Source organism: Melospiza melodia, chromosome 28 (genome assembly GCF_035770615.1).
Source record: "Melospiza melodia melodia isolate bMelMel2 chromosome 28, bMelMel2.pri, whole genome shotgun sequence".
Lineage (NCBI taxonomy): Eukaryota > Metazoa > Chordata > Aves > Passeriformes > Passerellidae > Melospiza > Melospiza melodia.
In genome coordinates, this window is record NC_086221.1 from 8,238,202 (window position 1) to 8,524,224 (window position 286,023).

The window sequence follows — 286,023 nt, forward strand, 5'->3', positions numbered from 1 at the left end:
ATCCAGGGTTTCCAGGGTTCTGGATTTCACAGGGTGGGTCCCCACTGCTGCACACAGGGTATCCAGGGTTTCCAGGGTTCTGGATTTCACAGGGTGGGTCCCCACTGCTGCACACAGGGTATCCAGGGTTTCCAGGGTTCTGGATTTCCCAGGGTTTCCAGCCGTGCTGACCCCTCCTGCCTCCCTTCAAACCCATCCTTTGTGGCAAAGCGTGGACCCCTCGCTGCCCACACCCTCTGAGCTTTGTTGGCTGTGGCTCCTGGCGGGGCTCAGGCAGGGCCAGCCGTGCCTGCGAGCTCCCCTCTGCTGTGTGGGGTTTGATAAAGGCTTTCAAGGTGGAGAAGCGTTTGATTAGCACCTCGCTCCCCCTCGGAGTGGGTGCTTTGATAGCTCGTGAGCAGAAGATGAAAGGGAATTATTCAAGCGGTGACACCAGGCAGAGAGATCCCGGCAAGTGACGTCTCCCACTTTGATGTTGGAATACCTGAAACGCAGCGAGCTGGAGACTCCAAACTCTGGGCAGCCTTGCAGGAGGAGGGGGGCAATGAGAGGGACGTGAAATCGTTTCATCTAAGGCAAGTGCCCCCTCCTGACCAACCCTCGAGTCCAGTTTGCTGCCGGTGCGAAGAAAATGCCATTTCTGAGATCTGAAGCTTCCTCCTCCCGAAGGAGGAATGGAAATGTTGGATGCAAACAGGGCAAGAGATTCCCAGCGCTCTGCCCCAGGGGGATATGTTGCTTCAATCCATATAATTGCCTGTAAAGATCCATAATTAATGTCAACTACCACGAGAAGATTCTTGGCAATGTATTTCTAGGCCACCCCTCCAGCCAGGACTGAGCTGTTCCCTCTGCCATGCTCCCAAAGCTTTTCCAGGTGATGGAAGAGGAATTTTTGCTGTTTCCTTTGGGATTCAGTCAGAAGTGTAAGGTCTTACTGGTTTGCAAAGTGCTCCTGCTGCTTCCCCTTTTTCCTTCTCTCTGCTCAAATCGTCCCACAGCAGAGAAGATGAACTCAGTTGTCCCCTTGTCTCCTTAATGTCCTCCCAGAGAATCCAGGGGGTGTGTGGGAACCTCCATTTCTGCTGAGAAAATACAGGGGAGGGGGAATGACAAAGCCTTGGCTTGGGGGGGTGCTCCTGGCCAGAGGGGAGGGAGCAGGAGGAGGAAAGCAGGAGGATGAAAAGCTACACAAGAGATGCAGAGAGGAGCACCATGAGGGCTGTGGGGCAGGGACACTGTCAGCAGGCCCAGGTGATGCACAGCCAGGCCTTTGCTTTGGGTTGTACTCGTATTTTGTGAGTCCTGCAGAGGAAACTCCCCAGACTGGTATTTGGAAGCGTTTGGAAGTCCTTCAGGAGTTTTTTGGAGTGCTCTCTTTGAGTTTCAGAGTACCATGAGAACTTGGAGAACCCAAACCAACAACCACAGCTAGGACAGACCTGGCAATCCCTCAGCTAAGCTGTGTGATGGATCACTGTGAACAGCAGGAACAGAACCAGCAAAAAACCTGCAGGACTCCAAAGCCTGACCCTGTGCCATGCCCTGGGTACCTGCAGCAAAGAGCAGGCCAGGCTGGGGACTGCCCCAATGACATTCCTGGGGTCTGCAGTGCCTGACTTTTAGGTGGACTTTTGCACATTTTTTGCCTCAGAAATGAGATTCACCATGGAGCGGGATCCCTGGGAAGGGAACTCTCGGATAACAGGCAGCACAAACACTGCTCTGCCTTCCAGTCTCTGTTCCTGCCACTCTCCCCCTGTCTCAGTAAATCCAGCGCTCAGGCTGCTGTAAATGTCAAGAACTTATTGCACAAGGTCGATTATTATCATCAGTATTTTCTGCTTTTCAGAGAGACTCACAGAAGAGGATTACCAAAAGAAAGTGGACTTGGCATGGCTTTTACTGAATGGTAATTAAACCAAGTTTCCTGAGTATTTCTCTACGTGCTTCTCCCCTCCCCTGGTGCTGGACTGCAGGACACAGAGGGCCAGCTGGGCTCCTCCAGGCAGGAATGCTGCAGGAGGGGGATGGAGATGGAAATGGATTTTCCTTCAACACACACTGGCTGCAAGCGAAGATCCCAGTCAGTGTGACACTGCCTGGGCAGACACCAGGGATTATTTTGCTGCCATTGCCAAGCTCCTGCAGCCAACTCTTGTATTTCCATCAGGCCTCCTCTCCCTGCCCTCCCCACTGCATCCTGCACACGCATCAACATTTACTACAGAGAGAAATATTTACAGCACTCCTTCCCCTCCTGGCACTCCACAAAGGGACACACATAAGCTTTGGTGTCTTTGAAAGAAATAACACTCACAAACATTTGCCCGTCCCTGGCCACAGGAGCTTGTGCCGTGGGGGCCAGCAAGGAACTGAGGAGAACAACGAGACGCCGACACAGAGACACGACAGCAGAGCTGGCTGGCCCGGGGGTGCTGGTTAAGGTTTGCTCTTGCCTGGAGCAGAGATTTCTCTCCCTTTCCCAGTGGAAATGCAAGTCCTGGCCCTGGGTGAGGCGGCAAACGCTGGAGGAGACACCCCAAGGGAGCCTGTGCCCAAGGACCGCACGTCCAGCAGAAAATCAACAAAATCTGCTCTCCCAGCATCCAGGCTCTTCAAGTATTGTCACCGTAAACATCAGGGTTTGGGGGGTGTTGCAGTGAGAAATCAGAGCTGGCTGCTGGAGACCCCCAAAACCGACCTGGAGGTGTCAGCCCAGCTCTGCCTTGGCTCATGTGGCACCTGCAGGAACCAGCAGTGGACACTGAACGGATCAGTGTTGGTCACTGTTGGATAACCATGGCCAAGCTGGACACTGCTGGATCACCATGGCCTTGCTGGACACTGCTGGACATTGCTGGATCACCGTGGTCATGCTGGACACTGCTGGATCAGCCAGTGAGGTGGGATGCAGGTGGAAAAGGGAAAAGCAATGAAACTCAGATCTTCCCTCATTCAACAGTAAATGGGATTAAAAAAAAAATAGATGCATTGACACCATATAAATACATGGATAAAGCTGGATTTCAACACAGGTCAGATGATGTGGTGGTTTTGCAATTCAGGTAAAGTTCCTTCTAGTGCCTCTAAGTTACTCAGCCACTGGACTATTTTCGGGCAAAACTGCTATTTTGCTTGTGTAAAAGGTGTGGTGTAAACTTGTGCTCCTATGTGTTGTAAGAATCCCAAACGAAGACATTTTGGTTTTCCAGACGTTCCAATTGTGTGACAGTCCGTTTGCAGAATGCCTGAGCCGTGTCCTTGGAAGGCTCTCAGGGACAGGATTCAGAGCTGATCCTCCTTGCCAGGATTATCTCTATGGCCTCTGTGGTTTTTGCTCTATTTTTTTTTTCTTCCTTTGTTTTGTTTTTTTTTTTTTAAAAAAGACCCTTTAAATAAAGTTTTATTTTCCAATATACATTAAACAACTTTCATGCAAAGCAGCAGTCGTGGAGACATCCAGACTTTCCAGGTTCCTTCTTTGCGCGTACACTCGAAATAATGATCCACCTTGCTTGGACTGTGATGGAGATGCTTCATCTTCCCTTCCTGCCCTTCCAAACTGGATCCCGTACGATTTTTGAACACAGCCAGTCCTTGAGCCAGGCCCTGCTCTCTCCAGAAGAGCCTTGGGGGGTGCGTCCAGTGCCTTCCTTGCTTGTTCTCCCTCCGAATTCCCGAGAGTCCGTGCGATGCTCTGCCCTTTGCTGCCCGTGACCTTTCCTCAGCTCTCGAAGGACATGGCCCCAATGAGTTGCTCTACTTTGTAAGCCAAGCGCTGCCTCCGAGCCTGCTCGTCCTGCTCCAGAGCTCCGATGAGCTGGGGGAGAGAACGGGAAAAAGGGGAAAAAAATGAATCAGAGAGAGAAATCAGCGTGAGAGAGGGGGTGGGAGAGGTGGGTGGGCAGTGAGTGTGAGCAACTCCATGTGAGGAGCTGTGAAATCCCAATAAATAGCAAAGCATCTTGGCTGTCCTTGGTTTGTTGGACCCCTCCATACCCACCCAACAAAAACTACTCTGGTGCCTTGGACTCCACATTTCTGGTGCCTTGGAGTCCACGTTTCTTGTCTCGTTTAGCAGGAAAGTGATGAGATTTTTCAAGCCTAATGGGAAAATAGCCGTGGCGTTGTATCACAAATGGCTACATGCAGTTCAATGACAAAACCCTTCCGTTTCACGGACATAATTACAAAATCGGTTCTTCTTGCAGAGAAATGAAGGGGTGGAACAGATGGCGAGAACTTGGTTTCAAGTGATGCATTCATTAAAGGAGCTCAGGCTGCCAGGAAGCCTTTGCAAACAGGAGCCTGTGCCACTACAACGGGGATTTGGACCGTGCTGCTCCCAAAGGACACCGAGGTTTCTGGGGAGCTTTGATGGGTCATGAATGTTTTCCACATCACTGGGCGCATGCCAGAGCTGAGGTATCCAGGTGCTCCCACAATATTTCAGCTCTCGGTCCTCCTGGGGAGGATGCTACAAGTGTGGCCAATCCCAAACCCCTCTGTGCGTGAAGAGAACAGCGGGGCAGGAGCTGCGCCAGCTACAGCCGGGCTGAATCCAGGGAAGGGAGGGCAAGGAGATCTGGGAGGCAGCAGAGGGATCCCTACACAGCCCAGCACTGCTTCTGCTCTCCCACACACCTGCCATGGGGCCCTGTCACCCTGGGGACACCACGGCCCAGGGGACATGCTGCCTGGAGCACACCATTGCCCCAGGGGACACCACCACGGCCCAGGGGACACTGCTGCCCACACCCACCTCCTCGCTGTACTTGCTGACGTAGGAGTAGATCTCGTTGAGGGCGCTCAGCATGTTGAACTCCACGGCGTGCAGGCGCGACTGCTCGGCGAGGTAGGCGTTCATGTCCTGGTCGCTGATGGCCGGGAGCTTGGCAATGTCGGCATAATACCTGCAGAAATGAGGGGGAAAATGAGAAACAGGAACGTCCCAAATGCCCCTGTTCCCCCTGGGATTTAAGCCAAGCTCTGCAGGGATAAGAACATATTTTCGTTTTGTGTTTGCATCCAGCAAAACGGGATTTTGGGCTGTAATGAGCTGAAAACAGGAGCAGCGGTGCTTGGTGGGGCTGAGAACCACCCTGCAGCATCACTGCTGGTCCTTGTGTGTCACAGACATCTTTTATGAAAATCCTTTCCTTAGGATCTTTCCTCCTGAGAAGCTGGGAGGCCTCAGGAACAAAATGTAAACAATGATTATTTGCTGCTGTGGAATGCAACAGGTGCATCTGTGATTGTTCTCGTGTGGTTGTTTCTAAATAATGGCCAACCACAGTGAGTTGATTCAGACAGAGTCCGAGCCACAAGCCTTTGTTATTATTCATTCTTTTCCATTCTTAGCTAGCCTTCTGATGAAACCTTTCTTCTATTCTTTTAGTATCGTTTTAATGTAATATATATCATAAAGTAATAAACAAGCCTTCTGAACCATGGAGTCAGATCCTGTCTCTTCCCTCATCCTCGGATCCCCGTGCACACGGGCACACTTGTGCTTCCCTTCCACTCGGGATGCTCTGCCCTGAGATCCATGGGGTTTCAGAGCACCCTGCACCCACAGGATGTTCTGCCCTGAGATCCATGGGGTTTCAGAGCACCCTGCACCCACAGGATGCTCTGCCCTGAGATCCATGGGGTTTCAGAGCACCCTGCACCCACAGGATGCTCTGCCCTGAGATCCATGGGGTTTCAGAGCAACCCGCACCCACAGGATGTTCTGCCCTGAGATCCATGGGGTTTCAGAGCACCCCCAGCCCCACGCGCTGCCCTCACCTCTCCACCCAGCTCTTGTAGCTGGGGATGTCCTTGGCATACAGCAGCTTGTTGGAGGGGGAGTCCTTGCCCAGGCGGTGCTCGGAGGTGGAGCAGGAATCCATGAAGGTCTGAGCCACCACGGACAGGCAGGCGTCCGTGATGCTGCCCTTGTGGATGTCGAACACGAACTGGGGGTTTTTGATCACGTTCACCCAGAAGCGCAGGGGAAGGCTGGGAGGCAAAGGGAGAATTGGAATGAAATGAAAGACAAAAGGAAAAGGCTCGTGCTGTGGATGGTGCTCCCAGGCAGAACACGAGTGGTGGGGAGAATAAGAGAAGAATTTAAACAGGAGCTGGGCCGAGGCCATCAAGCACCAGTTGCTGCTGGTGGATCCTGCCATGCCCAGGAGCTGCTCCAGCTCAAATCCCACCTGGAGCAGTGGAGGAGATGAGGGGCAGGGCAGGGCTGAGCAGTTTAGGGGTACTGGGGGAGCATCTGCAGGAGGAGCCCATCAGGAGGAGCTCCCCAGAGCAGGGTCAGTGTGGGGTGAGCCCTGGCACTGATCAGCTCTGCCCAGCCGCTCTCCAGGACCCGCGAGCTGGCTGCAGGAACCACAGGATTTGTCCCCAAATCCCGGGGCCTTTGCAATCAAAGGGGAATTATTATTCCTTTTTTTCTCTGGCTGTATAGCAGGATCAAAAAAGCAGCTGCTGCTTTCTATTACCTTTCAAGTCGCAGCTCTCTCTGTCTCTCCAGCTCGCTGAAGGCTGCAGCCTTAACTCTTGCAGTGCTGCAGGAGAGCAGCTCAGCCCTAGCCCCAAACACCCCAGCTCCCTCTTCCAAACTTCCATTTGCTTGGACCTGGTCCAGGGGCAGCCTTCTCCCACATTCCCACAAAAATTCCCTTTCTGGAAATGCTGCAGCTCAGCTGAGATGGAGAGAAGGAAGGTCCAGGCCTGGTGGACCTGGACCTGGAGTTTGGCAGACCAAACTCTGGTGGTCATTGCTTTCTTTTTCTCTCGTAATTTCTTGTGGTTCTACAGTTTTTATCCCAATAACTCCTTCTAAGGCTTTAAATTAATCGTTTTGAGCTTCCCACTGCCTTAGCAGGGAAGCAGTTTTTGCAGCCATGATGATTAGAGGCCTTTTAAACCACGAGGGACTCGGGGGAAAATGCAAGGTCTTCAGGGAACAACCATTTGTTGTGCTTTTTTATTCCTTTCTTGCAGAGGTAAATTTCCAACCCACAGAGGTTTTAATCCTAAAATAGCAGCAGAGGCAGAGATGTGGGAGCTCCCACTGCTTGCAGAGGCTGGACCTGGCTGCATCCCATGCCTGGGGCATGCAGAGCTGGCTCCTTCTCCCTGTGCCACCTCCTGCTGATGCCCAAATGCTCCAGGTGCTTCCCAAAGTGATGGGGAAGGTGCAGCCACTGGCTGAGCTCCCCTTCCCAGCCAGTGCTGGCATTTGTGGCACAGCAGGGCTGTGCAGGCAGCATAGGGCCGGCACTGGAACCTTGGTTTCCACTCTTTCCAAAGTCCAGATGTGCAGATCTACAGCCTGAGGGCAGTGTCCATCTCCCACCCTGGGTACAGAAGATAGCCAGGCTATCTCCCTTACCTTCTGGATCAGAATATTTCAGGATCTTAGCATCCTGTGAACACTGGCAGCCCACCAAGGCTCTCACCCCATGAGCTTTGTGTCCTGCTTTGGGGCTTGGCCATTCCTAGCCCATCCCAAAACCATCCCCCACACCATTTTTTTGCCCAGAACCCCCCAGATTTGCCCCCTTTCCCCCGTTACCAGTTGCTCTTCCAGGTGTGCCGGACGTCGGTGTCGTGGATGCCGTGCTTGTCCGCCTGCTCGTCCAGGAAGTCAAACATGTACTTGATGGCCAGGGGCAGGGCACTGCCCCGGTGCACCGTGCTGAACAGCGTCTCAAACAGGTCATCCACGAACTTCTGCAGCGTGCCCTGGTGGCAGGAGGGCAGATCAGACAGATTCTAGCTTCTTTTTCTAATGTAATTTTATTTAGGGGTTTGTTCGCCTCCACGCAGAGTGGGGGGAATTGAGGTTTTCTCTTGGAAAGGCTCTGTTTCACTGAGGGTTTCAGAATTTCTGGCTTGTGGGCTTCAGTCAACAAAAAGGAGATTCCCAGAGCCAGAAGATACAGAGGGGATAAATGAACATTGACAAACATCACCCCCGGTGTGGTCAGAGACACCTGGTCTTGGAAATGATTGATAAGAGAACCAAAGCACGAGGACCAAATTAGCACGAAGGGATCAATAACCAATAGGAGATCAAGTGCTGAGAACTGTGTGATTTAGAAGCAGTGAATGTGAATTTCCTTGGAGGTTTTATGTATAAATATGTGAAAAATGGGGTAAAACCCATGTGTGATGGAATGATTTTCACTGCACAACCCAGGCACGTGTGGATGAAATAATTTCTATTGCACATCCTGGCCAGAATAAAGTATTAACTAATTCTCTGATATTGAAAAGATGCTGTTGGAAGTTTCTGTTTTTCCTGCAGTTTTGGTGACAGAAGCAGCAATCCAGGGGGTGAGGGGAGGGACAGGCACTCCCTGGCCAAGCAGTGGTGGCAGGAAGGGACACCAAATGTTACCAGCCCCAAAAAGTGGCACCACAGATCCCATGGGAATAACCAAGGTCAGGGTCTTTCAAAAAGCTCCAGCCTCCAGCTACTCATTTACTCTTTATTTCTAACCTGAAATATTTATTTTTTTTTGCTTTCCAGAGCACAGCTGTGTTATCCACACCAATGAGCACAAGGGGAAAGGCAGGAAAATCATGTCTGGTTGAGGGAGTGGGTAAATATTTCCAGGCACTGCTTCATTCACCAATTTGTGAATTGGTGAACACTTTTAACACTGTGCAAAAAAAAAAAAAAAAACAAAGGAGAATTTCAGCAATTGCCTTGAGTGTGAGGAAATCTGGGCTGTGCTTCTGTTGCTGCTCCAGGAGTTTCCCAATCCCAGGAGAACCCAGCCAGCTGGGAGCTGAGCCTCACCAGGACCCCTCACCGCGCATTCCCCGGGTGGATCCAGCCCAGTTACCTTTGTGGCCAGCAGCCTGGTCAGGTAGATCTCAGACACCATCTTGCTGCCCCTGTCCCCTTCCTTCTGGTCGCCGTGGTCGTGGTTCTTGACCAGGTGCCAGACCTTGACGCCGCTCTCCAGGTCAGGCGTGATCATGGGCGCGCGCGAGCGGAGGCTGTCGGGGCTGCCCGTGTAGCGGAACGTGGAGTCTGAGCCAGGGAGAGAGGCCGGTCACGCTCGCAGCAAAACCCTTCTGCACCTCCTCAGTGCCCTCAACAACACCCAAATTGTTGGCGCTGGGTTTTTTTTTTTTTTGGTGGGGAAATGAAACAGGAAAACCACCGCGGTTTTGTTGCACGCGCGTTCTCGTTCTGCGCTGTCAGAATTTGGTGTTTGGCAAAAATCTGTGGTGGTCTCCGTTCAACAAAAAACCTCAGAATTGAGCTTTTTTCCCCTCCCATATATGGCCTTTCCTGCCCCATTCACATCCTTTCCTCCTCATACAGGTCCACACAAAAATCCTCCCTGAGTCACAGCTCACACACACGACCCTGGGCACCGACTCCTGCAGAAGCAGAGCTCCAATTTCAGGATTTTGTAAATAATGAGGAGCTGCCCAGCACAGCCAGCACAAAGGGCAGGAGAAGCTGCTGAGCTTGTCCTTGAGGCTTTCAGGAGAGCAGTGAGGACTCAAGCTGAGCATCAACAGCAGAGCCTGAGGCCAGTCCTGCCCCCTGAGCCATCCCTGGGCTGTCCCTGCAGGAAAAGGGAGCTCAAAGAGCACCAGGGAACTTTCCCTGAATTGCTCAGAAACCATGGGGGCATGTGGCACATTGATTGATATATTTCCCTTCCCAAAGAATGTCCCTCCCTGCATCCCCAGCATCTCCAGGACGAGACACAAGGCTGAGGAGCCCAAACGTGCCCTGCTGAATTCTTCCTCCTAAAAGAACATTTCTTTGTTCTCTGGGAATCTTGTGCATTTTCTCAAGTTTAGCCTTCAATTCACTGCTCCCCCTCCTCGTCAGGAGTGCGGGGATCGATCGTAAATCAGCTGAGGGAAATACTCAAGTCATTACCAAAGTAGCTGGATTTTCATCCCTGATTAAGGCTTAGATAAATGAGTGCTCCAACTGATATAATTAAGGAGACAGACAGGGGGACAGCTCAGGAAGCATGCAGTAATTCTATTTTTAAACATTTCTCTGTTCTGATATATGACAGGGGAAGTAAATAAGTATCTAATTTAAATTCTGCCGGCACAATTAGAAATATTAATCTTAACATGAGCAATGATGGCTCGTATTGGTGCTTTGCAAAAGCTTTTCCAGCTGACAGAGATCAATGAGCACTGAGGGCTCAGGCTGTGAGACCCAGCCTTGGTTTTTCCTTCACCTGCACTGTGGGATGTGTGGCCTGGCAGGGAGAAATGCCTTTTCTCCAGGTTTTTACCTCAAGACTCCCCTGGTTTTGATTCCTCAAAACACTCACTCGAGCTAAAAACCAACATTATTTTGGGAGCTATAAACAAGGGGAGGAGATGGGTTTGTCAGGAGACTTTTTGCTGGTAAAACACTCTGTGAAATGAACGATAATGAAAGATCAGCACTCGGGAGATTTTGCCACTGCTGCCTTTTATGGAAGTCTATTATTACAATTATTGTGGATTTAGTGTTCCAAGCGTGCACCTGGCACCTTGCAGGCTCATTTTCTCAGGCTGCAGCATCTTCAGGGACCCTCTGGAATGTGCTGAGCCCTTCTATTATGCAAATCAGGAATTCCCAGGTGTGCACATCCCTGCACTCTGCGCTAAGATTGCCCTTCCCCATTTGTGACCCATTAGCTCCGAGCTCAGGATCCTGCACTTGGGGAGGATCAGATAAATCGGGTTTATCTGTGCTGCTGCTCAGGGGCTCAGAGATCCTCTCCTGCATCACCCATCCCCTCTGAGCCCCTGGACCTTTCCCAAACCCCATTTCCCAAAGGCTGCTCCTGTTCTGGGCATTTCCTTTTCCCTCCTCTCACCTCTCCTGCTCCTTTTGCTGTTCTCACAGCTGGAAGAGCCTTTGCAATCCAAACCTGCAGCCAGGGACGTTTTTCTGTTTGGATTTACACTTGTTTTGGGTGGTTTTTTTGCTGCTTTTTCCCTACCTACACCCCAGTGTGTGTCCCTCCCATCCCGTTTCTCACCGTATCTGCTGATGGAGGTGCGGGAGATGCTGGCAGAGGCAGGGATGTTGTAGGAGGAGGTTTGCTTGGGCACCAGAGCCACCACGGAGCGGTCTGACACCTGGGGAGGCAAACGGGACCAGTCAGGGGGGTTCCCTGCCCACCCTGTGATCCCAGGCTGCTGATCCAGCAAATCCTGGCAAAGGCAAACCAGGACACGCTCCCCGAGCCCTGAGCTGGGCCAGGATGCAGCAGGAGGCTGGAGGAAATGAGGGATAAATCAAAAGATGTGGTGAAGATGCTTTTGGTCGTTCTGATTTAAGGTTATGCCTTACCCAATAAAAATGAGAATCTCAAGAATTGTTGTGATCCAATTAAAGTAACAATGCAGAGGGAATAAAAGGGCTGTAATAACGTTATGGGCCATAAAACATTCCTATTAAACCATTTTTTATTTTAGCAATTTTTACGAACTTTAAAAGTTTGATTTACAGCGGAGCAAGTCATAAAGCCATCTTTCAGGGTATTTAATTGTTATCCCTTTACTGCTCCAGAGAAGGAATTAAACACTGGGAAGTCAAACTATAAATGAACATTAGCACTAACAAGGTTTTGTTACAGCAGATTTTAGTAGCCATGTTTAATTTTATCCTCCCTATAAATCTGGTAGTCACTGGAAGTTTTCTAACTTATTCCCCTTAATTAAGGAGCTGCAGGTTTCCAGGGAATGGGCCTGAGGAGCTTTTAATTTTGAACTTGTGACCTGTGGTGCAGCACAGTGAGGGAGCACAGAGTCACCACGCCTTGCCAGGGCCCAGCAGACACTTTTAAGAGGCTCAGCACAAAAGAAATGCCTCTTCCTGCTGCAGTAATTGCTTTTTGGGCTAAACTCTGCATTATCTGCCAGGAGTTTTGTGATGGACCCAGCACTGACCCCATGAATGGAGCTTTCTGCTCCCCCAGCGGCTCTGTACCCTCTCTGCAGCACCAAGGGGAGCTGCACACAGCGACCTGTGCTGCCTCCAAGGCTTTGGGCTCCATCCAGATGAAAGGTTTCATGGAAATCTGAGTTCTTATTATTGCTGGCGATAGTGGAAATAATAGTTACTTGTGTTTCACGGCACGAAAGTGAGATTTTCCTAAGCAAAACACTCCAAACACCTCCATAATTTCCTTCGCTGCTCCTGCCTCACTTCATCCAATTTATTAAGCCAGTGGAAGGAGTGATCAGTGCTGATATTATTTTCTCAGGCTGTTATTAGCTGCCACTTCAGCTCCATCTCACCAGGGAGAAACCCGAGGTGCTCCCGGGCCGGATCCATTTCCACCAGGGCTGTGCTCAACTGGGAGAGAGGCACTAAAAATTCCACACACACACACAGAAAGGGCCCTCTCAGTCAGTAAATCTGGGGTGGAATGGCTGCTGTCAGCTCAGCCCCAGCAGCTGCAGAGCAGCCTCGGGTGCAGCACGCGTTCGTTCGCTCCCACAGCACCCCTGGGATGCGCTCCGGGCTGCCTGGCTGCTCCACAACTTTATAAATATTCTGATTGTTCTGCAAGCTGGAAACACGGGGCACAAAGCACCTTAAAGACAGGCGAAAGGAAGGCTGGGAAGGGAGGAGGGAGCCCAGGGCATGGAGCTGTGTCTGCAAGGGGCAGGGAGGGCGCAATGATGATTCCAGCTCTGCAGCCGCACCACTCTCACCTCCTAAGCCTCATTTTCCACCAAAACCTCCCCTTTCTCCTCCCAATTTTTCATTTAAAGCAGCTTCCTGGTCTCCTGGCCTCTCCAGACTGGCAGGGGCTGACAGGTATTCATGCTCTGCTGCCTCTGAGTTAACCCTGCGTGAGCCACTGTAAATCATCCCATATGAAATTCAGGGTTTCATTTTTCCCGAGTGAAACCACACGGGGCAGGACTCTCCCATGGAGTTTAACAGCCGTGAAACCAAAAGGATACGACACAAATGTAATACAATTCCCTGCCATGTGTAACAGCTCTGGAGAGTTTAACAAAGAATTACACTTATTTAAGCTACACATCTATTTTTATAAATGAAGAAATAAGCGGGAGGCGCGCAGTTCTCTCTATAATTTCATAAAGTGGTTCAAAACTATTAGAAAGGTGAACATTTCTCTTTAATTCCAATTTGGGTTTTGAATGTGAAGGCTTCCCATGAAAAATCCATTTGATCAGCTATTGTATTTTTGTGATTCTAATGTAGAAAACAAAAGCAACAAAATCCAGCATCCAGGTGTGGAGGGGAAACCCTTGGGGTTAAATAAATAACCATCCTCGGGGCACAGGGAGGAGGAGGAGGAGGAGGAGGAGGAGGATGCTTTGGAGCCCTGGAGCTGTAGGGAATGGATCCTGGGACTCAGGAGCAGGAATTGAGCACCAGGAGGGTCCTGCAGGTGCAGCACCTGTCCCAGGGACACACCTGGAACCTGGGCTGAGCATCCCCCAGCACCACCTGCAAACCCAGGGATCTCCCCGCCTTCAGAGCAGGATAAAGACAAAACAGCTCTGAATAAAAAATGGGCAGGGCTTTGCAAAGCAGCTTTCACTTCTTTCCTAGAAATCCAGAAATCATCTTTACTGCTCTTCTGGAAATCCACGCTTATTTCAATGGCTTGAACCACACCTGGCTCATGTGTCACACTCCCGTTAAACAGTGAGAGCTCGTGGAACTCCAGTGATTTTACACCCTCCTAAAGCTGGGTATCACCCAGGTATCTGTTTTACTGTGCAGTCCTGGAAGATCTGTATTTTTGATACCTAATAAAAACTTCTACTCCAACAGAAAAAAAATCCCAAACTGGTAAGAATAAAATAAAATAAAAAAAATATATATATCTGTTAGTTTTTGGCAAAAGGCTCGCCTTGACAGGATTTCTGCTGCTGCAGTGAAAAGAATTTGGCTTCTCTTTAATGCCTGAGACAGCTCAGCTGGGCTGAGCAGAGCTGGGGCTCGTGTCCCTACCTGGCTGGATGTCTGGCTGCCAGCTCCTCCTTTCTTCCAGAGCAAACCTGACACTCAAATGGCAGCAAGAGCTGCAGCATCCCGAGCGCTGCGAGGATTTTGTTTATTTTAAGGAGAAGCTTTTGGCTCAGGTTTTCCCACAGGCTCTGGAACAAAAGTGCTCCCTCCCCCAGCATCCAGCACACATCAGACAAGCACAGCTTTCACTTGTGACTTCCTCACGATGACTTTTAAAGATCAAGGCATAATAAAGTCTCGCTGCTTCCCTGCATGTTGGTTAATCCCTTGCAACTGTCAGGTAAAACAGATTTTTAGGAACAATGGAATTAATCTGCGCAACTCCTCTGACATTTCACGGTAAACTGTGTTTAAATCCTGGGGGCTGCTTGGAAAAGTTGACCCTGGAGGTGCTTTTTAACATGCACGGTGCATATTGATGGCACTCTGCTGCCTGGCTCCCTGATTGCAGGGCTCCTGTCAATACTGGCTCCCATTCAAGTCCCCCAGCGTGAGTCAGGCTGATGGACTGGAGATGCTGGATAAACAGGGAGAGATGCCAGATTAAACACTAAACACTTCTGGGGAGGTGGTGATGGACAGGAGTAGGTTACAGTCCCAATTAATGCACTTATCCTGTGCTGCAGGCAGGCTGGGAGGGAAAGCCTTTGATTCCCTGCAGCCAAACCTTCCTCAGCCCCCTCCTTGCCTCTCTTCCCATCTTTTTCATTAATTCCCTCTAACCAAACCTTCCCCAGCTCCCTCTCTCCCATCTTTCACACTGTGAGGAGCCCTTTCCAACAGACTCTGCCCTATCCAGAAGATAAAGATGACAAGAATTTCTTAGCCCTTCTCACCCACCCCGTGTGAGCATTTCACTGCGTGTCTCCACTTCCCTATGACTTTGTGTCCCTCCTGCTGCACCCCAGGCTGTCCCAGAGCCCAGACAAAGCCCTGAGCCCCCCGTGCTGCCCTCCCCAGCCCCCTCATCCCCAGCTCAGCCCCTGCACTGCTCCCTCTGCCTCCCTCCCACGGCTGGCAGGGTTAATTCAGCCGAGCTTCAGCTCTGCTGCTTCCCTTGAGCTCCGTGTCAAGGCTGCTTTCCCCCCTCATGCTGAAGCACGTGGAACCCCTCTGGTTTGTCACACAGACACTGGGATCGGGTTCCTGCTGCTCTTCTCCCTGCTGGGGCTGTCGGGGGGGCTGCTCCCTCACCTGGTAGTGCACCAGGGTGTTCAGGCGCTTCCAGTCGCCCTCGATCTTGGTGGTGATGTCCTCATCCTGCAGCACCACGCGGGCAATGCGGCCCTGCCGCCACTCTGGGGATGGGAGAGCCACGGTCCGGGGGTGCCAACCCCACAGGGATCACCCCCAGCCCCAGGGATCACCCCAGGGATCACCCCCAGCCCCAGGGATCACCCCAGGGATCACCCCCAGCCCCAGGGATCACCCCCAGCCCCAGGGATCACCCCCAGCCCCTCTGATCACCTCCAGGGATCACCCCCAGCCCCAGGGATCACCCCAGGGATCACCACCAGCCCCAGGGATCACCCCCAGCCCCTCTGATCTACCCCAGGGATCACCACAGGGATCACCCCCAGCCCCTCTGGTCACCCCCAGCCCCTCTGATCACCCGCAGCCCCTCTGGGCAGGGCAGCCCCTACCCAGGTCCATGTCCACAGCTCTGGGTCTCTGGGAGTAGGGCACGTTTTTGTACACAGCATCCAGGATCTTCTCCTTGACCTGGGTGATGGTGTCGCAGTTCAGCACCTTGACAGGGATCTCCGGGCTGTTCTCGTTGTCTGGGTTCACACAGTTCAGGATCTGCAGGAGGAGAACCACACCATGCTCTGGAGGAGAGGTGTCACGGCAGCCTCTTCCCATGAAACACCCCACTGCAGCCCTAAATGCATCCCTGCTATTGCATCTATGATATTTACACAACTATTGCTGAGAGAGGAGCCCCGGATGTCCATTTTCAGGGGCTGCAGGAGAGCACTGCCCAGAGCACAGGGAGATAAAATTCCCTCACACTTGAAAGGAATAGTGGATTTGTCTTCACAAACCAGCTCTGGGTCTGCTGGTGGATCAAACCGGCAGAGTTAAAAGAAACAATGGGAAGGATTCCACTGATTGATAAATGGGAAAAGATATTTGGTTTTACAAATAAACTTTAGGTTTGCCCATAAATGAAATCAGACATTGAAAGATGAAAGAAACAACGGGGAAGAAAAACCCCTAAATTCCATAGGAATTAAAAATTAAAAGGGAGGGTTGTACATTAGAGGGGAATCTCTGGTATTGGGTATATCAGGAAGTCTGAACCTCTCAAGCACCTCAGAAATGGGGAAAGAGAGAACGGAAATGTGGTGGGAAATTGGGATAAAAAGGAGGCTGTGTCCTCCAAAAATGGGGAATGCCCCATGGCCTCTCCCTTTATTCTAATATAGCAAAAAGGGACTCCTCTGTCTCCTTCTTGGACATAAACCTCTGATGCTTGTGGAATAATTTTCCTAACACACCTGTGAACTGGGGCCATACGTGGCTGGGACATGGGTCCTCATGGCACAGCAACACTCACAGCCCAGGCGGGGCCCTGATCCCTGCTCAGGCAGGGCCCTGATGCTGCTGCAGGGCCAGCCCAGCTCGGGTTTGTCACTCACCAGGGTCTTGTACTCGATCTGCTGCCGGATGAGCTTGTCCTCGCTCAGGGAGTAGCGCGCCTCCCCCGTGATGGCATCGATGGGGCCCTTCTCCATCTGCTGCTTGATGGCACAGTAGAGCATGAACAGGGGCTCCCCAGCACATTCCTGCACCACAGGAGGACACAGGGCTCACCGGGGTGAAGCTGCCTCCGCTCCTGTGCCAGGATTCCCCCCAGCACAGGCTCAGCCCCACTGGCCCAGCCCTGAGCACACATGCAGCCCAGCAGCTCCTGGAGAGCTCAGCCTGAGCTCCACTGCTCCGTGGCTGTGTTGTCTTCGGCAGGGGAAATCCCTCCTGAACCCATATGGCTGTAAAAAAATGGAATTTGAGATCTCCATCTCACCGTTCACTCCCCCTGGAGCAAATTCAGTGGGGCTTCCAAAGCCACAAATGAAGTTAAAACCATGGAAGCCGAGGCACGAAGACGTGAGAATCCCCCTCAAGTACCAAAGAGGTGTAACAGAACCTCCTTTAGTGGGAATTACTCCAGGACGCCTGAGGCTTGGGAAGGTGGTGAGCACGGAGCAAATTTCCACCTCTCCCTCCTTGCTGCTCCATCTCTTGGAGCCTGATGGAAGAGTTTCACCCTGCTGGGGTGTCTGGAGGGTGAGACAGCAGAGCAGGGCCCTGCTCCACCTCTCCTTACCTTGAGGAACCTGTGGAGCAGGAAGGCAAACCAGTTGGTCAGCATCTTCTCGGCCACCGACTCAGTCCTGGGGAGGCAGGAGGGCAAATATCACACATGGAGCCCCCAAAACTGCACCCAGGGCAGCGACAGCGCTGTCCCTGTCCCTGTCCCTGTCCCCGTCCCCGTCCCCGTCCCTGCAGCCCATCCCAGCCTGCCGGGGCTGGTGACAGCCAGCCTGGTGACACTCAGCCCCCCGCACGTGGCGCAAATTACAGCCTGGCTCAGTAAATCACTGGGATTTGCAGCAGCTCCCGGCAATCAGGGACAGCCGAGTGACAATGGCAGGGAAATTGCAGCTTTCTCCCCGGTCCCACCCAGTGTCCTCTCCCCGCATTGTGCCCGAGATTATCTCTAATTTAAATACAATGGCTCCTAATGGCAGCTTTCAACGCTGCCTCTGCGGGGCCCCGAGGGTTTGCTTAAAGCTCCACAGCCGCTTTTCCTGGGATGGGATGGGATGGGATGGGATGGGATGGGATGGGATGGGATGGGATGGGATGGGGTGGGATGGGATGGGATGGGATGGGATGGGATGGCTCTGGTGGTAGTGGGGTGTCTCAAATTGGAGCCCCAGCCTTGTGCAGGGGAAAGCTGCTGTGACCATGACCCTGGCCAGCTGTGACCACAACCCTGGCCAGCTGTGACCATGGCTTTGCCTGGCTCAGCCTTCCCCTCATGGACACCTGGATCTGATCCAAATTCCAGCAAGCAAGGAAGGATGAATGCAATTCCCTTTCCTTTGGGGACTGCCCTCACCATGAACCAGGTCACCTCCTCCTTAACCTGGAGAGGGTCACATCTCACTCCAGCCCCATTTTCCCTGTTCTTCCCCTTAAATGAGGGGCTGCCTCTTGCTCTGACTCCCCACAGCATTTTCCAAGTGCTTGGAATTACAAGCACACACCAAAGAAGCACAGGGCTTGATTCCAAAGCCAGGCAGATCAAAAATAAACAGGAGCCAGAGATTTCAACAAACAAAAACTGACACCAGTCGGCCAACAGACCTGGGGTAACATCATCCATCATCTCCTAGGATGGCAACATCTGTCAGGAATTCGTGAAAATGTCTGCAGATCCCCGAAGAATTTAAGGCTGAATTGATTAACTGCCTAAAAATTCATCCTACAAATTGACACTCACGTCGTTCTCCTGTTTGAAATATTTCAGGCACCCAATTAAAGAGAAGAAGCACCAGCACCCTTTTGAACAGCCCTAGAAAATGGAGAGGCAGTGACACAAGCCACAGACGAGGTGAAAAACTCAGAAAATAACACATTCAGGGCTTCGGGGGGAATATTAATTTAATAAACTACTTTGTTAATAGAATATTAAATGAAGAACTAGCGAGTCTCCCAATTAGCCCTCCCCGTGAAGCTGCTGTGTCCTGTCCCTGTGGGCTGCTCATGACACCAGCTCTGAAAAAGGCACTGAAAAGTGGAGGCACAGAGAAGGTGGGGAATATTGATGGGGAGAATGGGATGGGATGGGATGGGATGGGATGGGATGGGATGGGATGGGATGGGATGGGATGGGATGGGATGGGATGGGATGGGATGGGATGGGATGGGATGGGATGGGATGGGATGGGATGGGATGGGATGGGATGGGAGGGGATGGGATGGGATGGGATGGGATGGGAGGGGATGGGATGGGAGGGGATGGGATGGGATGGGGTGGGAGGAGATGGAGATGGAGATGGAGATGGAGATGGAGATGGAGATGGAGATGGAGATGGGGATGGGGATGGGATATTTGCAGTGCCACAGTCCTGAGCACAGCCAGCAATGGAGTCAGTGTTGGGTTCATGCCCTGTGTTGGTGGAAAGGGGCAGCTCTCTCCCTCCTTGGTGCTGGGAATTCCTGCATGGAGCATCCCTGCTCTCCTCTGCCTTGCAAATGGGAAACTGCCTCACAGCCCAGGGCCTGGCCTTTCTCCTTCACATGGAGGGCTTTGCTGAGCCCCCAAATCTTCTGAGCCCCCAGCCTGCTGCCAGGTTTTGAGCTGCCCCTACCATCACTGCTCTGTGCCATCACCAGCCTCTGGATGCCGTTAAAAATCTGCTGCAAAAATAAAAAATAAACTCCTGGAGATTGCCAGGGCAGAAGAGAATCCCTAGACTTGGAGCCAACCCTCCTCATGCTGACCGCAGAAGGATCCAGAGATGATTTTCCAAAGGAGCCTGACAAGAGCGCCCAGCCTTGGCTGCTCCGGCAAGAAAACAAACCTAAACAAAACGAGCTGGGAGAACCTAAAAAATAAATATGTGTTTTATTAATTCTCCCTGCTCTATGTAGGTCTCCAAACTGCTGTTGCCAGCAAGCAGAGCAGCTGTTTGATTTAACGTCAACTTTCTTGCTGTCTCCCGCGAGGGGCAGTCGTGGAAGAAAGAGAGAGGGGAAAGCCAGGAAGAAAAGAGGGAAAGAACTGAGTGTCAGTTATCAACTGCTGCCACCAGAGAGCTCAAAACATTCTGAAAAATAGTGTTTCACTTCATGGCTGATCACTCCTTATTAAGTCAGAGCAAGGAGCTCCAGGCTGGGCTGGGCACAGGGTTGGGACAGGTCTGCAGGCCAAGGTTTAACAGGACCTGGAGCATCAGGACAAGGAATAAAGCTTTTAAACTGAAAGGGAGTAGATTCAGACTAGATATAAAGCAGGGATTTTTATAAGGATGGTGAAAAACTGGCTGAAATTGCCCAGATTGGTGGAAGATGCCCAATTCTACGATTCCTGTTTAATGGGTAAATCCTGGTGCAGGACAGACAGCCCAAAGCACAGACAGCCCCCGGCCCTGACTCCTTGCTGGCTGGGCAGGGAGGAGGGGGCACAGCTCTTATCACCATGCCTGTGTTTTTTGGAGCGCCAGGAAAAGTCATTATTGATGGCTGAGGCAGAAGACGCCTTCCCAGTGACTCGTCAAACCACGGGGGAAATTAAGGCGGCTTCCTTTGCCAAGATGAGTTATTGCCTCCGCAAACACAGCCAGATTTAAAGCAATTTCCTGTCAAGTATATTCATTGTGGCTGCAGGGACCCCTGAAATTTTCCTGGAGCTGTGAAATCCTCCCCTCTCCTCCAGTGTGATGCCAGCAGAGCCCAGCACAGCCCGGGGGCAGCACTGGCCAAGGCCAGGCTCTGCAGGACCCCCAAGGATGGGGAGAACAGGGGGAGCCTTTTCCTTGTGCCCACTGTTTAGCCCCACATTAATGCACATTTCTTCTCTATTTTCTTGCTGGCTGTTCCCAGCTCTGCCTTGGTGAGTTGCTCAATCCATGCTGAGCTCCTGGCCTAGCTGTGGCACATAAATCTGGCACAAAAATGCCAGGCAGAACCAGAGGATCTGGTCTGAGACCCTGCCCAGCCACCTGTGAGCTCCCAGAGCAGGGCCAAGCCCCCATCCTGGACACAGGCGAGGGAATGGATGGAGAGCAGCAACTCCCTTCCAACACGCTGTAGAGCCCTCAGATCACAGAATCCTGGAATTATTCAGGTCAGAAAAGACCTCTGAGATCATCAAACCCAACCTGTGTCCAATCCCCACCTTTCAACAAGACCAGTTCCTCCAGAGCCCTCAGATCACAGAATCCTGGAATTATCCAGGTTGGAAAAGACCCCTGAGATCATCAAACCCAACCTGCGTCCAATCCCCACCTGCAGCCCCTCCAGACACTGCAGCACCTCCCTGGGCAGCCCCTCCCAGCCCTTTCCATGACTGAAGTCCCCATGAAATCCCCACCAGCCACCCCCAGGACCCCTCCCCTGCCCGTGCCCGGCCTCACCTGCGCAGGAGCAGCTTGGGGTGGTTCTTGTTCTCCAGGTTCTTCTCGATGAGGTCGGAGAGCAGCTGCTTGAGCACGTCGGTGGCGTACTCCAGCTTGCCCTGCAGCCCCGTCATGATCAGCGAGGCCACGTTGCCGCGGTCGCGCATGGAGAAGCTGCGCTGCAGCTCCAGCGTGCGGATGAAGGTCAGCAGGAACACCTTGTTGTTGATCAGCTGGGCAAAGAGCTTCAGGGCCTTCTCCACGCTCTGCTGCCCGTTCCCCTGCACCTGCAGGAGGAGATGGTGGCTGTCAGATGCAATGTGAGGGGACAAGGGACGGCGGGGCAGCGCTGCCAGCACTGGGGGAATCTCAGGAGCAGGGAATGTTTTGGGTGGGAAGGGACATTGAGACCCTGTCCAGCCACCTGTGGGAAGGGACATTAAAAATCTGCTCATCCCACCCCCTGTCATGGCCTAGATTAAAAATCTGCTCGTCCCACCCACCCTGTCCCAGGGTGCTCCAACCTGGCCTTGGACACTTCCAGGGATCCAGGGGCAGCCACAGCTTCTCTGTGCCAGGACTTTCTCACTCTCACAGGGAATAATTTCTTCCCAAGATCCCATGTAACCCTGTCCTCTGGCAGTCTGAATCCATTGTCCCTTGTCCTGCCCCTGCACTTCCTGATTAACAGTCCCAACTCCAGCTCACCTGTCACCCCTTCAGAACCTGGAAGGCACTGGGAGGTCTCCACACAACTTTCTCTTCTCCAGACTGAACATTTCCAACTCTCCCAGCCTGTTCCAGCCTCCTGGTCTCCTCTGGAGATGCTCCTGCAGTCCCATGCCCTTCTCACACTGGGGGCATCAGGATGGTTTAACCCTGGCTGCACCCTCAGGATCTCAGCATCCCTGGATGTGGTTTCTGGTGCATTTTGAGCAAATCTCCCCTTCCACAGCTGCCCTGAGCCCTGGCTGGGAGCTGTACTCTCTCCACACCATAAAGCAGCAACCTGGAGCCTAACGCCCCCAAAAATGACACCCAGTTCTGCTTGTTCTGCACAAAAAGTGACACTCTTGTAAGTAAATTAAATACTAATTTAGACTATTGCTTTATTATGGGCCAAGTGTAAAAAATTAATTGAGGCTTTCAGCCAGTTGCGGATTGAAGTAATTCATTACAAGTGAAAATGATGAACTGCACGAAGCAACTCTTTACCAAACATCTTGGAGAGTTATCTATTGGTTTTACTAACGTTACATAATTAAGCAACTGTGTAATTGGCAACACATTTATCACTTCTGCAATTCTGTTTTTCACGAGTGAAAAAAAAAAGCAAATTCATATTTGTTTGCTGGAGTGCCAGCTTCTCTGGCAACTCCAACAGCAAACACAGTGCATGGAGCTGGAGAACTCGGAGCAGGAATGGGCTGGGAGAGGCTGCTCCTGTTTTAGCAACACCACAGCAATGCTGGGTGCTGGTGGCTGGGGAAAGAAACCCAAATTAATGCCTTAATGGTGGGGAAAGCCTGCCTGGTTAAAGGAATCCAGCCCTAAAGCAAGCAGGACTCCTCCCTCCTACATCCATCCCTGGTCTGTGTGGGGGAAACAGGATTTCAGGATTTACTGGGGCAATCCCAGTGCCTGAAAAGCTGAGCTGAGCCTCTGCACATGCCACGGGGAGGATGGCAGCTCCATCGTGGGCATCACAGCCCCATCCCAGGTGTGAGGTGATGTTCATGAACCCCATCCCTATTCTGGCCCCCTCCCAGGTGAGCAGGGCCCATCTGCCAGGGCACTGATGGACCCCTGTGCCCTCCCAATTCCTCCGTATTCCCAGTGAAAGTTTTTTGTGTGTTTTTACGCATCCTGGTGGGAAATCCAGGGAGATGGGAGCGCTTGCTGGGAGGCTGGAATGCCTGGGCATTCTCCTTGCCCTCCTGTGGACACGCGAGGGAACAGCAGCAGGATGCTCCGGGCAGGCTCTCACCCATCCCCTGCCCCACCAGTGACTTTGGAGCACTTTAAACACACCCCAACTGCTCTGCCCTGCTCTGCCGCTGCCCTAGAGCGCTACAGACCCCCATAAAATAAAAATAAACCAACACCAGGGAGCAGAAGCCGAAAGGAATTCGGCGATGTGGGAGGAGATAAAACTCCAGACCGGGAGTTAAAATGAACCCTGCTGACCCCAGGGCATCCAATAACTGGTGCACAGGATGGGTTGCATCTTTTGTCGGGGGAATTTTTTAGATTGTAATAATTGTTTTTATACTCCTAATCATGTTCCCTGTCTAGTTAAGCGTATGCAGAAGCCCATAGGGGATTAAGAAAGAAAAGGGGAGCTGTAGCATCCCATGAAGCTGGATCACACCTGTGTGGTGTCACAGACATCTTTTCATGAGAAATCTCTCCTTAGGATTTTTTTCCTCCTGAGAAGCTGAGAGGCCTCAGGAACAAAATGCAAACAATGGTTATCTGCTGCTGTGGAGTGCAACAGGTGCATCTGGGACTGGTCTCATGTGGATGTTTGGAATTAATGGCCAGTCACAGTCAGCTGGCTGAGATAGAGAGCTGAGCCACAAACCTTTGTTATCATTCTTTCCTTTCTATTCTTATCTTAGCCAGCCTTCTGAGACCTTTTTCTTCTATTCTTTTAGCATAGTTTTAATGTAATATATATCATAAAATAATAAATCAAGCCTTCTGAAACATGGAGTCAGATCCTCATCTCTTTCCTCATCCCAAGACCCCTGCGAGCACGGTCAGAGTGTGGAGCCCTCAAGGTGCTGCAGGGCTCCCTGGGGGCTCAGGTGGAGCCAGGGGAGCTGGGGCAGGGCAGGGTGGGTGTGGGTTACCTCCAGCTCCCTCAGCACCGGGTGGTCCTCGATGCCCGGGAACAGCACGCGCATGGCGTAGGTGCGGTAATCCAGGTAGGGGATGCCCGAGCGGTCCAGGTCGCTGGTCAGCTCGTTGATGTCCGTCTGCAGCTCTGCAAAGGCTGCTCAGGGAGAGAACAGGGCAGGGCTCAGCTCCAGGGGGATCTGGGCAGGGCTGGATGGGTGCTCTCCCCGTGGGCAGGGCAGCTCAGGGAAGGGTTCAGGTCGGACAACACCCCTGAGATAATCAAATCCAACCTATGTCCGATCCCCCCCGTTGCCAACAAGACCCACCCCAACAAGCTCAGCAGCCCTGGAGGCTCCATCTCAGCAGCCCAGGGTGGCAGAGCAGGCTGTGCTCGGAGCAGAGACTGAGAACAAAGCTGTGGTTCATTTGTATGCAGTTCACACCTGTGCACACACACCTAAAACCCCTTTAAAGGCTGCGCAGAGAAACAAGGATCTGTTTTCATAACTTGCCGCCTCCCCTGTTTTCCTTTCTTCTTGTTTTCCTCCTCTATCAACAGTTGGCAAGATAATCAAATCTGATGCAGATCAGATCTGAGCTGCAGCAGGGGTCAGGAAGGGATTTATTTTCCCTCTCCTAACACGGTGTTGTACAGCTGGATGTGTCTCCTCCTGTTCCCTCTCCAAAGTGTGACACGCTGGCTCAGGAAGCCTCTGTACCCCAGCTGGGCTTTGCCAAGCTGAATCTGTGCCTTCTCCTCAATACATCTCAATTTTTGCCCTGTGCTTTCAAGGCTACCCTTGAAATCAGCTGAACAAATCCAATGCAATTCTCTCTCTCCACTATGAAATGTGCAGTCATTAATTTTGTTTTGATTAAGCCCCTTCCCAGGTGGGAGGAGCAGGAAACAACAGCAGCACCTCCCAAAAATCCCCCTTCACCTGCAGGGTGAGGAGGCTCAGCTGCCTCCTTGCAAGGCACAGGACTCGCCCATGTGGAAACTCTCAAGCAGCAGCTCTGGGTACTCCAAATAACACCCAAAATTCAGGCAGGGTGCCTAAGCAGCATCAAGCTCTAATCCCATTCTTTGCACATCAGAGCCATGTCTGCTGCTCACCCACTGCGGGCTGCCACCCTCCCATGGTGGGGCAGGAATGGAAACCTCCAAAAATCCCACAAAAACCACAAAAAAACCCACAAAAAAACCCCACAAAAAAGCACAAAAAACTCACAAAAAATCCACAAAGAAACCACAGAAAAAACCCACCAAAAACACACAAAAAACCACAAAAATCCCGCAAAAAAAGTCACAAAAAGCCACAAAAAATCTCACAAAAAACCCACAAAAAAGCACAAAAAAACCCACAAAAAACCCACAAAAACCCCACAAAAAATACACAAAAAACCCACAAAAAACCCACAAAAAATCCAAGGAGCTCCCACAAACCCCAAGGAGCTCCCCCCTGCATGCCTTGGGGTACCGGGAGAACTGGGACCCCTGCCATGGATGTGCAGCCCCCAGGGCCCCCCAGCCCCTGCAGCACTGACCCTCCTTGCACTCCAGGGCCACCCGGGACTCCAGGTTGTCCATCTGCATCTGCAGCCTCTTGAGGGTGAGGTCGTTCTCGCGGGACTTGCGCTTGTAGGCGATGAGGACGATGATGACGATGATGAGGAGCAGGGAGCCGCCGGCCGCGATGCTGACGATGGCGGGCAGGGTCAGCAGGCTGTCAGACACGATGCTCACCGAGCCAGGGGAGAAGGTGACGCCCCCAACGCGCACCTGCAGGGCACAGAGCTCGCTGAGAGCAGCTCGGGCCGTGCCCCCGTGCCAAAGCCTGTCCTGCCCACCACAGGGCCCTGCAGGTCCCTGGGGAAGCACCGAGCCACCTCTGCACAGAACAGAAAACCCCAATTGCCTTCAAACACACAGGGGGCTGCTTGTGAGAGCACAGGGAGGCTTCAAGTGATGATAAATGTGCCAGCCCTTCACTATCTGGGCTTTGTTCTTATTATCTGATGGCTCCATTTGACTTTCATTTTATAAGCTTTCAACTCCTTTTCGTAAGCCGTGGACGTTAACAAGCCCCTGATCATTCCACTGACAAGAAAGCAGAGTGACTGCAAGGGCAGAGCAGGGAAGGGAGCAGAGAGCCCCACGTGAGAGCAAACAGGCTGGAGTTGACACCAGGACAGGCTTTTCTTGGACGTGCCCTGGCCGCAGATGTGAGCAGCTCTCAGCTAGGTTAGGCTGCTGGGAGTCACACTGTGATAATCTGAATATGTTTTGGATGCTGAACTTCAAGGGAAATAAATCACAATTACAATCTCATTTGGGCTCTGCTCAGGCAGCTCAGCAGCTGGGGCTTGGTCTGCAGGAGCAGCAGAGGAAGCAGCAATGCCCAAACCCTGAGCAGAGGGAGGCACTGAGGGTTATCCTGGATCAGGGGGTTGATCCAACCACTCCAGGGTTCAGATGTTCCTGGCTCCTGCTTCGGGAAAAGGCAAAACCTTTCCATCCACTTGGCAGCTCAGGTCTGTCTCTGTGGCTGATTAACCCCTCCAGGAGGGAGAACACTGGGAATGCTCTCAACTTCATCCACAGCAAGGATGGCACCCAGTGCCAAAGGCACTGCCAGGAACATTTGTTCCTTCTAGAAGGCTCTGAGGGGCATTTTTCCTTCTAGAAGGGAGTGACTCTGAGGGAAGGACAAAGTCTCTCCATGCTAATCCACATCAATATTTTAAACTTCCAATCAGACACCCATAAAATGGAGAATCCTGCTGGGGATTGTGGATCCAAGTGAGTCAGGGAGCTGGAGAAGGAGGAGAAAGGGTGGGGAGGAGAGGGAAGGGGATGCTGGAGGAGGATGAAGGGTGATGAGGAGAGGGGAAGGGGATGCTGCCAGGACATGCAGCCCCTCACCATCACTCTGTGCTGCCCGCTGAGGGTGGGGGGCTCGCAGAGCAGCTGCGTCTCGGACACGGTGACGGCGCAGGGCGTCTCCCCGATCAGCACCGTGTAGTTGAGCTTGGCTCCTCCCGGGGCGGGCGGGCACAGGTTCCTGCCCTGGGGACACGGGGACACAACACCGACAGGGATGCAGCACGTCCCTCCAGCTCCCAGCTCGTGCCAACAGCGGGGCTCTGTTTAGGGCACCCCAAACTCCGCAGCCTGGGGGTTTTGGGGCTCCCCAAGGCTGACGCAGGCTCTCCTTACCTTCAGGATGATGGGAGAGCCCGGCTTCTGCTCCAGCACCCCGGTGGAGCTCAGCATTTCGAAGGTGGGGTCGGGGTAGTAGATGAACTTGGTGTCGTTGTAGAGCAGCAGGGACTGGACGTTGTTGAAGATGAAGCCGAACTCGTCCGGGCGCTCCACGGCGTCCAGCCCCGGGCGGTACTCGGCCGTCAACGGGGGAGCCAGGCAGGCCAGGGCCGTGGAGTTCAGCACCTTGCACACCTGGGGAAGGGGAAACAGCAGGGAAAACACAGCCCTGAGCACCTGGGGAAATGGGACACTTTGGGGAACACTTTGGGGAACACAGCAGGGAAAACACAGCCCTGAGCTGGGGCCATGGAGTTCTGCACCTTGCACACCTGGGGAAGGGGAAACAGCAGGGAAAACACGGCCCTGAGCACCTGGGGAAATGGGACACTTCAGGGAACACAGCAGGGAAAACACAGCCCTGAGCTGGGGCCATGGATTCAGCACCTTGCACACCTGGGGAAGGGGGAAACAGCAGGGAAAACACAGCCATGAGCTGGGGCCATGGAGTTCAGCACCTTGCACACCTGGGGAAGGGGAACACAGCAGGGAAAACACAGCCCTGAGCACCTGGGGAAATGGGACACTTTGGGGGACACTTTGGGGAACACAGCAGGGAAAACACAGCCCTGAGCACCTGGGGAAATGGGGCACTTTGGGGGACACAGCAGGGAAAACACAGCCCTGAGCTGGGGCCATGGATTCAGCACCTTGCACACCTGGGGAAAGGGGAATTTCAGCGAGGAACACTCTGCCCTGAGCTGGACCCTGATGCTCTGGAGGATGGGAAGCCCAGTGGGTTCATTTTGAGCTGGGAGTGTTTAATCCAGTCCTGATGCTCCATGGTCTCAGAGGTCTTTTCCAACTTTGCTGATTCCACGAAGCATTACTGCCATGATTTGGGGTAATTTGCTTCTCCTCCAGCCAGCACGAAGGCGCTGGGGTGGAGATGGAGGGTGAGCCCAAAACGAGCCGTGTTTCAGTGGAGCTAAAGGCTCACACAGCGGCTCTCGCTCATTTTTCTTTATTTTTTTCCCATTTCTTTCCACTTTCCTCCTCTGCAGCTCTGAAGCAGACCCATAGGGAATACCAGCTCCCTGCTGCAAATGGGTGATTAGAGGCCATTCCCAAATGCCAGCGAGGGAAGGGAACAGAGCATGTGACACTGGTGGGCAGGAGGGAACGTGAAGGTCATCTCCTGCTGGGCTGAGGACACCCACAGCTCCTGCAGCCCTCAGAGCAGGGAAATCACTGATTTATGGGGCTCTTGCCTTGGAAAGCAGCAAGAGCCCAACCATTTGGCCTCTCTCCATAACTGAAAGATTTAATTTCAGTCAATTTTGTGTCTTCAGAATTATTTTTGTAGCACTGTAACTGCAAGTGCTAGCAACAAAATTAGATGTCTTTTTAAAAAGAGCTCGGATGAAGAAAGGTCTTGAGGGGGAGAAAAGGAATAGGAAAAGACCTCTCAGTGATTTGCCCTTTCCAAGAGAATACAGACTCAGTCACAAAGATCACTGCATAGAAACAATATATTTCAGCTTTACTTGGCCAGAATAATTTCTGAAATCCTGGAGGTTCAAATCTTACACACAAGAACCTCGCTCAGTCCCCATTTAGCTGGGGGTGCATCTCAGCTTCTCACTCATGGACTGGAAGAATAGAGGAAGGAGGCAATCTCACATTTTGTGTGCTAAATTCCCTCTTCCCAGTGTCCCCAGCTTGGGGGAGTGCAGGAAATCCCTCCAGAGCAGCTTTTGCTGTGTCAGACATGCCCAGGGAGGCAGCCCTGGCAGCAGAGCCCATGCAGGGTGATGCTCCTTGCCCAGCTGGCAGCAGTGCCCATGCAGGGGTGCAGGAGGCAGCAGTGCCCATGCAGGGTGATGCTCCCAGCTGCAGCAGTGCCCATGCAGGGTGCAGGGTGCAGGATGATGCTCCCTGCCCAGCTCCAGCCCCTACTCACGTTGATGAACTCCTTGCCGTTGTGCTTGGCGCGGATCCGCGGCTCCTGGATCACGTCCAGGTTGGAGCCGGTGACAGTCAGGGGCGTGTGGCCGCTGTGGGAAGGCAGGAGAGGCTGGTCAGGGCTGGGCTGGGCCCCAGGGACAAGATGCCAGTAGGGTTAGGAGGATGAGTACAGCCCAGGGCTTTCAGCGGTGTCCCTGCCGTGTGACAGCAGCGGCCGCCCTGGCCCCCACACTCCCTTTGATCAACATCAGCTCTTTCCTTTCTAGGTGGATGCTGATTTGTGGCATTCCAGGACCACAAGAAGGAGCCTCCAAGGAGCAGTTGTGCCCTTCTGCAGCAGAGGGGGTGGTCTGGGCTTTGGTTGAGCCCCCAACTCCTGGTGCAGGGTCGGCTGTCACTGCCTGGCTGGACACAACCTCCCTGTAACCCCAGGCCCAATCTGTGCTAAATGCAAACCCAGGAATGCCCAGCCCTGACCTGTTCAGGATGCTGGGAGGGATGTGCATTCCCAAACAGCTCCTTTTTTGGCCTGGGTGTGTGCTGAGCAGCCCCAGAGCAGGGGAGAGCCAAGGAGGTGCTGCTTTACCTGGCGATGCTCCACTCGGGCTCGATGTGCTGCACCTTGGGGTCGTCGATGTACTCAAACAGCAAAGTCCTCTCCAGCTGAGCCCTGTCCACGCTGACAGAGACCTGAACAGCCCCCAGGCCGTGGGCTGAGGGTGCTGACACACAAACAATCTCGTTCATGGATCTCCTGCACAGGAGGGAAACGGGCAGGGTTAATGGGATGGCGGATGTGGAAAGTCCTGTGGCTCATTCCTTTCTTAAAAAAATATCCCACTTACATAGTTACTATTTTAACCACAAAAATTACCTTTTTAACTACAAAACTACATTTATCACACTATTAAAATGTTAATACAGCACTACTAATCAACACAACAAAATACATATAGTAAATATCTGCATAGAGCCATATAACATGCACTTTTCACACTGGTGTAGGGGCAGGAAACAGCCTTGGTCCTGTCCTGGGGCAGCCCAGAAAGGGCTGAGCCTACAGCCAGCACCAGACTGGTACCTGGGGAGCTGCAGAGGTGGGCAGGAGGGTTTGGCATGGAAGGAAAGGTGGGAGCTGCGCCCTGAGCTGTGCCCATGGTGGGAGCAGCACAGCCCCCCTGAAATCCCTCTTTGTGCCAAGCTGCAGCTCCCACATCCCCCCGAAGCCGCTGCCGTCTGCTGGGCGTGCGAAAGCAGATGGCTGCCTTTTCAATGGGATGCATGAGCTCAGTGAAAAGCCAAATTCTGCCCCTCCCCAGCCCAGTGCACACACACGAGGCTCTGTGAGCGGCACAATGAGCAGCCCCTGCCTGGGCAGGCTGTGGCAGTGGCAGAGCTGCCTCGGCTTTGTCTCCCCCAGAGCGGGGTGACCCCGGCTCGGCGCTGCCTGGCTGGACACAACAGACCATCTGCTGCCACCAGAGCCCAGAGAAGGGGCAGGCAGTGACACGGGGAGGCACTGCCACAGCACAAAGGCGTCGGTGAGTGGAGGGATGGGGAAGGGGAATGGGATCTGAGCATCCAGAACAGATCTGTTCCCGGCTCCGTGGTCACTGATGCTACAGAAGTGCTGGAGGGACGTCTCTGTCACATCCTGCACGGCCACCTCTGGCTGTCCTTGCTGCTCAAACCGACCCTGGCTCACTGGAAAGTCAATGTTCTTTCTGTGGCTCCTTTAGTTTGGTTCCCCCAGGGCAGAGGGCAGGCAGGCCTGCAGCACCTCACTGCCAGTCTGCTGCTTAAATCAAAACCTGAATGGGCGACCTTCACCACCCTCACCATCCTCAGGGGCTGCCGAGGTGCCTGGGCGGCTGAGGCTCAGGTGCAGCCGTGTCCCTGCTCTGTTTCCAGCAAAGCTGTGAGCCAGGGGGACAAGGTGTGTGTGCTCCCTTCTCGGGCTCCTCACACACCCCCTGCCCTCTCTAACGGGCACTCAGGAGGGCATGGAACAACAGGCACCACAATGCTCCCAGCTCACACCTCAGTCCTTCCACCCTCCACATCCGAGGGCACAGAAAGAATCCCCTTAAACATCTCAAACCACCCCTGAAACACCTCAAACAATCCCCTGAAACACCTCAAACATCCCTCTAAAACACCTGAAACAGCCTCCTGAAACAATCCCCTGAAACACCTCCAACAACCCCCTGAAACCCCTCAAACCAACTGCACTGACCATTGCTGTTGATGCAATAACACATCCACCCCTTCCTGCCCTGCTGCTGCTCCTTTTCCCATCCTCACTTGATTTTATCACATCCACCTTGTTTAATTTAGCCACAAAGGCTTCCTTGTGTGAGGAGTGGGATTCTCCACAGATTCTGTGCAGCCTGGCAGGTTCCTGCCCTGCTGCTGCCCTCTGCCCTGCCTGCTGCTGCCCACCCCGTGCCTGCCCAGCTCTGGCACGGGCTGGCAGTGATGCAGGGCTGCTGGCAGAGCAGCTCTCAGCTCCCTGTGATCAGCTAATTAGCTTTCTGTGCTATTATTGTGTCGTCATGGTGAATCTGCCCACTCCTCGGATCAGAGAGGGGAGAATGGGGGAAGCTGTAATTAGAGGGAATCTCATTAGGAGCTGCTTCATCTCATCAGGCTCCCCCACGCCCCGGAGTACAATTGGAGTTCATTGCCTCAGAGCAGTCCCAGGCATGGCCCCAGTGAGGATGGGGCACTCAGCCACTGCTCCCTGGCTGAAATTTCTGTCCTGCTGCCATCAGAACTCCCAGGGCATCCAAAACCCCCCCAGGTTTTGCAGGTCAGGAGCTGCAGGCTGCCTGAACAGGATCAGGGGTTTGTTTAAGGGATGATATTCCAGGATGATATTCCAGGGCTGGCCCCACACCTCTGCTGCTGCCTGTCTCCACCTGAGGCAGCAATTTGGCATCTTTGTTTGGGATGTGGGAGGAAATATTGATGGGTTGGTTACACTGCTCAACACCTGGAGGGCTGAGCTGCGCTGGAAGGTTCTGGAATGCCCTGAGCACCATCCAGAGCAAGCCCTGCTGATAACCCAACGTGCTCCCACACCTGATAACCCACAGCTCCCACATCCCAGAACCTCTCAGGCTTTTGGATGAGAAATTCACCTCCAGGGAATCTCTGCTTTCCCAGAAACTTCCTCAGCTCCTCCTGGGCAGCCTGGGTGAGGATCTGGGAGGCAGAATCCCCTTGGATGCCAGGCTGTGCCCACCCCAGCAGGGTGGGCAGGGCTGTGTACTGATACACACTGATGTAAACCACACATGTCTTTTTTAACTAAGCCCCAGGAAAACTCATTAAACCCTGCAAATGTCAACTCTGTGTTTACACTGCTGGGGAAAAAGCAAATTTGCCATGGAAGTCCCAGCAGAGATTGATGGCTGTGCAAGTTCCTCAGCAGGAGGTGTGAGCAGACCCTTGCCTGTCTCTGCCCTGAGGATCCCAGACCATTTTTAGGAGTTGGAGGCACCTGCAGCAGTGGCTACAATAAAATCAATGCAGGTCTGTGAAAAGAGAAAGGAGGTATTTCATATAAATGTTCCATTTTCTTCAGAGCAGCCAGGCTGGGGGCAGGTACTGGTGACCAATATAAGCACATTTCCATCCCAGTGGTGTTTCACTGTGATTTTCAGAGCAGTTACCACTGGAACAGCATTAAAATGAAATAATGAACAGCACTGACACCGACGAATCCCTCCCTGGCCATGCAAGCCTCCATCACAATAAAAGAGAAGATGGTTTCATGCAATAAAGGAGGGAGCCTCAGGGGCTTCCCAGATGGATTTTTGCACGCTCAGCTCCAGCAGATCCGAGCTGGGACGGGAGCTGCGGGAGCCTGGGGTGTCTCTTACTGCAGGAACTCGCAGGTCTGGTTCCCCAGGAGCACGGAGACGCGGCTGCCGGCGCCCAGGTGCTGGCCAGAGATGGTCACCATGGTCCCTCCCGACTCGGGGCCGCGGCCGGGGCTCAGGAAACTCACAGCTGGGGTCTGCAGGGAGGAAAGGACAGCTCAGGGCCCCTGCTGCAGCCAGGGAGCTGCTCTGGGGGCCGGGACTGGGCACGACATCCCTGAGTGTGCCCACAGCCAGGCTGGATGGGGCTGGGAGCAGCCTGGGCTAGTGGAAGGGGTGGCATTGGGTCTTTGAGGATCCCTCCCAACCCAAACCAATCTGTGGTTCCATAATCACTGCTCCGGGGGCTGGCACAGGCCACGACATCCCTGAGTGTGTCCACAGCCAGGCTGGATGGGGCTGGGAGCAGCCTGGGATAGTGGAAGGTGTCCTGCCCATGATAGGGTCTTTGAGGATCCCTCCCAACCCAAACCAATCTGTCATTCCATTATCACTGCTCTGGGGGTGCCAAGCTGGATCCAAACACTGTGGGAGCCCTGGTTTATCCAGAGTGAGCTCTCCATCCTGCAAGCTGCGCTTGGTGAGAGAGCCACCAAAAACTGAGCTATACCAAGGGGAAAGCCCCGGGAAAAAACCGAGCAATTCCAGGACTGTAATCTGGAGCTGGAGCTCCTCTGTGTGCCAGGCTCAGCTCCAGGGGACTCATGTGCTGTCCCCAGCAGGACACTCACCACAAACTTGTAGTACTGAACTGACTTGGCCGTCAACTTGGGCACCAAAAACTGAGCAAACCCAGGGGAAAAGCCCCAGAAAATCGCAGCAATTCCTGTGGAGCTGGAGCCCCTCTGTGTGCCAGCCCCAGCCCGTGCTGTCCCCAGCAGGACACTCACCACGAACACGTACTGCTGCGCTGACTTGGCCGTGAACTCGGGCTTGCACTCTCCGATGCACAGGAGCACTGGGCCGGAGCTGATCCCTGGAAGCGCCTGCCCCATTTCACAGACGATCCTGGAAGCACAAATGCCTCAGTGGAGCTTTGGCAGGAGGTGCCAGCAGTGCCCTGCTCAGCTCCACGCTGCCATTGTTTCTCCTTTCTCCCCCCCCCAACCCTTAACTTTGATATCTGCCTCTTTGGAAGGAGTTAATTACTGAGTCTATTTTTACCCTGTGTAGTAATTTAAAGGAAAAAAAAAAATCAAAATGAGACATAATTATTACAAGCTGTAAACTCCAGAGCAAAGCAGAGCACTAATGGCAATATATTAGCCAGTAGCAAAGCGAGTGCGAAGTCCTCAGAGTAACAGATGAGTTCATTAAGGGAACAGCTCACACTGCAGACTCCCAGTTAATCACAACTGCAGGAGAAACCTGCTGGGGGATGATAGAGACAGCCCTGGAGAGCAGCTTCTGCTGGGGACAGGGCTGGCTGCCACAAACACACTGGTGCTGGTCCCAGAGCTTGTCCCCATGCTTCTGGTGCTGTGCAGCTCAGCCCCATGGGCACATCCTGAGGCTGGGAGAGCTGCAGGGCCAGGGGGAGCTGCTGGCATTCACCACAGATGATGATGAACAACCCCAAAAGCCCAGGGCAAAGCTGCAGGGCCAGGGGGAACTGCTGGGGTTCACCGTAACTGATGGATGAACCCCAAAAGCTCAGGGCACAGCTGCAGGGCCAGGCAGAGCTGCTGGGGTTCACCATAACTGATGGATGAACCCCAAAAGCCCAGGGCACAGCTGCAGGGCCAGGCAGAGCTGCTGGGGTTCACTGTAACTGATGGATGAACCCCAAAAGCTCAGGGCAAAGCTGCAGGGCCAGGCAGAGCTGCTGGGGTTCACCATAACTGATGGATGAACCCCAAAAGCTCAGGGCACAGCTGCAGGGCCAGGCAGAGCTGCTGGGGTTCACTGTAACTGATGGATGAACCCCAAAAGCTCAGGGCAAAGCTGCAGGGCCAGGCAGAGCTGCTGGGGCTGCTCACTGAGGATGAATAACCCTCAAGTCCCAGGGCACAGGGGATGAGTGACACCAGCTGGGGACGGGATCAAGTGGATGCCAGGCATGCCAGCAGGTCTGGGGGAGGTTTTCGGAGGGGCATCAGCTGGCAGGGCTCTCCAGATGGACCTGCATGCTGCTTGCTCCCACAGCAATGCTGGCAGGGTAAATTGGAGAGCATCCCTGCAGGCTCTGAGAGGCTGAGGGTGGGAGGAACCTGCCTGGAAATCAGAGAGGGGGATTGGAGATGGGAAATTGGCCTCGGGGAGGAAAAGCTGAAGGCAGGAGGTGCAGTTCCACCTGTGAGAGGATCTGACCCTGGGAGTGGGACCAGAGAAGAGCCAGAGCAGCCTCTGCCTGCTGAGGCTGAAGGACAAGGGAGCTCTCCCTCCTCTGCCCATCACACACAAAGACATAAAAGGCCCCAATTTGGGGAGTTGCCTTCAGCAGCATTAAATTCACTGCAAATAAAAAATAAAATAAAATAAAATAAAATAAACCATGAAGACTGAAGGAAGAAAAGAAGCTGCCGTGCGCAGGTGATGCCAGGAGGCCTGATGAAATACACACATGCTGCTAAAGAGCTGGAACGTGCACGTCCTCGTTGCTGCACATCAAAAGGGGCTGCCTGGAGAGACTGCTGCCTTTGGAGAGCAGGGATTGAAGCCTCTCAGCTCCCAGCCTTCCTCTGCCACACGCTCCTCGCTCTGCCTTTCAAGCAGACATCGCCCCTGCACCTCTCTGCCTGTTCTTCCTTCACCTCTCCCCATCCCTCCTCCTCCTCCTCCTGGAGAGGAGCCCACTCCGAGCTTGGGGCCATGCAGGCAAAGCCTGGGGATGACTGCTGGCACCCCAAGGGCAGCAGAGGACAGGGGAGGCTCTCTCTGCCCAAGGAAACACCGAACTCTCAGCTCTGCCAGCACAGCAGCAGCTGCAGCCCAGCCCGGGCAGGGATGGGCGCGGGACAGGGCACAAGTGACCGGGCACACCTGGTGCCCAGCCCTGCTCAGAGCCAAAGCCCCAGCAGGTACCTTGTTACAAAATGATGCATTCGGCAGAGCTGTAGGGTGCTGATTGCCGGGCTAAGTGGCCCTTTCACCAACATTAACCTAATTGCTGCCTGATAGATTGCTGGGCTGGAGCATATGGCAGAGTCATTACAGTCCTGGAATTCAGTCTGCCCACAGAAGCCTTAAGAGGGTCCTTTTATCTGTATTCATCTTTAAAAGGCAGCTCTCATGCTAACGCTTGCTGTTATCTGCCCAGGGTAAATGTTTTAATGATGTTAACAAACTTTGAAAGCTCAAGAGCCGTAATTAGAGTCATGATTATAAAATCAGGGTTTCATACCATCAAAGGGGGATAATTTCATAATCTTCCATCCTTTATTTGAAAAATAAGATATAACAACGTACTGCTCAGCAGAACAGCCCCAACTGCTCGCAGGGATGGGGTATTGGTGCCATTCCTGCAGCAGCCCCAGGCACCCTTCACCCTGTGATCCAAATTCCATCTGCACTGCCCCTCGCTGCTCCAGAGGGGTCAGCAATGCCCCTGCTGCCTCTCAGATGGGCAAAGAAACACCAGGAATGGACAAAACCCAACCAACGCCGCCACGTGCTGCTGGTGACAGGTCCTGGGCCTGCTGGGGTCTGAGTGGGAGCCACCAAATGCATTTCCCAGCAGAGGAAAATGGATTTCTCCGCAGAGGATGAAGCTGGGGCAGATCTGTGCTGCTGGGAGCGCCCATGGGACCTTGGCCAGCTCCACACTCACCAGCCCTACCAGGCCACCATGCTGGTCCCAGCAGGAGATGACACAACCCAAAGGGACACATCACCTGTTTCTGCTGTCCCACCCAGCAGGGATGTCCCCAAACACCCCCTGAGCCCCCCCAGCCCAGCCCAGCCCCGAGGGGCAGCGGAGGAGCGGCTGCCATGCCGACGCGTTCATTTGCCCGTCCCCTGTTCCAGGCCTGTTTTCCAATTTGGGGCTGACATTTTTCTCAGTGAAACAAATGGATTGACTGCAGGGGAGCCCACTCGGAGCGCGGGGCTGTCAGCGCCTCGCCCGCCTAACAAATGGCTGCTGCAGCCCGGGCGCCGGCGGAATCCCAAGCGGGATGGATGGCGAGGCAGCAGCAGCAGCAGCAGCAAGGTGCTCATCAGCAAAGGTGCTTAGCCAAGCAGGAACTGGTGTGCAAGGAAACAGAACGTTTAATGCAACTCAAAGCGCTGCTTAACCCCTGCAGAGAGAGCCCAGATTGTGGGGATGTGCGGGAATGGGCAGTAATCCCTTCCCATGCCCACCTCCACAGCCCTTCCCGGTGAGGTTTTGGCCTCCTGAGCGTTGGCTGGAGGTCAGGGGGTGTGGGAATCTACAGAATTGGAGGGTTTTGAGAAAGCTGCAAGGTGCAGGCAGAACTGTGAGTACAGCTAAGCAGCAGCCATGAGATTGGTCAGCAGTAAAAGTATTTAAACTGCAGAAAAGCAAAAGCAAATAGAACAATGGTCTGTGTATTAATGCTTGTCTGAGCAGCTCTCTAAGCTACAGAAAGTTTATCTAGCAACATATTGAGAAGGTTAAAGCTTAATAATGGAGCTCTGTTGTGTTTTAAGGCTTACAAGCAGGTATTGTATTGGAAATAAGCAAGCATTGTTTTAACCAAAGGTACGTGTCCTTATAGTGATTAGATAGAACTACTGTCACTATAGAATATATACTATACAGATATAAATACTGTCAGAGTGCTTTTGCTTTGTGTGATTAGTCAAGAAGCTTATAAAGTGAGTTGTAACATGAAGTTCTGTGTCTGCTGCCTGGGATGTGAGCTGCTGGCATCGTCCCATTGTCATAACCACGGAATGAGAGTGATGCTGGAAAATAAACCAGCTCGAGGCACGTTCCACAGCAGCCCCATCCCGTTTGTGTCTGTAAATAACCCCCAGCCAAGGTAAAGGGAGGAGCTCTGGGGGGTGTCCAGCCCCGGGGACAGGTGAGGGGACAGGTGAGGGGACAGGGCAGGGGACACTCACTGCTCGGCCACCACGTAGTGCTCGGGCAGGGGCGTGCACTGCACCCCGGCCACCTGCACGCCCTGAGCGATCTCAGAGAAGTCCAGGCCCAGGTTCACCCCACGGATGGTCACCCTGGTCCCTCCTTCCGGGGGCCCCGACACCGTCAGGATCTGCAGGGAGACAGCACAGGGTGAGGGGACGTGGGGTGGTGATGGAGGCTCCCAGGACGAGGTGAGAATCTTGACTCCATGTTACAGAAGGCTGATATAGTATATCATATCATATCATATCATATCATACTATATATCATATCATATCATACTATATATCATATCATATCGATATATTAAAACTATGCTAAAAGAAATAGAGAGAAAGGATTTCATCAGAAGGCTGGAAAGGAATGAATAATGAAATCTTGTGACTTGGCCAGAGAGTCTGCCACAGCTGGACTGGGATTGGTCATTAAGGAAAAAAAAATCCACAAGGAACCAATCAAAGATTCACCTGTTGGTGAGCAACCTCCAAACCACATTCCAAGCAACCAGATAATTCTTGTTTACATTTCTTTTCTGAGGTTTCTCAGGAGAAAAATCCTAGTGGAAGGATTTTCATAAAACATGTCAGTGGCAGTGACATCCCCACCAGGCCCCTTGTTCAGCCCCATCCCTGGTTTGGAACCTCTCCAGCTGCCAGACAAACCAGGGCCACCCCTCATGGCTCCTCTGGGTGTCCTGGAGGAGCCCAAGGATGCTGAAATCCATCCATGCCCTGCTCCAAGAGAGAACTCTGAGGTCCCTGAGTTGGCCAAGAAGAGTGGGCAGTGCCATTCCCAGACATCCTTGCAGAAGGACACACCTGGCTCCTGTCTCCATCCAGAACAGGGTAAGTCATCTTCCAGAAGCAGCCTGCTGCTTGGAGAAGTTTGCCTTCTGCCTTGGCTGTAGTCTGAATGTTAATGTCACATTTTATTAGTGACTTGGCACCTCAAATGACTTAAAAATGCTAAAGGGTGAGGTGTGTGCTTTCAAGCTGCCTTTTTATGGCCTGCCTCAGCCATAATCATCCCTGCTTCCCTGGACTTGCATTAAGGACAATCTCCTCTTCAATTAGGAGTATAAATTTCAATTATGCATGGTCACAAAATTTGGACCCAGGACTCTCAGACAGTTATCCTGAATCTGCCACCGCTCTGTTGTTGCTCTTGGGTGAGTTTCTCATCTTCCCTGTGCTGCAGTTATTAATAAATAAACACAATCCATAATAATGCAATTTAATTAATTTAATGGATAAATCTTGTTTATGCTTCTTTGTTCCACCCTTGTCTTTGGCAAAAATACTTGAGCTCCTCAGAACCTTTCCCTCGCTGTTTCCAGATGGATGGGTGGGTTTTTCCACCTCCTCAGGAGTGAGGAATATGGCCAAACACCAGTGCCACCATCCCAGCAACCTGTCCCACAGCAGCCCTTATGGAACACCCCTGTCCCCATCACTTCTGTGCTTCCCAGTTCCCCAAAGCATCTCCAAAATGACACCCAAGATCTTCAAGAATGAATCCCACCATCCCCACTGAACCAGTGGCCACATCCAGGTGGTTTTTGAGCACTGCCAGGGTGACCCCAACACTTCCCTGGGCATTCTGCCCCGTTTTTTGGCTGAGGTTATTCCAGCTCCATGCACCCACCAAGCTACCCCCTCCTTCCTCCACATCCTTTAATTCCCACCTCCCTCTCCCCTCCACCGCCTGCTGGAGGATTTTAATTTATTCACCACGCAGTGCCTGTTGTGCTGCTGTTCCCTGTAACTCACACCACGGCCTGTCTTGTACCATTTAGCTCTGGGAAGTGCTCATAAACCCACTACAAAACCAAGCTGGGTTGTGTTACACCGGGTCCTGGAGGCCTGGTGGTGTTTACATCACTGCTGGGGAATCACCTGAACTTGGCTGACAGTTACAACTGTCCTCTGCAGCTCTGCATGATGTTAAAATGCATTTGCTGGGGCACTTACTCCGCTGTCTCGTCGTCTCATCACTGCTCAAACAAAAAGAAGTCACTGCTTGCCATTTCCCGAGCTGAGCAGGAGCAGCAGGGCTGAGAGGCCTCCCTGAACAAAGCCCAGCTGATGCTGTATTTTAAAAATGTCCTGACCTGGAAAATCCCCAATATGGAGCTCCACTCGACCTAGATTTTAGTGGCCACTAATTGAACAGTTTTGAAGTAACTGTGCCATAAAGCAGCCCCAGGGTTAGAACAGATGCATTCAATTAATTACAGCTGGAGAGATTCAGTCAAAATCGCAGAAAGAAGATAAGTCTTAAAGGTCCCGGTGCACCCAGAGCTGGGCACCCTCTGAGCAGCATCCTCGTTGGGGTGAGCAGGAGGCACCTCAGCACAGCCAGCCTGGCCTGCCTTAATCCCAGCTGGGAGCTGCAGGGCTGCCAGCCCAGATTTCTGATCTGAGACAGACAGGATTAGCAAGAAATATTCCCCAATTTCAAGAAAATCACTTCACCAGACTGGCTTTTCACTTGGAGCTCTGTGGAGGATGAAAAGGAGCTGCAAAGGACAGCTGAGGAAGAGAAAGGCCGTCCCGGGAATTGGACATTTGCTGTTTAGGAATCTGCACCTCTGCTGGAAGTTTTTTCAGTTTGTTTGCTAAACTGAAGCAGCTTGAAAGTCACTGAGATCTAAGCGGGGTGTGGGAGGCAGAATTATCCTGAGCAGGTCACCTCTCCCCACTGCAGAGACAAACCCCAGCCCTGTAATGATGCTGGACACACCAGGTGTGCAGCCCTGTGTTAGTGATACAGGGATGAGGGGAGCTCACATCCTGCCCTTGGTCAGGGAAGGGCTGCAGGTGCTTCAGGGCCCTTCTCTTATTGCTGCTTTTTACCTGAAACCAAGGTGGGGACCCCAAGGCTGGAACCCAAGGTACCCCCAAGTTTGGGATCCAAGGGACCCCCAAATTTGGGATCCAAGGAATCCCCCAGGCTGGGATCTAAGGAACCCCCAAGGATGGAGTCCAAGGCACCCCCAAAGTTGGAATCCAAGGGATCCCCCAGGTTGTGATCCAAGGATCCCAGGGACCCAGGAGTCCCAGCCCAGTGCCAGAACCTTTCCCCTCGCAGCCTGCAGAGGACACAGCTCCAGCAATGAGGATAAATGCTCTCAGTGTCATGTCTTGCTGCTCGAATCTTTCAGCGTTTCTGACATGAAGCAACATTTTGCCTGCAGAAGAAGTCAGAGAGGAGCTGGGGAGAGCTGGGGCTGCTGGAGCTTTCCCTGAGGAGCTGCAGGGAAGGAAGGCACAGAAGTCAGTGAGGATCCAGGGGGAGCTGGAGCTGGAGCTGCAGGGAAGGCACAGCCCTGAACAGCGAGCCCTCGGCATCTGCTGGGGTGCACAGAGACCCCAATCAACGGCCCAGCCCCTGCCCCCTCCCCAGCCCCAGCCACCTCCATCCTCTTTGTGCTTTTCTGCTGCTGCTCCGAGCCCTGGATCCCGGCTGATGAGCCCAGCGGGGAGGCAGCACATGAGCATTGTCATCCCGGCATGATCCCTCCTTGTCTCTGCCTCAGCTGATGGCACATTCAGAGCCTAATTGTTATCTCAGCAGAGCAACTCCATTATTCAGCCTGACACTGCCCCCCCTTCAGCTGTTTGTTGCGCTGATGTTATATTAATGAGGCCTGCAAATAAATGAATAGGAGATCAGAGCGCCGCTTGTTCGCCAGAAATCTGATTTTTATTTATTTATTGCTAAGGCCACGGGCCGGGTGGAAGCTTTAAGCGGCTGAGGGGACTTTGCTGGGGAGGGCTGGACCTCTCACTCAGTGACAGGACTGCAAATACCCCACTGCTCATTTACTTTTAGAACTATTAAGACACCATCTCCTTATTTATGCATCCCCCGAAGGCACTGGCGCCTGGGAGCCAGGCCCTTGACCTCAGCCTTGTCACAAAGAGTGAACCTGGCCAGATGAAGCAAAAGGAGTGGAAAACCAGCCCATATTAAAGGCTCTTTTACTCTGGGTAATCCAGGCTGCAATGTGAGCTCCAGTATGAGAGCAAACCCTGCTCCCCAGTCCTGTCACTGCTGGTGCCCAGGGGATGGCGGATTGGCACCAGTGCCAGCCTGGACCTGCCAGGGCCAAGGCAGAGTGCCCTCCCATCTGTATAGCTCTGCAGCACTGGGCATGGCAAAATGGTACCCAAAATCCTGAGAAAACTCAGATATTGGGAAAGGACCCAGCAGCAATGAAAGCTGGGAAGGTCTCATGGTCTCCTCCACAGCCTCAGACACAGACCCGGGGATGGAGTCAAGAAATCTGCAACAGCAGAGCTCTGCTCTTTTCTGCTTGGACAGAGCCCAAAAGTATTGCTTTCAAGTTGGACAGTGATAAAACACTTGGTGGCAGTGCCCTGCCTGCAGCCAGCTGCCAGAGCCAGCCTGGCACTGCTCACATGCGAGTCACTTGGTGCTTTCCCCTTCTCTGCCCAGCTCAAGGAGGGGCAGATAAAGAATTCCAACATTTCTTTGAATTGACAACTTTCTGCATGGTTTATGGGGAAGCAAATCTAAGCAGAGGCTGTTTTGTAGCACAACCTTGTGCAGCAGAACAGAACTTGGGCAAGAGAAATTTGGGTTCTGCCCAGTGGCAGGGCAAGGGGAAGATCCAGGGGAGCCTTTAAGGATTGTTTTATCTCTTGGCAGCACAGCTGGGACTTGGAAAACAAAGAGACCAACCGAGCAGGGAAAGGACAGGCTTCCAACCCTTTTTAGTGCTTTCTTATCCCTGCACAACCAGCCACCAGCTCCACTCTGCCCTGTACAAAACACTGCACGAGAGAAATCCTGCACAAGAGAAACACCTGCACAAAGAAAAACCTGCACAAAGACACACCTGCACAAGAGAAACACCTGCCCAGCAAAGGTGCACCACTGGCAGAAGGCCCAAGGCAGAAATACCAAAATACCAAAACCAAATCTGGTAATGTCCCTGAGGATGGATGGACCCTCCTCAGTGACACCATTCTCCTGCCAGCCCCACCCAGCCCCAACACAGCAGCAGCCTCTGTGCTTCCTCCTCTCCTCCATAAAAGGAGGTTGATGGCTCTCTCCCACGGGATCTGAGCCAGTTTAGTTAAACCAGTGCAAAAACTTATTTAATTTAAGATGAAAATTCCACACTCACTTGGGTTCTGATCCACTTGGCAGATTTTGGGTGCTGAGCAGCAGTGCCAGCAGCATTGGTGTAACAGACAACTCTGATCCTGCTGTGTTACACCTTTTGCAGTGTGGATACACACCCAAGGCAAGGGAGGCTTTTTTGGGGATTTAATTAACTGAGAAACCCAAACCTTGCTTGGTTCCCACCTGACAGGAGTGTCACTCCTCATAGCAGCGTTAACAGAGCGAGTGCAGTTTCACTGCTGAAAATGCTCCTGGGACACATTTTGCATCCCTCAGTGGGCTGAGCAGAAATATCAGAACCACCAACTCCAGACTAATTAGCTCCCTGGTTTAATTAGCATTCCCGCCACAGTCTGTGGCGGTCACTGCAGCGTGGGTGGGGCAGAGGCTGCACACTAAAACATCCCAGAAAGTTCTGGAGTGTTTTACCCACATTTCTCAGGGCTGGGTGGATTTTGGGGCAGCACAGGGGGAGTGTGGCAATCACACATCCTCTGAACACAGGGAGAGACACAGCATTTCCCAGGATTTTCCTGGGTAATGCTGTGAGAAAGCTCAGAGTGAGAATTAAAACAATCCTTACCTTCATTTCTTGCGCCTGTTATGTACATGTGGAATGTGTTATGGAGATTGTTTACCAAAGGGTGATTTGTTAATTGGACTCAGGAGGTGGTGTTTGGATTCATTGTCCGATTGGATCCACCTGTGTGTTGGACTGGCTGGCAAGAGTGATGGGATTTTCTTGGTAGTAGTACAATGCAGTGCAGTAGTAGTAGTATAATAGTGTATAGTACAGCAGTATAATAGTGTATAGTCTCAAGCTACATCAGGGAAGGTATAGGTTGGATATCAGGAAGAAATTTTTCACCTAAAGAATAATAAAGTACTGGAATACTCTTCCCAGGGAGGTGCTAGAATCACCGTGTCTGGATGTGTTTAAAAAAAGACTGGACATGGCACTTGGTGCTATAGCCTGGTTGATGTGTTAGGGTATGGGTTGGACTCGATCTTAGAGGTCTCTTCCAGCCTCATAATTCTGTGATTCTGTGTGATTCTGTGTAGTACAATATAGTGTATAGTACAGTTGTCTAATATAGTGTATAGTACAGTAGTATAATACAGTGTAGTGCAGTAGAATAATATAGTGCATAGTATAGTAGTAAAATATGAGTATAGTAGTAAAATATGGTGTATAGTATAGTAGTATAATATAGTGTAGTATAGTAGTATAATATAGTGTAGTGCAGTAGTATATATATCTACATACAGTATTGTATGATATATATATAGTATATATCTATCATACAATGTAGATATATAGATACATAGATATATCTATACATTTAAATCGATGTATCTAGTATATCTATATCTATCTATATATCTCGTATATATCTATAGCATCTATCTATCTAGATATATACTATATAGATAGATAGTGTATATATATACTATATATCTGTGTATATATATACTATATATCTATAGTATATACACTATATATCCGTACAGTATATACCTATATAGATATATAGTACCTATATACTATACATAGTATCATATGCTAGAATAAAGCATTTACTCAGCCCTCTGCAGTCATGGAGTCAATGCGCTCATCCCCGTCCAGGGTCCCGCTGCCACGCCAGGGGAGCAGGGGCCGGGGCCGGGGCCGGGCTCACCTCGGTGATGCGCGGGTTGGAGCACTTGACGTTGTGTCCGGCCCAGTGGAGCCAGGGCAGGGCGCCCGGGGAGCTGCAGTGGGGCCGCAGGGTGCAGCGCCCCTCGCCGCTGCACCAGCCGCACGCGAACCGCGGCTCGGCCTTGAGGCACAGCCCGCAGCTCTCGCGCTGCGCCGCGCACTTGTACAGGTGCACTGCGGGACGGGAGCGGGGGGTTAGCCGGGGAGGGGATCCTGGGGGGCAGCTGGGGCTGAGGGGGGCTCATTCAGGGGGCAGCTGGGGCTGGGGGGGCAGCTGCGACTGGGGGATTCGCTTGGGGTGCAGCTGGTACTAGGGGGGCACTGCAGAATTGCTGGGGGTGCAGCTGGGGCTGGGGGATTCCCTCTGGATGGAGCTGGGATTGGGGGATTCGCTTGGGACATGGCTGGGATTGAAGGGATTCCCTCAAGGTACAGCTGGGACTGGGGGATTCACTTGGGACACGGCTGGGATTGAAGGGATTCACTTGGGACATGGCTGGGATTGGGAGATTCCCTCAGGATACAGCTGGGATATACCCTTGGGGTACAGGTGGGATTGAGGGATTTCCATGGGACACAGTTGGGATGGACAGATTCAATCGGGACTGAGGGATTCCCTTGGGGTGCAGCTGGGATTGGGGATTCCCTCAGGATACAGCTGAGAATTGGGGATTCCCTCAGGATACAGCTGGGATATACCCTTGGGGTATAGCTGGGATTGAGGGATTTCCAGGGGACACAACTGGCATGGCCTGAAGCCAATTCAAGCCAATTCAAGATTTTACCTTTCACGTTCTCGGGGTTGTCGATGACGAAGTTCCCGTTCCAAACCACGGCAAAGTCCACTGCCAGGTTGCTGATATCCATCCCATCATAGAGGTACTGCAGGGTAAGATCCAGAGTGAAATGCCTGGGGAGACAACACTCCCAGGCAAAGAGGTTTTTTTGAGAGAAACCATCTTCATTCTCTGCTTAAAAACATCTGCTGGTGCCTCAGATACCACATTTTTACACTTCATCTCCAGGGCTCTGCTTTGAGTCCCTTCTCCTCATCAGGAGGAGATAATTAAATCAGATCTAGTCCTTGTGAGAGGTAACAGATTAATTATTCCTCTTGCAGCGGCTGCTCTCATCACTCAGTCTCTGGCTTGCCAACACAGCCCCTCCAGGTAACCAGACTAGGACTGGAGCTGCCCTCACGCTGCTTCTTGCCCAGTTTGTGACTGGGAGCTCCAGAACCCCACTGCAGAGCTTTGCAGGTGGAACAGGAAAATAGAGCAAAAATAGATGGTGCAGAGCCCCAGCCACTGCCTCAGCCTGCCCCAGGACAGCACTGGCCTGAATTATTCCCCTTTTTATGACATCTGGGGGCCGTGGCTGAGTGAGGCTGGATGCTGCAGCTGAATTCCCAGCGAACGCTGAAATTCCCATTATCACACCCAGCACTGGCCAGGCCCCACTCTGGAGCTCTCTTTAGGTCAACCAAGAGCTGCTAAAAAGACTTCAGGAGGTGAGTGAGCATTGCCATGCTCCCTGGGAGGAGGGAGTGGTGATGAAAGCAGGGCAGAGTGCTCTGCCTGTCCCTGGGCAGCAGCTGTGCAGCTTTAACTCACGTTTGACTGTGCTGGGTGTTACTAAGCTGGGGTGGAACAAGAAGCTGTGAGTCCAGAATGGCCCCCACATCCTCCCCCTACCCCTTCCTATCAGCCCAACAGCAATAAAAGTGCTTCTCTAATGCTTATAAATCACTCTGGATAGGAAAAGTACTATGTACTATTAATGCATTTATTATCCACCAAGCTGCAAGGCCCAAAGACGGCCAGCGATGTATAAATATCCAGTAAAACTTTAAAAAATTCAAAACTTCATTAACAATTTAAGGCCATCTGCACTGAATATTCAAGTGGACCCTGTTGTGCTGCCTAAAACAAACTGACTGTGCCCTTTTTGCCCAGGGCCCTTTCTGAGCACATGGTGAGCAGAGGCAGGGCCGCGCTCGTGAAGGGACACAGGAGACCCAAATTTGGGCTGTGGATCAGGGTGGGGGTGCCTGGCTATGCCATTTGTGTTTTGGCCTCACAGAGTGCCCAGCAGGGTGAATTTGGGATGTTCTGGTGAGGTTGAGCCCTGTCTTGAGGAGGGGATAACCCTGCCCTGCTCCTGGGCAGCGTCACCTGGGCAGCATCACTCGGTGATTCCCCTTTCTTGGGCAGCATCACTCGGTGATTCCCCTCTCCTGGGCAGCATTCCTCGGTGATTCCCCTCTCCTGGGCAGCATTCCTCGGTGATTCCCCCTCCACCTGGTGGTTCCCCTCTCCAGCCCTGCTCTCTCTCTCTCCCCCATCACTTTCCCTCTCCCCCTCCTTCCCCGCTCTCCAGCCCCGCTCTATTCATCCAGCCACCGTGACCTGGGATGTGACAGCTCCCCGATAAGGGGTCTGTGATTCTCCTTATCTCCCCGCGTGTGAATTAGCCTGCCTCAACACCTCCTGCATTCCCTCCTCCTCCCCTTTCCCAGGCTGACCTCCCACAGGCAGCCAGGGCGCTCCAGAGCCAGCATCTCCTCCCTGTGGGGATTCTCCCACCTGGGATTTGGGATTAGAGAGATTTTCCTCCCTCCCTGGTGCTGCCAGCCCTGCCCATGCCCATGCTCATGCTCATGCCCACACCCATGCCCGTGCCCATGCCCCTGTCACGCACCGAGCTGTTCTGGCACTGCACGCTGGAGCTGTTGAAGCGCAGGGCGGGCACCCTGTGCACGATGCCCTGGATGCTGAGCACGCACTCGTAGCCCCTCTGGCCCGACTGGGGCTGCGGCAGGTTCCGGGCCCTCAGCGTGATGGGCTTCACCTCTCCCACCGGGATCAGGATCTCCTCCGTGGGGAACAGCTGCGGGCAGTCCTGGGGGGCAACGGGAGAGGGGGCCAGGTCATGGGTGGGGTGTGCTGGGGATGCTTGAGCATTTCAGCTTTTATATTTTTTATACTTTTAAAATATTTTATATATTTTATATTTTTATATATTTATATTTTTATATTTTAGATTTTTAATATTTTTATATTTTTATTTTTATACTTTTTATATGTTATATTTTTATATTTTTATATTTTAATTTTTTCTTATATATTTTTTATATAATTGTAATCCTGCAATTCTCCAAATCCTGCAAAATTTGGACTGTATAACTCCAAACTCCATACTTATATTTTTTATATTTGTCTTATATATATATTTTTTATATATATAATTGTAATCCTGCAATCCTGCAAATCCTGCAATATTTGGAGTGTGTAACTCCAAACTCCATACACAGTGTGAGTCTGGAGTTATATATATTATATATATGGAGTTATATATATTATATATATGGAGTTATATATATATAATGCTGCTCTCCTGTTTTGGTCAGACACAACAATTCCTCTCCAGGCCTGGCAATCAAGCCTCAGTGTCTCAGGCTCTGAGAGATGTGAACAAAACCATGACACCTTCCCATCCAAAGCATGTGTGACTCTGTGAAACACCATTGCACAGATATCCAGGTCACCCAAGCACAAACAGAATGTCTGAATGAAACCACAAAAATGACTTATCAGCTGCTGGTAACGGTGTGACATCCCTCCCGTGAGATCTCAACATCCCAAGCATTATCTCTGCACAACACACTGGGAAATACAATTTTTCTCCAATTTCTGCAGCAGGAACTGCAGCACCTCTGACCACCAGCTGTATTTACATTCTGCTCAGCTCTAATTCGCTTTGATCTAATGGAACAAGGTACCTAAGTACCTGTAAGCACCTGACACTGAGTGATTAATCCCCGGCTAAAGCAGGAGTTTAGAACAAACACGTCAGTCTCCATTCCCTCTGCCAAATCCCAGAGTGGCACCCCAAGCCCCTGCAGCCTGGGGATGAAAGGGAATCGTGCTGATGGCAGTGCCAGGAGCCACCGTGCCCAGGATCCTGTGTGCAGGGGGGAGATGGGGAAAATCCCCCTCCCCAGGGCAGGCAGCCCCCAGCCAGGGCCAGGGGAAGTGTTTCAGCATGGCTCAAGCCAGCTGTAAATGAGGAACAGATGCTCTGCTCTGGAGCAGCCACTCACTTAAACTGCAGCCTCATAAACCTTTTTAGTGGCACTTTTCCGTATATATATTTTATTTTATTCCTAACAGGGACTTTCACGGATTAACAGCCAAGAGTGATTTCAAACTCCATCAGCTGTGCTGGGGAGGGAAGGGAGGCCCTTTCCTGCAGAGGAGAGGGTTCACAGGCTGGGAGGGAATGGCATTCCCTGCTTCCCACTGACCCTGGCCATGGATCCAGCCCCAGCTCACCACCAGCAGACTCCCTGGATTCACAGCATTTTCCATCCAGCTCTGCACATTCCTTCCCCTCCTGCAGCACCACTCACCTGTGCCACCTTCCACTCAACACCTGCCTGCACTAAGGCTTTGATTTCACCCCAAAGTCCCATTGAGCTCCATCAGAAAGGGGCCCAGCCCCGAGGGCTGGAAGGAAAAGCAACCCAGAGCTGCAGGATCTTTTACCCCATTACAACTGAAAACAAAAAACCTCCACTTGCATCACCAGTGGGAGAACTTCAGTGCACAGTCCTGAAAATAATGAATATGTTATGGACCATTATCCCTCCTGGCCAGCTCAGTCCGTGAGGAGACTGCTAAGGAAGGGCTCCTTCCTTCCCAGGCACAGGAGGGGACTCCATCCCACATCTGCTCCCCGCTGCTGAAAGTGCTGCCAGCAGAAACTGCTCTGCCATCATCAGAGACAAGTGGGGCAAAATAGATTTATCTTGTTTTCCATTCCTTTGGTTCCAGAGGATGGAGAATGTCACACTGGGGTGTGGGGAAGGCGAGGCAGCCCGCGCAGGAGCGAGCGGCCGCTCGGTGCTGGCTGACAGCTGCAGTGATCACACTAACAAGGGACCCACGCTGGGGATGCAGGCATCTGTGGGAGGATGCCAGACTCCAGCGCAGCCAGGATGCTCGTGGGCAGCCACGCTGCTGCAGGCAGTGCCTGCTGAATTTCTGAGCTGGGCGAGAGGAGCTGCAGGGGCTGGGGTCAGCTCAGACCCTCAGAGCCTGTGCAGCCCCTGCGGGCATTTCCAGCCCCAGGGAAAGCTCAGCTTTCAGGGCTTTTCTTCTTCCAATTTGCTTTTTAAATTGCTGCTTCAGTGATGTACACCCACGGTCCTGCACAGCCACATCCCTGCACCCCAAATCCCTGAAAATCCATGTCCTTGTACCCAAATCTCTGCACAGCCACATCCCTGCACCCCAAATCCCTGCACAGCCATGTCTCTGCACCCCAAATACCTCAAAACCCATGTCCCTGTACCCAAATCCTGCACAGACACATCCCTGCACCCCAAATCCCTGAAAACTCATGTCCCTGCACCCAAATCCTTGCACAGCCACATCCCTGCACCCCAAATCCTTGCACAGCCTTGTCCCTGTACCCAAATCCCTGCACAGCCACATCCCTGCACCCCAAATTCCTGAAAACCCGTGTCCCTGCACCCCAAATCCTTGCAAACCCACGTCCCTGCACCCCAAATCCCTGAAAACCCAATTCACCACACCCAAATCCCTGCACAGCCACACCCCTGCACCCCAAATCCTGCACAGCCATGTCCCTGCATCCCCAAATCCCTGAAAATCCACCCACCACCTCTCCCAGCTGCTCCCTGGTGTAACAGCCACTGCTCAGGTAAATGATTTTGTCAGGAGTTTATTTATCATCGGTTGGGCAGCTCCTCTGCCCATGCTGATCCCCTCAACAGGAATTGCCCTGGGAAGGGTTGGCAGCACCAGCCAAGGTCCCTGCTCGTGTCCCTGCAGTGCCAGGCTCAGCCTGGGTGCCCCGTCCTGGCTCCCTCCCCAGGAAGAGCCAGAACCAGCCAGAAAACACCGAGGGAAGGCGGTGGAACACACAGCTCGTTCCATAATCAGTTTACTTTGTTTTTTAATTCATGAGAGGTAAATCCTGCAGCGAGTCAGAAAGGCCATTACTGCCTCCTCTCTCTAAACAAACAGGCAGAATCCTCTCATTATCCTCCTTGACTTCCCGGAGCCAGAATAAACACGGATCAGATCTGCTGGAGGAAGACAAGGCTGGGGTGCCTGAGTGGCACAGACTCTCGGGGAATGTTCTGCCTGTGAAGTATCAGCACACACAATTTACAAAGACATTTTATGCTTCTCCAACACTTTTTAGCCTCAAAGACTCCAAGGTCTATAAATACCTTAAAGACCCACGTTCTGCAGCTGTCTCTGGAGCAGAACAGAGCACCCATGGTTATTATTTGTGTTTAACCGAGCAGTTTTAGTAGGTCAAACCTCCTTGCTCTTATTTGGAAAAAAAAAAATTGCCTAGAAATGGCAGGCAATTCTTCTGACTAGAGGATTTAGCCCAAATGGCAGAAAATAGACTGTTTCTGTACTTTTCATCTTCAAAAAACCCCCGCAAACTCTCCACAAATGTTAACTTGCCGCACGTTATTTTAAAGTTATAAACATAACCCAATCTGGCACGTGAATGTAAACCCCTGGTTCACAGTTGTGCTCCCAATGATATAAATTACAGTCCCTGTCACTCATGGAAACACATTATCCTTCATTTATGCCACTGGAAGGGAGAGCAGCCCCCGCTCCTTGGAAACCAGACATGAAAGGAAGGCAGCTGGAGCCCAGCCTGGCGAGTTCCTGACCCACACCATCAGCCCTGAGCTCCAACCTGGGTCTTCTCCATCGCTTTGGGAGGCAGGGGGATGTTCAGAACATTTCCCTGCTCTGAACAGCCCTTTGTGTGCCAGGAGCAGCTCCCTGGCCCAGGGTACAGGCAGGAGCATCTCCCTCTGCTCCTGCATCCCTTCCCTCCTGCCTCCCTCCCTCTGAACACCAAACACCCACAGCACGGCTGATAAAAGCACTGCCACGGCTCAGAGCTGAGGGAATTTTGCTGAAACCGGGCTTTTTGCTCCTATTTCAGGCAAAGGCATCTCCCCAAAGTGAGGTGTGACCCTGCAAAGTCATTGGCTGCCTTTGGTGGCCTGAGCTGTGGCTCTGAGTCACCTCCAGCACATCTCAGCCCCGCTGGCATGGGGATTGGCAGGGCAGCTCTGCAGGGCTGGTTCTGGTTTGTTCTGTTTCCTTCAGGGCACATCAAGCAGCACTCAGCACCCAAGGGCACAGCCAGGGGCAAGGGCGTTGCCATAAAATCAGTGGGAATTCAAAGGAGCCCCAAGGGCACTGAAATCCCTGAATCTGGAGCTCTGTGTCCCCAGATCAGCGTCCCCCTGTGGAAATGGCATTATCAGCACACACTGGACATCAAAGAGGGACGGGCTCTCACATCCTGGGCAGCTAAGAGGATTTATTTGGTTCTAGCTCTCCTCTGGGATGGGGTGTGAGGATGTTTATGAATCCACATTCCTCCTCATTTAGAGAGAGACATCATAAAACCTCTCACACACACAAGCCAAACCACACCAGGCACATTAAAATGGCATCATTGGCTTGATTGGGGTTTTTTAAAGCGGGACAATCAGTGCTCCACACCCAGGAGAATCTCTTGAAGAAATCCTGATTTAGTGGGGGCAAGGTCTGAGCAGGCACCTTCAGCTGACAGTGAAGGCTCTGACCAGGGAAAGGATGGGGAAATAATTGCTTCTCTAATAATTAACTCCTAAAGAATTGGCTACATGGAAATGGAGACCTCAGAGGATCTCAGAAATTCCCAGGAGAGGGAGAACATCAGGAGCAGCCAGCTCCGTCCTGCAGTATCCCTCTGCTGTAAAGGCTGTGAAATATCCGCATCCACTGACCAGTGACCCCAAACCACAGCTCCGCTGTTCCTAAAGCACCCACCCACCTTTGGGGCTCCCTGAGCTCTGCCCTGGGATCTGAGCACACAGTTCCTGTTGGCAGGGCAGGTGGAGGGATGAGGAAACTCCCTGGGCTCTATTTCCATGGCAGGCAGGGCAGAGGCTTGCAAGGAGCAAGAGCACAGCCCATGAAAAGGGAATTTCTCTCCCCCATCTCCTCCCGAAGTGGCTGAGGCTTGCAGCCCTCGTTCCTCCTCCAGACAGACAACTCCTGGGAGCATCAAAGGGAGCTCGTTCCACATCCAATCCCACCGGGATGCCAGCTCTGATGGGCCAGGAGTAAAAGGGAATATTCAAGATATTTTCCCTTGAATTAAAGATAAAGACGCGAGCGATGTGCAGGCCCGTGTGAACACGTGTGTAAACCTTACGTAAGGAGAGGCACAGGGGACTGAAAGTAGGGCACAGGCACGGAGATCCCCACTCCAAACACCACTGGCTCTGCTGGGGAGGCAGCCAGGGGAAGCACAAACAATTTCCTAATACATCAGGCCGTGACACAATGAGAACATTGTGATCTGAATCGGTTGAGGAGAGGAAACCCTCCATGAGGCATTTGCTTATTTGTGTGTTGGTGAAGAGCCCACAGCAAAGGCATCATCAGCGGCTGTGTGTGAAGGGGAAATTCATTGCTCTTAAATGAGCAAACACATTTACTTGGGGTGGTTTGGCCTGCGCTCAGAGGTCTGGGGGAGAAATGATGGAGAGCACTTGTACCATTATCATCAGCCCTTATCAAAGGTAATCACCAGCAAGGTGTGAGGTGTCCCAAAACATCCCTGGTGAGAAATCCTCAGCAAGATGAAGACAGAGGCTCTAAGATCTTTGGAGACAGCCCTGTGATCCCAGCAGGAACTTCCAGGGATTCCCACTGCTCCTCTCTCCTTTTGTGTGACTCAGGCAAGCCCTTGGTGCTCCCAGGAGGAAAACAGAGATTGGGATTGTTCTGCTCTAGCAGGGACCTGTCAGACACTGCTGAAATCCCAGGGTTGGGGGCCCAGAGAAGGGAGAGCTCCACTATGCAGATGGGAGAACAGGGATGCTTGGAGTGTGGAGGAGAACCCACCCCAGCACTCAAGAGGAGGAGAGGCAAAGGGTTTTGCCTTCTCTTGATATGGTGAAAGGCAGTTTCCTGACTTTGAAAGATGGAGAAAGGGTTTGGTTTTCTCCTGGGGTGGAAGCTCCTCCCTGGGCACCCATTCCCATCCTTGGGTTTGCAGCTTCCCACCAGGTCCTTGCACAGCTCAGGAATGACTCTGCCCTTTACCTGTCCTGGCAGCCAGGGAGACACAGGAGTGGAGTTTACTCCCAGTTTAGCACCAACCTGGCTAAACCTTCACTCCTTTTGACAGCTCAGTGTTTACACCCCTGACTGATCCCTCCTGTTTTTCCTCCATCTCCATCACTCACTGACAAGGATTTGTCTGGATGCTGGCACACTTTCCTCTCCTCTGTTTTTCTCCTATTTGTAGATGTCCTCACTGCTGCCTTTCCCACTTTCCAGCACCCTCAGGATTTCCAGAGCCTCTTTTAAACCGTTTTCCCCCTGCAGCTTTAGGAGCTGCACTCATTTCAGGTGCTACGAAGCTGTTTGTAGGAGCAGTGGGGGCAAAGAGCAGGACCCTGCAGCACCAGGACCCTGTGAGGATGAATCAGGCAGGACAAGGAGTGCAGAAACCCCGGACCAAGGGCTCCTTGCAGTGGTAAATCAGGATTTGTGCTAACAAACCCCTTTCCTCCACAGATGCCTCTGCCCTGGGACACTCAGGAGAGCTGGCACAGCCACTCACAGCCTGTGCCTTTCCAAGTGTTAAAAGCGTTTTTGGATGGGAGCCCCACACCTTTTATGAGCTGCTAAGAGAGATGGCTCCGGGTCCAGGGTGCTGGAACCCAAACCAGCTCCCTTTTCCAAAATCTGGGGCTGTGCTCTTTGGTAATTCCTTCATCAGCCACAGCCAGGCTCTGCCATAAATCCCAACAGGAGGGACCAGAGCTCTGCTCAGAGCAAGCAAAGCAGAGCTGCTGGAAGTGCTGGAGTCTCTGGCACCCCTGGGGGAAAGCACTACAGCAATTACTGTAATTAATGAACCTGGGCATTCCCACACTGCAGGGGAGGCTCAGCTCTGCTGCTCAGGTCAGGAGCAGCACTTCAGTGACACCAGCACTGCCCTGCTTAAAGCTGCTCCTGCACTTTTGGGCACCAGACAGACCCACAAAGCTCACATGAGCACGGTCAGGGTGCTTGTGGCATGGAAAAGCAGAGGGCAGAGGGAGGAATCCCAGCGTGGTACTGTCACAGACATCTTTTATGGAAAATCCTTTCCTTGGGATTGTTCCTCCTGAGGAGCTGAGAGGCCTCAGGAACAAATGTAAACAATGGTTATCTGCTGCTGTAGAATGCAACAGGTGCATCTGTGATTGGTCTCGTGTGGTTGTTTCTAATTAATGGCCAGTCACAGTCAGCCAGCTCGGACAGAGAGTCCGAGCCACAAATCTTTGTTATCATTCCTTCTTATTCAATTCTTAGCTAGCCTTCAGAGGAAATCCTTTCTTCTATTCTTTTAGCATAGTTTTAATATAATAGATATCATAAAATAATTATAATATAGATAATAAAATAATATATATAGTAAAATAATTATAATATATATAATAAAATAATATATATAATAAAATGCTTATTAAAATAAAAAATATCAAAAAATAAATATCAAGCCTTCTGAACCACAGAGTCAGATCCCGTCTCTCCCCTCCCCCTGGGACCCCTGAGAACACCATCCCGTGGTACCTCGGAGACGTTGATCCTCCCCTCCTGGAAGGAGCAGGTGGTGGGGTCGTGGGTGCACAGGTTCCTGTACTTGCACCAGTGGCAGCGGAAGGCACTGTTCACACAGGACAGGCACCTGGGGGGAGAGCAGGGTCAGCACAGGCCTCAGCACCCTGGCGGGGCTGCAGCCTCCTCCAGGCCTTGCCAGAAATTCAGCCTTCCTGGGAAAACAGTTCCTCTGGTGAAGAATTCCTTTGATAGAGCACAAAACAAGAAACGACTCTGGGAAAACACACACGGCTCCAAAAAGAGACCCGGGGCAGCCTCACAGTTTATCCCAGAGTAAAATGCAAGCTGGGATGTACTGCACAGCCTTGGATTGGTTTAAACAGAGCAGGGCACTGCACAGGCACCAGGCTGGGGCTTTGGCTCCTAGGAAAGAAGGCAAGCCTGGCAAAAATGGGATCAGTTGTTCTGCAAGTCAGGAATGCTTCAAGGCAGCAGCAACGCTCCTGCCCGGCCTGGGAGCGCAGGGGGTGCTGCAAGTGCTTGTGATTCATGTTGGGGAAAAGAAAATAACTGCTTATGAAACGTTTTTGAAAGAACACAGACCCTGTTCGGCCCCAGGGGACCCAGCTGCCAGCAGAGCGGCCGGGTGGGTTTTGTTCCCCTCTCACAGAGAGGCAGGAGCTGTGACAGCTGCCAGCCCTGGCAGTTGCCACCTCCTCCATCTCCGAGGCCACCCCTGGTGCCACGTGGCAGCTCGTGGTGGCAGCAGGATCAGCTGTGCCCGTGGATTCGGGCCATGCCCTGCCCGTGGCTCCAGGCACTGCAGAGGGAAGTGCCCGGGATTGCTGGAGCCAGGCCAGGCCAGGCAGACAAATGTCACCAGGGAGGTGGCAGCGCGGCCTGGGGCAGCTCTGGAGAGGAGCAGAGCAGCTCTGCAGGCTGGGCTGTCCCAGCTGGGCACAGGGAGCAGGGCAGGGTGAGAGCTGCTGCCACCACAACCGCTCCGAGGGCTCATTGTGCTCTCCTGAGCCTTCTGCTGGCCTCCACAGCCAGGGGAGCTTATTCTGACCACCACAGCAAATCTGGGGAGTGCTGAGAGCTTCTTTAATGACTCATTTGTCTGACCCGATTCTGTCCCTCTTTGGGTCTGCAGCACCTTATCTCACCTGGCCTGGCCTCCAGCATTCCCAGCAGGGGCTCCCACAGCCAGAATCCCACCTTCCCCTGCCCACCTTCCCCTCCTGCATCCCACCTTCCCCTCCTGCATCCCACCTTTCCCTGCCCACATCCCACCTCCTGCATCCCACCTTTCCCTGCCCGCCTTCCCCTCCTGCATCCCACCTTTCCCTGCCCACCTTCCCCTCCTGCATCCCACCTTTCCCTGCCCACATCCCACCTCCTGCATCCCACCTTTCCCTGCCCACCTTCCCCTCCTGCATCCCACCTTCCCCTCCTGCATCCCACCTTTCCCTGCCCACCTTCCCCTCCTGCATCCCACCTTCCCCTGCCCGCCTTCCCCTCCTGCATCCCACCTTTCCCTGCCCACCTTCCCCTCCTGCATCCCACCTTCCCCTGCCCGCCTTCCCCTCCTGCATCCCACCTTTCCCTGCCCGCCTTCCCCTCCTGCATCCCACCTTTCCCTGCCCACATCCCACCTCCTCCATATCCCACCTCCCGCCTCCCCAGCCCCTCTGTTCTGCCTTCCCCAGCAATCCCTTCCCATTCCCCATTCCCCCATTCCTCATCCCCCCTTCCCATTCCCCATCCCCATTCCCTCCCGTCCCTCCCGGCTCCATCCCGCTCTCAGTTGCGGGATCGCGCAGCTTGGGGGCACCAGCAGGTTGAGGTTGCTCCCGGCTCTGCCTGCTCCGCTTCTCCCGGATCCCCCCGGATCCCCCCGAGCCCTCCCTGTGCCCCGGGCCCGGTGCCACCCCCAGCGCCCCCTCCCCAAACGCTCGGGGCTGTTTTTGGCTCTGCTCAGCGTGGGGAGGGGGCACTCACAGCTGGTGGGCGCTGCAGTTGTAGAACTTGAACTCGGTGCTGACGAAGGTCCTGCCGGTCTCCCGGGACTTCAGCTGGAGCACGACCCCGAACCAGTCTGGGGACAGAGCAGGGCCTGTCAATGTCCCTGCTGTCCCTGCTGTCCCTGCTGTCCCTGCTGCTGGCACAGCCAGGGGTGGGGATCTGCTGCCCACTGCCCTCTGCTGAGCCCCCTGCTGCTGCAGCATTGTTTAACCAAAGGTACCTGTGCTTGTAAGTGGTTACACAGAACTGCTGTCAATATAGAATATATACTATACAGATATAAATACTGTCAGAGTGCTTTTGCTTTGTGTGATTAGTCAAGAAGCTTATAAAGTGAGTTGTAACATGAAGTTCTGTGTCTGCTGCCTAGAATGTGAGCTGCTGGCATCGTCCCATTGTCACAACCACGGAACGAGACTGATGCTGGAAAATAAACCAGCTTGAGGTGCGTCCACAGCAGCCCCATCCCCTTTGTGTCTGTAAATAACCCCCAGCCAGCACCAAGGAGCCACCACTTACCCTGATCCACGGGGATGGCAGGGACGTCTCTGGCTGCTGGTGACACGCAGAGCACCTGGCTGCCCGACACCTGCCCCTCCACCTCGCTCAGGTTCCCGAAGAGGCAGCTGACCCCGGCACTGAGGTCTGGAGCATCGCTCACCCGCAGCCTGAGCTGCAGCACGGGCAGCAGGGAGCAAAGCAGAGCTGTCAGCAGGCAGGGCAGCCCAGAGCTCCCTCAAATCCCCAGCCCTGCCTGTTTCCCACCCAAAACAACCCCCTGAAATCACACACCTGCCCACAGTTGGTGCCAGCTGCCCTGTGATGGGGAAGGGAGGGGGAAAAGGGAAGGCAAGGATGTTCTGTGGATACAAACCATGCTGAGCCTTGGGGTGCTGGCAATGGCAGATTTTTGTCCCCTGGTTGCTTTGCCAACCCCAGTGCCTGTGGCAGGACCCTGAGAGCAGCAGGGACCATCCCCAAAGCCCTGAGCTCAAACCACCTCCCTCCCCACTGCATGGATGGGGGAGACCACCCTGCCCTGGCTGGGAGGAGAGTCCCCAGTGTCCCCAGAATGGCTGGAGAGTGTCCCCAGAATGGCTGGGGAGAGTTCCCAGTGTCCCCAGAATGGCTGGAGAGTGTCCCCAGTGTCCCCAGAATGGCTGGGGAGAGTCCCCATGGCAAACCAGTGTCTGCAGGGCTGAGCCCCCCCTCCCCACACCATTTTTACACGGGGGGCTGCAAGGGGGGCAGCAGCACCAGCTGCCACAGAGGAGTGGGGCAGCAACAGCTGGGAAGGCTCAGAGAGCCAGGCCTGAGCCCAGCTCACAGAGGAGCTTTTTGGGAAACAAAGCCTTTCCTTTAGCAGCCACAGAGAGCAGGGAAATGTGAGCTGGGGCACCAGGGGAAGGGAATTTGTTTCTGCCCCCCCTCTCCACCCTCTCGGGTGACCCCTTGGCTGCCCCATCCCTGCGCGAGTGCGACTTCATGAGAAAACGCTTGTGCCAGAGGGAAAGGGGAGGCCGGGCTGCGGGGTGCTCCCTGCTGGGGGTGGTGGCTGTGTCCCCTGCCCCTGACCCCGTCCCTGCTCACCGGGAGGCTGTGCTCTGACACCGAGATGCTGCTGGGCTGCACGGCCACGCTCAGGCACTGCCCGATGCTCGCGGCGAAGCGGAACGGCTCCTGCGCCCGCTCACAGCGGTCCCGCGGGGAGCACCTGCCACACAGGGGCACCCAGAGCGCTGAGAACATCCCCAGGGCGATGAAAACATCCCCAGGGCAATGAAAACATCCCCAGGGCAATGAGAACATCCCCAGGGCATTGAAAACATCCCCAGGGCATTGAAAACATCCCCAGGGCAATGAGAACATCCCCAGGGCAATGAAAACGTCCCCAGGGCATTGAAAACATCCCCAGGGCAATGAAAATATCCCCAGGGCATTGAAAACGTCCCCAGGGCATTGAAAACATCCCCAGGGCAATGAAAATACCCCCAGGGCAATGAGAACATCCCCAGGGCATTGAAAACATCCCCAGGGCAATGAAAATACCCCCAGGGCAATGAGAACATCCCCAGGGCAATGAGAACATCCCCAGGGCAATGAAAATACCCCCAGGGCAATGAGAACATCCCCAGGGCAATGAGAACATCCCCAGGGCAATGAAAATACCCCCAGGACAATGAAAATATCCCCAGGGCATTGAAAATAACCCCCAGATCACCCAAAACATCCCCCAGAGCACCAAAAACATAGCCCAGGGCACTGAAAACGCCCCCAGAGCATGAAACAAATTCCCCAGAGTACTGAAAACACCTCCCAGGGCACTGAAAATATCCCCCAGAGCACTGAAAATATCCCCAGGGCAGTGAAAACATCCCCTAGAGCACTGAAAACATCCCCCAGAGCACCAAAACCACCCCCAGGACACTGAAAACATCCCCTAGAGCATTGAAAACACCCTCCAGAGCACAGAAAATATCCCCAGAGTGGTGAAAACGTTCCCCAGAGTACTGAAAACATCCCTCAGAGCACCCAAAACACCACCCAGAGCACCAAAACCACCCCCCAGGGCACTGAAAACTTCCCTCAGAGCACCTAAAACACTCTCCCAGAGCACTGAAAACACCCGCACAGAACACCCAAAACACCCCCCAGAGCACATCCCACTCAGAGCACTGAAATCACTCCCCCAGGGCACTGAAAACACCCCCAAGGGCACCCAAAACACCCCAAACCCCTGGGAGATGTTCCACAGCAGGACCTGGGGATGCCCCGCACAGGGAACATGTGTTGGGCACCAGGTTAGGACCAAAGAGCGCTGGAAAATATTCTGAGATCAGCAAAACCACAAGGCAGGAGCCAAGCATGCCAAGGTGCCAAGGTGTGCTCTGAGCAGGAACCAAGCATGCCAAGGTGCCTGGAGTGCTCTCAGCGTTCCACATGCCCCAGCACAGCTCCTCATCCCTGCTTTGTTGCAGACAGAAATCCAGCAGGGCACCCACTGGGCACCAAGGGAGGGCTGCCAACACCACAGTCTGTTCTGGAACACTGGCATCCCTCCAGGATTCCCTGATTTTTGTCATTTGGGGAAAATCCTTCCCTTCCAACCCCTCCTCCATGGGTGCAGGTGGCAAATTTGCCTTTGAGGTCCCTTTGAACCCGAGTGTTGTGGGATTCTGTGGAACAGTGGGAGTGCGCTTCAGATGAAGGGAAGTGAAGTTTCCACTTTCCCTTTCCAAACCACCCCCCTGATCCCCAGCAAACGCTGGGGCTGCTCTCCTCACCCTCTCCCTTTTGTACCTTTTCCTTTGGAGCATAAAGGAGCTAAATATGAATGGTGCCAAAGGAAGAAATATCGAGGTTTAAGTGAATCTCTAAGATAGCCCTAAAGTGAGCTCTTGACTGGAGCCTTTATCTCATTGACTCGCTGGAATGGCTCTTTTTTATCATCCTATTTATGGCAACAGCCCCAACAGAGATAAATAGGCCTGGAGACAATAACACACTCGCAGAGAGCAGCACGGGGAAGTCTTGCAGGCTTCACATCCCACTGGGCTGCAGAGATCCTCTAACAATCTCCTGGAGGCTCTGACGGCTCCCAAAGAGCAAAGCATCCCTCTGTCCGTGCAGAGGATGAGCAAATCACCTCCTGCTCCAGCCCTCAGCCTTTCAGCCATCCCCAAACTCAGCGGGAGCATCACCCCTGGCCCAGCACCTTCCAGGGAGCAGCTGGAAGCAGGAACATGTGAGAATGAAAGGGGAGAGGTGACAAATTAAATACGAACGCTCCAGCACTGGGGGCCTCCCAACAAAGATGACAGAGGCTTCGAGGAACAGCAAGATAAACACAATTATTCACAGCTTAAAGAAATAAAGCTGAAAAATGATCACTGCTCCAAAGTGCAGATGCTTGAAGGGAGCGTTGATAAATCCCATCAGGGGAAGAGCCCTTGTTGGGAACGGGCTGATGCTGAAATGTCATGGCCAAAAGGGCAGAGGAAATGACACTTTTCTCTCCTCTTGTCATCGAGGGTTTTGTCTCTGCAAAATGAAGATAACAACCTTTACCTGCCTCCCAGGTGGCTTGTGAAGATTCAGCTCATTAGCATGAGGGAAGTGCTCGCTGATCCTTGCGCAGGAGCTGCTGCAGGAGCAGCCCCAGAGCCCCGAGCCCCAGAGCCCCCAGCCCCAGAGCCCCCAGCCCCAGAGCCCCGAGCTCCAGAGCCCCCAGCCCCAGAGCCCCCAGCCCCAGAGCCCCCAGCCCCAGAGCCCCCAGCCCTGCTCCCGCTGCAGCAGCCCCTGCCCAGGGGGGCACGCAGGGATGGAAACAATTCCCTGCTGCCAGAGGAGCTGGGGCAGGGAGGCCTTTGGGGCGTGGTGCGCCGAGGGTGGCTCTGCTGCGGGGGCTTGCTTGGGGAGGAAAAAACCTAAAAACCCCCAAGGGGTGCTCAGAGTGCCCTGGGCTGCTGCTGGGGCAGGCTCAGAGCCCTGCTGGTACCTCCATCCCCTCCCTGAGAGGATCCTGTGGGATGCTCAGGGGCTGAGCAGCCTCTCTCACCCCTCCCCAGCCCCCAGCCCCACACTGGGAGCTGCTGTGCCCCCAGCCCCACACTGGGAAGCTGCTGGTATCCCCATACCCTCTCTGACAGAATCCTAGGGGATGCTCAGGGGCTGAGCAGCCTCTCCTGCCCCTCTCCATCACCAAGCCCCACACTGGGAGCTGCTGGTACCCCCATACCCTCTCTGACAGAATCCTAGGGGATGCTCAGAGCCCTGCTGGTACCCCCAGCCCCTCCCTGAGAGGATCCTGTGGGATGCTCAGAGCCCTGCCGGTACCCCCATACCCTCTCTGACAGAATCCTGTGGGATGCTCAGGGGCTGAGCAGCCCCTCCTGCCCCTCTCCATCACCCAGCCCCACACTGGGAGCTGCTGTGCCCCCACCCCTCCCTGAGAGAATCCTGTGGGATGCTCAGAGCCCTGCTGGTACCCCCATACCCTCTCTGACAGAATCCTGTGGGATGCTCAGGGGCTGAGCAGCCTCTCCCGCCCCTCCCCAGCCCCCAGCCCCACCCTGGGAGCTGCTGTGCCCCCAGCCCCGGATCCAGGCCGGGTTTGTGCAGGAGCCTGCAGCTCCCCCCAGCACCTGCTGCCCAGGCAAGGGGCCAAGAGCTGCTGTGCGGGTCCCTGGGCCCTCCTCCCCCCTGGCCGGGCGCTCAGGGCTGCCCGGCAGCTGGCATGGGGCCGGGGGGATTTCTGTCCCCTCCTGCGCCCCGTGGGCTCCCTTCCGCCTTAGGAAGTGCTGGTTGTTATGGCAGGCCGGAGAAAGGAAGGGCACAGACACCTCCTGAATGCAGAGAGGCTTTCCTGGAGCTCCCCTGGAGAAAAGCACCCTGAGCCCTTTGTGCCAGCTCCCAGCCCCTCTGCCGGGTCCCCCCGGAGCAGCTGGAGCTGGGACCCCCTGACCTCCCCTGCAGGATTGAAAATTCCCTTCTGGGGATTTAAAGGGGCTCTGTGCTCTGCTCTGCTGCTGGAACCTCGCTGGGAGCAGAGCCCCACTCACAGGATCCCGTCTGCTGCTGCCTTTAAAAACTCCAAATTATTGGGGCTTGGGCAAAGAGCAGGAGGGTGCAGAACAGCAGTGGGGGGTGCAAACCAGCAGGAGGGGTGTGCAAACCAGCAGGCCTGCATTCCCACCAGTTCAAATTCTGGTTTTCCATCATTTTCCCGTCTGGTTTTCCATCCACATCACCCTGCCCCTGCGGCAGGAGTTGATTTCCCTTCCCCTCTCCCAGGGATCTCCAATGGCATCCGAGCTGCAACGCAGGGAATGCCCAAAGGAGAGAAAAATGGACTCGGGGAACTTCAGCCTGGCTTGTTCTGTGTGGGAGGCTCTGGGGAGCTCTGAGGGCTGCTCTCATCACCAGGGAAGGCTGGACTTACATGTGGTGCAGGGAGCACCAGCCGCAGTGCGGGTCCCCCGAGCTCAGGCACTCCTGGCAGGTCGTGTACTGCTCACAGGACTCCACGGGCACCCTGGACACCTGCAAGGGACACAGCACACTCAGGGCTGCTCTGCCCACCCAGCCAGGGCAGCCCCAGGGCCCGCAGAGCCCCCCGGAGCCACGGGCACGACGGCAAAGCCTGGAATGAAATGAAATGAATTCGTTCCGACATCCAAGAACAGGAATTATTGCAGGCTGAGACGTGAGATCACCCATCCCCTGGGTGAGGGCTGGGCACAGACAGCCCCAGCTGGGCGCCCACAGTGCTGCCAGCTCCCCTGACCCCTCTGGGCTGGAGCTGAGCCCTCTCCTCCCTGATTTACGATTCCTGCCTCACCCTTCCCCAGGGAGCTGCTGCAGGGATGAATCACAGGGATTGTGGCAGCCGTGGGGTCTGGGTTGGTGTTTCACTGCTTTGTGGGGTCTGGGTTGGTGTCTCACTGCTTTGTGGGGTCTGGGTTGGTGTCTCACTGCTTTGTGGGGTCTGGGTAGAGGTTTCACTGCTTTGTGGGGTCTGGGTTGGTGTCTCACTGCTGGAGCCACTCTGAGCCCTTCCAGCAGCAGCCACCTGGGCCCCCAGGCCTGACCCACTGTGGGTCTGATGCCACAGAGGGGAGCACAGGTGGGAACGGCCCCAGAGGCTGCTCTAAACCCCTCTCCCACTCCCAGCGCACAAGGAATGATGGTGATGGTGAGGTGCAGCACGGTCCTGACCTATTTACCAGCACTGAAAGCCCCAGAGGCTTCAAAATGACACCAGGCTTTAACCACAGGTCACTGCTTGGCTCCAGCAAAGACGTTTGTAACCTTTTTAACCACTTTAACCTTTCCAACACATCCTTGGCCACCTCCAGCATTTTGAACCACTTTAACTTTTCCAGCCCATTCCTTGCCACCTCCAGCAGCAGGGTGGGTCTGCATCTCGAGCTTCTTGTAGTGTTCTCTGTACAAAATATGGAAAATTTCCTTCCTGCAAGGTTGGGGGGCACTGAAACACATTGCTTAAGGAGAAATCCCTTCCTGCAAGGTTGGGGGGCACTGGAACAGGTTGCTCAAGGAGAAATTCCTTCTATTCCTTCCTTCAAGAAGAAATCCCTTCCTGCAAGGTTGGGAGGCACTGGAAGAGGTTGCTCAAAGAGAAATCCCTTCCTATAAGGTTGGGGGGCACTGAAACAGGCTGCTCATGAAGAAATCCCTTCCTGTAAATTTGGGGGGCACTGGAAGAGGTTACTCAAGAGCCTGTGGACTCCCTTATCCATGGAGCTGCTCAAATCCAGGCTGGACAGACCTTGGCACAGCCTGGGATAGCGGGAGCTGCCCAGATGATTTCTGAGCTCCCTTCCAGCCCAGGCCATGCCGTGACCCTGCCGCTCTACTCCCGTTTCCCCCAGCAAACGCCGCAGATAATCCTCCCCCAGCCTCACACAGCTCCCGGGCCCCAGGAGCGATGCCTGCAACTGGCCGGGAATTCAAACAAGCGCTGGATGGCTGCGGCTCTGTCCGTCACAACAGCACCCGGCTCCCGGCAGCCGCGCTGAAAGGAGCAGTGTCTGCCCGCACAACGGCCACTGTCACGCCAAGTGCTGTTGACACAGTGAGAACCCAGTTCCTCTCTGAGCTGGACACCAATAGGGCTGCTATTCTTCTTGTTTCCTCAGCCCCACTCGACAGCTTTTCCCGAAACAGAGATTGCTCGGGGTTGGAGTTTTCTGGCTGAGGAGGAGCCTGTGGGGAGGGTGGAGGGCTCGGGATGGGACCCTGGGAATGAGGGGTGGGAAGGGCAGAGCTGGGAGTGCCTGCAGCCCCTGATGGATGGGAAGAGCTTCAGGAGCGGAGAGGAGAAACTCCGAGGTGGAAATGAGCGGCTGGGGTTTGAGTCCTGGCTGCAGAGGGGCCTGGGGTGCCCTCGCAGGGTCTGCACAGGGGATGTGCTGTTTGCTGCTCTGCCTCTCCCTTGTAAGGGGCAAAAAGCACTTTACAGTGGGGTGGGAGCAAGCCCAGGGGCCTGGTGACAGAACAGCCCCCCGGCATGGCCCATCCAGGTGCAGACCGACCACCCAGCACCTCCCAGTGCAAACCAGTGCTGCAGCCATCGTGCTGCCCCTGGGTGGAGAGCCAGCGGCAAACCCAGGTTTTGGCTTTTTTCAAACCAAAATCTCCCTGTGGGAGACACCAGCTGGCACAGGATGCGCCCAGGGAGGTCCCTGGGCTGCCCCTAAAACCAGCCCAGCACGCTGAGCCCTGAGCCAGCCCCAAAATCCCCCAGCGCAGCAGATCCCCGCTCACACCCACAAAGGGAGGCTCGGCAGGATCTGTCCCCGTGATTTAAATGCAGCTCAGGGCTTGTTTCATGTTTGTGAGGAGCTGGATGCTCTCACTGCGCTCTATAAATAACGGAGGGCTGGAATTATGTGAATAAGAGTTCATTAGAGATGATTTGATGTTGAGCGCTTCGTTTCTTTTTCTGCTCTGAAGCTGCACATGATAATTCTCTAAAAACCACGCAGAGGGTTTGAACAATGTCTCTGGGGGAGCATCTGTGTGAAGGACAGCAGCCAAGAATCCAGCACTGCTGGGGGATCTCCTCGCTGCTGAGGGCACAGCCCTGCTCCCCCCAGCCCAACTGTGACCTCTCCTCCTGCTCTCCCTGCCAAAATGCACCTGCTGCTCAACCATTAAATGATAAAGCCTCATTATTACTGTCCCTGACTGCCTGACCCATAACACCAGCAAAATAAAATAAATTACAAAACGAAAAAAAATCAATACAGACTCTCCAAAACACACAGATTCCAACTCTGCCAGCTGCCGGAGCAAATAAGTGCAAGAAACCAGTTCCAAATAAATAAATAAAATAAATAAATTAATTAAATGTACAGCCAAAGCAAAGTTTCCACAGCTTTTGCGTGCTACCAGCCCAGTGCTGTGACCTCCCCTGGCTGGAGACCGCCCCTGGAGCATCTCTCAGCCACAGCAGGCTGCCCACAGACCCCTCGAGGGGCTGGAGTTCAAACAGAAAATCTATTTTTAATGACTTTGGGGAGTGGAGTAGAGATGCCAACTAGTTCAGTGTAATTAAAGCCATCTATCACTCACTGAGCAGGAGCCCAAAGTTGATGAACTTTCCAATGAGATTTGATTCTTTCCTTTATTCATGAGAAAACTCCGCTTTGTGCCGGGGCAGGAGACGTGAAAAAGTGTGGGAAGGAGCAAGGAGGACGCCTCAGCTGAGCCATTAATGTGTCAGGGTGACAGGGAAAATAAAGTCAGACTTTCCCAGAGGCTGTAAAAAGTCTGGCAGACTGTTCCCACTGCTCCTCTTCCTCCTGTGCCTCCAAGCAGAGCTGCAGGTGGAATATCCTGCTGGGCACCTTTGCCAGGAAAATTCCCTGTGTGGAGGGGTGGGAATGCTGTGGCTCTGCTGAGCAGGACATGTGGGTGCAATCTGCATCAGGCTGTGGAAATCCCTACCTGGAATCCGCTGCTCCTGCCTGGTGGAGACCTCAGGGAGTGTGGAAGGACCAGGAGTGAGTGGGGCGAGGGAAACGCATCCATGGGGCAGAGCCAGGACACAGAGGAGAGGGGAAAAGGGGGAGTTTAACCACAAACAACAGAGGAGCATCCCCAGGGTGGAGCTCCCCGAGGTGGGGATGGCTCCAGCGTCCATCCCTGTGCCACAGGGGCAGCGCTGTGGCAGGGGCAGGGCTCCTGCAGGAGCGGCTCTGCCGTCCCACAGCCCAGCACAGCAGCTCTGCTGTCCCACAGCCCACTCTGAGGGGCTCCCAGAGCCCCCCCCCGGGCTGTCAGAACCAAATCAAGGCCGGGAAGTTCTGGCAGAGAAGCAGCGAGTGGGAGAGGACGGGGAGACAACGTTGCCATGGCTACGAGGGGATTATTTAATTACAGCACTGCAGATGCACGCAGAGAGCCCCTTCAACTCTGATCCAGGCAACCTCTGCCTGGGCTTGGCTTTGCTGCTCCGAGAACCTCATTAACATCCGAGGGGCACAAGCTGTGCTGGAGCACGGGGACTGGATCACTCTGGGTGAGGGATGAGATCTCCTGCACACATTCCCGTCTCCTCGGCTCCCCCAAACCCTCCGTGCAGCCTGCCAGGCTCCAGGGGAGGTGATGAAAGCAAGGACAGCCCCCTCTGGGAAGCCAGAAAGGCTGAAAAAACAGCAAATATCCCGAGGTGAGGCTTGCTGGAGCAGGGAAATTGTCCTCAAGCCAGAGTTTGCCGCATCCATCCGGCCCAGCATCCCGGCAGGGCTCGGAGCAGCCTCGTGTTCTGGCACACGGGCTCCTGCACACAAACACTTCCCTGTGGTTTACCACGGCTCCAGTTAATCATCACATCAATATGGAACATCTGAGCGGGGTTTGTTGGAATAACAAAGTGCCAGGCAGAGATCCCAGCTCCCGGGAGCAGCTCAGCCTCGGCCAGGAGGGGAAATGGGATTTCATCTCGGGCTGCTGCCTCTGCCCCAGCAGGTGACAGTGACGCTCTGGGGCAGCAGGGTGGGCACGGGGGCAGGTGCCCCTGCCTGGCACAGACTCTGGGTGTCCCATCCCTCACCCTGCCTGGGCTCCCAGCTGTGGGTGCAGGCTCAGCCCAGCATTTGGGATGCCCCTCTGGCATCCAGCCCTGTCGCAGACATCTTTTATGGAAAATCCTTTCCTTGGGATTTTTCCTCCTGAGAAGCTGAGAGACCTCAGGAGCAAAATGTAAACATTGGTTATCTGCTGCTGTGGGATGCAACAGGTGCATCTGGGATTGGGCCATGTTGGATGTTTGTAATTAATGGCCAACCACAGTCAGCTGGCTTGGACACAGAGCCAAGCCACAAACCTTTGTGGATCCCTTGTGTGGAAAGCCACCACCCCTCAGGGAGAGGCAATTTCATTCCTGCCTGCACCAAAAGGGTCAAACGAGCTCCTGGAAGGCAGGATGGTGATCCAGGCAGGAGCTGCCCTGCTCCTCAGCTGCCAGGGTGATGGCACAGCCTCCCTGCTGCTGTGGGAGCCCCTCTGGATTCCAGGATGATGTTCCCATCCCCGTGCTCCTGCCAGGGGACATCACTGCTGCCATCACAAGTGGCTCCCTGACATGTTGGCACCGTCCTCTGATGCCACCCTGCCACGGCCACCAGCTGATGAGCAGTGCCCTTTGATTAGCCCAGGCCTCAAGGGAGCTAATTAATCAGGATAAAAGGGGGGCAGCCTTCCAAAATCTCCGGGCTCAGGTGGGGATCAATCCAGCACAGGAAACTTTCATCTCGCATCAGTTCACGGCCTCTGCTTTGCCTGGCTGCCATGGAACTCCTGGCGTGCTCCCTGCAGTCATTTAAAAGTTTTAACAGAAGCTCAGAAAATTAATTAAGGTGAATAATTAGAAAGTGTGTGCGTTTTTCCCCCTCTCTGTTTGGTGAGAAAACAGCAAAAACAGAATTCAGAATCATTCTGGAGCGGTAACCGAAGTAATTAGGTGTTCGACGAGCGCTCACAACTGGGCTGTGCACAGAAAAATTACTGTTTTAGTCAGAGCACTTTGCCAGAGAGTCGTTAACAGCACAATGCTCCCTTTCCTCTAATTAGGCTCGGACGGGACTCTAATTAGGCTTGGAGCCTCCAGCTCGGGGCTGCCCAGCCCTGGTGCCCACCCAGCCCTGCAGGTGATGCTCCCTGGGCTGCTGACAGGGACAGGGACAGAGCCCCTGGCATTGGGCAGTGGGAGGAGATTCCATTCTGGGAGAGTGGGCAGGCCCTGGCACAGGGTGCCCAGAGCAGCTGGGGCTGCCCCTGGATCCCTGGCAGTGCCCAAGGCCAGGCTGGGCAGGGTTTGGAGCTCCTGGGGAAGGTGTCCCTGCCATGGCAGGGATGGCATTGGATGGTTTTGAGGTCCCTTCTAACCCAAACCATTCCGTGATTCTGCGACACCCTCAAGGTGGGGATGCCTGAGAGGGGAACACACCTTGTGAGGAACCAGAGCACCCAGCAGGAAGCACCCTGAGCATTCACCAGCCCCATCCCTGCTGCGAGCAGCGCCCTGGGCTGGAGCCTGCATCCGACAGGGATGGCCCTGCTGGGAGCTCAGGCACCCAGCTCTGCGGTGGAACCCTGCATCTCCAGGCTGTGCATGCAGGCAGGCTGCCTCACTGCGAGTGCCTGCAGTCTGTTTCTCCTGGCTCCCCAGGAAAAGCACACGCCAGACAGCAGAGCCCCTTCCCCCAGGCTGCCAGCCTGCAGCTCACGGATTCACTTCAGTTGTTAAACAGGATTGTGGCAGGCTAAGATAAAACAGAAGAGTTTAAAATGACAAACAGACTCCTAAATGGGACTAGAGTCTTAATGAAAACAGTAATGAATGAATGAGGCGAGCAAATATTCCCCATTAATATTAGACAGATAGATTAGATCCCTGGGCGCTGCATTTAAAACCGACATGAAATTACTTCAATTACTCTGCATTGATAAATAACAAGGCCGTATTTACTGTTAAAACACATTTCCTCCACCCTCCCCCATGCTTGCTTTGGCTTCTTCTGCTTCTCAGGAGGGAGAGGAGATCAGTGAGGGGGTGGAAATGCAGCGGGCTGGGGGCTTCCCTCCTGCCCACGGGTGTGACGGCGCTCACAGGGTTCTTGGATGAGGGCAGAGACAGGATCTGACTCCATGGTTCAGGAGGCTGATTTATTATTTTATCATATATATTGCATTAAAACTATACTAAAAGAATAGATGAAAGGATTTCATAGAAGGCTAGCTAAGAATAGAATAGAAAGGAATTATAACAAAGGTTTATGGCTCGGACAGAGAGCCTGAGCCAGCTGACTGTGATTGGCCATTAATTAGAAACACATGAGACCAATCCCAGATGCACCTGTTGCATCCCACAGCAGCAGATAACCATTGTTTGCATTTTGTTCCTGAGGCCTCCCAGCTTCTCAGGAGGAACAATCCCAAGGAAAGGATTTTCCATAAAAGATGTGTGTGACACACAGGAGAGCCGGGCTGCCCTGCACCCAGCCAGGGTGTCCCAGGGCAGCTGCCCCAGGATCAGCCCCTCGGGCTCAATCAGCACCATCAGCTCTGCCATTCCAGCCCTGGCAAGAGGCAGAGCAATCACTGACAGCCACTTCAAACCTGGTGCTCACAGCATCCTCCCCTCTCAGAAATTCACTCTGCTTCCCCTTGCTGGTGGGTACAGCTGCTCAGCATCCTCCTTTCCACGCTGGGAAAGTGAGATTAACCTGATCAGAGGCCTCTTCTGATGAAGAGATCATAGATGGATAATTCCTGGGTGTTTGCTGGCATTTACATGCTAATGATGAAAGGCACTCTGGTAAAGGTAATGTCAACACGAGTCCCTTGTCCTTGCATCTCAGCCTCCAGCCCAGCCATCTGTTCTCAGGGTTCAGAAAAGCTCTGGAGAACAGGTTGCTGCTAGAAAAGCTGCAAAAGCTCCTTCCCAGCTCTGCCGCCTCAGCCTGTGGAGCTCCATGCCAGTCCTGGATGCCGGGGGATGCTCAGAGCTGTGGATAAGCAGAGCACTACAGCACACCCGGGCTGTGCTGGCAAACCACTGATGTCTTGCTGCTAGAGGATCTTAAATATCTGCAAAACTCAGCCTTATCACATGTCAGTAAACAAGAAAGACATAAAATATCTCATTTCAGGGGTACAGGAGCAGCAAAGCATCCAGAGGTCATGAGTCCCTGCTGCAGATCCAACATCCCAAATTTCCTGAGGGAGAGGAGGGGAATGAATAACTCGTGCTTCCCCCGAGCTGGGATGCAATCCCCTGGGATAAATTCACTCCCCAAAAGGCAACACAAGCCAGGCCTGGTGCTTTCCCAGCCGAAACCAGGGGTAAAACAGCCAAGTGGAGAGGGAGGAATGCTCAGAGCTCTTCCCACAGCTCAAGGGACGGATGACCTTTCCAATACTCTACCTGTATAAATCTTACTTAATGAAATAATAAAAAAAAAAAAAACGATGAAGGTTAAACCGTTCCCTGCAGCAGATTTACGCTGAACACAAGGCCTGCTCAGGGTTTACACAACAGCCCTTTAACATTCCTTTCCTAACGACTGGGGTGACTCCTGAGCAGCCCCAACCACAGGATGGGTGATCCCAGCCAAGGGCAGCGTGCCAAGGAAACGGCTCCAGCCCGGGCTGTGCTAAACACACAATTAGGGTTTGGCTGGGTCACGAGCCACAACACGGCGGTTTTCCCCACCAAACCCTCCCCACAGCCCTTGGGACATGACTTCATTTTGCGGTGCCACCACAAGCGAGCTCTTCAAACAGCCCGGAGCAAACGCGGCTGCCCGCGGCTTGGGAGCGCCCCTGGGAAAGCGGGGGCACCAAGGCAGGGCTCCCACTGTGGGAAACGAGAGCTGGGACGGGGTTTGGAGCCACAGAAGGGTCGGGTGAAGGGGTTGGCTTTGATCTGTACCTGCTCTTCCTTGGGCTGCTGCTCTGCTGCACGGGAGATGGGGAATCAAAGAGCAGCTCTGGGGCTGTGGCAATGCTCCGACTGAGTCAGGGCTGATATAAGCTCAGAGTCCCCCAGAATTGCTGCATTGATGCTCCCAGGGCTGATACAAGCTCAGAACCTCCACACAGACCCCAGAATTGCTGCATTGATGCTCCCAGGGCTGATACAAGCTCAGAACCTCCACACAGACCCCAGAATTGCTGCATTGATGCTCCCAGGGCTGATACAAGCTCAGAACCTCCACACAGACCCCAGAATTGCTGCATTGATGCTCCCAGGGCTGATACAAGCTCAAACCCCAGAATTGCTGCATTAATGCTCCCAGGGCTGATACAAGCTCAAACCCCAGAATTAATGCTGCATTAATGATCTCAGGGCTGCCACATCGAGGCACTTGTCCCTGGCAGCCACCTCAGCTCCTGCTGCAAGCAGCTGCTTTGACATCAGCCTCTCGGTGCCCGGATCCAGCACTCAGAACGGTGGCATTTTGGGCAAATAATGCCATGAAACTATTTCTGCTCCACCGGAGCCTGAGGAGCTTCTGCATGTATTTCCATAAATATCCCTGGCGTCAGTGCAGCAGCAGACCCAACAGACTGCCAGGGGGATCCTGCAGCCTGTGCTGAGCCTACCTACAGAGCAGCTCCAGGAAAAGCTCTGGGCTTGCAAGGGACTGGGGAGGACAGAATTAACCAGCTTCTGTGGGGAGGCTGGGAACAAGGGGAATCACTGCTCCAGGGTGGGGCACTGAGCAGGGATCAGCTCGTTAATGACAACGTGGGAATGCCAAAAGCCAGGAGAAGAGCTGGTGGATCCATGACCTGCTGTCTTCTGCCTCTGGCAGGGAGCAGGGCACAGGGACCCACAAGGATGGCTCTTTCTGCCATGTGAAACCATGAAACCTCCAGTTCTGGGCCAAACTTGGTCCCTGGCACGGTGTCTGTCAGCTGCAAGCTCCCGGCAGGGTGGATGCCCTGGCAGGGGCTCTGCCCTGCCTCAGCTGCCTCCATCCTGCTGGGAGCCAGCGCTGCAGCAGCTGCTCCGAGGGCATTTCCCTGCAGGGTGGCTGGCAAGGGACGGGGTTAATGGTCCCACTCCACGTGTGACCTCTGTTCCCCCTCTGCAGAGCTGCTAATTGCCCAGCTGAAGGGAGAGGGGCAGCCCTGGGGCTCTGCCAGCCCTGGCATCGATCTCTGCACCCCGGGAGGGACCCCAGGGAAGGCAGCTCCTCCCATCCCACCCAGCTAATCAGGGCCAAAGCACCACAAAAACCCGAGCAGCAGCAGCAGGTCCCCTCCTCAAAATGAGAGCAGCCTGTGGGGGATGAATAAAGAGCGCTGCTAATGAAAAGGTGCCTGCATGGCTCGGTCCTGGTCCTGACAATTGGCAGATGAACCTCGGTGGTTTGTGTGCTCCCCCTCTTTACTCTCTGCTCATAAAACTGGCAGGAGCAGGGGTAGCACGGAGCTGCTGGCGGCAGCTGTGCTCAGGATGAAAAATGAGCAGCACATGCACGGAGGCAGCTGGAGCACAGCGAGGGACCCCGGGGTCCCTGGGGTTATTTCCCTCTCTCCAGAGGGGCCCTGAGCTTAACCCTTGCCTTCCTGGCTTGGAGCAAAGCAGCCAAAGCCACAGGCCTGGGTCACCCTGGCAGTCCCCAGTGCAGGGTGCGTGTCCTGGTGTGCCTGCAGTGCCAGGGGAGCTGCAGCCCTGCTGGAACAGTCACCATGTTCTCACACCAAGCTCATGGGCAAGGCAGGGCACTGCAGTGGGGCACAGCACGGGTGGCAGTGCCCTGTCCATCCCCACCGCCTGTGGGATGAAGCTCCCTGCCTGGCACTTTCGGAGGGCACACAGGCCAGCTGTGCCCCAAATCTCTGGCGGCTCTCTGTGTCCAGCCCAGCGTCCCAAAGCCACCCATCCCCTGGCACCTCACCTCGGAGCTGCCTTTGCCTTGTGCCTGGCAGGAGCAGGAATGTCCTGCTGTCCCTACAGAGCCCCCTCAGTGCCACCCCTGGCACACAGCGGGTGTGGGGGTCACGTTTTGTTTGCCCTCCTTGCTGAGGAGCCAGCCCAGGCCATGTCCTGCCACCCACCATGTCCGAGTGGCCGTGGGCACAGCGTGGGCACAGGGTGGGCACAGCCCCGCATCTGCCCGCTCCCTGCAGCCTCCCAGGCCGTGCTGTGCCTCAGTGCCGCCTTTGTTCCCGGCTCTGGCACGTCCCAGGGTGTCAGTGACACTGAAAAGCTTTGACTGGCCCTTTCTGTTTGTTTTCTTGGCACACGCGGGCACCTCTCCAAAGGCCCAGCCCCGCTGTGCCCGCACCTCGCGTGTGCCTGGCGGGGTTACTGAGCTGCAGCTCTGCCCAAATGATGCCATCCAGCCCCTCTGGCTCCTGCAGTGCCCATTCCCTCTGCATTTCCAGCACAGCATCCCACACCCCAGAGTGGGTGACCAGTGCTGGGCACTGCCCAGGCTCCCCGAGGCTGCCAGAGCTCCAGGAGTGTTTGGAAATGCCCCCAGGGATGCCCAGGGCGGGATTTTGGGGTGGATGATCCTTGTGGGTCCCTTCCGTACCCCAGGATTCCATAAATCCAGGCTGGCAGAGCTGCAGGGTCCATCCCTCAGAGCCCACATCCATGGGATGCTGCCTTGCCCAGTGAGCTCTGTGGCAATGCCAGGCACATTCAGCACAGACCCTGCTCCAACCTTCTCCACAGCCACCAAGGCCTGCTGCACACAGGGCAGGAACACAGACAACCCTCAATTCTCCATTTCTGAACCATTCAGGACTCTTCAAACTGTTCAAACACTGCACAAACCTGGGAGGAACATCCCTGGCACGGCAGGTTTGTGTAATTTTACAGCGCCTTGAAAATCCAAAGCATTTGAGTGCCCCAAGTAGCTTTAAAGGTCACAGAGTGCTATCACTGCTGCTTGCACAGCCTGGCCAGGCCCTGCCTGGTGTTTGCTCCAGGAACACTCCGCAGTCTCCACGGCTTTTTAGCAGAATTGCTCTCCAACTCCATCACGCTGTCCTTGCCAGTCAATTTTCTGCTACTCCATCACTTTCCCATTTGTATATCATTACACATGGCTGTCAAAAATAATTTAGGAACCTGACGGGCAGCGTGAGGAACGAGCTGTCCTAAGCATATCCCAAACTCCTGAGTTCTGCAGGAAAAGGAGCTCTAAGCCCTTTTCCCCACAGAAGGAGCCTGGCGTGCCTGGGTGTAGGACATGGGTCTGCTCCCACCCATGGACACGTCAGTGAGACCAAGGAAACATCTCAGGAGAGATCCCCAGAGATCCCCTGGTGCTGCAGGGTGAGCCAGGCTGGTTCTGCCCATCCACACCCGGCCACAAAGCTGCTGCTGCTGTAATGCTTTAACTCATTTTCATACATTTATGCTGAGACTAAATTTGTCCCTGCATATTTTCCTCCCCAGCCTAGTAATCAGTAGTGGAAATAATTTGCTGTTGTCTGCTCTGATGTTGCCATCTCTTGCACACATCCAAGTGACAAAGACATCAGGCCCTCAAAGTCCGATTGAAGAATAATTGGAAATCCAAAGTGGCACTAAATGTTATTTTCTAAATAAAATGCATTAAATTACAGAACATGAGGCTGTCAAGCATTAAAAAAGATTAGTTAGAGGCGGAAAAGAAATATTGTTCAACCCTTCAGAGACTTCATTACATGCAGAGGATACCCCTGTGTTCTTTGGGACAGACAGGGGGAAAGGGAATGCAAAGCTATGGAAATATTTCCAGCAGCCTGTGCTGTCCCAGATGGGCCTGGCTGCCTCTGCACTGCTGGATTTGCATCTCAGTTGTTGGATAAATATATAGAGAGATAGATATGTGGATAAATATGGGTGAGAAAGGCAAGATGGGTGAGGGGAAAACAGATAAATCAAGAAAAAGCAGAGAGCAGAGCAATCCCTGCCTCAGTGCCTGCAGGGAGGAGAAGGCCCAGCACAAGGACAGGAGGGATCATGGATCTCTGCAGGGATGGGGAGGGCAGCCAGCCCTGGGAATCCAAATCACCCCAAATCTGCAGAAAAGGGACAAATCCAGGCACAGATCCAGCAGCTGAGCCCCAGGGCTGTGTGTCTGCCTTGGCTGGGTGGTAATAAACCCAAATATTGCAGCAGCCGCGCTCAGAACCTCAGCAAAGCCCAGCCTGGCCGTGGAGCACAGAGACAATCGTATTTCACCCGGTAGGAGCTGCTAAATTCACACTTAGAGCCATAAAGGCACAGCCAAACAAACATGACCCCAGTGGGACCCGTGGCTGGGGCAGGCACATCTCAGCTACACAAACAGCAGAGCTGAGGTGCATTTATCCCAAATCCCTCCTCTCTACAGCCTTCCCCAACAGCTCTGGCCCCTGGCATTAATACCCAGGGCCCAGCAGGCTGCAGGGGAGGCAGAATTATTTACATGGCTGCTTCCCTTTCCTGCACAAGGATTAAAGGCCAGGTGAGGCTTTTTTGTGGTAGTTTTTATTTTGGTTTTTGCTTTTTAAAAAAAAAATAAGAGCAGATAATTATCATCTGCCATTATGGAGGTGCTGATGCACCAAGTGCTGCTCCCCTGTGCTGGGGGAGAGGGCAGAGCAGCCCACACACAACTGGAGATGGATTTATTCCAGCTGAGGGCTGGGGAGCCAAATCCCTCTCTCCCAGGGTTTCATTAGCTGGGAATGGCTTTCTAACGAGATTTACACAGCCCAGCCTGGAGCCTGCCCGTCCTGCCCTGCACCCAAAGACAATAACCACGGGCAGCTCAGGGGAGCCTCCAGTGCTGCTGCCATCGGGGCGACCTCACGAATCCACAGAAACCCCACACAAAACCACACAGAAACCCCACACAAACCCACAAAACCCCGCACGCAAAATCCCTTACACAAACCCCACACAAACCCACATAAACCTCACACAAACCCACAAAAAAGCCACACAAAACCCACAGAAATCCCACACAAAACCCCACAGAAACCACGTAAACCCCACACAAAACCACATAAATCCACACAGAACCCCCACACAAAACCCACACAAAAACCCCCCACAAAACCACATAAACTCCACACAAATCCACACAGAAGCCCCCCCAAAAACCCCACAGAAACCCACATATACCCCGCACAAAACCCCCACAAACCCTGCACAAAACCCCACATTCTGGTGCTATGGCTTCAGAATCCCGCTCATGGATTAAAACACCCCTAAAATAACCAAAACTCAGCGTTTGGACGCGGCTCTGAGGCACAGGGTGGGGTTTTGGGGTGTGCTGAGCAGGGCCAGGGCTCAGGGATCCCTGTGGGTGCCTCCTAGCCCGGGGAATTCTGTGATTCTTTCAAAGCCTTATTCCCTTTAAGGGCTCAGGTCCTTTTTGGGTGGGATCTGCTGTTCTGGGTGGCTGCATCCCCCAAACAAAGCCTAAACCCAATCCCACCCTTCTAGTGCTGCCTCTTAGGGAGATTTTTCCTACAAATCCAACATTTCCTCCAGCATCCTGCTTGGACGAGGTGCCAGGGACGAGCTGGAGCCCAGGCCACCAGCCTGGACCACGCAAGTGCCTAAAATGGAAAAAGCCAGCTTGTTTTGGAGAGCCTGGAGCCTGCCCCCTCCTCTCTGCAGGCACGGGAATGCTGTTTCTGGCACGGCTTCTCCAAATAAAAGTGTGGTCAGCTCTTTTTTGGATGGATTTTTGAGCGAATTGTTTTTGTGGGCAGCGCTGTCGGCTCCAAGGCCCAACCACACAGGGAGGGGTTATTGTTAAACCCCTGGCCTTCCCCTGCTTCCTTCCCGTAGAAAATGAAAATAAAAATACTGAGATGCAGTTCTTAGCGAGGTGTTAATAGCACCCAAGGCACTGGCAGTTGTGAGTCACTTAAATGGATGGGGAAAATCACTTAAATGGATGGGGAAAAGCCCAAAACAAGGGCAGGAGGCAAAGGAGAAGTCCCTGATCCCAGTGCTGAGTGCTGGGGTCACTCCAACAGATTGGGGAAAATTGGTCCCCTCAGCTCCAACCAGGCAGGCAGCAACCCCTGACCAAATCCTGCCCTCAGTCTCCAGGGATTTTGGCCAGTTTGGTTTTGATGTGGCTCTGGAGGCCATGGCAGGGTCATGAAGGGTGTCACTAACAAAGCAAAAGGCAGCACCCAGCCTCTGAGAGCCTTAGAATCAGCGAATCCTGGAATGGTTTCGCTTGGAAAGGACTTTAAAGCTCATCTCATTCCACCTCCAGCAGCCCCATCTTCTCCAGCCACCTCAGCAGCTGAGAGCTCCTCAGTGCCTGGGGCCCTTTTTGTGGCCCTTCCTCCCCAAACCTCCCTATTTCTCCACTGCTGGGATGGAATTCCTGGAGGCTCTTTTAATTAAATTATTTGAAAGCATCTCTGGAGCCCTGCCAAGCCAGGGTGGGCTCTGCAGGTCCAACAGCCCCCTGTGCTGCCCTGCCCAGCAGTTTGAAAGGGAACACCAACACTGGTGCACTGGGATCAGCTTTTCATGGGCGTTTACCCATTCTAAAAGCTCGCTCCAAGGAGTGCACAGGAATAGCTGCAGGTGGGAAGGTGATGCCTGGATTTATGGGTCTTTATAAACAACCTGGCACTGCAAACCACACCCAGGGCCTTCTCTTCCCTCCTTCTACTTGTTGGAGCATCAACTTGGACAGGAGTGAGGAATGGCTGTGGGCCTGAGGGTCTGGGGGCTTTCCCAGATTTCCTGTGTCACTTAGGACAGGTCACACAGCATCTCTACACTTCAACCCTGATCTAAAAACTGATATTGCTGCTCCATCTCCCAAATCTGGGAGTGGAGAGCCAAACCTTCACAGCCTGGTGGGGGCTGCTGCAGAGAAACCGGTGGAAAAGGCAGAGGGAAAATGAAGAGGGAAAACAACAATCCCCCTGTGTGAGCAAGCACGTTCCAGGCTTGATTACAATAAAAATAATTTCTTTAACACCCACACAGAAAGCTCCAGGCCAGGATTGCTGCTCTCCCTGTCTGTCTGGCCCCCAGCACTCTTGGCAGGGCCCTGGGCAGGGCTGGGGCAGGGGGAGCAGGCAGTGTTTAGTCTGCCAGGCACATTCCTGCTCGCTGCTCAAATAAATACAGGGTTATTGATGGGGCTCCCTCCCCTCCCCAGCATCAGGCAGAAATGCCACAGTTATCAAATGGCTCCTTGGAACAGCACAGGGATGGGGCTGGAGGGACCTTGGGGACGGAGGGACACCCAAGGCCAGAGGGGTTCTTGTTTACAAAGTCAGGATCTGCCCCAAGGCTGGTGCTCAGGATTTCCATTTGGGTGCTGAATGTGCTCTCCTGGATCATCCCTGAGAAATCCATGCACCTCCCTCCAGAAAATATCAACACTTCTTGCCACAGCAAAGTTATAATGGGAAATATTTTTCCAGAGGAGGAGGAGGAGGAGAGCAAGAGCAAACCTCACAAAAATTTGTTTTTTTCCTGCTTTACAACCAGCCTTAACTTTTATATTTAGTCCCAGCTTGCAAGGCCATTCCAGCCACTTTCCCTGGGGCACATCCATCATTTTCAACCTCTCTGGAGACTGCAGGATCTTGAGTCAAGTTCCACCTCATCTGGGGGAATTTTTCAGAATCTTCTGGGGAAAAGGAGAAGAAGGCAAAGGCTTTAAGAGTCAGGGTGGATTTGAACTCTTTTAAATCCTTCTGCCCCTTTGAGGCTCAGGCTGAGTCCAAGCAGGAGCTGGAAGCCTGGAGAGGGCAATGCTGGGGGGGCTCTCAGCTGCTCCCCCAGCCCACACTGCCACCAGCAAAGTGCCACATTGTCCCAGGCTTCTGAGGAGACCAGGCAAAGCCTGATCCAAGGGAAACACTGCAGGACAGAGCTTGAACTTAGCAGAGTCAGAACCAAGAATGGTTTGGGTTGGAAAGGATCTCAAACCCCCTCCAGTGCCCCCCCTGCCATGGGGTCACCTTCCAGTGCCACCATGCCACCTCCCACTGTCCCAAACCCTGTCCAGCCTGGCTGGGACACTGCCAGGGATGAGGGAAGCACTGCCAGGGGTGAGGGGGATGGAGGGATCCAGCAGGAGCAGCTCCTGCACTGAGTGCACAAACCCCACCACAATAAAGGATCCTCCACACCGCAGCCCTTTTTCCATTTCACCCTTCACTGGATCATTTTATGCATCTATTCCCACTGCTAATTCGAACTAATTAAAGTATAAAATAGAATAATTTGTGCAATTTCAGAGCTCCCCTCAGCATATTGTGAGTTATGTTCCCTTTCTGTTGGTGCCTGATGTGAGCAATTCCCGGCCTCGCTGGCTCAGTACCCACAAACTCCTCTCCACAAACTATTCCAGGAGCAGGGGATGGGGGACCAGGGGAACTTTAAAGGGGGAAAAGAATCCAAATTTGGTTTTAAATCTCATCACTGACCACTGAGTGTGGTATTTCAGATCTCTCCTTCAAGGCCTTTTCTCCTCTGGAAACACAGCTCTCTCCTTTTAGTGCTGGTAAGGAGGACCTGGGTCTGTCTGTCTGTCCATCCAGACAGGAAATCCTGCAGCATTCCAAACCCAGCCTTGAAAACCAGCATCACCCACAGAGCTGGACTGGGAGGTGTCCCTGTCAGCTTCCAGCGGAGCTTTAAGGTCCTTTCCAACCCAAAAAATCCTGGGAGTCCATGGGCTCAGCTTCCCTCAGCATGGAGCAGGGATGGTGGCACCAAATCTGGAGGGACATCAGAGCTCCTTTGCAGACCCTGCAGCCCTGGGGAGCTGAGGCTCTGTGCCCGTAAGGGAAATTCTAGAAATACCTCAGGACTGTGGTGGCTGGAATGGAAATGAAACAATGGCTCTGTGGAAGGGGAGGAATTGGAAAGGGAAGCAAATTCCGAAGCAAACACGTGGGAACCCTGTGGCTGTGACTGGCAGGGGAAGAAACAGCCCTAATACAAAGGAAAAACCAAAGCAAAACAAACAAACTGCAGGCAAAGGCAGGCAGCACTTGAAAGGAACAACCACACGGGCAATGTCTGAGGCATAACTCATGCAGGAAAAACAAATCCACTGACCCCCGCTCGCACCAAGGCCTCCCCCAGCCCTTCTTCCAGCAAAGTTCATTCTCCAAGGATTCCTCACCTCTCAGGAGCTGTCTGCGTTTGTTTTGGGTCTGGACAGACATCCCTGGGGCTGGGGGAGCTCTGGGCCAGGTGAGCCCCAGCAGGGCTGACAAATGTGCTGGCAGCAGGAGCCCAGCGGGGCCCCACCTGCCCGGGCTCGGCTTTTTGGGCAATCATGGTAATTAACACATCCTCCCTGGCAGCCAGGTATTGTTAATGAGAGCAGACAAGCTTTTAGCGGGATTTCTTAATTATTCCTAGTTGAGGCCGGGAAATTTGGGAGGATGGAGGAGGAGCTGTGCACACACAACCCTTCCTCTCCAGGGGCTCCTGTGCCCATCCAGCTCCCCTCTGTCCCAGCCCGTGAGCAGGTGGAGGGACTCTCGGGGGAGAAAGGATTTTGGGCACCTCTGGTGGGATCCAGCTGAGCCCTTCTCCCTGTGCTCCAAGTTTGCTGAGATTATGTCCAGCTAACTGGCTGTTCAACTAGCAGATAATGTAGTTAAAAATTTAATCAGTTCATTTTTTTTTCCCTCCTGATGACTGCAGACCCTTTTATCCACGCCTCGTGCATTTTTTATCATGTTTTCTCAGTTCTCCTCAGGACACCATCGGTATTTACAGCCCTGCTCGGGCTCCAGGACTGATGGGCTCCCCTGTTTTTCTCAGCCCTCACTCCAATCCAATCTCTCCTAAATCATCTGGGCAGCTCCTGTCTGCCTCCCCCTCCCTCAGCATCCAGAAAATTCATCCCAAAGCAAAGCAGTCTGCACAGGACTGAAGCCTCTGGGGGTTACAGGGCAGAGGAATGCACAACAAATTATCCCTGGAGAGCTGCAGCTCCTGGCACAGGGGCACTTGCAAAGCAAATATTTCACTGCTCCCAGAGCAGGCTAAAAGACAATTTCTTTACCTAAAGACACAGTGATGGATGTGGAGAGGGAAGGGGAGTTCAGTCGGTGGAAAAGCGACAGGTTGGGAATAAAGGAGGAGGAGCTGGGGCTGCCCCATCCCCGCAGAGTTCAAAGCTAGTTTGGACAGGGCTGGGAGCAACCTGGGGCGGGATGAGATGAGATCTGAACCCTCCCAACCCAAACCGTTCGGTGGTTCTGTGGTTCCATCAAAGAACACAAACCTGTGCCCTCCAAAGCCGCAGAGAGTGCATCATCCAGCACTGCCTGGAGCAGCAGGGGCTCCCTCAGGGCTCTGCTGTGTTTGTTGGTGTTCACAGGGTGGTTCAGGGCTCTCATCTCTGCCTGGGGAGTGCTGAGGCTCCCAGAGGAGGAGGCTGCTCTGTTCCACCCCTCAGAGCAGGGAAATCCTCCCCTGTGCCCGAATCAGCTGGGCTGGGAGCAGCTCCTGAGCCCATGGAGGCAGCAGGGACTGTGGAGGATGGCTCTGCAAAGTGAATTCTGCACCTACAGCACCCTGGGCGCTGCCTGCTGAGGAAGGTGCTGCTCTTCCCCCAGCACCTCACCTGGGGGTTCACCTGAGGAGCACCAGAGCTGAGGCATCATGAGCTGGGAAATAGGGAATGGAAAATTCACCGTTGTTTTTGGGCAGGGAGGAGGCAGTGAGGGCAGAGGGAGAGCCTGCTCAGCACCAGCTCCTCTGCCCCTGCAGCTCCCACCTGCCAGGAGCCCTGATGCCCAGGCTGGGCTGGAGAGGGCCCTCCTGGCATGTTTTCCTCACCCCTAACACAGGAACTTCCTCCCAGCCACCATTTCCATCCTGCTGATTTAAATTCCACGTCTGCAGCCCTTGATTAGGTGCTGAAATCTTTTGGAGCCAGCAATCCCTGCCCTGGGTTTGATTGAGCTCCTCTCACTCCTGCCTTAAAAATAACCAAATTCCTTCTTCTGTCAGAGCTGTGAAAATCTTTGGCCCTGTTTTTGCTGATGCTTACACAATGCCCACGGCCCTGCCTGGGGAAGCAGAGGGGGTTCCTGCAGCCCTGGGGCCATCAGAGCACCCTCATCCCACAGGATTGATGGGGCTGGAGCTTGCACACACCGAGGAAACCCAACTGACAGCCAGACAATTGATGCTGCTGGGCCGAGGTACAGAGCCACTTCTGCCCAGCACCAGCAGCACCTGTGGGAGCCTCAGCCCTTCCCTCTGCAAGAGATTTCCTGCTCGTGCAGGGGTTGTTGGTGAGGGCTCTGTGACAGACTCTGTGACAAAATGGCGATTTTTAAATCAGGGGGCGTCGGTGGCCCCACAATTGTCAAACATTGCCATTAACTCCTCACCTGCTGTTTGATCAGCCCCAGGTGCACCTCATGTCTCATCAGTGAAGCGGAAACTAATTCCATGTCAATACCTTTTGTTTGTTTGTTTGTTGGGGTTTTTTTTGCCTGGTAGAAACTGTTAATTGAAATTGTCTGTGAAAAATTAAGCAGCTCATCCTGGGCAGTGGCTGAGAAGAGCCATGGTCCCCTCACTGTGGCTGTGATGGTTCCCCCACCACAGAACCCATGGTGAATAAAAATTGGGATTTTGGGGTGATTAGCTCTGCCAGCGCCTGCCAGAGCCAGTGCTATTCCCACCCTGGAACCTCACAAAGCTCCTGCAATGCCACCCATCTCCATCATCCCCATCATCCCCATCATCCCCATCATCCCCATCATCTCCATCTCCATCATTTCCATCTCCATCATTTCCATCATCTCCATCTCCATCATCTCCATCATCCCCATCATCTCCATCATCTCCATCATCCCCATCATCCCCATCATCCCCATCATCTCCATCATCTCCATCTCCATCATTTCCATCTCCATCATTTCCATCATCTCCATCATCCCCATCATCCCCATCATCTCCATCATCCCCATCATCTCCATCTCCATCTCCATCATTTCCATCTCCATCATTTCCATCATCTCCATCTCCATCATCTCCATCCCCATCCAGCTCTCCCCAGCCTTGCCCAGCCTGCGTGCAGAAATGGGCTTTGTTTGCTCCACCAACACTGAGCAATGAATTCCTGCTTTAAATAGTGTCAGAGCCACTTCTCCTTTCCCCTGTGAGTGTTTGAAAGCAGGTGCTGTGAGAAGGGAACCTGAAAGAGCTCCTAATAACCACCCTTAAACCGAGTGGTTCAAGAGCCCCCCAGTGCCTGGAAGCAAAGTTTCTTTATTCCTCTCTCCCCCGGATCGGGCTGTGCAACTGTTGCTTCTGTGCTTTGTGGGAGTGAAATCAAATGTCAAATATTCTGCTTTGGAAGGAGTTGGCAGCGAGACATGAAAGGCTCAGGGAGAGCTTGAAAAAAAGAGGGAGGAAAAAACTGGAGCGAAGCACAGACAGGGCTGGGACAGGAGCCAGGGGATGGGGAAGGGCTGTGCCTGCAGCCACAGCTCCAGAGCTGAGCAGGGAGAGGCTCTTTTCCCTGCAGTTCTGCACTGAGCTGGTCCTGCCTGCTGCCTGCACAGAAGGGAGCTGGGCTCCGTGCCGAGGAGCTCCCTCCATCCTTTGTGGGAAGCATCTCCACAGCTCCATCCCTACAACCCCATCCCCACAGTCCCATCCTCACAGCCCCATCCCCACAGTCCCACAGCTCCATTTCTACAGCCCCATCCCCACAGCTCCATCCTCACAGCTCCATCCCCACAGCCCCAGGCCCAGGAGCTTCCCTCAGAGCCCATCCCAGGGCTTGTCCCCATGCCCAGAGGGGCTCAGGAGGTGCCAGCAGCTGTTGGGGAGCATTTTCCCCATGTAAATTGCACAACCCCCAGCACCTTCCCCAGATAAATTCCATAACCCTCAAAACCTTCCCCATGTAAATTCCACAAACCCTCAACACCTTCCTCAGGTGAATTCACAACGCCCAAAACCTTCCTCAGGTGAATTCACAAACCCCCAGCACCTTCCCCATGTAAATTCCACACACCCCAGCACCTTGCCCAGGTGAATTCACAACCCCAGCCATTCTCCAGGGCTGTGTGTGGACACAGCCCTGGCCTGGTTCTGTCTCAGATTTCAAACCCCAGCTCTGGGCAATCCTCCCCCCACGTTAACTGCACACAGCCCTGCCAGGAGCAGCTGCTCTCTGTGGCATTCTGCTGCGGCAAATCTCGGTTTGTTCTCCGTTTCCAGCCCTCAGAGGCCGTTTTTTGCTGTGTGTTCTCAGTCCTTCTGAGGGCTCCTCTCACCATTTACAGCCTCAGCCCTCCGGGGCTGCTGGACCTCCCTCCTCCTCTCGGTTCTGACCCCTTTTCAATCATCAGCCTCCTTTATAGAGAACCAGGGAACAATATCTCCTTGGCTGCACTTTGCTGACCTATCACACTGCAGGATGGGGGCACTGGGGTCACCACGGGAGCTGACAGATCCATATGCATGGGCTGCTGCATTTTGGGACCCAGAGCACGCACTGCTGCAAGGGCAACAGGCAAATCCTGTGGCAAAGCCTGCAAGGAATGAGAGGCAGCAGCCCCCAGCTCCTGGAGCCTCCCCAAGGCAGAGCCGTGGCTGGAAATGGAATTAATGTTCCAGGAATATTCTATTATTTGCTAATTCTCTTCACATCTTTTTGTTTCACAATTAAGCAAATTAGCGCTTTGATGAATATTAAGACGCTCTTGCCTCATAAAAGATGAGTTAGAGGCATTCCCCCTGGACTTTGCTCCTAATGAAAACACTTCCTCAACTGTTTGAGATCCACACCGGGTCCTTTCCTCCCTGCTGGGAGCACGGGCAGCACGTGGCTCCTGCACAGTGACCAAGCATTAACATTTGAATAAAATAATTCAATTGCAAAGTTTGCACAGATCTCATTATCCAGCCTGAGCTGGATGGGATCTGAAACTTGTGGCTGCTCATGCAAGTGTCTGTCCATGAGAGTTTCCAACAAGCACAAAATGCCTTCCTCAGCCTCAGGGGTTCACTCACTTGAGGCTTTCAGTGGGGAGAAGACTTTGCCCTCTCCTCAAACATTTCTGCCCTGTTTCCAAATAACTTTATAACCAAGGAACCCCTGTGGTTCATGACCGAGGCAGGAACAGCTCAGAGCCCCAAATCAGCTCAGTTCCCATCCCTTCCAGCCAGGAACAAGCAGGTTCAGCTCTCCCCCAGCTCTCCCCCAAACCAGCTGAGTTCCCATCCCTTCCAGCCAGGAACAAGCAGGTTCAGCTCTCCCCCAAACCAGCCCAGTTCCCATCCCTTCCAGCCAGGAGCAAGCAGGTTCAGCTCTCCCCCAAACCAGCTCAGTTCCCATCCCTTCCAGCCAGGAACAAGCAGGTTCAGCTCTCCCCCAGCTCTCCCCCAAACCAGCTGAGTTCCCATCCCTTCCAGCCAGGAACAAGCAGGTTCAGCTCTCCCCCAAGCACCGATGCCAATCTCTGCTCAGGGGCACAAAGCCCCGAGCTGCTCCTGGCCCTCCAAGCCCTTATCCCCACGCAGCACCTCGGGGCTGATCTCCAGAGCGCAGTGCTGAGGGGAGGAGCGGGGATGGGCAGCAGGCACTCACCTGGCGCTCTGACATGACGTACAGGTACTTGTGGTCCATGGAGAAGGCCATGTCCCGCAGCACCGGGCTGCCGTCCTTGAACACCGGCACCACCTCGTACTGGATCCCGCCCTGGGGCGGCCCATCCGCCCGGATCTGCGGGGCAAAACACACACGCACAGGTCAGGGGCACTCACAGCTGACAAATCCTGCCTTTGTTTTGGGGTGAGGGAGGAGGGGAGCAAGGTAGGGAAAGGAATGAATCCAAAAATCTCAGCTCGGGACTGCAGACAGAGCAGGGTGGGAGCAGGAGCTGAAATGAAGGTTCTGTCTGCACTGCAGCCAGTGTGATTTCTTCACTCCAGGAGAAATAATGAGAGAGTTTTGTGGTTGCAAGGCGAGCACAGAGACCTCCAGTGAGCCATGATTGACCATCCAGGGGGAAGGAAAACTGTAAACTTTTAAGATTCTCTCTAAAATAAACCTGAAAGGAGGCCACAAAACTCTACAGCCAACAGCAAAGCCAAGCTGCTGCAGAGGTATATTTTAATTCTCCAGACACCTATAGAATGACACTTGGATAATCTCCACCACCTCTTCCTGCCACCGAATCCTCCTGGAGCATCATCCCTGCTTAAAACCCGGAGATGCTGCTGCCACTTTCCTGCCTGGAGGGTTCAGCGAGGCAAGGCCAGCCCAGCCCGCCGTGCTGAGCGAGCAGAGCTCTGGCACAGCACCACACGCTCCAAGCATCCCTCCATCCCTCCCAAACACCGCCCTGCTCCCGCAGGAAAACCTGCCCGGGCTGTGACAAGCCCCATCCCTGCCAGCAGCCGCTGCTGCGGAGGAAACGCCGCCTTCCCTTGCCCGAGTTAATAATTGATGGCCTCGGGGGCTGTGCGCGGGGAGGGCAGCGGGAGAAACAAACTCTTGGCATTGCCTTTGCCACCAGGATCTGCGCGTTTGGGGAGCCGCGGGATGGGAACGGGGCTGGGGGAGCCATGGGCGGGCAGCGACAGCGGGGATGGGCCGGGGACCGGGGATGAGCCGGGGATGAGCCCGGGATGTACCGGGGATGAGCCGGGAATTGCTGGGATGTGCCGGGGATGTGCTGGGAATGTTCCGGGATGCGCCAAGGATGTGTCGGGAATTGCCGGGAATTGCCAGGAATTGCCGGGAATTGCCGGGAATTGCCGGGAATGAGCCGGGAATTGCCGGGAATTGTCGGGAATTGTCGGGAATTGCTGGGAATTTCCAGGATGCCCCTGCTGCCCCTCCAGGAGAGGGAACACGGCCCTAGGCAAACCCCTTATCCCAGAGATGCCACCTGCCGCCCCGAAATTCCCTGCTTTGGAGTGTATTCCCGCATAACGGAGCAAAAGGCAGGAAAACCCCGAGGCCAAACCTACACAACTGGCACAGAAGGGGCTGGCTCTGCTTTCTGTCCCTGGGAGCTAAGACAGCAGGTTGTTAAAAATCTTTGATTTAGCTGAGAAATGAGCCACCCCAGCTGGGAACACCAGGAGAGCAGAGCTGCTCCCCTGCACCCTCTCCGAACAAATCCTCCCCTTGGAAAGGGCCCCGGTGCCTCCTGCCATGCACAGACATGTTGGATACACACAAACACATTCATTTCCTGCATTTCTCTCTTTTCCCCTCCACCTCCCGAGCGTTCAGTGCTATAGAGGAACATCGGGTGGGAATGTGAGCGCTCTGTGGAACACCCACAGCCAGGCACAGGAGCCCCTGGCAGGATTAAGCCCTGAATTTTCAGAAAGCAAAATCCCCCAAAAGGCAGAAGGTCAGAGAAAGCAAAATCCTCTAAAAGGCAGAAGGTCAAACCCTGCTTTAATTCCACCTGTGAGAATTAGGATCGTCACAGCCCCGGTGAAATACCAGGAATCAGATCAGAGCCACACCAGTATGAGCCCAGTGCCTTACTGGGTGCTGCCACCTGAGTCACCCGCGCTGCAGCGGGGACAGAGGGACAGAAATCACCCAGAAATAAAGAGCAGGAACGCGGGGCTGCCAGGGCTCCACAGCCAGCACCGTACAAAGGACTGATTAATGGCCAGACAGGAGTGGGAGCCCGGACATGAAGGATCAGCAGCCTTTGTGAAAAACAACTGTTTTCCAGAGTTCCCTCAGGGCACCGGCAGCTCGTTAAATTGAGCTTCTTTCTAGTAATGAGGTCAGACAGGGCTAATAAAGAGAGATACCACTGGACAAGGCTGGTGCAGACCAATTCCAACTGGGAATTGCAGCTCGGGGCTGGAGGCAGCGCTGAGTGCCCCTCCAGCCCGGCTGAGGGCTCGGAGCTGTGCCTGGAACGGGAGCCTGGCATGGGTTTGGTGCCTGGCATGGGTTTGGTGCCTGGCATGGAGTTTTGGGGCGCAGCACGGGGTGGTGGCACTGCCTGTGCCCTCCTGCCCCCACAATGGCCAGGGAGCAGCCCTGGGGCTCTCGGGGATTCTGTGCCCAGGGCCACGGGACAGGGGCACAGCAGAGCCCCTCCCTGGGTGGGGGTCGGAGCCCCGGAGCCCCCAGGGCCCCCTGGCCCCAGCCCAGGCCGAGGGCACCCAGTGACACCAGGATGCTCCGCTGCATCTCCCGCTCGGGGCTCGGTTTCCACGGCAACAAATGATGATGTCAGAGAGGAGAGCGATGATTCCCGCGGCCGGGGAGGAAGAAAGGGATCATCTCACCCAGCAGGAAGCCTCCTGTTGACGTTTGGGGAGGGAAATCATCCCTCTGCCTCACGGGTGGGTGCCGTGCCACAGCTCCTGGACTGTCCTGGAGCGCGGGGTGGGACCGGCCCTGCACCTGCGGGCTCATCCCAAATCCAATGCAGGGCTCTTCCCCAACCCAGGGCTCACCCCCAATCCAGGGCTCTTCCCCAACCCAGGGCTCACCCAAATCCAGGGCTCACCCCCAATTCAGGGCTCACCCCCAACCCAGGGCTCACCCAAATCCAGGGCTCACCCAAATCCAGGGCTCACCCCAATCCAGGGCTCACCCCCAGTCCAGGGCTCTTCCCCAACCCAGGACTCACCCCCAACCCAGGGCTCATCTAGCACAGCCCTGGGGGAGAGGGGAGCACAGGGGTGGGAGAGGCACCTCAGGAGCTGGAAATGGGGATCAGAGGGACAGCAGAGCCCAGGAGGACACAGCACAGGCTGTCACACTCAGACAGGGACCCGAAGAGCTGCCCGGGCCGCATCCAGCCCCTCCCTCCTGCTGGGTGTTTACAAATCTCTGCTGAGAAGCGCCTAATGACATAATCTGCAAATCCAAACTCATCCCAGCTCGCAGGGCAGCCCGGTGGAGGAGCAGGATGTGCTGGGTGCAGGAGCTGCAGCCCTGCAGAGCTCACACTGAGCTCTCTAATACCCCCACAATGCAGCTGCAGGCTAAGCTGGGCTTTATCAGCAGAGATTAGCCAAATACCACATTGTGGCAGCGTGTAGGAGCCACTCACGGATCTAATCTGACATGAAGCTCCAGCACACCTCGTGCAGGAAAGTTCCCCTCAGGTGCTGTGCCCAGGCACTGGGATAGCTCTGCGTTCCCCCCAGCAGGCTCCCATTAGGAGACATCGAATCTCTTTGCAGGAACTTTCCGTGATTAAATTACCTGTCTGTTTGCATTAGGGGTGTTTCCAGCAGGCTGACTCAGGGTGGAATTCCCGGTGCCAGAGAAAACAGCTGAACAAGTCCTGCATGAGGGGCTGGTTGTCCAGCCTGGGTCCTGCAGCAGGGCCACCATTGACTCCTCCCCACCTCTGAAAGTGCCTCATGGGTCCCAAAGCACTCTGGTTTCCATGTGGAAACACCAGGGAGGCACTGGAGGGGCTCCTGAGAGGATTCCCAGGCCCAGGAGCAGCAGGCACTGCCTGAACTTGCTGATCTTTGGAATGGCAGTGGAGTGAAATCTGGCCCTGCATGATTCTCCTGGTCCTGCATCCTCAGACCCCCACAGCAACCTCCAGGAGGGGAGAATCCACAACTGAAAGTGCAAATTATTACCCAAAACGTTTCCAGGCCCCTGCAGGATCCCTCCCCACGTCCCCAGTCCAGCCTTCCCTGCAGGCAGGAGCAGCAGGATGGGACTGGGCTCCACGTGGGAATTCTCCCCTCAGAATTCAAGTGCCACAGGAACCCCATTGGGTGCCTTTCCTTTAAATCACAGATGTGTCCCCGAGAAAGCTAATGACAAACCTTACACGCGCGTTCCATTCCAATCAGCATATCCAATTAACTTCATTACCTGCAGGCTCCCTCTCTGCCAGGCTCTTTCTCTCCTGTCACATTTTCTTTATGCCTTTCTCCCTGATTGGGAGGTAAGGGCTCTGTCACCGTGGGCATCACCTTTGTCTTGGCCCCACAGCCTCCATGGATGAGTCCCTGCAGGAGCCCGTGGCGCTGTCAGGCTGGGGGCAAAGCAGCTCCCGAGAGCAAATCCATCCCCTCCAAGCACACACTGCCCAAGTGAACATTAAATACTCTCACTAATCACTGCTGGGGCTGCCCTTGCAAAGCCCTGGGGAGAAAGGCTGCACAAAGGCTGCACAAAGGCTGCATTTCAGGCATGGTGGGATCATCCCAGCACTGCCCCAGCTCCCCAGGAGAGCCACACAGGTCCCCTCTCACCTGGAGCCCACCTTTCCAATGGATTAAACTGGGAATTTAAAATTGCCCTTGGCTCAGACAGCTCCTGCCTTGCAGGATCTCTGACTCCCCTGGCTGAGCAGCTGGGGCTGGGTTTGCTCCTTGGCATTCCAGGGGGTGGGAGAGGGGAGCAGGGTGGGCAGGTAGGGTGGGCAGGGACCCCCAGCCTCACTGTCTGTGTGGGGGCACCCACAATGCTGGATCTGCCAGGACAAGACATTCCACAAACATTTATTCCTCTCCCACGAGGAAAGGGATGAGGAGAAGGATCCCCTGCTGCCTTTCTGCAGGGTTCTGGAGGGGAAAGGAGCCAATTGTTGGGGTGAAGCAGCAGCTCAGACACCCTGACAGGACAAACCCCTATGAGAAATTGCCACTGGAGAGGTTCCTTCCTCCTCCAGGCTCTCCCACCCTCGTGCAGAGCTGCTCTGGATTCAGCAGGGAGGGTGGCACACAGGCACCATGCAGAGCCTAATCAGCAGCCCCACGTCTTTAATTTATTACTGCACGAGAGGCTCGTTCAGAACAAAGCTGCCAGTTCAGGAGATCATTCCTTGAAAAGACTTTTTATTTGAAAAGCTGTCAGCTCACACCTTGTCACAGCCCTACTTGCAGCAGCACAACTTTAATAACATGCCACCTCATGCAAATGAGCTGCTAATTAATTAAGTAGTATTCTTCCGGGGATGGATTCATTAGGTTGAAATTTGGGCTGGCGAGGCTGGATTGCTTTGGATGGTGCTTTAAATCAGCAGCATTGTCTTCTCCTGGAGGCCCAGCTCTCCCTCCCATCCCGAGGGAAGCTCCTTCCCATTCTGTGCCCCCAGGAAGGCTCTGCCCATCCTGCTGCGCTGGGTGGGCACAGCCCAGGCTGCCCCTGAGCCCTGTGGGTGCCACAAACCCAGGGCAGGGTCGTTCCCTGCCTTTTCCCTCTCTCTGCCCCTTGCCCTGAGCCAGAGCTGGGCTCGGTGTCAGAGGGACCCAAAGGGACACAAGGGGCAGGACAGAAACCCAAAAGTGCCTGGCTGTGCTTGCAGGACACACTCAGGGATGGAGGGAGCTGTGAGAGGCATTTGGGGAGCGAGAAACGGGAGAGCAGGGCTGAGTGCTGAGCCTGAGCCCTGCAAGGGACAGCAAGCACCGGAACAAGCCCACAGCTGGTGTTGTTCTGGTGTTATTCAGGCCGAGGCAGGCACCAGGTATCTGCCTGTCACAACCCATTTGCAGCTCCTGCCCAAAGCCCCCAAAATAGCCCTGCATCTGTGTTGTGTGTCCACAGCTCACCTGTGCCCTTCCAGCTGAATAATCCTGCACAGCTCCGTGCCAGGCTCTCTCTCCCCAGGAACATCCTCCTCCAGCTCTGCATTTCACAGCTGAAGGGATTGGTCCTGCTTGCTTTGCTTTGCTGACCTTGAGTGGCCATGTAAAATGGCATCAAAAGCCACTTAGACAAGACTGTCTAATGTGGAGTTTGCTCTAAACGAGCTTCAGTGCGTCGTGATTCTCCCCAAGGAGGGAAAAACTAAATGACTGTCAAAAATTGCCACACAAAAAACCCTGTTTCTCCAAAGCCACGGCTTCCAGCTGATCAGGTGGGAGCCGCAGAGTTCCTCAGGAAATATTATTCTCTTTCCTCTTTGAAAACATCATGTAAGTAATATGTTTGAAATGGCTTCGATTTCCTGCCCAGCACCTCCCGGGGATGCTGGAACACGAGCCAGACTCGGAGCTGCCGAGGGCCAAAGCCCAGAAGGAAATAAGAGAATCCACGTTTTATTGTCTGTGGGGTTTCTAAAGCCGTGGATAAACCCCGCCTGGTGGTTCTGTGCCGCTCTGGGTCAGGCAGGAGCCAGCAGGTGAACAGGGGGGCCGTGCATATTTTTGGTTCCACTTGTGCATGCAGAGCCAGTCATGTGTTACTGATCAGATCTAACCTTGCTGGGGCAGAGGATGTGAGAGAATTACCGAGCTCAGCTCAGCTCAGCTCCCGGGAAATGAGGGAAATGAGGGAGATGAGGGGGATGAGTGTCTCCCACCCCCCAGGCCCTCCTGCCTGCAGAGCTGCAGCTGCCCATGGGCATTTTCTGGCTGTGAATTGGGGCACAGCCTCACAAAGGGCTGGGTCTGGAGGTCGTGTGAGGACAGAGAGCCCCGGGCAGGCTGGCAGTGCCCCAGGGCTGCCTGCAGCTCTCCCCTGGCCCTGCTGCCTGCCTGGGCTCTGGCAAAGCCCCAGCAGGGCCTGGCTCCGTGTTTGGGGCTGTTCAGCATCCCTGGGCACGCAGAAATGTCACCTGCAGGAGGGCACCAGGCAGGGCCACAGGGCTGGCTGGGCCCAGGGACGTTGGCTGGTGCATTCCCTGTCCTGGAAGCACTGAGGAATCCTGAGGGGAGGCTCTAAAATATAAATCCGAATCTCTCCCTGTGTGCTCATTCATGCCCCAATCTCCATCAGACAGAGGTTTGAGGTAGCTCAGGTTCCTGATGTGCGAGGAAAGCTCCTGCTGCCCCTCTGAGCTGCTTCCCCAGTGCTATTCTGGGGTAGATCAAGGATAAAAATAAAAATAAAAAGCAAAATCTCCTCCATCTCCGCACTGAAACTCCCTAAGCCTTCGGCACATGCCCTTTGCAGCATCTCAGCATCAATCAGCAGATAAGCAGATGAGCTGGCTCTGAATAATCTGTGTGTGCAACAACACATGGAACGCTGCTCAGGCCTGGATGCAGTGGGGTTTGCTGGGCTGGGCTCAGGGCACACGTCTGTCCCTGTCCCTCTGTCCCTGTCCCTCTGTCCCTGTCCCTCTGTCCCTTCCCAACACCAGCATAGGAGTGGGCTGGCTGCAGGGGTGGCACAGGCACAGCCCCAGCACATTCCTGCCCTGCTCCACCATTGACCTGCAGACAAACACGTGCCTTCCTTCCGCCCTAATCCCCTGCAGCCTCATGATCATCAGCCGCGCTAAATTTTTCATGTAATTAAGAGAAAAACCCTAATCCAGTGTAATTAGCTCCCTGATTGCCAGCGTCAGGCAGCAGAGCAGTGTTTGAACAGCAATTCAGGTCTGGCTGGTTAGGCAAACACTGCGTGTGTGGCTCAGTAATTCAACACTGGAGCAGCTCCCCCTGTGCTGTCCTTTGGGCTGCTTCCCTCAAAGCTTCCCCTGCTCCAGGGGCCTCATCTCCCCAAAGTGCTGCTCCAGTTACAGCCCCAGGGGCTGGGCATGGAGCCAGGCCAGCAGCTCACACAGAGCCCCCTCCCTGCTGATGTTGGAGCCGTGCCCCCATCTCACCGGGATTTTGGGACAGCACCAGCCCTGCCTGCCCAAATTCAGCACCTGAGAGGCACAGCTGAGAGCCTGGTGGGGAACCAGGGGATGCTCAGCACCAGCAGCACAACCAGGCAGGGCTGGAGGCCACCAGAGCTCCGAGGGGTTTGTGGTGCAGAGCAGAACCATCCCAGCACCCAGCCCTTGTGCAGAGCAGAACCATCCCAGCACCCAGCCCTCGTGGCTAGCAGTGATATTTTCCTCGTTCATTCATATACATGAAGGCAGAATTTTAAGAGTGAAATGTTCGAATTTTGGGAAGGGGAAGCAGATGGGAGAGGAACAGAGAATGTGGATGCGTGTGCCAACAGGGAGGCAGAGAAACTAAGAAAGCACAGAGAGAAGACACCTTCGCTTAACCATTTCATACATCCCCAACAACAAGGAGCTGAGCTGCTGAAGGCACTGTCAAATATTTCTGTTTTCTTTCTAAAATTCACCTGTGACAAACTACAGACACCTCTCAGCAGTCACACCTTCATCTTCAGACTCAACACCAGCCTGCTGAAACACAGGCTTGAAAGGAATATCATTGTGGGAGTATTTGTTGGAGTGTCTCGAGGACACAAAGGGTTTTTCTGCTTTTGTAGAAGGGTCTTGCTCTCTGTTTGGGCAGTTTTGGTTGCTGCTGCTGTAGGGACTGAGTTTTTGTGGCTGGGATAGTGCAGACCCCAGCCCCCTGTGTGAGGAGCAGGCTCAGAACCATCCCACAGCCCCCATTGTTATCATTCTTTCTTTTTCTATTCTTAGCCAGCCTTCTGATGAAATCCTTTCTTCTATTCTTTTAGTATAGCTTTAATGTAATATATATCATAAAATAATAAATCAGCCTTCTGCAACATGGAGTCAGATCCTGTCTCTTCCCTCACCCTCAGACCCCTGTGAGCACGGTCACAAGGAGCTGCTCAGTCCCCTCCAGCCAGCTCTGAGGTGACCTGAGGGACACCACGGGGCCCTTTGCCATCCCCTGCCCCCAGGAGCTGCAGTTCCAGCAAGGGGGGGTTCTTTGAATTGCTCTCAGTAAAAACAGACCAGGTATCAAATGTTCCCAAGGCTTTTAAAACAAGGGCTACGAACCGAGCCAAGGCTCAGGGCTGATATGGAAAGTTCCCTCCCAGGACAGATTTTCCCAGTGCTGGCAGCCACAGCAGCCTCTGTGCACGAGGCCCAGTGTCACAGGAGCTGAGCTCCTTCTTGCCTTCCTTTCGCACTGCTCAGAGCAGCACAGCCCCCTGCGCACCCACACCTCTGCAGAGAGAAATCTGCTAATGATGCTCCTGCTCTGTCACTGCCGTGATTTATTGCTTGTGTCGTGGCTTGCACTCAGCTGTGAAGGAATCTTGCTGTGACCTCAAGCCACGGGACCCCAATTTTCCTGGTGCTGGAGGAAAATGGCCTGGCCAGCCCAGCCCAGCAGGTATTTTGGTATTTCCCTGTCTCCTCCTGCAGTTTGTGCTGCCAGAGCCTGGCTGGGAGCCGGGTCCTGCTCTGAGCATCTGGAGTGCTGTGCTTTGTGCCTCCACCTGCTCCCCAGGGGCTCTGTGCCTTGAAAATTCACTCTAAAGCAGCTTCAAACCCTCCAGTTTTCATTATTAATACGACTCCTTTCATCAGAGTCCACTCATCTTTTTGCTTTCTATTTCTGCCTCTACCCTTTCATTGTTTCCCCGGTGCTTCCATGGGAATGGCACCGAGACCCCGACCCGGCAGCAGGAATTCATTCCATCAAAGCTTCCTCCTGCAGCCGAGGGTTTGTTGTGGGGTTTTCTTCCCCCCTCGTTTTAATTCCATCTGTATTTAATCCCAGACAAACACAAACAACAATCTCAGCTCCCTAAGGCCGTCGCTTTCTAAATCAGTTACAGCCAACTCCAATTAGCAGGCAGGCAACATGAGCAGCTCCTGGATCTTTGGGAAGGAGCCAGCCCAGAAGGTCCTTTTCCCCAGACTGTCCCTTTTTTCCTTCTGAAGGACTTGCACCATCATTAGAGGCACAGGCTGTGCAAGATGAAACCTCCTCCCCTTTGCTTGTGGGGATGATGTTCCACGGCCTCATTAATGCTGTTTGTGCTGCTGTGCTCCAGCACCTGAGCCTACCTGCAGGCTTTGATTTATAAGAGCATCCCAAAGGCTCTACAAGTGCTGAAGAGAGACTTTATTGGTCACTTTAGCTTCCCTCTCAGCCTGCACTTGAAACTGCTTCTCAACAGCCTCTCTAAGGTGGGCTGAGGAGAGGCAGCTCCTGCCAGGCACAAACCTGACCCTCCTCAGGGGGTGAGAGGATCTCTCAGGGGTGCCCTGGGGAAGCCTCTCCCTCCTCAGGCCATGGCAGCATCTCCTGGAATTACCCTGGGGAAGAACCCACCAGCCCTCAGAGGAACCCACCACATTCAACATGGAATTATTTGGTTGAACCTGACTGGGAGCTCACCGTCCTCAGATTGTTTGGGTGGGAATTGTGTGATCCTGCAGGCTGGTGGGATTTTCCTGGAATTATCCAGAGAGGCACTTGTTCTTTAGGGCTCGGAGCTGGTGGTGTGCCCTGCCTTGCTGGCTGCTCCCCCTCTCTGGGTGTCTGGAGGGTGCTGGGGGCACTGGTGGAGCTCAGTCCTTGGTGAAGGTGCCCAGGCAGGACACATCTCACTGTCCCCCCCAGCCATCCCTCCCTCCATTAGGGAGCTGTTTCAGGCCATGATTTCAGATGAAAATCTGTATTTTATTAACTGTGGGTGTGCTTTGCTGCTGGACTCTTTAATGTGCTTGCAGCTGTATCAGCGTGAGCCATGGAGAGAACCTTGAACCCAACTGCCTGGAGCTGCCACCCCTGCTGGGACACAGCTGTCACCAGGGTGAGCCCAGGGTGGGGACCATGGCCAGAGCTGCTGTCCCCCCCTCCTGTGGAACACGGAATCCTTCAGGCTGGGAAACACCTCCAGGATCATCAAGCCCAACCTTCAGCTGGTGCCACCAAACCACGTCCCAGAGCCACCTCTGCCCCTTTTGTGAGCACTTCCAGGGGTGGTGACTCCACCACTGCCCCGGGGAGCTGCTCCAATATCTGACCACTGTTCCAGTGAAGAAACTTCCCCCAGTATCCGCCCTATCCAGGGCCACTGAGGCAGTGCTGGGGCCGTGCCCAGCCCAGTGAAGGATGATGGCCAGGCAGGTCCATCTGGAGACGCCGGCGGGTTCCTCTGTCCTTCCCACTGGCTGGCAGGGAATGCTCAGAGCCAGATCCAGCCCTGCTGGGCTGCAGCTCAGCGTGCTGCCAGCAGCTGTCACAGGGACAGACGAGGCTGGGAGAGAAGAGCACTTGCACTGCTGCAAACCCTTCCCCAGCCCAGCGCCCGGGCTCCGACAATCCGGCGATTCCTGCGCTCGTCTCCCGCCGCGTGCGCACGCCTCCCCAGCAGCCTGGAAAAGGATTTCCCCCATTCATGCCTCTTCCTCCCATGCAGGGCTATCAGAAAGAGCAGCGTGTGCAGGCAGACAGATTTATCCACCTGCCCTACCTGGCAAAACTGATTGGGTTTGACAGACGTGCCCGGGATGTGCCGGCACGTTAACGAGCGCTTTAGCATGGAAACGAGCAGAGCTGTGCTCCTCGCAGATGTTAGGGGGAGAAGTTTATCTAAAGCATATTTTATGGCTGTGCAGAATGTATTAGATCAGCAGCCTCAAGAAAAAATCACTACAGGCTCCTTCCCTAGCAAACACACGCAAATTTTTAAAATCAAATAAAACAAAACCTCCCCCGAACAAAGCGTGACACGTTTTACAAACCAAATTCTTTGCTGCTGAGGTGACTTCAGCTCTTGGGTGAGGACTAGAGAGGATCACCAGGAAGGAGAAAGGGGTGAGAAGCACCCAGTCCAGCCCCACACAACCCATCCCTGGGATCAGTCATTCCCAGGACCTGTCTTCCCCCTCCAAGCGAGTGATTTAAGTCCTGATGTTTTAGAGACAGAGCAGCATTAATGGGCTCCACTGTCTGCAAAGTGCTCGTGCTTAGATCCCCGCAAAGCTGAGCAAGAGAGGCACCAGGCTAAAAAATGTTCCCTCTCAAGCAAAACAGACTCGCACTTGGATTGCACAGAAATTAAAGCAACAAAAGGTCTCTGAAGCCAATTGCCATCTAACTGAGAAACAGGCGCGTCACTTTGTGCACCCATCTGGCAGGGACATACTTTCCATTTCAGCAAGTGCGGGGATGGGTGGACGGCGAGGGGAATGTGAGAACGGCAAAGAAAGGAGAAGAATGCAAACCTGCGGGACAACACTGCTGCCCTGTCACGAGCACTGTACTCTATTCATATGAAAATCCATACGGCTGCTACTGTTGCATGCGCTCTTCTTACACAGCATGAAATTAAAATTCCTCCTCAGTCTCACATTGCCAGCGCCACAGAGCAGCTCCAGAGCAGGCGAGCAGACAATTTATCCTTTGGCTTCCTCAGGCGGGTTTGTGCTGGGATTGGGAGCCACTGGGGTGAGGGAGACGAGTGCATTGCCCACGGTGACAAATTCTGCTTCCCAAACAAATCCCAGAGAAATATTGCTGGCCTGCAGTCTGGCTGTTGGTGCTCCTTTTCCCGGTGCAGTTTCACATGTGTAATTCCCCCCCAGGCCCCCCTGCCACTTCCCTTCTTATCTTCCCAGAACAAACTCAACGTGCGGGCTAATTTCAAGGAGTGTTTCACCCAGAGTCCAGCCAAATGTCAGTGGATCTGCTGGAAATGCAAATGGAGACAATCATGCAAAAGAGGAGGGCTTATGGATTGAGCGGGAGGGCAACAGAAGGCAAATAAAAGCTGACAGGGAGAGGGAGCGGGGAACAAATCTCCCGTCTCAAGCTGTTGAGCATTTGCGCAAACGCCCGTCGAGCAGCGCAGACAGATTCCCCAAAATGCCCAAATCCCATTGATTATCCCTGCTGAATCGCCTGCGTGCCTCCAAACCCCACCTATCGCCAGCTCCTAAAGCAGCATCTCACTCCCACCATCCCCTCCCACTCCACGGGGGTAAATGACAGGGAAGAGATGGAGAAGGGAGCTGGAGCAGAACTGAGGAGCCTGGGAGGGGTTTTTTGGGTTTTTTTTTGTGTTTCCCCAAATTCCAGAGAGCCATTGAGTTGTCAAAAGCAATTGCAGCTCTCACAGAAAGTGTTTTATTTTGTGCTTTTGAGAAAGTCGGGATAACTGTGAGATCATCTGGGGACAAAGTGAGGGGAGACGAGAACTTGATTAGCTCAAACCCAGCCACGAGAATTTCTCAGATACAAGCAGATTTGTTCATTATGTGTGCAAAGGAGCAGCAAGCAGGAGGACAGGATCCATACTATGTGTTGTAACATGATATAGAATGAATCCCCTCAGGTTACAAAATTCCTTATAAATTGTAAGGGGGATGGTGTCTGCTGTGTTGTATTTTATCACACTTTCTGTCAAAATATCCCTGGCAGGGAGCCTATTTGGAGATGCAATCAGCACCAAAGCCTTGTTTGGGGAGAGAGATTTGGACTAAACAGCAGCAAACTCCAAAATGTTCTTTGGGAAAGCTCAGGAGAGAAACCCCTTAGAGCAGGGCTAGTGAGGTCTGGCCTTCTTAAATCACCTCATTTTATGGCTTTGCCCAGCCCCATAGGGAGCAGAGATGCTCTCAAGGTCTATTAACAGCAGTGCTAATCCAGGCTGGCTGCTTCCACCTGCCCTGAGCCCCAGGGAGCACAAAACACTTCTGAGAGCATCCCAGAGAAGGGAGCACAAAACAGAGCACAAAACACTTCCCAGAACATCCCAGAGAATGGAGCACAAAACACTTCCCAAAACATCCCAGAGAAGGGAGCACAAAACATTTCCCAAATAATCCCGAGAAGGGAGCACAAAACACTTCCCAAATCATCTCAGTGAAGTTTGTCACCTCCCAGATAACCTTGAGCCCCCAGGGAGCACAAAACACTTCCCAAAACATCCCAGAGAAGGGAAGACAAAACACTTCCCAAAACACCCTGAGAAGGGAGCACATAACACTTCCCAGAGCATCCCAGAGAAGTTTGTCACCTCCCAGGTGATGCGGGCCAAGGCTCACACTTCACGCCCTGACCCACAAAGCCCAGATCATCACCAGCCCCTGGAGCAGAGCAGAGAGAGCAGGGCTGGTGGCACTGGGGTGGGGACAGCGGGCTCACCGGCCTGTGGAGCAGAGCAGAATGAGCAGGCTGAGCTGCCGGTGGTGCCACTGGGGTGGGGACAGCGGCTCCTCCCGTGCTGGCCTCTCTGAGTGCTCACGCTTGGCTGCCCCCTGCACTTTTGTGAGGCACTCCGGTGTTTTTGGCAGGCACTGAACTGGAAGGAAAAGGGTCTGATTATCTCCTCCAGCACCTCAGTGCTGACCCAGAGCGCTGACCCCTTTCCTGTCACTCTCCATTTGCTCTGGATGTTTTACACAGCGAGGGGGCAGAGCCTTCCCCATTGATCCGGGCTGCAGCCAAAGGCACGGCGTGGCTCCAGCTCCATCCCTCAGAGCCTGGGGCTCCTGGGCTGCCTGTGCTCCTCGGAGGAGAGATCTGGGGCCACGCTGGGGTCAGGAGCTGTAGCACAGTTCTCACTCACACAAAAGCTTCTCCAGTGTCTGCCTAAAAGCCAGATAACACAGCCTGCATTTACACCAAAGTCTCTTTGGCACACCTCACACAGCCCCAGAGAGGTTTGGGTTGGAAGGGAGCCTGAAGATCACCTCATTCCAACCCCCTGCCATGGTGGGGACCATCCCAGGTTCCCCAGAGCCCCAGAGAGGTTTGGGTTGGAAGGGACCCCAAAGATCACCTCATTCCAACCCCCCTGCCATGGTAGGGACCATCCCAGGTTCCTCAGAGCCCCAGAATGGTTTGGGCTGGAAAGGAGCCTGAAGAACACCTCATTCCAACCCCCCTGCCATAGCGGGGACCATCCCAGGTTGCCCAGAGCCCCACCCAGCCTGGCCCTGAGCCCCTACAGGGATAGGGACCCCCAATGCTGACATTGTCCCCAAACTGACCCAGCAGCACTGGGCCCATTTCAGCCCCGCTGCTCAGAGCAGCTCCCCTGATGGAGCAGCATCACCATCACCTGAGGGTCCCTGGGTGCCAGAGCCCCCTGTCCCACCCTGTCCCCCTCTGCTCCCTCCCTTCCCAGGAGCAGTCTGTGCACAGCCACGTCCTTGCCATGAGAGCTGCAATTTGGAGCAATTTCCCTGCCAGCCTCGCTGCAATCTCGTGTAATCTCCCCCCAGAGGGGATCGGAGATCCCACGGTGCTGCAAGGAATGCAAATCACATCCCCACGGCTCTGAATAATGCAGGGCAGGGGGAGCAGAGCCCAGCAAGGTGGGATGGGTGGGATGGGGTCTGCCTGCTCCTCTTGGGGTTCTCCACCTCAGCCCAGGCACACAAAGAGCTTCAGCAGTGCCTGGGCAAAGCAAATCATTGTCTGCGCCGTCCCAGCACCGAGCAGCACCACCAGGAGAGGCAAGAAAAGCAAAATCCAAATGCAGGGAGGCCCAGAAATTAGGAGGGAGGGAGCAGTGCAATGTTTTCACTTTGCTCTCCTAACGGCATGGAGCTGGCAGAAAGTTCCCAGAGGGCACATGAAACTTCTGGCAGCTCCATTTCCCTGTCAGGAGCCCCAGCCAGGCTGCCAGAGCCCTCCACATCAGGCAGGGATTTGCTCATCCTGGGATTTTGCTGTAATCCAAACCACAATTCCCTGATAAGCTGTCACTACGTTTGTGCACCAGCGTGTCCCAGATGCTGGGGCTGCCAGGAGAGCCCACAAAGCAATTCCTGCTGGCAGGGGTGGCCAATGCCCAGCTCTGCCAGCCTCCCTTCCACCAGCAGGGCAGCAGGAGCAGCACAGCCAGGTGAGAGCAGCACAACCCAGGTGAGAGCAGCACAACCCAGGTGAGAACAGCACAACCCAGGTGAGAGCAGCACAACCCAGGTGAGAACAGCACAGCCCAGGTGAGAGCAGCACAACCCAGGTGAGAGCAGCACAGCCAGGTGAGAGCAGCACAGCCAGGTGAGAACAGCACAACCCAGGTGAGAGCAGCACAACCCAGGTGGGAACAGCACAGCCCAGGTGAGAGCAGCACAGCCAGGTGAGAACAGCACAGCCCAGGTGAGAGCAGGACAACCCAGGTGAGAGCAGCACAGCGAGGTGAGAGCAGCACAGCCAGGTGAGAGCAGCACAGCCCAGGTGAGAGCAGCACAGCCAGGTGAGAGCAGCACAGCCAGGTGAGAGCAGCACAGCCCAGGTGGGAACAGCACAACCCAGGTGAGAGCAGCACAGCCCAGGTGAGAGCAGCACAACCCAGGTGAGAACAGCACAGCCAGGTGAGAACAGCACAGCCCAGGTGGGAACAGCACAACCCAGGTGGGAACAGCACAGCCAGGTGAGAGCAGCACAACCCAGGTGAGAGCAGCACAGCCAGGTGAGAGCAGCACAGCCAGGTGAGAGCAGCACAACCCAGGTGGGAACAGCACAACCCGGGTGGGAACAGCACAACCCAGGTGAGAGCAGCACAGCCCAGCTTTGCTGTTTAGACAGGAGCAAGGGAAAGCAGATCCCTCTGCTCTGCCCAAGGTGCTGCAGGGTTTGGAGCTCCCCTGAGCACACCCAGGGTCACCAGCCCAGCAGAAAACTGTCCCCAGCACCTCAGGGCTGCCACATCACCCTCTCCTCCCTCCCCAGCCACCTCTCACTGCAGTCCTTGCTCACCCTTTCCTTTCCTTTCCTTTCCTTTCCTTTCCTTTCCTTTCCTTTCCTTTCCTTTCCTTTCCTTTCCTTTCCTTTCCTTTCCTTTCCTTCACAAAGCTCACTTTCAAACAAAGGCTGACATGTCTTGAAACAATTATTGCCCATCCTGGGGGAGGAGAGGGCTGGTAAAAGATTATTTTGGGAGATTATGTCTGGAGTGACTGACAAACTGATCTGCAGCAGCGTTTGTTTTTAATCTGAAACAGGTTTGGGGTAGAACAGAGGGAGAAAAGCTGCAGCCACCCACGGGCAGGAGGAGGGTGCCAGGGGAGCTGCAGGCAGCAATGCCAGCGTGTGACCAGCTCCAGCCACCTCCCCGCACTGGCCACATGGCCCTGGCCCATGTCCCCAGCACCAGAACGGCGCTGCGTCCCTCCCCGGGACAGGGACAGACCCACGGACACACAGAGGAGCTGTGCCACTCTTGGGCATCACCCAGAGCCCCCAGGGCCCAGGGCTGGGCTGCAGCCCTGCGCTGGCACTGCTGGAAGGCGATTTTGTGCTTTGAAGCCAAACCATTTCTGGTTCTCTTTGGGGTACCAGCCTTTATTGGGGTTTATTCCTGCCCAGGCAGGGCAGTGCCAGGGCTGCCCCTCAGCCCCGTCCCTGGCACAGCCCCAGCATCTCCTGGGCTCCAGCCCTGAAGCTCAGCAGTGACAGCAGCCCCAGATGAGCAGCAGCTGCAGGAGGGCTGGGGGAATTAAATTAATCCCTTCATTATCAACCTGAGCCCTGGGAAAATCTGCAGCAATGGCTGGGGGGGGTCAGAGCACTAAACCCAGCTCAGCTGGGCCAGCACAGCTGGGCTGGGCTCTGATCCCCTGCCCCAGCTGCCACCAGGGCTGCCAGGGCCACCAGTGAGGCCAAGCAGTGCCACCAGTGCCGCCAGTGCCACCGGTGCCACCGTGGCAGTGCCACCCCGGCACGGAGCAGAGCTGGGGACAGCCAGGCTGGAGGGCACAGGGATGTGCCAAGGCAAAGCCAGGCAGTGCTGGCACAGCTTTGGAAGAAATCGCTTTCTTTGCATCCTGAGCACCCCAAGGGCAGCCGAGGGCAGTGCCAGGAGCCTGGGCATGGCCTGCACGGAGCCACCAGGGTCACCCGCAGGGCACAGGGACGGGCAGCACTCGGGGCCAGGGGCCACAGGGCAGGAGAGAGGCAGCTCCCAGAGTGCAGGGATCTGTGTGCTGCAATCCAATCCCCTCTGTGAGCCCCGGCCAGGCGCCCTCCTGGCCTGCACAGGCTGCTGCCAGCAATCCTCTGGAAAAGCTGGGGAGGGAGGGAAAGAGTGGAAAATCAGAGAAAAATAACAAAAACTCCTCTCCTTGTTGAGATGAATATCTCCAGTTGAATTTGTGCTGAAGAATAACAAAGAGGCAGAATAACAGAGAGCTCTGGCCCCCAGCTCAGGCTGGTGGTCCCACCTGGGGAGGGGGATCAGCCCAGGGGCTGCTCCTGCTCCTCCCATTCCCATTCCCATTCCCAGCACACACAGGGATCAGCTGGAAGCAGATTTATCTGCTGGACAATGGAGGAAAAAGGTTCTCCAGAGGAGCTCCAGGCCAAATCACCAGGATCCTGCTCTTGGGGCTTTAATCCCTCTGCAAAAGTGTCAGAGTTGGGTGGGGAAGGGAGGATGGGGAAGGGAGGATGAGGAAGGGGAGGATGGGGAAGGGGAGCCAGAGAACGGCCTGAGGTGGAAGGGACCCCAAATCTCCTCTCGTTCCATGCCCAGGGACCCCCTCCATGATCCCCCCTCCCAGCCCTGCCCAGCCTGGCCTTGGGCACTGCCAGGGATCCAGGGGCAGCCCCAGCCTCTAAAAACCCATCTGAAATCACCATGGGAGCCCGCCAGGTCCAAAACCTGTTACAGGCTGGGGCCGAGCACAAAGAGCAGCCAAGGAAAGGCTGGAGAGGAGGAAACCTGGGCCAGGGTGGGTCTGGGGCTGGCCCAGCACTGCTCCCAGTGCTCCCAGTGCTCAGGGGAGGCAGAACTGGGGCAGAGGGGGCAGTGCCACCCTTGGGAGTGCAGGGATTGCTCATCATGAGCCAGCAAAGCTCCCCACTTTCAAAGGAAGGAAGGGAAGGGAAAAAAAAACCAGCTTTAAAAAAAAGGTAAAAATCAATCAGCCACAAATTATAAATAAAAGAGATGAAAGTTGAGAGCGAAACGAAACAGAGCCCCAGGTGGCCTCTGCCTGGGGCACTCCTGCTAATTTTAGTTGCTCAGCTCTTCCCTGATCTGTCTGCTTCCATGACTGCACGGTTTCAGCTTTTCCTGCAGCCGCTGAAAATGCTCCACACCCTGGCACGGCCCAGCCTGGCTGGGGGTGGCAGAGGGGCCCTGGGCCCCCTCCCTGCTGGGATGGGGGATGTGGGGTGGCCAAAGAGCGGCTGCTGGCCCTGGCACTGTGAGCCCACCCAGCTCCTCCCCAGGCCAGGGGATTTGGGGCCATCCAGAGTGGCTGTGCCCATCCCTGCAGCCCTGCAGCCCCCTCCTTTATTGCACAGAGAGAAGCAGCAGCAGCCTCCCTGACAGCGGCATCCTATGCAGCAGCGTGGATTTAATTTCCTAATGAAGGAACCTGGGGACATTTACTGTGTCCCCATTCACACAGAGCCTATGTGGGGCAGGGGCCAGCACTGCTCAGAGCCCCGTTCCCCATTCACCATTGCCCATTCCCATTCCCATCCCCATTCCCATCCCCATTCCCCATCCCCATTCCCATTCCCCATTCCCATTCCCATTCCCATTCCCCATTCCCCATTCCCATTCCCCATTCCCCATTCCCCATTCCCATCCCCATTCCCATCCCCATTCCCCATTCCCCATTCCCATTCCCATTCCCATTCCCCATTCCCATTCCCCATTCCCCATTCCCCATTCCCATTCCCCATTCCCATCCCCATTCCCATTCCCATTCCCATTCCCCATTCCCATTCCCATTCCCATTCCCCATTCCCCATTCCCCATTCCCATTCCCCATTCCCATTGCCCATTCCCATTCCCATTCCCCATTCCCCATTCCCCATTCCCATTCCCCATTCCCATTCCCCATTCCCCATTCCCCATTCCCCATTCCCCATCCCCATTCCCCATCCCCATCCCCATCCCCATCCCCATTCCCCATTCCCCATTCCCCATTCCCATCCCAATCCCATTCCCCATTCCCCATTCCCATTCCCCATTCTCATTCCCATCCCCATTCCCCATTCCCATTCCCATCCCCATTCCCCATTCCCCATTCCCCATTCCCCATTCCCATTCCCCATTCCCATTCCCCATTCCCCATTCCCCATTCCCCATTCCCATTGCCCATTCCCATTCCCATTCCCATTCCCATTCCCATTCCCCATTCCCATTCCCCATTCCCCATTCCCCATTCCCATTCCCCATTCCCATTCCCCATTCCCCATTCCCATTCCCCATTCCCATTCCCATTCCCATTCCCCATTCCCATTCCCATCCCCATTCCCCATTCCCATTCCCCATTCCCATTCCCATTCCCATTCCCCATTCCCATTCCCATTCCCATTCCCATTCCCATTCCCATTCCCCATTCCCCATTCCCATTCCCATTCCCATTCCCCATTCCCCATTCCCATTCCCCATTCCCATTCCCCATTCCCCATTCCCATTCCCCATTCCCATTCCCATTCCCATTCCCCATTCCCATTCCCATCCCCATTCCCCATTCCCATTCCCCATTCCCATTCCCATTCCCATTCCCCATTCCCATTCCCATTCCCATTCCCATTCCCATTCCCCATTCCCATTCCCATCCCCATCCCCATCCCCATCCCCATTCCCATCCCAATCCCATTCCCAGGGAAGGTGGATTTCTCCTTCCATGCAGGAATTGCAGCTGCAATTGGGAAATGTGCTGTGAGAGCAAAAAAAAAAAAAAAAAATTTAAAAAAAAGCTGTTTTCATGTAAATGTCCCCAGTAATAAAAGTGAATGAAGAAAGCAACACATCCAAACAAGAAATAGTACATTTGTGCTGGAGAAGCAGAAATGACTCTAAAAAAGAGAGCTTTATCAACAATTTCCAGCAGGCAGGGGCTGCTCTTTAATGCTCCTGGAGGAACAGCAGAGCTCCTGCTGGACCTGGGCTGTGCTGCCTCTGATCACAGCTCTGAACCAGCCAGGCTCACTTGAAAACATGAAACTTGTTTGTTTTCCCAAGCAAACCCCGAGCTGCAGTTCTCTCCCCAGAGCTGTGCTTGGTGCTGTCTGTCCCGTTCCTGCTGCATTTCCCTGGCAATGCCCACTCTGGGGCTGCTGGAATCAGCCCAATCCCAGCCCCTGGCATGGCCAAATCCCCCTGAAATCAAGGGGAAATAATCAAAAATGTGCCCTTAAAATCAAGGGCAAATAATCAAAAATGTGCCCCATGCCCTGGGATGTGCTCTGCTCAAAACTATACAATATTTAAACATATTCATCAGCTGATTGCTAACATGAAGGTCAGTGTTTATCTTGCTTTCTTTGCACTTTGGATTACCAACCCTGAGCTGAACTCCCTGTGAATCAGAAGGTGATTCTTGGTGGGAACAGAGGAGCAGAGAGCATCCTGTGAGTCCCTGAGACTCCCCACTCTCCCTCCCACTGTACCTGCACCTCCCACGTATTCCAATTATTTATTTCCCAGCCACGACACCGAGCTGCTGCCGTGAAAGGCTCTGCACAAAGAGGAAAAGCAGAGAGGGCCACAGCCTGCTGCCCTTTGCCTCCAGAGCTCTGCAGAACCATTTACTCCAAATTTACTCCAGACCTGCAATGCCGGGGGATGCTCTGCGATGGATCCGCGGGGTTTTACTGCCCTGCAGCAAGAGGCACCCAGAGGGTGTTTACAGCCACAAGGAGCTGTAAAATCCGTCAGGGGATGGAGGGAATGGTGAAGGCAGCATCGTGAGACACGCAGGGAAAGCCTCCAGCCATGCCCACCTCAAACCGCAGCCTCTAATTGTCCCCAAATCCCATTGCAGCCCCTGATTGTCCCCAAATCCCACCTCACCCCCTCACCATCCCTAAATCCCAACCTTTTCAGAGCTCCCAGCACTCTCCCTGCACATTTCCCCCTTCTCTCCAGACACATTTGTGGTTTCCACATTTGTTTTTACTGCCTCGAGGAGGCATTTAAGAGAAGCAACGTAGCCCGAGCTTCTCACAGTATTTCTTGCCACCCAGGGATTTAAGATCTTACAAATGGACCAAAACCTGTGTTATTTTGACCTCTGAGGGTTTTAAAAGCCTGCAGGAAAATATGTTTATAGTAAAGAAAGCATGAACTTCTTGACTCGTGAGTGGAAAGGCAGGAGTCTGGCACTGCCCTACCCCCAAATCCAGCAACAGCAACTCCTCCAGCTCCTCACTCCAAGGAGAGCAGGGACAGCAAAACCAACAGGAATTCACCGAAGAGTTGGGAATTTCGTGATATTTTTCACCAAGATCATTTCAAGTAGAAACTCATTACTGAACCTGATGAAAATGTGGTGAAACGGAGGAGGAATAACTTCCGCCTCACTTGATGCTCATAAGGGAGATAATGCCTCTGGGAGAAGGTGTGGGGATGAATTATCTGTGAAATTCAGGATGAAAACCTCGTTGGGATGGGGTGCTGAGCAGCCTGCTCTGGCTGAAGGTGTCTGTGCTCATTGCAGAGCCCTTGAAGGTCCCTTCCAAGCCAATCCATGCCATGGTTCCATGGTTCCAGAGGCAGAATGGATTCCAGGCAGGATGGATTCCATGGATAAGGCTGCTCAGCACTCCCAGCCCCACTAACCCCAATGGATTTAGGGCTGAACCAAACGCTGCCCTCCAAAATTTCAAGTTGATTTTTCAAGGTGCCTGAACCTGCATAAAACACCCAGAGTCATCCCCATCTCCTGAGCCAAGGGATGAGATTAAAGCAGCCCTGGAGCTCACCTGGCTCCGTTTCACATCCCCAGCATTTCCTGAACACCTGCCCCTCCCTCTCCAGCAGCTATAACATTCTCTGCCAGCTCCTGGCTCTTTTCTGACGTGACTTGGTCCGGCAGGCGCCAGACCCCAGGCCCAGGGAAGGGATGCTGGGACAAGAGAGGCCAATGTCACGCCGTTAAGAGTGGCAGGGACATTGCCGAGTGCTCGGAGTCACAGTCTGCAGGGACTTGGCAGCTCTGCCCCGTCTCCAGCCCCAAACACGGCCCAGAGCTCTCCTCTGGCTTCCATCTCCCATTCCCCAGCACAAATTCCAAGTAATAAGATTACAGCTTCTGGCTCTGAAAAATAATAAATGTGAGGGACCATGGGGCATTTTGGGGACCCTTTGCAGCACAGATGAAGCAAAGGGGAATTACTCTCCTCCTTTAGGGAGAAAATAAATCCCAGCTCCTCCAACCACAGCAGCAAGTCCAGTACTGAACAAACACCCCCTTATTTCACATCATTGGGCAAAAATCAGACTTTTTTTTCTCAGACCTTTCAGTTAAACAACTTCTTCAGCCAGACAAGAACCATCTGCCCTCTCCCACCTCTGCTGGGCCGTGGGGATCTGCACTCTGAGGGTGATGGATTGACCAGGGAGCCAGCAGAGCCCCTGACCCCCCAACCTACAGCTAAAACCAGACAAATCCTCGGGAAGGCGCCTGCAAATGGATGGTTTTCATCTGCTCAATAACAGCCTCGTGTCCTCTTGGTTTCTCCACAGGCTGATGCAACCGAGTTGTTCCTGGAGTGTGGCGGGGGCGATAACGAAGGATAAATCACCGGGGTGAGATAAGCACCCATAAAATGAAGTCATCTAAGGACAGGTCTGGACATATATATTTCATTGTGAAAGACCTCCTCTATTCCCACTAATGGAACAAATTAAATCAGCCAAGCTGAATAAAACTCTCAAGTCCCAAGACGTAACGAGGCACTTAAAAGTTGCGCGTTCCTCCGTTCCTCCAACGGCTCACGGCTGTCCCTTGGGAAATGCAGGAGCAAGGACAGAGTTCAGGGGTTCTGCAGGTGACAGCAGAGTGCTCCCAGCATGAACAGAGTGCCAGCACCGTGCATCTCTCTGTGGCATCCTGCGGGCACACTGAGCAGTGACCCTGGGATGGATTCGAGCCGCGTCCAGTGCAGCTGCCCTGGGACAGTGTCACAGGTGGCCAGGACAGCAGTGGCACCTCTTTTCCAGGAGAATTGGGGGTGATTTCATTGATTTCATTCACACACTTCATCCTTCACCTCAGGGCACTGAAATAACCACACCTGGGCCCTTGCCTGCAGCACTGCAACACCCCCACAGCTCCGAGCACACAAATTAAAACCTTATCACCGCTGAGCAACTCAGCGCTGGGTGAAACCCAGGCACAACGTCACTGTTCAGCTTTTCCCTCTCCTCTGCCACCCAGGAGCACTCCCAGCCCGTGGGAAGGCAGGCAAGGCTGCAGGAACTGCATTTTTCCTGCAGGCAGCATAAACAGCATGATGGAACAATAATACCTAGATGGCGACTGGCAGGCAGAGCAGAGACATTTATTTATTCTTGATCACAAACAATGTCCTGCATTGACAAGCTGAATGAAGGGCACTTCACTGATTTATTAGACCTAATAAGAAGCAGACCTCTCGGGATGAAATACAAGATTGATTTTTAGTGGTGAGCCTCGCTGCCATCCCGGGCTGAGCTCAGGCTGATGAGATGGAACCAGGCGTGCGCAGGGACACGGGGCTGACACAGCTCTGCTGGGCCGGGGGGACAGATGGAGGGATTGCCACGGGGAGGGGGAGGTGGAAGCACAGCAATAACAGCCCCGAAAGCTGCTCTTTCCTCCCTGCAATCCTCCTCTCTCCCACCGAGGCATCCCAAGAGCAGCAAACCACTGGGAAGTTTGAGGGCAGCTCTGATGGAATTCCTGGGAAACCTCAAAGCCAGGCCCTCCCCACAAACCTGCCTTCCACAGGAGCCCCTCTCAGCACAGCCAGTGCAATTTCCACACCAGGCCCAGCCCCTCCTGGGCACACCACATGAGCTGAGCTCCGTGGATGCCGTTTTCCATCAGGAAAAAGCCAGCTAGCACAGCAGTGCTTAGCTTGAGGCCCTATTAATAGCAGTTCTAATTATATGGCTGCAAATTTAATTCATGGCAATGATTAGTGTCAAAATCAAAGGCATCACGCATCAATATTGATAGAATTGTATGGAGCCCATAAACAGAGCAAGCAAGCTGACACATCTCCCCCCAGCACTTTGTTGCTGTTAACTGTTGCATTAATGTCCCTTCTCATTTTGCTTGATGGAAATGGTTTTATTGGAGGAATCCCCAGTTCTGAATGGTTGTGCCTCCAACATGGGCCCCTTTTCCCTTCCTCCCACAGCCAGGAGGCTGAGGTGCTTTGGGAGGAGGGCAGGAGGGAGAATTTCGTCCCATGTACCTGTGCTTGAGCCACAGCATCAGCAGCGTTTGCTTTTCACCCTCTGTGAGACACTCCTGGGGAGCAGGAGCTGGGAATGGGGCAGGAGCAGTGAGGTGAAGAGCTAAAGGCAGGAGGACACCATGGATATCCCAGTGTTCCCAGTGAGGGATCCTCACTGGGGAAGCACAGGCAAATGTGAAAGATTTTGGAGCCATCTCCCTGACTTTCCTCCAGCCACACAAAAATGCCTTCCCTGGCAGCCCAGACGGAGGCAGCAGCTTGTTTCCAAAGGAAATCAACAGCTGTGGGCGAGGGAATAGGTGTGACAAAGCTTTCAGACATTAGTGGTGTGGGTAGATCTGAGACGGAGGAGGACACGGAGGAGATCAGGTGGAGAAGGCTCTGCACTCACAGAGGTGCTGGACGGTTCCACCATCATCTCAGTGATGGGGAAGGAGAGATGAGGAGAGTCCGGAGCATCCTGAGCACTCCCTAACTTCCAGATAGGTCTGGTTATCTTGGAACAGGCACAAAATGCAGAGACAACCTGTGAACTTCTCTCCTCTGCAGCCAGAGCCCCTCAGCTCGGTGCAGAGCTACTTCCTCCGCCTCACCTGGGCTCCCTCAGGCCATGGAAAAGGTAATCCCACTTGTCAAAGGAGGGAAAACCTGCTAACAGTGCAGACAGAGCCCGGAGAGAGAGAACAGCATCTCAGTCCCACACAGGGATTGTTCCAGTTAATTACAGGGGGATGGATCCCACCAGCTGCAGGCAGCTCTGCTGTTAAATAAGGGCAGATGCCATGAAAACCTGACTGTAGTGAATGTCTGGGATGAATTTACTTCAGAGATGGGCCAATTTTCATCCAACAGATGAAAGATTGCAGGTGAAGGATTCCACAGCCTCCCTCTGGACAGCGGAGCAGGAATAGATTAACTTTGCATCAGAAAGCGTTCAGTGCAACTAGCACAGGAATTAAACCCTGCTGGAGAGGCTGCTGCCTCTGTAATCCTCCATAATTCATGGAACAAGCCCGTAAATGCCTCGTGTGCAGGCACAGGCCCTTGGCTGCTGCTGAAAGAGGAGCCTCCCCTGTCCCCAAACCCTGCCCACAGCGAGCACTGGGCTGCATCCCCTGATGCATCTCCTAATGCATCCCCTGCTTCATCCCCTGCTTCATCCCCTGCAGCATCCCTGGCTGCATCCCCTGCTGCATCCCCAGCTGCATCCCCTGCTGCATCCCCTGCTGCATCTCCCCTGCATCCCCTGCTGCATCTCCATTCCAGGCTTGGCATTTGGGACATGCTGAGGGTTCCTTTTCTTCCATTTAGCTGAAAACCCCCGGCTCTCCCCTGTGCCACGGCAGGCGAGTGCAGGGCTCTGCTTTACAAGCTCCCTCTCCCCCGCGTTCCAAATTGCCCCACTGACACTCGAGAGGCACCAGGGAGGCACCTAATTTACTACTACTCAGCACTTGTAAAGTGCTGAATGAATATTAATGAGCTGATGTAATTAAAATGATGCAGACATTCAAGTGTAGTATCTGCCTGTCCTTGTATCTTCCTGGATAGATGAGGAAGAAATTCCCCGCTGCTTAAGGACTCAAAAAATTAACAGCCTGCTGTTGATTACATTTGTTAACTCTTTCCCCGGCGTGGAGGAGCAGGGGCTGCATTTAACAGGTTCACCTAATGCTGTCATTTAGAGCTGAGGTTAATTGGAAGGGTCTCGGCTTGCCAGAGCAGCAGCTCCGGGGCTGTTTTTGCTGGAGCTGGATCAGACTCACTGCTGAGCTGGCTCCCAGCTGCAGCTCCAGCTCCAAAGGCCAGCAAGGGCTCTCTCACACCTCTGCTTACACCCCAAGGCCACTTCCAAACTTATTTGAAATGCAGAACTCATCTGAGAGTTCCCTTCCAACTCAGAGTATTCTGTGATTGTGTGACTCAGAAGTGGCGAAATCCCAGCTGGGCTTCAAAGGCCTAAAAGTCATTCAAGGTCGGGTTGGACAGGGCTTGAAGCAGCCTGGGCTGGTGGAAGGTGTCCTTGCCCATGTCCCTTCCAACCCAGAAATGTTCTGTGACTCTCACCTGAGCCCCACCAGCCCCCCCTCGATGTTTGTGGTGCAGAGGACAAGGAATGTTCCAGGGCTGATCAATCATCCAGCAGGAGGGAAGAGGCACAGGGAGCAGCAGGACTCTGCCCTGAGGCTTGGTTCCAAAAGCAGCCACATTAACCCATTCCTGCCTCTCCATGACCAAAATCCTGCCAGCACCAGCAGCTCCAAAGGCTTTGCAACTCACACTTTTCTACACCACTTGCAGAAGGATTGCTGGCAAACAAAGCCATTGCAAGATTTCCATCTGACTTCCTTTGACTCCTTTCCCAGGACAGTCCTGCAGCAGCTTCAACTTCACCTTTCCCAAAAATGGCACTCCAAAATCACACCAACAACACTGCAGGCTGACCTCTGCCTCTCCAACACCAGGCTGTGACCCACACCCTGCCATTCCCACTCCTGCTTCACTCCCAGTTTCCCACTGGGAAACACCCATGAGGCGCATCAGAGCATCCCAAGAGAGACCAACCATGGCCAGCATTGAAGAGAGACCAACCCCAGAGCAGCTCCTGGCCCTCCACAGCCACGGACAGGGCTCACCTTCTTCAGCCTGCCCGTCTTGGTGCCCACGAAGACCACGCTGTAGCCGTTGTAGACGTAGGAAGCCACGGAGGTCATGCGGTCGCGGCTGGAGGTGAAGAGCGTCACCCCCTCCACGGGCACCGAGCCCCCCAGGGGCTGGTTGATGTCCAACCCGCAGAAGTTGTCGTCGATGGGGACTGGCTGGAAAGACAAGGTTTGGGGCAGCTGTGAGTGACACAGAGCCCAGGGAGGCCCCACACACTTGGGGTGGTGTGGAGGGAGCTGGTGGTGTTGGCAGCAGGGTGGGGGCCACAAATGTGTGGTGTCAGCTCCAGCCACCTTCCCCAGAGCTCCTGCAGCTTCCAGAGCCCCCCAGAGGGTTGGGAGTGACAGAGACTCCCAGGAAACTGCACACTTTATTCTGCCTTAACACCACCCCTTCCCTCATTGTCAACCTACTGTAGGATGAGAGCGTGGATTAAAGGGGAAGATGTTCTGAATTCAGGGAAACTGAGGCACAGACCGGCCGATCCTACTCTGCAAACTTGCATTCCATTGGGGCAGGGATTGAACCCGGCTCTCCAGGGCCCCCACAGCCCCCACCCAGTGCAACCCTTACCGCTTTGGTGCACTGCACATCCTTGCCCAGCAGCCAGTTGAGCTCCAGGTTGCCCTCGCCCTGGTAGCAGGACTGCAGGCGCTCCTTGATGTGGGCGTTGACGGTGCGGATGGGGAAGGCGCAGAGCGCCGAGTCGTCGGGCGGGTGGTGGTACTGCTTCTGCCCCTTGGAGAAGATGGCAAAGAGCACGTCCTCCTGCACCGTGATGTTGAGGGCCCTGGCCAGCACCTCCCCGGGCTTGGCCAGGTAGGCGGCCTGCAGCAGGCGGTACTCGGTGTCACCCCTGACGCAGCCGAAGGGCAGCGACACGTACGAGTGGAACTTGGGGTCGTCCTTGCACAGGCGGACGATGCGCGAGGTGTAGAAGAGGTCGCTGGCCGAGTTGATGGAGACGCCCTCGGGGGTCTCCGGCTGCACCGTCAGGAAATACACAAAGTTCCCGCTGGCGAAGCCGTAGATGTAAAAAATGTCAAAGTGCGAAACCAGGGCCAGCGTGTCCGAGGGGATTTTGATGAGGGACGAGACAAAGTCGCTGTGGAGCTCGTAATCCAACATCGCCGAGGACTCCGGGTCCCGGGGCAGCTTGCGGCTGGACAGGGTGGGGAAATAATCCTGCTTGCCATCCACGGCCGTGCCGATGAAGAGCTTCCCGTCCTCGCCCTCGGAGCGCACGATCACCCCGTACATGGTGCCCGTCTTGTTGACGCTGGACAGGTAATGCTCCTTCTTGTGCGAGGGCTCCACCAGGATGAAGAGGTCGTCGAGGCGCAGCAGCTTGCAGACGCCCTGGTAGAGGCTGCCGCAGGCCAGCAGCCGGTTCTCGGAGTAGTCGATGATGAGCAGCTTGTTGACGTTGTTGGTGAGCGTCAGGACCTCGCTGCAGGGCTGCACGATGAGGGGAGGGTAGCAGGACTTGTTGTCCTCCTCGGGGCCGGTTTTGTGAGCCACCAGGATGGTCAGGTTCCCCGAGAGCTTGTAGACCCTGTTGATGGCCCCCACGTAGACGGCGCCGGTGCCCCGGTGCACCGTCAGGTGGTTGAACGTCCAGTCCCGGTTCTCCGAGTGGAAAGTGTTGAAGGAGGCATTGCTGGACACGTCCCGGGACAGCGATGCCAGGAGGAGGCAGAGCAGAGCCACCGAGCAGCCATCAGAGTCCAGTAGGCGAGGCCAGGTCCTCCTCTGATCCATCCTGGGAAAGGAGAGCTCCGTGTCCCCCGCGCGTGTCCTGAGCCCCGGCAACGTCCCTCACATGGTTCTGTGGAGAGAAGAACCACCCAGAGCCAAGGATTAGATCCCGTGTGCCCTGCAGATAAAATTCAAAGGAGGCTTTCTAATTACACAGTCCTTGAGATAAAGGGAGGATGTCTCTAAGCACAGCGAGAATTAAGCGAGTCCATAACTTAGTGGAGAGCAGTTCAGCCTTGATGCTTTGCCACTTGTCTCAGCCCCTGCATCTTAATTTGTGCTGGGGTTTGGGTGTTTAGAACATGCTCTGCTCAGACAGGGAGGGGAGAATCAGCTCCGGCCCAAGACAAAGCCAGCAGCTCACAGCCCCAGCCACCCATCTGCAATCTTGGCTGAAAGGATGTCTCCTGCAGGGTGTGTTGCTGGAAGCAGCAGAGGAAATAAGAGCTGTTCTTTACCTTTAAAACCTCCCTGATTTAATTTGGGAACCTGAGGAAGAAGCCTCGTGCAGGCAAGCTCATTGAGCACACACGGAAGGCGCTGACATCTCCCCTCAAAGCCTCCCCAGAGCCACAAGTGCCTCTCAAGCAGGTGCTTTTTAGGCAGGAGCTCCTTCACAAGGTACTTTCCTGCCAAAAAGCAGCTGCCACCAAGGTGGGAGCACACGGTTAGATCAGCCACCAAGCCCTGCCAGCAGGAGAGACACCACAGTCTAGAGCAGCTGCCTTGACCTGCCCATGGAGGTGTCCGAGTGTGAGAAAACCACCACAAAGTTCTCCTTTATCCCAAATTACTCACTCCTGGTGTGCTCCAGGCTGGGCAGGCCAAGGCACCACTTCAGAGAATCCTCCCTCCCCTCGGGGTCACCCCAGCTGAGGATGAGGATGAGGCACCACTCTGCACCCATCACATCCCACACACGCCACGGGAACCCTGCCCTCTGCAGCTCTGAGCCCCCACTGCTGCTCCTGGTGTGGTTTTATTTAAATTTCCACCAATTCCCAGCCCTGCAGGGGTGCTCTGAGCTGCGGGTGTCACTCTCTCTTTAGCCTTGTTCCTGCCGGGAGCGGGGACGGCTGTTCCTGAGAGGTGACAAAGGAGCTCTGTCCCTGCCTGTGCCTCTGACAGGAGACACGACAGGAGAGGCAGCCCTGGTGGCTTTGTCATTCTGCTCAGGGACACATTGCCCTGGCTGCTTCCCTCTGGCTGCCAGGCCCGGCATTCCGGCATTCCACACCTTGGCAGTCTGTCTGTCCTGGGGAGGACACGGGCCCTGCCACCCTCTCGGTGTGTCACAGACACGTTTTATGGAAAATCCTTTCCTTAGGATTTTTCCTCCTAAGAAGCTGGAGGCCTCAGGAACAAGTGGAAACAATGGTTATCTGCTGCTGTGGAATGCAACAGGGTGGCACTGGATGGGCTTCAAGGTCCCCTCCAACCCAAACCAGTCTGGGATTCCCACTGGATTAAATGGCCCTGGATGAGCATCAGGGTCCCCTCCAACCCAAACCAGTCTGGGATTCCCACTGGATTAAATGGCCCTGGATGGGCTTCAAGGTCCCCTCCAACCCAAACCAGTCTGGGATTCCCACTGGATTAAATGGCACTGGATGAGCATCAAGGTCCCTCCCAACCCAAACCATCCCTGTGGAGCAGGCCAAACACCTGGGGAGTTAAACAGCAGCAGAATGGATGATTTTAACTCTCACCCTTAATACCATTTGATCATTAATTTTCCCTCTCTTTCTTTCTTTTCTTTTTTTTTTTTTTTTTCTTTTTTCTGAAGAGAGTTTTAAAATACAGCCTCAGAAGCAATCTGCAGCTATTAGTAACGCAAGGTGAAAGAGAGAGTAAATTCAGGGACACAATATAAACCCAAGCAGCTGAAAGGCCTCAATTAGGCTGAAAGGAGTTATCTGGTATTTAAATAATTATTAGATTGAAGGAATAATCACAGGTCTGAGCCGATTTTTTCCCCCACTGTCATCCTAATGGAGACTATAATATTATTATTCAAATGCCCATGATTCTCATTGAGGGGGGAAGAAAAAAGGGCTCATTTAATCTCCATGTGACAGGGCTTCAGGAGGCACCATTAGTCATTTCTCTCATTTCAGCTGTCACTCACTCACGGGCACCACAGTTTGTCATTAGTGGCATTTTGTGCAGACCCCCAGAAAAAAAAAAAAAAAAGAAAATTAAAGCCAAAACAACAAGAGAATCTCCTGTGGCCAATGACGGCTCAAAGGCACAATTCTGATGTCACCAGTGTGGCAGCTGTGTTTGCCTGGTGCTGAGGGGGCTTTTCTTGGGGGGTGGGGTTGTAAATCTGGTGAGCAGTGATTTACACTCAGCACGGCTGGGCCGTCACCCATCACCCCTCAGCTCCTGGTTTTGGGATATTTCACCCCTCTGGGCCCTCACCCATCACCCTCTCAGCTCCTGGTTTTGGGATGTTTCACCCCTCTGGATGCACCCCAGCATCCCCATGACACAGCAAACACCCCCAGTGCCTCACTGACCCCACAACCTGCACTGACCCCACATCCTCACGCATCCCCTCACCCTCCCAGCCCTCAAGCTTTTCCCTGCCTGTCCTTTCTCTGTCCCTGTTCCTCCCCCTGCCCAGAGGCCACCAGGGTCCCCAGGCACTCACAGGGAGGAGCAGATTGGGCCATAAATCCCACATTGGCTTTGTGTGGGCTGTGATCCTGAACAGACCCCCCTGAGGAGTGGCAGAGCCGGCCAGGAGGGGCAGAGGGGGCTGGGGTTGCTCTGGAAGATGGGGGTGGTTCTGCTCTTTTTGCTGTTTACAGCCCCATAGGATTCATGGCTGGGAGTGGGGACAGCGGCGCTGCCCAAAGGGTGACCAGGCTGTGACACCCCAGCTCTGCCCAAAGGGTCACCAGGAGGCCAAGCTGCCCATGACAAACCCTCAGGCAGGACAAACCCTCTGGCACAGCCCCCTCGCACCAGCCTGAGCCCTTCCCCTCCTGCTGGCTCCATATCAGCTCTGAGAATGAGGGAAGAGCCCCAGTTTGGCCATTCCCTGCAGCAAGAGGGATCACAGATGCTGGGCCCTCATCCCTCCTGCAGCTCTTTGGGAATTTTCCTGTGAAGCCTTTCCAGGCACTGGAGCTGCTGCAGTGACTGATCCCCTCCAAGGAGGGACACTCTGCACACGTCTGTCAGCTGTGGAGGAAGACCTTGCCATAATTAATGAGGTTTGGGTTTAATTAGGCAAAAAGTCCGAGCCAAAGTGTCTGATGGAAGCTTCTCCAAGCCCTGGGATGTTTCCAGGTGGATCAGAGGTCTGGATGCTCAGTGCTGCCTCTTTGGCCAGGCCACCACAGCCACCACAGCACCCAGGAGCCTGACCCCAAGGGCAGCTACTGGCACCTTGGTGTGAATAACTGGAATTCTGTAACACAGAGCCACGAGGATGCCTCCCACCATCTCCTCTTGGCCTTTTTCAGTTAATATTTTGACTCCAACAACAATAAGAACAAGTTGTAAATCACCAGTGAGGAGCCTGGTGAGGTTTCTCCAGAGGTTTCCCCTCAGGGATGACAAGTAAGATTTTCCTAAAACACAACCTGAACACTTTGGGTTTTGGACCCAAAGGCTCCAGGTATTTAAATAATTATTAGATTGAAGGAATAATCACAGGTCTGAGATGATTTTTTCCCCCACTGTCATCATAATGGAGACTATAATATTATTATTCATACTCATATTCGTATCCAGACTATAATATTATTATTTTTTGGACTAAAATGCACCTTCCTGGCTGGCCCTGTCCCTGCTCTGTGCTGGCAGCCAGGGCAGGGCCCATGCCAGGAGCTGTGCCCCCCTTCCAGGGCTGCTCATTCCCAGGGCTGGCATCCACAGCCCTCTGAGAAAGAGTTAAGAGGGCAAAGCACAGCATTGTGATTATTGCTTCCTCCAGGCCTGGGACAAGGAAGAGGAGGGGAAGAACAGAGCCCAGCCACGAAAAGGCATTTCCCCGATAACAAACAACATCACAGCAATTATGCTCAAAATTTGTCCGGAGCCCAGACATTTGTTTACACAGCACACACTGTGCAAAGCTCTCCCCTGCACCTCCCTCCTGTGCACACACACATCCCAACGGGTCCAGAGGAACAGAAAACCCAGGGAGGGCTCTGCCCTGCCCTCAGCCCCAGGTTTGGAGCTGCAGATGGCAGGACAAGGACACAGCACACCCAGTGCCACCCCTGGCGCTGCTGCTCCTCCGGGAAACGCAGTGGAGAAGTGCCCCAGGAGGGCTGCACTCCCCTGGCTCCAGCCTGGTGACAGCCCGACACGGAGCAGGACGGAGCCTGCCCGCCCTGGCTGCCTTGAAGTCTGACGCCAAGGGGGAATTCAACACTTCTGAGCTTTCATGGCTGCTTTAGTCGCGTTTGGGGAGGCCGGGGTTCAGCCAGACCTGTGTAAACAGGTCACTGGCGCTGCATGATGTTGGAAGAGCAAAGTTGGGCGGAGAGCTGTGATGTGTAACAGCCTCCTGCTGCAGGCCCAGCTGGTAGAGCCATCAGCGCAGTGCTGTTCTCTAAAGAGTCCTCAAGGACCCCCAGAAACAGAATCCACAGCCCCTCCAGGCAATCTGGGTCAGTTTTACGTGCCTCACAAAGTGCTTTTCCTGGTTTCCTACCTGAGTCCTTGTGGACTGAGCTTTACCCACCTCTCCACCTGAGCGTCCTTTGATTATTCATGGGCTTCGTTCCCAACAAAATGGAATTTAATGGCTGCTGACCTCGGGTGCAAGCAGATTAAACGAGGCAATGATTTGCCCAAGGCTAAGCAAAAGGTCCCAGTGGCAAGGCAGGAGTTTTATCTCCCGAGCCCCAGCCCCCGTGTCCCCAGGTGACATCCAGCTGCAGTTTATTACCAGGGAATGTCACAGAGCAGCAGAGGGAGGATCACAGCGAGCTGCAGGAGCAAAACAAGCAGCAGCTCCTGCTGGCCTCGCTCCAAGCACACCACAGGCAAGTGGAGAGCCCCAGCTCCAAATTAAATGGGTCCCCAGGCAGTCCATTAAACAGAGCTGGTGCAGCAGAGCTCCTGGGCTGTGCCAGAGAGCGCTGGGTGTGATCCTGGCTGCATTCACACAGCAGGGCAGGACGTGGGGCACTGGGCACAGCTGATGCTCAGGGGCTGGGTGTCCCCAAACAGCCCTGGGTCACTCTCAGCCAGCGGGGCTGGGGGTGTGGGGACTTCTGGGCATGGTTGGGGCAGCTCCCTGACCCTCCAGAATGGGTTTATCTCCTGAGATCAGCACCAAACGGGGTTTATCTCTTGAGATCAGCACCAAACTGAGTTTATCTCCCTGTACCAGCACCTAGCAGGGTTTATCTCTCAGGATCAGCACCAAACTGAGTTTATCTCCCTGTATCAGCACCAAGCTGATCTGGGGTCGGGGGGCTCCCAGGGTGCCCCCAGCCTCATGGCCCGAGGTCCAGGCAAGGACCCCAAAGCCTGGAGCCACCTCCCCTCCGTGCCATCATCAGCTGAACATCATCTCCTCTCCCAGAGCATTGGGACATCAACGTCTGCTTGAGAAAGTGGCTCCTTCACACTCGTGTGCTCCCTGCTCCTCTGCCCTGCTTTTCAATTTCAGAGCTCTGGCAGGTCTCTGATTAATTCAAGCCTGTTTAATAACCCTTCTGTTTAGATGAAACGAGCTGTCTTGTTTTCTTTATTTCTAACACTAACTCTCGTTTCTTTGCTAAGGATCTCTGTCACTTAAAAACTTCTCTGTCTCCAACCAAGCTGAGACTGAGATGGAGAAAGCAGCTGCTGACGTCCACATCTGACATCAGCCACAAGGTCTGAGGCTAAAGAGGGGCTGGACACTTTGATGGATGAGATATCCTGAGCAAAACCAGGAACTCCACAAATCCCACAAACAGCAGCACTGTGGGGACCATGGGGGTGACAGGAGGGGAGATTTGGGAGCTGCAGCACCCACCCAGGAAGGGTCACCATGTTTCTGCCTGTGGGGGTGGAAAGTGTCCCATAAAAGCCCCTGGAAGCTGCTGGGGCCGTGTCCCACACTGTGCCCCTGGCGTGGCAATCGATTGGCCATGGGCTGCTGCAGCTGCTCCCGGCCCTGCACAACTGCCCTGGTTATTGTTATCATTATAAAAATTACTGAGGCACTTAGGAAAGCACCCACAGCCCCTCCCTGCTCTGTGGCACCTTCCCTTGTCCCCTGCTCTGCTGTCACATCTCCGCCCCACAGCTCCTGCGGCCACTGCCCAGCCCGGCCTTTTCCCTGCCCGTTTCAGAGCCCCGGGAGCAGCAGCAATTCCCAGGAATTCCCTCAGGACACCCCGGGCTGCTCCTGCCTCGCTGCAGCTCAAAGCTGCACTTGTCTGCAGAGCAACTGAGTCACTTCCTCCCACTCCTGCCTGCGGGACAGGCTCCAGCCCTGCCGGAAAACAATAAATCCTTCAGGATGTGCGAGGCCATAATTCACAGGGATGCAGCCGGGCTGGCTGCCCCGGGAGCCCTCAGCACCCCTGCATTCAGCTCTGCCCCAGGGAGGTGTCCCAGCCCCATCCCAGGTGTCCCCAAATCCCCAGGACATCCAGCTCTGCCCCAGGGAGGTGTCCCAGCCCCATCCCAGCTGTCCCCAAATCCCCAGGGCACTGCTTGGATGGAGCAGCAATGGGGTCACGGCGCCAAGGTGGGTCAAGAACTGAGCATAAAAGCTCTATAAAATGCACAGACGTTCCCACAGGGAGAGAAACCGTAGCTAAGTTTGTGGCAGGGCTCCTTTGGCAAACCCAGGGACGCATCACAAAAGGAGTTTCCTTCAAAAACACAACAAAACAACTCGTGAGGGCCAGGGCTGCACTCTCAGCTGGTTCAGTTTTACAAATCCCCTCTTTACAACCACAAACTGCTACTCCAGATCCCCAAAACATTCCCACAGATCTCGAGGACTGGGCAAAGCCAAACTCAACAATTAGAGCCGTCTCTGGCCCAAAACCTGTGGAACTTCCACCAAAACCACCCAGCCATGCCTGGCCAAAAAGAACCTTGCAGATCTGAGGAAAATCAGTGATTTTGGAAAATCCAGGAGCACTGAGCGCGGCTCCCTTTGTCTTTTTCGAAGCAAAGACCAAGTGAGTTACATTAAGGATCACAAGACTTTGAAGCAAATGATCCCACACAGATGAGAACAAACGCAATGACAAGGAAATTAATGTGATATCCCCCTCAGTAACACGATGGCTAAAGCAGATAATCTGCCCAAGTGTCATGTTTATAATGGGAATTTGCAGAGAATGAGGCAGGACTTCGCAGGGATGAACAAATGAGCCAATATTCTGTTTCTTCTCATGTTAAAATTCTGCAGTTTGGGATAAAAATAATGGGTTTTTTATAAATCTTGGGAGGAGAAGGAAATTTGACCGAAATTGTTTTGTTTCAAATAGATTTTTGCAGCTCAGAGGGTGTGGGAGCAGGTGAGCTGCCCAGAGCCCCGTGCCATAAGGACTCACCCCAGGGAGACAATTCCTTTATAAAAGTCAATTCAATCTCATTTCAATGGCAGGATTGACACAGAGCTCCTTGGTGCAAGCCTGTGAGGCAGTGGATGGTTAAAATCCAACACATCCAGAAGTGAAATCCCCCTCTGCAACGTCCCTGCAATTCCCCCCAGCCTGTCCCTCCTGCGGCCAAACCTCCCCGTGACCCAGCACCCTGGGCTGGGCCAATTCTTATCCTTTTTTTTTTTGGTTTTTAACCAAGTTACACAACCCCCTTGGAAGTCCTCACAAGAGCCTGTGCTGTTGTTTTCTCTGTGCTGGGAGTTTGTTCTGGCACTGCTGAGCTGAGCCCAACCTCGGCCGCGGGGAATTCATCCAGCAGGACCGACTTGTCCCTGCCACACAGAGCTTGTCCCTGCCACACAGAGCTTGTCCCTGGCACACAATTCCTGCCCTGAAAAGCAGAGTTACACAAGCCCTTGCAGCAGCACCTCATTGTGGCCCGGGGACGCGCCAGGAGCTGCTGCCTCTGTCTCCCCTCGAGCCCGGCGAGTTTGGCCCGAGCGCCTCGGTTGCTGTGAGATTTTTAAAGGCAGTCTGGACCTGTCACCACTGAGCAGCCTCTGAGCACAATTCCTGCTCCAGGAGGCTCCTCAGCTGCCAGTGGAGCCAAGCACTCCAGGAGAGGGCTGGGATTAACTCCTCGAGAGCTGCAGGGAAATCTCACAGAGGGACAGAGAGAAGCTGCCGTGCCCCTTGCTCTGCCACAGCACCTCCCAGCCCAGCTCATTGCTCGTTTCCATCCCAGCTCCAGCCCCACAAGGGATGATGCCTCTGCTGTTAAATTCACTTGGAAATCCAGAGGGGCAGACAGCAGAGTCAGGGGTTTTGGCAGGTTTAAGGCAAACACAAGATTCCTCGTCCCAAGGTGGAGTTTGAAAAGCTCTCACTGCCAGTTTGCTTACTCTGGGTTTATCATGGAATTACAGAATAGGGACCTGAAATCCCATCCAGTTCCCATCCCATCCACTGTCCCAGGTTACTCCAAGCCCCATCCAACCTGGCCTTGGACACCCCAGGGAAGGGACCTTTGAGGTCCTTTCCAACCCAGACCATTGCACAGTTCTGTTTTGACTTCAGAGCAGATTTCAGAGCTGTGAAATGGCATATTTGCAGCACAAGAATAACCAAGGCACTTAGGAAAGCTCCAGGCACGCTCCCTTTTCCTCCCCACCTCTTCACACTTCCATTAAAAATCAAAAGGAAATTCGCAGGCTATTTTTTTTTTGTTGTTGTTCAAATAACATTCCAGGCTGTGACATAAGCCAGCAGAGACAGGAAATATGATCATGAGGGCACAGCTCCATCCTCTGCTCCTGTCACTGCGACTTTTTGGGGACTTGGCAGATGAGTGAGCAGAGCAGACAGCCGGCGTGTTTTATGGAGTTGAACTGTAACATCCCTGTTCCTCAGCCAGCTCCCTGCTCCTCTGCTCTGACACCAATAAATCTGCCCAGCCACGGGGAACAAAGCTCTTCACACGAGCTGCCCACACATGAACCCCTCACACTGGGCTACCTGGGCAAGCACCCAGCCCCTGGCTCTGCTGTGGGTAAATGTTCCCCCAAAAATGGGAAAATGCCAATTTCAGAGCCATCACCCGGGGGGTTGAACCCTACCACCAACACACTCGCAGTCACCACAGCTTCCCAAGTGCCAATTCCCAGAATCCCAGCCTCCCATCCTGAGGGGAAATGGCCACTTTGGGCTGGAAGGAAACCCTGCCAAGGCAAACCCCAGAGCCCAGAAATCGCCACACAAATCCAAACAACTCAAAGCCTCCTTTGAGCGCTGTCCAGGCATTAACCTCAAAAGCACAGACTCACTTTTTGGACGCTCATTCCCAGGTAAACAAAGCAAAGCAGGGAGACTCAGGAACAGCTGGAAAATGCCTCCAGATTTGTGTCCTTCCCTTGCTGGGTGCCCAGTGCCCTCCAGCAGGGCCGGCACACCGGGGATCACTGCAGGCTCTGGTGATGGCAGAGCAAGGACTGCCCAGCAGTCTCCTGCAGGAATCTGTTCCCAGGCTGGAAGTGACAGGAGGAACTCCTGGCAGGCTGAGTCAGGGAGTGACGGGGCCGTGGTGGCCGCGCTTCCTCCGGCACAGCCGGCGCTGCCCGCGGCTTTCCTGTCCCCCTGATCCCCCCAGGCAGGGAAACGGGGCTCCAGAGCCTGGCACGGCGGGGGTTAAACTGCTGCGGTGCAAATCCTGTGTCCCAGACCGGGACAATGAAAATGAGCAGTTTGGAGGAAAAGGAGCAGTTTGCTCCAGCCTGTGCCGTACCAGCAGGAACGGCCTCGCCAAGGACGGTCACCCGCTCTCCCATCCATCCCTTCAGCAGGAAATGGGATTGGATTTGTCACAAACACCCCCAGCATTGCCACTGCTGATCCACACGCGTGATTCCAGCCCAGGGCAGGTGGGAGATGCTGGTCCAGCCCTGCCAGGTGACACAGAGGGGCAGGGGCTGCACCCACACTCAGCTCTCCCTGCCTGCGCCCCCTCTCCTGCTCGCAGGGATTGTTCCTGGCGTGGATTCCCACAGAGACTCCTCCCTGCTCCCCCAGGCTCTGGCAGGGCTGTGACACAGGGACGGGCAGTGCTGGCGGCTGTCACACTCACGGGCAAGGCTCACACTGACCCAGCAGCCACTGACCGTGCCTGGGGCAGCCAGGCTGGACCCTGCCCTTCCTGTCCAGCTCCAGCTGGTTCATGGAGCTTGTGTTCCAGCCCTGAGCCCCCCGAGCCCCCCAGAGCCCCCCAGAGCCCCCAGCTCCCGGCACAGCCCCGGGGCAGAGCGGGGGAGCCCTGAGGAAGCAGCAGCAGCAGCGGGAGCAGCAGAGGTGAGAGGTCAGGGCAATATTTACTCAGACATCACCTTTCACTTTTATGAAGTGGGGAAACGGGGCTGGAGCAGGAAAAGGGCTGGGAGGGACGTTCCCTCCTGGGAAGCTGCTGTCACAGCAAACACGGAGCTGGCCCCAGAGAGCCGGGGGCCAGGACAGGGCCCTCCAACCCCACACGGGGCTGGGAATGGCTCCAGGCTCCCTCTGGGAATGGGCAGGGGCCCTGCAGGAGCTGCCCGGGCATTCAGGAGCACAGTGGGGTCATCCCTGGGCACTGAGGGTTTAGGAACTGGCAGGCACAGAGCGAGCTGGGATCAGCTGGATGACAGAACTTCCACAGGGGAAACTCTAGGAAGAACCTTCTCCTTCAGCAAACGGGGAGATGGAGCTGAGTGTGCCCCTAGCAGGGAGCAGGGCAGGGGCAGTGCCAGGCAAGGAGGGCACAGCACAGCCTTGCCAGGGCCCTCCCAGGCTCACCCTCCCCATGCCTTCAGAGATCATCTGGACTTTTCTATAACTCTGATGCCTTTTATCCCCGGCTCTGAATGCAATTTTAGCCCGGGCAAAGCAGGATTAAATTTTCATAGCAGGATACATTTATCTCGCTTTTCACTCCCCCCTCGCAGGTCGATTTCAGGCAAACAGAAGCTGCGATTACGGGGAGAAACATGAGATGGGACCTCTCTGATAAGGAGGGGAGGGTTCCTCTTTCCCAGCCCCGCATCCCTGGCTGATGCCGGTACCGGATCGAGATTTCCAGCCCAGCAAGGAGCACACAGCGCATCGGCTCCATCGCTCACACGTGTTGCACTCGTGTGCTTGGGGAAGTTCTTCCTCGGGAATGCTGCTGGAGCAGCCTCGCCCCACCCGGGCACAGGAGCCACGGACACGGAGCGAGGACAGACGGACACAGCCAGCCTGGGTCACCGGGAATGCCCGAAAAGCACCAAAATCCCCCCGTGCCCCGGCTCAGCTCCCCAGCCCTGCGCCCCCACCGGCACCAGGCGCTGCTCCGTTCCTTGCTGGGCTTGCGCTCCGTTTTTAGTTGGATCCAGAGGATCCCCTCTAGTGGGATGAGCAGGAATTTCAAGCCCACATCCCACCCCAATTCCCGAGCTGGCTGTGGGTGCCGGGGGGAGCAGCCTCGGGAGCTCCTCTCTGTCCCTTTTGCCATTTTCCCCCTGAAGGTGCAGCCAAAACCAGGCTGGGATGCGGATGCCAGGTGGGGAGAACCGGAGAAAAGAGAAATAAAGAAGATAATAAACCCTTCCGCGGCCGCAAAAGGAGAGGATTTCCACCACAAAACACCTTTGGCAACACGGACCCGCTGCGTGCCCGCACTCAGGAGAGGTGGCAGGGCCACCCTGTGACACAGCCGCACTCGGGAACACAGCCCAGCCCGAGTCCCTGCGGGCACACCCCGCAGTAAATCCGTTTATTTCGCTGCGGACAGCGCTGCCGCCCCGCATTCCCTTCGGTCCCCGCCGCGCTTTTCAGCCGCCGCTCCCCGGGCGCACCGAGCGCTCCCGGCCCCGCCGCGCCCACCCTGGGGCTGGCACCGCCCGAGGGGGTGCGGGGATGCTCCGGGGGCACCGACACCGCCGCAGCCCCGAGGGGTCGGGAACACCCCGGTGCCCCCCGCCCTCCCCTCTGCTGTGGTGGCCGTGGCCTCCCAGCCAAGCTGGTTAAGAGATTAACACTCTAAAAACCACATTTACTCTAATTAGCCATGAAATCTTTGTAACTAAGTGAAAAAATGTTTCCCTTGAGGGATTTTTGTCCATTCATCGCTGTTTGAATTGCCAGGGAGAGGGGGGGTGGGGTGGGGAAGAGAAAAGAGGGGGGACGGGAGGAAAAAAGCCCCTCAGATGTAATGAATTAATAGCAGAGCGCCCCGGGGGAGCAGCGGCTCCTCCGCAACACGGGCACCTCCAAGGGGCTTTGCGCGGCTCGCCGAGGGGCCGCTGCTGAATTATTTGGAGTTAACAGACTGTAACAGCCCCGCTCCCGTTCGAGCCGGGCAGCCTGCGCGGACAGACGGACAGACGGACGCTGTGCCCGGCCAGCCGCGTGCCCTGCAGACAGGCAGCACCAGCCGTGCCCCCAGTTCCTGTTGTACCGGGAAAAACATCCCGGAGTCAGGTGGGAGGGGAGGCAGAGAGTCTTGCCACAACTTAGGCCCATAAATATTTCATATCGCTGGAAGAAGAACGATTATATTCCTGCCAGCACTTTTCTTGTGTATTTTAAATGTGTCACCGCCTTCTACTTTCTCCCCCGTTTGTGTTTCTTGTAACAGGCCCATGAAATAAAGATTAGCTGAATAATCAGGAGTGTTTAGAAATGTGAAGGGGCCTGTCTCAGGAGCACTGCATGCTCGGGTTCATCTTTTTTCCAGGTTTTTTCCCCCTGTTTTTAAGGATGCCGGAGGCAGGAGGGGGAGCGCGGCTGTCGCAGGGCGGAGGCGAGGGGAGCGAGCCCGCCCTGCCCCGTCAGAAATGACAGGCTCGGAGCCGGGAGCGGCAGCGGGGCACTCTGTCCCATTGCATATTTATCGTTCGGGCTGCAGAGGGGCCAATTAAAGCGGCTTCATCAGCGCCGTGTGCGAGCGGCCGCGGCTGTGCTGGAGAGGCGGGGTGAGAGGGGCAGGTGGGCACGCCGCTGTTGGGATGTGGGGAGTCCCTTCTCCGAGAGCTACAAACCAGCAGGGGCATCCCTGCATCCCCGGGATATCCCTCAGTGAGCAAAAATACCCCTGAATCCCCGGGATATCCCCCAGTGAGCAAAAATACCCATGGCTCCACCAGGATCGCCCCTCGGTGAACAAAGGTGCCCCTGCTCCATCAGGAGAGCATCCCTTGGTGAGCAAAGGTATCCCTGCTCCTTCAGGATCATCTCTTGGGGAGCAAAGGTATCCCTGCTCCACCAGGAGAGCATCCATCAGTGAGCAAAGGTGCTCCTGCTCCACCAGGATCACCCATCAGTGACAAAGGTGTTCCTGCTCCACCAGGATCATCCCTGGGTGAGCAAAAATACCCCTGGTCCCCCAGGAGAGCATCCTTTAGTGAACAAAGGTGTCTCTTCACCCCCAGGATCACCCCTCGGTGACACAGGTGTCCCTGTACCCCCAGGATCACCCCTCGGTGACACAGGCACCCCCGCACCCCCAGGATCACCCCTCGGTGACACAGGTGTCCCCGCACCCCCAGGATCACCCCTCGGTGACACAGGTGTCCCCGCACCCCCGGCACAGCGTCACGCTGGCACCAGCAGCCAGCCCAGCTTCCCACCTTCAGCTCCTCACCACTCACGCAGTTTCTAAATATCGGCTCTGCTTTCTCTCCCGGTTCTGCTCCTCATCTCAGCTGCCCACGGCATGAGACACAGTCTGCACCTACATCTGCCCTAGCTTTTGGGCAACCTTTCCCAGGCATGCTCGAGACTCCCACATTTAGCTGCAACAGGAGTTCCCTAAGTAAGTTCTGGAAAGCCTCGTGGCGGAGCCGAACGGGAGCTGCCGGGAAGAGCCTTCAAATCACACATTTATTTCCCCGAGACTCCGCCGCTCTGCCCGGCACGGCGCTCCAAATGTCAGCTCCGTTTAGCTGCTTGGCGGCCAATTTGTCACATCCTGATGCAATTCGCGGAGGAGAGTTAAAGAGCGCGGGGCAGGAGCGGCGGCGCTGCCCTGCCCGGGTCCCGCAGCTCCGCTGGGTGTCCAGCTGAGCTCCGGGAACGGGGCAGGCCCGGGTTAACCGGGGAGCGAGGCACAGCTCGGCCAGGGCCGCTCCCGTCCTGTGGAGGGGTACGCGCAGGTCTCACACAGCATCAATACCTGCTTCCACCGACTCCTGAGCCGGGGGACCCCGCGATTAATTACATCCAGCACCGCCGTAAAGACAATGAGGAGTAAATTGGGTTAGTTTATCTTCTGGCGGCCAGCACCGGCGATGTGGCTGGCAGAGTTGGGAGGGATGGCTGCCTTGGCTGATAAGGCGTTTCACAAGTGACACCGCTGGGTCACGTCCCTGGCTGCGAGCGCCGAGCTCCTCGAATCAAAGCTGCTTTATCTGCTCCCCTGCACCACCCCAAAGTGCCGCGCTTGAGCTCCGAGGGTCCTCAAAGTGACGACAAATGGCACAAGGACAGCAATAAAGACCCAAAAAAGAGCCCCATCGAGTTCTAAAGGATCTAACACCTCTGTGCTAAAGGTAAAAAGCCAAACATCTGTTCCGAGCATGGCACAGATTCTTGCGAGGCATCTGTCCCTCAGCTGTAAGTAGGTCACCTCGTCTCACTTTAGCCACATTTATCAATGAAGCCACCCGGAGCAGGAGGGACAGAACCGCGTCCCCAGGTCTACCAAGCACACTGGAGCCACCAGTGAAGCATCAAGTGCCCAGCCAAGAGCAGGAGCAGCCTTTGAGCGGTGGTTTCGCACCACGGCACTCGGAGAACTTCACGTTCCCTCACCTCCGAGCCTCAGCTGCTGCTCTCAGACGCGCAGGGCATCTTTTCCCTCTGCCACTTACTATTCACCTCGCTTAAAATTAACCTATTGACTTTCTGATACCCCTTAGAACACAGATTAATTGAACATCACTCACTTCACCTCCAGGAACGCGCGGCTATTGGCCGCAGCGTGAACGGAGACAAAGCCGGGGATGCCTGACCGTGCCAGGTTAAACGGAGGTCACAGCGGCGAGGACAGCTCGCCCAGAGCAGCCCCGGCTGTCACCGACACCCTCCCGGCGGCTCCGGGGCTGCGGAAAGCGGGAGCATCACCCGGGAGTTGGGATTTCCCCCGGGGAGCACAAGCGCGTTCGGTACCGGTCCCCTCATCGCCGCCCAAAAGGGTCTCCCGCGGGTTTCGGAAAGTTTTCCTGGGGATTTTGTGTCTTTTCCCCTAAGATTCAGGGCTGTTTTCCAGAAAGTGCCTCCCTGCTAACAGCAACTTTTCATGGGGATGAGTTTCTGCCGCTGCATCGGCTCCAGACCGTGACTGAGCGGTACCGAGCGGCCGCAGAACGAGCGGGGAGGCGGCGATGTCTAACGGGAACGCGGAGCAGCGCGGGGAGGCGGCGGCAGATGGATTCCCGGGAACCGAGGGGCTCCGAGGGGCTCCTCCATCCCTTCCCCAGGCACCCCCGGCATCTCCGCGCAGCTCCGCGGGCACCACCCCGCGCTCCGCAGCCCCCGTGCCGCCCGCAGCCCCGGCGCCACCCGGCACGGCCGCGGCGATGCCGAGCTCGTTCCCTCATCCTCGGGCGGGGGATGCCCGCGGATCCCGCACCCCGCTCCGGGCAGCGGCCCCCGCCACCCGCCGCCACTCACCGGCCCCGGGCGCCGCGCTGCTCCCGGCTCAGGGCGGGGGATGCCGGCGGCCCCCGGCACCGCGGAAATCAATCCGGGGCCGGGCGCCGCCGCTGCCCGCAGCCCCTCGGCCTCGCCCGGCGCGGCTCGGCTCGGCTCGGCTCAGCCCCGCCGGCCTCTCATCGCCTCCGCAGCCGCTGCCCGAGTGCGGCGAGCGCGGCTCCGCTCGCATCCGCCAGCCCCAGCCCGGGCGCGCTCCCCGCTCCGCGCCGGCCCCGCGCCCGGGCGCGCTCCCCGCGCCGCTCCCGCCCGCCCCCGCGCCGCCCCCGCGCAGGGTTAACCCTTCCGTGCCCGCCCGGGGCTCCGCACCCCCGGCCCTCCTCACCTGCGCCCCCCGTCCCGCAGAGCGCGGCCGAGCCGGGCCCGGGAGCGGCTCCGCGCCGGAACAAAGCCCCGCAGCGGCCGGGCGGCCTCCCCGCGCCTCCCTCCCGGCACAGCTGTGCCCACGGGGCCCCGCAGCTGCCCCGCAGCTGTCCCAGCTCCACTCGGGTGGGGGTGCAGGGAGCGGAACGGGGCTGTGGGGTCTGGGCCTGGCTCCGACCCCCTGAGCACCCCTCGGCTGCACTTTGGGGGCAGAAGAGGCACCCGAGGGCTCCATTCCTCAGTTTCCCCTCTCTGGAAGGGCTGGCAGCAGGAGCGGCACCTGAGGGCTCCATTCCTCAGTTTCCCCTCTCTGGAAGGGCTGGCAGCAGGAGCGGCACCTGAGGGCTCCATTCCTCAGTTTCCCCTCTCTGGAAGGGCTGGCAGCAGGAGTGACACCTGAGTGCTCCATTCCTCAGTTTCCCCTCTCTGGAAGGGCTGGCAGCTTGGGTCTCTGCCAAGGCTGGGTCACCTGCAGCAGAGCCAGAGCTGGGCATGTGCTGCAATGGCCCTGAAGCCACCGAGCCCCACAGCTCCTGCCAAAAGCTGCCAGAACCCAACCACAGAGGGCATGGGGACCAGAGAACCCAGCCACAGAGGGCATGGGAACCAGAGAACCCAACCACGGAGACCATGGCTCTGAGCACTCACTGCTGGGAACTGGAGATCCCCTCCTTGGGCTTGGGTGCTTCAGCCACGGAGCCACGACCTGGCCTCTCCTGCTGCCTCAGAAACACCTGGCAGCTGCAGGGAACCAAAGGGAGGAGCATCTCCCAACGCCTCACACCCCACTGGCCACCTGCAGCAGCCCGCAGGGGTTTGGGAACAGCTGGAATCAAACACTTGGAGGGAAAGGCAGTGCCAGTGCCACAGCAGGACCCTGTGCTCCTCAAAGGCAGGAACACCACGGTGCAGCTGATCCTGACCCAGCCAGGGCCATGGGAATGATTCTGAGCAGTGCAACTGGTGGAGAGGATCAATACCATGATGGATTGCTGCTTGCCAGCCCTTGTCATCGGGAATTTTTAAACCATTTTTCTATTACACACCGGGACAGTGGCGAGAGAAAAATCAGAGCCATCATCCCGGGCCTCCTCCACAACAAACCTGAGTGACAAAACCAACCCAATGTCCTGTGTCAGCCCAGCCTGTGTCACCCTCACTGCTGTCACCATGGCCACAGCAGTGGCCTTGCTGCATCTCCCTGCCTGGTGAATGTCAGCCAGACCCTGCAAGAGCAGTTTTGGGTGGAAAGGGACATGGTTGAGGTTGGTTTTGCTGTTTTACTCCTGTAGAGGATTCAGGAACCCCTAAAGGGAAGCCCAGCAGGGAATGCCTTGCATCCCAGTGTGCAGCTGCCACCCTTCTGCCCCTGCCCAGGGTGAAAGGCGCAGGTTGGTCGGTTGGTTGGTTGGTTCAGTGCTCTCCCCATCCCTGCAGGGTCTCCATCCTCTCAGCAGCCTCTGCAGAGCCCTCAGGGAGCAGAGGTTCTGCACAGCACAGCCCATCCCCACGGAAAGGGTCCCCTCACTGCAGTTCCATTGCTGAGGACTTTGGCAGCCTGGAGAGGTCCCCAAGCTGCAGCTGCTGAGCCTGGGAGAGGCAGCAGAAGGCACTCAGAGGATGGCAGCATTGGTTCCTGAGCAGGCTTTTCTCTCTCCCTCTCAGCTCCCAGTGCAGCTCCTGTGCTGCATGTTCCCACGAATGGAACCAAACCCCACTGCAAACCCCCCAAACCCCATTGCAAACCCCATCCTGGGGTTTGCACACCCCAGCAATGCAGCCCCTGGTGCAGAGCCTCCCAGGGCAGGGCAGGGCGTCTCAGCATCCCCTCCTCTCCTCTCTGCAGGCCGTGCCTGCCTGCTGGTCATTGTTCACTGATGGTCGGCGTGCTCCTGCATGCTGAGGCTGTTCCCAGCTAATTATTCCGGCTCTGCCGGGCTGGGGAGCACCGGGGAGAGCCCAGGCTCCGCTCGGAGCCCTGCATCACAATTTCCCTTTGTCTGTGCCTTTGATAACCGCCCTTGTGGGGTCACGAACCTGTGTGATCGGGAACCTTTCAGCGCTGCTGCTGCCAGTGCGGGATCACGGCTTTGGACATCGCCTGGGGCTCTGCATCCCTGCCAGGACCCAAACCTGCCTCTGCTCCACCTTTGCCATTCCCAGGGCAATCAAACAGAGCCGTCCCTTCCCAGACAGCCCTGCCAGGGGAACAGAATGGGGAGAAGAGCCTTTTTTGCCTTTTTTGCCTTTTTTTTGCCTTTCCCCCCCGTTCCCGGCGGGTTTCGGACGCGGGTTCCGGCGAGCAGCGGCTGTGCGAGGCCAAGAGCACCATCTATAGGCACCGTCTATAGGCAGCTCCAGCTCCCTCCCAGCCCCGCAGAAACGCGGAGCAGCTAATAATTATTCAGCACTAATCACTACAATAGAGGAATCATAGGCAGTTATTTAGAAATGATTGTTTCCCCTCGGTTATTACTTATGACAGTGAAAGGAAGTATCAAGTAGTCAAACCCACATGTATATGGGAAGCTGAGTGAAGGATCAATGGGAATTTAACCAGCACTTTGCACTATTCTTCCTCTTTAGAAGAGCCTTGTCAAGTGATTTTTTTCTCTCTCTCCTGTTCATCATGTCTTCTTGGGAAATGAAAGGGATTTTTCTTTTCCTAGCGCTCCTTATCCCTTCCTGTGCTCGGATTTTCCCATAACTCCAGCTCCTGCCTCTGCATCCCCTGGTTTGAGCTGAGCTGAAATTAACTCTGGCTTTTTCTTGCTAAAACAAACTCTGGTTTCATTAAGTGCAAGGGCAGGAGAACAGAAAGTCTCCGGATCCCGAGTTCCAGAGTGCCTTGTTACTGTCAGAAGCACAATTGCCTGCGCTGGGGCTGTGTCAGGATTCCGGGTGCAGACAATGTGCCATTTTTAATCATCTTCCCACAGCTACCAGCTGAAAGAAAGGGGATCATACAGAGGAGAGCACAAAAATAACCCTGGAAAGAACCCAGCAATATTTAGTGATGTTAAAAAATCAGATACAACATGAAAACATTGGCCAGGCTGGCCCGTACCAGGAGTGACGGCGTCACCTTCTCCTCTCCTTCCTTTCCTGTGCGTGACCCAAGCTCTGCACCCCACTCCCAACTCTTTTTAAATAAATATTCTGCTGCATGCTCGTGTTTCCCCCTCCAGGGCTGCACATGTCCCTGCCAGGAGCAGGGAGAGGTTGCAACCTCAGTCACAAGCCAGGAAAGGTCACCTGAGGAGGCTGAGAGCCCCTGTGGCTTCTGGTGCCACTCTGGAGCACAGCTGGGTTCCAAAGTGTCCCCAGAGTGTCCCATGGGCCCAGAGCCACCCAGAAGAATGGGCACAGGGGCTGAGAGCAGGAGCTGGGCTGAGCAGGAGCTGAAGCTTCTCCAGACCAGCCTTGGGACTGGGCGTCCATCCATGGATTTTGGAAATGTTCCCCATTCCAGCTGCTGACCTGATCCAGCTGTGCTGACCCCATCCAGCTGTGCTGACCCCATCCACTGGAGAGTCCCAAGGCAGGACAGGCTTTGCTGGAGCCTGCCAGGGGTGCCCAGGGCCAGGCTGCCCCTCCAGCTGGGCACAAAGAGGGTGAGCAGTTAATTATTGGCCCCTAATGGAGGAGCGTCCACAGCAGCACAAAGATCCCAGATGCAGCAGGCCCGTGGTGGCACCGCTGTCCCCTCTGGAGGGGGGCACATCCAGACTGGGGCTTCCCAAAATCTCTGCACCCGAATTTCCTCGGGGCTGGCTGAATCCCAGCCCAGGGCTGCCCCTTGCCCTGGGGGAGAAGCATCTCCACCACTGAGTGCAGGTGCTTGCTGTGATTAAGAAGCTGCTTTAGCAATAAATCTCCCCTGCCCGCTCCCTGCTCTGCTCTCATTGGAAATCTTTAGTTCCTTCATCATAAAGAAATGAGTATTTCAAGCTCCCTGTCCTAATGAAGGTAAAATACAGAGCATATTGTCAAACACGCTGTGGCTCTGCCTTCTATTCCACAATAATCTTTCTAATTCTTCTGTAGGCGCCGTGTATCACTGACAGTGCCAGGCGGAATGAAATGCAAACCAAAATGATTTTAAACCCTAATTCCATCTCTTTTTTCCCTCTTGTCTGAGGAGATGGAGATTTTCTTTTCTCCCCCTGCATAATAGGTGGGAGCAGGGTGGAACTGGAAATGCTTTGATTTGTGGCTCTGGCAGTGTTAATCTGCTGCTGCAGATTCTGCACAGCCTCCTGCCAGTGATGGAGGAATGCAGAGCCCATTGCTCCAGACTCCTTCCAGCATTCTCAGAGCTTTGTCAGGGAAGGCAGGGCGATGCTCCCAGCCAAACACAAACCCTGAAGTTTATAAAACTCCTTCTCATCAGGTGGCTCAGGGAAAGGCAGAGCAGACACTCTGGACTGCACTACAAGCTCATCTTAAACACTGCTATCAGATTGTTACAATGAACAGAGGCTGGTAAAGGGTAAAAACAACAAAAGAAGAAAACTTCAGGAGCACCAACCCTTTAATTTCCCCCCAATTTCCACCTCACCTGCCCCTGCAGCAGCCCCTTGCAGCTCTGTGAGTGCCCGGAGTGGGGAAAGCTGAGGTGCAGCCCTGCAGGGAGCTCTGCTGCAGCCCAGGCACTCTCTGGGGCTTCCCTGTGCTCCCTGCCCCATCCCAGAGGCTGCCCCGGGCCAGGGAAATGGGGATCATATGGACAGACTCATTCCATGTGTGCCAGAGCTGATTGCGGCACGGCCCTGCTTTAATTGATGTCTTGGATCATGTTGGGGAGAGTATCCAGGGAGTTTTCACCTCACAGATGTACAGAGGGGGACCTCCTCTGGCTCCTTTCTTTGCCTCAATGCCCAGCAAGGGGCCCGGGAATATTGGGGGATTAATGTCACAACAGAGGGAAAAAGTCTGCCATTCAATCTATTTAAACATTTGATTTCACCAGTGCACCAATTAGACATTCCCTGTCTAAAGAGAGCACGGATTAAAGCAACAGCAACGCTGAAAAAAATCATAATCTCTTTGGAGATCTGTCTGTGGACGGATCTTTTCTCTCAAATGATCAAGGCAAATATATGAAATTGAAAAAAAGAAAAGAAAAAAAGACCTCTCAGAAGTAAACTTTAGGGCTATGTGAATAATTTCCCCGTTCTTGTCTGAGCTCCCTTTCATGAGCTGCTTTTCCTTTCCCTGGCACCTTCTCCATCGAGCCCATTTGCATTCCCCTAATTAAGGAGCTGCCAGCCCTGCAGATGCCACCGAGTGCCCTCTGTGGGGTCTGGGATGAACCCACCCAGAATGGAGTCCCAGATCCTGCAGGGCACAAACCCCGGTCCCAAACCCCGACCCCAAACCCTGATCCCAAATCCTGACCCCAAAGCCCAAACCCTGATCCCAAATCCTGACCCCAAACCCCAAAACAACTGGGGGGGGGGGGTGTTCAAACTGACAGGGAAGGGGTGGATCACAAAACCAGGAGAGAAAGTGGATCAAAACAGGATCACAAAAAGAGGAGAGCAGGTGGATCAAAACAGGATCACAAAAAACCAGGAGAGCCAGAGGATCAAACAGGATCCCAAAACCAGGAGAGCAAATGGATCAAACAGGATCACAGAACCAGGAGAGCACGTGGATCAAAACAGGATCCCAAAACCAGGAGACCAAATGGATCAAACAAGATCACAGAACCAGGAGAACCAGTGGATTATTCCTGCCAGCTCCAACCCCTCCGTGGCTCTGCCAGGCCCTGCTTCCAGCTCCTCTCTCCTGATTTAGATGAGTGGAAGGTTTAAATGGGGAAGTTTTCCTTGGCAAACGTGTTCTGGCAGCTGAACTGGACCAGTTAAATTTACCCAGCCCAGACAAAAGGAGCAGGCTGTTTCCAGTCAGGACCTTTGGTGGTTTTCTCTTTCATGATTTCCTGGGTGAGGGATTTGGCTCAGGGAGAGGGGAGAGAGGGCAGGGGGAACCCCAAAGTGCAGATCTGGCAAATCTGATCAAGATCTGAATTCCTCAGTGCTGCAGCATCCCCAGGCTCGGCTCCTGGGCCTTGCAGGGCTTTGATCATGCCAAGGTCTCGTGGCCAGCCCAAAGCCAAGCCCCAGTGCCCATTTTTGTGTCAGATGGGGCAGTCCCAGCCCAGCAGAGCCTGTCTGGCTCTGGCTGCTCCTCACACCATGCAGGAGGCACCAGGGGTTCTCCAGGAGGATCTGACCCTTCCCTCCCTTCCCTCTGCAGGACTCCCCAGCCTGGAGGTGATACCAAACTAAATTTAAACAAGGATGACTTGGGCAGGCTGTCCCTAAATCCGAGTGTCTCATTTGAAGGTTGTTTTATTTCCTCTGTGGTGCTGGACGGGTGAGAGATGCTGGTGCCTGTTCAGCCGTTCCAGAGGGAGGGAATTTCGCAGGAATTCCCCAAGGTGGGCAGGATCCCAGCCGGGATCCCTCCTGCAGGACTGGGTTCCACCACCAGGGTCAGGAGCAGGAGCAGGAACCTGCCCAGCCCGGGCAGACAAAGGAGCACAAGTCATTAATAAACCAAATCCAAAATAATAAAGCGGAGCCAGAAGAGCTGAACGTGCTCAGCGCGGGAGAACAAAAGGAAGGGGAACCGTTTGTCACCTCATAAAGGAACTGCAAAAGAAAGTCTTTGACGATGAGGGAGGACGATTTGCTCTCATGGGCCAGTGCACAGCCAAATATCTACAAGCTGTTCGTGGCAGACTGATTGCAGCAGGGCCAGAATGCCATTGTACGCGCTGGAAAAAAAACAGAGGAGCAAAAACCACCACAGAGAGGTACTTCAGAAATAAATCACAGCCTATTCATTAAACCAGATTATTTTAGTATTTTATTTCCCCCCTCTCTTTATGGCTTTGTTTTCTTTTATGTTAATTCTGTGTCTGCTTAAAGTCGAATTCCTTGATCTGCAACATCTTTAGCTTTAATTTTTATTTTTTTTCCCCTCTCTCTTCTCCTCTTAGGAGCGAAATGAATTCAAATGATTTGCATTTATTGCAGGGAACATCCAGGCTCGTCTGTAGCCCTTGGTGTGAGTGAATTGCTTTTCTGCTTCAGGGGGCACAGGGAGAGGCTCAGAGCCCCCCAGCCCCCCAGAGCCGTCCCTGGCACTCCCACGGTGCTGCAATATTTATCATATCGATCCTCCATAAAATAAATAAGCAAAATGATATTATTGGAAGCAATGATCTGATGAACCCAGGGACTGAATCAATCACTTGGCAGGGACTTCAGAAGCAGCAGAGCTCGCTCTCAAGTGTTTCCAGAGCCAATTTTCCTTACAAATGGGTTTCTCATCAACCTAAGCACCTCACAGAGGGAATGTGTCCTTCCACTGGATCTCCTTGGAAAACAGGAGTGTTATATATGTGTGCTATACCAAATCTAACTTCTTTACAGCCATTTCTTAATTAACTTAAAATCTTCTTTAGAAAACGCCTGATTCATCTCACAGATTTAGCTTGGAAAAACCCGAGATTCTCTCCAATGCACAAACCCAGGGCTGGCTTCACCCTGCTGCTGTTTGTTGGGAGAGATTTGTGAAAATTATGGATGCAAACACAGGGAATTTGCACAGCTTGTTTTCCATGATCATCTCCTGTAGCACAGGAACAACACTGCCCCTGCATGGCCCAGGGACCCAAACCCTCTCCCTTGGTGTCACCAGGACCCAAACCCTCTCCCTTGGTGTCACCAGGATCCAAACCTTCTCCCTTGGTGTCACCAGGACCCAAACCCTCTCCTTTGGTGTTACCAGGATCCAAACCCTCTCCTTTGGTGTCACCAGGACCCCAACCCTCTCCTCTGGTGTCACCAGGACCCAAACTCTCTCCTTTGGTGTCACCAGGACTCCAACCCTCTCCCTTGGTGTCACCAGGGACCCAAACCCTCTCCCTTGGTGTCACCAGGACCCAAATGCTCTCCCCTGGCGTCCAGCTCCCACTGTGACCTCTCATTTCACACAGTAAAGGAGAAGAATTCCATGAAAAATCGGCCTGGTTGGGGAAAAGACTCAAACTTATTGATCCCTGATCAGGAGAACACGGTGCCTGTAATTAAACACGTGTAGGAGCTGCTTGGCTGCCCTTGGGTTTGTTCCTCAGGGAGCTGCACACAGACAGACAGACAGACAGACAGACAGACAGACTGCTCCCTCTCTGTGACTGCAGGCCTGGGGAGGAGGAATAAATTAATCAAGCTTACCTCTCCTTGCAGGAAAGCCAGTCAAGCTGGCTTTCCAAAGGATAACTGCTATAAACCCTGCATAAAAAGGGGAAAAAAATACAGCTGGGACCTCCACATTGGCTTTTGAGCAGCTGTTTGTAAATATGTCTAATAACTCATCCTGTCAGCGTGCTGGCTTGGCCATTACCAGGAAATATTCATAAACGCTATTCCCAGTGCTGATGGCTCCATTTCCTTAATGAAATCCACAGAGTTTACTTTGCAAAGTTTAATTGCTGGAAGAATGGGTGTCGGGTTTCTGCAGCCGACCTGCTGCCCTGAAATCCTTCCAGCTCCCATGTTCAACAAGCAAAGAACTTAATGGAGCTTTTGCAGCAGTGGCTTAGCAGCTAAGCCACCTTTAAGCAATAATCCCAGCAAATATAGGTGGAGATGCTGGAATCTCCAGCCTTGCAGGAGAATAGATTTTAAGTAATATGAAATTCAGTGCTGCTAATTGAGTGAGCAGGGGATTTCTGTGGGGAATGCCTCCCCAGCATGGAAATGCAGGCATTGATTGCATCTCCTGGATAGGAATGTCTGCAGGAGGATGGAGATGGAGAGAACAGCTGGGTGAGGAGTGGGCAGGGCTGGGTGAGAGCTCTGCAGTCCTTGTGTGGGTCACACACTACCCAGAGTCCTGGGCATTGCCACCTTCCACCTTCCACCACTAAATCTGTCATAAACAGGAGACTGAAAGTGTTGGAATTACTGTGGAATCTCTGATTTCACTGACTCTGATTTAACCCCTGCATTTCCCACCATCCCAGCTCCCCTCAGGGATCTGAAACCATCCCCAAAGGGGCAGAGCCCAGGCCTGAGGGTGGGTTTGGCACACAAATCCCATAGCCAGGACCTGCCAGTCCCACTCTCATTGCTGGGAATGGCAAAGCCCAGGGCTGAGGGTGGGTTTGCCACACAAATCCTCACCAATCCCATCCCTGTACTAATAATTCCTGGCAAAGGCACCCCAGTGATCTCACCTGACCCCAAACAAACTGAGACAGGTTCAAGCCCCAAGCCTGAACCCGAGTGCTGAGCCCACAGCGCTGCTGTGCTTTTCAGGGACATTCAAACACAGAACAGACTCATTCCAGCACTCACTCTCTGCTCCTCTGGCACGGAAAACAGCCTGGAAAGCAGCGGGGAGGGGAGCTGGGTGCCAGCCCCTAAACAAGATCAATCACTTCCAGGAGCAGCCTGAGCACAGCTCCTCACACAGCTCCCTGCCTGCCCCCTGCACTGCTCAGGTTTCTCCAGTCATGCAAAACTAAGAGAAAAACTTCCAGCTGACTTTGGGAGGTGTGCAGGACAAAGAATTCCTCATTAATGGGAGCTAATTATTCACTAAATCCAGCCCAGGCCACAGCAGTTCCTAGGCTGGGTTATGCCCCACACCTGTAATTTCAGAGATTCTGCCCCATGGAGTTCCAGCTGCAGAGAGAAGAAAATGTGACTTTTCTTTTTATAAAACATTTTTCTTTTTATAAAATTTTTGTAAACTATTATTATTTTCTGGGAAAGTGAACCCTCCAAAGCCAGCACAGACCTGAGGTGTGGCCACATCGTGTCCCTGCTCAGCACAATCCCCACACAGGAGGAGGGGGCTCAAGGGACCCCATTTGGGGCAGCCCCTGGCACCAGCTGGGCACTCCCTGGGCACAGGGAAGGACAGGGCCAGCCTGGCACCAAGCAGGGACCAGCAGCTGGGGGCCGAGCTCTGTTTGTCTGTACTCCTTCCCGACTCCAGCGCAGCAGAGGCTGATCAGATGTGAAAGAGGCAGGATCCGAACAAGATCTCACACAACACAAAGGGCAGGGCAGAGGAGCCTGCAGGAGGGAGGATGAGGCAGTTTTATTCCCAGATGGAGCCTCCTGTGCTGCTCAGATGTTGGGGTCAGAGGAGGACGGAGCTGAGTCCCCTTTAGAGCTCAGAGGGTGAGTGCCTCTCACGAACCCCTCTCTGACAGACACACACATTTCTCCATGAGCCCTGCAGGAGCACACAGCACAGCAAAGGCTCCTTTGGAAAGTCACCCTGCAAGGGCTGTGCCTGCCCAGGGTCCCTCTGAGGGCTGTGGGTGTCCCCAGGCTGTGCCAGCCCAGCTCAGCCCAGTCCCTGAGCCCTGCAGCTCCTGAGCCGCGGCTCCCTCTGCCCCCGGAGCACTGTCACACTCGGTGACACAGAAAATCAGAATTCCAGGCTCATTCCGAGGCAGAAGCCAAGTCTGGAGCATCAGCACTGATGGCTTCACCTTCCCTGGCACCTGGAGCTGCGCACAGGGAGCTGGCAGAGCCCCCCAATCACCTGTGTCAGTCTGTCCCCAGCCCCAGCCTCTGCTGCAGGCAAACGCTGCGATTTCCCAATTTCCCAAGGAACCTTTTCATCCATTTTTTATGCAGCTCACTTTCTTCAAAGGCAGATTGGGGCTGGGTGTGAGAAAGGAAACCAATATTTCACTTTCCTCCTGCTGCATTTTAATCCTGGGGTTTGGCACTTGGCTGAGCACTGCCCCAGTTTGCCAGGGAAGGCATCAGGAGCCAGTGGGTAACTGAGCTCAGAGTCATCAGTGCAGAAGAGGACAGAACCCGGTTCATTATTTTAAAGACTATTCCTTTATAATTTCATTTTTTTCTGCTTTATTTTAAAAACCAAGCTTATTGCTTTGGCCTTCCCCTGCCATCCAGAGCCCTCCTCCCATCCCCTTCCTCTGCTCTCCCACTTCTTTCCTCCTCTTCATCACTCCCCCTTTCTGATCATTTATTTTAAACTGCTTTAGTTTTAATTAAACCCATAAACAGGTACAAACAAACATGAAGAAAGGAAAGATTAAAGTCTCTTATCTACTAATTATAGTCCAGATGAGATGTTTCGGATAAATTATCAGAGCATGGTGTATTTATGGAGCTCATCAGCCTGTAATTAATTCAGCATCAGGGTTACACCGGTGTGGGCTTTTCTTTGTGGCACACATTTGTTACCCTCACCAGGAGCCTCAGCTCGGGCCAAAATAAATCTCACTTGACCCAGAGGCTATTTCCCCTTTGGGGAGGATTTATTGCTGCTGCCCAGGCTGGCAATGCACAGCCTCATCCTGCCTGCTGCTCCATCCCAAAATTCCAGGCTACAAAATTCCATGTACAGCCTCCAAAATTCCACGTGTGAACTGGGGTGGCCCCGAGCTTCTGCCCAGCCTGCTCTGCTGTGAAAGCAGCTCTCATTAATAAATGTCCCTGTGTCAGCTGCAGCTCCTCAGACAGCAGCCAGCAAAGATCTACAAGGTGTCATTAATTCAGGATCAGTTCCAGAGCCATCACTCCTTTAACTTTGGAGCTGTCTATCCCTTCCCTGATCCATCTCCATGCAGCTTTACATCATGATCATTTACCAAAATATCCCAGGGCTGTTATGTTATATTATATATTACATATTATGTATTATATATTACATATTACACATTACACATTACGTATGCAATATATATAATATATAATATATAATATATAATATATAATATATAATATATAATATATAATATATAATATATAATATATAATGTATAATATATAATGTATAATATATTAGTACAATATGTCATTAATATAATATAATATAATATAATATAATATAATATAATATAATATAATATAATATAATATAATATAATATAATATAATATAATATAATATAATATAATATAATATATATAATACACATAATATATATTATATATATTATATATTATACATTATATATATAATATATATTTTATATATTATATATATAAAATATATATAATATATTGCTGGTTTTGAGAGCCTGCCTCTTTTCTTAACCAAGGCTTGAGAGGCAGCAGAGCATTTTCAGCCTCTATTACACACAAAATATTTCCTGGGAATAGGTAAAAAAAAAAATCTTTGCTTTTAAACATTAATTCCTTCTTAAATACTGCCAGTATAGAGAAAAAAATACAAGAGAGTGGCTGCAGATTTACAAAGGGGATGAAGGGTTTGTTGCAGGGCTGGGAGCAGCCCCTGGCTGCAGTGATAGCAGCAGCACTGTCACCCCATCACACAGAGCTGCAATTGCCTGTCCCCTTTGGCCTTCCCCCCCTTTAATCCTTTTCTGCAGCTTTACTGAGTTCTTTACTTCCCTTTTATTATTTCCAGGGGCTTAAGTCAAGTTTTCAGCCAGGCTTCAAAGGGGCTGATCCACCCTGTGCCTGTAATTCCTGGACACCAACAAGTGCCAGGAGAATGTTCACTGGAGGGGGATGAGGCACCCACAGCTGATCCCAATCCCCCTTCCCAGGAGGAAATCTGAGTGTCCAGCTGGTCTGTGCCTGCTGAGGCTCTGCATTGGGATATCCCATAATGTTGAGATATTCACACCTGGTCCTGGAGAATGAAGTCAAAGGATGGAGGGCATTGGACCATCCAAGTGTCCTTTGTCCCTTCAGAGGCCTGGGGGCCAGAATAAAGCTCTGGATCCGAAGCCTCCATCAGAACCGACTCCTCTCCTTCACCAGTGCCTTAAAGCTTCTCCACAGAGGGAAAGCTGAGGAGCAGCCCCTGTTATGGGGGGAAGCTCCATGCCAGCACCCCCAGAGCTCCTGCAGGCCTGGACTTGTCTCCATTGGGCTGCCCTGATCCTTCAGGCCCAAGGGGACACTCCAGAGCTCCCAGACCCTCAGAACACCCCTGAGAGACCATAACAACCCTCTCACCCATGGCAGGGACCCCTCCCTGCACCCCTGGGTGCTCCAAGCCCCATCCAGCCCAGCCTGGGGATGGGGAGATCATTCCTCACTCCCCGTGTCCTGCTCACTGGGAAGGAAGAATGAGCAGAGCTGCATTTCACCGTGATGGAGGTCAAGATCTTGCCACCAGCACATGAATCAAAGCTTTCCCTGGGTTCAACGAGCACATTACCTTGATAACTCCTCTGGTTATAAAACCCACATACAGATATTTCTTCCAGGTCCTGAGCAGCACATGTGCTCTTTCATAATTAATAGATTGCACAGTTTATAATCAATCATGGTTGAATTTACAATGCAAACTTTTAGCATCACAAAAACCCCACGCCTGATTATCCAAAAATATTTATTCAAGATTAAAAAACATGTAGCATATGAATATTTTAATAAATATTAAATATTTATTTCTCCTTTCCAAAGCTTTCATAACTGAGCTTTTAATTAATCTGTCATTAAAAATTTATAGAGCCAGGTAGACTTTTAAATATAATTATTAAATGATAACTTTAAACTGCAGGTGCTCACTCCTTTCTCGTGGCAGGATGGGCTCCAGCAGGAGCAGATCCTGCTGCAGGGCAGGGATGGATGGGAACCCCATTTCTTTTGTTAACCCCATTTCTTTTTGTTAACCCCAATTCTTTTATTAACCTTATTTCTTTTACTAACCCTATTTATTAACCCCATTTATTTTATTAACCCTATTTATTTCATTACCCCCATTTATTTTGTTACCCCCATTTCTTTTGTTGCCCCCTCATTCTGCTGCCCCAATGCACGGATCCCCTGGCAGGGTTGCACCCACCTTGCCCTGCTCTCCTCAGTGCTGGGCACTTTCCTGAACTACAAACAAACACACAAACAAACAAACAAACAAACAAACAAACAAACTGCTGCTGCTCCCGATCCCTCTGCAGGGAGGGTGGCACAGTGAGATCTGCATGGGCACAGCGCTGGGAGAGAATATTAAACTAAATAATAGCAATTAATTAGGCTTGTGTAAAGCTCTTAACCTTCAAATCCCTGCAGAAATAACAAGTAATGCTCAAACCCTCTGGGATGCATGTGCTGCTCCCCATTCCAGGGAAGAGGGAGGCTCCAGAGCAGAGGAATGAGTTCTGAGTTCTGATTTTTGATTTCTGATTTCTCATTTCTGATTTCTCATTTCTCATTTCTGCCCAGGGCAGTGCTGCAGCAGCCTGCGATCACTCCCATCCCACAGAGCTGCTGCTCCTCTGGAGCAGGAGGGATCCCAGGGGTACCCCCAGGCACAGGAACCCCATTTCCAGCTGCAAACTGTGCAAATTCAGTGCCATTGTTTCCAGCCCAGTCCTGTGTTCCCTATGGATTTGGGGCAGATTACAATGAAATTTTGCCATTGTGGTCCAGCAAAAACATAAAGAAGCTGAAGCTTCCCACCTTCTCAAGAAAAAAAAACTAGCAAAAATTTTTTTCAGGAAATATGTCTGTGACAGCAGCAGCAACACATCCCCCGTGCCCAAGAACAGCTCCAAGGGACATCTGAGCCAGCAGCATCTTCACTGCTCTGCCCAGAACAGAGGGGACAAAGGCAAAGGTCTGCTCCTCCAATTAAAAAATAAAATAAAATAAAATGCAAATGAGCAAAGAATCCCCCTGGTTAGAGAAGTTATTCCAGCAAGTGGCTCTATAAACGTCTTTATATTGTTATTTCCGATATTAGTTTGTTGTTCCTTCATGAAAGCTGATTTATTTGAAATGTTATTACTTGAAACACCCTAATCTTTTTGTAATAATTCATATACTGGAGATTACAGTTTTGGAAGGCAGCCCAGCTCTGGCTGGAATCCTATTTATGGATTAAAGGATTTGAACAGCATTGCAAGCTAGATCTCCCAATAGCAGGATAATGTAAACCTGGTTCCATATAAAATGCTTTCCCTGAGCAATAGTAACCCCATTAAAGGCAGATTGTTGGAGGAGAGCACTTCCACGGCAGCAGGGCAGGATATCTCACAGCCCTGGAGAGCCAGGCTGAGCCCTGCCCTTGTCCCCGTGCCCTGAGCTGCACCCTGAGCTCTGCTGTTCCCCGCCTCACAATCCCAGGGATTTTTGGGGCAGAACCTTTGTTCTGGGGAGAGCTGAGCCCCCAGAGCCAGCAACGGGAGCTGCTCCCGCCCAGGGTGAGAGCATCCCCATGAGCAGCAGCACAAACCCCAGCCCTTTGGACTGTGATTTGGAGAACTGTTTACTCACGATGTGAAATTAATCACAGGTCTAGCTGTGTCAAGACTCTGGTCAGTCACAAGATTTTATTGTTCATTTTTTTTTCTTTTCTTTGCTAACTTTCTGATTTTTTTTCCCTCTTTCTTTAGTGTAGTTTTAGTATATAATTTTCTTTTAATATAATATATATAGTAATAATAAAATAAATAATAAAAATAATAAATCAGCCTTCTGATTCTTGACACCCCTGGGATGATCCTGACACCCCTGGGATGATTGCTACCCCCTCGTTGTTTGGGGGCTGCAAGGAGATGATCTCAAAGGTCCTTCCAAGCATTTTTTTATTTATTAACTTTTTCTTTTTTATTTATTAACAGTTCCTGGCCAAGCTGAGGGTGCTCAGCTGTGAATTCCACAGCAATGGGTTTCATTATTTCATATTTAACACGCTCTGCCATCCCCACCCTGCACACAGAAGTGGTGAACAGGAATAAAGTTGTTTCCCTGCATTTGCCAGCGTTTTTAATGCCTATCATTAGGGGCTGATTAAATAAAATTGAGGCAGATGAAATAAAAGCCACGTTGTTCAGCTTTCCCCTCGCTCCTCCTGCTTCCACCCAACTCGAGGAGTCAATGAAGCTTTTATGCATATTTTACACTGGGATGTGGCACTAAGATAAAATAATAACAACATCTGACAAAGTTTATTGTATTAAATAGAAGGTTGAGGACGTTTTTAACCTGCCCTACGTGCAGAGCTGGCGGTACAGCAACAACGGAAACCAGCACAGGTTGCTGGGAAATAATTTGCTATTCATTTATCTGTCAGGAGGGCTTTGGAACAGAAGTTCCAGCACAATTCAGCTTTAATAAACAGGTACTTAAAATACACTTTGTAAAAGTACATTGTAACCATCTCCGTGCATTAAACCTGAAACCTCAATCCATAAATAACTATTGATTGATTAGAAATTATTAAACCTAAATAATAACTAAATAATTAATAATAATATAGATAATATTAATACTTATTAATACTTATTAAATAAATAGTTATGGATTGATAACACATTAGTAAACATAAATAATTATTTAATTATTAATTATTCTTAATAATACAAATACTAATAACATTTATTAATGTTTATTAAATAAATAATTATTGATTAATGATTAATTAGTAAACCTAAATAATTTGGTACCTAAATAATTATTATAATTATTATTTATAATATATACTATATATTAATAATAGCAATAAATAATTAATAAATTAAGTATTTATTACTATTAAATAATACATAAACATTTAATTATTATTAATAATATAAATAATATTAATTATTATTGCTATTTATTAAATAAATAATTATTGATTGATAATAAATCACTAAACCTAAAGGCCAAAACCCTTTTATTTGAGCAGCTCTGAGCCTTTCCAGCCTCACCCAGGCCTGCAGCCCTGCTCACCCTCCCTGAGCCCTCCCCTCTCCTTCAGACAGGATCTCACCAACCTCTGAAGTTCCTTCTGCCACTCCTGTGCCTTTTCTCAGTAACTTTTTCATTAGTTAGTCCGTTTTAATGGGGTCCCTTGGCTTTGATCCTCCCAATTTTCCCTCCCAGTGCCTCTGATAATTTTTTAAGGCTTCACGGGAACTTTGAATCCTTCCCCACGTCCTGGCTGAGATTCCTCCCAAACCTTTAGGAATTGTAAATGTGACCTTGCTAAGGAAATGCAGCAAGTGTCATCTCTCCTAACACATAGGACAGGCAAAGACTGTAATTTATAGGGCTGAGTACAAAGGGCTGTTTTTCTTTCAGCTAATTAACTGGGAGAAGAGGATAACTAATTAACTGCACAGACACCCAAGGAAATATGAGGCTGCAGCAAAGCCCTGGGACTGAGGATGCTCCTTTTCATCTCCTGGGTGGATTGGGCTGTGCCAGGGTGGGTGCACGGCCCTTCCCTCTGCTCTGTGGGCCTGGAAACTCCTGCCCTCGGATCTGGGTTTGGGATCCCAGATCCCACAGGCTGCACTGGGAAACCCCTGGGGTTGGGGTCCCACATCCCACAGGCTGCAGTGGGAAATCCCTGGGGTTAGGGTCCCACATCCCACAGCCTGCACTGGGAAACCCCTGGGGCTGGGGTCCCACATCCCACAGGCTGCACTGGGAAAGCCCTGGGGTTGGGGTCCCAAATCCCACAGGCTGCACTGGGAAAGCCCTGGGGTTGGGGTCCCAAATCCCTCAGGCTGCACTGGGAAAGCCCTGGGGTTGGGGTCCCAAATCCCTCAGGCTGCAGTGGGAAACCCTGGGATGGAGCTGGTGTTGGGATCCCAAATCCCACAGCCTGCAGTGGGAAAGCCCTGGGGTTGGGGTCCCAAATCCCACAGGCTGCACTGGGAAAGCCCTGGGGTTGAGATCCCAGATCCCACAGGCCGCAGTGGGAAACCCCTGGGGTGGATTTGGGGTTGCACTTCCCAGTCTCAGGCTGGAGTTGATTCCCACCCACACACCCCAATAATTGCATTGATCCCTCCCAAACCGGGGCTGCTGTCCTTGGGGCTTTCAGGCTTCCCAGGGTCTGTTTGCTGGAGCTTACATCAGTTCCATTCCCATCCCGTGGGTCACAGAGGATTAGACAGGAGGAAGGGCTGGGCAAGCAGCTCCTCCTTTGTTTTTAGCAGCAGAATTCTGTTCTGGGCTCAGCCAGCAGGAAAGCAGGAGTGGTTTTGCTGAATGCTGGATAATTCTGGGTTCCTGTGCCAGGGAGATCACACAGAGGTGCCCTGAATGTGAAATTCAGCCTGCTCCAAGGGCTGATCATTACCTGTGCTCCCAGCCAGGCTGGATGTGCTGCTGTCCCCGTCCCAGAAAAACCATTAAATCACCCCAGGATGGGCTGAGGGAACTTTGCAGGAGATAACCAGAGGATTTAGAGCTTAATTCCCTCTGTCTGTCAATCCCAGGTGATGTCTGTCACTGTGAGCACAGACCCAGCTGCTGGCTCTGCTCCCTGCTGACATTCCTGCCAGGACTGGGCCCAAACCCCCTGACACCGGGGCCACCAAACCCTGCCAACGCCACCAAACCTTCCTGGCCAGGCCCACCAAACCCTGCCAGGGCCACCAAACCCTCCTGGGGCCACCAAAGCCTCCTGGGGCCACCAAAGCCTCCTGGGGCCATCAAACTCTGCCAGGCCCACCAAACCCTGCCAGGGCCACCAAACCCTCCTGGGGCCACCAAACCCTGCCAGGGCCACCAAACCCTCCTCCATACTGGGAGCACCAGGGAGGTTGCGGAGGGCATTGAGGAAACTGGGCCAAACTGGGCCCAAACTGGTCCCAAACTGGGCCCAAACTGGTCCCAAACTGGAGTAAATTTCAGGGCTTTGGGGTCCCAGGGAGGATTTTGGGGTCCCAGGGAGGATTTTGGGATAAATTCCAGGGATTTTTGAGCTGCATCCCTCCTGGATGCTCCCCCCAAGAGGGAATGCAGGAGGTTCCAGCTCCCTGAGTGCCACGAGCTCGGGGCAGGGCTGCGTTGTTCTGCTTTTTGACCTGGATTTGTAATTATCGCTCCTGCAGAGAGAGACGTGTTGTTTAAATACCCTCTGATTTGCTTTCAGAGATCATAAACCCTCTTCATTATCTGCTGCCATGTATTACAGACAGATAATGACTGACTTTTGCCTTCCCACTCGGAAAAGTGCATTTAATTTGGTGAAATAATGGAGGCATTTGTTCATCTTGAATTGCATTTTCTGTGCTTCTGTTCCCTTTCACCTCCTTGGGAATCCTCTCCTGTTGCGGCTCCTGGGCACTGCTGTGGGGAGATCCACCAGAAATCCCATGAAAAAATCTGGTGAAAATAATGGAGTGATAATTTGGTGACATGATGGTGGAATTTGTTCATCTTGATTTGCATTTTCTGTGCTTCTGTTCCATTTAATGCATGCACAGCACCAACACTTTTCCCAAATTCCTGCTAATTCAGGGATTTGTCAGGGCAGGGTGAGGGTGGCACTGATCCCACCCAGCAGGATGGGGCTCAGCTCTCTCCACCCTCTGAAGGGAAAACCTTTCCCCAGCCCAGCACAAAGTGCCAGCCCCAGGGATCACTCAGCCTTTCCACGTTTCCTCCATCTGTGGGTTTGCTGCACTCAGATATTCCCAGAAAAAAAATAAAAAGGGCTCCATTCCACCATTCTGAGCAGATCTCAGCTCTGGCTTTATGCAGGCACAGCACTTTTTTTTTTTTGCCTGGATATTTGCAAAGCTTTTAAAAATATGAAATAGTTCCTGCTCGTGCTTTGGCGAATGTATCAATTATTTTTAATTTCTCCAAACTGCTACTCTGGCATACAAATAGAGCAGAAATGAGAGGGGTTTTTTTCCCCTCGAGAGGAGGCTTTGAGCATCCCCAGACAAATCCAGAGGGGGAGGAGAACTGTAACAGTGCCTTGTTCCCTACGTATTTCCAGCTGCTTTTAAGGCAGTTGCTGTTTGTATATTCTATTATTTGCTAATTGTTCATTCTCTCCCGGGCACTGGGGTTTGCTCTGGGTGTTTTATTGCTGTTTGTGTTGCAGGGTGTTTGTTTAAGAACTCTGCAGGCGCCCAGCAAGAGGCAGGGCTGCCATCTACAGAGGATCCTGGGATGGTTTGGGTTGGAGGGACCCCAAATCCCACCCAGTGCCCCCCATACCATGGCAGGGCCACCTTCTCCTGTCCCAGGTGCTGTCCCAGGTGCTGTCCCAGGTGCTGTCCCAGGTGCTCCCAGCTCTGTCCAGCCCTGTGCCCGTGTTCACAGGGGTTCTTGGATGAGAGAAGAGACGAGGATCTGACTCCATGGTTCAGAAGGCTTGATTTATTATTTTATGATCTATATTATATTAAAACTATACTAAAAGAATAAAAGAAAAAGTTTCATCAGAAGGCTGGCTAAGAATAGAAAAAGAAAGGAATGATAACAAAGGTTTGTGGCTCAGACAGAGTCCAAGCCAGCTGACTGTGATTGGCCATTAATTAGAAACAACCACACGAGACCAATCACAGATGCACCTGTTGCATTCCACAGCAGCAGATAACCATTGTTTGCATTTTGCTCCTGAGGCCTCCCAGCTTCTCAGGAGGAAAAGTCCTCAGGAAAGGATTTTCCATAAAAGATGTCTGTGACACAGCCTGGCTGGGGCATTCCAGGGATCCAGGGGCAGACCTGAGCATGGCATTTCCCAAAAGTGCCCAGAAATGTGGGGCACCTCCCCTCATTTTGCTGTCTGTAATTGCTCTGAGGCCAGGAGCTGCTGGCAGATTGAATTTCACAGCCCATGACACACCAGGGCCTTGACTCAAACACTCCCTGCACTCTGCTCCAGCTTTCCACGTTCTGCCAGTTCAGCGTTTGGGATTTCAGGTGCTTGGGATAGGTGACGTTATTCCCAAGGAAAAGGATTTGCCAGCCCAGGGCAGAAATCAGGGGTTAAACCCAGCCCTGAAGGTGAGAGGGAGCAAAAAAGGGGAAAATAATCAGGGAAGAGCAGCCAGAATTGCAGAATTCCAGAATTCCAGGTCCCAGCCCTGCTCTGGAGGAGAAGCTCAGGGACAATTTTAACCCCCAAAGCAATTACTGCCAGAGGATAAAACCCATTAATAATGAGGGGTTGTGGGGCTGGCAGAGCTGTGCCAGGAGGGAGCAGAGAGCTTTGAGCAAGGCTCAGCCGTGCCAGAGCCCCTGTGCCCAGCCTGGCACCCTCTGGAGCTCTCTATGGAAATCTGACTCAGCAAAACAGCATTTTCTGCCCCAAAGCAGCCAGGGAGGCCCTGCAGGAGGGGTTCTGCTGTGTTCTCCGCAGGAATCCTGTCAGGTTTGTGTTCCAAACCCACCCCAGCCCAAACTGCAGATAAGTCCCAGCATGGCTGGGTCCCTCATGTGGGTAAAACAGCTCAGATGAAGCTTTTTCCTACATGAAATTCTTCTTTAAAAAAAAAAAAAAAAAAAAAGAAATTATAATTATGCTGGGAGAACATTCATTTGCTTGTTAAGTGAAATTTGAAGGGGAAACTTTAATGATGGTAGGAAGAAAAATCAGATCTTCTTGTTAAAGAACGTTCCGAGAGAGCTCGTGCTGGACAGCACATTAAGCTTCAAAGACTCATCAGTGATTCACAGAAGAGTTTTTTCTCTCAGTGACATGAATTATTTTCATGGGAAAAGATATGAAGATATCTTAGATGAAGAAGAGGAGTGAAGACTTTTTATGCCTGTGCTTTGGGAGAGAAATGGCGTATAAATAAACCTTGGATTTAAAGGCCATTTGAAAAACAACCCGCAAAATTCTATTTATTTTTCGTTCTGTTAGCACAGAAAAATAGGTTCTAATCCCTCAAGTTCAGCTTGGAATTGCAAATTGGTGGATGTGTTTGCAAGCAAGCTGTGGGGAAATGGATACACAGTGCAGCTTGGTTTGGGTTTTTGTGTTTTTCCTCAATAACTCCTGGCTCAGAGGATGGAGCTCATTTATCCCGGTTGGGTGGGATCTGCTCCCACCTCCCAGCGCTGATCCTGCTGCCCTGGGGTGCTGCTAATCCCTCCGTGATTTGTGGGTGCTTATCACCTATTGATAAGGGTTCAGCAAAAAGCAACGGCACTGGAATTATTAATAATATTATTGTTGCTAATAATCCCCTTTCTGAGGCAGGATCTTGGCTGTTAATTAGCCATGACATAAATAAATGAAGCCTCCCTTCACAGCAGTGTTTACTGGAGCTCTCTCACAAAGAGGGACACTGAGGCACAAGAGTTCATCTGCTTCCATTTGCACACTCCTGACTGGGGAACGATTCCCTTGCAGCCCCCGAGGCAGGAATGATTGTCCTGGCCCACCTGGGAGGGCAGGAGTGGGGTAAAAATTGCATTTCCAGGGGAGAAGTGGGGTAAAAATTGCATTTGCAGGGCAGGAATTGGGGTAAAATTGCAGGTGTGAGTTCCTGAGCAGGCAGAACTCCCAAATCTGTGTTCCCCTCGTGCTTTGGGCAGCGTTGGGAATTCCTGGCCAGGCAATTTCTCCTTCCCATCTCCTCTCCCCTCTCCGCCCCCAGCTCTCCTCCCACCCAGCAGTTATTAGATGACATAACAGCCGCTCTGCTGAAATATATTATTCAATAACTGAGTGCCTTAAAATTGCCACGCTGCCGTGGTCGTGACCCCTGGCTGCAGTTAAAAATAAATCCCTTTATCCACACCACGGCCCCGGCTCCACCAGCATCCTTTCAAACACTCCAGACCCGAGCCTGAGCGAGATCAAATGTGGCTTTTCCAAACCAGGAGCCCTGCTCCTCTCCCCGTGCCTCCTGGGGCCCACAATGGGGATAAATTTGGATAAATCTGCTCTGCAGCCCCTCTGTATTTGCAGTTTGCTGTGGCACATTTGTCACCCCCAGCCCGGAGCAGCGAGCACGGCTCCTGCATCATTACTGCATGGAACAATGGGTGTTCAGGGGAGCAGCAGGCAAACACAGAGGCTGTTCCATCCAGAGGCTGCTCCAGAAAGGCTCAGCTGGGGAACGGAGCTGGAGGGCCCGGGGGGTGCTGGGGAAATGGATAAATGTGTGCAGCAAATGAGGAAATGGATAAATGCTGGGGAAATGGATAAATGTGTGCAGCAAATGAGGAAATGGATAAATGGTGGGGAAATGGATAAATGTGTGCAGCAATCGAGGCCGTGCCCATCGAGGAGCTGGATGTCACTGTCCCCCAGCCTGGGCTGGGCTCAGAGATGCTCAGGGGTGGCACCAGGGGCTGTTGGCATCTCTGCTGCCCTTCCAGGGATGTCCCTGTGCCCAATTGCTGCCAGGGTGACATCGGTCAGCCAGTGCCACAATGAGGGCTTGAGCTGGGAATAATGAAATATAACAAGAATAATATATATAATGAATTATATTTATATATAATAAGAATATATATAATATATATATCATTGCATTATGTATTATCTATATTTATTATAAAGATAACAATATATATTATTTATATATAAGAATAATATATATAATGAAATATATATATAAGAATAATATACATAATGAGAATGTATATATAATAATATATATACATAATAATATATTAGTATATATGTTATATATATTATACATTATATATATAATAAGAATAATATGTATATAATGAAATATATATAATAAGAATATATATAACATTACTATATATATATAATATATATTATATATTTTATATATATTATTTATATACATACATATATATATATATATATATATATATATATATACATATACATATATACATATATATAATAAGAATAATATATATGATGAAATATAATAAGAATAATGAAATATAATAAGAATAACCCAAATGCCCGGTCACATTAGAGGGCAAGGCACTGAGGAGTTAATTACCAGCCCCTGGGCACAAAGGAAGTCACCAAGGAATCCAAAATTCTGTGGCTGAGCCATTGGAATTTGGCCTCCATCTCCCATAGATGTATGGATCCTTTTCCTCCACCATAAACTAAAAGCGAATCCATCCTGTAGAGACAGCACAAAAATCTGTATAGCAGATTATAAACAGATTTAGATGATCAGAGGACAGTTCTGTGCTTTTATATGGTTATTTTTTAAGGTTTAAAATCAAAAGAGAGATAACTTTACCAAGGAGAGCTCATAGGCAGACACTCCTTTATCTTGCCATCCTACACACCCAGAGCTTTGCTGGAAATCTTTGCTGAGTATTTCGGGTAGCAAATGCCTGCTGAGGAGACATTCTGAGCATGTCAAGTGGAGGAATTTTTCTCACATGCCTTCAAAAAAAAAATAGCATTCCTCTCATGTTTTGAGAATTTCACATCTGTGAGGATTTTTTTTTTTTTTTGAGGGTTTTATTTTTTGAGGGTTTTATTTTTTGAGTTGCAGGATGAAACACAGGCTGCTGTGTGAGGATGAGGGGTTTGATCCTGGGATTGCTCCATCCTGGGGCCTTGGCTGTGTCCCTGGCTGACACTTGTCATTACCATTCCTCTCCATCCCCCTTCCCCTCCCTGGCAGCTCCTCCAGTCATGTCAATACTCATTTTTCCCTGCCACAGTAAGTTGGTTAATCAGACCTTTGAAAGCAAACTTTCAGCTGGGTATTTGCATGCAGCCCCTCGACAGAAATGCAGATTTGAGGAGGCAGCCATATGCAGGCGTGAAGGGAGCAGCTGTTCTACAATCAGGGGTAATTTAAAATCAGGGGGAAGGTGAGAGAAGGACGACACCAATCCAAAGTCAAGGGATTTTTGTTGTTGCTGCAAACACAAAAATGATGTTTTGCTTCACACCTCCCGGTCCCACGGAGCAAACACTGCTTCTCTTCTGGGTCACTGCCACCAAATGCCACCTCTCTGCTCCCAGATGTCATTTCAGAGCTGTGCTGTTCCCGCACTGAACAGAGAGATCATCCTACACGTTTTCATCTTCCAGCCTTTTGGAAGAAAGAGAATTCCCTAAAGTTCATCCAGTTCCAGCTCTGGGTGCTCAGAAAGGCAGAATTCCCTGGGAGCTGCTGAGTCTGCTTTGCTGGCCAGGAAATCCGAGCAGGAACAGGATGAATTCCTGTGGAACATCTGGATCAGTGGCTCAGGATGGGCTGGCTGCACATCCAGGATCTCCAGGACTTCACCTCCCCGCTCCTTTCAGAGCTTCACACCCACAGAGATCAACTTCTGCCTTCCCTCATTTCAAAAGGATCAAGACATGAAAATAAAAGCAATTTTTTTTTCTTTTTGCAATTGAGTGCAATCCTAATCAATTGTGACAAGACCTGGAGAATATTTTCACGGTGCCAATTACTTAAAGGGCAGAGATGCCACAGTGCCATTACAGGAACAGCTCCTGCAGCTCCCGGGGACACGGCGGAACAAGGTGCTAAATGTTGTTCCACCCGTTCCATGAAATAAAGGATTGGGTCATTAACCTTACCAATGTCAATGTGTTGTCACTATCAAATTCAGCTAAATGAGTGTCCAAGGTAATGGTGAGGAGCTCACTTCCCACCGAGCGAGGCATTAATACATTAGTGCCTGCTAAAAACGAGAGGAGCTGGGAGCTGAGCCAGGACTGGGGACGGGAGGGACAGGGACGGCCAGGGTGGGACAGGGAGAAACCCAGGGGGATGAGGAGGCTCAGATGGGGCAAAATTGCATTTTACACCAGGGGGATGGCTGAGTGGGACAGGCACAAACCCGGGGGGATGAGGACACTCAGATGGGGTAAAATGCAATTTTACCCCAGAGGGATGGCTCAGTGGGGCAGGCAGAAAGCCAGGGGGATGAAGATGCTTAGATGGAATAAAATTGCATTTTGCCCCAGGAGATGGCTCAGTGGGGCAGGCAGAAAGCCAGGGGACCAGCAGCAGATTGATGCACTCCCCCTTGCACTGCGCAGCCCATGAAATGGCAAACTGGGAAATTGATGGCAGCAAACCCCAGAGCTGTAAACATGCATTAGACGAGCAAATGTTTGCAAACTTCCCTTGCAGCAGGGTTTCAGCTCGGGATATAAATATCCCTGAGGAGCTGCCTGTGCATCCTCCCCTTGAGAGTCACCTCTGCTCAGCTCTCCCCAAAATGGGAACCTGCAGGGCTGAGGGGGGATCTGTTCTGCTGGGATCCCCCTGGAAGGGGAAGGTCCAACACCAGCGAGGGGATGCTCTGGGATCTGCTGCATGCCAGGAACCCATTCAGGGATGGCTGAGCTCCATAACCCCTGGCACTGATGTGTGAGGAGAGGGGAGAAGCATTTCTAAGGAAAATGGACACTGCTCCAAAGAGAAAAACATTGGCACTGAGAAAAAAATAAAAAAATATCAAAGTACTTGGGCACTGTAGGATTTCAGTATTTTCAGGTAAAAGGCAATGCTCCCTCCTGATCATTCATGGGAGCAGGGATAATTCAGCACAGAATTATTGGATGTTTTGGGTTGAAAAGGGCCTCAAAGCCCACGCAGTGCCAGCCCTGCCATGGCAGGGACACCCCAACTGTCCCAGGGTGCTCCTGCCCCATCCAGGCTGGCTCTGAACAATTCCAGAGTTTCCCACAGCAGATGTCCTTCAATCCTTGCCATCCTATTCCAATTTTCCAGCGAAATGAAAGGCAGAAAATACACAGATTTAAGATGTGCAGAGGTGGAAAAAACCCACCAGGATACCGGGCAGCGCTGCCGTCGTTCCTGGCCGACTTCTATTTCATAATTAATAACTTAAATGGGGTAATTTAAAATTGCTAATTCTTTTCACAGAGCCCGCACGAGCGCAGGTGATGTCAGACACGCTGTCACCAGGAAGGTTAAATACTCCTGGTAGTTGCTAATTACCTAATCACCATTGCCATCTCGTATTAATTGTGCCTGAGGCGCGGAGCCCGTTCTGCCTGAGCGGGGTGGGGGCTCAGGGGCTGCACAGGAGGGGGAAGCAACTCAGGGCAGAGGGGAAAACCCTGCCCAGGGTGAGCATGAGGAGCAGCAAGGGGATGCAGGATACAGGGCATGGTTCAGAGGGCAGGGAGAGGTGGGATGGTGGGCAGGGATTGATCCCCGTGAGGGTGCGCAGGGTGGGATGGGGAACTGGGAACCTGTTCCAATGTTTGACAATGGTCAGTGTCCCCTGCAGGGACCCTCTCCAGGCTGTCCCTGCCCTGTCCCCCTGCAGGGACCCTCTCCAGGCTGTCCCTGCCCTGTCCCTGCCCTGTCCCCTCCAGGCTGTCCTTGTCCCGATCCCCTGCCCTGTCCCTGTCCCTGTGCTGTCCCTGTCCCTGCCCTGTCCCTGTGCTGTTCCCTACCCTGTCCCTGTCCCTGTGCTGTCCCTGTGCTGTTCCCTGCCCTGTCCCTGTGCTGTCCCTGTCCCTGTCCCTGTGCTGTCCCTGTCCCTGTCCCTGTGCTGTCCCTGTCCCTGTGCTGTCCCTGTCAGGGGTGGCAGCTGTCCCCCAGCCCCACATCTCCATTACCAGGGAGCTGCCAGGGGCACGTCCAAGGCAAGGAGGGTTTACGGCTGTTTTTAGCGCCGTGCTGTTCATCTGTACATTCGATTCCGAGAGTGTGTTAGGGGATGGCAGCTCCGGAGCCGCAGCCTTTTGAAATGCTAATTGTCAGCCCAAAGTTTCGAGAGGCTCTTTCAAGGCAGAGTTGCCACTATTTGGAGGATGTGCTCTAAATGCAAGAGCTCAATTATCTGGAGTGTCAAACTTCTGACACCTTTGCTGATCCATAAAAACAAGGGAGATTAAAGAGTTTTCTGGAGGAGAATCTCATTTTTATGCTCAAGGTTATTTACCGAGTTATGCACTGCGGCCAATCCCAAACCCAGCTCCATGATGAGGTTTATCAATATTTATTTATGGTTACCCAGAGCACCCCGGCGAGGGGACAGCACCAAGTTTGCAGAAATTCTCAGTGTTTGACTGAATTTTTTCCAAGCCAAGGTTCTGTTTTTCAGACTTTGAGAAGAGGAGCACTGGTGACTCTTTCCTGGCTGTCTCAGAGGCAACAAAGCTTTTCCTTTATTGCTGCCTTGATTTTCTCTGCTGTTAGTGCATGGAAGAGCCCAGGAGCTTCTTAGGGGACAGAAACCGAGAGCTCTGTAAAAGATGAAAGCTGCAGCATGGAAATGCACTTTTGGTGGGGATTTGCATTTGCAATTCAAGGTTCTGAGGAGCTGTGTCTCCTGAGAGCAGACGAGGAGTGTGGGGATGAGTTCTGCTGGTTCTGCACCACGAACTGCAGCTGCTGTGCCCACCTGGGAACTCCAGCCAAACCCTCCCCTCCCAGGGCAGCAGAGCCCTGAGAGCCCGAGGAGCCCTTATCAGCCCTTATCAGCCCTTATTAGCCCTTATCAGGGAATGAGAGGTGAGAAAAGTCTTCTAAAAATCTCCTGCGCAGGGCCTGAGTGCAGCTTAAACCCCCCCTTGTCAAGGGTGTGGTGGCAAATATGAACTGAGAGCAGCCCCCTCTGCCAGGGAACAGCTCCAAAAGGGCCCCTGAGCTGGGGCTGGGCTGTCCCAGCCCTCCTGAGCTCCAGGGCTCACCCAGATATTGGGATATTCTTGTTCTCACCCCAGGACTGCAGTGAGGAGCAGCCAGCTGAGTTCCAGCTGCAGGACGAGGTTTGGCTCAGCCTGGTTCCTCTCGTTTCAGGAGCTCAGTGTGCTGTGCTGGAGCACAGGGACATGGCAGGAAACAGCTGGAGCCTTTGCAAGAGGAAATTCTCCTTTTTGGTCACATCCAGGGGATCGTGTTACACCCCAGAGCACCTAAAAATCCAAAAGCAGCGAAAGGTCACGAGCCACATCAATGATGGCATTGTTCATCCGCAGTCTGTACAGTGTGTTATTGCTCAGTGCTGCACAGATGTCGTTTGTCAGGATCCATCCCTCCAGCCAGGGCTGATCCCATCCCTCCAGCCAGGGCTGATCCCATCCAGGGCTGATCCCATCCCTTCCTTCATCTAGAGCTGATCCCATCCCTTCCTCCATCCAGGGCTGATCCCATCCCTCCAGGCTGATCCCACCCCTCCATCCAGGGCTGATCCCATCCATCCATCCATCCATCCATCCATCCATCCATCCATCCATCCATCCATCCATCCATCCATCCATCCATCCATCCATCCATCCATCCATCCATCCATCCATCCATCCAGGCTGATCCCACCCTCCAGGAGCAGCAGCTGCCTCCCCCAGCTCCCAGCCCTGCCCAAAGTCACCTCTGCAGCAGCAGGAGGGGCAGAGCCAGGCACAGCTGCCATTGAAAGCTCCTCCAAGGCTTCCAGAGGGAATGAACGATCACAATTTCCTGGGGAGCTCCAGGTGGAACACGGAGCTGCCGTTTCCAGGGAAGCTGAAAGTTTTCAGCAGGCTGCACAGAGGATTAGCAGAGTGCCTCCCTCGCTGTTTTAAATGCACAAACAGGGCTGGGAGGCAGCGCTGAGCAGCTCCAGGGCTGCCAAGGAATGCAATAAATCAGCTCTGTGCGAGTGAAGGACTCGAGCCCTTGGCACAGATAATTTCATGTAAAGAATCCTCTGGTGCTGCTCAGAGCCAGGGCAGCAGAAGGACACGGGCTGGGGTGGGCACGGGGCCTGGGGAGCCACATCCCAGTGGGTCAGAACCTCACAGAGCCGCTGTGGGCTCAGGGGGCCCCTTTGGGCATCTCCTGGTGCAGGGCAGGGCAGGGCAGGGAGGGTGCACGGGAGCTGTTCCTCCACCAGCAGCACCAATTTCCCATTAAACCCCTTTGCACCAAACCCCTGCAGGCTCTGGGCACGGCCCCGGGAGGGCTCTGAGCCCCCAGCTGTGGCCAAAGGGGCTCAGGCTGGGGCAGAGCTGCAGCTCCAGGGCACTGAGCAGCTCCTGGGACCAGGGGACTCAGGGGACCAGGACAGGACAATGCCAGGCTGGACAATGCTCAGGGGTCCAGGACAGGACAATGATGGGATCAGGGGTGCAGGACAGCTCTGCCCAGGCTGGACAATGCTCAGGGGTCCAGGACAGGACAATGATGGGATCAGGGGTGCAGGACAGGACAGTGCCAGGCTGGACAATGCTCAGGGGTCCAGGACAGGACAATGATGGGATCAGGGGACCAGGACAGCTCTGCCCAGGCTGGACAATGCTCAGGGGTCCAGGACAGGACAATGATGGGATCAGGGGTCCAGGACAGGACAATGCCAGGCTGGACAATGCTCAGGGGTCCAGGACAGGACAATTCCAGGGTCAGGGGTGCAGGACAATGCTCAGGGGTCCAGGACAGGACAATTGCAGGCTCAGGGGTCCAGGACAGCCCTGCCCAGGCCCAGGAGCCCTGCAATGCCTCCCTGCCAGGGACACCCCAGAACCTCACACTCTGCACAGAATGAGGAGCCAGACCATGGAAAAGCAGGGGACAAAGGAACAAAACATGGTGAAATGAAGCTGATGGCAGAAAGGAGCCCAGGGATCTGCTGCGATGTTTTAAGATCTAATCCATCACCTTTTCTTCTTGCTTGCCTTTTAAATTTTTCTTTCTTTCATTTTTTTCCTCTTTTTTTTTTCCTTTTTTTAACAGGGCAATTTCATAAAAATAGATTTGGCTCTCGGACGTTGGTGCCGTGGGGAAAAGCAGATAAAAGGCAATAATACAGTAATAAAAACAAACTTTGCAGCATTAACTGGCCAGGAGCACGGGAGGAACCTCCAGCTGCTGGGAAATGATGTCAGCTTCTTATTTCTACCTTTTTTTTCCCCTCCACGCACAGAACTCAGATGTGAGGACAAGAGGTTTCCAGGGGACAGATGAGAAAGACAAAATAGACAAAATGAGTCATTCCAGAGCAGCAAGGTGACAGCAAAGACTTGTGCTGCCTCATTCTCCAGCTGTGGCTGCAGCTCAGGCTGGGCTCTGCAGCTCTGGGGGTTTGTGCAGAGACCCCGGCCCTGAGCAGCACAATCAGCTCCTTCAATAGGGACTGAACACCACCAGAAATGCCCCTGCTTTGGGATTTACCGGGTCACTTTGCCAGGTTTGTATGGGGCATCTTTATCGACTCCAGAGGGGGTTTTGTGTCTGTGCAGCCCAGCCCAGGGGGCAGGCAGGTTAATCTGGGGGGAAAGGGAAATCCTGGGGGTTCAGGCACTCCATGAGACACAGACTGGGGTTCCCTGCTCCTTTCCCTGAGCCCAGCCACCCTTCCCCTGCCTGTGGTGTCAAACACACCCTGGGACAGAAATACCCAAACCAGAGCTGGCTTCAATCAGCTCCTCAAAGCCAGGGCAGGTTCTGAGCCTTTCAGAGGGAATCCCTGCACAAGGAATGGTGGCTTGGTAAGAGCACAGCCTAAATTCCCTTTCCAGGCAGAGCAGCCCCAGCACTCCCACCCCTCCCCGGTGATGAAGTTTGTCCTTCCTCCCTCGTCCCCCCCTCCCCTGTGCTCCCCTGACTCCCCTCCAGTCATTAGCTGTTGAATTAGTGCTGGCTGCAATCTGCAGCAGGGCTTTTTTGGGCCTGCAGGCAATTCCCTCACCTTTCAAATGCTGCTGGGGAGTGCTTGGAATACTTTTTTTTTTTTTTTAATAAACCCAATTTCAGTTAATTTAATTATAGCTGGGATTTAATGTTTAAAAGCCATCAGCTTAATAAGTGCCAGGGATGTGTCTCATTGTTATCAGCATCTTTGAAAACTGCTGAACAATGTCTGTGCCATTTAGGGATGCAGAGATAGAGCCGGGAGATTGCTCCATGCACTCCCAAGTCTCCTCCAGGCTCTCCAGGCCTTGTTCCTGCATCCCCCAGGCTGGCTCCACATCCCATGGATCCCATCCCATCCCATCCCATCCCATGGATCCCATCCCATCCCATCCCATCCCATCCCATCCCATCCCATCCCATCCCATCCCATCCCATCCCATCCCATCCCATCCCATCCCATCCCATCCCATCCCATCCCATCCCATCCCATCCCATCCCATCCCATCCCATCCCATCCCATCCCATCCCATCCCATCCCATTCCTGCTGCTCTGCCCAGAGTGGCAATCTCTCTCTCCCCAGGTACAAATCTCTCCCCAAAGCACAAAGCTGTGCCCAGGTGCAAGGCAGAGCTGAGCTCTGAGTCCAGGCAGGGCCTGGCTGCACGAATGGCTCTGCTGAGAATAACAAATTATCATCTTATCTCCACTGATGCTGCATTTTATTGCTTCTTAATATTTTTCCTGGGCTGCCCGTGGCCTTTTATCATCTCTCCTGCACTTGATCACAGCTTTATGGCCCTGCTGTTCCCTCCCCATTCTTTTTCCCCTCTGTCTTATTGGTCTCCATTTCTCCCTTCCAAACAAAGGCTTTTTGCAGGCACCTCATCCCAGCCCGGCTGCTGATATTCCTCAAGGTTCAGTTGCTTTCTGCATTGTTATTTGCAATTTATCTGATTCCAAAACCTGACATTATTCCTGGCTGTGATATACACTCGTCTGGCTCTTGCTAACCATGTGCGAGCGCATTATTCTGCATTGACAAATTTTATTTATTTATTTTGAACCTGCCCGGTTCAGAGCAGTATTCACTGAATTACGGATTTTGATGTCTGCAAATCACCAGCCCATCACGCAGACGAGACAGAATTCATTACTGCAGGCCCTGCCATCTCATGGAGGAATTTAGGTCAGGCTGCTTTGTCCTTGGGCAGCATCCCTGGGTTTCTAACCCAGCATCCTCCTGCTGCCCAGCTGTGTCTGCGGCACCAGGGACCTTCCCCTGCCCCAGGTGCTGCCAGCCCGGCCTTGGAACCTCCCAGGGGCAGCCCCAGCTGCTCTGCCACCCTCCCACGGAAGGATTTCTCCCCCAAATCCCTCCCCAGAACCCCTTTCTGTCTCAGAGCCATGCCGTGGTACCGGGGTCCCCTCCCAGCTTTGTTCCCTTGCTGACCTGGAGGGCATCCCCAGCCCCTGGGTGCTCACTGCTGGCTTGGTGACAGCTCTGTGCCCTCCCTGTGTGTCACCAGCCAGGGAATCCCCCAGGAGAGCACAGCTCCCTGCAGGGCTCTGTGAAACCCTTTCTAGTTAGAATTCAGCCAACGACACAAATTCACGTTATCACCGGAACCATCGAGCACGGAGCAAGGAGGATAAATCACAATGCAGCTGCTTGGTGAAGGAAGTGGGGAGGATTTGGTGCTGCTGCTGCTGCAGTTTCCTTGGGCTACATCCCATATTTTGCTCATTAGGAGCTGCCAAAGGGAAATCTGAAGACTGAGGGCTCAGTTTGCAGAGTGACTTCAGGCAGAGTCAGGGTGACACTGGTGGGCACCGGGCTGGGAAGGTCTAGCACAGGGCATGGGCAGCAAAATCTTCTGAGCAAAAGGAATTTTGCGTTGTGCTGTTTAAATAAACAAACAAACAAATAAATAAATCATAAAAGTATTGAAAATTGTTTCACTGTATCTGAAGCTCTGAGTTTGCAGCTGGCAAATAAAACCAACATATTTTAACCAATTCTTTTATAGCATCTGAGCCTTGAATAACCCAACAATCTTGGACAGGAATTGCACAACTGTATTCTTAAATAATCCAGCAATCTTGGACAGGAATTCCACAATGGTATTCTTAAATAACCCAACAACCTTGGACAGGAGTTCCACGACTGTATTCCTAAATAAACTAACAATATTGGACAGGAATTCCAAACCTGAATTCTCACCCCAATTTACAAGATGTCCCTGGAATTCCCAGCCTGGTAGACACCACAATATTTCCAACTTTCAAACTGGAGCCAAAGGAAATATAGAGAATAATTCCTTTCAAAAGCCCATTCCGGGATTGTTTTTCCAAGTGATTACGTGGAGAACCGGAGCTCACCCACTGTCCTGGCCAAACTGGAAATTACACTTGGAGTAATTGCTAGCCAATAAAGAAAATAATTAAAAATAACAGCAGGTCCTTCTTTCCAAGTGTTTACATTCCTCCATGAACGAATCTTTCCCCTGTGGTGTTGCACTGAACAATTTGATATTTTATTGCTTTTAGGGTTAGAAATTCACTCACTTTATTATGGACTTGAGGAAAAAAAATTGGAAGAAAAGATTTGTGTCTTCTTTGGACAGCAAAGCCAACAAATCTCCTCCAGCTTGGTTAGAAAATACAATTAAGTGGACTGTACTGGACTCTCTGGCAAGAAAATTGCCTGGATTGAGATGTGAACAGCCTAAAAGCCAAAGGTGTAAAAATCAATCCTTCCCAGCCCTCTGGGATATGAGAGCTTGGGAGAAGTTTGCTCTGATTTTCCTGTGCCCTGAGTGAGTGCATAATCCTTCAAAAATCAATAGGGATCCCTGGGATGAGAGAGGAGCTCTGCAGCTCACAGGGGAGCAGGGACAGCTCAGGGGCTGGGCTGGGGTCAGATGCCATCCTCAGAACCCCAAACTGCCCCTGGGGGACAGGCAGGGGATAGATGAGGGACAGGCAGGGGACAGACAGGAGACAGATGAGGGACAGACACGGGACAGACACAGGACAGATCCCTTCCCTCCATCCCAGAGGCAGCAGTAAATAAACGGGATATTTCTGAGGGACAGATCCCTCCATCCCAGAGGCAGCAGTAAATAAACGGGATATTTCTGAGGGACAGATCCCTTCCCTCCATCCCAGAGGCAGCAGTAAATAAACGGGATATTTCTGAGGCATTTCCCATGCCAGGCTCCCTTCAGGGCTCTCCCGTGCTCAGCCCGGACCTCTCGTGCCCAGGCTGCACTTGAGCCTGTGCTGCTCCAGCCAGACCCCATTGAATGAATCATCAGTTAAATATATGTAAAAATCAATTACATCCCCTCAGTGCGCCCTGCATCTTAACCCGTGCCATCTTTCATCTTCCTAATCATCCACAAGATCTGGAAATAATTAAAAATCACTCCAGAGGGGCCAACTCTTTTTCTTTTTCTTTTTCTTTTTCTTTTTCTTTTTCTTTTTCTTTTTCTTTTTCTTTTTCTTTTTCTTTTTCTTTCTCTTTTTTTATTTCCTTTTCCTTTTTTCCTTTTTCCTTTTTTCCTTTTCCTTTCGTCCCTTTCCCTTTTCCTTTCCCTTTTCCTTTTTTCCTCTTCCTTTTCCTTTTCCTTTTTTCCTTTTCCTTTTCCTTTTTTTCCTTTTCCTTTCCCTTTTCATTTTCCTTTTTTCCTTTTCCTTTTTTTCCCTTTTTCTTTTCTCCCTTTTCCTTTTTTCCCTTTTTCCTTTTCCTTTTTCCCTTTTCCCCTTTTCCTTTCCCTTTTCTCCTTTTTTCCTTTTTCCTTTTTTCATTTTCCTTTCCTCCCTTTTCCTTTTCCTTTCCCTTTTCCTTTTTTCCTCTTCCTTTTACCTTTTCCTTTTCCTTTTTTCCTTTACATTTTCCCTTTTCCTTTTCCTTTTTCTTTTTTCCTTTTCCTTTCCATTTTCATTTTCCTTTTCCTTTTTTCCCTTTTCCTTTTCTCCCTTTTCCTTTTTTCCCCTTTTCCTTTTCCCTTTTCCTTTTTTCCTTTTCCCCTTTTCCTTTTTTCCCCTTTTCCTTTTCCCCTTTTCCTTTCCCTTTTCCTTTTTTCCCTTTTCCCTTTCATTTTTTCATTTTCTCTTTCCCTTTTCATTTTCCTTTTTTCCTTTTCCTTTTTCCTTTTCTCCCTTTTCCTTTTCTCCCTTTTCCTTTTTTCCCCTTTTCCTTTTCCCTTTTCCTTTTTCCCTTTTCTCCTTTTTTCCTATTTTCCTTTTTTTTCCTTTTCCCCTTTTCCTTTTCCTTTTTTCCCCTTTTCCTTTTCCTTTTTTCCTTTTCCTTTTCCCCCTTTTCCTTTTTTTCCCTTTTCCTTTCCCTTTTCCTTTTTTCCCTTTTCCTTTCCCTTTTTTCTTTTTCCCCTTTTCCTTTCCTGGCCTTTTCCTTTTCCTTTCCCTTTTGCTTTTTTTCCCTTTCCATTTTCCTTTTCCTTTTTTCCCTTTCCCTTTTCCATCTTTGCTTTCTCTTCTGCAGAAGAGGCATTTCCCCTTGCAGGGAGATGTGGCACCCCGGGCAGGGTTTAATGAGGGGGTGATTGCCAGGGCAAGCAGAGCCCCCTGGAAGTGCCCCGTTAATGCCAGGCTGGGCAAATCCCAGCAGTGACCTGGCAGTGCCCACAGAGGTGCCAGGGTCAGAAATTCTCTATTAGGAGGACATTAATTAAATGTGAGAGCTGCAGCTCTCCCCACCCCAGGGAATTTCACAGGCTGCAGAATATCCCCAGAGGTTTTATGGTTTTATCTTCCTGGGCAGAAGTGGGATTTATGGGAAGGATTCTCTGGGTGGGATTTCTGGGTGGGCTTGGGAGCAGTTCATGGTCTGGGTGAAGCAGCAGAGCTTTGTGCGTTTTAATGCCCACCTCCATTACAGCAGGGGTAAAACATCTTGATTTCCAGGGTAGCTAAAAATCCAGGTGATTTCAGCTCCATAAATTTATTTTCTCCAGCAAGATAAGGAAAGATGAGCAGACCTGGTAAAACGGTGGCTTGAAATCCTCCAATGTTACCTTTAACTTGGATTTAAACCCCTCTTGCTGTCTCTAAAGTTCCAGGAATAAAACAGAGCTGAACTGGCAGCAAAGCCATCCCTGATGTTTTAAGAAACCACAGAATGAGTGGATTTGGCCTCAGCCATTTCTAGAAACCCTGCACTTCCTAGACAAGCTCTGCCACGAAAGAAGAGAGGAAAAATCAATACATATTAGATTAGCTGCATTTCAATTTGGATTCAGCGCTTCAGACTTGGCCGGGTTTAGGCAGATTAAAGCCCCAGAGTTGGATCCCTCCTGAGCTGAAGGGTCATGGGGCTGACCCACGGAAAGTCAGGGAGTGGGAAGGGCTGGAAATGGTGCTGGTTCCAGGGAGGAGCTGGATTGCAGCTCAGGTCAGGGCTCAGGAACTGGATTGGAGCTCAGGCTGCTCTGCTGCTGCTGAAAAGCTCAGCTCCTCTCCCCGGAGCAGAAGGAACGTTCCCCTTCAAGCAGGGTGTCACAGACATCTTTTATGGAAAAGCCTTTCCTTAGGATTTTTCCTCCTGAGAAGCTGAGAGGCCTCAGGAACAAAATGTAAAAAATGGCTATCTGCTGCTGTGGAATGCAACATTATTCCCTTTTGTTTTGCCCCATTTATCCATTTTTTCCCTGTTTATTCCCTTTGTGGCATTTGCAGAGGAAGGAGTTTGGCTCAGCCCTGGCCTCCCCTTGCAGATGCACTGAAATAAAATGAAATCCATGAACTGAAATGCATCCAGGGCCGTGCAGGGTGTGCACAGGGGTGAAGTCCATCAGCTGTGAGCAGCTGCTTTGTAACCTTGATTGGAAATTGTTTTCATGAGACAGAGAAGGTGCTTAGGAGAGTAAAAAAGGGATCATTCAGTGAGTTAGAAAATTACTCCAACTTCCAGACCATGTCAAACTAAATAAAAGCCAAACAAACTCTGGCACAGGAATGAATAATTTACAGCAGCAGCTTCTGTGTCTCAGCAGGGAGAGCAGCCCTGGGGCTCTGTGCTCATGGTCACTGTCCTGGGGCTGGTGCTGGTGCCATCCCTGAACCATCCCCTGAAACATAACCTGAATCATCCCTGAACCATCCCCTGAACAATCCCTGAATCATTCCCTGAACATCCCCTGAAACATCCCCTGAATCATCCCTGAACATCCCCTGAACATCCCCTGTGTGTCTCTGTGGCCCTGGAGCCCTGGTCCAAGCCCCCCAATCCTGGATTTCTGCACCTTTTTCTCCTCACTGGGCTGGGTTACCCGGGAAATCTCCACACCTCATCCCTTGCCTGCCCTGAGGGATGCTGAGGAGGAGGAAAAGCTGAGATAAGGAGCTGGAAATGATAATCAGGAAAAACAACAGACGGGAGAGACGATACAGAGACATAGAGAAAACACAGGGAAGGGTAATTCCTATTTCCTTACACAAAGGAACGTGAAAAATAACCAGGATATATCTGAGGGAAAAAAGCCAAACATGAAGCTTGTTGAGTTCAACAGAGAGATCCTTCTTTGCCTGAGCAGCTCTGAGGCAGACAGGGAGATAAAGGAGAGAAAGCAGAACCTGAGCTGGGATAAAAACAGGCACCAGATGCCAGATTTCTTCTGGTGGCTGCCAGGGTGATGGGTCAGTGGTGATGGATTGCAGAGGAGGAGCCAGGAGTGATGACAGAGGGCTCCTGGCCCGCGGCCAGCGGCTCTCAAGGATTTGGCTGAGTTTACACTCCCACCATCCATGCAGGGGCTGGGGTAACTTGTCTCTGCCAGGCTGTTTATCAGGACAAAAATCCCTGAATGGAAAAACACAATCTCTATTACGTGCCTGTGTGTAGCATTAATAATCTGTCAGAGCAGATGACAACAGTCCTGATTAGAAAAATGGAAAGGAGGAAGGGCTGGGGGGAGATTTACTCTGCTCTGCTGGCCCAAAATTCCCATGGTTTGCTCAGCATTCAGCCAGCACCAAGGAGAGGTTCCCTGGGAGGTGAATTCAAGTGGGAGCTGGCTGAAGGTTTGGTTAGAGACTGGAAACAGCATTAATGCACAGAAATATTGATTAGAGGCATCAGAACTCAGTGAGGAGGTTCTCCCCAAAGTGAGCAGGAGCTGATCCCTGCAGGGAGAGGGGCTGGGGTCCACAGGAAGGTGTGGAGCAGCAGGAGGATGGAGAAAGCTGCCAGGAATTGCCCAGAGCTGGGCTGGGGCTCTGCATGATGTGTGGAGTGAGACAAACACAAAGCCCCGAGCAAACAGGCAGCTAAAATGAAATGTGCACCTCTAACAAACTCCCCATTAGCACAGAGCCGTAAGAACATCAGTTTGTGCCACCAGAGCATTAAAACAAACCATCTCTGCTCCTTTATTTACGTTCTGCAGGAGCAGAAAGCTGCCTCAAAAGCTTTTAACTTCTGCAGTAAAACAGCCACACATTTCTGACCAGCTCACGCAAATAACTCCAGCCCTGAATTTCCCCACAGAAGGAAAAAAAACCCAACCCACCCTCCTATTTTAAGCATTTCATTTTGCAAATAGATTGTTTACTTCAATAAAAACTAGGGAGGAAGTAAAGAGCAAAGATTGGAATGGACATTTAAATTAAGCTATAACTGTTTGGCAGCCAATCAGTCCATAATAATAAGATGAGGATCTGCAGCCCCAGCAGCGGAGCACACACAGTGGCTGAGACGAGGAGCCCTCGTGCTCCAGGTTATGGAATGATGGAGGTCAGGAAGCAATTTCCTTGCACCCATTGCTGACAGGCTGGAGACGTGCAGGAAGTTTTGCATATTTCTGAAACATCAGTTATAAGTCACTGTCAGCAGAGCCCACACAAGGGGGATGTGGATTTTTGTGTCAGGATTTCAAAAGAAGAGCTGGATCCTGCTGCTCTCACTGGGACAAATGTCCTGGCGGGGACAGAACCTGCTGGGAACGGGGACAGGGACAGCACCAGGGGAGGGACAGTGACATCAGCAGAGATGTCACCCAGGGGAGAGGGCAGTGACATTACCCAGGTGACATCAGCAGTGCCATCCCCAGTGGAACACTCTCAGTTCTGTCCCAGGGAAGGAAGGAAGGAAGGAAGGAAGGAAGGAAGGAAGGAAGGAAGGAAGGAAGGAAGGAAGGAAGGAAGGAAGGAAGGAAGGAAGGAAGGAAGGAAGGAAGGAAGGAAGGAAGGAAGGAAGGAAGGAAGGAAGGAAGGAAGGAAGGAAGGAAGGAAGGAAGGACATTTCTCCTCCACGCCGTGCTCCTGCTCCTCCCGGGCTGGGTTAATCCATCCCAGCTCTCCCCATGCCCAGAGCCCCTCCAGGAATTCCCATTCCCACCTTGTCCTGGGCAAGCCCAGCCCAGGCAGGTGGGGAGAGGTCCGGGGGCTGCAGGGCTGAGGGATGAGGGATGAGGGATGTGCCTTTGTGTCTCTGCGAGGGAAGGAAGAATGGTTCATAAAAATAAATTTCTCCTCAAAGTGAAGTGAGTCACTCACAGCAGCCTCTTGAAGATGCCAAACAGCTCGTGGAGCAAAACAAAGAGGAGATCTCCCAGACTCATCAGCCAGGCTGAATGCACTCCCCGAGCTGTGAGAGCCACTTGAGATCTGCGCTGGTGAAAATCAATTGTGTCTCGTTGATTAAGAAACAGCAGAAAGAGTTTGGTTGAACCTGGGGAATGGTTTAATGTTCAGGTGTGGAGCTGGGATCCCGGCAGCCCCCGACGCTGCCAGGCAGAGTGCTCAGGAGAAGGTGGGCACGTGTTTTACCTATAGAGCTGAGGGTTTCACACGGAGCTATCAGAGGGTATCAAACTGTGGGCTCACACCACGAAATTGGTGTCAGTGGGAGCCCAGAGCCCAAACCCGGCTCTGTCCCATCCCCCGGGGGTCAGGGCTGCCTCCTGTCAGGCATCCCACAGAAATTGCGAATATTGCAGGGCAGCAGGGCTGGCGATGGAAACAACCTGCCGAGGATGTTTCCGTGTCTGTGCCTTTGCAAGCAGCCGGTTCCATTTGCATCACAAATTGGACATTTGTCACGTTCCATCCCTGCATGCAGTGTGCTGCTGGAGCGGGGTTTGATGTTATCTTGGCCACATCAGCCCTGCGGAGTCGGTGCTGGTGCAGACACCGGGCTCGCTGAGAAACGGGCTCTGAGCGCAGCTCCCAGCACTGGGGAAAGGGGGAAATGAAGCACAGAGAACCAAAATAATAATAGAAATAAATAATAAAAGTATCAAATATTAAAGATTTAAATATAATAAATACAAATATATGTAATATTACATATTACATAGAAATATATAGATATAAAAATATATTTATATATAAATATATGAATATATAAATATATAAATATACTACTACTACTACTACCTTTCTGAATCAAATGGGGCATCTCCCATGAAATTCTGGATTTTGGTGCCTGAGCCTTCTAGAAAGGTGTCCACACGAGCCTGCTCTGAGTTGCTGCAGCTTGGATGCTCCTTTCAAACATCACTATTTTAAATAATACTTCCTTCCAATGTTTTTCCTGCCCTGGTCAAAATACTGTAGGGTCTGAACATTTCTTTTAAGTTAAATGAAGGAGCCGCTATCAAATGTGCCCCACACAGGTTTGAGTTCAAATAAAACCCTTCTGAATGTGCCTGCCTTGGGAGCAGGAGCCATGCACGCTGGCAGATAATGCAGCAGATATTTTCCCCTCTTCCTTTCATTTATTTGGCTGCTCCACATTTCAGCCTTCAAGTTGATTAACATCACCTGCTGAAGTTAATTAAAGTATATGGGATGTAATAAGACTAATATGTTTGAGTTCTATCAATCACAGAATCTGGTGAGTCAATATTTGAAATTAATATATCACAGAAGGGAGAATCCTCGACATGGAGCTGAAATTAAAGGAGGAGGAGGAGGAGGAGGAGGAGAGAGTGCAGAGCACGGGGGGAGAACATTTTGTGATAAAACAGGGTGAGAACATTTTGGGGATAAAATGGGGGAGAACAATTTGGGGATAGAACAGGGGAGAACATTTTGGGGATAAAATGGGGGAGAACAATTTGGGGATAGAACATGGGGAGAACATTTTGGGGATAAACCAGAGCTGCTCATGTCCTGCCCCCTGGATCCAGCCCAGATTTCCTCCTCCAGCACAGGACTTTGCTCTCCAAGCTGGGAGATGCTCCTGGGCTGGCACAAGAAGCAGCCAGAGGAGGGAAGGATGGATGGGGAGAGCCTGGAGGAGCTGGGCACCCTCACAGGGGGCTTGGGGAGCCCCTGGAGCAGGGCTGTGCTCAGGCTGGCTCGGTTACAGGCCCCTTCCTGCATAAAATATTGAAATACAATTTTATCAGCCACTCGAATCAGCAGCTACAAGATGCAGCATGGCGGGGCCAGGGTGCATTAATATTTATTGGCCTTGATTTGTTTAAGGAAATCCACCCAGCTTTGGGTAGGCAATTTCTGCGGAATCAGACTGTGAAAGGCATTAATCACTGTCAATGATGTGTGTAGGGTACACAGAAAATAAAGGAAATACAGGCTGGATAAACACGGGCTGTGGGATGGGGCTGGGGCAGGTGGTTGGGTTTGGGATCCAGGGAATTGCAGAATCCCAGCGTGGTTTGGGCTGGGGAGGTGCCTAAAGCCCAGAACCCACCCAGGATCCCAGAGTCCGGCATTCCTGTCACTGTGGTAGTTTATGGAAAATCCCTTGGCCAGGAATTTCCTCCTGAGAAGCCTCAAAAAAGCAACGTGAACAAGAAATATCTGATTGCTTGGAATGTGCTCTGGGGGCTGCTCACCAACAGGTGCAGCTTTGATTGGTTCCATGTGAATTGTTGTTAATTAATCACCAATCCCAGTCCAGCTGTGTCAGACTCTATGGTCAGTCACGGATTTTTATTATTCATTGCTTTCCAGCCTTCTGATGTCTCCTTTATCTTTCTGTAGTGTAGTTTTAGTATATAATTTCATAATATGATACGGGATATGATATCCTATCCTATCCTATCCTATCCTATCCTATCCTATCCTATCCTATCCTATCCTATCCTATCCTATCCTATCCTATCATATCTCTGATCTGTCGTGGGTTTTTATTATCATTCTTTTCCAGCCTTCTGATGTCTCCTTTCTCTTTCTTTAGTATAGTTTTACTATATTATATAATACAATTTCGTATCATTTCATATAATATAATTTCATATGATATGTTATATAATATATTGCATATTATATATAATATGATAATATATAATATAATATAGCAATATAAAATAATATAATAGTATATAATTTCATCTAATTTTGTATAATATTATATAATATAATTTTATATAATATAATATATAGTGTAATATAATATATTATATTATCTCTGGTCTGTCACAGATTTTTATTATCATTCTTTTCCAGCCTTCTGATGAATATAATATAATATAATATAATATAATATAATATAATATAATATAATATAATATAATATAATATAATATAATATAATATAATATAATATAATATAATATAATATAATATAATATAATATAATATAATATAATATAATAAATATATCAGCCTTCTAAGAACTTGGAGTCAATCCTCATCTCCCACCTCATCCTGGGGACCCTCAAACACCACAATTGGTGACCAGCAGCCCTTCCCCTCTGGTAGGAATGTCCCAGCCAGAGCTGCAGGCTGTGAGTCCTGGGGACACCTGGGGACCAGGATCCCCCTCTGGGGCTCACCTGGAGCCTTTCCCAGTTGGATTTTTGGGAGCAGCCTCCCTGCAATGCAGCTCCTGCCGTGGCCAACCACGCCGTGGCCAGAGGATGCTGAATGGGCACTGAAATGTGGCATTGGTGGTTTCCATGGCAATTTCCTCCGAGGTTAAGGGGAAATTAGAGACACTTTCATTCTCCCCTCAAGATCTTTTTATTGGGCTTTAAATGAGAGCGCTATTAAGAAAGAGAAAGGTTTCAGGATATGTGTGTTCACAGGGGAGCTAAGCTTTAAACAGAAGAAAAGTGTTAATAAAGCAATTTCAGAATTTAATCTGAGAGTTTATTTTCTCCTTTGCTGCCTTTTCCTCCCCTGGGGATAGATCTCCTCCTTGCCCTGCTAAGGATTTGGGATGAAACCTTTTACATTTTTGGAAGCTGCGTGAGACAGTGAGGAGGGAGAGGAGTTTGGCAATGCAGAGGTCACAGGGAAATGAGGCTGCTGAGCCTTTGTGTGAGCAGGGCCTCAGCCAGAGCATGGACAGTGAGGGACACCCACCCTGCACCCAGCCTGCATGGGAGCCTCAGATAAATCCCAGTAAAAACAGTTTGCACTCTCAGTTCTGCTGCTGGCACTTCCCAAACCCAGGGAATGAGCTGGGAATGGAAACCCCAAGAGGTGAGAAAGGAGGGCAGGAATTCAGCAAACCCACACGGAAAAACTTCTGCTGAAACCTGCTGCAGAGCAAAGCTGCTGGGGAGACCTTGGAAATTCATTTGAGAAGATCAGGTGAGCCCTGAGTGTGTTCCAGGGCTGCAAAATGACTCTCATTAACTCCTTAAACGAGGAAGAGTTCCTGCAGTTTCAATACCGTGCCCAGAGGAGCAGTGAGAAGTGAGATTTAAGGCAGCCTGAATCAAATCTGACTTTCATTTCGACTTGCATATGATCAGGGAGGCAGCAGCTCTGTGCTCGGGATGAGGAGGGTGGGAGGAAAACCCAGAAATCCCCATTAACACCTCTGTGCTAGGGGGGATAAAACCCATCTGTGTGCACTGAGGTGCCAGAAAACCCCAGTACTGACCAAAAACCCATTCCAGGCACCAGGGTCAGGCTGGATCAGGGCACCTGCACCCCATGGAGGGGCCTGGTGGAGATTTGCTCTGGAAATGTGGGATGAGGGGCCAGAGATGAGGTTTGGGCTGCTGGACACCCCAGGCACAATCAGAGTGCTGGGATTTAAGGCTGGAAAACCCTCTGGGATCATCCAAGCCCAGCAGCACCATGGAGTTTCCCTCTAAAACACATCCAGGGGGTTCCTGGGGTGCAAAATGGTGCTCAGGGAGCTCAGGGAGCTTTGCAGGTCCAGGGGAGAGGAGCAGGCTGAGCAGGGATTCCTCATTTGGAGTTTTACTCCAAATCCTTGCACCAAGCCAGGGCAGCATTTCCTGCTCTGGAATTCCAAATTCCTACACCAAGCCAGGGCAGCATTTCCTGCTCTGGAATTCCAAATTCCTACACCAAGCCAGGGCAGCATTTCCTGCTCTGGAATTCAAAATCCTTGCACCAAGCCAGGGCAGCATTTCCTGCTCTGGAATTCCAAATTCCTACACCAAGCCAGGGCAGCATTTCCTGCTGCTCCAGGGAAAAGGAGAGCTGTTCTCCCTCCACCAGACTGCTTGTTTTGGTTTTTTTCAGTTACACAAAACGATCTTCTCTCTCTGCAATGTGAAGGAAAAGCCATATCCCTCCAGCTGTTGAGTTAAGCAGAGTCTTATTCAAATTATGTAGGGGGAAAAAAATGTCATAACATAATGAGAATCAAATGTTGGCTCCGGGCGCCTTCATATTCCAGGGCTTTAAAAACAACAATAGCAACAAAACACTTCAATCTTTTATCTGCCAGTGGAAAATGGTCATTTAAATAAACATTAACTAAGCTGGGGAACTTTGATGTTGCAGCAGCAATTGGTTTCTGACAGAGAAGATAGTTAAAGTCTTATTCTTTTTAATGGGCAGCATTTTTAGAGGCAGATTAGCTGAGTTCCAGCCCGTAGCTGCTCCTTTCCTGCAGCTGGTGCCCCTGGGGATGGAGCTGGGCTCTGGGGCCAGGGGAAGGGGTTTGGGCTGGCAGAGATTGAGACAAGGAGCCAAAGCAGCCAGCTGTGCATGCCCAGGGCTGGTGTGCAGGAATCCATCCCAAAGCTGGGGCTGCTGGGTTTTGGGGAGTGCAATGTAAGAAAGGCTTTCCCAGATTTGGGATGGCTGGAACAGCTTTTCCAGAATTTGGGATGGCTGGAAAGGCTTTCCAGGATTTGGGATGGCATTATATTATGTTATGTTATGCTATATTATATTATATTATATTATATTATATTACATTATATTATATTATATTATATTATATTATATTATATTATATTATATTATATTATATTATATTATATTATATTATATTATATTATATTATATTATATTATATAATATTATATTATATTATATTATATTATATTATATTATATTATATTATATTATATTATATTATATTATATTATATTATATTATATTATATTATGTCTTTATTATAAATCATATTGATGCCATGGGAGGTGGCATCAATGTGATTTATAATGAATATATAAATATCTATATTTTACATATTCATAATAAATATAATATTTATTATATTATATTTGTATAATATAAATATTATACAGACTATATTTATATAATATTTATATTATATAAATATAATAAATATTATATCGTGCCTGCTCAGGTGTGGGGGCACAGGGAAAAGGGAGGACTGGGATGTGGAAATTGGGAAGGGAAGGAACCTTCCCCTGGTGCTCCTACAGCTGTCAGACAGCTGGAGGGTGTGCAGGGTGTGATAAACCACGGTGGGAGGGTGTGCAGGGTGTGATAAACCACGGTGGAACACCCTGGGCAAAGCTCAGCTCAGAGGGTCCCAGGCGGGCTCAGCTCTGCCTCCAGGAGCTCTGAGCTCCCAGCACACACCCCTGGCACCTGTGGAAGGTGATTTCAGCTCTCTGTCAACGGTGCCCTGAGTGGGGCTGATTCCAGAGCTGAGGAAATCAGCGTGAAACAGCCCAGACAGATCACTCAGAAATGAATTTTTTCCATAATTAGGCCACAAAGTGGGAAAGTCCTCTTAACACTGCATTACTGAGCACCTGAAAGGAGAGAATGAAAAGTTTCTCAAGGGGCGACCAGCCCTGGAAAAGCAAATCACTGAGGCCAACGAAAATGAGATTAAATTGAACCTCTGAAAGGCAGTGTGTCTATTGACCTCCCTCATACCAAGTGCTTTCTTCATGTTCCTGTTCTGAAAAAGGGGGGAAATCTCTCCAGGAGAATGCAGGCTGCTCAGCAGATAGCTGGAGGCTGAGTTGGATTTGAATTTTGATCAAAGTTTCTCTCATTTGCCATGCTTTCCTGTGCCTGCACTCCCAATCTGCCTCCTTTGCTTAAAATAATGCTTCCCATGCAGGGAGCAGGAGCTGCCACCCATAATCAGGAAACCTGGGCTCCTGGAAATGCCTTTTGTGCTGTCTGGGGGTTCTTCTCCAGGATCCAGGCTGGAAAAGGAGCATCAGCAGTGTTCTGTGTGCCCCTGCCCATGGGGATGCTCAGGGTGGGCACCTGGCACTGCCCCTCTGCACCCCCAGCTTCTCCATGAGCAGGAAAATGTTAATTTCCAGCAAATTGCACAATTTCCTCACTCCCTGAGCTGGGATAACATCACCTGCAGCGCTTTCCTCCTGTTTTTGAGGCACAGAAGATGCAAAGGAGGAGCAAGGCAGAGGCACCACCTGGCAGGGCCATCCCCAGTGCCCATCCCCAGGGATTGGCATTGCTGCCTTGGCAAAGCTGCAGATCCTGGGTTTGCTTTGAGGATTGCCCAGTGCGGGCCTTGGGATGGAATTGTTTTATAAAGGACCTTCCTTGTGCCTTCCTCACACCTGGGACACAGGGGGTGGCTTTGCTGGGCCAGCCAGGGCAATATTTACTATTAAATAGTAAATAATAAATATTAAATGAAGAAAACATCCAGGGGGAAGGAATGAGGAGAGGATTGCCCAGCTTGGTGCTTTTTGGTGCTGCTTTTCCTGATTTTAGGTGCTGTTTCTCCTGCCTTGCCAAGGGCAGTGTCCCACTGAGGTGCCAGAAAATCTTGGTATTGACCCAAAAGCCATTCCAGATTCCAGAGTGCCAGGATCAGTCTGGATCAGGGCTCCTGCACACCATGGCAGGATCTGGTGCAGATTTGCACACTCAGCTGAGCGAGTTATTGGCTGCCCACCCTTGGGCTGCTCACCTCTTGTTGCATTGTGGGGCCCAAAGCACAGAAAACACAGAACATTTCCTCCTCCCAACGCTGCAAACCACTGCAGTGTTTTAAGATATGGATTATCTCCAACTCCCGCTCCTCTTGATGGTTCCAGCTCATTTGCCTTGCTACTCTAATTTCCTGAAATGTGTGTTTTCTTTGCAGGCTGCTCCCTGCACACCAGCAGCTGCAGTTTGTGCTCGCTGGGAATGCAGTGCCAGGGATGGGGAACTTTAATGGGCTTGGGAGTTTTAATGGGCTTGGGAACGGGATCCTTCCCCCGTGTCCAGGGACACACAGGGCACTGAGGGAGGGCTGGCCATGGCAAAGGCGCCTGGAATATCTGAGAGATGGAAACGAGATGGATGAATGAGAGGTGGAAATGCAGCTTGGCCAGGCTTTGTTTGTCCCAGCCCCTGCCTCTCCTCAGCACCCTGGTTTGGTGCTGACCATGGGGATGGGGTTCATGGCTGAGCTGGAGGATCTCACAGGTCACTTCCAGCCTAAATTATTCCACCATCCCAGGGCTTTTCTAGGAACATTTTTGACCACATTCTCTTTTCCCAAAGAGTGACCAGGCTGACCCTGCTGTGCCACCCCACAGGAGAGCTGCACTGAGTACCACAATGCTCATGTGCATTTATATTTCCCCATTTTTTAGCATTATTTTTGAGGTGTGGCACCTTTAATTTAACTTCCATCTCAGGAACACTCTGGAGTGCTGCTGCAGGATTTGGCTTTGCAGCAGCACCTGCTCTCCCTGGCTGATCTCACAGATGTTTCCTTGGCACAACTCCTTCCTTCATGGGTTTGTTTCCAGGGGAAGGTCAGGGCACTGCACTGCTCTCTGCATTATCTCCTCCCCGAGTCCCTGTCCCTGCAGCAATCCCACCTCCAGCACTTCCCTGCCCGGCTCTGGCACTCCCAACTCCAGCAGAGACTTCTGGGGACTTTTAATTAATGAGATAACAAAAGGGAAAACACCCAAAGAGTGAACCCCGGAGTTGAAGACTTTATCTGCTCTTTGCAGCTGCATCTTTTCCCTCTTTTTTATTTTTTTTTTCTTTTTTTGGGAGCTGCCTTCCCAGCCCATCAATAGCGTTTCTCATTAAATTAAATCGTTTATTGACCGGAGAGCGCCGGCGCCGGGCCCCGCACACAGCACCTTTCCCTGCCAGCAGCCGCAGGTCAGTGCTCAGGAAATCAGCTGCTAATGGACTCTGGGCCCGGGGAGTCGCTCTGTGTACCCTCTGTATTTGTTTTTAATTTGGAGCACTGCTAATTCTGTCGCTTCCAATCCCCGTGATGGTTGCAGGGCAGCGCCAGCCCTGTTTTCCTTCTTGCTGATGAGGCAGCCAAGAGCCCCCAGCTCAGGGGTTCAGGGGTTCACAGGGGTTCTTGGATGAGGGAAGAGATGAAGATCTGACTCCATGTTTCAGAAGGCTTGATTTATTATTTATTATTTTATTATTTATTGTTTTATTATTTATTATTTTATGGTATATATTACATTAAAACTATACTAAAAGAATAGAAGAAAAGGTTTAATCAGAAGGCTGGCTAAGAATAGAGTAAGAAGGAATGATAACAATGGTTTGTGTCTGGGTCCGTGTGTGGTTCCCTGGCTGCACCAAGGGGCCGTGCAGAACACGTCTGCTTGCAGAGTCACACGCACACGTTTCTGCTCCACAATATTTTGGGAAGCTCCTCAGACGTGTTAGCAAAGCTGTCACTTGCACAAACTTCCCTGCAAACCAGAGTGTGAGGTTTTTTTCAGAGCTATTATTGGAGGACCAGGGTGGAACCAGCCTGGCAAAGAGGAACAAAAACAAACACCAAGTTAAAGGTGTTCACACCAGGTGCTCACCTGCTCCACACAGGGGTGCACCCTCTCCAAAGCTGGGGCTGTGTCCAGAGGTTTGGGCACCAGGCAGCTGCCATCACTGCCAGCCCATCCTGCTCCCTGCAGCCCCAGGGAAGACAATGGAACCACCACGGGGGAATTTTCTGTCTCAGGCAAGGGAGGAAGGTGCTGAAGGGCAGGAGGAGCAGGGATGGCGCTGGGCAATTTCCTTGGGCGTGACTTTGTCTGTGCTAAAGTGGCAAGGAACACAACAGGAGGAGATTTCAGCTGTTAATGAGGGTCTGGAGCATGCCAGGAGCACTCCTGCCTGAAACTGGGGGTTCTCTGGGGATTTTGGATCAGCACAGGCTGAGGCTGGGCTATTTAATTCCTCAAACATCTCTCAGCCCAGGATTCCCCCAGAGGAGAGAAACCTTTGCTATTCCCTGTTCTCGCTCTGCTTTGCCTGCCCCAACTGAGAGCAGTTCATTGTCAGTGCTTGTGGATTTTTAGGTTTTTAATGCCAATCAGCAGCAAATTCCAGCTTCCTATTGACTCAGGAAGAAAAGCTGCCTGCTGGACAGAGCCAGGCTGCAGCTTGAGCAGCAGGAGAGCACCGGGCTCTGGCTCAGCTCAGGGCTACCTTGGGCTGCTCCTCTCCTGCCTCTCCTGCTCAGCTGGGGAGAGACTGATGGAATATCCACGATAAACCATCCCCAGCTCAGCCCCTCCCCTGGCAGGGAACAAACCCCAGTTGGGGAATTGATGGAATATCCCCGATAAACCATCCTCAGCTCAGCCCCTCCCCTGGCAGGGAACAAACCCCAGCTGAGGAGTGACCAATGGAATATCCACGATAAACCATCCCCAGCTCAGCCCCTCCCCTGGCAGGGAACAAACCCCAGTTGGGGAATTGATGGAATATCCCCGATAAACCATCCCCAGCTCAGCCCCTCCCCTGGCACAGAACAAACCCCAGCTGGGGAGAGACTGATGGAATATCCACGATAAGCCATCCCCAGCTCAGCCAAGCTGTCCTGAGGAGGAAGTGCATGAATAAAACCCATGATCCGCACACCAACAGGAAAAGGCTGAATTCTTCAAATAAATGGCTCCCAACAAATAATTTGAGCGGCTCTCATGAGCGGCTTAGGCCCTCGAGCATGAAGATTATCAGCCCCATGTAATTTTCTCCTGGCTGATGTAGCTGCAAAGACCATTCATATTCATATAAATGTCTAATGTCTAATCCTCTAATCTAATCCTTTTTTTTTTCTTTTTCCTGCTCATGCTAAAGCTTCCCAGCCCAGGCTCCAAAGCCCTCTGAGCAATGGAATTATTGATAAATTACTGCAGAGAGGAGGAGCACAGCACAGGCACCAAACCCACCGAGCTCTGCCTCCTCTTGAAGAGTTGGGATTTCTCTGTTGGGTGAGTTTGAAGGACAATTGCAGGTGTTTTCCCTCCCTGGTGCTTTCCACACCCTGGCCCAGTGCTGGAGGGAGGTGATTTCTCCTCCACTTGGGCTTGCAGAGAGCTTGAGGAAAGGTCTCACTTTGTCACAAGTCAGTTAAGCTCAGCTTGTGCAAATTAAAAATATAAACCCGAAAAAGAAAAACATTAAACAAAAACATAAACATAAATATATATGACCCAAAATATAAACATAAAACAAACACAAATATTTAAAAATCCTCCAGAAAATCACAGACTGGTCTGGGTTGGGAGTGCCCTCAAAGCTCACCCGTACCACTGTCCCGGGTGCTCCAGCCTGGCCTTGGACACTCCCGGGGATGGGCCCAGGTTAAGAAGCAGCCAAAGCCCAGCTCCCAAGCCCAGCCTCATTTCTGCCTCTGCCCTGCCCTGTGAGCAGCCCCACATTTATTTATGGACGTTCCCTCTGTGCTCACTCAGGGGGAAAGGTTTGTACCATGGGCAGGAATTGTAAATCCAGGCACAGCCTGAGCATTTCTATAATAAAAATGATCATCCTGGAGCTGGTTTTCGTTTGGAATTAGGCTGAGGCTCATCAATTATCTCACTTATCTCACTTAGACCAACAAATAAGCATCAGACAGGAGCCCCTTTCAATCCTGGCGGGCTTGGAGCAGTGCTGAAATCCTGCCCTGGAGCAGCAGGCTCAGCATCCCATTTATTGCTCCCCAAGGCCAGCCAGTTCTCCATTAACTTTTACCTCCAACTAATAGCACATTCATAAGCAATTTTGTGGGTGACTCTGAGACTTTAGGCTGCTCTGGGGTTTTTTCCCCTTATAAATTATCTTTTTGCTTGATGATATGGAATTATTTAGATGACAACTCCCATTAAAAGAACTTGTGCTCTTACAGGCAAAGCCATTTCTTCCCAGACAACACTGCTATAAAATTGTTCTAAATCTCCTGAATGCATGGAACAGAGTTTTGCCACGATTAAAAAGGAACGGAGACTTTTCCATTTGAATATTTCCCTTTTTGATAGCTCAAACACACATTTCCAAGTCAATAAGTTTTCAGCTTTGTTGTCAGATGAAGCTGGTTTGTATTATAATTCTCCCCGTTGCTTTTCACAGATACCGAACGTTTTGTAAATGGAATTTATTTGTAAAATGTCGCTTTCTGCCCCTGATGTTGGACAGAAAGAGCTGCAGGGACAGAGGCAGGGCCAGGAAATGTCCCAAAGGACAAAACCCCTGGAGGGGATGGAGCTTGCTCAGAGCCTGTGGGGTCCCTGCTCTGCCCTGGTGGGATTTATGGATGGACATCCCAGAAATGTCACAGATATATTTTATGGAAAAGCCTTTTCTTAGGATTTTTCCTCCTGAGAAGCTGGGAGGCCTCAGGAACAAAATGCAAACAATGGTTATCTGCGGCTGTGGAATGCAACAGGTGCATCTGGGATTGGGCTCATGTGGTTGTTTCTAATTAATGGCCAACCACAGTGAGCTGGCTTGGACTCTCTGGTCAGACACAAGATTTTCCTTTTCCTTTTCCTTTTCCTTTTCCTTTTCCTTTTCCTTTTCCTTTTCCTTTTCCTTTTCCTTTTCCTTTTCCTTTTCCTTTTCCTTTTCCTTTTCCTTTTCCTTTTCCTTTTCCTTCCCCTTCTCCTTCCGCTTCCCCTTCCCCTTCTCCTTCTCCTTTTTCCCTTCCCCTTTTTCCCTTCCCCTTTCCCTTCCCTGCCTTCTGATGAAATCCTTTCTTCTATTATTTTAGTGTACTTTTAATATGTAATTTTCTTTTAATATAATATATATAATAAAATAATAAATCAGCCTTCTGAACCATGGAGTCAAGATTCCCATCTCTTCCCTCACCCCGGGACCCTCAAGCACCACCACACAGAAGCTCTTCAGAGCACTCACAGATCTCTCTGGTGCTTTCTCAGGCACTTTTAAACATCTTCCCAACTGTGCTCCAAGCCCTGACCTTTGGCTGTGCACGGAAATAAATAGGCACACACAGAACAACAGTGAGTATGGAAAATACAAATGTTGACATTAATAAATCATTAAAGGATTTTGATGCCCAACAGCAAGCACAGACCTTTCATCCCTCATTTCTAGCTCTGCATCTGGTAACTAACCTTGTGAAAACAAGAAGAAATTATTGATGTTGTTTTAGTGTTCTGTAGATCAAGTTGCTGTGAGGACTGAGCTAATATTTTGAGAGGTGAGGGTGGGGTGTGGTGTGGTTTACTCCATGCTCTGAATCCTTGGCTGGTGGGATATCAAAAGGCCAGGATGAAACCCAGAGAAGGAATGAGTCTGAAATGTGGGCAGCAGAAGGAAAGAATTGAGCTGAGCAGCGCCCAGTTTGGCTTTGCAGAGGGAGAGTTATGGGCTGCAGTAATTCTGCTTTTTGTGTGGTGCTTGGCTTTCACATGCAGATCCTGGGGATCCATCTCAGCATTATTTGTTTGCTGGTTTCCCTCTCCCTGAATGTGAGAGGACATCGATAGAGTTTAACTGCAAAATTCCATCTATCCCACCTCTGCACATCCATCCACCCTCTGCACTCCTTTATTCACCCACAGCCCAGCAAGGAAAAATCATAAAAACCCATATACAGCCACTTGTGTTTTAAAGAAACAGCAAAGCAGGAGCTACAAACCCTACCCTGATTTACATCCCCGGCAGAGCAGCACTCCTGTTCCAGCCGCCTGCAAAGTGAGTTTATAAACCACGGCCAGAGCTGCCAGTGCAGCTGAGAGGGCCACGAGGGCTCCTATAAACCATATTTTATTGATCAGAATAGGCAGAAACTGCTGTTATTTACACACAGAGTTCTGAACAGCATTTATCGATGTTCCTGAGGAGATGGAGAGAGAGATGGGAGCTGGAACCCACCCAGCTGGGAGAGCAGCCCTTGGGGGAACAGCCCTGCAGACCCTTCTCTGGGGGGCTCTGGTCCCATCCTACACCTTCCAACAATTATTTATTGAAAACCTGCACCTTTATTTACTGGAACCTGCACCTTGATCAGCACCCAAGATCTCCCCCTGAGCACCAGGCACTGGCTGCACCCCATCCCCTGGAGCTCTGAGCACTGCCAGGGGCACAGGGGCAGGCGCAGGAGGGCACTGGTGGCACTGGGATGCCCTTTGGTGCCTGTGTTTTCATTGCCACCCTTTCCCCTTTCCTTCCCTGGCTCCAAACTCCCTCCCGTGGCTCTGATCTCCTGCCCAGCAGCCCTGGGAAGGCTTCAAAGGTTTGGGCAGAGCACAGAGAGGCTCTGCCAGGCTTGGACGCTCTGCTGAGGCTCAGCTGAGCCTGGCCCAGGCTCTGAGCTGGGCTCTGGAGCTCATTTACACGGAGCTGGATGGATCAGAGCTGGCACCTCCAGCACAGACACCCCTGTGGCCTTGCACCTCCTCTGTGTCTGAGAGAAGCAGAGAAGGATTCCTTCAGGGCTCAGAAATGTGGGAAATCAGCAAAGAACTGCATGCATTTCTCCTGAGCCCTGCAGCAGCAGGAGCGTTGCAGTTCCCTCCTGCAGCAGGAATTTTGCTGTTCCCTCCTGCTGCAGGAATTCTGCTGTTTGTTAGATCCTGCTGCAGGAATTCTGCTGTTTGTTAGATCCTGCTGCAGGAATTCTGCTGTTTGTTCTCTCTTACAGCAGGAGTTTTGCTGTTTGATAGATCCTGCAGCAGGAATTCTGCTGTTCTCTCCCTGCTCCAGGAATTTTGCTGTTCCCTCCTGCTGCAGGAATTTTGCTGTTTCCACGGCCACCAAAAAATCTCCTTTTTAAACCAAACCCAAAACGTGATGTGCCATTAATGCACTGTTAAAAACACCCAGTCAGATTTGATGCTTTTTGACCCGACGCTTTATCGCCAACGAGGTGAGGAAGGATTTTCCTGCCCCGGGGGAACGATTTGATTTTTGTGACCCTGCTGCAGTGCTGCTCCTCCTGCTGCATCTTCTCCTGTGTAAAGGTGCAGAACAGCCCTGGGGAGGGGTCTGGGGGTCTCTGCCTGCCCAGGGCTCCATCCCAGCCCCTTTGGAGCCCTCAGAGGTGATGCCTGGAGCTGTCACAGGGAGCAGCAGCTAATGCTCAGATAGGGAGGCTGATTTTTCTTCTGTCTGCAGCCTGTAAGAAAATTAAATTCATGCCCAATGGGCCTAAACATTCTGGGTAGCATTGAAGTGCAAAATTGAGCTAATACCTTTCTGATGTTTAAACAAGTACTCATGATATTTTTATGCCCATCAAGGAGCAGCTCTGAAGCCGTCGCAAACCAAAAGGGAGGCCAGGAATAAAGGAAGGGGGGGAAAAATCTATTTATGGGTCGTGGGGAGTTCTCTGGATAGCACAGACAGGATGAAATGCCAGAGTGCTTCTCTGAGCTTCCCCTCTGCTGCAGGATCCCCTGTGGGACACAAAGGGATGGGAGATGCTGGTTCTGCTGGGGCTTCTCTTTTCCCCAAATAATCCCTTTGTGAGAACACGGCAATTTCCTGCAGCTCTGACCCAATATTCCTCTTCTCCACCTCCAAATTCCTCTTCTCTCTCTCCAAATCCTCCATCTCCAGGGAGCAGCTGCTCCTGTAGGGATCTCTGGGTGCCCAGAGGAGCTGTGGCTGCCCCTGGGGCAGTCCCGGGCCGAATCATCAATAAACAAACAATGACCATTAAAATGGGCACAGCCAGGGGGGAAGAAAGGCTGGGGAGGTTTCAGCCCCATCCCACCTCAGCCTGCCGCAGCACATATGGGCAGTGCTGCCCTCCCTGAGGTGTGCGGGGAAGCAGGAGCAGATGGGAGCCGGGCTCTCCAGCAGATAAAAGACAATTAGAGGCGGAAAATGGAGCTGCTGATCACAGGCAGCTTCACTCGGGATGCTCAGCTCAGCCCCTGGGATAAAGAGCGTTTGAAAAGGGAGGGCTGGGAGCTGCTCTCCTGGCAGGAGCACCCTGTGCCGCCAGCCTGCTGATTCAGGCGTGGAGCAGCTCCTTGCAGACGTGGGGAGAAACGTTTGAAGGCTCAATTTGAGCCGTTTGTTTCTCATTTTTGAGCTCTCATTAAAATAATCTGTCCTGATTGTCTGTGGGAGCTATTTTTTGTTCCTCTAAACGGTTGCAGAAGACAGCAGAGATTAGAAGGAGAGAATGAGCCCTGGTGAGGCTGTGACTCATCAAATCCAGGCTCCGGCTCTGTGCTGGCTGCCAGGGCAGCAGCAGCCCCTGGAACAAGGCAAGGGCAGGGGGAAACTCAGTCCTGCCTTGTCTGAATGAGAGGTTTGGGGAATTTACCTTTATTTATATGGGATGGGACCATCCTGGTCCTTTCATTGGTGTGGGATGGGACCATCCTGGTCCCTTCATTGATATGGGATGGGACCATCCTGGTCCCTTTATTGATAAGGGATGGGACCATCCTGGTCCCTTTACTGATAAGGGATGTGACCATCCTGGTCCCTTTACTGATAAGGGATGGGACCATCCTGGTCCCTTCATTGATAAGGGATGTGACCATCCTGGGACAGGGATGCTCTCTGAAAGAGTTTTCTCCCCTCTCCAAGCCCACAGCACTGATTTGGGATGAAAAGGCTCTGCCGCCCCATGCCAGGATTCAATCCCTGCACTCAGAGCCCCAGGCTGGAGATGCCCAGTGCTGCCAGCACCGCCACCCCAGGGAAAAGGTGTTTGGGAGGAATTGTTGGGACACAAGCAGTTCTTGCCTATTCCACCCCAGGGAAAAGGTGTTTGGGAGGAATTGTTGGGACACAAGCAGTTCCTGCCTATTCCACCCCAGGTAAAAGATGTTTGGGAGGAATTTTTAGGACACAAGTAGTTATTTTCGATTCCAGCTACGTCCAACCTCAAAATCACCAGGAATGATGAGGAAGTGTAAATTCCTTCCTCCATTCCTCCCCTTCCTGCCCCCATCTCCACCATCCCTGGCTATCCCGGTGTTCCTACAAGAGCAATTTCAGCTCCTTTGGAGCTCCTGGCTCAGACCCAGCCTGAGCCTGAGCCTTGCTGAGCATCCTCAGGGGCTGCAGGGCTCTGCCAGTCCCCAGGCACAGCTCAGGGGTTCCTGGGGCACCCCTGGCACAAAGCCTGACCCCTCCTGTGGGTGCTGAGCCCTGCACAGACAGTTCCTGCAGGAAGGGCCCAGGAGGGGCTGGGATGTCCCAGCTGCACCTCTGGGGCTCCCAGACCACCCCAAACTGTGTCACTGGAGTGACAAAATGCCCAACAGGCTCTGCCATTAATTAAAACTCAGGGGCCAGCACCTTTCACTCCCAGCACAAAGGATTTCCAACTCTTACTCAATTTCTTCTCCTCCTGTCTCCACAAACACACAGAAAACGCCTTTTGTTTCAGTGCCAGCCTACAGAGGGGCTGTTTGTTCTCTGGCCATTTAAATGTCCCTATCAGTGACATTTTTAAAGCGACGAGAAAGGATTTTAATTGGCTGGAATGCTGATTGCCATAACAACTGGCTAATGAACCATCTGTTAGCATATGTAATATTTATTTATACATTTCAGAGGCGCAGCTCCAGCTCTGGACGGGCTGTGCAGGGAGGGCAGGGCAGCCCTGGCCCCGTGCAGATGGGCAGGGGGCACAGGGGGACCCCAGGGACCCCTAAACTCAGCCTAGAAGAGCTGGCAGCTTGGCCCAGCCTGGCTGAGGAGCTGCCCAGCAGCACAGGGCACCCTGCCCTGTCCTTGGGTGTCACACACATCTCTTATGGAAAATCCTTTCCTTGGGGTTGTTCCTCCTGAGAAGCTGGGAGGCCTCAGGAACAAAATGTAAACAATGGTTATCTGCTGCTGTGGAATGCAACAGGTGCATCTGGGATTGGGCTCATGTGGTTGTTTGTAATTAATGGCCAACCACAGTCAGCTGGCTTGGACAGAGAGCCGAGCCACAAACCTTTGTTATCATTCTTTGCTATTCTATTCTAAGCTCAGACAGCCTTCTGATGAAATCCTTTCTTCTATTCTTTCAGTATAGTTTTAACGTAATACATATCAGAAAATGAAGATGAGGAGGAGGATGACGAGGAGGAGCAGAAGGAGGATGAGGATGGTGATAAGGAAGATGAGGATGATGAGGATGCTGCAAGGGGACTGGAGATGAGTTTTTGACGATGAGGAGGATGAGGATGAGGATGAAGAGGAGGATGAGGGTGAGGATGAGGATGATGAGGATGCTGCAGGGGGACTGGAGATGAGTTTTTGACAATGAGGAGGATGAGGATGAGGAGGATGAGGATGCTGTGGGGGGACCGTTGCTGCGTTTCTGGGTGTGTTTTTAGCCTGTTGATGAAGAGCAGGAGGAAGGCAGAGCAGAAAGCCCCGCTCACACCAGTCCCATGCATATGCAAGAGGCTCCTAATTGCCCCTCTTTAGAAAGGAATCATCGGGGATTTCACAAGGCACATTATGGAACCTGACATGCTTATTTTTCCTTTTATTATGTTTGTAAGCAGTGATCCTATTGAAAAGAAAATCAAACCCTATTTTTGCCAGTCACAACCATCTCCCTTTCTCTTTCTGCCGGCTTTATTTTATTTTATTTTTCTTTCTTTCCATCAGTTGAATAGAGCAGCATTTTCATGTGTATTAATTGCCCTGTAAAATGCCCTCGAAGTCATTAGAATTCCCCATTCAAAACTATTATCTGTGCCATTATGTCTTTGCATTATATTTATTTAAATGTGGCTCTTCTGAATTAGCTTATTTTTAACAGCTAGCCATGCCTGAAATATTGTTCCAGGCCAATCTGTTCTCAAATCTTGATTTTTTTTAAAATAAATGATAACTTCATAGAAACTCTTAACGCTTCATCCCGAGTGGAATCACAGTTTTAGGCGTTTAACTCTCTTTCCTTTTTCTCTATTTTCAGAGGTTGCCCTGCAGGATTTTCCCTATGGAGCCCCAAGGTTTTCTCCTCCCATCGCTGGCAGCTGTGGTTTGTGGCTCTCACCGGAGTTAAACCCGGTGATTGCAGAGCTGGTTAAGAGAAAACCACACCAGAACTCCCTGAAATCAAGGCCAAGTTGTTCTGTTTGCTCAAAGCACGCAGGGATTTCCCACCCACCCTGATGGGGTTTTGGGAAGATGAGGGAGCAGCCGGAATTTCGGGAGTGCTGCTGGTGCAGGATGAAGGCAGCGCTCCCTTCCCCAGGAGATTCTCTGTGGGTGCATTTCCAGTGGGAAGGGCAGGACTGGAGTGGGAATTTGGTTTCCTGCCCCATTCCCTCCCTCTGAGCAGAATTCCCACCCTGGGGGCTGAGTCCCGAGCCCGGGCACAGGGAAGGGTTAATGACAAGGAGCCAGACCCAAAACCATCCCCTACATCCCAAACCCTCCTGCACGCCAAACCATTCCCTGCACCCTAAACCAGCCCCTGCACCCCAAACCATTCCCAGCATCCCCAAACCATCCTCTGCATCCCAAATCATCCCCTGCATCCCAAACCATTCCCTACATCCCAAACCCTCCTGCACCCCAAACCATCCCCTGCACCCCAAACCATCCTCTGCATCCCAAACCATCCCCTGCATCCCAAACCAGCCCCTGCACCCCAAACCATCCCCTACACCCTAAACTAGCCCTTGCACCCCAAACCATTCCCTGCACCCCAAACCATCCCCTGCATCCCAAACCATTCCCAGCATCCCAAACCATCCCCTGCACCCCAAACCATCCTCTGCACCCTAAACCAGCCCTTGCACCCCAAACCATCCCCTGCATCCCAAACCATCCTCTGCATCCCAAACCATTCCCTGCACCCCAAACCATCCCCTGCACCCTAAACCATCTCCTGCATCCCAAACCATCCTCTGCATCCCAAACCATTCCCTGCACCCCAAACCAGCCCCTGCATCCCAAACCATTCCCAGCACTCCAAACCAGCCCTGCTCCCCTCTGCCCCCCTCCCTGCCCCCAGGGCCATCCCTGAGCCAGCACCGGGTCCTCCCCTGCCCTCGCATCATTTTCATATTTAATGGGAGCAGCCGCTCTGTGTCCGCCCTCATTAACCGCAGCCGCAATTAGCGGCTCGCCCCGGGCCGGGCCCTTCGTGCTGCCGCTTCCAGAGGCAGCAGGAGCCGCAGCCGGGCCCTGGCCGGTGCCCCGGGCACGCAGCGGCTGTGCCAGGCTGTGCCAGGCTGTGCCAGGCTGTGCCAGGCTGTGCCAGTGCCTGGGGACTGTCCCTGCTGGCCCTGGGAGCAGCGCAGCGCCTGCGGATCGCAGGGATGCTCTGGGAACGTTCATCCCCCGGTCCCTGCCCGCTCTCCTGGCTGGAGTTTTGTGCTTTGGGGTCAAGGCTTTAACCCCATGGGGTGCATGGCATAGTGAGGGCAGAGCTGGGGCTGTTCGGGACAGTTTGGGAGCGTTCAGGACAATTTAGGAGCATTCAGGACAGTCTGGGAGGGTTCAGGACAGTCTGGGAGGGTTCGGGACAGTCTGGGAGCGTTCAGGACAGTTTGGGAGCATCCAGGACAGTTTAGGAGCATTCAGGACAGTTTGGGAGCATTCAGGACAGTTTGGGAGCGTTCAGGACAATTTAGGAGCGTTCAGGACAGTTTGGGACCATTGAGGACAGTTTGGGACCGTTCAGGACAGTTTGGGAGCATTCAGGACAATTTAGGAGCGTTCGGGACAGTTTGGGAGAGTTCAGGACAATTTAGGAGCGTTCAGGACAGTTTGGGAGAGTTCAGGACAATTTAGGAGCGTTCAGGACAGTCTGGGAGCATTCAGGACAGTTTGAGAATGTTCAGGACAGTTCAGGAGCACAGCCCTTTGTTGTTTTGCATCCAGCTTTGCACAGAGCAGCAGGGAAATGTCCCCATTTGAATCCCCTCAGTTCTCACCGGCCCCTTTTGAATATTTACGAGCAGGAGCAGGCTCAGGCTCAGATGCTATCTGCTGTTATATCCTCCTTCATTTCCTCTCCGGGGCTGGGTAGCACTGACCCTCACGGGCCAGCAGAGTCTATAAAAGATGGGCAGATACTCCTGAGGCTGCCACGAGCTCCTGCTTTGCCATCCTGACAGAATTTCCCTATTTATTACACCAGCACTGCTTTTTTTACACCACTAAATGCCTTCATTATTGGGGCGGAGCACAGTTCGTGGGGTTTAACCCTTGGGAGAGCCACAGCTCCTGCCTGGGATGCACCAGGAGTGACATGGAAGGACCTCAGCCCATCTCTGGGGAGATCAGCTCCCACCCAGCCCCACCAGGGCTCCCAGCGTCACCAGATGCCGATTCTTTTGCCACTAGATGGAGTCGGGAGGGAGTTTGGACAGCCTGGAGCTGTCCAGCAGGTTTGGGGTCTGGGCTGTGGGACAGGGGCAGGGATGGCTGGCAGTCCCCTGGGAGCTCAGGGTTGGGGGTCTGAAGTGCCATAAATGCCACCCCCAGTGGGGCTGGGCCCTTCTGCAGGGACCACAGGTGGTTTTGAGAGTTTTTTGTCCCTTTTCCCTTCTCTTGCATCTCTGTTCAGCTCTCGGAGCACAGGGTGGGAAGCAGGCCAGGCAGCACCCCTGAATTCCCAAATGAATTCCCAAATATCCCCGACCAGCCTGGAAAAAGAGACAAAAAAAACCCCAAAAACCAACAGAAAGGAGCAGGGACAGGCCCAGGGGTGTCCCCATCCTCCCCTGCCCCAGCCTGCTCTGCTGGGCCACCCCGAGCCTGCAGCTGCCTCAGGACTTCCATGAAATAATAAATATCAATCACAATGGGCAGGATATCGATCTGCAGATTTCACTGACATTTACAAATAAATGATGTATTGCAGTTTTCATTCTGCTGGCTGGCTGACCCCGATGGCCTTTACATAATTTACTTTTGATTAAAGAAGTGCTTTGACGCAGGGAACCAAAAAAAAAAGGGATCGATACAATTATGAGATCAGCTTTAAAACAATGTGCTGTGGCAGGGAGGGGAGAGAGGCAGAGCCTTTGGAGAGACTCACGTGGAGCTGGGATGGGTGGAGGGATTTCAGAGATTTCCTCCTTGCTGGGAGCTTGGAGTGGGCTGAGGAGCATCGAAAGTGCAGGTTTATTTAATTCCAGGGGTAGGAACGGTCCCTCCAGCCAGAATCCAAAGGAGAAGCAGCCCCACTGCCCCTGCCCTGGACATTTTGGATTCAGCAGGGCTGGAGATGCACACAATGCCCACTGCAGCTACAGGGAAACCAACCCTGTCAGCAAATCAGGGGCTGGCACGAGCTAATGCGCTGCCATATGTTCATTAAAGCGCCACGACGTGCAAAATAATGGTGACAGTAGGTTAAAGTCATATTCTGGTGAACAATATCCAAAAATACGATTTTTTGGCAACCGAGCTGTGAGCATTATACATAATTAATGAGTGTTCTTGCACTTCCTATGCCCTTGCACACAGGGAATAACCACAACCTGTTTGCGTTTGTGAGGCATGAAAAACCCCCACACTCACTCCCCTGCTCAGCACTGCCTCACGACTCCAAATTCTTCTGCCTTCTAAGAAAAGTCAGGAGGAAAACGTGGGATTTGGGAGCTGAGATGGAGCCAGGCGGGTCAGGGATATTCGGGAATTAATTTGGGAACTCAAATTTGGGTGCTGCCTGGCCTGCTTCCCTCCCTGTGCTCTGAGAGCTGAACAGAACTGCAGGGGAAAAGGGACAAAAAATGGAACTGCAGAGCTGCAAGGGAAGGGGAAAAGGGAAAAATTGGAACTGCAGGTGACACCCAATGGAGCTGCAAGGGAACGGAAAAGTTACAAAAAGATGGAACTGCAGATGACACCGAGAGCTGCAAGGGAAGGGAAAAGGGTCAAAAAATTGAACTGCAGGTGACACCAAGAGCTGTAACAGTGCTCCAAGGGAGAGGAAAAGAGATAAAAATATGGAACTGCCAACAGTGCTGCTGCAAGGGAAGGGAAAAGGGACAAAATTCCAGGGTCAGCATCCTGCAAATCCTGCACGGATGGGGAGGAAAGGCAGGACCTGTCTGTGCTCCCATTTCCCTCACCACTAGTCATGGTTGCAAAACAAACAAACAAACAAACAAACAAAAACAAAGAAAAGCAAAACCAACAAAAAAAACCCAAGACTAAACAAAAGCCCCAGATCTACATCCGTAAAATCAAATAAATCCAAATGCAATGACTGATCAGAAGGAAAACAATCAGCTGCGAGCCAGTTTATTCAATCTGCCTAATGTGAGGAGGTTGCAAACATCCCACTGTTTACCCTGACTTCTTTTTTTTTTTTTTTTCCCTTTTGGCAGCAATAAAAACAAATAAAGCAGAAGCACTTGCTATTCAGTCTGAGGTCTGACTGTACCCGGAGAATCAAAGCCAGCAGCAGAGGGCTGGAAGGCATTTGGCCCAAACCTTTTTTTGCAAGGAATCCTGCAAAGTTTCCTCATTGTAAAGTGCATTGAGGAGGAGTTTTTCCTTATTGCGATTCCCTCCAGGCTGCTGCAGAACCCAATCCCTGCTGCTGCCCCCCTCCTGTCAGGGATTTGGGGAAGCTGAACGCGTCCCCACACGCCTCAGGGCAGCGCAGGGATGCTCCAGGATGGGTTTGTGCTCCCAAACGCCTCCCTGGCATCGTTAAGCTCAGAAATCCTGGCTGGGCGTCCCAGAGGAGCTGAAACAGTCGCTTGTGAGCAGAGAACAGCAGTAAAAGGAGGATGAACACTCCCCAGGTGCTTCCCAAACCCAGGATTTGCCACGCAGCCGGTGTCCCCACGCAGCGAGGGAGCTGGAACAGATGGAATTCGTGGAATTCGTGGAATTCGTGGAATTCTGTCTCTCCCCTGTCTCTGTTTGAGATGAGGGGAGCAGATCCCTCAGGGCAGGAGCAGCAGGGCTGGTGCCAGGCACCTGGGTACTGATGGAGGCTGCTCTGGGTGGGCACGGCCTGAACTTCTGCCCCTGGAGCTGCTCCTGAGGGCACAGCAGGGAACAGCAGCGCTGCCAGGAGCTGCCAGCAAACGGAGATTTGCTGCTTGTGAAAAACGACAATCACTTGTTTATAAAAGTTTAATGGTAATAAAATGCCTGTAAAATTAAAGTAATAATAATTTGGACAATTTGGATTAGGACAATGTGAGACAATAGAAACAAGAGTTACAGACAGGCTGGGTATACCTCTTCAGGGCAAAATAAGCCTGAAAAAGGACCCACGTTAAAAGAGGATTAACCCTTAAAAACAACAGCCTGTTGCATATTCATACACCTCATCCATGATGCATAAATTCCATTCAAACACAGGATTCTGGCTGGGCAGTGTCAGCTTCTTCCTCTTAATCCTGACGGTGTCTTCAGGCCTGAGCAAGGTGGGAAGAAGTTCTTTTCTTCTGATAATGGAGCAATAAATTCTTTTTCTCTGCCTGTGAGCCCACAATGGCCCCAGTCCCACCAGCACAGGGCTCTGGACCAGCACGAGGAACCTTGGACCAGCCCCAGGCACAGCAAACAAGAATTCAGCAAGAATAATCCACCCTGCCAGGTGAAGAGCAGGAATGTTCAGAGGAACTCTGAATGTGCAGCCCCCACATTAAAACCCTTTGGCTCTGGCGCCCAGCTCGCTGCCAGCTGCAGGTATGACCCCAAGCAGAACATCCCAGCCACTCACTCCTCCTCCACGGCTGCTTCTTCATGGCTGGACCCTGAGCCCGCAAGCCCGGCTTGGGAACGATGCCCGCGTTTGCCAAGGTGTGAGCGAGGCATTTTCAGACTCTGGAGCTCCTGGAGGGGCAGAGGCTGTGCCAGCCCTCCTGAGGAACTGCTGGCAGCATGGAACGCCAGGGGCTCTGCCCTCCATTCTTCTCCCAATCACAGCACAACAAAGCTGAAATGTCACCGTGCCTGCCCTGGCCCTGCTGCAGACAAGGCAATTATCCCTCCCTGTCACCCTGCTCCTGAGTCTCGGCTCAAATGAGCTGCTGGCACCAGGCTGGGGCCCAGTAATGGCTCTGGATTTCAGCTGCTCAGGGGAGGCAGGGCAGCTCTGGGGACACTGGGGACACCTGGGCACAGCTGGGGACCCTGGGGACACCTGGGGACACCTGGGCACAGCTGGGGACAGCGGAAGGGTCACCTGGCCACCTCTCTCCTCCCCTCTCCCTGCTGACCTGATACCAACCCTAAGTTAATCAGGCTGCAGGAAAAGCCCCATTTGCAAGGGAGGAGAGCTTATCTTTCATTTTGCAGGATCAGTTTTGCAGCGTGTTGATGTATTTATAGTTTTAATACCCACCCATAAATGCCCCCTAAGCAGGGAATATTGCACCTCTCGATTACTGTTATTGCTTTATTGCTCCTGGGAACCATAAATTAGCAGCTTCCCCCAGCAATGCTCACAGGGCACAGAATTACATTACAATGTACACACACAGCAGCCTATTAAGGCATTGCCATTCCATAAAAGTCTTTATAGTTTTTAAGTGTACACCTATAAGTGTTTCAATTAAAGAACTACATGCTCGCCTGGTAATTGCCCTCCCATTTGTGATAGGGCTCCGTGGCAGAAAGAGGAAGAAGCAAGACTAAAAGGTGGAAAATTGGAATATAAAACATAGAATATGAAGCTGCCATAAAAAGAAAACCACAGGTTTAAATTATGCTTATTAGAGTCGTTTGCATGGTTTCACTCTTGCTGCCAGGAATTGTTTGTGAGGAGAGGAGAGGAGAGGAGAGGAGAGGAGAGGAGAGGAGAGGAGAGGAGAGGAGAGGAGAGGAGAGGAGAGGAGAGGAGAGGAGAGGAGAGGAGAGGAGAGGAGAGGAGAGGAGAGGAGAGGAGAGGAGAGGAGATGGAAGAGAGAGAAGAGAGAAGGGAAGAATGGGAGAAGGGAGAGAAGAGAGAGGAGAGAGAAGGAGAAAAGAGAGAAGAGAAGAGAAGAGAAGAGAAGAGAAGAGAAGAGAAGAGAAGAGAAGAGAAGAGAAGAGAAGAGAAGAGAAGAGAAGAGAAGAGAAGAGAAGAGAAGAGAAGAGAAGAGAAGAGAAGAGGAGAAGAAAGGAGAGAAGAGAAAGAAAAGAGAGAAAAGAGAGAAAAAAAGAGAAAAAGAAGAGAGAAGAGAGAAGAGAGAAGAGAGAAGAGAGAAGAGAGAAGAGAGAAGAGAGAAGAGAGAAGAGAGAAGAGAGAAGAGAGAAGAGAGAAGAGAGAAGAGAGGAGTTTCTCTTCTCTCCCATCCCGATTTCCCCAGTTTGGCGGGGATTCAGTCCCCGGGATGAGGATGGTTTGATTTCCCGGGATGAGGATGGTTCCATCTCCCGGGATGAGGATGGTTTTATCCCCCGGGATGAGGATGGTTCGATCTCCTGGGATGAGGATGGTTTTATCCCCCGGGATAACCCGGGATGAGCACAGAGGCAGCAGCAGAGCCAGGCAGGCAGACCTGTCGGAAGGATGACATCTTGTGGCAGGACGGCTCCGAGGAGCGGGGATTAATTAAAGCTGCAAATGAGGCTGCAGCAGCATCCTGCGAGGAGCTGGGGGTCCTTCCGGAAACCTTCAGGCAGCTCTGCTTGGGACCTGGAGGCTTCAAAGAGCAGGGAAGCGTTCCTCAGGTGTGCTTTGGGGATTGCTGCACCTGGCAGGGAGATCCCTCACAGCCAGAGGCTCAGGTGAGCTCTGCTGCCTTTTTGGGGTGATAACCTCCAAACCGAGCCTGGGAAATGGCTGGAGCTGCCCCTTGGGTTTCATTCCAGCCTGAACTGGGGGTTTGGGGGTTTTCAACCCCACAAAAACCCCATTTCTGTCACCCAGTGTCTCTAAGGAGCGCACGAAGCTGAGCTTGGAAGGTTCTGGAGAATTAATAAGGAAATTCATCATAGAACCACCCTTGAAAATAGTCTCAGCTCTCAGCAAACCTCATGTTACTGCTGAGTTTGGAAGAAAACAGTCTTATTTTGATATAAGTGTGGCACCAGAACCAAAATGTGACTTTTTGCAGCCTGTGGAGATTCCCTGGCACCAGTGGCAGCTCCCACAGCATTCCCAGGTGTGATTCCTCAAGGATCAGGGTGGAAGGGAGCAGTGGGCACCCCTTGATAAGCAGCAGACATTAATTAGCGCTCCATCACGATGGAATTCAGCTGGGATCATGTATGGAGGCCACAGGAAGAGCAAAGGGAGATCCATCACGGTTAATGCTGTTGCAGTGGGTGTCAGAGGAAGCAGTGATGATTTCCCACTCGCTGTGGGGTGGAGAGCAATCCAAACGCAATTGTGGCTGCACTGCCTGGAACATCTCATGGAGGAGACCTGGCAGGAAAGCAGAATTCACTCCTCTTCCATGCTGCTCCTCCATGGCTGGGCCCTGAACCTGCAAACCCAACTTGGGAACAACGCCTGTGTTTGCCAAGGTGCGAGTGAGACATTTTAAAACCAAATATTCTGTTTTATCCTCCCTTTTTAGGGCTGTGAGATGTTTGGATTTAACAGGGCAGGTTCTGGAACCCTTTTGGTGTGATGGTGTTCACAGGGGTTCTTGGATGAGAGAAGAGACGAGGATCTGACTCCATGTTTCAGAGGGCTGGTTTATTATTTTATGAAATATATTATATTAAAACTGTCCTAAAAGAATAGTAGAAAGGATTTCATCAGAAGGCTGGCTGAGAATAGAGTAGTCAAGAATGATAACAAATGTTTGAGGCTTGGACAGAGAGTTTGAGCCAGCTGACTGTGATTGGCCATTAATTAGAAACAACCACCTGAGACCAATCCCAGATGCACCTGTTGCATTCCACAGCAGCAGATAACCATTGTTTGCATTTTGTTCCTGAGGCCTCCCAGCTCCTCAGGAGGAACAATCCCAAGGAAAGGATTTTCCATAAAAGATGTCTGTGACACTTTTGGGCTGACCCTGGAAAAGCAAATCAGCTCCTGGAGGCTTTTCCCCGTCAGACATTTGTGTCCCATCCTCCTTGCTGGCAATCCTTGTCACCCACAGATGCTGAGCCTTTCCCAGCGGGGTTCAGGTCCCATCCAGCCCCATTTCCCTGCAGCTGGCAGCTCTGCCTGGGTCTGGCTCTCGCTGTGGGCCCTGAGGGCAGAGCAGCAATGCTGCCCCCAAGGAATCATTTGTCCTCTGGAATGAAAGCCCTTCCCTTCAGGAATAACAACTCTGCCAGATCCTTCCTGATATTTCTTCAGCAGGAAAAATGCTTTTTTCAGAGTTTAGTATTTGTCTGGATGGTTTAAAGCATTCCAGGGCAAAGCCCATCCAGCAATGTTACAGCAGCAGATGCCCTGCTCAGGGAAAGGACTTTGCAGGGAATTGTGCAGGATTTATCCCCTTCTTCCCCATTTAGTGCTGGGTTTCAGTGAGGGCTCCTTGGGAACAGAAGCCAACAGGTTGCTGTGAATTCTCCCTCCTTTGCCCACTTTGCTGTGTGCCAGCAGAACTTCCAGAGCCTGCTGGAACATTATCCTGCATCATCACACAGCCCCTTTTGAAATAATAATAAAAAAAATATCTACAGGGATTTATTTTCCTTTAAATATCTATAAATCAGCCTTCATTGAGGCACTATAAATTCTAATTCTCCAAAGGAAATAGTGTCTAACATTTGCAGCTGATTCCATTCCAGTCCCACACAGCTGCTCCAGGGCTGCTTTGTCATTGAAATAAAAACTCCGAGGTTTCCATTAGCTTTAGGTCCATGAAAAGAAATACACTTATGTATCTTTTAGAAGATTCTAAATAGTTATTATTTATTTATGCAGCCCCGGAAGCTTGCTAGGCGTTTCACAGGCACGCACGGAGAGCTCAGACTAAACCACAAACAAATAAATCCAGCAGGGAAGAGAGGGAGAAACAGAATTTCTGCTCTCAGAGCTGTCAGTCAGTGACACAGAGCCCTGCCTCTGCCTCTGCTCCCCAGCTCTTGCCTCATTTGCTGCTGCTTTGTCTTTTCCAGCACCATTCAGGCCAAAGCAGGGAGGTGCAGGGAGAGCAGAGGTGAACTTCAGGGGAGGTCAATGGCAGAAAATGAGGCTGGTGTGGGTTGGGAGGGAGTTAAAGCCATGGCAGGGACACTCCCCTGTCCCAGCCTGGCCTGGGACTGTCCTTGGTGCTCAGGGAATGAGCCTCGCACTCCACTCTGCCACAAATGAAGAATCCTTATTTTTCATGATTTTTCATGATTTCTCCTGATTTTTCATGATTTTTTCCTGATTTTTCACTCCCTTCCCCGTTGAACAGCTCCAGGTCTCCTCCCTGCTGTCACGCAAAACAAAACTCTGGACAAAATTCTCTCCTTCCCCTTTGAAGGAGCTAACGAGAGCCAGGGTGACATTTATGGATAATTAAAGGCAACTCTGATGAGCCCAATAGTTGCAATTTCTCCCTTCAACAGAAGAAGCCTTTTTAATCCAGGTCATCGTTGGTCACCAGCTTTAGAGCTGTAACAATTTCCCCAGGAACACTGTCAGAGGCTGTAAACTTTAATGCCCTTGTACTTTCTGGGGCCTTGTTCTTGCCCAGCTGTAATTAAGCAGGGGTGTGTGTATCTGTGCATTTAAAGGATAAAAAGGATTCATATTACAATAAAAATCATCTCTGTGCTCCCCAGCCCAAACTCCAGCCTCAGCTGTGGCCAGCAAGCCAAGAGGAGTCATTACTGTAACTAAATTAGAGCGTTTGTTTTCCTTCCCTCAAATCCAATTGTGGAGGAGCTGCTTTATTGCAAAACAGACATTAAAATTCCAGCTAGACCTCCGAGAGAAAGTAATTTCTATTTTATCAGCACTGTAAAGCTGTCTTTATGTTCTGAAGCAGGAAATATTGCAGGGATATTTATAGCTGCAGCACCAAAGCCAGTTTGAATAGAAATGTTACTGCGGTCGGCAGAGCTGTCACATTGCTCAGTGGAGCAGGGAATTTTAGTGAATTTGTGAATTACCCTTTCAGTCTTGACAAGTCTTTCAGTGAGCCTGGTGTGTGTCTGGAGCTGCTTTGTGCTTCCAGGATAATGATTAAAGACTGGGATTGCTCCAGGAGGAGATCTCTGGTACCTGAGGGATGAGCTGCTCCCATCGCCAGGGAACCCTGGGTTCCCAAATTTGCTGTGCCCCAAACTCTGCTGTGCCCCAGCAGCTCAGCCTGGTTTCACCTGGGAATGCAGGTTCCACCCTGCTGGCCCCTTTTTCCAAAGAATTTGCAACTTTTTCCTTCCTCACCTGCCTGGTGCAGCAGGAACTCTGCTCCATCCACCTCAGTCCTGCATTGCCCAGCTGGACAAACTGGGACAAACTGGGACAAACTGGGGTTGGGGTCCTGCCTGTCCTGTTCCCACCGGGCTGGCAGAACCCAACCAGACCCAGGCTGTCTCCAAACCCACACGTGGCTGTGCTGAGACAGAGGAAATTCCCCTCAGGGCTATAGGGAAGTGTGTTTGCAGTGCCAGTAAGTGAAACAGACCCCGAGCCCTCCCAGGGCAGCAGCTCCAGCAGTAAATGTTATTCCTGATGGGTTTCCACTTTACTCTGAGCTTGATCTTTTGCCTGATTTGATTTTTGTTCCAACTTGCCATTTCCCTCCTTTCACCTTTTATTCTCCTGCTTCTTTTTCATCATCACTCTCTCCCATAAATCTGTGTTCTCCCACCTCTCTTCCCTGCCAGCTTCACTTCAACCCTAAAATCCACTTTCCAAATCCCACTTAGTCCCAACAAAACCACCTGTGGACTACCCTCCCTGTGTCCTTGTTCCAAAGGTTTGGGTTGCTTTGGGGTTTCCTACCTCACCATACTTTTGCTGTTATCCATTTCTGCTGATTTCCCCATGGCAGGGGATGGGATGGGATAGGATTGAGGTCCTTCCAACCCAACCCCTCGTGGTATTCCCTGTGAACACCCAAACTCCTTCGCCCCATTCCCAATCCCCTTCATCCTTTGGGGAACTCTTCCTCGTGAGCAGGAGCTCCCAGCAGGTCCCACCAGCCCTGCCACAGGAAAAGCTTTGGGGAGCAGGGAATGGAAGATTCCTCACAAAACCTCTCCAGATCAATTGCTGCAATTACTCCTTGAATAATTCCCCAGCCATTCTGCAGGCCCTGCCTGTTCCCCCTCCTGAGGCTCTCCAGCTTTAGGATTTACAGCTGATTGTGGACAGAGGATTTAGGGTTGCACCCTTAGGAAACTCATCTGCAGATTGTGGCAGAGATAAAGGAAAATACAAAGGACATGGAGATTAAAGGAGCTGATCTGCTGCTCATTACTGCTCCATCCATTTCCTGGGAGCTGTGACAGGGCCAGCCTGGATGGCACCAGCTCCTTGTCCCCTTGTCCAGGTGACATTTACAAAGTGCCAGCACCAGGAGGGATGGAGCAGGGAGCAGAGCCTCGTCCTGCCCACATTAATTCAGGTTCAGCCCCTGCACTGCCAGGGGAAGGGATAACAGAAGGGACAGGAGGGTTCAGCAGCTCATAAATATGTGACAAGCAGCCTTGTCTCGCTGCTGCTGCGAGCACTCGATGTGTAATAGACTCCCAACCACAGCCCCAGCTCGCTCCTTTTTATCAGCCCTCATTGCTCTGCTGACAAAAAAAATTATCAGCAAAAGGCAAAAAACGGGAGCTGTTTGCTGCAGCATTAATGTTAAACATCTGGAACGTGTGGGGTGTAATGTATGCAGATGTTTTGTAATGGAGACGGGTTACAAGGAGAACCCAGTCCATCGCGTGCTGCTCGTTAATTTAAATTGACATCTGCTGAGCGTGGAGGTGAGCTCTGTGCTGGGATCCTGCTCCATCTGCTGTGCCAATGCACTGAACACCCCTCTCCCTCCAGCCCTGGGAATGCTGGTATAGCTAATACCAGGCTTAGAGATGGGCCTGAGCTAAATATCCCTTACAGCCCCTGTCCCTCCAGCCCTGGGAAGGCTGGTCTGGTTAAACCAGGCTTAGAGATGGGCCTGAGCTAAACATCCCTTACAGCCCCTGTCCCTCCAGCCCTGGGAACGCTGGTATAGCTAATACCAGGCTTAGAGGTGGGCCTGAGCTAAATATCCCTTACAGCCCCTGTCCCTCCAGCCCTGGAAATGCTGGTCTGGTTAAACCAGGCTTAGAGGTGGGCCTGAGCTAAATATCCCTTACAGCCCCTGTCCCTCCAGCCCTGGGAACGCTGGTCTGGTTAAACCAGGCTTAGAGACGGGCCTGAGCTAAATATCCCTTACAGCCCCTGTCCCTCCAGCCCTGGGAACGCTGGTCTGGTTAAACCAGGCTTAGAGACGGGCCTGAGCTAAATATCCCTTACAGCCCCTGTCCCTCCAGCCCTGGGAACGCTGGTATAGCTAATACCAGGCTTAGAGACGGGCCTGAGCTAAATATCCCTTACAGCCCCTGTCCCTCCAGCCCTGGGAACGCTGGTATAGCTAATACCAGGCTTAGAGGTGGGCCTGAGCTAAACATCCCTTACAGCACGTGCAAAACTGCTGAGAAACGTCAGCCCAGCCAAGCTGGGAAATGTCCCATCCCCACCCAGCCTCCGTGCTCAGATGCTGAGCATAATTTGGGATTTGTTTCCAGAGGAGCTGTTCAGTACCAGGCAGTTGGAGGCTGTGCTCACAAGGAATTAAATTCTGCTCCAACCACGATGGGCATGGGGGGCCTAAATTAAGGGATTCACACACATGGAGCCTTTTGCCAAGGATTTCTGACATTTCCAGAGCGGGTTTGTGGTGTTCAGATGAAATTGGGACCAGCAGCAGCAGTGATAAGGAAATTAAAAATAATCAGATTTGACTAAATTTGCTAAAAACGGGAATTGAAGGAGCTGAATTTTTCAGGTTTGAGGCAGGGACATCCTGGCTTCAGCTCCAAGGTCAGGAATTCTGGCACCTCCCAGTTCAGAACTGCTGCAGAACTCTCCAAACACATGGCAGGAGCTCACCATGGGATCCTCCTTCAGATCTTGGCCTCAAAATTCCCTCCCTAACTCAGAGAACTTCTGCAAATCTGTTCAAAGCCCAGTCCCCATCTGAATCTGACCATGAACGCTGCTTTTGGGACAGGAAAGCCAGAGGGGAACAGGGCAGCACAGCTCTGACTGCCCAGAATTCCCTTTATTTTTGCCCAGAATTCCCTTTATTTTTGTTTTTTTTTTTTTGGAAACCCCCCCCAAAGCCACACAAACCTGGCCACGATCTAAAGCATCACCGTGGGTTTTCCTCCTCATTTGCTTTTAAAAATTGTTCTGTGATTGAATCCCCAGGGAGGCTGAGGGCAGGGGATGTGCTCTGCATGCTGAAATCCCTCGGTGAGGCTGTGGGGAGAGAGGAGCAGCCCCACTCCCATGGGAGGAACTGGGTCACACGTCAAACATTTCCAAACACAAGGGGGGAAAAATCAGCTCAAGGCAACTCCTGGAATAAAAAAAAAAAAAAAAAAAACCAAAAAAACCAACAAAAAACCTTTGGGGACTCAATGAAAAATTGCCACCAAATGAAAGCATTACAAGAAAACAGATGGAGAGTAAGAGAGGAACATCAAAAAAAATCAAATGACATGTTTAAAAGGGTAAAACATCAATACTCCCCAGAGAACTGATAAAATGTGTCATTTGAAAGGATGCTGTAAAGCAAAGAAATCATGAAATGCATCATGACTATGAAAGGGAATAAGAGAAAAAAAAAAACAGCACCTGCATTTACCTTTATAGATGGTTTCAGCAGGCAGGAAATTAGATTTGCTCTGCAGGCTGGGTGTGTATCTATGGAAATGCAGACACGCTGCTCACAAAGGCTGCAGTCATTAGAGGGTGTCAGGATGTGACACAGGAACTCGGGCAAGGTCTCCTCAGTTCCCCTGATGAAGTTCAGGAGTGGCTGCTGGTGCTGAGAGCTCCCCAAATCTGCATTTCCTGCGTTTGTCCCCTCCTGAGCTGGGGGTGCAGGGGGGGACACTCAGCTGTGGATCCACAGGCAAATTGGATATCAAAAGCAGTTAATTAAAGCACTCTGATCATGAGATCCACTCCTGGTGTTTACCACAGCATCTGTGGGAAGATGCTCTGCCCACATTACCCAGAGTTTAAGGAATGAGACCTGGGACGTTTCAAATATGTGCAAATTTACCTTTTTTCCCCCTGCTAGAGGGATTAATTCTTTCATTTCTTCTGTGTGCAACACTCTTAAAAGTCAAACTGAATCCTTCACAGGAAAAAATCAGGAATGGAGCCTGGCCTGAGATGCTCAGTGCTGCTCTGTGCTCATCATCCTCATCTCCATCATCAGGACCTGCAGCCACTTCAGTCATCAGCTGCAACAGGTGCTGAGCAGCAGAAATGAGCTATGAAATCACGTTTAAAGGTGGCTGTTCCCCATTCCAGGTGCCAGGAGGTGTTCAGAGGGTTGGACTCCATAGGCAGATCCCTCCCTTGCAGCTTTAGGTGGATTGCAAACAAATCACAAATAAGTCCTCCTGGAAAACCAGCTGGGTTTGCTGAAAGTGCTTGGGGCTCACATCCAAGGCAGGGAAAATGGCCATGGAAGGACTGGGCTCTGCATCCTCTTGGGAAAAACCAAATAATGGTCAGGAGCTGTAGGGTGCAGCTCCACGCTCCAGAATGGGTGAGATGTAAATCTCATTTAAACCCAGCTGCCAGCATGGAAGGGTTTCAGTTCAGCTCTGTGGAAAGGCTGAAATCACCCAATAACTCCTCACAGCCCTCAGAGCAGGGCTGGGAGCCCCAGCCTGAGCCCAGGGATGCTGCAGAGGGGCGTTTGCACACCTGGAGCCCAGGCCCAGCTTTAACCTGCCCTCATCCATCATTTACTGCTCAGCTCAGCCATTGCTGCCCCCTTGCCTGTGAATTATTGAGATGCAGGACGTTCCGAAGCAGCTGACAGATCTGACAGGCTCAGCCTCCCTCCACCTGTGGCTCTGCTGCTGATTTCTGGCCAAGAGCCCTTGGCAGGGAAGGGGCAGCGCTGGAGATGAGATAACGAGGCAGGGATTGGTGCCACAGCCCGGGCTGGGAAACCAGAAACCAGGAATCAGAACCTGGAATTCAGAACCCGGAATTCAGGAAATCAGAACCAGGAATTCAGAAAACCAGGAATTCAGAAAACCAGGAATTAAGGAATTCAGAAAATCAGAAACCAAGAATCAGAACCAAGAATTCAGGAATTCAGAACCAGGAATCAGAAACCAGGACTCCTAGCAGAGATCTGTTTCACTAGAACTGATGTGCTTACAATAAGAACTGATGTGCTTACAATAAAAGCCTGGATTTTTACCAGTAAATATTCCCTAGGAAAACAAACTCCCCCCCAGATTCTGACTCAATTCCCATGGATTTTTCAGGGCCAAATTCCCTTTCCTTCCCCATGGCTGCTCCCCTGCCCAGGCAGGAGGCGCTGGGTCCCTCGGCTCCTGTGAGCCTGACTGATACCCTGGATCAGAGAGCCAGGAATTCATTTCAGCAGCACAATCCCAGCACATAAACCGCGCCGCTTGTTTTCAGATGCCATCATTTAGAGAACGTTCAGGGGAATTGTAGAACAGGATTCACTTTATGATGCGCGCGAAGCCGGCGCTGAATCCCCAATGAGCTGGGAACCACATGCTGGAGTGTGTCAGCAACACCTCAGTGAGCAGAAATATGAGCTTTTCTGACTCTGAGACACCTCTCCTCGAGTGATCCATGGAGTGGCATCCTTATCAGCCCCGACAGAGCAGAGGAGATTTGGTGACAAATCTGTCACTTGAGAGGGGTTGGAGATGTGATTCCAGCTGGGAGCAGCAGCAGGTGGAACAGGCTGGGGGCTCAGATCAGCTCTGCTCAGGGCTGGGGCTCAGACAGGGAACTGAACCCACCTGGGTCTGCCCTCCCTGCAGAGACTGAACCCACCCAAGAGCCCAGTTCAATTTGGAATACAAGGTTCTGGAGATTAAACCCACCTGGAGATTAAACCCACCTGAGAGCCCAGTTCAATTTGGAATACAAGGTTCTGGAGGTTAAACCCACCTGAAAGCCCAGTTTAGTTTGGAATCCAAGGTTCTGGAGATTAAACCCACCTGAAAGTCCAGCTCAGTTTGGAATCCAAGGTTCTGGAGGTGTTGGTGATGAGAAAGAAGCAATGAAATAACCTGAAATAACCCAATAAATAACCTTGGATGGCCCCACCTGCCCTTGCCAGGCTGGAATCCCCCAGGCCCAGCTCTGGGACCCTGGGCTCAGTGAATGACTCGGGGATTGGAACCCTTCCCAATCATGGCATTTGCAATATTCCATGTATTCAGAACGAGATGGAGCCCAAGTGCTGAGCCAGGGGTGCCATCCCTGACCCCCCAACCCCAAAGGGATTCATCCCTGATCCACAAACCCCAAAGGGATTCATCCCTGACCCCCCAAACCCCAAAGGGATTCATCCCTGACCCCCCAAACCCCAAAGGGATTCATCCCTGACCCCACAGCCCTGCAGGACCAGCTGGGCTGCCTCACCCAGGGCTCTGTTGGCCCTTTGGACTCTGTTTTTCTACTCTGTCATTCCCACAGCCCCCTGCACCCTCCCTGTTATCCTCAGGAACAACATTTCCAGCAGGACTCTGCAAATCCCAGACAGGGAGACTGTGAATATTTCAAACTTGTCATGTTCAAAAGCTTTATTTACGTCAAAAAAGGAAATCTAATTTAGCGCAGGGTTTGGTGACAAGCTCTGGTGACAAGGCCCGGTCCTTGCCAGGAAAACACTGATGAGAAAAATCCCAACCTGTGGAACTGCAGCTCTTCCTCCAGGGAATGTCAGAGCCAGGTGAGAGCAGAGCTGTTCCCATCACAGGGGTTTGATCTGCTCAGAAATCTTTGAGTCTGCCGCAGCACAAGCAATGATAAAACAGAACTTAACCTTTCCCAGTGCAAAAGGCAACTGGGCGCTGCTGCTCCTGCTCTGCCTGGCTCCTTTTTCTCTGAAATCCAGTGAAGCTGGGACAGTGGGGATGCAATCTTTAACTCTTTCACCTCCCCTGGGGATCCAACCCAAGTCTTGGCAAGGCAGCACCAGAAAAGGTCACCAGCACCCCAGAAATGCCCATTTCAGCTCAGTGCCAGCTCAGTGCCAGCCCTGTCCCAGCTCCCCTGCCCTCCCTGTGTGCCCCTGAACGGTACCACTGAAGAGCACACACTGAGCCAATTAACAACCCTCGTTAGCCTAATTAGGGGACACATGCTTTTAATCACAGCTGAGAATGGGGAGGAGCTGATTCAGAGCTGTGCAAAGCCTGGTGTCAGTGCAGGGAATTCAATTTAAAAGGAGGAGCAGAGCTCTGCACTGGCTTTGGCTGGGGAAACACCCATGGGGACAGAATTGCAGAGGGACAGCCTGCCCTGGGTGTGCAGGACTGGGAATACAAACCCAGCACCGCTGGTTTGGTTCTAGGCTGGCATCAGTCACTCTGTAAATGCATCCTGCCCTCAGCAGAGCTGGTGTGGAGGCCCAGAGCAGCACCAGAGCTCTGCCAAAGGAGCTGCAGCTTCACCAGGGCATGTCCTGAGCCACAGCAGGAGAAGGGAAGCACAGACCCTCCCAGAGGATTCACCACAAAGCCCCAAACTGGGGAGTTTCTGCCCAAAGCCAGGAAACGCTGGCAGCTCTGTGCCTCCATCCCCTGGCTCTGTCGTTCCCCCACCCACTGGAGCCCTGGTTTCGTTGAACAGTGAATAAACACATTTCCCTTGTGCTGCCAGCCTGACCTTGCCTGTGGAGGCTGGAGCAGCACGTTCTGCAGCCTGTGCACAAAGCAGCCACGATGGCATTTAGCAGCAATCACCAGCCAGGGATGAGAGCCCCAAGGTCTCTGCAGCAGGAACTGTATTTATGCAAGTGCTGAAATGAGTGGTTTCAGGCAACACAAACAACCAAACTGAACAACTGGCAGCAGGGGCTCCACAGAGAGAGGTCAGCTGTGATGGAGCTGGGTCAGCAGCTCTGAGCCTGCCCCACACTGCCTCTGGAACCAATTCCTGATTCCCATCCCAAACCCCTCCTGATTCCCATCCCAAACCCCTCCTGATTCCCATCCCAAACCCCTCCTGATTCCCATCCCAAACCCTTCCTGATTCCCATCCCAAACCCCTCCTGATTCCCATCCCAAACATCTCCCGATTCCCATCCCAAACATCTCCTGATTCCCATCCCAAACCCCTCCTGATTCCCATCCCAAACTCCTCCTGATTCCCATCCCAAACATCTCCTGATTCCCATCCCAAACCCCTCCTGATTCCCATCCCAAATATCTCCTGATTCCCATCCCAAACATCTCCGGATTCCCATCCCAAATATCTCCTCATTCCCATCCCAAACCTCTCCTGATTCCCATCCCAAACCCCTCCTGATTCCCATCCCAAACCTGTCCTGATTCCCATCCCAAACCCCTCCTGATTCCCATCCCAAACCTGTCCTGATTCCCATCCCAAACATCTCCTGATTCCCATCCCAAACATCTCCCGATTCCCATCCCAAACATCTCCCGATTCCCATCCCAAACATCTCTCAATCCAAGTGTATATCCAAGGGAGGAATATCCAAGGAATCCTTGGAATATCCAAGGAGGAAATCAGCAGAAGCCCAGCCAGCTCCATTGGCTCTCATCTGTTCCGTTTGCCTCTCTCACTGATGCTCTGCCCGTGTTTTTGTAAGAGAGGAGCTCAACATAACTTCTTTTTTTCCCTTCCCAGATTTATGAGTAATAGGCAGCAAATTGGGCAAATCACTCATGCAAACAGTGGCTCTCCAATTCTCAGCGACATTCATCTCCAATAAAAATGGCACAAGGAATTTTTCAGAGACATCTCAGCCCAGCTATTGATCCCAAGTTTAGAGGAGCAATTAGAAGATATATTTGTGATGTCAGTGCTGGTGTTAATGAAACATCTCTTTCCCTACTCAATATTCTGCTTATTTTCTCAGATACAGAACCTGAAGGAAGTTCAAAATCGTGCTGCAGGATGAGCTGGTGAGGGATTACAAAACACAAAAAAGTGCTAAATTCTGACCATGAGGCCAGGAAGTCAAAGGCCAAATGAGCCCATAAAAGCCGATGAAGAACAAACAATGCATTGGTGGAAACCAGAGAAAATTATTCCTAATTTTGAGCTTGAATGGCAGCTGAGTATTCTGGGCAAAACCAGGGATGGTCAGCAGGACACCAGGCTGAGGGGCTTGGAAAGGAGCGGGGGAAAGGGGGAAAGTGAAATAGAATAATTCTTATGAAGAATTAAAATAGTTTAAACATTCATAGAATATGAAGTAATTGCTGAAAAGATTAAGAAAAAGAGGGAAATTGTTAAACAAATAAAATGTCTACAAACAAACACGTTTCCCGATGAAATAAAAGGATTATGGCAAAGCCTGCCTGTGGAAATTGATAAAAACCTTATTCCCAATTTTCCCTCCATCCGTTAGGAGCCAGCCATGTGGAGAAATTATTAGTGGCTGTAATGTCTCAACCTGTATTTTTAATCAGTCATTCAAATTAATGCAAAGCAGATGGAATGGACCATATTTTCCTAAATCACACACATTAAAACATGTAACTGAAGTTTTTTTGAGCTTGGAACACTCCTGCAGCTCTGGCAGCCTCAGGGCTGTGCCCATCCCCACCCTTTTCCCAACACAAAGGGGTCAGACAAAGCTGTGCCATCTTCCCCTGGTTCCTGGGACCAATATGGAAAGGCAAATCTGAATGATGGTCACTGTCACCCCATGTGGGAGAAGCACCAAACTCATCCAGGCCCCTTCACCTAAGGGATTCATTGGGGAGCTTTGGACTGAAGGAGAGGGAGGTTATTTTTTCCTACATTTGCGAGCTGTTTAATGATCAGAAACTCAGAATTTCCACTTCAAATGTTAATGGCTTTGCTTTCTGATTTGCAGAAATTGCCGTGTTGATACACTAAATGGTGAGCGCTGAGTGATGAGAGATGGAGATGTGCACTGCGAAAAAATGAACTGAGATGGGGAGGCTGTGCTAAAAAAAATGAGTTTGAAGGGAAAAATTAAGTCTCCAGTGGAAAACAAAATTAGACATGCCACAATATTTCCTGCTATTTCTATCAGAAAAGCCAGATAGACTCAAAAATGGTTCAAAATTCTGTTTGCAAGGAAAGCCTTCTCAGTGAGGACCAGTGTGCTTTTCAGCAGTGTTGCTCTTTAGATAAATACTCCATAGCTTACATAATCAAATCCAATATATGTTATAATCTAAAGTGTCCCCGGTGCTTATTGCAGTGTCCTTTTCAGAGCAGTCCCTGCTCCTCACCCCAAACACAGATTTTCCTCCCTGCTGGAGCAGGTTTGGGTTTGTTGGTTTTGGCTCTGTTTGCGTTAACTCCTGCACACAAACACAGAGCTTTTTCCCCCTTTCCAGTCCATTTTGATCCTTTCAGAGCTGCCAACCCCACAGAGCAGCAGGTCAGGCTCCTCCAGAGCCGCCTTTCGCAACCCTCATTTCCAAATATTCTCCTTCTGGCCAGAAATGGATTTTGTGCAGGTGAGTCCGGGGAGGGCAGGCAGGGCCAGGCGTGCGGGGGGCGATGAGAGGGGTTTGGTGCTGGGATAAAGCCCCGGGACAATCCTGGCAGATCCAGCCCCGGCGCTGGGATAAACCCACGGGCAGGCAGCCAGAGGAGCCGTGACAGCGAACACTGACTGAGAATCTGCTCTGCTGTTTCCAAATAAACGAGGAAAGGCACCGACAGAAGGTTGGCTGCGAGCGTGCGGGGAGGGAGCCGGGAGCAGATCAAGGGAGGGGAGCGAGGTCTGCAGGGGTTTGTGATGGATTACGTCGCGTGTTTGAACATAATGCACATTAAGGCTGCAGACACCGATGCTTTGAGTGGTGTGAAATTCCATCTAATGTGGGTTGTTTGCCTGACACAAACATGTTTAACACGAGCTGGAACAAAGGTGAGAAAATCGCAGCAGAGTTCCTGAGTGATGCTGGGGAAATTGTTTGCTCTTCCTCGCAGAGCCCGGTTTGAGAACGCTGCCTCTGCTCCAGCCCAGCCTGTCCTGCTCGGGAGGGGCTGAGCAAATAACTCAGAGGAAAACCAGCTCCAGAATCGGAGCAATAAAAGTGATGTCTCCATCCAGGGCTGAAGTGCCTCTGCCACTTAAGGGAGACAGATGGGAGAGGGGAGAGTGCTCAGCAAAATGCAGGGATGGGATGGGATGGGATGGGGATGGGGATGGGGATGGGATGGGATGGGATGGGATGGGATGGGATGGGATGGGATGGGATGGGATGGGATGGGATGGGATGGGATGGGATGGGATGGGATGGGATGGGGATGGGGATGGGGATGGGATGGGAGGGGATGGGATGGGATGGGATGGGATGGGATGGGGATGGGGATGGGGATGGGATGGGATGGGGATGGGATGGGATGGGATGGGATGGGATGGGATGGGATGGGATGGGATGGGATGGGATGGGATGGGATGGGATGGGATGGGATGGGATGGGATGGGATGGGATGGGATGGGATGGGATGGGGATGGGGATGGGGATGGGATGGGATGGGGATGGGATGGGATGGGATGGGATGGGATGGGATGGGATGGGATGGGATGGGATGGGATGGGATGGGATGGGATGGGATGGGATGGGATGGGATGGGATGGGATGGGATGGGATGGGATGGGATGGGATGGGAGGGGATGGGATGGGAGGGGATGGGATGGGATGGGGATGGGGATGGGGATGGGGATGGGGATGGGATGGGATGGGATGGGATGGGATGGGATGGGATGGGATGGGATGGGATGGGATGGGGATGGGGATGGATGGGGACAGGGATAGGTATAGAGTAGGGAGAGGGATGGGGACAGGGACAGAGAGGACAGGGACAGAGATGGGGACAGGGAGAGGAATGGGGATGGGGACAGGGATGAGGAAAGGGATGGAGAACAGAGACAAGGTAGGGACAGGGATGGGGACAGGGACAAGGACAGAACCAGCCTGTATCAGGAGCACAGGCCTAGCTGGGCTGGGGGTGCTGGTACCCTGCTCCCTGACAAAGTAATTCACTATGAAATGGCCTCTTTGAAGGGAGAAGAAAAATAAACTCACAGGAGGGAGCTGAGACTCATCAGCGGCCCAGCCACGGGATCTCCTGACAATGCAAACTCTCATTTCAGTGCCAAAATGGAAAGTGAGCTGTTCAGGAGAGCTTGTCGTTGAATTTTGAGTGTGGAGACTTTGGTTTCCAACATCCCTCAGCATCCAGCCTTTGGTATTTTGCTTCTGGAAACCAAACAAAGCCCAGCACCCCCAGAACGTCCCAGGCTGGCTTGAGGCTGGAGCATGATTTATAAATATTGATTGTGTGCTGGAGGCTCAATCCCGCAGGGTGCTGAGCACACACAGAGCTCTCCCTGCCCTTTGGACAGCCCCAGAGAGAGCCCCTTGATGAATGCACCCCTCAGTTGTTCCTGCAGGAGGAAGGGCCAAGTGCTGTTATGGTTCTGTCCCCTCACACACAAGAGCAGATTTATTTGGAAGGCACACACACAGTGGAAGTTGCAAGGTAGAGGTAAGACATTAATTATGTCTCAGCATGAGAGCCCTGACAGATTATGGGCAAACTAATTAAAGTCTTTAATTAAAATACATGGTCTTTGCAAAGCTCGGGCCAGATATGGACGAGCTGGCTTGGGGAAGGTTGGAAATCACCCTAATGAAGGTGTCTGGGACCAAAGAGAGCTCAGGGCCTTCACTTGGATCTGCATCAGGAGATCGTGGGGATCCTGGGGTCTGCTGGTGTAGGAGGGGCTGATCCCAGAGCCCTGAGGGGACCCTGGAACCCCAAGGGGACCCCAGAGCTCAGAGGGGACCCCAGAGCCCAAAGGGGCCATGAGAATCCTGCAGAGACGCTTCCCACAGGGGCAAGGAGAAGGGGAATGGCTAAACTGGAAGAGAGCAGCTTCACTGGACATCAGGAGGAAATCCCTGCCTGGCACAGGTGCCCAGAGCAGCCCCTGCCGTGCCCGAGGCCAGGCTGGATGGAGCTGGGAGCGCCCTGGGCCAGTGCAGGTGTCCCCGTGCCACCAGGGCCGTGTCCCTGCCCAGGGCCGTGGGTGCTGCAGCGTTTTCCCTGCAGAGATGCCACTGGAAAAGCTCCGTTCCCAGTCCTGGAAAGGTGCCCCACTGCAGATCCTCAACTCCAAACTGGGAAATGTTTCACTTTTTAATTAAAGCAGAGCTTCTGCCTTCCCCTTCTTTGTTCTGTAGCAGAAAGCACAACAGTTGGGTTGTAAAGACTAAGTCTCAATTTATGTTTTATCATGGGAACCTTGGCTTTCAGACTCCTTCTATACATCCAACTGAATCTTTTCAACTGAGTTATGGTTTCTATTTACATAAATTACCATATGAAACTTGTTAATATTTCCTGACTATCCTTTTTCATAGCACTATTAGACAAGGTCCTGTGCTTTTGTTTGGGACTCGGTGTCAGCAAATCAGAATTCATGGCTGTGATCAGTTTGGAACAGAACAAAATAATTTATTCCCTAACATACAGCCTGGGTGTCGAATAATCCGTGCTGAGAAACTCCATCTGAAATCAGCAGAATTTTACCATGCAAATGGCAGCAAAGTGTCAGAGCTGGGGCAGGGGGGAGCTCCTGATCTGCTGCCTTTGGCACCTTAAATGAGCTCAGGCTTCCCTCTGGAGGGGGCCTGGGACTGCCCTGGGCTGGGGCTTTTTGTAACCCAGCAAAAGTAAGGGAAGGGCAAGGAGAAATTCACCTGTTCTGGGGAGAAATTCACCTGTTCTGGGGAATTTGTGGTGGGATTTCACCCCAAAGGAGAAATTCACCTGTTCTGAGGAGTTCATGGTGGGATTTCATCTCCAAATTCACCTGTTCTGGGGAGTTTGTGGTGGGATTTCAGCCCAAAGGAGAAATTCACCTGTTCTGAGGAGTTCATGGTGGGATTTCATCTCTAAAGGGAAATTTCACCTGTTCTGGGGAATTTGTGGTGGGATTTCATCCCTGATGAGACTTTCACCTGTTCTGAGGAGTTTGTGGTGGGATTTCACCCCAAAGCAGAATTTCACCTGTTCTGAGGGGCTTGCTGTGGGATTTCATCTCAGATTCCCTGCTGGTGAAGCACTCTCTTCCCAATCCCTTTGGGAGAGCTCAGCGCCTGCTCCCATTTCTGCTGCTCGATGTTTCCCACTCCTCGTTAATCCCTTCCTCGTGCTTTGCTGCTTCACCCTGCTTGCATTGGAACAGGGGGAGCTGAGGAGAAGGAAAGGAGGCCAAAGTCCCTCAGTCGGTGAGGGATGAGCTCACCTGCCATCTGGAGCCTGTGGTCTTCCAAAGAGGAGACTCAAAATCTAATTAAAAAATACTCTGTTATAAAGGCTGGGCTGCCAGTGGGACCGAGAATAAACTGGGGATCGTTAGACCTTCATTTCTCTGCAGCATCTTCAGGGAATTCTCATTTTCTGCTCACCCTCACTCCTCCTCCTCCTCTGGCAGGGGAAGAGCTCCAGGGCAGTGCTGGGAAGGAGAATTCCAGATCCCAACAAAATTCAGAATCCCAGATCCCACCAGAAATCCAGAATTCCAGATCCTGCCAAAATCCAGAATTCCACACCCCGCCAAAATCCAGTATTCCAGACACCATCAAAATCCAGAATTCTATATTCCAACAGAAATCCAGAATTCCAGACCTCACCAAAATCCAGAATTCCAGATCCTACCAGAATTCCAGATTCCAGACCTCACCAGAAATCCAGAATTCCAGAGCCCCCCAGAAATCCAGAATTCCTGATCCCACCAAAATCCAGAAATCCAGAATCCCAGACCCCACCAAGAATCCAGAATCCCAGACCCCACCAACATCCAGAATCCCAGACCCCACCAACATCCAGAATCCCAGACCCACCAGAATTCCAGAATTCCAGACCCCACCAAAATCCAGAATTCCAGATCCCACCCCGATTTCCCTGGGGTTCCTCTCCCTTTTCCTGGCCCTCACACATCAATTCCTGCAGCTCTGAGGGAGCAGGACTCAGCCTGTGGGAGGGAAGCTCTGAATCATCACGTGCAGCACCAACTCCTGGTGCCAGCAGCCACAACCCCATCAAAGCTCTCTGCAGAAGTGCTAATAGGAACCGGGGCTTCAAACTGATGACTCAGTCGGGATTATTCACTGAAATTTGTTTTCCTCACATGCTGGAGCCTCTCTGAGGGCTGTGGGGGCCCGGAACAAACGCTGCAGATGAGAGGAGTGGGAATTCTGCGTGGCTCTGCTCCTTCACCTCTGCAAAGATTGTTTTTATCTACACACAGATGAGCAGGACTTTCATTCCTGGGACCTTTCCCCTGCATTGTTTGTGGTGCCATTCAAAGCTGGATCTGTGCAGTTTTATTTTCTGTGCTTCCATTAGCGCTGCCCTTGGCGCTGGGTGAGCAGGGGTGAGGTGAGGACTGGGCTCTGGAGCACACAGGGAATTCTCCTGAGTACAGATCTCGCTCCTGTATGAATCCCTGCCATTTGGGCACTGCATTAACCCAGCCACCATCCCTCTGCGATTTATTAATCTCAGACATGGGAAAGGAGAAGTGGTTTATTTTCAAAGGAAAGCGAGCCATTCATAAAACATTATATTTTGACATTTTCTGGAGAATATGAAGGGGCTCATTGCTCTGATTCAGGCCCCATTTGCATAATTTTTCCTTCCCTCACCACAGGTAAATCACGGTTAAATATTGAAGCATTTATCACCTGTGTGTTTTCAAGCCAAACTTGGTATGAGCACAGCAGAGGGCGAGACTTTGTCGAGCACAGGCAGCAAACTGCAGGAATATTTTGGCCCTGCAGTTCTGCACCATGGAATGAAGATCCTGGCTGGATGAAAACCCCCCTGGCATTGTTTTCCCAGGGAAGATCCCAAAGCAGAGCTCACAGGGCTGGAATTCTGCATGGATTCCACCCGCACAGGGCTGAACATCCTCATGGAAATAAAGCATCACAAAAAGGAACATTTGGGCGCCCAGTCACCCTGCCCTGCCTGCTGACCTGTTGTTAGCCCAGCTTGCTGCTCTGTAAGGCTGAGATGTTTAATTTGGCTGGGAATTATGGGCTGCATGCTCAGCTGATGGGAGCTGGGGTGGCTCTGCAGCAGCTGCTGACACGGGATCACATCTTGTTGCGTTCGAGTTCCCGTTCAGCAGCTCTGCAGTATGTAAATGGTGGTTAATTAAAAATACATATTTTACACAATAGAGGCCCTCAGCCTTCCACAAGTGAGAACATGACAGAGTAAAGAGTGTCTGCTCCTCTGTCCACTTCCATTCCCACCCCAAACCGTGGCTGGGGGCCAAATAAATAAGTGAAAAGGAGCAACGCTGCTGTTTGTCACATAACATCAAACACTTCCCTTTGTCTCATCCTCCCTTTTCCCTTCTGTTGTCCTAATAAATAAAAGAACACCGTGGGGATTTGGATTTGCAAACAAGCCATGCCTGCAGTTGGCTCCTGGAGCAGGCAGGGAGGAAGGTCCTGCTCCTCCATAACCCACAGAAAATGCATACAAATGATTGCAGCTGTCGCTAGCACGGCTGAGGAGCAAATGCAGATGGCATGAAATAATATTCACAAACAGCTAATAGAATTTTAATGGCTGTGGAAAGAAAATAAAAATGAAAGGCGCCGTGTTTACTTGGGACGTGAAGGGAGCTTGGAGTGTGCCATGCAAGGAATGAGTCACTTTGGACCTTGCATTTTGCCACATTCAGAAGTGGGCAAGGCCCGTGGGGTTTGTTTGTGGGGAGCTTAAATAGCAATCAGAGCCTGTGAAACGTTCAAGGGTGCATCTGCATAAAGTATGGTGCTGGCATTATGCAAATGTCATGTATGATGAATGAAATGCATCAAATGTCTTGAGGACACCCAGATGTTAAAGCTGCCAGGATGCCAGGAAACATGGAAGGAGGTGAAGAACATGATTTCTTCTTGAGTTAATTGGTTCTCATGTTCCAGCAGCACCTTCTAAACACTTCCAATCAAGAAGCAAGCTCCAGTTGCAGTTCCCTTGTTGTGGTTGTCTTTTTCCATCATCACTCTCAGCCTCCAAAGCCATCCCAGCCCAGGAACCACCCCGGCACTGACATGTTTTATGAAAAATCCTTTCCTTAGGACTTTTTCTCCTGAGAAGCTGAGAAGCCTCAGAGGAAAAGAAAAACAATAATTATCTGCTGCTGCTGGGGAATGCAACAGGTGCACCTGTAATTGGTCTGTGTTGGTTGTTTCTAATTAATGGCCAATCACAGTCAGCTGGCTTGGACTCTCTGAGAGTCACGAGCTTTTGTTATCATTCCTTTTCCTTTTCCTTTTCTTTTTCTGCCTTCTGATGAAATCCTTTCTTCTATTCTTTTAGTATAGTTATAATTTATCACATATACTAAAACTGTATTATTTTATTTTGATTTATCTTTTGTTATATATATTATATTAAGAGAAAATAATTTTCTTGTAATATAACACATAAAATAAAATAATAATTCAGCCTTCTACAACATGGAGCCAAGATTCTTATCTCTTCCCTCAAACACCCCCACAACTGGTGACCCCAAGTGAAGAGCATTCCCACCCCAGCCCACCCTGCATGCCCAAATGAGATCTTTCCTCACGCCCACCCCAGTGTGGCAGCTCCCTGCTCCGTGCCTGCAGCTCTGCTTTCCTGCCATTGCTGCTCTGTGGCCGAGGAGAAGGGCACAGGGCCCTGCTCCAGCTCCCTGCGGGCCCGGTGGGAGCTCTGGGATGGAGGAATTCCAGCCCTGGCACTCGGAGCAGCCCTGGGCAGATGGGGCCTCGCAGGGCGGCTCCTCCTCTGGGTTTGCAAGGAGAGATCATAAAGATCCCCATGTGCTGAGCAGGGAAATTTATGGCAGAGCAAAAGCCTGTCCTGTTAAAGGAGCAGAAGCTGTGCCTTCCACTTAATTTGGATGTTATTTCATGCCCTGCACTGAGCACATCCAGTCACCTTGATCCCCCTTTTATTTTGCTGTATTTTCACTACCCAGTCACCTTGAACCCTGCTCTATTTTGCTGTATTTTCACTGCACAGACCAAATAAAAATTTTTCTTTTCTTCCGTAGAGCTGAGGGCCTGACCCTGGTGTCCCAGGGCTGGAGGGAATGATCTCCTGGGCAGCACCAAATTCTGCAGCTCGTGGTGCAGGTGAATTCCCAGGGAAAAAATTAATGGTGCAGGTGAAATCCTAGGTAAATGGTGCAGGTGAACTCCCAGGGAAAAAATGAATGATTCAGGTGAACTCCCAGGTAAAAATTGTGCAAATGAACTCCCAGGTATAATGGTGCAGGTGAACTCCCAAATAAAAATGGTGCAGGTGAACTCCCAGGTAAAAAGGAATGGTGCGGTTGAACTCACGGATAAAATGGTGCAAATGAAAATAAATAAATAAATAAAAATTGTTCACCTGTTGTAGCCCACAGGAGGCTGCTCAGGGAAGGGCCAGGGCTCCCCTGGCTTTGCTGAGGGTGGAGCAGCCCTGCTGAGCATCACACACTGAGAGGGTTTCTGCTGCCCACCCTGCCTTTGGGGCACAGGGACGACAGCCCCATTCCCATCCTCTCAGTGCTGCAGAAAAGGAGATTTACGCCCTGAGCAGGGGCTGCCAGGGCAGTTTCCATATGGCACGGGAGGAACAGGCTGCAGCAGGTGGGACCCAGAGCAGATGCTGAGGATCCTCACGCAGCCAGGACCTGGCTCAGGCTGCTCTGCCAAAATCCTGAGCGTGCCAGCACGGGAGCAATCCCTCTTTGACCCGGAGGGGAAGGATTTGGGGTAAAAATGCCTGAAAGCATTTCAGGAGCTGACAAAGCAAATGTGGGATTTGTTCTTTTCTGCTCTGGCAGCAGCTCCTGCATGGAGGGGCTGAATTCCCCTGCCCAGGGTGGGATCCAGGCAGGAGCCTCTGCAGAGCATCCCTGCACGGGCTGGGCTGGGAGGGACCCCAGGGTCACCCAGAGCCACCCCTGCCAGGGCTGCAGCTGCCTCGCCTGGGGATCTGTCACACACATCTCTTGTGGAAAATCCTTTCCTTGGGGCTTTCCTCCTGAGAAGCTGAGAGGCCTCAGGGACAAAATGCAAACAATGGTTATCTGCTGCTGTGGAATGCAACAGGTGCATCTGGGATTGGTCTCATGGGGTTGTTTGTAATTAATGGCCAATCACAGTCAGCTGGCTTGGACACAGAGCCGAGACACAAACCTTTGTTATCATTCTATTCTATTCTATTCTATTCTATTCTATTCTATTCTATTCTATTCTATTCTATTCTATTCTATTCTATTCTATTCTATTCTATTCTATTCTATTCTTAGCCAGCCTTCTGATGAAACCTTTTCTTCTTTTTTTTTTGTATAGTTTTAATGTAATATATATCATATAATAATAAATCAAGCCTTCTGAAACATGGAGTCAGATCCTCATCTCTTCCCCCATCCAAGCACCCCTGTGAACACGGGCACAGGGAAGGGCCGCCCCAAGTTCTTCACTTGTCAGCTGAGGCCTTGGACAAAACTGAGCGAGCTCACAATGAGTTTAGGAATGTAAATCTCACTGAACTTCAGTGCTGCTGATGTCCCTGATGTGGCAAATCAGCAACTGCCTGGCAGTGACGGATTAAAACTGATAAAAATAATTTTGTTATTGAGCACGTCATTTGACGCTGTAAAAATGGGATTGTGAGAGGCAGCTGCAGTGATGGCTATTGAACCTGCTCTGGGTGATGGATAGCTTTTAAATGCACCAAACTTGTCCACCAGCTGAAATTCATAATAATTCTTGGAAGTGCCCCAATGAAGGGAGCACTCACACATAAATACACATTTTTGTCTGGCAGGAGCAGCTTTCTGCAAGGGACCTGTTCATACCTGTTCATCCCTGTTCATCCCTGCTCATCCCTGCTCACACCTGTTCATACCTGCTCATCCATGCTCGTTCCTGCTCACATCTGCTCATTCCTGCTCATACCTGCTCATCCCTGCTCATTCCTGCTCAGGGACCTGCACCCAGGAAAACAGAAAGGAAAGGGAGACAGAAGAGAGGCCCAAGCACCAAGGAGAGCCCATTTTCACCCCATGAGCAGTTTTGGGCCAGGGATGATGAATTTTAGCAAATTCCAGCATCTGCTCCATCCCAGGTGTGGCAGCAGATGGACGGAGCAGTAAATAAAGGGCAAATCCCACAGGCAGTGCCAGGGGCTCCTGAACTTTCCCTTTGTTTTCCCTCATTTGATTTCACATCTCCAGGCTCTGCAGCACGCTCTCAGCAGCATTTAGCAGGAATCTCCTTCCCTTTAATCCTTTCTCTTATCTCCCTGGGGAGGATGAAAGCTAAATGATGTTAATCTGCTAAATATTACTGATCACTGAGAGCGCAATAGAAATTACCACCCCCACTGGGAATTAATTGCAAAATCAAATGGGCTTGGAGAGGGATGTCAGCACCTGAACATCCTTTCTTCTCTCTCAGTGAAGGACAGCTCTGCAATTCAGGCTAAACCCACAAAAAACCAGTATCAGATGCTTGGGGGATCACAGATTTCGTTTTTGGAAAGTTTTGGGTGCTCACAGAAGTTCAGTTGTACCAAGAATAAAGAAACTCTGGTTCTTCTGCAGAACCTCAGAGTGAAAGGAATGATCCAAAGCCACCAGAGCCAGTGGGGAAAGAGAGAAAGAGGAAAGGAAAGGAAAGGAAAGGAAAGGAAAGGAAAGGAAAGGAAAGGAAAGGAAAGGAAAGGAAAGGAAAGGAAAGGAAAGGAAAGGAAAGGAAAGGAAAGGAAAGGAAAGGAAAGGAAAGGAAAGGAAAGGAAAGGAAAGGAAAGGAAAGGAAAGGAAAGGAAAGGAAAGGAAAGGAAAGGAAAGGAAGCTGAGCTCTTTGGGGAGCAGTGCCTCAGCACCCCAGGTTGGGGAGCAGCTTCCCAAGGAGCAAACCTCTCCAAACACAGAACTTCCATGAGAAATTCTGTAATATTTGGCTTAAAAATATTAATTTGGGGAGAGGGGAGGGGGGTTAATGAATTTCACACCCAGGAAATGCTGTCAGATTTTGGTGCCATCTGCTTCAGCTCAAGGCTCTTTCCAAGGGGGTTTTGGAGCCTCTGCAGGGAGAGCCCAGGGAGAGGAGGGACCCTGGTGCTTGGCCTGCAGGGCAGCCCGAGCCCCCTCCCAGTCTGACACTGAATATTTCTGCAGCCCATCTATAAACTGAATATTTCTGCAGCCCATTTATAAACAGCAGCAGCTTTTAACTGCTGAGGGAAAAGAAAGGGGGAAGGGGAATCATGCCAGGGGGAGAAGGTGGTGCTGCATCGTGTGGCAGAGCACATTCCCACTCTCACTGAGATGATTTTGCACTTGCTCTGTGCTCTGTTCGTTTTCTCTCTTGTAATCCTGAAACATAACAAATGGATGGAGGAATTGCTTCACCCAGCAAGGCAGCAGAAGCAGCAAAATCCTCCCACCAGCAGAAGGCAGGAAGGAGGAGGCACGAGGGGAGTTAGTGCACATTTTGGGAGGCAGGGATTCCTTAGGATTGTTCCTCCTGAGAAGCTGGGAGGCCTCAGGAACAAAATGCAAACAATGGTTATCTGCTGCTGTGGAATGCAACAGGTGCATCTGGGATTGGGCTCGTGTGGTTGTTTCTAATTAATGGCCAACCACAATCAGCTGGCTCGGGCTCCTTGTCCGAGCCACAAACCCTTGTTATCATTCTTTCTTTTTCTATTCTTAGCTGGCCTTCTGATGAGAACCTTTTCTTCTATTCTTTTAGTATAGCTTTAATGTAATATATATAATAAAATAATAAATCAGCCTTCTGAACCATGGAGTCAGATCCTCATCTCTTCCCTCATCCTCAGACCCCTGTGCACACTGTCACACAGAGCCTGAGGGATTTTGCCCAAACCAGCCTTGAGTGGTGCCGAAGGAGCACCCCAAACCCCTGTGTGGGTGCACACACACCCTATTGGGAACTGACCATGTCCACGTCTGGAGGAGCTGGGAAAGAAGCCACAGCTCTGCAGAGATTTGCTGAAATATTGAAATATTGAAATCTGGCGCACGAGGCTCTGCCAGAACTCTGTGCTGTGACCCCAGGTGGAACATCCATAACTCCTGCAGCACGCTGTGCACACAAACCTTATCTGGAGACATTAAAGAAAGCTGCTTGACATTGGAAATCAAATTGATTTCTTGCCAAGATTTCACAAGGGCATGTGTGACAGCAAATGACATGCTTAAGCCTTGCAAGAAGAAAATAAACATGTCCAATGCAAAAGCCATCAGTTTCTGTGCCAGCTTGAATTATGCACATCTGGAGTGATCTGACACCCAGCTTGCTTGGCAGCACACGGGGTGAGTTGCCACAAGCTGAAGGAGATAAATAGGCTGGAGCAGAGTGCCTGCCTGGTGCAGGGCTGCAGAGGAAGCAGATTTGAGGCAGCAGTGTCCACTCCTCCTGTTTCCCAGTCTCCTGTTCATTTCCCTCTCTCCTGTTCATTTCCCACTCTCCTGTTTGTTTTCCACTCTCCTGTTCATTTCCCACTCTCCTGTTTATTTCCCTCTCTCCTGTTTGTTTCCACTCTCCTGTTTGTTTCCCTCTCTCCTGTTTGTTTCCCTCTCTCCTGTTTGTTTCCACTCCTCCTGTTTGTTTCCCACTCTCCTGTTTATTTCCCTCTCTAATGTTTGTTTCCCACTCTCCTGTTTATTTCCCTCTCTAATGTTTGTTTCCCTGTCTAATGTTTGTTCCCCACTCTCCTGTTTGTTTCCCACTCTCCTGTTTGTTTCCCTCTCTCCTGTTTATTTCCTTCTCTCCTGTTTGTTTCCCACTCTCCTGTTTGTTTCCCTCTCTCCTGTTTATTTCCCTCTCTCCTGTTCATTTCTCACTCTCCTGTTTGTTCCCCATTTTCCTGTTTGCTCCCCACTCTCCTGCTCAGTGGCAGCTCCTTGGAAATCTCTGCTGCTGTTGTCCCTGCATCTCCTGCTGCTGAGCCATTCCCTGTGCTCACCCCTGCCCTCCAGTCCCTGGCACAGAGCCCCAGCCAGGCAGGAGCATCCTTTCCCCCAAAGCAGGAATTGGGTGCCTGGGGCTCTGTGATGGGCAGAGCTCCCCCCTGGCTGCAAGGCTGGCCCAGCACAGGGACCCTGCACACAGGGTGAGCTCCCACCCTGAGCTCTGGAATTTGGGGTCCCCCTCACCTTCCCAGCCCCTGGGAATCCTGTTCTGAGTGGGCTGAGGTCGGCTGTGCAAACCCAGGCTGTGAACAGCAGCAGGGCTGCCCACCCTGTCCTGCTGGGAGCCCAGCTCCCTCTGAGGTCACTTCTCTTGCAATTATCATTATTATTGGAATTATCAAACCCAAGCAGGAACCCTTCAGGCCAAGCTGCCAGGAGTGCATTCCATGCCCACGCTGGTGCCAGTGCCCTCGGGTGCCATAAACCCCTTCCCATCTCAGCACTGGAGAACAGAACCAAATGTTTGATCCCCTGAGCGCTCCCACCCCAGGGACTGATGGCAGAGCCGCCTCCCAGCAGCCCTTTTGCCACATTAACATAAAGTTTCTATTGCGCAGCGGTTTGATCCATTTGTGTTTGTTTAACTCCTGTGTTCTGACAGAAGAAGATGGAGAATCTGCATAATTAATAACGACCCGAGCAATCTCCCTTAATGCCTGCTCTGAAGCCCTGCTGTCCCTGCTAACTGAGGACATCCATAACAGAGGCAGCCTGCTGAGATATTGCTCCCCTGGGATCAGCACGGGGTGCTGTGCAGCTCCAGCCATTAGCTGGGATTGCTCAGGTCATCCAGAAAACTCCTTCTCTTTGCACACGGGGAGCACAGAGGCTGCAGCAGAACGCTGGCCACGAGGATGGGGCTCCTTTACACATTTCTGGATGTGCTTCTGGAATGGCTTGTCACAGACATCTTTTATGGAAAATCCTTTCCTGAGGACTTTTCCTCCTGAGAAGCTGGGAGGCCTCAGGAACAAAATGCAAACAATGGTTATCTGCTGCTGTGGAATGCAACAGGTGCATCTGGGATTGGTCTCGTGTGGTTGTTTCTAATTAATGGCCGATCACAGTCAGATGGCTTGCACAGAGAGCCTGAGCCACAAGCCTTTGTTATCATTCTTTGCTATTCTATTCTTAGCTGGCCTTCTGATGAGAACCTTTTCTTCTATTCTTTTAGTACAGTTTTAAAATAATATATATGATAAAATAATAAATCAGCCTTGTGAAACATGGAGTCAGATCCTCGTCTCTCCCCTCACCCTGAGACCCCCGTGAGCACGGGCACAGGAGGGGTCCTGAGCCACCCCAGACTGAAGCAGGACAGCCCCTGGGCACAAGGGAAGGGGCTGGGAGCTGGGGGGCCCTCAGCAGGCAGGGCCTTTGTCTCCTGCAAGGAAACCAGCTTGTAATCCCTGCTATCAGAACAATGCTCTTTGCCAAATCAGATGAAATGCTTGTATGAGGGGCTAATCAGATTCTACATTAATGAGAGAAAATATGAAGCTAATCAACACCCAGGCAGGTCTCAGGGCTGCAGGCCTATTAAACTTCATAAAACATTAATGACTGAAAGAGCAGAATGGTTTGTAAGGCGTCTCCAGTGGCACGGGCAGCTCTGGAGCCCCGTTCCCCTCTCGTTATTCTGTGGTAGCCCCAGCCCAGCCCTGCTCTGCTCAGGGACACTCCTGGTGGATCCATCCCTCCTCACACTGCTGCCCCACTGCCAGAGGGCCTTTCCGTGGGAATTTGAGATTTGTACCCACCACTCTGTGGAATGGGATGGGAGGAACATCAAAGTCCATCCCATATCACCCAGTCCCTGTTCCCATGCCAGCCCATGGATCCCATCCCACCCCTGGCACTGTCCCAGGCTGCTGCAGCCCCATCCTGCCCTAAGGCACAAGGCTGCCTTTCCTGCCTGGGGTTAGGGTTAGGGTTCCACCTGGGGTTAGGGTGTTTTAAACCACAAATCCCAGAGCTCCAGGCACACTGCAGCTGCCAAGGCATCCCAAGGGGAACACAGACTGCCCCCACGTGCCTTCCTCCCCAGCTTTTTCCTGGGAGCCAGCCCTAGGTGCCAGGGATGGGCTGGGCAGTGCTCTGTGGTTCCACAGGATGGATTTGCAGTGCTGTGTGGTTCCACAGGATGGATTTGCAGTGCTGTGTGGTTCCACAGGATGGACTTGCAGTGCTGTGTGGTTCCACAGGATGGACTTGCAGCTCTGTGTGGTTCCACAGGATGGATTTGCAGCTGTGTGGTCCCACAGGATGGATTTGCAGTGCTGTGTGGTTCCACAGGATGGATTTGCAGCTGTGTGGTCCCACAGGATGGATTTGCAGTGCTGTGTGGTCCCACAGGATGGACTTGCAGCTCTGTGTGGTTCCACAGGATGGATTTGCAGCTGTGTGGTTCCACAGGATGGACATGCAGTGCTGTGTGGTTCCACAGGATGGACTTGCAGCTCTGTGTGGTTCCACAGGATGGATTTGCAGAGCCCCTGCTGGAGCAGTCCCAGGGCTGGCAGCTCCTCCAGCAGGTTGTGCCTCACTAATGAGATGCAGAAATGGGGATCACATTACAATGAACTGCGCAGGAATGGAAACGAGGAGCGAGGCTGATTCCTCTGCCTCGCATCTGTTGAACATAAAAGGAGCCTCAGCTGATTTGGGCTGTTCCAGCCCGATTTAATCAGACAGGCCCAACCTGCCCGGTCCAGTCCCTTCCTCACAGGCATTGTTCAGCTCTCACCTAATTGAAGGTTGTGCACAGCAGATCACTGCCAGTGATCCTCTGTTTGCAGTGCTGCTGAGGGAAAACAATCATTTACTGGGCTCTTTGGCTGGGAGGAGAGAGGACATTAGAGCAAATCTTCAATATTTAATGCACTATGTAAATGAGATGTGTAAGTACATCTCTGGTTCGAGCAGGGGGAGGAGAGGAGGTGCATTCCAGGAGTGAGGAAGACATCTGGAGGATTCAGCAATCGCTGCTCAGCGTGTGGCTCCAGCAGGCCCTGAGGCCGGCCCTGGGATCCCTCCATGCCCCAGCCCTGGGCCTCTTTGGAGCCTGAATTAATCAGGTTTCAGGGCCGTGCTCAGCTCTGAGATGCTCCACTCCATCGTGGGAGCTCCCGGCCAACAGGACTGGAGACCAGTTCTCAGCGGGCAGGGGAGCCCTCGCCTGCAATTGGGATTTTGGCAGTGCAGAGAGTTGGGTTTCACAGACGAGAGGAAGCAGCTGCTGCAGGTCAGAGCAGAGACAGATCTAAAATTCAGATCTAAAATTCATCTTTCCTGACTAACAGCTTAAAGTGCCTCTCTTTAAAAAAACATGTAGCCCTTTGCAGAGGCAGCTTTACCTCTCCCAGACCTCGCTCCTACGGAAGATAAACCCGAGATGAAAAATTTATTGGGATGCAAACTGTGCAGGTGAAGTGCTGGCTACAGCTGCAGGGCAATGAAAGTGCTGCTAATGCCTTCAGCCCTGCTCCTGAAGCCTTCAGCCTTCTCCTAAAGCCTTCAGCCTGCTCCTAAAGCCTTCAGCCCTGCTCCTGAAGCCTTCAGCCTTCTCCTAAAGCCTTCAGCCTTCTCCTGAAGCCTTCAGCCCTGCCCCTAAAGCCTTCATCCCTGCTCCTGAAGCCTTCAGCCTGCTCCTAAAGCCTTCAGCCTGCTCCTAAAGCCTTCAGCCCTGCTCCTGAAGCCTTCAGCCTTCTCCTAAAGCCTTCAGCCTGCTCCTAAAGCCTACATCCCTGCTCCTGAAGCCTTCAGCCCTGCCCCTAAAGCCTTCATCCCTGCTCCTGAAGCCTTCATCCCTGCTCCTGAAGCCTTCATCCCTGCTCCTAATGCCTTCAGCCTGCTCCCGAAGCCTTCAGCCTGCTCCTAATGCCTTCAGCCCTGCTCTCTGGCACTGCCAGGGATGGGGCACCCATGGGATAACCTGGGCCAGGGAGGAATTCCTGCCCAGTTTCCCACCCAGCCCCTGCTCTCTGGCACTGCCCACTGCTGTGAATAATCTCCATTTGTGCCCTGCTGGGCTGGGAGCTGGGACCCCTCTCTGAATCTGCATTTTCCTTTCCCAGGTTGTTCTGTACCTGTGCCCCTGATGGGCTTCTCAAGCACTTTAAATCTCTTTAAAATGGCATTATTTGGGTATTGTCAAATAGCAGTGATGGGATCCCCGTGCCCACTGAGACACTGGGGAACCTCTGCTTGCAAAGGGAATAAACTGTGAATGAGCAGCCCTTGTGCTGGGTGTGCTGGGCTCAGGAAGGGAGAACAAAGCAGGTGGGAACGGGTGGTGGCAGCGTTTGATGAGCACGCAGGGAATACAGCCCATTAACCAGACAAACACAGCCCTTGCTCTCATTCCTCGCCCAAGCTCTCCTCCAGGATCCCATTGTCTGCAGGGCAGGGAAGGGGCTCTGTGATCTCACATGAAGGGAGCAGCAAAGAGCTCTGGAAAAAGGGAAATCAATCCCTTTGGTCCCTTTATTGTGAACTTTTGCAGCAGGGGGTATTTACTGCTGGATCTCGCCCTGTTACTGATGCTCACTTGGAATGCACCGAGCGGAACCATCTCGTTAGAAACACAAGCAAGGCACTCATGTGGGTTTTTCTCCTCTTTTGGGAATCCTCTCCCGTGTAAATAAGGCACATAATAACCCTTCTCCGCCTTTTACACATGTGCACAGCTTTTCAGCCAGAGATGTCACGGTGCTGCTGCAATTATCCCCACTTTGCAGGAGGAGAAAAGGGAGCACAGAAGGGTCTGATGCACCGGCACTGGCTGTGACAGCCGAATTTGGATGGTTGTGTCCAGGGCAGCTCCAGCCCTCCCCGGGAACAAGGAGGGATCAGGGAGCAGCATCCCAACCCCAACTGCTGGGATCAAAGCGGGCAGAGGGATGGGGGAGGTCCCTTCCCATGGACAAGTGGCAGAAAAGAGGAAAAGGACTCAGCGTGGGCCAGGGGAGGTTTGCATTGGATATCAGGGATAAAAAACCTCCCAGGAAGGCTTGGAAAGCACTGGGAAGGTCCCTCAAGGACCTCTCTGCTTTCAGCTGCCTGGGATTGAGCTCCATTTAATTTCTGGGTTTCCACAAAGAGCCTGCAGTGATTGTGATTTTGCAGGGGGAGAGCGGGGTCTCACCACGCCTAACCCCCGGAGGGTTTTAATCTCTAAATCAATAAAATCCATTAAACAAATTGCTCTGCCCCCACGCATCCCATGCAAAGGGAGTGGGTTTGCCATTATTTATTTAATTTGGAGCACATTTCAGAGCTCTGCTGATGGATTGGGAACTACTGCTCAGCTGGCAGAGGGTGCAGCAAAAACCCCACTCAGAAACTTTGGGTGGAAACAAATGGCAGCACTCAAGGTGGGGGAAAAAAACCCAAAAAACAACACTCCACAAAAAGCTTGGAACGTTTGTAGGGTTTAGGCTTCATGCTCTGTATGTGCAAATCAGGAGGAATGATTAAAAGCAGCTCTCCTCTTTGGAAAGGTTAAGTGTCTCATCTCACACAAAGGAGCTCCGTGTACCAGCACTCTCCAATCCTGGAGTGAGATCAAGTGCTGGAGCCTTGATAGCAGAATATTTAGTGATAAAGAACGAGGATCAGGCAGGATTGAAAGCATGGAGGGCAGGCAGATGTGCTGCAGCACTGGGGGCTGCACTGACAGCTCAGAGCTGGAAATTCACCCAGAACTGGAAAAAAAACAAAGAGAAATAGTTGGGGATGGATGTGCTCAGGTGAGGGTGGCTCTTCACCAGGCTGGGGAGATAAAGAGATGGAGTTATTCTCTCACAGGGAACTCCTGCTAAGGCTGGCCAGGGTGGCCCCAGGGCATGGTCAGAGTGGCCCAGAGCACAATCAGGGTGACCTAGAGCTGGCCAGGGTGACACAGGGCACAGCCAGGGTGGTCCAAGGCTGACCAGAGTGGCCCCAGGGCACGGCCAGGGTGACCCAGGACATGGTCAGAGTGGCTCAAGGCTGTCCAAAGTGGCCCCAGGCTCCCTGTGCAGCATTCCCAGCACACAGCTCCCACTCACAGAGGTTTTTCCCAGGGGAACTGTCCCTGTCACCTCATTTCTCCATGTCCTGGTGAGGAGGGGGAAGCTCTGGCATTGTCCCCCCAGCCTGGGAACCCTTGCAGAGCTGATCTGCCCTGGATGAGCCGAGCACAGCTGAGCCCCACGGGCTCTTTGGGGCTCCTGAGGAACGGGAGAACTGTCACAGACATCTTTTATGGAAAATCCTTTCCTTGGGGTTGTTCCTCCTGAGAAGCTGAGAGGCCTCAGGAACAAAATGCAAACAATGGTTATCTGCTGCTGTGGAATGCAACAGGTGCATCTGGGATTGGTCTCATGTGGTTTCTAATTAATGGCCAATCACAGTCAGCTGTGTGACAAGGAGCCTGAGCCACAAACCCTTGTTATCATTCTTTCTTTTTCTATTCTTAGCTAGCCTTGTGATGAAATCCTTTCTTCTATTCTTTTAGTATAATTTTAATGTAATACATATCATAAAATAATAAATCAAGCCGCCTGAAACACGGAGCCAGATCCTCATCTCTTCCCCATCCCCAAACCCCTGTGAACACAAAGAACCACAGGAATCAGCCAGAGCCAACCTCGGAGCAATCCCAACACCAGGGGAGGCAAACCTGAGGGGATTGGGCACAGGAGCTGCCAGCACAGAGGAGCAGGGAGGTTTTGTGAAGGATCCCTCACTGTGGATGTGAGAAAAGCACAGGGAGCCCATTCAAGCAGTGTTTAGAGAGATAATTGCAGCAGCTAATTGCCAAATAATAATAATAAAACATCTTGAAGTTTGCTAATGGAGGGGTTGAAATACTGTAATTCTTAACAGACAGCAATTAATACAGGCTGGAATATCCAGTAAATTCAGAGGCCTCATCCATTCTGTTCTGAGGACATTTTATGTGGTGACAGCTCTGCTCAGAAATCAGATCTGTCTGGAATTCTTTTGTTTTTATGGGGACAGACAGACATTCTCTAGTGAAAGTTAAATGAAGTTAGAGCCCTTCTGTAAACACTTTGCAATCCCTGTATTCATTAAAGTCAAAAGAAATTGTGCTGTTAATCAAGTCTTCATTTTAAAAGGATCAGAACTGGACCTGGCCCATCTCCCCCCCTCCCTCCCTGCCTCTCCAATAATCACAGATCAGCCCCGTGCAAATTAAAGCCTCAATCTGGCTTTGTGTTTAATTGAGTTCTGCTCAGCTCTGGCCTTTCAGCCCCAGCACCGCTGCCAAGGTGTGACCAGGAGACCTGGAGTGAATTTTGTGCTGCTTTCCCTTGGTCCATGCAGCAGTGTCTGAGCCCTGTCTCCTCACACAGCTCTATTTCTATCAGATATAAATCTCCTTGCACCATCAGAAGCCCTGCTGCTGCCTGGGCCTTGCTGGCTCAGATATTCCATTTATTCCTTGAATATTCCCATTTTACAGCAGAAGTGTGAAATAGATTATAGAGAGCAGTGTAGGTGTGTCACTTAGGTGGGAAATTTAAGCTTTAGGACTTTTTAGTATGTTGTGGATGGAAGCAAGATGGATGGTGCTGTCCTGGGTTTCTTCTTCTTGCTTCTCCATGGGTTTGGGTGGCATTTTGTAATTGGGCAGGAAAGTCCACACTGGGATCAGTTATTGGGTTAAAAGGGAAATAATCCAGGTGTCAGTTCTTGATTGGATAGTTTAGCTGTAAGATGCCTTGTACCAAGAGATTGTTGCCCATTTTTGTGGTGCTTTTCCAGTGCACTGAGCCTGGTGTGGACAGCGTGCAAAACTTTAGATAAGATAACAACAAACAAGAACCTGAAGACCCAAAAAATCCAGTGTGTCTCCCTTTTCTGACACAAACCCACTCCAGGAGGGTCTGCCCCAACAGAGGAGCCCAGCCTGAGCCAAAAAAAGTCAAAAAATTGACAACAATACCCTGACAGGGAGGGATTTCAGAGATGGGGTCTCTCTCTGAAGGGCTGGAGCAGCCTCAGCTGCCACCACTGGCTGAAATGAAAGTTAAATTTAGCCCAAAAAAGGGAAATGGTGTGTTCCATCAGCGAGGTTCTATTGCAGTGATACAGCTCCACAAGAGCAATTTCATTCCCGGCATATTTAGCGTGGCATTAGGGAGTGTACCAAGGTAGCAATTTTCTAGATAATCAACTTCATGTCTTCATTCTGAGTGCGTTTGTACGTGTAAGTTAATTAGGGGAGTTCATTTTTACGAATGGCAGAAAATCTGCATTTTTTCCAGCAGGCTTTTGCTTTCTGGCAGCTCCTGATTCAGGAGAGGGACAGAAAGCTGAGGCTGTGCCACTTCCCAGGATGGAGCAGGGCAGGTCCAGCCCAGCCTGGGCTCTGGGCAGAGGGAAAATTCCCTGCAGCAAATCCAGGGCGTGCAGGGCTCTGAGCCAGCCCTGAACATCTGGGGCTGCAGGGACAGCTGTGCCAGTGGAAATGGAAATGGGAGAGACGTGGCTGTGATGGTGGTCACAGGGGTTTTGGGATTGGGGAAGAGACGAGGATCTGACTCCGTGTTTCAGAAGGCTGATTTATTATTTTATGATATATATTACATTAAAACTATACTAAAAGAATAGAAGAAAAGGTTTCGTCAGAAGGCTAGCTAAGAATAGAAAAAGAAGGAATGATAACAAAGATTTGTGGCTCAGAGAGCCTGACCCAGCTGACTGTGATTGGCCATTAATTACAAACAACCACATGAGACCAATCCCAGATGCACCTGTTGCATTCCACAGCAGCAGATAACCATTGTTTGCATTTTGTTCCTGAGGCCTCCCAGCTTCTCAGCAGGAAAAATCCCAAGGAAAGGATTTTCCATAAAAGATGTCTGTGACAAGTGACAGAATCATGGAATGCTTTGGGTTGGGGGGAACCTTAAAAATCAGCTCATCCCAGCCCTGCCATGGCAGGGACACCTTCCCTGTGCCAGGGCCTGCCCACCCTCCCAGGGAACAATTCCCAATTCCAATATCCCATTTAAATCTCCCCCAGCACAACCCCACAATGCTGGGCTGGAGGGGAGAATGCAAGAAAGGACCACGATGAACGGCTTGGCAATTATCTCCAACCCTTTATGGAAAAATTCTGTAAAAGAGATAAAAGCAGGGAGTGAAGCCTCAGTGAAGCAAGAGGGAATTTTAGCACATGCTTTAAAAGGCCTGGAAATTCAGATGGAGTCTGTAAAAGTTAAATTGCTCTGAATAGCAATGTCCAAATTTAGCAGGGCTATCTGAGCCCACAGCAAGTGCAGCGGATTCAGATAATGACTCCTTCCCACTTTGGAAAGAGCTAATGCCTGGGGTTGAAACAGAAAGATTTTTGGTGATTGCCTCCACTCACAGCCCTCTGAGGAGCTCCCAGCACCCCTCCCATCCTCCTCCCTGCTGGACTAATGCAGATTGCCCGGCCCATTTTCATACCCATCATTTCATTTCACAGGGGACAATGGCTCTAGGCTGAAGGGGGGCACATTTGGGTGGGACATTGGGAAAAAGTCCTTCCCTGGGAGGGTGAGGAGGCTGTGCGGGACTCCCAGAGCAGCCGGGGCTGCCCCTGCATCCCTGCAATGTCCCAGGCCAGGCTGGATGGGGCTGGGAGCACCTGGGACAGGGACAGGTGTCCCTGGAATAGCAGGAGGGGCACTGGGTGGGATTTGAGGTCCCTCCCAACCCAACCCAAGCCATTCTGGACAGGGAAAGGTGTCTCTGCCATGGCTGGATGACACTGGGTGGATTTTGAGGTCCCTCCCACGCAAACCAGTGTGGGATGCACCTGGAGAAGCTGCAAGGCTGAGCAGGGAGAGGGTGGTTGCTCTGTTGTGCCACCTCTTCTTACGGAGTTTAATTCTTATGGAATTTAGAGGTTTTTCTTCCTCATTTCTCCTTTCATCTTTCAATGTCTAATTTCATTTCTCAGCAAACCTACAGTTTATTTGTAAAAGCGAATTATCTTTTTCCATTCCTCATCCAGTGCAATCCTTCCCACTGTTAATCTCCCAGTTCTGGTTTTACCTACTAGCAGCCCCAGAGCTGGTTTGGAAAGACAAATGGGAAGGGAAGGGAAGGGAAGGGAAGGGAAGGGAAGGGAAGGGAAGGGAAGGGAAGGGAAGGGAAGGGAAGGGAAGGGAAGGGAAGGGAAGGGAAGGGAAGGGAAGGGAAGGGAAGGGAAGGGAAGGGAAGGGAAGGGAAGGGAAGGGAAGGGAAGGGAAGGGAAGGGAAGGGCTGCCAGAGCAGCCACTCTGGGCTGGAGGAGCTGTTGGATTTCAGGGAGGGGGGACCTGCAGAGCAGCCAGGAGCCAGCTGTGCCTCCGTGGGCTTTCCAAACCCACCCACCCTCTGGCCTTTCCAGCGTGGTTCCCACCAGGAGGGGGAATGAAAGGCAGAGAGGGAGAGCTGCTGCTGCCTCCCAGAGTGTGAGCAGGAGGGATTGAAGTCCAGGCTATTCTCTATATGAAATAAACACCATTAGGGCATCCATTAACCTATGTGAGCCTTCAATTAGATCAGTGATGCTGTGAGGGAAGAGCTGTTTCTGATGTGTGCTCGGAGTGAATAATGAAAGATTGGCCCCCAGGTACTGCAGCCCTACCAACAATAAACATTATTACTAAATAATAGCGACGAAGACTTGGAGTTAATATTTAAAATGTGCATGAGACCAAGGCATGCCCAAGCACATTTCACGCTCATTTTAATTGCCACCAGACAAATGGAATGAGGATGGCTGCTCCCTCCAAAGGGTGTGATTCTGTTTTGCTGAAGCACTCAGAATTTAGCGCGCTATTGTCAAGCCTATTTGGAGTAAATTGTGGGGAGAATTGCAATGAGAGCTGTAGTTGCCTAGCAAAGGTCTAAGATTTCCATTTAAAATTAATGTGAACTGTTTCTATGAATCTGGCATATGGGCTTTGAGAGCCCCTGCCAAGATGTCAAGAGCCAGACTGCTCCCCCTCCAACTGGAAAAAACGCTGGAGGCAACGTTCTCCTCTTTCTCCTGGAGTTTGGGGTTTGTGCCAAGCAAAGAGCCCTGCTGAGGTGGGGCTGCAGGGCAGGGCAGGGCCCTGGGGCTGGGCACTGAGCTGGGGGCCTCTGGAATGGCACCCTGAAGGGATGTGACCCTCAGAAGGGGTGTCACCTCAGCAGGGATGTCTCACCATCCCATCCCATTGATCCCATCCCATCCCATCCCATCCCATCCCATCCCATCCCATTGATCCCATCCCATCCCATCCCATCCCATCCCATCCCATCCCATCCCATCCCATTCCATTGATCCCATCCCATCCCATCCCATCCCACCCCATCCCATCCCATCCCATCCCATCCCATCCCATCCCATCCCATCCCATCCCATCCCATTGATCCCATCCCATCCCATCCCATCCCATCCCATCCCATTGATCCCATCCCATCCCATCCCATCCCATCCCATCCCATCCCATCCCATCCCATCCCATCCCATCCGATCCCATCCCATCCCATCCCATCCCATCCCATCCCATTGATCCCATCCCATCCCATCCCATCCCATCCCATCCCATCCCATCCCATCCCATCCCATCCCATCCCATCCCATTATCCCATTATCCCATCCCATCCCATCCCATTGATCCCATCCCATCCCATTATCCCATCCCATCCCCATCCCATTATCCCATCCCATTGATCCCATCCCATCCCATCCCATCCCATCCCATCCCATTCCATTATCCCATTATCCCATCCCATCGCATCCCACGCTGCTCCAGCCTCATCCAGCCTGGCCCTGGACACCCCCAGGATGGGAGCCCTGACCAGCTGGGCACCAGGAGAGCTCCCCTGGCTGTGAGACACGGACAGACCTGAGGACAGAGCCCAGCCAGGGCAAGGCTCAGGCCCAGCCAGGTCCCTGTGCTGTCCCTGTGTGTCCCTGTCCTGCTCAGACCAGGCTGGCGGCAGCCCCTGCCCTCGAGGGGTGTCCCACGTGTGTCCCACCCCAGTGGGAGCTCTGTCCCTGGCTCCAGACAGATGGACAGACAGGAGCAGCACAGACTCAGGACACAGCGCTCTCCCCATGCACACACACACACAGGGAAATGTTTGCTGCTGCTGGAAATGAGCTGGAAGAAGGAACAAACCATGCAGGCACACACAAAGACGTTGGCTTTTTTTGTTTAATCTGACTTGGACTCTGCTGAATTGCTTCATTGTTTGTGGGGAATCTGAGCAGAATTAATGACTGGCGCAGGCAGGAAGAGGCTCTGTTTGCAAATGCACTGGCCAGACATTCTCCAAGATCTGTAATCTAATTTAGCTCGGAGAGTTAATGATTTTAATGATTTGTTGTGATCTCAAAACAACTGTTAGGAGATAAATCTACATCATTAAACCTATTATGATGTTTTGCTTCATTTAGCAAATGGTGTTTTTTGTTCTGAAGACGCCCACATTTTAAACAAGCAGAGGGTCAGCTGCTGATGGTGAGGAACAATTTATTCCCAGCTCCCTTGGAGACTGAAATGAAAGGTGTCCTTGGGAAAAAAAATAATTCCTCACCAATGTTATTGAGTGTTTGCTAACAGCAGGCTCAGCTGGGGCTGTGGTGTGTCAGTGTGAGTGTCTGGGACCAGCAGAGAGGTTCCTGCAGACAGAGCAGTCCCTGCTGCTCCAGCAGCACTGGGTGGGAGCTCCAGCTCCTTCTCCAGGAATCCCATGGGACTGCCAGGTTTTGGGAGCCTCAGGCACCCAGCAGCCACAGAGAGAGAGGTGTCAGCACCAGGGAGCCCTTATCTATACATACAGATAATTTAGTATAATATATATTATATGAAATAATATTATATATCTATATTATACTAAATTATACTATATGATCCATATTATACTAAAGAACGCTATATTAACTATACTAAAGAATAGGGAAAGGATACAGACAGAAGGCTAAAAGGTAATAATGAAAAACTTGTGACTCGCTCTCTGGAGTCTTACACAGCTGATGGCAATTGGTCATTAACTCAAAACAATTCACATGTTGTGTAAACAACCTCCAAACTCACCCCAAAGCAGCAAAACACAGCAGAAGCAAATGAGATAATTTCTGTTTTCATTTTTCCCTGAGGCGTCTCAGCTTCCCAGAGCAAAGTCGCGGGCAAAGGGATTTTTCAGAGGGTGTGACAGTGACACAGCTCTCACCGAGCTGCCCTGTTCCAAAGCCCGTGCTGCTTTGGAGGAGGGAGGGCAGAGCAGGGAGGGCTCAGTGCCTGCTGCCTTCCTGTGCCAGCTGTTTACACAGCACAGAGCAAACACAGCCCCTCTCCCTGCGAGCTGCAGCACTCCATTACAATCTCACTACATTTGCCTAAGCTGAATATTTTATACCTTTCAAACATGATGCAGAGGGAAAAAACCCCATTCTGTAAACAGCAGTGTCTGGGGTTTATTCTTGCTCAGCTGCTCTTTATTCCAGGGCAGGGGGGGGTGTTTGGGTCTCCATTCTCACTCGGCAGCATCACTGAGTGGTGGGTTCGGGATGAACGTGTTTTTATATTCTATCCTTATATAACTTTCATGTTAATTATTAAACTTACATTGTTCTATGGCAAACATGGATTTCAGCCAAGCATGGGGTCCTCGCGGCCCCCCTCAAACTTCTAACATAGTTTCTCATGGTTCTTCTTACGATTAACAATCATTATATTTAATTGCTAAACAATCATCACATCTAACACAAAGCCTAACATTTTCAGAGTCCGTTTTTAACAGGAGGAGGCTCTGGAGCCGTGCACACCCCTGTGCTCCAGACACACAGAAAGGGCTGGCCAGGGTCCCCAGCTGTGTGGCAGCTGTGTCTGACCCTGCCTGCAGCTACAGACAGCTCTGCATTCCCTGCCTTAGCAGGAAAACCTCAAAGTCCATGAAAAACCTCAAATCTGGACGCGTGTGTTCTGTACTGGAGTACACAAACAGCCCTGCCAAGGACACGGAGCTGCTCCAGCCTGGGTGGGAACAAACACTGGTATGAAACACTGGAATGAGGGGCTCTTTCCAATCTGGGGTTTAGCTGCAGTTCAAGGTCATTTGGGGCCATCCAATCCCTTCCTCAGCACCGAGCCATTAAACTCTGGCTGGGAATTCGGGCACACAAAACATCTGGAGCCGCTCTCCAAGCCAGTGCACGTGGATGACAAAATAAAGCTGGAAATGGGATGGTTCCATGGCTGTGCTTGCCAGGAGATGCCAGTGAAGATGGGGGGCTGTCTCATGGGGACACCCCATAATTTCCCATTTTCCGGGCTGAAATGAGACCCCTGCTCATCATTCTGGCCACTATTCCCCTGCCAACTGTTGAGCCATGCCTGGCTGTGCTGTGCTATGTGGGAAGTGCCCTCCAGGTAGAACAAATGTTGGTTTATTTGCTGGGTGAAGATTTGTTAAATAAATCATAGATTCATGTGGCACAGGAAATGAGCAATAAGCTGTGCCTGGAAGGTTGGACATGTTGCACTTCAAAATAAGCAGGAGGCCACTTTGCAATTCAAAGGAGGTATATTGGAAAATGGGAAGGCACATCTGTTAATCATTTTCCCAATACCCAAAAGGTCCAGCAGAACCCTGCTCCAACACCGAGTGCCTCTTTTAAATTGGCTTCAATGCCTCCTGTGGCAGGAGAAAGGCTTGGGAGCTTGTTCTGATGTCCTTGGCTCTGCTGGGAGTGGGGCTGGGCTGTCCCCACTGGGGGAGTCACTAATAATAATAACAATAACAATAACAATAACAATAACAATAACAATAACAATAACAATAACAATAATAATAATGTTATTATTTTATCATTACTATTGCATTATTCCCCCCCTCTCTCCCCATCCCCGTCCCCATCCCAGCTCACACACAGCTGTGCCACCCTCCCACAGTCACAGGGCTCCTCCTCACATCACAGCCAGCAGCTATCATTATTTTTTTCCCCCTTAAACCACCTAGAGAAGGAAAAAAAAAGCGGTGAAAGAAAGGCCAGAGCAAGTTCAGCTGAAGCAGAAGTGATGCTGCTCGCTGCAGGGCAGTTTGAACTGAACTCCAGTGGAGTTTAGATAAACAAGGATTAATTATCTTTCTGTTAGTCTGGGAGGCAACTGATAGCACATATAATTAAATTATTTCGCTGTTACTATTTTCTGAATGCTTAACCAAGAAGCAGAATAAAGGTAGCGGGGTTTTTTTATTATCTTGCAGAATGGTTTCATGTTCAGAATATTTTGTTTTACTGTATTAGCTTGTGTAAACTGTGGCACTGGATGTTTCCTTTTGCTTTTATTTGCCCATCGGGTCGTTTACTTACTGGAATTGAAGTCAGAAGTGGTTTGCTCTCCCAAACAGCTCTGAATTTCTAATAAATATGTAAATAATGCATCTCTGAGCTGCTGCCCTTGGCACTTGGAGCTGCATTTTCCTCGGCAGTGGTTAGTGTGCTGTGAGCACACACTTGTTTCATTTGGAAGGGATCTCCATGCTGGAGACCCTGCTGGGCTGCAGAACAGCCCCAAGGGTGACAGAGGAGCTGGGGACAGCAGAGAGCGAACCCCGAGCACAGGGACAGCTCTGGGAGCACTTCCACACCTAATGGGAGAAGGAAGCTCTGTGCTCCTGGTGCTTTATCAACACAACGCCCTCCTGGAGCCACTTGGCCTTTGGAGATGATTTTCCCAGGGAAACTGTCATCACGCAGCTGATTAATTACTCTAATAATCATAATTTTTTTTTCTAATAAAACACTCTCTTCCCATTCATTAACTACATTGCAGGTAGGTGACAGTGGTAATTATTCTCTGGGAGTACTTCTGAATTATCTTTTCTAATCCAGCCCGTGCTGACATTTTTGAGAGAAAAAACCATTTTGTCTCTCTTTCATGAGCGGGGTAACATTTGAATATGCAAACAGTGTCAAAGCGTGCCCTCAGGATGTTTTCCTGAACTATGATTTATGAGCTCTGGCCATTGTATTTGCTATCAGAGACCCAGAAAGGTCATTAGACAAAGAGGTTTTCCCTGCAGGGGTCCCTTGCCATCTTTATCTTCTGATATTTTAATTTTTTTTTTTCCCCAAGCTTCACGCGGGAGAAGCGCTGTGAGTTCCCCCATATGCTTCTGCTGTTTATTATTTATTTATTCACGAGGGGGAAAGTCCTGTGCAGTGCTGCAGGCGCAGAAATCCACATTTCCAAACCTCCCAGAGCAGATCTGGCCAGGCCCTGCCCGCCAGGGCTCCCAGCACGCACTCAGCCCATGGGGATTCTGTTTTTGGGAATGGGAATTCTGGAATGGGAATGCTGCTCCCTCGCAGCCCTGTGCTCACAGACCATGGCTTGGGGCAGGGGCTGGCTCAGGGGAGAGCAGGGCAGTGCTGTGCTGCTGGATGGGGCAGGAATGGGGCAGGATTGCAGGATTGCAGATACAGATGGAACAGGAATGGGGCAGGATTGCAGATACAGATGGAAAAGGAATGGGGCAGGATTGCAGATACAGATGGAGCAGGAATGGGGCAGGATTGCAGATACAGATGGAGCAGGAATGGGGCAGGATTGCAGATCTGGATGGAGCAGGAATGGGGCAGGATTGCTCTGCCTCTCCCAGCCCCTTTCCCTTCCCTGCACACTCTCCAGCCCCTCAATTGTTTGGGTTTTTTGAGTGGCCCACAGCTGGACACTTCTCTCAGTAGGGGAAGAACTCATGTTGAATCAATCCTGCCTCACCAATTAAGGAGAAATAATCAGCTTTGTGTACATGTTAGTGTAACTGGAAATGTTTACCCAATGTGTGTGTGCAGGGAGTCTCTGTGTGCTCCCCCAGCCTGCACATCTGGCTGAGCATCCCCACATCTGCAGGAGCTCCCCTGACACCAACCTGGGCACTCCCAGGAGTGCCTGTCCCTGGAGATTTACTCAAAACTCCACATTTCACCCCCCGAGAGCCAAGGGGAAACACAAATATCAAATTCAAAGGACAGCTGAAAAGAACGGTGGGTGTGAGGGGCTGCAGTGCATTCAGCCCTTCCAGGCCCTTTTTTCCCAACTCATCTCTCTTTTCCAGTGGATCAGTAACCTCTAACAAAGGATCTGTCCTTTCCAATCATGCCCAGGCCATCCCCTCTCCACACAAACCCCATCTCCAGCAGCAGCCCCGGGGCTTTGGAAAAGTCTTTTTCAGCAGAATGATTCCATTGCAGCCCAGCCTGGGCTGCCCCTGCCCCTTCCACTGCCACTCACATCCCCCAGCCCCAGCACCCTGCAAATCCAAAGTGACAACAGAGCTCCAGATGGGTTTGTGCCCATGCAGCAAAAACAAAGAAGGGAGGAAATGAGGATTTCTGTGTGCTTGTGTGTGAAACGATAATGGAGAATCCCCTGTTTGCACAATTGTGCTGGACCTGATTGCTCTGTTCCTTCAGTCAGAGCAGGTGACTGACACGGAGAGTGACAAATATTTGCTGTGGCAGATGATTTCCTGCTCAGGCAGGACTCAGCTCCCCTGCACAGCGCCCTGGCTGCCAAATTCTGCTGTTCCATTGTTCACTCTGAGTGTCTGGGCAGGTAAAGCTTCACACAGCAGCTCTGCTCTAACATCGCTGTTCCTTTCTTCTTTTTTCTCCTCTTGAGCTCAGGATACCTCACTCACTTTGATTTCCCTTTTGCTACAAACCCCAGCTCCACTGAAGCCAACGAGAACTTTCCCTGTGGGAGCAAAAAGCCATTTTTTACACTAAATTTAGGCTAAAACCAAGTAACCCCTTTTGATAAAAATAAAATATGCACTGGGTGCACCACAGGTATGAATTCCAAATCTGACAGACTTTGGACACCCTCTCTGTGATCCAGATGAGCTATAATTCAATATATATGAGATATATACATATATTAGATACATCTATATCAATATATAAATTATAAATCAATATATAAATCAGTATATATGAGATATATACATATATTAGATACATCTATATCAATATCTAAATCAACATATAAATTATAAATCAATATGCAAATCAATATATGAGATGTATACATATATTAGATACATCTATATCAATATATAAAAATCAATATATAAATTATTAATCAGTATATAAATCAATATATATGAGGTATATACCTATATTAGATACATCTATATCAATATATAAATTATAAATCAATATATATGATATATACATCTATTAGATACATCTATATCAACATATAAATTATAAATCAGTATGTATGAGATATATACATCTATTAGATACATCTAAGCCCACATAACTGTAGATTCATAGGAGCTGTCCTTACACCCTGAAAACTATGATTGGGATTTATTTATGCTCCCACCTGGAGCTGGAGCAGCTCAATAATGGAGCAATTAAGTGCAATTTTATATAAGCTAGATGATTTAATAAGCATATCCCAGTCAGTTATGGAATAAGCAGTAAAACACTGCTGGATGTATAAAACATCAGCTGTAAGATGAGAGCCGCGATTGTGCGAGGGCAATAAAAATCCAGATGTTGTTCTGTGCTTCCATTGCTCCGTCCCAGAGTCCCCTGTAACCTTGGCAGAGCTCTCCAGCGGTGGCTTTGGTGTTTCTGGAGGAGCAGGGGGAGCCTTGGGCAGGATGGGGCAGGGAGAGCCTTGGGAAGCTGCTCTGGAGGAGGGCAGGGCTGGGATGAACAGGGCGAGGGTCACAGACGCATTTTATGAAAAATCCTTTTGTTAGGATTCTTTCTCCTGAGAAGCCACAGAGGAAAAGAAAAACAATGGTTATCTGCTGCTGTGGAATGCAACAGGTGCATTCTTGATTGGACTCATGTGGTTGTTTGTAATTAATGGCCAGTCACAGTCAGCTGGCTTGGACTCTGGTCAGTCACAAGATTCCTTTTCCTTTTCCCTTTCCTTTTCCTTTCCTGTTTTCCCTTTTCCTCTTTCCTTTCCCCTTTTGCTGTGGGAATCCACAAAAACAGAGGGTTTTGGGAAAACCTCCATTATTAAGTTTTAACCTTCCTAATATCTCACTAGATAAACTTTCTGTAGCTTAGAGAGCTATTCAGACAAGCGTTAATACACAGACCATTGTTCCATTTGCTTTTGCTTTTCTACAGTTGAAATACTTTTTCTGCTGACCAATCTCATGGCTGGTGCTCAGCTCTGCTCACAGTTCTGCTGTCTCTGAGGCCTGCATCTTGCAGCTTTCCCAAAACCCTCTGATTCTGTGGATTCCCACATTTGCCACAACACCTCTCACACCTCCAGGATTTCCCACCAGGACCAGGGCAGCCCCACCGTGCCCAGCAAGATCTGCAGGTGATCTGCTCAAATTTAGGGTAGGAAAACCTCCCAGCCCCCCCTGTTAAATGAGTTTCCCTCACCAATAAAAGGTTATTGTAAGAAGTCGAATGGAAATGTATTTGTGTTTAACAATTAAATGTAATTGGCAAGTGCTAATGGCTCTGTGATCGCAGAACTGGGGGAAAAAGCAAAGAGGAAGAAGCCAGTTTGAAGGGACTTTATCTAATTTCATTTTAATTAGATCCTTTTTCTAACTGAGTTTCTAATTTTTCAATTAGCAATTAGCAGCTGCAACTCATTCTGAGCGTCACGAGGTGCCAGAGACACTAATTACACCACAGGAGTAGGAGGCTGAAAACGAGAAATAAAATTATCCATGAATGTTATTAGAAGAAAGGAATGATTACATTCTGTAATAATATACTGATGTGAGCCTAATTAGATTGAAGGATTGGGGGGGAAATAGGAGATGTAAAAATGGAGCCTGTTTAGGAGCTCCCAGGTCACCTTTTTTTGGCATTGATAATGCTCAGGTGTGCATGGCTGGAGCAGGGGCAGCGTGGTGGGGATGCAGGGAGGACCTGCTGGGCATCTCCAAAATCACAGCATCACCTCCTGCACCTCTGTTCTGCCACCCATGGGCAGGCATCACTCACCTTGTTGTGGGATCCACACCTGGAAGGAAATAGAAAAAAATAAAAAAAAAAAGGAAATACAACAAATACAAAAAAGTCCCTTTTTTTCATGGTTATGGGGTTATAGCACTGACAGCAAAGCTCCACCCAGGCCCTGAACTTCCCCAGGACAAAGGAGGATCTGGGGAAAAATGATTTATTGCCAGTAAGAGGGGAAGCAGAGCAAAGCCAGGAAGAGGCACTTGATGGCAAAGAGGGAGCTCTGCTCTGAGTCCATTTATCTCCCCACTTAAAACACACCAATTTTTCTTTATGAATCAATAATCTCTTACAGCTGATTTAATAAAGGGGGTGACCTCTCTCCAGCACAACCTGCAGGCTGGAAGCACTTGCAGGGACCCCAGGAATAAATGATTGCATTCAAATGTGGTTCTCCGTGGAATTTATGGGCCCCCATTCATCCCCGTGCCCCATTTGTCTTTATATATCTCACAGCATTTGCCACTAATTATATTCCTCTTTATCACCTGGGCTCCCCAGTTAAGGGCTGGGATTGATGGCTGCTGAAAATCACCCACTGCAAAAGGGACAGGAGGGTTTGTCCCACTGTGCCCCCATTGCTCCTGTCCCTCTCAGCATCCTCAGCCCCGAAATTCTTTTGAGTTCACGGAGGATCCAGCAATGGCTCTGTGATAAGAGAGGGAAAAGAGCAGAGAATTCAACCCAAATTGTTCCCCATCAGTTGAGGGGAAGCCCCTACAACATTCCCTGTGTGCCCAGGGACCCCCTTGAGTGCCCAAAGACCCTCCTTGAGTGCCCAGGGACCCTCCCCATGTGCCCAGGGACCCTTCCCATGCACAGAGACCCTTCCCATGTGCCCAGGGACCCTCCCTATGTGCCCAGGGACCCTCCCCATGCACAGAGACCCTGCCCATGTGCCCAGGGACCCTCCCCATGCACAGAGACCCTTCCCATGTGCCCAGGGACCCTCCCCACGTGCCCAGGGACCCTCCCCATGAACAGAGACCCTGCCCATGTGCCCAGGGACCCTCCCCATTTTCCCTGGGGCTCTGCAGGCACAGCCAGAGCTTGTTCCCATCTCCTGCTTGGGCAGTGTCATGGATAAACCCAGCCTATAAATTAATCTTGCATTTAGAAGCTGGTTAATAGTTCTGGCCCATCATCTCCTGCCAGAAATCTGCTGCATCTGCAGAGCTTGAGGGAGTAAAAAGGAAATAAAAAAGAGGGATGAAGTGCTCGGGAGCACTCTGCTCTGCTCTGGAGCTGCACAGGCAATATTTCCAAGAGCTCCACGATAAATTTGAAAGCCCCAGTTTCAAAAAAAGCCCGTCAATCACCCCAGGCACTTCCACTCCACACTCATTTAGGACTTCTTTATAAAATGCAAGCAGTCCCTGTGTTAGCTGTACAAAACAAGGCAGTTTCTCTCTCCGTGTCCAGATTTTATTTCTCCACCAGGACAAGGCCAAGCCTCCTTGTTCCCTGTGGCCATCAGAGCCCCTGCCCATCCCCTGTGCTTGTCACTGCTCAAATTCCTCGTGCCAGCAAACCTTGGGGCTTGGAGTTTATTCTGGGGAGCAGCACAGGGCCTGCAGAGCCAGGCCACGAGGCTGTTCTGAGGAAAATCATCACTTCAGATCCGGCTCAAAAGGGCTGCAGATCTCCAGGAGGCCTCACTTGTCACCCAGATAAAACATGTAAATAAACAGATGCCTGCCTGGTGGGCTGCTTGCAAAACAAACAAATGATTTCTAGCAGGGCTCCTGGCAGGGGGGTTTGCTGTGGAGCCAGGGTCCCCACGAGGGGCACTGTGCAAAGCCAGGGCACACAGGGAATGTTTGGGGATATTTCTGTGTCTGCTCTGGGTGCCCTGAGCCCCAGGGACCTCTGACTTTAACCCTGATCCATGGAGAAAGTTCCCTAAACTCCAGAATAGACTGGAATCCACAAAAGTAGGAAATAGATTACAGACAGTCGTGTAGGTGTATCACTTGGTGAGAAATTGAGGGTTTGGGGTTTTTAGTATGTTGTGGATGGAAGCAAGATGGAGGGCACAGGGTGCCATCCTGGATTCCTTCTTCTTCTTCGCTGGCTTTGACCCTCACTCATGGAGAAAGTTCCCTAAACTCCAGAATAGGCTGGAACCCACAAAAGTGGAATCTATAATCTATAGGTTATAGAGAGCAGTGTAGGTGTGTGAAAAATTGAGGTTTTGGGGTTTTTAGAATGCAAGATGGAGGGCACAGGGTGTTGTCCTGGGTTTCTTCTTCATGCTTCTCCATGGGTTTGGGTGGCATTTTGTAACTGGGCAGCAAAGTCCCCATTGCAGCTCTTTGGGATCAGTTATTGGGTTAAAAGGGAAAATAATCCAGGTGTCAGCTCTTAATTGGATAGTTTAGTCTTAGAAGACCTCGTAACAAGAGATTGTTGGCCATTTTGTGCCTTCTAATGAAAGGTGCTGAACTCACAGTAGTGAGACTGTTTTACTGATATAAATATCATCTTGAGTGCCTTCAATCCAGCCCCAGAGAAACCCAGAGCTGGGACAGGACACTGCGGTCAGGCACATCCTCCCTCCCTGTTCCTTTGCACCCGCCCAGCCCTGCCCAGATCCCTCCCCTCACCCAGCACTTTTATGGACTCTTTTTAACTGACTCCAGCAGCCCAAGGATGTGTCATGGAGTGTTAAACTTTATGGAAATTCTCCTGGAGAATAACATCATTTCACGCTGCATTACTCCACAATGACCTGGTACTTGAACAATTAATTTTTAAGGTGCAGCCTTTCTCTTCCTGTGCTGTGTTTGGCTTTTTCCTAAACCATCAACAAGGCCAGGATTCCTTTTCTCTCTCTTTATGATCTGAGCAGACAGTTAAAACCTCCCAGCATGTGCTGCACTTCCACAATTCATCATGCAGAATATTCTGTTTGAAAACAGAGCGAGGAAGGGGAACCAAACTGCTCCAGGATTTACCTTAATTATTTCTACCTCATGAATCTGCTGCCATTTCTCAGCCTACCTTATTTTCTGCTGAAAGTCTTCCAGGCTTTCCCAGGATGCACTGAAGCCAATCTGTTCATCAGAAATGGCAATCTGCTGTGAGCACTCGCTTTAGGTCTGGCAAACAGCACCCAAAATATTCCCACTGTAGGAATATATCTGTGGGCATCTCCTGGGGTTTGTATTCCATCTTTCAGTGGTGCCCTCACACACATTTCCAAGGTTTAAAATCTATTCTCTCCCCTCCAACCACAGCAGCCAACTTCCATTGTATTTCCATGGGGCAGGACGTGTGTAACCCAATTTTCCACCCACCAAAACTGCTGAAATTTTTCTTTGACTTTATAATTTTTCCACATCTGCAGTTTCTATAGAACTGTGCAAAACAAGGATCAGCAAGTCATTAGAGCACGTCCCTTCCGAGCCATTTGATTTCATGGGGGGATTAATCAGGCTGAGAAATAACTCCTTTAATGTTGGACATGATTCTCTTCTGCTACACAAACCCTGTGCCTTAACTCTGCCATCTGCATATTAAATTGGGGTGGTTTGGTCTCCGCTCCCTTCAGGGCCCCCTTGGCACCCTTTCCCTGTGTGACCGTGTTCACAGGGGTCTGAGGGTGAGGGAAGAGATGAGGATCTGACTCCATGCTTCAGAAGGCTGATTTATTATTTTATGATATATATTATATTAAAGCTATACTAAAAGCATAGAAGAAATGATTTCTTCAGAAGGCTGGCTAGGAATAGAAAAAGAAAGAATCATAACAAAAGCTTCTGTTTTGGACAGAGAGTCTGAGCCAGCTGACTGTGATTGGCCATTAATTAGAAACAAGCACACGAGACCAATCACAGATGCACCTGTTGCATTCCACAGCAGCAGATAACCATTGTTTGCATTTTGTTCCTGAGGCCTCCCAGCTTCTCAGGAGGAAAAACTCTAAGGAAATGATTTTCCATAAAGGTTGTCTGTGACAGGAGAGAAGCTTTAGCTCTGAACTCTCTCACACACGAGGCTGGGGCTGCCCTGGGTGCCCCCAACCATCCCTGCCCTGCCAATGCTGAGGCTGAAGCAGGGAAAGGAGAGGTGGGAAATGTTCCCGTCATGGGAAAACAGAGACAGGAGTCAGGAGGAAAAGTCTCTTGGAACAAGCTGGCCTGTGCAATGAAGATGTTGTCTGTCACCCAGGGAACGTGTCAGGCTGGTAATTATTGCCAGGCTATTCCGTGGCTCCAGCAGCCAAAACACTCCCATCAAACTGGAGCACACGGAGCCTGTCAGTCAGCAGCGATTTTTCAGTCTCAGTGACTTCTGATGAAAAATGCAATTTACAAAAAGGAATCAACATTTCCCTTTGCAAGACATCAATAAATGACACCCTCAGAGATGCTCCAGTACTTTACAAGCTCTGCAGCTCAGATCCCTTCAGCATTTTTGTGTCTGCAGGGAGTTTGGCTGGAGCACAATTCCCTGCTCTCCCCAGAGCAGAGTCACAGGGTGGAGCCCTGTCCAAGGGAATTGCTCCTGTCCAGGGGCACTTTCAGCTCGAATTAAACTGACTCTGCTTCAGCCCTGGAGCTGCTGAGCCTCCCTCCCCTCCTGCACTGAGAAGTGGGTGCTTGGAGCTAAAAAACAGCAAAAAATCCCTGGCAATGTCCCCCTGGCTGGGCTGGCTCGGTGGGCTGTGGTTAACTGGATAGGAATTAATTAAATGTGCTGTGTTTAACTGGATAGGAGTTATATGTGCTGTGTTTAACTGGACAGCAGCTAAAGGTGCTGTGGTTAACTGGACAGCAGGTAAATGTGCTGTGTTTAACTGGATAGGAGTTAAGCACAGTGCTATGTTTAACTTGAGAGGTGGCTCTGCCACCCTCCAATCCACTGTCACTTTTGGAAATCTATAAATGTTGGAGTCAGAAATTAAAAATTCTCTTTTTCACCTTGCAAGGAGCAGCGTGTCCATGTCACCTGGTGTCCTGCAGTGACACACCAGACACCAGAGTGGGGCTGGCACTGCAGAGCTCCCAAAACCCCTGGGCACATCCTTGCCTTTGGGGTGAGGGAAATGAAGGCAGGGCTGGGATTCACCCTCTGAACAGAGTGCCCGGCTCTAAATCTCACCTGGGAGCTCCTGTTGTGTTTTGTGCCTCTGGTTGTGTGTGTGGGAATCGTTTGTGTGGGAATGTTTGTGTGGGAATCGTTTGTGTGGGAATCGTTTGAGTGAGAACCATTTACCCATCGACTCCAACTGCTAATACAGTTCCACGGAATGCAAAGTATAAATCAAAATTACTGGATCGTTCCAGCTCTGTCTGAGCCGTTGTTTTTGTGGCATTTTTCTTCCCCTGCTCCTGCACGGCAGCAGAGACACCATCAGATGATGATGTAGTGCAGACACCCACCAACAGCTTGGCAAAGTGCTGCCAATAAAACCCAGCACGGTTAATTATTCTCTTAGTTATACAAAGCATAAACACTAATGAAGAGAAAAGGCTCTAAGAAAGGGCAGGTACAGCCAATCATCAGATGAGTGATGAAGAAATGAAATCACTTCTAATTAAAAGAAGAAAAACCCCCTCAGAAATGGCTTTGCCTGCATCCTGATGGGCACAGCCTGCCCTCAAACAAACAGGAGGAGCTGAGGCATTGATCAGGATGGGATGTGGGAAGGGACAGGTCTGGGGGTGCTGTTTGTGCAGGGCAGAATTCTATTTGGACCAGAAAATAATCATTTAAAACCAAAATTATGGGAAAGAATCCACCCTAAAAGAATCCATGCAGAACTATGGAAGATAATCCAAACCCAGACATTTTCCCACTGGGAAACAATCCTGCTGCAGGCTGCACCAGGCATGAGCCAGGCCTGGATGAAACTCCAGATTCTGCTGGGAGCACAGAGGTGTTTCCTCAGAGAAATAAGGAATATTTGGGAGTAACTCATCCTGCCCAGCCAGGAGCTGGGATCTGGCAGGAGCAAAGGGAAGGGAAGCTACAATGGAAGGCACAAATCAAACCCTCTGTAAATCAAACCCTGCTGTTCATTAATCCCAAGTTAGCACATTGAAATGAAGCAGCAGTTGATGGATACCCCTAAGCAGCACTGGGGCTGAGTGAGAACTCCATGGTAATGTTTTAATGTTGATTTTGCAGGGCATTAATGGGGACCCAGCCCCCTACTCACGGGATGCTCCTGGGATTCTGCTCTGCTACCCTGGATGGAGGAGAGGACACTTGAATTTACACATCCCAGCTGAGGATAATGCCACAAATGTGTGTAAAGCTGAAAACAGAGGCTGTCAGGAACTTACATAAAGATCCTTAACTAATATTGGTAATTTTTTACTGAAAACACAGATTTGCCGATAATGGAGCTCAACATCTCTGGGACACACCATTAAGTTTTATAAAGTTGTCCTTGTCTTGAGCTCACAGAGCATCATCTCTGGGCAGCTCCTGGTGCTGAATAACCAGAATGTTGTACATTTTATCTGTGTGCTGAATAACCAGAATTTGTACAGTTTATCTGTGTGCTGAATAACCAAAATTTGTACAGTTTATCTGTGTGCTGAATAACCAGAATTTGCACAGTTTATCCATGGGGAGACGCAGATGAAAAGGAAAAAAAGGGGATAACTGAGCAGCACTGGTGGATATTAGAATCCACCAGCAGTTTCTTTATTTTTAATTATTAATCCACCAGGCTGCACAGAACCGGGAGGGCGAATGGCAGAGGAGTGGCCCGAGCCAAACCCCAAAAAGACAATTGTGAGCAATGTGTCATCATTAGTGTGGAGTCTCTGCCTGTGACTCCTGCTATGGATTTCCAGTGCCAGGATCTCTGTGCTGGCATGTGGAACGAGTGAAAGTGACAAAACTCAATATGGAAATTAAGATCATTAACGCTTTAACCAAACTGTCGATATTGTAGAAATTAGCACGTTCCTGCCAAGGACTTGGGGCTTCTCTCAATTAGCACTGGAGCCACCTGTGCCCTGCCCACAGCCAGTGTCCCCAGTACCCACACCCAGTGTCCCCAGTGCCCCCAGTGTCCCCAATACCCACACCCAGTGTCCCCAGTGTCCCCAATACCCACACCCAGTGTCCCCAGTGCCCCCAGTGTCCCCAGGCTGAGCTGGCTCAGGGTGGCAAGGCCCAGCTGCATTTCTTTGTTTGGGTTTCAATTTCTTTGTTTCTTCAGGAAACTCTGCCCCCTGATTATACCGAGTTTGGAATCTCGGATTTCTGTTCTCCAGATGCAGATTTCCAATCCCAGAGTGTCAGAGTGGTGTGAGTTGGATCTCCAATCTCCTCTTGTTCCACGGGCAGGGATTGCACCCAGGGAAGGGTTTTTGTTTCCCAAGGGTTTTGTGCTCCATGGATTTGCTTAATTGCAATACTCACACAGATTGTGGTATGCATTTTTTGTTTTTCTGGAAAGGGTTTTTCCACAACTTTTTTTGGGTGTCAAAGGCCATCATAATCAGCATTTTCAAGTTAATTCTTCTATTTCTGACTGCTGCAATTTGAAAATCTCTGACTCAGCCGCAGCCATCAAAGCAAAGCTCCAGTGAATGTGATTGTGTGCAGGAAGCTGACAGTGATCCTAACAGAACATGATCATTAAACATCCCCAATAACAACCCAATCAAACACTTCCCTGTGAGACGTGCACCAGCAAATCTGGAGTCACTTTTACATTCTAGAGGTAAACAGAGCTTCCCCATCGGCTGATATCTCCTTGTTTGTTTGTTTGTTTGTTTGGGGAGGTTTTACAAGTGGGGCAATCACTTCTCCATTAGCACAAACATTTGCATGCCCGGCTCCAGACCCAGAGCTGTTTGGAGTGTTCTGACTGGGCTGTAAAAGCTCTAAAATGGCTTTTCCAGAGCCCGGCGGGCCCTGCAGGAGGCTGGCACCGCTCTGAGCTCAGGTTCTTTATCTCTGACATTTCCTCAGTGACACAAGGTCAGGCAGGCAATGAGCGGCAGAGCACAGCCATGAAAAATGGATATTAATGAAGTGTGCCCATGAGTAATAACGCCATCAGTGAGCTCTGATAACAAACACATTCCCCTAATAACATCTTCAATTACCTTCATTAATGCCTGTCCTGGCAGGGTGTGCAGGGCAGCGTTCGGGAGCAGAGCCCAGAAGGTTTGGGCACACTGTGGCTGCTCCCCAGCCCGGCAGATTTGGGCACATTTAACTGCCTGCCCAGCCCAGCAGCTTTGGGCACACTGTGGCTGCTCCCCAGCCCAGGCAGGACAGAGCTCCCTGATGGATGGATGGATGGATGGATGGATGGATGGATGGATGGATGGATGGATGGATGGATGGATGGATGGATGGATGGCTCACAGGAGGATCAGGTGTATTTATCATCATTTCTCAGCTCCATGTGCTCCATCCTGTCAGCAGGAGCCTGCACTGGGAGTGGGATTGGCTGCACTGCTGGGATGGGTGGAGAGGAGAGGGGCAGAGCCTGCCTGGGGCACAGGGGGGCACAGGGGGGCACAGGGGGTCCCAAACCTGTGATTCTCAGGGGAACCAGGACCCCCAGCTCTGCAGCAGGACCTGAGCAAGGCCAGGAGCAGCAGCAGACCCAGCCCAGCCCAGCAGATCCCAGCAGATCCAGCCCAGCAGATCCAGCCCAGCCCATCCCAGCAGATCCAGCCCAGCAGATCCAGCCCAGCCCAGCCCAGCTGTGCCTCCCCGAGGAGCTCCCGAGAGGTGCCAGGAGCAGCTCTGGGAACTGAAATCCTTTATTCAGGTTTAACCCAGCGTGGCACCGACACCCCCCTCAAACCCAGCCCTGTTCTGCAGAAGGGAGTTTCCAAGGAGAGGAGAGGTTATCAGTCAGCAGAGCCTGGTGAGGCTCTGACAAAGGAGGGATAATTAGTGCCTTCTGTGAGAGCATCTTTTGGGATGTGGCCATTATCTCTGTTCCAGGATGAAATTGAGACTGGAATTTGTGATAACACTCGGAGCTATTCAGGGGAGTGAAAGGCCCTGAAGCACCAACAATCCCTCCTCCTCCTCCACAGCCCCGGGCCATTTGCGGCTCCCTCAGGATGGGAGCACAGAACTCATTATTGCTGTGTTTGCCAACATTTCTGTCAGTTCCGGATTTTTGTTGACTCGAACCTCAGGGTTAGGACAATCTGAGGGAAGAAATCCCTTCCTGGCTATTTTCAAAGATATCTTTCATTGCTGCACATTGCAGAAATAATTTTAACGTTTAGAAATGGAAATAAAGATTATGTAGAAGCAAATTCAAGAGTGAAGGGAGTGAAACTGTGCAGGCTCTTCTCTCCTCACGGGCCCCACAGAAAGCCTGGGTAAGGGGAGAGAAAAGCCGAGGGAGATCTTCCTGTCACCACCGCAGCCTTGCCTTGATATTTTTACAGTAATTTCAATTTAATCAAGTCATCATCCGTAAATTTGCTCTGCTCTCCTCTGAATTGGAAAAGCTCGAGCCGGAGCCCTGCAGGGCCGTGAGCTCCCAGCACAGGGGTGTTGATGAGGTGATGTCTCCATCTCCTGCTCCCTGTGCAAACCGGGCTGAGCTCTCAGGAGCCTCCGGGGGCACCTGGCAGGTCCTGTCCCTGCTTTGGGGGGTGCTGGGCATGGATGGGGCAGGGAGAGGGCAGGGACAGGGCAGGGATAGAACCAGGATAGAACAGGGACAGGGCAGGCACAGAGACAGGAGAGCACAGGGACAGGGCAGGGATAGAACAGGGACAGAACCAGGACAGAACCAGGACAGAGCATGGACATCTGGGCTGGATATCGGGAAAGGTTCTTCCCCAGAGGGTGCTGGCACTGCCCAGGCTCCCCAGGGATGGGCACAGCCCCAGAGATGCCCCAGGAGTGCCCGGGTGGGATTTTGGGCTGTCTGCAGGACCCTGGGCTGGGCTGGGCCCCTCCTGCAGCTCCAGGGATTCACCCCAGGCTGCAGGGCTGGGATTGAGCCGGCAGCTCCCCGAGCCTGCTCCCGGCTTTACAAAGGCATTTCCACAGAATGAGGAACAAAGGGATTAGGGAAAGGTGTGAATAATGCACTTCTAGCCCTGTCTGTCCGCGCTTGCTGTAACAGATTGGTAAAATAACTTCATCCACCAGTTTATTAACAGCTTGCCCTCTCTTGTATCTCACCTCCATAATGAGATGGAGCAGATATGATGGATTACATTTTGCCTCCTGCCTCCATCCCGAATGAATTATCATTTCTGCTCTCCCAGCCTCTGCTCCGGCTGCCTGCAGCCCATTAAGCACCGCAAGGCTGAGGGGGAAGGGAAACTGTGATGGGGAAGGGAAAGGTTCCTCTGAGGAAACAGCTTCAATTTTCAGGGAGAGGAGAGGAGAGGAGAGGAGAGGAGAGGAGAGGAGAGGAGAGGAGAGGAGAGGAGAGGAGAGGAGAGGAGAGGAGAGGAGAGGAGAGGAGAGGAGAGGAGAGGAGAGGAGAGGAGAGGAGAGGAGAGGAGAGGAGAGGAGAGGAGAGGAGAGGAGAGGAGAGGAGAGGAGAGGAGAGGAGAGGAGAGGAGAGGAGAGGAGAGGAGAGGAGAGGAGAGGAGAGGAGAGGAGAGGAGAGGAGAGGAGAGGAGAGGAGAGGAGAGGAGAGGAGAGGAGAGGAGAGGAGAGGAGAGGAGAGGAGAATGTCTGAGGGGTGATGGCACCTTGATGGCAGCTGCACTGAAATGGGCCAAATTAGCTCAAACCCCAACCTGAGCTCCTGAGGAGCTGCTCACTGCAAGGCAATTGGAAAAGAGAGGGGAGCTCTGGCTGCTCCTGCAGCCTGTCAGACACCTTTAATTTCCATCCCCAGGATCTCCTGCTGTGCTGAGAATATGAAAGATATTGATTGTGCTTGTACCTGCAGAGCAGGACAAGATCTGATCTGATTCTCAGCTGCCCTGGGTGCTGTGTGGGGGGGAGACAAAGCAAAGGCTGGCTGGGGCAGGGGAGCCCTGCAGGGACACCTGGGGACACCTGCTGGGGACACTTGGATGCAGGGCAGGATCCAGGGCAAGATCCAGCCCTTCCCAGGCGGGGATCCAGGTCCCTTCCAGCCCAGGACACTCTATCACTGCTGGCACCTCGCTGGTTCTGTGCCAAGCCCCCCCTCCCTGGCCCTGTCCCCCCATGTGTCCCCCCAGTGCCCCCAGTGCCCCCCAGCAGCTCCTCAGGCTGCCAGGAGCCATCCCAGCTCCTCCCCAGTGCCCAGCTCCCCTCTGCTCCAAACCCAGTGATTTCCAGTGCCACAAACCCAGTGGCTCCCAGTGCCACAAACCCAGTGGCTCCCAGTGTCACACACACAGTGGTTCCAGTGTCACAAACCCAGTGATTCCCAGTGTCACAAACCCAGTGGTTCCAGTGTCACACACACAGTGGTTCCCAGTGTCACACACACAGTGGTTCCAGTGTCACAAACCCAGTGATTCCCAGTGTCACAAACCCAGTTATTCCCAGCGTCACACACCCAGTGACCTCCTCCACAGGTCCCCAGTGTCACACACCCAGCTTTGCAGGCTCTGCCTTACAAGGATTAAATCTCAAACACTCAGATCCTGTGTTCTGTCTCTCCTAATCCACAATAATACCCTGAGACTCGGAAGAGAGAGAAAATAAAGGGGGGGAAGGGATAAAAAAGAAACAGATTTTTGTTGTAAATGCACTGGTGGGCTGGGAAATAAAGGGCTGCCCCAAAGTGGCCCCTGTGAGCAGAGCATGGGGTGGAAACCTGGCTGAGACAGGAGCAGAGGAAAGACAAGGAAGCTCCCCTGGCAGATGGATGCAAATGTGCCTTTGGTGCAGGAGAACAGTTGATTCTAAGGCATGAAATCAAATTAGTGCATCTGCAGCTGCCTATGTGTCATCCAGCTTCATATTTTACACACTAAAGACATTTTTTAACCTCATGTTAGCTACACTTCTCTCTTTTCTTTTTTTTTTAGCTTTACACTCCAGGATTTGCAAAGTGCTATTGGCAGGTATTGAAATGAAAGCTGGAGCAATGGTGCAATCTGTCTCCTCTCCATTGTAAAGTGACAGAAATCTTTTGGAGATTCATTCAGCAGCAGGGAGGAGACTTGGGGAAAAATTACACCCCAGCCTCAGCTTCATCAGGAAATGCAAAACTCCCCCAAGAGTGGGTTGTGGGATTTCATGGGGTCACAGGATCATGGTTTGGGCTGCAAGGGACTTTAAAGATCCTCTTGTTCCAAACTCTGCCCCATTTCTTGATCCATCTGAGGATTCTTGGCTTTCTGCAGCCCAGGGCCTCTCCCAGGTGTCAGTGTCTGCTCCAGGGGATTCATGGCACTCCCACAGCCCAGGGTGAGGGGGATCTCTGGACCCACCCCTGGTGGGGGAGATGGAACAGGAAAGCCTTATCAATATGATTGCCTGGCAAAAGATTTTGAGAAAATGGAAACCATAAACGAGATTGAAATGAAAGCAAGCTTTGAGATCCCTCAGTTACTGAACAACAGGAAAACAATGGCATGGCCAGCTGAAGGTGATCCCCTTTGGATGGAACAACACCCTCTGCTTGCAGACAGGCCCAAGGGTCAGAGCAGACCCTACAGCTTGGCAGAAGGGGCCAAAGAGGAGTTTTTAGGGTTTGAAATGTAACACAGTGTGGTGATGTAGTGATTCTTATAGGCTGTATGGAAATGCTGCAGGATTTGTGTATTGTACTAGATTGGTTAGTGAGAATCAGAATATTCGGCAGAGAAGGTTTTATGCTCTTACCCTCTCATCCTCTCTCCCCTCTCTTCTCTCAGCCTGCTCTGAGCTGTGTTTGGCAGCTCCAAACAGGTCCCTGCACCCAGGCCCTGTGCAATGAACCCCAAATTCCTGACCCAGCCTCAGAGATCTCTCGTGTCCTTCCATCCCAACTGTGCTGCCTCCATCAATCCCACACACCCCAGCTCAGGGCTCTCCACAAGATCTGATACCCAAACTGGTCCCTTGAAGATCTCCCTCGTTTCCATTCAGTGTGGCTGAGGAGCAGTGCGGGAACACGTGGCTGCACACACAGAAAAAGCGTTTTCCTCGTTAAAGCCCAATTAAAGTTATTAGCTGTCCATAGATAATGTAGCCCTGTTACACCACAGCCATATGGATGATCAATGATAAATAATTTAAAAATGAATATTTTAAAATAAGAGTCTTGCTTGCAGTACTGAAAACTTTCCTGCTTTTAACTTGCAAGTTAAATTTCCAAAACTGAGAACAGTGCAGGCAGCAGGGATGATTCTGAATTTGTTGTCTGATTTGCATCATAAACAATAAAGAATTCCATTTCCACTTTCCATGAGCAGTGATTACAGTACAGAATAGCTGCCTGCAGCCCTCAGAATTGATCTGAATGAAAAGCTGCTCTTGTAGAGCTTTTATATCCAATTCCTGAGGGTTTGGTCAAATTCAGGGCAGGCTGAAATTAAACACAGATTGATTTATGTAGAAGGAACTGTAGTTGCAAGGCTGCTGCAGAGGGTGTACAAGTGGGAAAGGCTCTTGCTGAACACAAACCAGATTAATTGGAACTGAAGGAGGAAGACAAGAGGTACAACTTGTTTCCTGCTTCCTTTCCACGAGGATGTGATCCAAAAGCAGCTCTGCTTCTGCAGATCCTTCTTTCTGACTCAGCAATGCCACTGAAGGTAAATCTTGTGGCAAAGCCTTGTCCAGCCTTCAGAATCCTGCAGCACTGGGTGATCTCCTGAGCCCATCCCATTATCCCATCCCATTATCCCATCCCACCCCATCCCATTATCCCATCCCATTATCCCACCCCATCCCCAGCTCACTCATGGTTATTTATGGCCCCTGTAAGGGAAGGGGGAATTTCAGAGTTCAGAGTCAGGCTGCCTGAGCTCTGCTGCCTGAGAAATTCGATAAAATCTTCTCTTCCCTGTGCTCACAGGGCTGCAGCTCGTTTGGGGAGGCTGTGCAGAACTGCAAAGATTCCATCTAATCTCTGTAAACAAGTTTATATCCTTAATTTTCCTGGGCAGATCAGTCTAGACACTGAGCTCTGCAGTGCAAAAGGCAGCTTAGTCAGACAGGCTTCAAAATGCAAATAAAACGCTGCAATTAATAATATTGGTGCACAGATTGATCTGGAAGTTATCGAGTGGAAGAGATGGCTTGAGGACCTGGAAGTGTTTCTGTTATCAGATTCCATTTTCATGTTGTTGTAAAGCTGTGAGGGGGGGTGACAGTCAGTGTGTTCAGCTCCTAAAATCCAGTGCAGCTCTGCCATGGATCAAACCCAGGTTTGGGGTTTGTGAGGAGACAAACAGCTCTGCCATGGATCAAACCCAGGTTTGGGGTTTGTGAGGAGACAAACACGTGCAACTCACGTTTATTATGTGTCCGTCAATCCTGCCAATAAGGAATGAAAGGCAAATAAATAATAAAAAAATGAATTAATGTAATAACGAGGGAAATGTTGTCCTTTCAAAGCAGAGCACCAATGTTCCCAAGAGGTCTGGGCACAAAACCTCCTTCCCTGGCTGACCAAGGCCTGTCCTGCTGCCCCTGAGCTGCTCCCAGCGCTGTTCCCCATTTCCCTGGGCAGCTCAGAGACCTGAACCCCCTCCCAGGAGCTGAGCCCCACATCCCCCTCGGGGATGGGGATGGGGATGCTGCCCCGGGTCCCCCTATAGCAGGGGAGCCCCGTCCCAAGGGCATTCCCTAAGGAGGGAGCTTGGAAGGGGATGGACGGCTCATGGGCTCAGCAGTGACAAACCCAGGGGATCAGCAGTGACCAAACCCAGCCCAGGGATAGCTCAGGGCCCTCAGCAGTGACCAAACCCAGCCCAGGGGATGGATGGCTGATGGGCTCAGCTGTGACAAACCCAGGGGATCAGCAGTGACCAAACCCAGGGGATGGATGGCTGATGGGCTCAGCAGTGACAAACCCAGGGGATCAGCAGGGACAAACCCAGCCCAGGGATGGCTCAGGGCCCTCAGCAGTGACCAAACCCAGCCCAGGGGATGGATGGCTCATGGGCTCAGCTGTGACAAACCCAGGGGATCAGCAGTGACCAAACCCAGCCCAGGGGATGGATGGCTGATGGGCTCAGCAGTGACAAACCCAGGGGATCAGCAGGGACAAACCTAGCCCAGGGATGGCTCAGGGACCTCAGCAGTGACCAAACCCAGCCCAGGGGATGGACGGCTCATGGGCTCAGCTGTGACAAACCCAGGGGATCAGTAGTGACTAAACCCAGGGCACGGATGGCTCATGGGCTCAGCAGCCACCAAAGGCAGGGGATGGATGGCTCAAGGGCTCAGCAGTGCCCAGCCCAGCCCAGGCTCCTGCTGCTCCCTGCAGGACTCTCTCGATGCTCTCAGGGCTCTGCTGCAGCAGCTGCAGCCGTGCGAGGTGCCTTAAGAGGGCTGTCTAACCAAGAACTCGGCTGTGCCTCGAGGAGAGCTGATGAAAAATGCTCCCTCTCCAGAAAATCTCTCAGGCCCTGCTCAGAGGCTCTCCAGCCGCGCTCCCAGGAGTGCTCTCTGTCCCTGTCCCTGTCCCTGTCCCCATCCAGAGCTCGCTCACTGTCCTGCTGATTTGTGGGGCTCTCGAGGGGATGGATCTCAGCTCTGCAGGTCCTCACTGCTGCTCTCCCTGTGCGCTGGAAGGGAATAAATAAATAAAGAAATAAATAATAAAATAAAGAAATTAATAATAAATAGATAATAATAGAATAATAAATAAATAAATAATAAAAATAATAAATAAATAAATAAATAAATAAACGAACAAATCAATATTTTGCTCCTCTGAGCCTCCCAGCCCAGCCTCTTGCTTTTCCCTTGCTCCCATTACGCCCATGAATAACCACGAATTCCCTCCAGGCACCTGAGACCCCCCCAGGTCACTGGGACAAACGGCTTGTGCAGCCCCAGCTCTGCCATCTCCTCTTTATTTCTCTCCCTTGCTGGCTTTACAGCGTTTCTTTCACTTGCTCTGTGTTTTCCCAACCCGTGAGCAGCACAAGTGTCACAAATCACAGCCCCATGGGGATGAACCACGGAATCACCAGGGCTGGAACAGAACCCTAAGGGGATGGAGCCCAACCTCTGAGCCTGCTGCCCCAGACCATGGATTCTCACACCCCCACTGGGGGTTTGGATGGTGGGAGCAGCCCTGCCCTGTGGAGCCTCTCCCAGCGCTGGAACATTCCCCCATGGAGCTGATTTTACACCTGATTTTACACATTTTACACCTCAAGGTGGCAGCAAGGTGGATTTTGGGGTATGTTTGATTTGCCAGAGGGAGCTGAAGAGAAATTCCCCTCCTACCCCCAGACACTTCCCACTCCTGCAGATTTCCAGTCTCTGTCCGTAGATCAGAAGTCAAAAAAAGAGACAGCAAAGGGAGCACAAACTGCCAGGATGGTTAAATAAAGTCTTTTTCTTTCTTCTTTCCTTTTTCAACAGCTCTGTAAAGTGCAAATGTGAAGAAAACCACCCACAGCAAGATGGGTTAAGGAACATTTGTCAATAAGAAAGAGAATAAAAGCAGGCACTAAAACAACAGAAATAATGACTCTGCTTCCCAGATCTTGATTCCAAAATGTCTGGTGCCTCAGGCAGTTATTGAAAATCCCTTCCCCAGCGCAGCACCTCCCTGTTTGCCTCAAATCGTTGGAGTTAACAAATATTCTGTGTGAGAGGGAGGGAGGCTCTGACAGACAGCCCAGAGCTACTGGGGAGCTGGGGCTGCCAGCAGGGAATAGAGACCAGAGCAGCAGAAATATTACAGCAATATATCTTCAGCCTGCAAAGAAATATTTCCATTTGCTTCCTCTTTCCTCTCCTGTCCAGAGGAGCTGGACTGCACCTAGAGCAGGGCTTGGTGCTGGGAGCCTTTGGAAATTCTCTGTTCCATGGGAATTGTCTCATGGCACTCAGAAATCAGAAATCACCACCCAGCTGGAATGCAACAGGTGCATCTGTGATTGGTCTCATGTGGTTGTCTGCAATTAATGGCCAATCACAGTCAGCTGGCTTGGACTCTCTGTCCAAGACAGAAGCTTTGGGCTCATTCTTTTCTATTCTTAGCCAGCCTTCTGATGAAACCTTTTCTTCTATTCTTTTAGTATAGTTTTCATGTAATATATATCATAAAATAATAAATCAAGCCTTCTGAAACATGGAGTCAGATCCTCATCTCTTCCCTCATCCAAGAATCCCTGTGAACACCGTCACAGTAAGGGCCTCAGCAATGTCCATCTCAGCCTGGATTTGGTCCCCAAATTGCTTTTATTCCATTTCACACCCTTCCATCCCTTACCCGGGATTAAGGGGCTCAGCAATGTCCATCTCAGCCTGGATTTGGTCCCCAAATTGCTTTTATTCCATTTCACACCCTTCCATGCCTTACCCAGGGTTAAGGGGCTCAGCAATGTCCATCTCAGCCTGCATGTGGTGCCCAAATTGCTTTTATTCCATTTCACACCCTTCCATCCCTTACCCGGGGTTAAGGGGCTCAGCAATGTCCATCTCAGCCTGGATTTGGTCCCCAAATTGCTTTTATTCAGTTTCACACCCTTCCATGCCTTACCCAGGGGTGTGGGAGGACTCGGAGCTGTGTCACCTTCCAGTCCTGCCAATAAAGCCCTGATTTGATATGGAAACTGTGCATAGCATTATATTCTAATTTGATATTTAAAACAAGCTTTGGCAGACAGCTGACTCCTTTTGATGCATTTATCTGATTTCTCTCTGCCTTTTCATCCTGAAATGTTCACAGGGAATATGTGGCACCACGTTTTTGTTACGCACACTGAATCCATGGAACTTCCAGTTCCCTTTTATTGCTTCCTAGAATTTGGTAAATATATGGGCATATATTAAAAAAATAGAAAAATAGAAAGGGAAATGCCAAAATCAACAGAAGAATGGGAGCAACCAAGAGTCAGGAGCATCCCTGAGAGGGACGGGCAGGGCAAGCTCCTCCAGCCCAGGGAAAAGCAGAATTGTCCCCTCAGAAAGAACATTTCTGCCTCTCTGATCGCTCCCCCAAGGGTAACCTGCCTGATTCAATTAAGTTTTCATTTCTAATGAACCCTGGTTATGAAAGCACCAGCACCAAGCGATAATTGTGAGCAAACTCATTCCCCCACTCACACGGAACACTCTGAGAGAGTGAGAAAAGTTTGTGCTCAATGAATCAATAACAAAGTTACTCAGAAATAAGCAAGTCTTTCATTGAGTTTTGCAGAATTTGTTTTCGTGCAGAATGGAAATGAGCTGGTGGTGGCCACAGAGCTCTAGCATGCTGAAGAATGGGTTCATTTTTATATCACTCAGAGCTGTTCTTTGAATTGCCATCCCCGCCCCATCACTCAAAATGAATTTTCTCCAAAGAACACTGAATTTTTGTATATTTTATGAACTCAGTGTGCAGCAGTACCCACCGTGTGATCCCAAGGAAGATTAAAAGTGTCATTGAAGAGAATGAAGATTACAAACGGTTTCAATTAAAGCCACACAAACCCCTGGACCCTGTTTGCCACATTTCCATATTTGTCCACGCTGTGCACACAAACAGCCCTCCAAAGAGCCCTGCCCTCAGTCATTTTCCCTTTCCCTAATCCTGGAGCTCCCAGCCTGCTCTCCTGGGGTATTCAGGGATCTCCTAAGGACAATCCACCCTCACACTGATTCCCTCTCCCAGATCCATCAAATTGGCTGCCTCAGGAAACAGGGGAGCCAAGGAGCAGAGCACACGAGGTTTAATTTAAATTAAATTAAATTAAATTTGTGCTCTCCCCTATTTCCAGCAAGGGGGAGGCACAGATGGGGACAGGCACTAAAATTTCAGTGCTCAGTTCCTTCCCAGCCCATTTTGTCCTCATTTCTCACCCTCCCTTTGCCAAACCAAAACCCTGGGTACCCCCAGAGCCCCAGCTCCAGCACAGGGACCCTCCTGCCACCAGCCCAGCCTGGCAGCCAAGCTCAGCCCAACTTGTGGCCAGAACTTTTAATTCCAAATCCTTCAGGTTGACATTTCAGGAGGTAACACAACAATTGCTTGTGCTAAATCAATTACTGATTATCAATACAGCACTTAGCAATGTATAATTAGTATGTAAGAGATATATTTAGCTGTAGATTACACCAATAATAGGGGCTACATGAGCAATGGCTGTATAATTACATTTTATGAATACAGGAAACCTGTGAGAAATGCTCCCAGATTTAATTGACATTTAACAAGATAACTACAGCAAGTTAATTAGAAATTATATGCTAAAAATATGAATTAACTTTTAAATAATATTTAAGCTTGCTGCACTCTAACTGTAGTAGCTGGGTTGATGCCACCAAAACACCTAAATGAAATAGTCCTTTCAAATACCAGCTCTAATTCATTTCCCACAAACCAAAGCCTGTATTATCAGCTACTCATTCTGAATCCTTTTTGCTATACAGAGCCTGAGTTGATCAGCTTAGTGAAAGGCTTATTTTTTATGGTCCTTTCATACTTTTTAAAAATGAGATTTCTCTTACGTTTCTTTCAGCACGGCAGAGAAAAGATTCCAGTTCAGCTGTGCCTTCAGCTTTGAACCCAGAACAAAAATGCAAAGTAAGGCACTGACAAGCTTTTAGACTCCCTGCAAGGTGATACATCAGGGACTCTGACAGTGCTAATACACCAGAAATTTGGAGAATAAAGCAGCCCCGAGCTGGCTCTGCTGTGCCTGGGTGCAGTCACAAAGGAAATGGAGCAGCAGGCCCTCAGCACAGCGCTGTTATTTGGTATTTTTAGATCCAGGTAGGGCAGCATGAAGATAGGAATGGAGCCCAAACTCCGGTTTGCTGCAGGTGCTGTGGGGCCAAAGCAGAGCCCCAGGGCCCTCCTGGGCCTGTCCCAGGGCTGGAGCCCCCAGCAGCCCTGGAGCTGCGGCACACACATCTCTTATGGAAAATCCTTTCCTTGGGATCTGTGCTCCTGAGAAGCTGTGAGGCCTCAGGAACAAAATGCAAACAATGGTTATCTGCTGCTGTGGGATGCAACGGGTGCATCTGGGATTGGTCTGGTGTGCTCCACGGTGCCTCCTTCCCTCACAGAGGGATCCTGCTGAAGGAGTTTTTCCTGCTGTGAGTGCCAGGCATTTGAAACAGAAAAATAACAAAGAAACAATAAATAAATTATAATAAATAAATAAATAATAAAGAAATAACGTGATGATCCCAAGCCCCAGCAGCTCCTGTGCCCCTGGCTCCCCCTGAGCCCTCCTTGGCCATTCCTGCAGTTGTGTCTGCAGCCAGACTTGGGAATTCCTCTGGAATTCCCTCGCACAGCCCAGGGATCCCTCTCTGCTCCTCCCCAGCCTCCCTCAGGAGCACTTTGGCTTCTCTCAGGACAATGGGCTTTTCTCCTCAGAGCCACGAGGAAGCGTTGGATGCTTTGCTGAGCTTCTCTGTAAAACACATCTTAAAGAAGATAAAGTAGGTGTTTATGTGAGTTCCTCTTCTGTAGAAAAAATATTTAAAGAAGATAAAGTGTATGATTATATGGGTTCCCCTTTTCACTTTTACTTGGTCAGTAGATTAGTCAAGATTGATTTTTCTGCATGAGAGGGAGAGGCCTAAGGTTAAAAGATAAAAGGGTAGATTCCTTTTAAAATGTAATTTAGATTTTTCTGGTATTAGCTCCAGTATCATCACAGAATCACTTCAATTTTCCAGGAGCACCTGAGCCCCACTGTACAGCTGCAGGGAAGCAGGAGAGGTCTCCTCTGGCAGCTGGAGCAGCTGAGGGCCTGCAGAACCTGCCCAGGGATGGGTGTCTGCCCTGGGAGGGGTCCCTGCCTGGCCCCCAAACCTCAGCCACACCAGGGACACCAGGGACAAAAGTTCTGCTGAACTTATTTCCTTTTGCTGCCCTCAGTGCAGGTTTAGGATTGAAGTTTTCGGAGCTCATGGCTGAAATGTCACCCTGGGGGTGAAGCCTGGGCTTTTGGGCTGGATAGCACCCATGGCTCCGAGCACTGCCCCCTGAACCTGACCAGGAACTGAAGTGTCTTTGACCAATTTTTAAGCCCATCCCTCCTAGGAGTCCCACTAATCCTCATCTCAATACCATTCCCAGCTCACTGCCCTCCCTGGGGAGCAGGAGATCAGAGCACACAGAGCTGGTGTACCTGGAGTCCTCCCTTTGTTGGGAAGGCATCTCAGTGTGACATGGCACGGTGGGCTGGCTCAGGGACCGGATTATTCACCAAGAATAATTGAGCTGATACGTTTCAGCATTTTTCTTTGAATAAATTATTTGCAAATAAACATTTTCATTATTCGACCATCTCTGATGTTCCATTAGCATTCGGTGAATTATTTATTCAGCAGCTTTTCCCATCAATCACTGAATAAATTATTCGCAAATAAATTATTCTCCAGCTTTTGCTTTAAAGATGTCCCTTTGAGAACAATAGCTTCCCAGAATAGCAAACAGGCAAAGGGAGCAATTTAAAAGGCCTGATCCTCATCTCGGTGTCTTGGTGCAAATCTGGAGGATTATCATGGAAATTCCTGGCCTGGTTCCACGTGTTCCTGTCTGTGAGTCAGATTGTGGTGCCACAGTGCTGCTCCCTGCCAAGGCCAGCACAGAGAGGCTCAGAGCCCTCAAAGCTCCTGAGAGGAGCTCCATTGCAGCTCAGAAACAGAGCTGGGGCTGATCTGCACTCACAGCCAGGGCTCAGCTCCCACAGGGACCCGGAGGGAGGGGAGCTGGCCCTGCCCCAGCCCTGCTGCTCCCCACACCTTGGCTGCAGAATAAACCCAAATTCCCCCCTGCACCGAGCCCAGGAACTGTTTGTGCCTGGGCCAAGGAGGATGAAAGCCTGTCAGAACTAAATGCAGGCTCCATTCATGCTGATTTTAAGGCATAATTGAGGTGCAGCACAGGGGAATTCGCTGAACTCCTCTGTCCGTCTGACAAGGCAGAGCTGCTTTTGTTCCACGGCACAGAAAGTGCCCCTCATTAAAGAGCCACCTTTATCGAAGCTCAGCAGGATTTATCAGCTCCCCCAGGTGCCGGGATCCTCCAGAGAGGGGCAGAGAGGAGCTGGGGTGCAGGGACAGAGGGTTCACTATCACAGCTCCTGATGCCACCTGACATCAGCCCTGGAGCCCGTGCAGAGCTCTGGTGGCACCAGCCCTACCTGCTGCTATCACTGCAATAAATAATTGCTAATTTGCACAAAATGAGCAAGTGAGACACAAAGTAATTGTATGAGGGGGGACAACCCAACAATAACATTAAGATCTGTAATTGACTTAATACCAGACGCTCTTCCCCGGTGAAGCTCTCCTCATCCTCGCAGTAATTGTGTAATGACATTTATGGGGAATAGACTTGTGACATTATAAATGACACTTATGTCAGGATTGTCAGGCTGTGACAGGCTCAGAGACAGCTCCAGTGAGAAATTAATCACTTCTGAGGCTTGAAAGTTGCTCATTTATCGCTGCCAAATAACATCTTGCAAAAACAAGCTCTGCAATGAGATGCGAGCTCCCACCTCACCCTCCAAGATGTGTTTTCTCCCTGTGGGAAACCTTCCTGGAGAGCCTGCAGGGATGGGCCCTCACTGGGCATGGTCAGCCTGCTCCAGGAGCACAGATATTGGCACCTTCTCCATCTGCTCTCAACATCTCAGCACCTTCCAGCAGCTCTTTGTGGAGCACAGCTCTGTAAACTCCATCTCTGTGCTCCACATTGCTGGGGCTGCAGGTCGTGAAAGGGTTAAACTATTTACTGGGGAGAAAAGGACGTTTTGAAATGCACTGTACATAATGAATATCACAAAAAACAGAACAGCAAACCCTCTCCAGATCAGTGTAGGGGCTATTATTAGACTATCAAACTGTCATTTTTCAAAGCATTTCAATTGTCACCATTTTTTCTAATGGCTTCTAAAGCATTATCTAATGCCTGGGCCAAAAAAACTGCACAGGATCAAAGCATGTTGAAAAGCAGCAGTCAGGCTGCATGACAAATAAGTGTTTGCAGGCTAAACTCTTCCCATCCATTTGCCTTCCAAAATATTTGTGAACTTCAAACCAAGATGACTTCATTTGTGTTCTGGGCTTTGTTTCAAAAGGTTCAGGTGTCCTCAGGATTTTGCTTTCTCTTTTTTCCTGGTTTGGGAACATTTAAGGGGAAGGGTGGCCCAGCTGGGGTTTCGTGGAGCTGCCATGACCCTGCAGGTCCTAGGAGAGGTGGAGGCTCCAAAAGCAAACCTGGGATGGTGCTGAGGATGGAGCAAAGAGCAGAATGTGTGGGAGGCTCCTGCAGAGCTCTGCACACCCAGAACCTTCCTGTTCCTGGGTCAGACACGTCCAGGTGTGTCTGAAACCCCCGGGATGGCTGAGCTGCTGCAGGCTGGCCCTGCTCTGCCCTCAGGCCACCCCCCAGGACACTGAGGGACATCTGTGACCGTGCTCACAGGGGTCTGAGGGTGAGGGGAGAGACGAGGGTTTGACTCCATGGTTCAGAAGGCTTGATTTATTATTTTATCATATATATTACATTAAAAATATACTAAAGGAATAGAAGAAAGGATTTCATCAGAAGGCTGGCTAAGAATAGAATAGAATCAGCAAAATGATAACAAAGGTTTGTGGCTCACCTCTCTGTCTGAGCCAGCTCACTCTGACTGGCCATTAATTACAAACAACCACATGAGACCAATCCCAGATGCACCTGTTGCATTCCACAGCAGCAGATAACCATTGTTTGCATTTTGTTCCTGAGGTCTCCCAGCTTCTCAGGAGGAAAAATCCTAAGGAAAGGATTTTCCATAAAAATGTCTGTGACAGACATCCCTGGGATGTCCCTCCACCACGGTGTCCCCTTGTTCTGGATTTCCACAGGAACTCGTCAGGAATTCCTGCCGTGGCTCTGGGCTCTGTGTCCCCTCCTTGGGCTGTGCTCCCCTCTCTGCCCCCAGTGTCCCCCCAGGTCCCAGAGCCCCAAGGTGAGGCTCTCATGGAGCATTTGTTCTCTCCAGCCCCAATGACAATGGGATTTACCAACGGCTGCAGTTTAACCGAGTGTGACGGCACAGCCCTGTTCCACAGCCTAATTAAATTACATTATTTCCTAGGTGGAGGTTTATGAGCAGAGGTGAAGAGTAATGACACGAGCAAGGCACGGACTTGTTAGAGCCAGGACTTCTGTCCAGATGGCAAAATGAGTTATTCTGTTTCCATCTTTCTGAAATGTCACCGTGCTCGCCTGTGTTTAATCTGGAGCTCATTTGTGCACAGAGAAGAGCAAACTCCGAGGGAAAACAACAGCCCGGGCTGCAGAAAGGAGGGAAAACCTGGATTTTCTCAAACCCACCACTTGCCATGGACAAAGATTTAAACCCAGCGTTATTGCTGCTGGATGGCTCGGGGGGTTATTGAGCAGTGCTAAAGAATTGATGGGAAGAGGATTCCCAAGGCTGCTCCCTCTGCCTGCATCCATGAGCTGCCTCTGATGGGAATGGAGCCCAAATCCTCTGCCTGCCACCCACTCCACAAAGCCACTCTGCAAACTCAGCCAGTTCTTGCTGAAGTTTTCCTCAGTGAACAAGTGGCTGGAACCCAGCTTTGCACTATGGGTGTTCAGAGGAAAAAACCATATATATATATATGGATTGCAGGCTTAGAGATTTTTCTGAACTCGTAAACAAAAAGGGGAGAAATGCAAGAGGTGGATGTGTAAGTTTATGGCCTGTGAAATTGAATTGCCTTTTACAGGTCCTTGCCTTCAGATGGACAGGGAGAGGGTTTGGCATACTGTGGGAGGTGGGTAAAGGCTCCCAGCACAGAGGAAGGGGTTGTGCCCTGGTGCCCGTGGGCTCTGCAGCTCTGCAGTCCATAAATTGGTCTGGGAGTGAAGCAGAACCTTCACTGCATCATCTGGAGACCAAACTCCAGAAGACATGGCTGAATTTGGGGAATTCTGCAATCTCATGGAGACAATCAATGGTTTTGTTTATCAATTTGAGCATGCTGAGGGGAGCTGAGGAGGGGAGCCGGGCAAACCAAGGGAGATTCACCCCCAAAGAGTCTGGAGGGTAACTGGAACAGAATCTCTGAGCAGGGGCAGGTGGGGAAGGTATTTAAAATGGGATCTAAACCAGAGCATAACAATGGCCACAGCATCCCGTAAATGCAGCTGGAGTATAAAAAGCATTTTTAATGTAAAAAAGCAGTTTTCATGTAAAAAAGCATTTCTCATGCAAAAAAGCATTTTTTAATGTAAGAAAACCCACATTCCCCTTGACTGCAGAGGGCCATGACAAAGGCAGGAATGGGAGGATGCAGATGGGCACGGGGGAAGGACAAAGGCAGCTGAGCAGAGCAATCCCAATTCTCATGCAAAGCCCCTGCACTTCCCAGCCCTTGAAAACTGAATACTTTTAAGATCCTGGCTGGAGTTCCTAAGTGCTGAGAAAGGCAAAGGAGCAATCAGGGTGAGTGGGATTGGCTTTCAGCAGGTGAGGGGAGGGATGGGCTGCAGGGATGGGGGTGTTGGGGGGCCTGGACCCCCTGCTCCCCCCAGTTTTCACCCAAATATTCACTGAGGAGAACACCCAGAGGGAAATGAGCTCTGTGCCTCGGTGCCTGTTGTGGGGCAGGATGCTCATTCCTGGTCAGATTTGCAGCTGGAATTTTCAGATGTGTGAGAGCTGCCAGCACCCAAAGCGTAGCAGGAACTGAGTTAATTCATTTATGTGTTTTAAAACTTGTAGCAATAATAATCATTATCATTACAGAGCACTGTAAGTGCTAACAATAATCAGAATAATAACTATTACTGCCAGCAGTTCCCATCATTATTACTATTATTACTTCCTACAGTATTAGGGATCAATTCAGCTGGGAGACAAATGAGCACCAGGCTGGGGAGGGAAGGGGGAAGGCTGGAGACAAAAAGGGAACGCTGCAATAAACAATCCCATGCCCTTCCTTTTTGGCAGCACATGACAGGAGATATCCAGCTGTCCTAGCTCCGAGGAGGGGCACTAATGGATCACCTACCACACTTGAAAAGCTTACAAAAATCTGCTTATATTTTTTAATCACCCTGCATTTTAGACCTTTAAAATACAAATATGGATTTCAAACATATCAGGGGAACAAATTAACTCAGAAAAATGGCCGTACTTTCCAAGGTTGCACCTGCCATGAAATTGCTCCAAGTTTGCATTTTCCCTGAGTCTCTGGTGTGTCATTAGAGCAGATTGATCGCCCTCCTCTCCCGGCAACTCCCCCATTAGAGGGTTATTGTATGGAAATTAATGGCAGGCCTGAAACATTTCTTTTGCAGCTGCAGTAGTAGAAGTCAGTTTTGATTAAGCACTGGAAGCGGGGCAGACTGGGGTGATCTCTTTGCTTTAGTTCCCTCCTTTATTATCAGCGGTGTCAAGTTTTGTTACTTTAGCCATTCCCCTGGTACTCCCACTGCCTCCTTGGGTAATAATAGGGGTAATTTTTTTTATGTGCACATCTATTTATTTTAAATATGTACAGGCTGATCCTCGGCGGCGTGCAAGCCCCAGGAATGATTTCTGCTGATTGCAGGGGCTGCGAGGGGCAGGGCAGCAGGGCTGGGATGGAATCAGGGATGTGGCTGTGGCTGCTCAGGGTGGCACTGCCAGGGCAGGGCACTGGCACTGGAATGGGGGCATGGGGCAGACTGGGCTGGGAACCGGACTAGGGAGACGCTCTCTCTCTGCAGGACAGACTCCAGACCAGGGTGATGTCCCCTCCCTGCAGGGACAGCAGTGTCAGAGCGACTCCAGCAGCTCTGGGGGCAGAGCAGGAGGGAGGAGAGGATCCACAGCAGGAGGGGTTTGGGTGGTTTGGTGGCTGTTTCCTCTGCATGCTCAGCTCATCCCCTCTCTGCACAGGCTCCTCAGTGGTGTCTGTAAATCTGGGATTTCATTAACCCACAGCAGCACACCCAGCTCCCCTCCTTACCCTGGGCTAACTCAGGAAATAGAGAGAGCTCTTCTCCCCTCTCACCAGCAGCTGATCTGAACCACAGCTCCAGCACTGCACCTCCCTTTTTGGGATGTGGCCATCGTGTGGCTTGTTCCAGCAAGGAGCCACCCCAGGCAGGGCTTTCCAGGCCTTCCTGATAAAACTTCAGCGTTTAATGACAAAGTGCTGTGCTGCAACTCCCCATTTATCTTATTAAATGGTCCCAGAACAGCTCTGAAAAATGTATTTAGCACAAAGATATCTATTAATTAATAAGCATATTAGTCAGCAATCAATAGTGGGTTGATGATATTGTTTAAATTATGCATGGATAATAAGGATCAGGTTCTGCCTCCCTCATCTGTTTTAAGGCATATATTGAAAATGAGTAGTGCAGAACGGCTTTGCATTTTAAAAAGTTTGATTAAAATTATTTTTAAATAGACTAATCCTATGAACATATTATATTGCATAAAATTAGCCCTGAGCGCAGTGGGTTTATCACCTCAGTCTCTTCACAGTCCATTGATTCAGCAGGCAGCGGGAGCAGCCTGTTCCCTTCAGTGCCTTTGTGTTCCATTGTGGGGCATTGTTGTGTCTCAAAGCCCAAGCAGGGCACTCCTGGCAGCTCTGTGTCACCAAGGGTGATTCTGAGGCTCATCCCCAGTGCCACTGGCATTTCCTGGGGGACAGCAGTGACCACAAACCCCCCCAGGATGTCCTGACAGCCCCACAGCACACACCTGGCTCTCCCTCTGCTTGTCCAACTTTGCCTCTAAGCAGCGTTGTCAGAAATGGGAATTACTTAATAAAAGTGAAGAAAGTCAATGGAATTATCCTGGCATTTGCTTTGCTGCCACTGCTGTGGTTTAATAGAGCTGAAATTCTCAGCCTGGACACTCTCAAAGTGGATTAAAAAGTATTTGCTTTACATTCAGAGGCTGTCTGTGTAGGGATAAAGTTAATATTTAACGTACTAATATTTATATTCATATGTTTAAGTGCTATTACATTAATTTCAGTCATTTACACAAGCATTTTACCTGGATAGCTTTAAGTAAATTGGCTGAAGCTCATTTACCTGAGTGTACACAAGCCCCAGTGCCAAGAGATTTGCTGTTAAATCATCCCTGTGAGCATCCCCTGTGCTCCCTTCCTGAAGGAGCCTGTCCAGCTCCAGGTGCACAAACTCTGTGTTCTGAGGGCTGGACCTCCAAATTAGCTGTAGGGTCTCCACGCGTCGCTTCCTTAATGATGTGGCACATAATAGCCTCGCTGGAATAAAGATGAATTACTTCTCAATAAAATAATAAAACTCGGGTAAACACTCAAGCTTTATCTCTTAATTTGTCCCCAGTGCTCAGACAGGAGGAAATCTTCTGTGCTCCTTGGTTTTTGGTATTCTCAGTGATGAGGTCCCAGTGAGCCCTGGCAGCAGGGGTGCCTCATTCCCCTGGACAGCCAGGGCAGCCACAGCCTCTCCTCCGCCAGAGCTCTGCTCTGCACTCCAGAACTTCTGTCAGAATGAAAGATCTGCCCGGGGACTTGCAGCAGGCCCATGGCAACGCTTTGGCAGAGGGCTGGATAATGAAGTTTTCATTAATACACAAAGATATTTTAGGGTTGTCATCACCTATAAATCCATTCTTCTACAGCACATCAGCACAATATTCTGGTTATTCCTCATCCACTGATCCCACCCTGCCTGCAGCTCCCCATTCCTGGTTTTTGGCAGCACTTTGGAGTTGCCATAGAGATAAATTCCAGTCTCTCTCCCTGGGGTGGGATGGGGAGAGCAGGGCTCACATCCTGAAGGAAATGCTGGTGTGGCTCATCAGGAGTTCTGGAAAAGGGGGATTGTCAGGAGGAAGTGAAGTCCAGCTGCTTGGTGCCACGCTGGCTCTTGGGCAAAGGCACCAAGGGAAAGCCAAGGCAGATCTGGAAAGGGTTCCCTGCACCTAAAGCTCACTGAGATCCATCAATAGATTTGATGTATGGATTATCTTTATACCTCTATAGATAAATCAATAGATGCATCTCTATAGATGATCTCTACAGATAAATCAAGAGATGTATCTATATGGATGATCTCTATATCTCTATAGATAAATCAATAGATGTATCTCCAAGGGAACTTCGAGCCTCCTAAAAACACCAGAAAGGAAATGATGATTTGAGCAAAGACAGGCTTGCTCACCTGTCAGAAAATTCTGTTTTTTCTCAGACTTTGAAAGCAAACTGCAAACCCTATCAGCTCTGGAATTGATTGAAAAGAATTTTCCCTTTGCAGTGTTAAGCAAACAGGAAAGTTCTGTGTGGCAGCACGAATGGTGTCTGTAATGGCTTGCTAAGATCCTGCTAATTAAAAAAAATAATCTCGTTTGAAGATAGTTAATGGATTCAGCATTTCTATAAAGTATTAGGAAGGCAACATTATCTGAACTTGGGGCCTGGGTGATTATTGTGCAATTAGTTGTGATTCAATTCACTGAAGAAAAATGCACCAAGGAATAACCAGTGGCAACAAAATAAATGTCCTGCAATTGTGCTACCAACTGCTTTGATTTTGTCTTAAGTTCAGGATTTTGATGCCATGATGATGCTTTAATTGCAGCCCTGATTGCACACCACTGGGCTTGGTTTATCCATTTATCCCACTCATGCTTTGCTCCCTTTCCCTGAGACGCCCTCAGTGAATCCCTCCAGATGCAGGAGTTCTCCCTGCTCAGACCAGATGGCAGCTCAGGAAACCTCCCACAGCACGGGGGTGAGAGTATCTGGAATTCTGCACGACGAGGAGGGAGCACCCTTGCCAGGTTCAGTTGTTGCCTTCAGCACCATCAACAAAGGATTCTGAACCCTGGGCTCTGAGGGCAAACTCTGCTGCGCCAAGGACAGCCAGGGTGGGTCCGGGTGGCAGATGTGGCACGGTTTCATTTGGCAGCTTGGAGGAAGCCAGGGAGGCTCTGCTGGCTGCCCAAAATCCCACCCCACACTGGGGCTTCGGAGCTGCTGATGTGAAAATCGGATTTTTCCACTTAGAGAGATCCTGGTGTCCATTTCTGGGGACAGATGTGCTGGATAGGACAGAACCAGGGGCCACCAAACTGAACAAGAAGCTTTCCCTGTTTCCTCCTGCTGGACAGTTCCTGGAGAGCACTCCCTCTGGAGTTATCCCACAGTTCTGGTGTCTCCCAGCTGATCCCTTTTCTCTCTTTCTAAGCCATTTCTAACCTCCCTTCCTCAGCACAGATGAAGTTGTGATTTAAAGCCATTTCTAACCTCCCTTCCTCAGCACAGATGAAGCTGTGAGTTTGCACAACTGCATTTCGGTGGCAATGCTGAGCTCCATCAGGTTTCCAGAGAGGGAATCTGCATTCCTATGAAAATCTCCCCGAATTTCAGCGCAGGGTTCCCACGATCAAGCTCCAGAACCGCTCGGGGCGAGTCAGGACCAAAGGGAAGCAGCAGGCAGATAAGGATCAGCGCTCAGATGCTGCTTTCCCTCGCTTCAAACAAACAGATCCATGGGTACGAGCGGCAGGAGCCGGGCTGGGGAGCTCCCGGCGCTCCGCTAGGGGTCTGTCTCCGCTCAGCATCCCCGAGCGGGGCTGGGGAAGCTCCCGGGCCGCCTTTGGGCGCTCAGGGCTCCGGGCTGCGGTTCCTTATCAGCAGCATCGCCGGAGAGAGTTCAAGCCCCGCTCGGCTCCCAGATGTGCCGGGTGGGTTCTGGGGCACCTCGGGGTGGGTGGCCGGGCAGGGCCCGGGGCTGCTCTTGGAAGTTCTTCTATTTATGGAAATCATCGCCTTTCATTTCGCTTAATTAAAGCGCCCCGAGCCATCGGGCTCCCGGTTCCAGGAGATGAAAGGGATTTGGGGAGGCGCACGGGGGCCAGAGCCGGAAGCCTCAACCTGAACCGGGTATTTAGTGGGAAGAGACGACGGGAGATTCAAATCCAGGCAGAGATTCAGCACCATCCCAGCTAAATCCTGAGCTCTGATTCCACTGAGGAGTTCAACCTGCACAGAATAACACAGCCCGGAATGATTTGTTTCCACTGCTGGCCCAAACCATAATGATTCATTTAAAAAACCCCAATATAAATGACAGTGCAAACTATGCTCCACTTTCCTGATTTATCCAGTTCTAAACTAATTCAAATATTCACCTGAAATGCACGTTTTTCATTCCACAGAAAAATGGTGAGATAAAATTCTCCTGGCATGGCAGAAGTGCTCCTCAGAGCAGTAAAAACACACAAAGATTGAGCAGAGCAATCCCACTGCTGCGCTGCTAAATGGGCTTACAGGAGACCCACCTCTGGAAGGGACATTTGGGGGTTTGTGGGTGAGCCCATCATCAGAACCTTGGTGCAGTCAGACTCCATCCCATGCCACGAGCTGTTCTGGCACCAGGAATATTCTGATCTCATCCTCAGCGTGGCAAACCCAGACCCAGCATCAGCAGACACTGGCTTTGTGCCAGGGCAGTGGGGTGAGCTCAGCTCCCAGCCCTGGCCCACTCTGCCTCCCCAGTGGCCACCTGAGGCAAGGCCACTGAGAAATGGCCCAGAGCAGCTCTGGAGATGACTTCTGATTTGTGTTTTCCAGGTGGCACCAGAAATGTCCGACTCAGATGTCTGGGCAGTGCAGGTGAAGGGCTCTCTGCTGCTCAATTCCCTCTATGGCCCTACAGGATGCTCCCCAGTCACCCTCTCAGCAGCAGGAGCTGCTTTTCATCCCACCAAGCTTCACAAACCCTCCCATTTGTCACTGGGACATTGCCAGTGTCTCTCTGCTCACACTGATGTCACTCCGGGTCTGTTACACCACCAGCAATGGATTGGATGTAAAATAAAATCCTTATAAACCTTCAGGAGTTGACTCAGCCCTGTAAATTCCAACTGCATCTCAGAAGGAGCCAGCTGCTCTTGGCAGAAGCAGCAGAAGTCCCCCCCTGTGAGGGGCTCATCAGCACAGACAGCACCAGGAGCTTTTCACACTCTCTGTTTCTTATCAGCCAGCGACTGACTTTCCCCAGGGTCCCCTGGAAAGCACCACACCAAAATATCCCGTGCTTCCAGCTGGCCAGAGAGGTACTGGAGCAGGGAAATGAATCTGCTGAGCTAATGAAGCTTGGTCAGGGCTGGGCAAACACTGCAGGAAAGGATCTGCAAACATTTGCTCAAGTGAAGGCCTGGAGTGGGCTCCAGTGTCCCCACGAGTCCCAGCGGCTCCCGAACCTCTCCTGGAGCCCTTGCACAAACGGGCTCGTGTTGCAAAGAGTATCAGACAAAGCCCCACAAAAACACAGGCAAATACATGCTCAGAGCTGAGCGGTTGCACAAATATTTCCCCTGATGAGTAATGGCAGCCGTGGCTCTCGTGCTGTTTGTGAACTGGGAGTCACCTGCCTGCCAGCCCACAGTGCACCAAAGAGCACGGAATGGGAAAAGCACTGGGCTGTGACAGAGGTGTTCTGGCAGGATTTGTTAATGTTTCCACTAACATTCATCCCAACACCTTTCACCCGGTTAGAAATCCACTGAAATGTCTTTGGGAGCTGTTCCTGGTATCACCCCATTTACCCCAAAGCCCCTGAAGCAGGAATCTGTGCAAACACCTGTCAGTAACTCCCTGCTCATCCCAGCAATGCCCACACTCCTCCAGGAACTGAACCTGAGCACGGGATGGCCCCAGCTGCAGTGACACCAACGTGGGGCAGCTGCTGCTGTCGGGCAGGGCAGGTGAGGAGTGAGGTGAGGATGCCACCAGGATGTCCCTCCTGAGGAGGCAGCAGGGCTGAGGTCAGAGGGAGATGCTCTCCTCACCAGGGAAGGGTTCTGCAGGGCTCTGGCAATTGCCCACCCCAAATCAAGCTCCTGCTGGCTCAGCCCAGCTCAGGAAAGCTGACTCTGAGCCAGGAGCCTCTGACAAGCTGGATCTTGAAGGCTCAGAAAACAACGCCCTGACAACTTTTGTATTTGCATAAACATTATTTAATCAGTTCTGTGCCATCTCATTTCTGCAGGAGGCTGTGCCCAGACAATTTCCAAAAATGAGTTTAAATGCATGTAATTCTGGTGGGAATGGCTTTCCCTGTGCCCCTTCCTGGAGGCGAGGTGTGCTGGAGGGGAGGCCAGGCAGGGACAAGGAGCACAAATGTCCCTGTGCTGGCTCAGAGCCCTGCACTGGGCTGCAGCTCAGCCCACACTGAGCTGGAGCTTAGCAAAGGCTCTGGTGCTGCTGGATGCTCTCCCAGCAGCTGCCACTCCAGCATCTTGGGGCTAATAACTCCTTTCTAAGACATTGAAATAATGTGTTGTGGGTTGTACTGATCACAGATCTGAGAAAGAAAATAACCCATGTGCTTTCTCCAGGGCTCCTGCCGAATGTGTTTCCAGAACATTCCTGCACATTCAACCCATGACGGTCTTTCCTTGAAAGAACAGACCTTCCTGGATTCCTTTGACTTGCTCTTTGGAATGGGAAAGTTTGCTCGGAGGAACTGCAGGCCTTTGAAGATAATTCATACATTGGTCAACAACTGTAATAATGCAGCTAAAATTACAGTGTGCTCCAAGCATTGAACATTAAAGACTCTGCACTTTATAAAAGTAATAAATCAAGCAAGGTAAGGGCTCAGCTCCTGGCTGAGTGCAGACAATGGAGCAGCTCCTCATCCCTGAGTGGCAGCACTTGGGGTTGTGCACTTGGAGTCCCTGAGCCTCCCGAGGCACGGGCTCAGCAGTGGATGTGGCAACGCCTGCTCGGGCTGTTCCAGGTCCAGAGACTCTCACCGAGCTGTTTATCATCTGAGGCTGACCCAGAGCGGCCTCTTCTCCCTTTCTGTCTCTCTCTCTCTTGCTTCTGACTCTGAACTCTTTTGTTGCTACCAACAGGAGCTATTTCTTCTGAAGCTGTGCATTGCTGGTGATGCGTTCTGAAAAACAAACCCTGTTTTGAAAAACAGGCGGTTTTTTGTGCTCAAACACAAAATCAGAGGGCTTTCTCTGACTTCAGCTGAGTTAGCAAATAGTTCTGCAAGCACTCTCACCAGCTGGAGGTAACAGCCAGGCTTCTAAGGCAGTCAACGTTCACATTTTCCCGGTGCTCTGTTCTCATGAGAATCCAGGAGCTGCCTCCTCCCACCAGCCTGGAAAGCCCTGGAAAACAGCACAAGCTGGGGCCAGTTCTTAGCTTTTCCCTTTGCAGCAGTCTAATACTGTACCTATAAGATTTAGAGGTTTTTTCTTGAACAGAGGACAAGCCCTTTGTCCCAGGTCAGTGCAGCTGCTGATTTAGGTCCTACAGAACAAGAGAGGTTCTGGTGTTTCTGGCAGGACTCAGCAGCACGTTTTTGACTTCCCCACACTTCTAACATGGAGAAAAGAGAGAAAAAGAAAATTACATCACTTCTTAGGTTGTTCTCTTGGACATTTTCCCCACTGTCTTGAGGTGGAATCATTCTCACGTTCCATTTTGCCATCACAGGTAATGGCTGGTCTGTGCAGTTGAGCTCAATAGTCTGGAGTAGCCCCAGTTCCTCAGCTCAACATCCCAGAAAAATGCCAGGGAAGGTGACAAAGAGCACCAGGACTGTCCCTGCAGCTCTGCCCTGTCCCCCATCCTGTGCATCCTCCTGGGCTTGTGGATCCACTTAGCTGACAGCCCCAGCTGGCAACAAAGGGAATGGGGAATGGAAATTTACTTCCATTTAGCTGCGACTGGGTTTTATGTGGAAAGTGCACCCCACCCTCCCTATCTGAGGATCAGCAGCAGCAAACTCCCAGCGCTGTTGCTCAAGGGGAGATCTCCCCTGTCAGGTTGATTTGCGATGCGTTTGAGTTGACAGAGCGCCCGGGGCAGGGGAGGAGGTGGGTTTGCAAAGGAAGGAAGGAAGGAGATTAAACCTCCATCAAAATGTGTGGTTACCTGTGTTCGGGAAGGGGAAAGGCAGTGGGGGAGGGTGGAAAGGCAGAGAACCTGGGAAAACTGCATTGCCAAATAGGGAAATGGGGAAAAGACAGAGGATTTACACAAGATCCAGGGCTTTCCGTGAGCTTCTCAAACAAAGCCCCATTAGGGCTCTTTCCTCCAAATCAGTCAAGCACCTGAAGGGAAGCTTTCCCAAAAACAGAGTCAAAAAAAAAAAAAATAATCCAGATTTTAAACAGCAGTGAGCACCCCAGGCTGGAAAAGGAGTGTGTCCCAATGTTGGGATACTCTAACAATGGGCAGCTCCATCGGAAGCTCTGGAAACTTGGATTGTTCAGTACCCTGACAATGGGATTGCAGGAGATGCCGATGCTGTCCTCACATTTGGAAACTGGTGACACTCTGTGCATGTTGGAGACACTCAGATATTCCCTGCTCCGGGCAAAAACAGGGAGTTACCACCGAGGGAATTCTGTCTGGCTCTTTCTGGTTGAAGTAGCATCTAAAAATAAGACCTTGAATGACACTGAAATGGCAAATAATAAGAAAACAAAACCCAAACAAAAAAAAAAAAAAAAAAAAAAAAAAAACAAAACAAAAAAAAAACAACCCAGTACTCTTTTTAGTGCTGTGCCTGCAGAAAAGTGCAGGAGATGATCTCAGGGCAGAAAAATTACAGCTCCTCCTTCATGGCCACACACCTGCGTATCCCTGAATTTGGCTTATCAGACTCAATCAGTGACTGAACCAAATCAAAAGCAGCTTAAGTGTTTCTATCAGGTGGTTGAAAGGCAAACTCCCCAGAGCTCTGCTTTCCCTCTTTTCATTCAAGCTTTTTTCCAGCCCTGGTGTCCATCACCCCCTCAGGCAGTGGCACAGGACCCCAGAAAGGATTGTGCTGCTGGTTCCTCTTCCCTCCTCTCAGAGGGAGCAGGTCACGGCTGGGTGCTCGGTGGGGTTTGATTTTCAGTCTTTTCAACTGAAACCATCTCTCAGAGCACACTTCTGCTCCCTCTCTGGCTCACCCCTCGGGTGGCACCTCCCCACATGGCCAGGAGCATATGCAGGGCACAGATTGTCGGGAATACGGGATGCAGCCTTCCCAAGCAGCAGCCAAACAACAAATACCTATCACATGGCTGGGAGAAATCTGGGAACCTTATGGATGCACCTCGCACCTCCTCCCGAAGCAGCTGCCAGGGAACTCACACTAAGGCATCACCAAGGACAATAAATATCCAGAAAGGAACAGGCTCCTTTAAGCAATGTAGGCAATAAATTTGAGTCCCAGTTTCAAAATATGAGCGTTCCAAAACCTCCCTCCCTCCTCCCCACTTCACAAACCGGGGGAGAGGATTAAGATCTATGGTTTCCATTCTGGCTCCATCCTGAGGATGTGTCCAAATGTGAAAATGATTCCTCAGGGAGCCTGGATTACAGGCACCACTCAGATTATGCACTTTCTGGGAAAAGGGCAAGGACTGACTGGTGGAAACATGGGGATGCTGTGCTGGTGACAGCAGCTCTTTGGGAGGAGATTTTGGGGCTGCCAGGCCAAGGCTGACCCTCAGTTTGCTCCTACCAACCCCAGTGGCAGCGTGGCTCAGTAGAGAAGGGCTGGTAACGATCCCATGCTGAGGAATTGCCTCGTAAAACCACCGGGATCAATAGGAAAATCTTCCTGCTAAAAGTCCAATTGATACCTCAGGACCCCGAGCTCACCAGGGCATTGTTCTCTGTCTCAACACCCGACATTCTTCTTTTTAATTGCCCACTGAATTAAAACTTTTGAAACTCCTTAATGACTGGATTTATACTTCATGAAAGGATCGTTTGTAATTACAGGCAGTTTGGGGAAGGGGGTTTCTCTTTTCATTCTAATTGCAAATAATTGACTGCAGAATATTTCTGAGCATTGCATTTTGAACAAAGATATCTCCTTTGAAGTCAAAATTCGGTTTGTGCCTTTCTGCAAAGGGGATGCATACAAAAATACGTCTCGCTTCTGGTAATGGGAATTTATTGTTATGGCAGCCAGCGCAGCACTCGATCAGAGCTGGACTTTCTGTGCAAAATGCTCCACTAAAAAAAATGGATGGTCCCTGCTTGGAGAGATCAGGAGGCATTTCCAGGGTGATTCAGTTACAGGGAGCCAGCAAAGAAATAACCAAGCAGGAAATGGGAAGGGCTGCATCAATCCTGACTGCTCCCAAACCCCCATTTTCCATACTTTCCTTTTCTACCCTCCTTTCCCTGTTTTCAAATGATTCCACTACACATTAAATTAGGAAGGGGACATCCACACTGTGGATTTTAATTCCCAGGGGAATTAATTAATACACACTGAGGCTGACCTGCTGGGAGAATGAGGCTTTCCCTGTGGTGGTGCACCTCCACCATTATATCACAGAGGGAGGAGAGTTCTGGGGTAAGAATCTCCCTCTTGAGCACGAGCATTTCAAAGGACAGGAGAATCTGCTGAAGGCTTGGGAAACATCAACACCCTTGGAGATGTTGAATGAAGCACAGATGGTTTAAAAGTGCCTGTGATCTGGTAATCTCTGAGATTCCTGCTCCAAGGAAGGCAGGAGGAGATCTGGAGGCTGCACACCGAGGTGAATTCTGTGCTTATTTAGGAAAAAGAGGATATCTAAGGAAGGGACATGCTGAAAGGAACACCATTGCCTGTGCTGCATCAGGAAAAAGTAACGTGAGGGTTTGTTCCAGGAGAGAATTTATTTATCTTCATTTTCTACCAGCAAAGCATGAAGCAATTTAAAGACATTGGATCATTCTATTCAGTAAAATAATAGAATTATTCAAGATGACTCGAGAGATTTGGGCCCAGGCTTGCAGGTTTTCATTATTTTCTCCATGGCCTTGAGGGTGTGATTCATCTGTGTAAACGTCTGGATCTGAACTAGGCACCTTAGGCTCCTCTGAGAGATAAGAGAGAGAAATCAGCACTTGCAAGGTGTGATTCATCTCCTCCTGAGGCAGACACCCAGGCTGGTCCCACAGAGCCCTTTGGAGCAGCCCTGTGTCAGTGAGGAGGAGCAGAGCTGCCCCAGCCCTGCCTGCTGAAGGGTTGTAACCCCAGCTGCTGGAGGAGTCTCACTTCTGGCTGGCTCTAGGAGAGGAAATGTGGATGTGCCTCTGATAGTACAGACACAACCTAAAAACCAGCCCTAGACCTGTCCGTTTACTTAGGAAAAAGAAAATCAGTCTTCCTTCATCTCCCCAGTTTGTGCTCCTTGAAATCTGTGGGACATGAAATTTTATTCCAGCTATTGAATAAAATATCTTCCCTGTTCTTGGTTGCTTAAATTTCAGTAGCCTGTCATCATCCTTGTGCTTTATGAGCTCCCCCATAAGAAAGGCAGCTGAGGATTTCTGGATCTTCTTCCCTGCTATATTCCAGATGAATGTATCCTAGATTGAGTTTGACAGAAGCAGTATGAGTTCGATTGTTCCTGGAATATCTCATCTGTAAAAGAAGAGGAGAAATCAATTCCCCAGAATACCTGGGGGAAGAGAACAGGAGGAAACAACTCCCTTGGAAAAGGAGGTTTTGCCATGATGAGGGAGTGAGGAAAATACAACTCTGGGGTTGTTTTGCCAATGCGCTCTTGCCTGTCCCAGGGAGCCTGGCAGAGACCAGGCTGGAAGAAAGCAGCAGGGAAAAAAAAAACATAAAAAAAAAACCCAAAAAAAACCCAGCAGGGAGTAAAGAAGGCCAGCAAGAAATAACAATAATGAGAAAAATGTCACATAAACTGTGAGCGCAGCAGAGGCAGCTGCCTGCCCCTGGAGGGGCTCAGTGCGTGCCGCGGCCTGCGCAGATTCCTGCGGCCTGCGCGGCTCCTGTGGGGCAGGCCCCGGCAGCCCGGAACATTCCAGGGCAGCCATGGCCTGCCAGATTGCTGTTAACTGTGAGGGGACACTCATGGGGGAGTGCCATGGCCCTGCCAGCCTGCACAGCACAGGGAGATGGGGCTGCTTGAACACCCCAGAGCTCCTTGAACACCTCAGAGCTCCTCAGAACCCCAGAGCTCCTCACACACCCCAGATCTCCTCAGAACCCCAGAGCTCCTCACATACCCCAGATCTCCTCACACACCCCAGAGCTCCTCAGAACCCCAGGGCAGCTCCATGGCACGTGCAGATGCTCAGACAAGGGGCAGCAGGACAGGTTGTGGCAGGACAAGTGGAGACATTGCTGTTGATCCAAAGGGGTCTAAGCCCACACCAGCCAAGCTGATAAACGTCAGGCTTCCCCAGCTCCATCTGCCTGGGCCCAGAGCACCAAACTGAGCGCTGCCTCCTCGGCTGCTGCTGCCTGGAGAGCTCTGGAGCGACATGTCCCAGGCTGACCTGGAGCAGAGTTAACTGGGTGAATTTGTCTCCCTGTGTTCTGTAGGATCCCCAGCCTGCTCTAAAATAAAAGCTGGAAGGAGTGGATGGGTAGGAACTGAAAGCACATAAAGGCTCAGCTCAGCAGATCTGTCTTTGTGCTGTCTCCTTCCAGTTCTCATCTGCTGCCTGCTGAGCTGACAAGAGGTGCACTCCAGCTCGGGTTTTTTTTCCTTTTGCCTCCTGTTGTCTTCACAGAATTTTAGAATATGCTGCCAGATGCTCATTCATGCCAGAGCAGGATGAGTAATAGTTTCTACATTCCGAAATGAGCCCCTCTGATTCATGGTATGTGCAAGTCATTTTCTGCAAACACCAAGGGAATCAAAGTTCCTCCTGGGCCCCCTGTAGAAAGATGAACATGCCAGCAAAACCCTGATTGGGAATGTGGGCAAATAATGCTGGTTTGTGTGTTTGCTCTTTGCCTGCAGTTCTTCCTCTCTGAGCAAAGCCCATCAGCATTTCCATGGATATTACATCCATTATCATAATGAGGAGGAGGTAAATCTTGCTCACCATCTCCTTGCTAATTCTGCCCCGACTGTGCTGCTGTAATCTCCTCCAGATTGCATCTTCTGCAGAGATGCAAGGGCTGGAGTTATGAGATCATGGCCAAAGAAGCCCCAGGTTTGTAGCCATGGCTTTATATGGTTTTTCTGAGGAAAACACACAGAGGAAACCCATGAAATGTCTGCTTTTTCTTGTGTTGCTTCAGAACTAAGAGACTAGTAAATCACTGCTGAATGGGATGCTATATGCTTTTCTGCCTCTATTATGTATTATGGGGAAATTAATAAGTAATGGGATTTGCAAGATGAAAAGCAAGGAAACCCACAGGGTAGGTGATGGAGAGGCATAATTTAAAAAGTCAATGAAAGGTTCCGTTAAATCACGGCTAAATTATGCTGATATTCACCAAAGTCCTATGGTGAAATGCTTTTTTCATAAAATATTGAGAGTCCTTTCTGCAGTGACAAATGAAGGTTCTCCCAGTCCTGGAGGACAGCAGGAGCTGGAGATGAGCCCTGTTTGCCAAGGTGTGAGGTGCTGCACCTTCAGAGCACTGGCTCACCTTCCCCAGAGCTCTTTTGGGAGCTCTGTCCCTCAGGACAGGCTCAGGGAATGGGCTTCAGGCAGAGGGATGAGCAGAGGCAAAGCTCTTCAGGGATAAGTACTGCTTGCCTGTCTTTTAATGGAAAAAGAAAGGGGTTTTTCTCCTCATTTGAAGACCAACAGGAGCTGGGCCTTCAGACAGGAGCATCCGTCCCTATCTTACTTTCTAACAATAGGTGTCTTTCCAAAGGAAACCACTCCCCTAAAACATCTCAGATTCAGATAAAGCTCCCATCTTGCAGAGTTATGTTCCCATTTGCATCCAAACTCGGTGTCT

General features: G+C 51.5%; 1 protein-coding gene and 1 long non-coding RNA gene across 5 annotated transcripts; one reads left to right on the top strand and one right to left on the bottom strand.

Annotated features, from left to right (window-relative positions):
* Positions 1-3,364: 3,364 nt before the first annotated feature.
* On the bottom strand, positions 3,365-132,252 carry PLXNA2 (plexin A2). 3 transcript variants are annotated; one of them, XM_063178069.1, is made up of 32 exons: positions 132,182-132,252; positions 115,236-116,490; positions 114,635-114,817; positions 86,824-86,958; positions 63,657-63,757; positions 59,306-59,429; positions 58,235-58,388; positions 57,692-57,788; positions 55,703-55,817; positions 47,712-47,912; positions 45,797-45,893; positions 44,992-45,185; positions 38,137-38,288; positions 33,999-34,116; positions 33,109-33,245; positions 29,808-29,975; positions 29,217-29,310; positions 27,209-27,448; positions 26,915-27,058; positions 25,537-25,771; positions 24,000-24,142; positions 21,163-21,431; positions 17,343-17,409; positions 16,654-16,800; positions 15,655-15,814; positions 15,206-15,309; positions 11,031-11,130; positions 8,859-9,049; positions 7,580-7,749; positions 5,794-6,006; positions 4,766-4,916; positions 3,365-3,823 (listed from the first exon to the last, which is right to left on the bottom strand). In XM_063178069.1, the coding sequence occupies exons 2-32, from the start codon at positions 116,421-116,423 to the stop codon at positions 3,728-3,730; spliced, it is 5,688 nt and encodes a 1,895-aa protein (XP_063034139.1). In that variant the 5' UTR covers positions 116,424-116,490; positions 132,182-132,252; the 3' UTR covers positions 3,365-3,727. The 3 variants fall into 3 exon arrangements, with proteins under 3 accessions (XP_063034139.1, XP_063034138.1, XP_063034140.1); XM_063178068.1 differs by lacking the exon at positions 132,182-132,252 and adding an exon at positions 125,827-125,997; XM_063178070.1 differs by lacking the exons at positions 3,365-3,823; positions 4,766-4,916; positions 5,794-6,006; ... (23 more) ...; positions 59,306-59,429; positions 132,182-132,252 and adding exons at positions 61,615-61,756; positions 125,827-126,001.
* An 80,363-nt stretch (positions 132,253-212,615) lies between these two features.
* On the top strand, positions 212,616-215,233 carry LOC134430426 (uncharacterized). Of its 2 annotated transcripts, XR_010030815.1 has the most exons (5): positions 212,616-212,711; positions 212,803-212,922; positions 213,190-213,296; positions 214,361-214,755; positions 215,106-215,233. It is a non-coding gene; the product is annotated as an uncharacterized LOC134430426 (long non-coding RNA). The 2 variants fall into 2 exon arrangements; XR_010030816.1 differs by lacking the exon at positions 212,803-212,922 and having other exon boundaries at positions 212,635-212,711.
* The last annotated feature ends 70,790 nt before the right edge of the window (positions 215,234-286,023 follow it).

Excerpts from the sequence above, each read along its gene's own strand:
- PLXNA2 (XM_063178069.1), bottom strand. The coding sequence starts at position 116,423 with ATGGATCAGAGGAGGACCTGGCCTCGCCTACTGGACTCTGATGGCTGC. Across the intron at positions 59,430-63,656 it reads TGGTGCTCCCTGCACCACAT|GTGCTCCCCGCGGGACCGCT; the intron begins GTAAGTCCAGCC and ends CCTGTGTGGCAG. Across the intron at positions 15,815-16,653 it reads AGATCGAGTACAAGACCCTG|ATCCTGAACTGTGTGAACCC; the intron begins GTGAGTGACAAA and ends CTCCTCCTGCAG.